This window comes from Saccopteryx leptura, chromosome 4 (assembly GCF_036850995.1).
Source record: "Saccopteryx leptura isolate mSacLep1 chromosome 4, mSacLep1_pri_phased_curated, whole genome shotgun sequence".
Lineage (NCBI taxonomy): Eukaryota > Metazoa > Chordata > Mammalia > Chiroptera > Emballonuridae > Saccopteryx > Saccopteryx leptura.
In genome coordinates, this window is record NC_089506.1 from 14232298 (window position 1) to 14520655 (window position 288358).

At 42.2% G+C, this 288358-nt stretch overlaps 4 protein-coding genes, 1 non-coding gene and 1 pseudogene across 8 annotated transcripts; 5 read left to right on the forward strand and 1 right to left on the reverse strand.

The window, feature by feature from the left end:
* Positions 1 to 28848: 28848 nt before the first annotated feature.
* TRNAS-GGA (transfer RNA serine (anticodon GGA)) lies at positions 28849 to 28924 on the forward strand. The gene has a single exon. It is a non-coding gene; the product is annotated as a tRNA-Ser (tRNA).
* A 51653-nt stretch (positions 28925 to 80577) lies between these two features.
* TLR3 (toll like receptor 3) lies at positions 80578 to 99071 on the forward strand. 2 transcript variants are annotated; one of them, XM_066380204.1, is made up of 6 exons: positions 80578 to 80611; positions 81380 to 81468; positions 90393 to 90845; positions 93487 to 93678; positions 96568 to 98420; positions 98653 to 99071. In XM_066380204.1, the coding sequence occupies exons 3-6, from the start codon at positions 90402 to 90404 to the stop codon at positions 98879 to 98881; spliced, it is 2718 nt and encodes a 905-aa protein (XP_066236301.1). In that variant the 5' UTR covers positions 80578 to 80611; positions 81380 to 81468; positions 90393 to 90401; the 3' UTR covers positions 98882 to 99071. The 2 variants fall into 2 exon arrangements, with proteins under 2 accessions (XP_066236301.1, XP_066236300.1); XM_066380203.1 differs by lacking the exon at positions 80578 to 80611 and adding an exon at positions 80873 to 80930 and having other exon boundaries at positions 80985 to 81468.
* An 11170-nt stretch (positions 99072 to 110241) lies between these two features.
* On the forward strand, positions 110242 to 165045 carry FAM149A (family with sequence similarity 149 member A). 3 transcript variants are annotated; one of them, XR_010751014.1, is made up of 15 exons: positions 110242 to 111010; positions 136544 to 136654; positions 136953 to 137091; positions 139901 to 140043; positions 142914 to 143039; positions 144248 to 144418; positions 145819 to 146009; positions 146831 to 146985; positions 150495 to 150598; positions 151006 to 151215; positions 155220 to 155340; positions 157278 to 157406; positions 158069 to 158147; positions 163096 to 163250; positions 163386 to 165045. XR_010751014.1 is itself a non-coding variant. In XM_066380205.1 (14 exons), exons 1-14 carry the CDS (start codon positions 110355 to 110357, stop codon positions 163167 to 163169), a joined length of 2409 nt encoding a protein of 802 aa, XP_066236302.1. In that variant the 5' UTR covers positions 110242 to 110354; the 3' UTR covers positions 163170 to 165045. The 3 variants fall into 3 exon arrangements, 2 of the variants coding, with proteins under 2 accessions (XP_066236302.1, XP_066236303.1); XM_066380205.1 differs by having other exon boundaries at positions 163096 to 165045; XM_066380206.1 differs by lacking the exon at positions 110242 to 111010 and adding an exon at positions 129310 to 129822 and having other exon boundaries at positions 163096 to 165045.
* An 8219-nt stretch (positions 165046 to 173264) lies between these two features.
* Positions 173265 to 200607, forward strand: CYP4V2 (cytochrome P450 family 4 subfamily V member 2). Its single transcript, XM_066380207.1, has 11 exons — positions 173265 to 174059; positions 181734 to 181846; positions 183286 to 183371; positions 184389 to 184579; positions 184964 to 185033; positions 186505 to 186631; positions 188545 to 188730; positions 192635 to 192737; positions 196941 to 197075; positions 197168 to 197347; positions 198586 to 200607. The coding sequence occupies exons 1-11, from the start codon at positions 173846 to 173848 to the stop codon at positions 198756 to 198758; spliced, it is 1578 nt and encodes a 525-aa protein (XP_066236304.1). The 5' UTR covers positions 173265 to 173845; the 3' UTR covers positions 198759 to 200607.
* Positions 195613 to 196787, reverse strand: LOC136403235 (protein SET-like; annotated as a pseudogene).
* Positions 200608 to 203549: 2942 nt separating the features above from the next.
* On the forward strand, positions 203550 to 235781 carry KLKB1 (kallikrein B1). Its single transcript, XM_066383527.1, has 15 exons — positions 203550 to 203637; positions 204230 to 204288; positions 208782 to 208944; positions 216608 to 216714; positions 219824 to 219983; positions 220415 to 220524; positions 224214 to 224373; positions 225720 to 225829; positions 225994 to 226156; positions 226257 to 226369; positions 226534 to 226702; positions 230207 to 230382; positions 231362 to 231457; positions 234718 to 234857; positions 235320 to 235781. The coding sequence occupies exons 2-15, from the start codon at positions 204231 to 204233 to the stop codon at positions 235509 to 235511; spliced, it is 1917 nt and encodes a 638-aa protein (XP_066239624.1). The 5' UTR covers positions 203550 to 203637; position 204230; the 3' UTR covers positions 235512 to 235781.
* The last annotated feature ends 52577 nt before the right edge of the window (positions 235782 to 288358 follow it).

A 288358-nucleotide genomic window follows, 5' to 3' on the forward strand; every position in this document is an offset into this window, starting at 1 on the left:
GTTTCTTAATTGGCTTTATATGAACCCAGATAATAGGATGATTCCTGACATTATGGACATATACTTCAGATTCTGCTATAGTGCAAAAAGAAAAAAAAAAAAGACTACTATTCTGAACTATCATTCAAAGAATGACTTAACTTCAGGATTCCACCTTCCTTATTAATCTTCCTCAAAAATTGTCATAGTCTCAGTATTTTCATTTAAGAAAAATGCAAACCATGTGTCATTTACATTGGATAAAAGCCATTCTAAGAGAAAATATTAGAAAATGCATTTACAATAGTGATAAGCACATCAGATTTTTATGCCAAATTGTTTTAAATATTAAAATAGCACAATCTAAAACTAAATAAATAAAGTAGCATAATCTTAGACTCATAGTTCTAAATCCCAGCTAGTCAGATGTTTAAATGTGCTTCATAGTTTCTACTAAAAAGGACTTTCTAAATTCACTTTTTTTGAAAGATCTTGAATGGCCCGATAAAAATCAGCATGCAAACCAATTCCCACCATCTCTGATGTGAGCTCCCATTCTGTGTGCCGGATGACCTAATGGAAGCCCGGGCCAGATCATTTTACTGTAGCACAAGGTGTCTCTGTCCCAGGATTTGTGTACCTGCATTAGTAGCAAGTCCAGTCATATATTACACAACTACTTGGGCTGTAACTGGAGACCGCTGATGGACAATAGTGCTGAAAGAAGGGTGCTTTTTCAGCCAGGGAACTTGTAACAGAGCCTGCTTCATCTAGCGTGCCACACAAAGTCCCCCATTCCGTCCGTCCTAAAAGTGCTCCCGTGATTGAGAGGGGAAAAGTAGAGCAGAATAGAGTGTGTATGTCTGAGAGAGTCTGGCCACTCAACATTCCAAATGCGATGTAATTTAAATCTTGAATGTTTTCTTTTTTTATTTTTAAAAACATTGGCAACGTGAAAGACGTTTACAGGCAAGTAGTGTTTCTATGAATTTTCAGTAGTTTCCGTCAAGAAGGTAAGATGTTTCAAAGACTCAATACATTCAGTCTTGGAATTGAGTGAAATTCATATCCTGAATCTAGATCAATTCAAAATTTTGAATTTTGAATCTTGATAAGAAGGAAAAGAGAAAAAGTGAGAGAAAAATGTTATTATTCTCTCTTTTACTAATGAGAAAATTGTAACAAAAGTCTCTTACACAAATTCACAGAATATGGTCGTCCTAAAGACAGGTCATCAAAATACCTTTTCAGTGATTCATTTGATGAGACTTCCTGATGGGAAGCTCTGGATATTAAATAGGAAAGAGAGCTGTGGGACTTGCCCCTTCGCCAGGGTCCCTCAGCCCACCAGAGTCAGAGGGCTTGGAGAAGAACACTGACCCCCTCTTCAGCAATGGTCAGCCTGACTACCCCTTTACCAAGGATGCAGAAGATGAAAGAGGGGGAAGAGCAGCCTAACCAAGTGACTCTTGGCTTCAGCAGTATTTCTGTGTTATCTGTGGCTTTCAGTTTTCCATGGTTCTCATTCTTATAGACGTTAGACAGGAACACTTTAATCTTTTGCTGGGCAGCTTTAATCTCTCTGCACTTAGCCATGTCTAAATTGGGGATAACACCAATACCAGGGGGATTAGCTGGGCATAGTTGTAGGTACTTGACAATCACTATAAGGTTATCTTTTCCTTTTTGTAAAATGTCGCTTCAAAAACTGAATCTCATCTCTGATGGAACTATTCAAATTAACTATACCTTAACAATGAGTTGTTTATGGAAGTGAAGAAGAGAAGCTCAAATGGTTTGGAATGGCGGCTTTGGAAATATATTTTATTAGAGGACTCCTTATTATCCTGGAAGAATATGTCTAACAACAGAGTTTGGAGAGAGAGGAATAGAAAAAAGAGAAATTGGGTAGATTTTAATTGCATAATAAGAAGAAGCGAGAATACCTACAAGAAAGCACAGGCTTATAAAGACCCATAGCTATCACAAAGCTACTGACATGAGCTCTTGTATCAGCCTGCCACCAAGCCGGCTGCTATTTTTAGCCAATTCTTTCATGCAGGATGTCTGGTTTGCAAATCCACTAGGATTTCTCAGGGACGCTTTGGGTCTTCTAGAAAAGTAGTCTTGCATTCCTCAACACTTCAAGTGTCAACATTCTTCAGAGCCTTCACTCCCAGAGACGAGTCAGACTGCCCACTAGTGGGTCTTACAGGAACATTGCTGACTGCCCAAAGCACTGGTCAACGTTGGGAAAGTAAGAGTTGTTCCTAGATGAAAAGCATTCGTCATCTGAAGAACAGATTCAGTTACCTAAATAGTTCTTTAATTAGTGAGCCTGTGGTTCAGTTACCAATTGCCACAGCCCTAATCAGGCACGTGGTGGCTACACATAGTGACGTTTGGGGGTGGAGGGGGTAATGTACTTAACTTTAAAGATCATGGTTAGCATTACTGTGTGGTTATTCTTCATCATAAAAATTTCCAAGATGTCAATTTAATTTTCTTTGGGCAGGTTGTCGATCACAGTGGTTTCCACCAATCTCTCTCTCTGCCCCATCCCCATCACAGCCCATTACATGAAATGATTTCTAGTTAGTGGCCGGAGGACCACACTGGGTGGAGCAGCCAGGGGTTTTGACCGCCTCTGCCTCTGAGTAAATCACTGAACGCCTCAGTTCCTAGTTCCTTCATCTAAGGTGACTTCTAACTCTGACATCTTGAATTCGTAGGAATGAGCCACAGAATTCAGTTACAGAAATCAATTGTGTTCTGGTGATTATCTCATTTTTCTGGAACCACATTTGTAATTAATGACAGCTATTGGCCCTCTTTTTCCTCCATAAAACATAGTTGTCATTTCGTCTCCATTTTTTTTTTCAGAGAATATTTTAATTTTAAATATTTTACAGATATTTTATTTATTTATTTATTTTTGTATTTTTCTGAAGTTGGAAACGGGGAGGCAGTCAGACAGACTCCTGCATATGCCCGACCGGGATCCACCCAGCATGCCCACCAGGGGGCGATGCTCTGCCCATCTGGGGCATCGCTCTGTTGCAACCAGAGTGATTCTAGCACCTGAGGCAGAGGCCACAGAGCCATCCTCAGCACCCGGACCAACTTTGCTCCAAAGGAGCCTTGGCTGCAGGAGGGGAAGAGAGAGACAGAGAAGAAGGAGAGGGGGAGGGGTGGAGAAGCAGATAGGCGCTTCTCCTGTGTGCCCTGGCCGGGAATCAAACCCAGGACTCCTGCACGCCAGGCCAATGCTCTACCACTGAGCCAACCGGCCAGGGCCTCATATTTTTTAACATGCAGTCATTGTAGTCCCCAGAATGTTTTATGGATTACAAAGCAATTTCACACAACTTTTCCTGTAAAAATTGACATCTTTCCATGAAATAGATATTATTATTCACATTTGTAGATCAGGAAAGGAAGATCTACAAAGTGTATTAACTTGCCTAAGGTTTCAAGCTAGCAACTTGAGGGAACTGGTACTTAAAATTCATATCATCTGTCTCCTAACTCAAAGAATTAGGACTTTGAGGTTCAATATAAACCCTGGTGAAGCTTTCCAACCAAGGACAAGGGGCCTTTGGGAGAGCTGTTTAATCGTTCTGAGCTTCAGTTTCCTTCTCTGTAAACCAGTAATGATAATGGCCAGCTCTCAGTGATGCTGTGGGGATGAAAGGAATAGCCTTTCGGTGGGGGTGCCTAACCCAGAGGCCAGCAGGTACCCGGTGGACCTGAGCAGGTTGAGTGTGTGCTCCTCTGTGTTCTTCCATCTTCTTCCTTGGCTGTCTGCTGGCCAACCCCGGAGCTACGTGGCTCACGTTAGAACAGCGTGCCCTGCAGCCTTTCCCGAGTGACTTACTCTCTTGGATCCGTCATGATACCCTTTTATATAAACCTCCTTATACAACCTTTATGAAACTCCGGCTGAGATCTGATCGGCAATGAATACTCATTTCCATGGTGATGATTACCCTGGAATGTAGGCTTGGCAACACACTACTGTACATTTATAAATAATAAAGGCACAAAAGGAGAGAAAGGATCTCCCCACCACCTTCTTCCTTAGATGTGATGTTAGGGTTCTGAAATTAGCTTCTAAATTTTTAAAAATTCTAAATTTTATTTTAGAATTTACTTTTCTAAATCTTTTTTTTTCTTCTTTTTTTTTTTTTTTCTGAAGCTGGAAACGGGGAGACAGTGAGACAGACTCCCGCATGCGCCCGACCGGGATCCACCCGGCACGCCCACCAGGGGGCGACGCTCTGCCCACCAGGGGGCGATGCTCTGCCCCTCCGGGGCGTCTTTCTGCCGTGACCAGAGCCACTCTAGCGCCTGGGGCAGAGGCCAAGGAGCCATCCCCAGCGCCCGGGCCATCTTTGCTCCAATGGAGCCTTGGCTGCGGGAGGTGAAGAGAGAGACAGAGAGGAAGGAGTGGGGGGTGGAGAAGCAAATGGGCGCCTCTCCTAGGTGCCCTGGCCGGGAATCAAACCCGGGTCCCCTGCTCGCCAGGCCGACGCTCTACCGCTGAGCCAACCGGCCAGGGCCACTTTTCTAAATCTTTAAAGCAGTTAATTGTCAGGATAAAAATTTCCAACAGCAGTTCAATCAAGGAATACCTATACATTTATTCATTCCTCTGTGGCGGGTCATACCCCACTAGAATGGAAGCAGCGTAACAATAGTACCCTGCTCTATGTTTGTTTCATCTCCGTATCCTAGAGAGAAGCTGGGAACCTCGTAGGTCTCAATAAATGTTTGTGAAATGTAGGAGTGAATGAAATGAATATGTGAATGGGCTGGACACTCTACGTATGCAACAATAACTCTACAGTGGTATACAAGATTCTCTTCTGACCTCATGAAACTTTAAATCTACATATTTCAGGAGACATGGCTCACAGAGAAGAGAGGAGCAAACGTCACCAAATTGAGTAGGTAGAGAAGGTATATGCCTTAGTTGTTCAAGGAAACAAGGTTCACTGTAGGGATGGAAAAGTCACTGGCTTCTGCCACAATTATCACTCTGACATGGCTCTTAAATAGACACCTATGCCCTGGCTGGATAGCTCAGTTGATTGAAACATTGTCCCAAAGTGCTGAGGTTGCCGGTTTGGTCCCCGGTCAGGGCACCTACAAGAATAGATGTTCCTGTCTTTCTTCTGCTCTCTCTCTTCCTCTCTCCAAAGTTACTAAAATAAATATTTTAAATAGACACATATGGAGACCCTGGCCAGTTAGCTCAGTGGTAGAGTGTCCACCCGGTGTGTGGAAGTCCCAGGTTCAATTCCTAGCCAGGGCACACAGGAGAAGCGTCTATCTGCTTCTCCACCCTTCCCCCTCTCCTTTCTCTCTATCTCTCTCTTCCCCTCCTTCAGCCAAGGCTCCATTGGAGCAAAGCTGGTCTGGGTGCTGAGGATGGCTCCATGACCTCCGCCTCAGGTGCTAGAATGGCTCTGATTGCAGTGGAGCAATGCCCCAGATGGGCAGAGCATCGCCCCCTGGTGGGCATGCCAGGTGGATCCCAGTCAGGCACATGCAGGAGTCTGTCTGCCTCCCCACTGCTTCTCACTTTGAAAAAATACAAAAAAAATAAAATAAAATATAAAAATAGACACATATGGCATTAAAATAATGACCATATTCGTGCTCAAATGATGCCCCCATTTAAGTTTATGTCAATGTTGAAAGAAACAAAAACAATAAGAGACTTTCCATGATATACAAATATACTTGTTTATATCCATGACAATCTCATCGTCTATTATTTGTTTAATTTTCTGGTGTACTGTCTGTGATTTTCTGAGGTCACTTTGGACTTTTTTCCAAAAGCAGCCATTGTTGTTTCTGAGAATAAACACATATTCTAATGTCACTGGTAAATAGGTACATGCATAATTGGGTTTGAGAGTGATAAACACATTATCTTGGACCTAAGCCCGGTTATAGCATAGGACATGGTGAGTGGTCAGAATTCAGATTAGTTCAGGAAAGGGATATACTAAAAAAATAGAACATTGTTCCTAATTTTAAATATAAAAATACTCAGTGGATATTTGGAAAACAGAATTATATTTTTAAATGCATAGTACCACTCAGAGATAACCATTAAATAAGCTTCTGCTTATATTTTTAAAGTTACACTCACATATTCAAAATTTGTATACAATACATATATTAATGTATGGTTGGGAAAATACATTTAAAAATATATCATGATGATTATAAAATGTCAACCATTTTTACCCACTCTGTCCCTGTCTCAGTGCCGACTGTGTCAGCCGCTGCTCTGGCCCGTGTCTGTTGGCGTGGGGCAGGTAGTGGGACCCAAAGCCCAAATGCTTCCATCTTCATAGTTACAATCTAATGAGCGAAGCAGATCTTACTCTGCGATAACAGTTTACTTACACAATGGACAAGCAACCTTGAGTCAGGATTCTGCAGACAGACTCCTGATTGCAGGGTCATGGAACAAACGAGAAAGAACAAATAGGGAAACTGATCAGTATCACAGAGCATGACATTTTTCTGATAAAGCAAAATTCAAGTGGAGAGGCCAAGGATAAGGAGGCAATTCCTTAACAGAAAGGAGGAGTGGCGACTGGAGGGAAGGGTGTTGGGCACAGGGAACAGCACATGCAAAGATCAGGAGGGAGGCCCCCCCCACCCAAGACTTCCTGGATGCAGAGAGTATGAGGGTGTGGAGGGGGGCTGAGAGCCGGGCGGGACTGCCTTACACAGGCCTGTGCCAGGTTTGGGGTTTTGTGTGAAGTGAATGAAGGACCTCTGGAGGCTCCTGGAGTGACCATGACAGGACTTACATTTTCTTATTTCTTTTTTCTTGAATTTATTCGGGTGACATTGGTTAATAAAATATAATATATACGTCTCAGGTGTACATCACCATGTGTACCCCCGTTGCCTCTTGTACCTCTCCCCACCCCCTTTCCCTCTGACTGTCACCATACTGCTGTCTGCGTCTATGAGCTCTCTCTCTCTTTCTCTTTCCCTGCTTACTTTCTTCACTCCTTCACTCAGCCCCACAACCCTCTGACTTACATTTTAAAACTTACTATCCTGGCTGCAGTGCCAAGAGGGTACTGGTAGGAAGTCAGGGTGTTTTGGACTAGGGTGGTGGCAGAGAGACAGAGGAGAGTGAATGAGTTCAAGATACGTCTTAGAGGCAGTGCTTGGTGCCTACCAGACTTACTACTGTACTAGGTGTGAGAGATGGAAAACTAAGGAAAGGAGACTTTATAGATGTTGATGGGAACAATACTGACTCCATCTTTGAAGCTCCTGCTTTTTTTGTTTTGTTTTTCTGTTCCAGTTTTCGTGCTGTTAACTCTTACTAACCTAACTAGGTTCAGGCAGCATACCAATGCTTTATAGTTAAAGATTGCCTGTGTTCTTTAAACTTACACAGGGTGGCCATAGAGATTCTTGTCAGTAATTGCTAGAACGGCATGAAACTGAGATATATATCGAACTAGATGCTAGCATCAACTCTAAGCAATCATCCATCACAAGACCACCGGGGTATGGTTTCTGGCATGTACTTCATTCTTTGTGCCTTGGTCTTGTCAACTATTAGTATCATAACTAAACTATAAAACATTTCCTGTAACAACTGTCTGGTCGGGGAGATTAGCTGCGCAGACTGTGGGGTTGTCTTCTGCTCTCACCCTACCCCTGTAAGTGACTTACCCCTTACAGTAAAGTCTGTTATATTCTATGGAGCTGCCTGTCTCATTTTCGGTCTCAAGACAACTTCTTGGTTTGGTGGTCACTGGACCTACCTTCACTCCGCCCACAGACAAAGAGTTATGAAGGACAATTCTCAGGCTTCTGGCATGATCATCTCAGTGGTAGTAGAAACATTATGCATTTGTAAATGATGGAAGGAAATTTGGTTTGAAAGAATTTAGTTTCAGGCGTGTTGTTTGAAATGTCCACACCACATTTTTTTTATAACCCCACAGAACTCTACTGTATGAGTTAAAATTTTAAAGCAAGTCTACTAGTTTGGGAATATAGTTTGTTTCGATTTTATACTAGTTTCATTTAAATTTTGCTCTGATGAACATCTTTATGGATTTATCTTTGCCAGTATCTCTGACTGTTTCCTTAGGACACATGCTAGGTTAAATGACACATTTAAAAGCTTTCTGATGTATATATTATTTATATTAAGATTTTTCTTTATTTCTAAGTGACTTTTACAGTCACTTTGAGTATATAATGGGTTGCCATTAGACATTCACTCATTGCCAAGCCTGACAGTAAGTCTATCAGTGAGTCTTAATCCTTAGCCAGCAGAGGAAATCTGGGATAACTAATCCTTAACTAGCAGAGGAAATCTGGGATAACTAATCCTTAACTAGCAGAGGAAATCTGGGATAGCTAATCCTTAACTAGCAGAGGAAATCTGGGATAACTAATCCTTAACTAGCAGAGGAAATCTGGGATAGCTCTCTGCAGGGCACCAAAGCAAGGAAAAGTCTAATAAAGCAGGTTAGGTTATATAATTTCTTACTTCTAATATCTTCCTATTAATTTAAGTATATATATATAGATATATATAAAATTTGGGGTTATTTGTTTAGTTTTCTTAACTTATTAAAAAAATTTCAGCACTCAGTTCTGACTAAAGGCTCCTAATTAAGTAATATATTAGTCAAAATTCCACTAGGTCTTAATTTAAAAACCACATATACTTAGTAGGAAATTAAAAGCCTAATTACACATACTGATTGAATAAAGTTAAGGTTATGTGTTATTTCTACCTTTGTTTTCCTTAGGTTGTTTTGATTCATTAAATAGGTAATCTTTTTTTCATTCCCCAAAAAAATGTCTTGATGGATTTTGAATCAGCTCTTTCTTCCAACACTATTATATTTAGTCTTGTACTCTCAATATGTAAAGCAGGGGTCCCCAAACTACGGCCCGCGGGCCACATGCGGCCCCCTGAGACCATTTATCCGGCCCCCGCCGCACTTTCGGAAGGGGCACCTCTTTCATTGGTGGTCAGTGAGAGGAGCATAGTTCCCATTGAAATACTGGTCAGTTTGTTGATTTAAATTTACTTGTTCTTTATTTTAAATGTTATATTTGTTCCCGTTTTGTTTTTTTACTTTAAAATAAGATACGTGCAGTGTGCATAGGGATTTGTTCATAGTTTTTTTTTATAGTCCGGCCCTCCAATGGTCTGAGGGACAGTGAACTGGCCCCCTGTGTAAAAAGTTTGAGGACCCCTGACGTAAAGGATGCATAATTCCTATGATTTTTTTAAATCATCAAATGACACTGAAGTCTGATCCATTTGACTTGATATGCTATCTTCTCAGTTTAATATAAGTTTTGTTTCTCTTCCCCTACTTTCTGAAAAATATTTGTATTTCTAGAACATTCTTTCTCATTTTTTCCTTTTATTTTATCAGAAAGGGTTGAACCCACAAATTATAGATAAGGATGCCCTTCTGAGCCATTTGCTGGGGGTAAAAAGAGCAAAGAAAAAAAATAAGCATCTCTTCCTTGTCTAATCCCACAAATAAATAGAACTACTATGCAGACAAGTCAGGAGCACTGTGGGAAAGCCAGGCAGATATGGTCCCAGAAGTATCATCATTTTCCCCAGTATCTATTGGAATCTATTTCAAAGAATATTCTTATTGACCTGAAATGCTGAGGTCGCCGGTTTGAATCTCTGAGCTTCCCTGGTCAAGGCACATACAGGAAGCAACTACTTGATGCTTCCTGCTTCTCCTTCCTTTTTCTCTCTCTCTTTCCCTCTCTCTCTCTTCTCTCTAAAAATTAATTTTAAAAAATGATTTTTTCTAACCATCTTCAGAGATCAGGCAGATGTCTTAAAAGTGTGACACGCTAGGAATTTGTAGGCAGTGGAGTGAAAGAGAGTGGCACCCCTCTGTACGGACATTCAAACTCTCTGTAAGAAAACACACACTGCTAACCAAAGGAAAAAGGGCTTTGGTTCAGGCCACTAGTCTGCAACTTCAGGGATATCATAATTATAGTGATTTTCTTTCAAACATAAACATTTGAATGAGCTCTTTTCCTGCCTATAAAAAGAAAGCAATCATGCTTAAAACAGTGGCTTCTAAACCTTAGTTTCCATAATCATCCTATGAGAAGCCTGTGGGTTCTCAGGCATCACCTGGCAAGATCTCTGAGTATGCAGCTCTGATGCGAAGGCTCCTGAGGCAGGTGGCCAGGCCGCCACCGGCGCTCCAGGGACCACTGTGGGGCCATCTGATCCACTTCATACCTGAAGGGTGAGACGAGTTCTGAGGGACCTCAAGCTCTCAATCTCACAGGCCATAGGAAGACTCCAACCTCTAAGTCCCTGTCGCTCCAGCTTCCAGAGTCTTTGAGGATTGAGTTTGAAGTAGTGTTCAATCAAATGCCTCACGTAGATGTTCTATCAAAGGTCAACTTTTTTAAAGATAGCAAAGAGAGTTTTAAATGCCCAACTTTTGACATGAGAGTGTCTGGAGTTTAAGTCTCACATTCTACCGTTTCAAGGAGAATGCACTTGGGTGGTTCCCTCTTGACCTCATTTTACTTTCTGTACATGGAGATCATAGGAGAACTGATCTCACGGATTGGTTGTAGGAGTAATGAGATAACGCATGTAAAGCACTTGAAACTATACCCCAGTGTAGTTGTTCTTGTCATTCTTTTTCTATAGGAATCAACACATTATACTGAAAATTTATGAAAGTGATAATTCTGCACTTGTTTCCTGGGGTGTTTTACATATTCACCCTCCCATTCCCCATACATAACAAAGTAACACTTAGTTGGAATTTTTATTATCTCATGTGAGTGGGGGAAAAGTGTATTTCTACTATAACACTACAATGTTGTTTTAAATCAGGAGATACCAAACCTCTTGAGTTTTCTCTGTTTCAAGAAAATATTGTTCTCTTACACTTTCAAATAACTCATGAAATATGACCTATTCTCTGAATTACTATCCATTTGTTTCCAAAACATGTGAAAAATCATAGTTTCTATATTCTTCTTCCTAGAAAATAAAGAGGCAGAATTCTGTGATGAAAAATGTAGCAATGATGTGTATAAGAAATTCTGTTAATTTCTACTTCTTCCTTTATTAATTAATGAATTCTTGTACTATATTTTTATAAAAGCCCAAATGCCAAATATATGTCTCTCTAAAACCTCAATGCAATAGTATGCCTGCTATATTAAAATGCAGTTTTATTAATAGTGAAGTAAGAGTCATACTGACTACGGTAAATAAAAAATAATGCAAACATTCACTTAAATTGATTAGACATTTACTTTTTGTGATGTGCTATAGTTACATATGCAAATCCTAAGCAAAATCAGAAAATCCTATGCACAATTGCATAAATTAAAACACATTAAAGAATGTATTAGTATGATGTTTTATTCTTATTTAAAACAGGGGAGGAACAAGAGGAAGGAGGAAGTGAAGAGGCAGCAGGAGGAAGTGGGAAAGGAGAGAGGACTCAATCTATCAACCAATGTTTGTTGGGCAACTACTATACACTCAACACTATTTCAGAAGCCAAGGAGAAAATTTTTGTCCTGGAAAAGCTTATAGTCTGATTATGATAAAAAATACTTATACAAAAAATAAAAATAAAGAAAAGGAGGAGAGAAGAAATTAAACAAGGATGTGTAAGTAAATGGTCTGGCCTCTAAGTTTACAGGCATTCAGAGTAAAGAAGTATTTATATAATTTTTATGTCAGCGTGCCTTGGTCAGTCTCTTATGGAGGAAACCTACTTTATATAGTAACAAGCAAGCAAACACCTAGTACCAGCTGCGGGATGGGGATCAGTCCCCAAGATCGCGAGGAAATGAGATTGCTTGGAAGCAGCTGAACAACTCTGCAAAGGGATGGAGAAGAAGGAAGTGCAAATAGGAGGGAAAAGGGATTGGTCCCCTCAGAACCTGGAGGAATTGTGTAGACAATGTTAGACAGTGTAGGAGAGGGTGCTGAGTCATCTTTTAATAATCCCCTGAGTTTTACAGTGTCAGCTGTCACTGCCTGCAGGTAGGAAGGGCTGTGATTCTGTGAACCTCTTCATTCTGGATGGCGAGGATGATGGTGTGTAGTTTGGTCCGCAACTACTGGGGCCATCAAAAAAAAAAAACTCCACATGTTAAGTACAAGATTGGCTAAAAATAGACCCATTAACTTCTACCAGATCAACACTGTTAAGGATCAAACCAACTGCATAGCCTTTCCTCTCTATCCCACGCCAAGTTTTCTTAGAAAACGTGAAGAAAACAAAGTCACGTGAAGGTAATGTCACTGCATCACAGGGCTGCCTTCACTGGCAGGTGTCTGAGAGCAGTGTCTGTCACAGTGCCCGGAGCAGATGGGCCACCCTGTGCTCAGTCCCCTGGGTCGGCCAGGATCCCTTTCTCTGAGTTATCTGACAGGAACACACCTTTCTCTAGCAGCTCATAAATTTTCTCTAGACTTCGGTCTCTGTTAGCAATGCAGATGCTTAAGGCTTGCTCGCAAGCTATCCTTCTATGATGCTCTCAGCTCTCTCTAATCAACACCTCGGCACTCATGGGAAAAGCAGGATTCTTCTTAAGACTTCTGCTTCAAAATGTTTCTCCTAAAAAAATGTTTTTCTGCCCTGGCCGGTTGGCTCAGCGGTAGAGCGTTGGCCTGGCGTGCGGGGGACCGGAGTTCGATTCCCGGCCAGGGCACATAGGAGAAGTGCCCATTTGCTTCTCCACTCCCCCCCTCCTTCCTCTCTGTCTCTCTCTTCCCCTCCCGCAGCCGAGGCTCCATTGGAGCAGGGATGGCCCGGGCGCTGAGGATGGCTCCTTGGCCTCTGCCTCAGGCGCTGGAGTGGCTCTGATCGCAACAGAGCAACGCCCCGGAGGGGCAGAGCATCGCCCCCTGGTGGGCAGAGCGTCGCCCCTGGTGGGTGTACCCGGTGGATCACGGTCGGGCGCATGCGGGAGTCTGTCTGACTGTCTCTCCCCGTTTCCAGCTTCAGAAAAATACAAAAAAAAAAAAAATGTTTTTCTCTCCCAATTAAGCATTTTTCTCATTACAAAATGGAGTGAACAAGTAGATCCCATGCACTCAATGCTGTGACGAATATTTTTAGCCACTCATAAAGACAGTCGATTAAACATCCCTGTGTTACTAACAGCGGTTTCATCAGGGAAGTTCTGAATCACCAGCACCATGAATAATATTTTCACATCTTAGGGAAAACACCGCCTGCCCAAGGATCTCATGCCTAATTTAAAGTTACAGTACTCCTACCGGGTGATTGCAGAATTATTATGAACTGTGGTGTTTAGCAGTAGCCATTAGAGAATTAGGACCCTGATTCAATAATCTCTATGGGTCTATTGGTCTCCTAGAACTGTTGTAACTAAGTATCACAAATTCTGTGGCTTAGCAACAGAAACTTATTATTTCACAGTTCTGGAAGCTAGAAGTCCAACATAAAGGTGTCGATGGGGTGAGCTGTGGTCAGTTCCTTCCGAGAGCTGTGGGAGTGTGGGTCCCATGTTCTTCTCTGGCTTTTAGTGGTTGCTGGTGAGCTTTGGCATGCCAAGGCTTGTGGGTCATTGTCTGATCTTTGCCTTCATCTTCATATGACATTCCACATGTATGTGCATCTGTGTCCAAACTTTCCCTTTGTGTAGGCACACCAGTCATAACGGGTTAGGTGCCCACCGTACCTCTAATATAACTTCATCCTAACTAATTTAGCCACCACCTATTTCCAAATAAGGTTACATTCTGAGGTACTAAGAGTTGAGACTCCAAACGATGAATTTTGGAAGACACAATTGAACTAACCACAGCGGTGTTGGAGTGAAAGTAGGCCACCTGAAATTAGAATCCTTGAAAAGAGTATAAGGCTTATGTATAGAAGTTGACCTCTGACTGTCTCTTAACTCTCTATCTAGCCTGCTATAATGCATGCTCTCCGGAGATTCTAGTTCTGTTCAAAATCAAAAGTGTCTATTCAAAGCATTTCTCCCCCACAGGAAAAAAATAAGCTTTAGAAGAGACACATTCTTAAATTTTTCCCGGTAGATTTCAGTCCTAGTAGGCTCTGTGTCTAGCTGTCAGTTTTGCTGATTTCTCTCTTAATCCTCATGTCTTTTCCCTCATGCTCTCATGGGGTAATACAGCAACTCAGAAATTGTCAGAGTGAGGATCTAGAGCACAGAAGGATTTTCCTTCCTGTATTTATCCCGTAAGTGGTTCTTAGTACCACTCCTGACGGTATGGCCTCTGCAGGCCCTTCAGTATAAATACAAGAACATGGCCACGATCCTTGCTGTCTGGGGCTGTGTTCCCGCGGTAAAGCTAAATGGAGATTCCCTTCTCGAACACGGGCGTCCAAATGTCATGATCCCCAGCGTGCATCCCTAGACTGCTCCAAGTGCAGGGCACTTGATCGTGACTCTTGCAGACAGTTTATTATAGAGTCAAGCAGCTTTTGCATAATTTGCATTTTAGATGGTTTGTAGCACCTTCTATGTACCAAATATGTTAAATATATACATTTTAATCTCAGATCAAATAGTTAGAGATAATAAAATGAACCAACAACCAAAGGTTGTCCTTGTTCTTTCTCCAATTCTTGAGGAAAGTACAAGGAAACACTGTTCATACTCACACACCAATGGGCAAAGTACCAGTCGCTCAATGAGCCATGTAACAAAAACCATGCCAAATAACTGAGAAGCTTTTTTCATCTTAAAGGCACAGGGGTTTAATCCAATGTATCTACTATTTCCACATGCCTCTGCCCCACCACGCAAGGGCTGAGTCCTACTGTCAATACAAAATTTCCCATGTATGATTTCATGTGCAAATGCCACTTGTCTGTAATGGGAAGTCAAAAGCGAGGGGAGACTAAGAGAGTAAGAGAGTCCGTGACTTTTATACCAGTTCGCTTTGTTCTCGTTGAAATGTAGAGACAGCAAAGAAACAGCAAACACATCAACAAAGCTCACTGTGTACCAGCACTGTCCCAAGTGCGTGACTGATAAGATATTTAGCGATGAGAACAAACACCACAAACAGAAAGGACAGCATTTGGACCACCGAGTAGCCGATGAGTTCCTGAGATATACTAACTTTAGCTAGGGTATCAATAGGGCTAATTATCACCAATGTGAAACTCTCTGGTTAAAAACGAGGGAAGCGGGCTGTTTTCGAGGTGAGTGTATAGGTGGGAAACAGGACTTACTCTCCATAGAGACATCAACAATCAAACCGAGGTATGATATGGGAGCATCGTGGGAGAACGTGGGTAAGGGACACAAGTTATCTCGGAAAATGAAGTGGGAGGGCAGCGCCCCGATTAGTGTTCAATGAGGGGGCATCCGCTGCTCGAACTGAGTCCCAGATTTAGATGCACCTGAAGAAGAAAACATGGAGCCCTCACAGGAAGCGTAGCAAGGAGCGTGGTTTCCTCCGGCGGTGGTTGGCCCAGGTTCACCCAGTGCCGCGTGTGCTGGGGGCTACTGAGAGTGGGCACGTTTCCGGGTGCCAGGACCGCATGACTTGATAGAGCATCAACGGAAAACGCTCTGATGTCGCTACTCAGTGTCAGAAAGCCACTAAGTCTGTGCCCAGCAGGTATGGCAACTCAGAAAGGGGAGGTTTAGGAGAAGCTGGTGATGGGCTTTCAGAGCAGGTGTGCTATATTCAGAAGTTAATTTGCAAGTAAACCTCCTCAAGTTTGACCTAAATTGTAAGCTTGAGTTTTCCAAGCGGACCCCTTCCACCGCTGGGAATCGTATGATAACCATGTAACCCGTATTTCTGTGGTAATCCTAATTGTGGATGTTCTGTCTCTTTGTCAGGTCCCACGTCCCCATTGGGGGGGCCAGGAAGTGTGGTTATCGCGGTTAGTAGAGATGCAGTGTACGGTGTATGCCCCCTGCTCTCCAGGTCTCAGGATGCCCATGGGCCTTTCTTTGCCCATCTCATTGCCCCCTCCCCTCTCGCTGCTAATGGCACAGCTCAGGGCTGGTCTTACTCTCGCTAAAGGTAGACATTCCTCAGGACTGTCTAATCAGAATGCTTAAAGAGAAAATTCAATTTCTTAGAGAGTGATAGGACTACATTCTAAAAGTTTCCACCATGATCACTTTAATTCTACATTTAATTGAAATTCCACTCTCGATTGTCTGTTTGAATGGGTAGCATTCTATTCTAGCAGGGCAGTTAATTGATTTTAATTATGATAGAGTTTACTGTCTGTGTGTTACTTTAATCCAATCTTAAGGAGAATTCACTAGTCTTATAGAAGTGTGAGGGTGTGTACTCTAAGAAAATTAGATGAAAGTGCTTCTTAATCCTTTGGGAAATGTGTCCCTGTCTGTGGTATCATTTTTGTAAAGTATATTGTTCTTTGCAATTTATTACCTGTGTAATCATGGTTGAGCTAACATCTCTCAACTTCTGTTGACTCAGTCATGTGGCAGGGTTGATACAGTTCTTTAACAGTGATATTGTAAAGGGTTAAGTGAAATGGCTATTTAACCATGGGTCCAAATTCAAACCTTTTGCTCTATAATGACACCATAATCCCTTAATATATCAACCCTTCTTAGTAATTATCTAACTGGCCCTTCTTAGTAATTATCTTCAGAGGTGGGGACCCTCATACCTCCTGAGCAAAAGAACAAGCATACTAAATCCTTTGTTAAAAAGAACCCCTAGTTAGGTCAGAGGAAAGAACATTTAATGAGCAACATTTTATAGCATAACTGAAAACTGATGATTTACCTCCCAAGTTTACCTTCCTGATTATTGCCCAACTTGAACAAATCTTTAGAATGTACACTTGATTTCATCTACAGATCCTCTTATACTATTATGTTTATTGTATTTTTACAAAAAAAGTGATTTTTCTTTGCCATTTTTACTATAGAGGATTCTTGCTTTTCTCATTCTTCATTCATTCATTCATTCATTTCACAAGCTTTTATTGAGAACTGGGCAAACATAAAGAAAACATGGTCCATACGCTAGAAATATGAATGAGGTGCTATATGGAACTACAGCGAGGTCACCTCCTCCACGCTGTGTCAGTGTGTGAGCAGTGGAAGGACCGAGCGTAGGATCAGTGTAAGATGTGACATACCCAGACAGAAGTGGGAGGGTAGGTAGGAGAGTGACAGCGATGAGGGGGTGGAGGACACGCTTCAGGTAGAAGCACAGGCTTGGGGTGGTGAAATAACAAGGTATGTTTGGCAACCTACAAGTCACTCAAAATGTGTGGGAGAGAGAGTGAGGTCTGCAGAGACAATAAGGAGAAAAGCTTGAGTGTTCAGAGCGGATCAAGAAAGACTGCAAGCCCCGAGGAAGCTGGACTTCATTCTGAGAACAAAGAGCTACCTCAAGAAGTTTAAGGAAGTTCCTAACAGGAGTAAATGTGAGTTTTAGAAAGAGGACACTGGTAGCCCTGGCTGGTTGGCTCCAAGGTAAGGCATTGGCTCGGTGTGTGGCTGTCCCAGGTTTGATTTCCGGTCACAGCACACAGAAGATGTGACCATCTGTTTCTCCATTCCTCCCTCCCTCTTCTCTCTCACTCTCTCTCTTCCCCTCCTGCAGCCATGACTCAATTGGTTCAAGCACATCGGCCCCAGGCACTGAGGATGGTTCCATGGAGCCTGTGCCTCAGGTGCTGAAAATAGCTCAGTTGAGAGCATGGCCCCAGATGGGCAGAGCATCTGGCAGGGTTTCCTGGGTGGATCGCAGTCAGGGTGCATGTGGGAGTCTGTTTCTCTGTCTCCCCTCCGCTCACTTGGGAAAGAAGAAAAAATTAAGAAAAGAAAGAAAGAAAGGAAGGAAGGAAGGAAGGAAGGAAGGAAGGAAGGAAGGAAGGAAGGAAGGAAGGAAGAAAGGAAGAAAGAAAGAAAGAAAGAAAGAAAGAAAGAAAGAAAGAAAGAAAGAAAGAAAGAGGGAGGGAGGGAGGGAGGAAAGGAGGGAGGAAGGAGAGAGAGAAGAAAGGAAGGAAGAAAGGAAGGAAGGAAGGAAGGAGAGAGAGAAATAAAGAAATGAAGGGAGGGAGGGAGAAAGGAAGAAAAAGAAAGAAAAAAGAAAGAAAGAAAGAAAGAAAGAAAGAAAGAAAGAAAGAAAGGAGGGAGGGAGGGAGGGAGGGAGGGAGGGAGGGAGGGAGGAAGGAAGGAAGGAAGGAAAAAAGGAGAGAGAGAAAAAAAGAAATGAAGGGAGGGAGGGAGGGAGGAAGAAAAAGAAAGAAGAAGGAAAGAAAGAAAGAAAGAAAGAAAGAAAGAAAGAAAGAAGGAAGGAAGGAAGGAAGGAAGGAAGGAAGGAAGGAAGGAAGGAAGGAAGGAAGGAAGGAAAGGGAGAGAGAGAGAGAGAAAGAAAAAGAAAGAAAGAAAGGAAGAAAGAAGGAATACTGGTGTTTATGCAGAGGCTGACGGCGATGAGCTGAGAGAACTGTTTCAAGATTGTTGCCGTAATCTGAACAAAAATAAATAAATGAATGAAGACCATGGATTAAAGGGGCAGTGGAGGGAGTGGAAGAAAAGAGGTGGCTAGAAAAGAACAGTAACCCCACCAATCTCTCCGGAAGTGCAGCTGTCAGAAAGAATCAGCAAACGCACGAGGCACGACACCTGTGACGAGAGTGAGAGACAGATATGAATTCCGGGAAAACCAATGTCTGACAATGATGGAGCAGGGTATGGTTCAAAATCATTCCTCCTGATAGACCGTGTTCTAACCAAGATGTCAGCAAAAGGAATGCGAACCAAAGGAAACAAAACAAAAAGCAAAACTCCACCTCTCCGCCCACCTAATTTTCTCCTCTTAATAATAGATTCATTCTTTTCAAGATACGTCAGTGGAGGAAATTCAACACTTAATGTGCATCTGAACCTAACTGCGTAAACAGGCCCAGTCTGCAGCGCACATCTTTAGAGTGGGAAATGCCAAATAAGATCATAAAAGCTTCCCCAAAATGCCAGTTAGCTTTTTATATATTTTGTCAAGCAGATAAAACATATTTAATTCGATTACATAAAATGCAAAATAAGACTTAGTGGATTGCTCTCTGACTTCAGAAATCATCCTTTATCACGGAGACAAAATCAGACAGAACTCCCAGGGGAAGTAACCCAACATATGGGTCCCGGAAGGACCTGGCCTGGTCGCGGCTCCAGTTTCTACCTCATCCTCAGAGAGTCACACACCCAGAGTAAGGCTGGGGTCAAAGGAGGAAGGAAGATTTTTGCCTCCAAAGCTCACGATCCCAGATCCCAGCCTTTATAGCTTTCCCCATTCAATTGTCTTGAATTCTCTCACTAGCCTCTCCCTACTGCCTCCCATGAGGGTGGTGAGTCTTCAGTGTGCACAGCCATGGGACTCCAGGGGATACCCTATACTTCAGCATGGAAGGGAAGACTTTGCCTTCTCTTGTGTCTCAGCTCCCCTTGCTTTCAATCTCTTGATTGTCATGTTTTTTCTTCCAAAGTAATTCCCTTCTTCTCCAGCTGAGCCATCTCCCTCAATTGACAGCAGGAGGCAGCACACAGTGTAGGAAGGATATGGACAACAGAGTTAAGCAAACTTGGGTTCAAATCCAAGCTTTCTAACTTCCAGCTCTAGAGTTTTAGACAAGTCTGGCTGTCTCTGTTGTCTCATCTATAGAATGGTGATTATAAAACCCTTTGTCTCTGGGGTTTTTAAAAGTACGTTTAAATCAGTCAATTCATGTAATGTGTTTAACACATGGCCTAGCTCCGAGGAAGTGCTAATTCGAATACGTTGTTAATAATTCCAAGAAGATTGCTTCTTTTTCTATTTAGACCTCTCTGGCTAGTTTCTTTGGAAATTGATACAGTCCTGGACCTTTTCTATAGGCGTGCTCTTAATCAGACTTCTCCTTTGTTCTTATTTTTAATGTTTCCTATCAGACCAATTGCAGTTACCTGAACCTCTCTGGTTTCCATCAGTCCATTCTGGTTTAAGTTTTGTGTGTGTGTGTGTGTGTGTGTGTGTCAGAGACAGAGAGAGACAGAGAGAGGGACAGATAGGGACAGACAGACAGGAAAGGAGAGAGATGAGAAGCATCAATTCTTCATTGCGGCACCTTAGTTGTTCATTGATTGCTTTCTCATATGTGCCTTGACCGGGGGGCTACAGCAGACCAAGTGACCCCTTGCTCAAGCCAGATGAGCCTGTACCCAAGCCAGTGACCTCAGGGTTTCGAGCCTGGGTTCTATGCACCTCACAGATAGTAAGAATCACCAAATATTAGCTATCTCGTTTAAGGTACAAATGCTCTATCCACTGCACCACCACCCGGTCAGGCTGGTTTAAAATTGTTTTTATTTATTTGTTCACATAGTATCTTCTCGAAAATTCCTGGGCATCATTACAATTTTCTCACTGAAATATTGGCTAAGACAGTTTTACATCCCCTAATACACATATGTCCTCTCTAGCTCCTTCTACCCATCCAACTTGCCATTCATTTATTCATTCATTCATTCATCTATTCATTCAAGCTGTGACAATTACTTTTTTGTAAAAATAGATCAAAGGGGATAGACAGACAATATATTATGATGAGTAGAATAATGAATTTCAGTATCAAATTAAATAAGTTGTATAAAATATTGACTTAAAAGAGCACCTCACAGATAGTAAGAATCACCAAATATTAGCTGTCTCGTTTAAGGTACAAAGAATATCACTGATAAGGAGCATGTCATCCTTGAGCTGTGTGTTCAGTGGTGAACAGATTGCTAGGGAATGGGGAGAGGGGGAAAGGCTGCATTTCGTGTCAAAGAAACAACAATGCATGTAAAGGCCAACATAGTGAATTGTGGACCGAAACAGTATACCGTGTTTGCAAGCTCCCAATAAAGGCTGGAGAAGTAGGCAGTGGATTGGTTGAGGCAGGGCAGCTGAGGTAGAAAAATCTCAGATAACAAGTCTCCTCTATGCTGGGCCAAGTATCCCATTTGGACTTGACTTTAGAACAGAAAGAATTTTTTCCAAATTATTAAATGTCTACAACAGGTAGCATCATGGATACTTGGCATTCGTTATTCTATTTAAATTTTAAGTGAAATACAAGGTAGATAAATATCAGTCTCACAGGTGTGGAAATCAAATGATCAACTACTGAAATGGCACAGTCAGAATTTGAGCTAGGTCCCCCTAATTGCAAAGTTCATATTCTATTACTCCACATTTTGGAAGGGATTGGACTTAGTGAGCATATTCAGAGCCTTAAGTGATACGGGACCATACTGGGAGTAAGAATTTAATTTTTAATACACATTTTGACTTGTTGAGAGTCTGTTTTTTTGCTATTAGTGTTTTTTTCCCCTCGAAGAACAGGCTGAGTGTGCATTAGAGAGACACTTCAGAACTTACACAGTGACCGGTACAACGGCGACTGACTGTTCTTATGGTGTTTCGTGAGGGAGCTCAAATGTCTGTGAACAAAATATGAATGGACTAGAGTTCCCACGGGGTCCAAAAGGAAGCTGAATGTTCCCCTAAGGAACATATAAATGTTTCTTTTTGTCTTCCCATAAGAAAAAGTCTAATGGAGGGGGTTTAAAGAAGGGAAGGAAAAATAGCTTCTTACACTGATTGATTCTCACATCGCAGGTCATCAACCCAGATGCTACCTCCATATGATCCCTTAGTGACATCATACTAAAACAATACAACTTTTTTTTTTTGTAGCGTCCCAGCAGAATAACCCCATTGTTTCCCCTGACCTGCCTGATTTTATAACACAATCCTGGTGGTTAATAAGCAAGCAGCTTCGCATCCCCACCTCGGGCATGGTCAGGAGAACACAGCTGGCTTCCTTCCCAGTCCATAACACAGATTTCGAAAAGTCGGAAGAAGGATCCACAGAACTGTGCGGGATGAAACAGGGCTGCTCGTGCAATGTCTGAAAAGTTGCGGTCTACGTTCTCTGGTGACTAGAATGGGGTTGATCACCCTGCTCATTCTAGAAGTCCTTCATCTGACCCAGAAACCTAGCTCACTGCCGGCAAGGGCTGCTGCGCTCTAGTCTCTGTCCTTTGTCCCTCTTAGCAGCCACCACACCTCCCAGGAGGCAGCAGACACTTCCGGCGTCCCTGGGCAGCCGCTCTCACCAGCGCTCCGTGATGTTGCATGCTCTGGGCTTGGCTCCTACATTAATGAGACGGACTCTTCATCAGTGTAGCCTTATCAGATTTGCTTGGGCATAAACATAGTCCCTGGTGCCAGCAGTACCACGAGGCTGCCAGGATATATTGACCTGGGGCCACTGAGAGATGTTGTATCTGTTTCCCTAATTCACAGATTTTATTGAGAAATCAAACGGAAGCCGTTAGTACGGGCACTCCATCCTTCACGTAGCTTAGGTGGCTTGGTAGTTCTATGTGCATACCTCGATGAGCTTCTTGGGAAACGGATTGTGTTAATCAGATGAAGAAATATTTATGTAATATTTTCTAGGTGGCAGGCCTTTCACTAGACAATGGTGAATTTGAATTCAGACTCTCTCCTTTTCCTGGAAGAACTCCAATCTGGCAAAAGAAACAAATACCTCCAGAACTCTAAGAGGTAGAATATGAAAAGTTTCATTAAAAGTAGGACGGACACATTACAATAGGTTTTCATGGTGTTTCTTCATCTATAGAGGTTTGCATTTTGTGGGTTTGAAGGTAGGATTGAAGACACTGCTCGGGGGGGTGCGGGTGACCCCTGAGGCATCAAGAGCCTCCCACTTCCCGCCCGGCCTGGGCAGTGCCCTAGTACTCGGTCTTCAAGCAGCATGCAGCCCCCTCTAAACCTGATCATTTCTACACAGACAGGAGCAGAGCAGCCAATGGGAGGGATCTCAAGTCTGACGATGTGGAAAGGGCGGTTGAGTTACTTTGACTGGAGAGAGTTTGGAGGACTACACACTTGTGAAGATAAGTCTTGCTGAGAGCCTTGGAGGACTACACACATGTGAAGATAAGTCTTGCTCAGAGCCTTGGAGGACTACACACATGTGAAGATAAGTCTTGCTGAGAGCCTGGATCCACGTTCTATGTTTGGATCTGAGTTGAGTGCGTGGACAGCCAGAGTTCGTTCTCAGCTGAGCCATCCTTCACCTTCTCTCCTGACGTGTACTCTGGCAAAAATTATTGTGCCATAAAAATAAATTTTGCGTCCCTGGCTGGTTGGCTCGGCGGTGGAGCGTCAGCCTGGCGTGCGGGGGACCCTGGTTCGATTCCCGGCCAGGGCACAGGGGAGAGGCACCCATCTGCTTCTCCACCCCTCCCCCTCTCCTTCCTCTCTGTCTCTCTCTTCCCCTCCCGCAGCGAGGCTCCATTGGAGCGGGGATGGCCCGGGCGCTGGGGATAGCTCCTTGGCCTCTGCCCCAGGCGCTGGAGTGGCTCTGGTTGCGGCAGAGCGACGCCCCGGAGGGGCGGAGCATCGCCCCCTGGTGGGCAGAACGTCGCCCCCTGTGGGCGTGCCGGGTGGATCCCGGTCGGGCGCATGCGGGAGTCTGTCTGGCTGTCTCTCCCCGTTTCCAGCTTCAGAGAGAAAATAAATAAATAAATAAATAAATAAATAAATAAATAAATTTTGCTTTGTTTCCTATATTTCATTTCCTTTCTCCCTGCTTAGTCCCCTTCAAACCAGTAAAAAACTTCTTCCTACAAAGAGCATGAAGTCACTATTTGCAGCCAATATCCTCATAGGTGACCAAGAAAAACAAAGTGTGCATATATCCTGCGTCTCCCCAAGACTGCTGCCTACCTAGTCTTTCCGCTTTATTTTAGACGCACCGCCTAATTTTATGTTTTTCACTAAGCAGGTCTCTCCGTAGGCATTTATTAAGTCATCTTGGTATGATGAGATATGTTTTCCAGTCCCTGGACTCTCCAATTAGTGTTTCCTCTCTCAATAGCATCCTTTTTGCCTGGACCTCCCCACCCTCCACTTTTTAGAAAAGTCTCTCTTCTACGCGGCATTCCCCTATCAGCATCTGCTCCCAGGTCTGGCCAGAAGACCAAGGAGTAATAATATCTTAAAGTAGTCTTGCCAAGGCTATTTGCATTTAAATAGGATTCAAAGCATTATTCTGAAGGCAATGCTCTCAAAAGGTAGAAGCTTAGACATTCTGAGGGAGATGGAGGAGAATGGAGGGGGTAGGACAGAGATAAACAAGGGCCTTTCTCCTGCGTCCTCTGTGGTCAACCCCCTCTCCTCAGTGGAAGGAGGAATCAAGTCTCCACCCAATCGGCCCTAACAAGGCCGCAATAGACTTTGATATCATAGCTTTTTAATTACACCCGTCTCGTATTTACGTGAACTACTTATAATTATGTGGACTTCTAGTTCTCACAAGCCAGTGGCGGGGGAGGGAGGGGGCTAATGTACCCAGATTACGCAGGAAGGAGGAGGTAGTGCTGGGATTGGAGCCAGGTTTGTCCGGGGCCACAGGCCAGCCCGAGTCCAGTTTTTACCCCTGTCCTGCCTCGAAGCAAAGTGCCCTTCCTCTTGCCTTGATTCATTCCCTGTAGCCCGTGTTCTGATGTTTTGAAAGGCTTTATTGACTCTAACCCTATTCTAAGATTGTGTTCCCACTGTCCCTTTTCTTCTTCCTTCAGTAGAAATAAGTTTTACATCATCTCAGGTGTCAGAATATGTCTTATAGCTCAAGTAGAAGATATTATCCTTCCATGTTTTCTTCTGTAAAATAGTACTAATTCCTATATTCCCAGGACCATTCATCAAAAGTGCTAATAAAATCCCAATGACCATTCAATTAATTAGTCCATTGTACCTTCCCCAAAGCAATGTCTTTTAAACATATAAATGAATAAGGTAAAAATGTTACATATATGAAAAACTATTCTTATTTTTATTTTGTAGTTGATTTTTAAAACCTTAAAATTCAGTATTTTAATGTTTAAAATACTTTATTATAATAAGTTATGTGTTACATATAACCAAGTAGTGAATTTTTAAGTTTAAATAGTGATTTTTTAATATTAGCTATACATATTAGTATTACTCGCATAAGTAATATTTTGTAAAGGAAACCATGTCCCTTATAAATATTTAGAGAAAATAAAATTCACAAAATGTAGCATAAACGCATAACTAATAATGTTACAGAAGCAAAGTGTATTTAGCTCCACAGACCATAAGTAATAAATAAATCAATAAAAACAACAATAAAAAAGTACCACTGGCCTGGCAATTGAGAAACTATAAGCAATGCCTTAATATGATACTTCCCCTCTTAAAAAAAATAGCTACACAAAATATCTGCATGACTTAGGAAAGCTCTCAGAGGTACAATATGAAAATGTTAGCTCTGACAGTTAGTAATAAAGACTGACATTTAAATAGGCCATGCTGTCGACAGAGATAACTGGAAAATGACACCAAACACTCCTTGTCTCCATCACTGCTCCCTCGGACAACAGTTTTTCTCAACTTCAGGCCACCACTGATACCCACTGAGGAGCGATTTCCAATGTCCCGTGGAAGATAATGAACAACTTACCAGGAAAACCTTTCCCTATGGCTAACAATGCCCTGTCTTAGACAGAAATTAACCCTTGCCTAATGTCCACAAGAATAATTGTGTCCCTCTAAATTCGTAATGCATGAAGGAAGTCCCTGTTTTATCCAATCCTTCTAACAGATAATCGATGAAGACGAGAGACAAAAGAAGCAACACACTCCAAAAATTAAATGCTCCACAAAGCCATCTCCTGCCTCACCTAATGCATTATGTTTCTCACGGGTCTTTTGTTACTCTCTAACATATTAAATTATCCTTCCAATTACCTTGGCAACTAAAACAAGAGTCCCTAATATGCTGATGACTTTGGGGCAATTATACCAGCTGTCAGTCGATGATAATCAAGGGATCTTAATGATTAAGCCCGATGAGAATATGAAAAAATGTGTTTGCTTTTTATAAAACTTGTGTCAAAAGCATACAGGAACCCTCATAGTGACAAAATTCTTTTACTACTTTAGATGAGCAATGTGGCCCCTTTTCTCTCTGAGGCTGGTAACAGATGAATAAATTGCAGCAACCTTCCAGATATGCACCCCTGACCTCACCCTCGCCCCCCCCTTCTTTCCCTGAGTCTTTTAAGCAATAAACATAGCAGAATGTGATGATTTTACAGCTGCCTTTTAATCCAGTTTACCTTCAGAACAATAGCAACAATAACAAAGAGCCTGTCCCAATAACGTGTCTGTGCACGATCAGCTTCAGCAATGTAAAGAGTCCCTTTATCCTGGTATTTCTGTCTCCCCCAGAGGTTAACCATCTTAAAAGGCTGGCATGTAGACTAAGCACAGGAACAAAGCATTACTAGAAAGCAGAGACCTTGCTCCAGCCTCCGCATCTCTGCTCTCCGTAATCCTTGAGAAATATATAGCAACTCAATGAAAAAGAACCGATACCTTGGAGTGAGAACATTCCAGCACAGGAATATCGCTGTCTTGCTGCCGGCTGCTGTGCAGAATGTGTGGCCTGGGCATGTATCCCTCTCTTCTTAGCTACGGGGGTCTGCTTGGTGGCCGTTGCCCACACAGGGAGCATTCACAACATGTATGTGGTTCTCGTCTGTAATGAGACTAAGCAGCTCAGCTTGGTGCTGCTTGCCTGGAGGCATCAGCTCTTTAGACCCTCGCCGTCTGATTGGCTGCCGCCTGGTCTCACTACACTCCTCTGCCTTAACCTTCCACAGCGTTCAATATATTTTCCCGAGGGAGGCAGTCAGGGAATTGCCTGTAAGGGAATTCATGGCAGGTTAAATTGAAGTGTTTTTTTTAAAATGCGGTGATGTGATTTTCTATGAATATGTCTAATGTTGCATTTTCCAAAGGTCTACATAATCTGCCCGGGAGAAACCTAATAAGGTGGATAAAATTTAACAATAGCAGTTTTATGTTTCCTTTCTGAAAATGCCATGAGTCTAATGTACTCATAACACAGTGGTCAGGTGGCTTCTCTGAATAAGCAACATTAAATCAAAACAGATGGGGGTGACAGAATATATTAAGAGAGTTATTAAAAATGCCAGGAGGCGCAGCTGAATAAGGCTACTGAAACCATTTCAAGAAAGTGTTCTAAATCTCTTACACAAAATGCTCTTACCCTATTTATGGTTGATTTTATATGGCTATCATAATGAAAACGTAAAGATCAATGGCAGAGACATGGTAAAGCTTTTGTTATCATCTCTAGAACAAAAGTAATAGGAAAAAGTAGCAAATATTTTATTCTGTGGAAGCAGGCAAAATAAGACTAAAAGACCACATAGCTTTATTGTCTTTATTCATATATTAGATTCAATTTTGTACTTGACTTTGGGCAAGGACTTAGTACAGAATATTAAAAAATAGCCATTGGCATATATTTTTTTTAATGGAGGCTTCAAATAAAAGATGGTGAATTGATTACCTACATTTCCCTCATAAAGCCTCACTACAATGACAAAGATTTTTATTTTAAAAACAATAAACTCACAAGGACAAAGAAATGGGAGAAATGACAACCAAATTTAGAAAACTCGAGAGCAGCGGATAGGTGGTAAGTGACCAAGGGAAGCTGAATTCTCAGCTAATGTTGGCAAAAGAAGTGACAAAATCACAACACGTTGGCCCAGATGAGCTCCGGACCTTTTCTGGAGAGACTGAGAGTCTCCCTGGACTGGCGTGGTGAAGAACAAAAGTACCAATATGGAAATGTAGGTGTTAATGAAAACTAGCTCTTCTTTCTCACACTCCACTCCTAGGAGACAGGTGTATATAGCAAGGTGTGTACTCTCCAGAAGTGACAGTTGAAAAGTGTTCTCCAGGGCTCTAACCATTCCAAAAGATAAGACTTACAGGCATAAATATCGGGTACCCTCTAAGAAATGGCCCAGCCAGGTTACCCAGCAGGGAAGGACACATGAATAAACTCTTCACTTGAGTTTTTAGTACCCCACTCTAACATGTGAGCAGATCAGACAAACACCTAATAGCAAAGCAGAGGCCACACAAACAAAAAAGAAACAGATCCAGAAGCAGACAGACAAATCAATATGGAAAAATGTAAATTGGAGGAAACAGTGGGAAAATAGTTTAAATACTGTGATTAATGCCCTTGTCGAAATAAGAGATGCACAGGCAGTTCTCACTTTGCATGGTTCCAGGGTGCATGGATATCAGTTACACAGTTTAGTTTCTAACGCCAGTCCCCAGGTAATAGAGTTCATATTTCAGTTACCACGGTACGCAAGCATACCCTCTCCATCGCCTTCGCCGTTATTGTGCTTCTCAGGGACCGCGTTTTCATCAACATCCAGGCAAGACCCGCAGTAATTTTTAGCAATAAAGTATTTTTTACGTAAAGTATGCAAATTATTTTAGACATCACGTTATTGCACACGTAATAGACTACAATAAAGTGTAAACATAACTTTTATAGGCACGGGGAAACCACAAAGTTCATGTGACTCACTTTCTTGAGATAGTTGCTTTATGGCCGTGTTCTGAAACCAAAGTCACAGTCTCTCCGAGGAATGCCTGTGTTAAATATGGGTAGTTAACATAGTGCACACGCTTTTCTGTTCGCTCTTCTGCCCATAGTCACTAAGCAATAATGGATGCACATCATGATCAGTGACCAATGCCATCACGTTCCTCAAATCCGTCCGTGGTTGGCTACTGAATGTCTGTAAGTTCATGCACAGACAGCAGTGTAGGTGTGTAGCCTTCTTGTTTCCTCATAAACTCTTGTGATGTTTTACAGAATAGTTCATGAAAAGGGGGAGCTGGCCCTGGCTGGTTGGCTCAGTGGTAGAGCGTCGGCCTGGAGTGCAGGAGTCCCGGGTTCGATTCCCGGCCAGGGCACACGGGAGAAGCACCCATCTGCTTCTCCACCCCTCCCCCTCTCCTTCCTCTCTGTCTCTCTCTTCCCCTCCCGCAGCTGAGGCTCCATTGGAGCAAAGTTGGCCCAGGCGCTGAGGATAGCTCCATGGCCTCTGCCTCGGGTGCTAGAATGGCCCTGGTTGCAACAGAGCAATGCCCCAGATGGGCAGGGCATCGCCTCCTGGTGGGCGTGCTGGGTGGATCCCGGTCGGGCACATGTGGGAGTCTGTCTGACTGCCTCCCCGTTTCCAACTTCAGAAAAATACAAAAAAAAGGGGGGGGGAGCTGGCCCATAAAGATAAAATGCAGCAATGAAGTAAAAAATGTAACAAAGTAAGAAAAATTTGGTATAATTAGAACTGGTAATAGCTCGCAGGATAGGAGAGAGACTACATGAACCACGATGTGAAAGTCCAATGAATAGAAAGAACAAGGCCGAGTGGCTTCAACACCTCTCAGTTTAAATTGCACTAGGAACAGAAAGCCACTTAGGGCTGGATTCAAGACTAATTAAAAAAATAAATTAGACTAACATTAAAGGTCAAGTGTTGATATTAGTTGCCTTATTGCGAGAAAACGGTGATTATAAGGAAGCAGAAGAAGAAACTTTCATTGCCAGTAAAAGCTGGTTTTATTGTTTCAAAAGTTGGCTGAATTGATTCATGTTCAGCTCCCATGTGAAGTCACTAGAGCAGAAAAGGACTCCACTGTGAAATTGGCATGTACCTTCTGATGACTGGCGAAGGCCAGAGGACGTTATAATTGGCTAATATATGTGGATGAAAGTGTGTGTGATGAGAAGGGTGAGGATGTCCAACAAGGAAGTGATACAGGCAAAAAGAATTCACATCAAAGGGCTCTCAGATATTTCATGATGTGAAATGCACAAAGGGTAAATGGTTAGAAGCTGATCCAAATTTAGAAAAGAGTATGGAAAAATGCTCATTGAGTATTCTATGGTATTGTGTGACACCATGAGAAGGTGGCAAGCATTATTTCCAGATAGAAAACATTTTAATTTTCAATGTTTTAATGCTTTAAATTACAGAGTACTAGGTAAAGACATTTTATTAATTTTTTATGTCCCTATACATTTAAAACTGATAACATGAATTTTTAATGTTTTGAAAAAAATTGTTACAATTTGCAGAACGATAGTTGTTTTCCATTGATCATTAAGATGGCCTTGCATGGTTTCTGCTTGGACGGCCATTTTTACAAACCTATAGAACCGTGCGGCGTGCAGACGGACTATATATTGTATCTAAGATATAAGAATAAGCAGCTATAAGCAAGAAATATGGGGAACAACAAAGCTCTTGGAAAACTCAGTGGAAGGATTGGAAGATAAAGTTGAAGAAATATTCTTGAAAGTTCAGTAAAAAGGCAAAAAAAACCCACCCAGAATTATGAGGGAAAAAAAAATATATAAGAAAGGTGACTGCCAGTTTCAATCCCCAAAACAGGGATACAGGAGACACTTTTGGTAATTAACCAATGGGATCAAGGCACTCCCCCCCCCCCCCCACTGTTGAAGTTGTTTTGTTCTTTTGAGCCTGTAGGGCTTTTGTCTGCTCACTTCAAAGCCATATTCAGCTGTAGCTCTCAGACACGACGCAAAGGGCTGGTGTCTGCTCTAGGAGAACTGAAATGCTTTGTTTCAGAATTGTCTTAACCGCGAAACCTACTCCTCTAGATTTACCACCTCGACCTACTTCATTCATTTATTTTCATGAAAATGGAGATTTCTGATGCCGATTCCCTGAAAGACATTCATTAGGCCAGTGCTCAGATACAAATAATTAATTATGCTGATAAATACCTCCATTCAAGTTGGCTCTTCTGGGCAATAAACAGAGGAAATTATTACTTACATCTCTAAATGTAATTCTGGGGAAACCAGAGACTTCTACTTTAAAATCTGTTTTAAAATGCCACTTTAAACCCTAGTAAAATTAACTCATCCTTAACCAAACTTCCTGTTGCCTTCATCTCCTTAAGACACATAGAAATCACAGCTACCTGCTCTCTGGACGTGGCCCCACCCACAGCAAAGGCAGATCGGGAAACACAGGGGGAAATTGAGCTGAATGCATATTGTTCAAAGCATCTTTTCTTCTGCCCTAGTTCTAGGATAAGAATGTAGAGAGAAGTTTAAAGGAAACAAAGTCAGGAACTGAGGGTCAGGAGAGAAATAAGGAAAATTCAGTGGTTTGTACATTCTAGAAGAAAGCTGGTAAAGACCAAAAGGCAACAAAACTCTTATTGAGGGTCAACACTTTCTTATTACCCACAAGAACCCCTGTGATGACTTTCTCCAGAGGGACTCCATGATTCAGTGATACTAAATATTAAGTGAGTTGCTTGTATCAGCTTTTGCTTTTAAAGTAAATATTGCAAATATATGGTGGTGGAAAAAGATTTGCTTTTCAGTGAGGGGCAATCACCAATTCAAATGCTGTAGAAAGGTTCACCTGGAACCTGAATACTTATTTTATATATATATATATATATTTTTTTTTTATTTTTCTGAACTGAGAAGCAAGGAGGCAGAGACAGACTCCCACCTGCACCCGACCGGGATCCACCCGGCATGCCCACCAGGGGCGATACTCTGCCCATCTGGGATGTTGTTCCATTGCAACTGGAGCCATTCTAGCACCTGAGGCAGAGGCCACAGAGCCATCCTCAGCGCCCAGGCCAACTTTGCTCCAATGGAGTCTCGGCTGCAGGAGGGGAAGAGAGAGACAGAGAGAAAGGAGAGGGAGTGGGGTGGAGAAGGAGATGGGTGCCTCTCCTGTGTGTACTGGCCAGGAATCGAACTCAGGACTTCCACATACCAGGCCGATGCTCTACAATTGAACCAACCAGCCAGGGCCCCTGTATACTCTTATTGATCAATGTCATCCCATTAAATTTAATTTCTAAATTAAAAAAATAAAGTAGATATTACATGTCCATTTTACAGATGAAGGAACTGAAGCCCAGAGAGGTTACGGAGCTTGTGCAAGGTTCCGTGGCAGGGCTGAAGCGCAGGCAGACACATCTGTCTGCGTACTGGCCCCTGCTGTCCTGCTCCGTCGTGCCCATGCCATTGCCAGTTGTTGGGATTGGGATGCTACCCTGAACGTCATCAGTAGAGCACAAACAAAAATAAGACTCCCAAACCCCTGTCCTTTCCAATACTCTCTTTTGCTTCTCACTATAGTTTGAGTTATTAGGAACCCTGGATATAACCCAAATCTACTTTATATTAACTATGTTATATTTCATAAGGCATCAGTTTCTTTATATTTGGATTATTGTGACAATTTAAAAATCTTGTGAAAGGTGGTACAATGCTCGCCACTCCTTAAATATCATTCAAATGTGAACCTGTTGTGAATTCCACATATTCTCTTGCTATTCAGAGTTTGATCCGTATTTTCCAAACATCACCCTGAAATGCATTATCTAACGCTTCCTTCAACGTCAGAATAGTTGGGGTCTATAAAATCAATTTCGCCCCATTCACTGTTTCCCAGAGTGAAAGGAGGCAGGTGGCAAAATCCTCCTGCTGTCACGGAGCCTCGGCTGCTGTAGCGGCACCTGCTGGACAGCGCGCACCGCCGGCTTCTGACCTTCTGGATCCCGCTCCACCCACCTTTCATGCTGCCTCCTGGGATTCACCCCATAAAACACCGGCATGTGAACTAGCTTTCCCAACTAAACAGCAGCACATCTCCGCACACTAGCTCCTCGCTCCCTCCCCAGCTGCTTCCCAGCGTTCTGTGTCCTAGAGTGATCCGCCTGCTTCGGGAGGAAGCACGTTAGAAACCTCTGGTTGGACCACCGCAGAGACTCAATTCATTCCTGAGGTCCCGGTTTCTGAACCGAGTTGTCATCCGTCCCCGTAGAAAGGCTGTCTGCTCTGTGAGTCACGTGTCCCTCGCCCTTTCTCTTGTGAGTGGGTTGTCTTCGCCATTTTTTCATTCCCGTTCCGTGTAGCCCAAGGCCCTGCCTTGAGATGCTGACCAAAGGCGGGCAACAGCTCAGGGGTGCTCACGGGGGTGATGAGAGTTCCTGGTGCGGTGGCTCTTCAAGTTGAAAACCAGCGTGGACAGGTCAGACCATAGACTTGCCACAGACGGAAGCTCTGGACACTTTTCCGGGAAGTAAGTCCTGAGGACATGGAGAACCAGGCTGGACACAAGGCGGCATCGAGTTTTAAAGAACACAGGAATCTGGAGGAGTGGTTTTCCCAGACTTCCTTATGACAATGAGAATTTCCATGAAGAGACATTTGGTTTTCTCAGTAGTTTATCGAGCATCATTCATCAGATACCCGTGATCCTACAAGGTAAAATAAGAATGGACATAAACCAATACCAGTTATAATAAGAGGTATATACTGTTCAGATTAGCAAGCTGCCTCCTTTGGCATTTGCTCCATAAAGAGATAAACATTCCATAGTAAGACTTTTTTTTTTTAATAAATAAATTTTTATTTAAATGGGGTGACATCAATAAATCAGGGTACATACATTCAAAGAGAACATTTCCAGGTTATCTTGTCATTTAGTTCTGTTGCATACCCATCACCCAAAGAGAGATTGTCCTCCGTCACCCTCTATCCAGTTTTCTTTGTACCCCTCCCCCTCCCCTCCTCCTTCCTTCCCTCCTCCCACCCCCCGTAACCACCACACTCCTGTCCATGTCTCTTAGTCTCATTCCTATGTCCCACCAATGTATGGAATCCTGCATTTCTTGTTTTTTTCTGATTCGCTTATTTCACTCCGCATACTGTTATCAAGATTCCACCATTCTGCTGTAAGTGATCCGATGTCATCGTTTCTTCTAGCTGACTAGTATACCATGGTGTATATGTGCCCCATCTTCTTTATCCAGCCTTCTATTTTTTTTTTTTTACAGTGATTAAAAGCCTTTAAGCAAACTCTTGGCCAACACAACAAGAATCCATAAAAGAGTAGTGTTCTTAACATGTTCACCAAGTCCAAGTTGGCCCTATCACCATGCCAAATCCCTGAAAAATGCAACCCAACCACAGTTCAGTCTGTTAGGAGCTGTCACAGGGAGGAGGAGTCCAGGAAAAGTCCACATAGCACTGGAATTGTTGTCACCATTCTATACTTTGCAGCTCATGTCCAAGTCCCAGTGACCGCTACTTCTAGCTGGTAATGATTCAGGTAGACTGGAGAAGCCATTTGCAGCATGCGTGGATATGGAGCTTCTGTTCTCCTCTGCCTGGAGAGGTGGGACCAGGTTGCTTTTCCCTGGAGCTCTGTGACTGTGGCATGGTAAAGAGAACCTTGGGATACACTAAGCTGGGTGGCAAAGGAGTAAGACTTCTTTAGGTAGCTGGGTGGGTTTACCAAGATGAACCAAAGAACAGTCCTTGCAAAGTATACCTTTCTTCAAAGTTACTCATCCCTATTTCTTTGCACTGTTTAATACATGGGAAGATATGAAACGACACATTCTTTCAAGTATTCATGCAGTCATGGATTCTTAGAGTCCTGACACACTGGCCTAAAATATTGCTTTACTAAAAATTCAATTGTAACTTGAAGTATATGGAAAATTCCCAGAACCTAAGCCTACAAATTTAAGTTGGCACTGGGCATACTGTGCTTTTTAAAATTTATATTAAAACTCCAGTAATCAAAATATTGGCAAAATAAATTTAACATCTAATAGGAAAGACAAAATAAACATGTCTGTTATGTTAAAAAAAAAAAAAAAAAAGCAAAACAAAACATAAAAACCCTTACATTCCTGAGAGATTTCAGTATGTTCGAAGATTAGTTACAAAATTAAGGATCTGTATAATAGGAAGAAGAACAGTGGTAGAGTCAGACAGACCTGGGTTCCACTTCCAGTCCCAGTGCTTGTATTCTGTGTAATTTTGTCGGCACTGGTGTAGACAGGAGACTTCCAGCTTGTTAAGAAGCCATGGAGACAGCAGGAAGTCTGAACAATAGTGTGACAGTGAGTCTAGCACGGGCTATGACACTTAGGCGCTCACTGCGCTCTGCTTTACCTGCCCGATGAAATGCGCTGATGAATAGCTGTAACTGATAAGGGCCAAGACTTAGGTGTGGTAACAAAGACATCCTCCAAAGCAGTGATATAAATGGTCTGTAAGTTTATATCTCCCTCATATAACCACCCTTAGGTGAACATTGCAGCCTGGCAAAGAACAAGGCTCCTTCCATCTTGTCTCAGGAACCCTCTTCCACGGGACCGAGCTGGGTCAGAGGCCCCGTGTGCACCAGCCGGGTGAAGGGACAGGGCAGGGGAGCCCAGGCTCAGTGTTCCGCATCCTGATTCCAAGTGGCAATGTCACCGCCACTCAGATTCCGTGGGTGGAATTTTATCACAAGGCCTGCACTAGCTGTAAAGGGGACTCAGAAATGTCATTTGTGGAGGGTCAGCCACAAGCCAAGGGGAGGCATAATTTTTAAGAAAAAATGTAAAACAAATTTTGATGTATAACTAGTCACATCCCCCTCAGACCCCTCTCAAACCACCAAAATATGTTCTCGTTCAGAAAACACATCCACCATCCCTAAGGGGACCCCTCAAAGTCCCTTCTATACCGTACCTCGCTGAAGGTCTAGGTTCTCTAGGCAGGGGATAGTCTTCGATCCGGTCCAGAGGTAGTTGCTTGTTGTCCAATGACCTGTAAGCTAAGAGTCCAGTTATCTGTGCCCCCTTTCCCTCCAGACCCCCATGCATGGTGGGTGGAAACAGTCTTCCTGCGACAAAGACTTCGGTTTAGAAAGGGAGGCACAAAATGCAAATTCAGTGACGGTCCTTGAGGAGGCGAATGGTGTAGGTCTCTGCCCTGCCAGTCCAGGGTGTCTTGGTCAATTCACCTGCCACACAGGTTCGGATCCTATGAGAGCAGTTCTCTGCCTCATTCTCTTTCTTGACTCCTGGCTGAGCCCTTTGAGAATGGTCTTCTTTGTTCACTGTTCCCAGCACTAACATCTGAAGTGGATATGGAGACGATACTTGTTTGGGGTTCACATAGTCACAGGCATTTGTGAGCCAGGTTTGTGATTTCAAAAATGTAGTGGGCTCTTCAGTAGTTTTATTTCTTCGGGTCAGTGCCAGTTGCGGATGGTCACCATCCACAAAACCCTTGTGTACATACTTCCCAGGCTAGTCTTGTTTCCTGGCTTCCAGATCCATTCCTCCTTCCTTCACTCGAAAGGCGTCTATCTTGAGAACATCTGAAACAGTGAGTTTATGTGTAAAGGTTAACACGCCTACTCTGATCTTTTTTTTATTGCTCTGGCTTAATGGTAAGTCTTTGAGAAAGTCCCTTAGAGACAGCAGTTATGACTCTACTGCTGTTTGAGGAATAGAAGCAGGAGGTATTTTCAACCCCATTTGTCCTATTTCATGCCAAGTCTTGCCTGTGTTTATTTTTTTCTTTTAATACCTTGCTAAATGCTGCGAGAACCCATACAAATATACATTCTGGTTCTGTGGCTACATGTTTGGTAAGTACATGTGGCCTGCCTTTCAAGTTATCACAAAGGAAAATTTGATCAAATATTTCACCAGAGTATAACAAGCATCTCTAGTCTTCTGACCTGATATATACATGCCTTAAACTCCCACCATATGACTGTTTATCACATGTATCCCTTGTGTTAATCACACAAGTTCAAGGTGCCAATTTCTATATCAGTTGCAGAGAAGCTAAACTTTTAATATAAAGAGTCAGCATGATACATTGAATTATAATTGGATTAGCATGTAATTTATTTATTTATTTTTATTTTTATTTTTTATTTTTATTTTTTGTATTTTTCTGAAGCTGGAAATGGGGAGAGACAGACTCCCGCATGTACCCGACTGGGATCCACCCGGCACGCCCACCAGGGGGCGACGCTCTGCCCCTCCGGGGCGTCGCTCTGTCGCGACCAGAACCACTCTATCGCCTGGGGCAGAGGCCAAGGAGCCATCCCCAGCGCCCGGGCCATCTTTGCTCCAATGGAGCCTTGCTGCGGGAGGGGAAGAGAGAGACAGAGAGGAAGGAGAGGGGGAGGGGTGGAAAAGCAGATGGGCGCTTCTCTGTGTGCCCTGGCCGGGAATCGAACCTGGGACTTCTGCACGCCAGGCCGATGCTCTACCACTGAGCCAACCGGCCAGGACCAGTATGTAATTTATTTTGATAGTGAAAGAGAATGCTATTTATATTTACATCAAGACAACAGGCATATGACAGGACTGTCCAAAGTCGACTGGGACTATGTTCACCCTATTTGAAGTTTAAATATTTAACGTGTGTTTGCCTTTCTTTTTTTTTTTTTTTTTATTTCTGAAGCTGGAAATGGGGAGAGACAGTCAGACAGACTCCCGCATGTGCCCGACCGGGATCCACCCGGCACGCCCACCAGGGGCAACGCTCTGCCCACCAGGGGGCGATGCTCTGGCCCTCCAGGGCGTCGCTTTGCTGCGACCAGAGCCATTCTAGCGCCTGGGGCAGAGGCCAAGGAGCCATCCCCAGTGCCCGGGCCATCTTTGCTCCAATGGAGCCTTGGCTGTGGGAGGGGAAGAGAGAGACAGAGAGGAAGGAGGGGGTGGGGGGTGGAGAAGCAGATGGGCGCTTCTCCTATGTGCCCTGGCCGGGAATCAAACCCGGGTCCCCTGCACGCCAGGCCGACGCTCTACCGCTGAGCCAACCGGCCAGGGCCATGTTTGCCTTTCTTAAGGCAGCACTGAGGTGAATGATCTGGGCTAGCAGTGTGGCTCCTCTCTGCGTGGAAGCCTGGTCTCCCCCATCTTCTTTGTCCTCCGTTCCATTTCTGTGTAGAATGCTTTCCTCACTAGTTCAGTGGCACCTCCCTGCTGTGGCTCCAGTGAAAGAGAGGACGTATGGAAGTGCGCTCACCCAATATTTTCAGGAAAAGCCCCGGAGTGGCAAGCATCGCTTCGTCCTTAGTGTATTGATGAGAACTTAGTCACATGGTTACACTTATGTGCCAGGGAGACTTGGATCCGTAGAGTCTGACCGAGCAGTTATGGGCCCAGCAACCGCTCCGGTGCTCTGGGAAGTGGGAGAGATGTTGATAGTTTCCAGCAGCCTCCACCAAAAGAGCAATCTTCCTTATTAAGAATTATTTCCTCCTTTTCAATTTAAGGTTAAAATTCCCAGTGTTCCTAGACTTTCATACAGTCTCTAAGATGGTATCTACCTGTGTTTATTAACTCTCGTCATTTACTGAACATCCTGGTTTGGAAGTATCTTGGGTCTGGAGCCTTAACCCAACTTATTATTGACATATATGGTTTTTTAGCATTATTTTTCATACTTGTTCTTAGTTTTGTAATATTTTGATAGTGTACTGTCTTTGATATAAATTAATCTCCTTTTTTCTGTAGAGGTTGACATTACTCTCCATATTGAATATTGAAATCATTATTACTACATTAGTAAGCAGTCCTTGGCTTTGCCTACAAGAAAAAATCATATTTTTCTTTATCGTTCCCTTTTCCCTAGTATTTTAAACATGTTTTCACATTTTCCCTTGTAGTGCATAAGAGTTGAGAGGAATAAGCATCCAGTATCCTTTGTTGTCTTTGATTGCTTTCAAGAAATTACTGAAACTTATCTAGCAACAAAAACCCTTAAAGAGTTTTAATTCCACTTTCTTGGGGACCATGACCACTTCTTTCTGTGGGGGACTTAAATCCCTCTGCACACCCAGTGGGGCTAATGGCCGATCTGATTCTTTTCTTCCTGGGAACGAGAGTTTGCCACCACTTTTCATTACTCACATAATTGACTTTGGGGTTTAGGGTTTTACTAATTGGAGCCCTGACAATCTCCTACTGTTTGAGAGACTTGTTTTGGCAAAACCACTGAGAGGCAGTTTTCACAGGATAGGATGACCTATGCTTGCACCACATTCCAGGGTGCTGAGTCCCAGCCCTTCGTACTTAATCCCCAACTTCCCTAACTTCCCTTCTGCTCTTAAGAATAAAAGAAGCCCCCACCCTGCCTCCTGCAGCCTTCACGTATGTGAGCAGAATAGTAAGAGCGAAGAAAAGACTCAAGTACCGCAAGATGCCTTTTTTCAAGTCATTTAGCTTCCCTGGGGCACATTACCCAGCCTCGAAGTCAATTAAATCTTCCAGCTCACCGCGTGGCATTCAGACTAGGTCACTGCAGTCACCTGAAAGAGCCACCGTACTCTGTAAAAGTTAGGAGTGTTAGGAGCAGAAAGCATCTATGAGAATCTGACTCACTGTCTTGCGAGGCGAGATGAAATCGCTTTGCATGAAAACTGCTGAAAGGTGAGAATGCCAATTTATTAATGTATTGTGCAAACACAAACTTATGAAATTACTAAGCGTGAAATGAACCATTAATAATGGAAGTGGAAAGGTTCATTTTATACACAGATTGTAGTTATGGTAAAGGTGACATCAGAGGGCACCCTTCTGATCCTACTGTCTTATTTCCGTGAAATAGTATCACAAGTATGATGGTGCTTTTATTTTCTTTTTTGATTTCCCGAATACAGTATATAAAAATAAGGCCTTTCATGGGAATTAAAATGAAAGAGTCTTTTCAGAGTTCCAAAAATATTACCCTAACTCTGCCAAGATTAAGATGGTCAAAGTTTCCATGAAAAGCATAATTTCATGGGAGTTATGCCTATTCAGATGTGTACCAAAAAATACCAAGTTTACTCCTTTTCGATATGCATATCAAGAAAAGGTTAATTTGGTTTATTATGCTATTCATCTTGCCAAGAGTGTTGTTACTTCAATTTTCATCACTAGAAGTTTGAATTTTTTTTAGTTTTATATTAAATATAATAATTTGTATTTTATAAGTTTTTATCACTTATACATTTATGTAGTACTTCCAGATGTCCGAGGTAAGCTGGACAGGTATAAGTATTAGTTCTTTTCCAGTTTTTAACAACAAAGAAAATAAAGCACAAAAAAAAAACTTCAGTGACTTAAGCAAAACCATAGAGCAAGTAAATGGTGAACTAAAATTCAGATCTCCAATTTCAAGCCCAGTTATTTTCTGGCTACTGGAAAACCTCTACAAAACACCACATTGGAGCGAAACTGAATAACTGGGAAACAAAGAATTGCATTGCACATTTTTGCAGTTAGAGACCTCCACTTTTTTCCAATGTTATGCCTTAATTTTCAGAACTTCCACTGGCCACTTCAAATGGTAAAGAAAACAAAGCTCTTGGAAAACAAGGTCAAATCTCGACGTGGAGTCTCTGGGTCTGCCCGGGAGAGCTTGAACAGGCAGAGAAGATGACTGGACCATTTACAGTGACTGTGCTGCCTTTGAGAGATAGCATCGTTGTAACCAATACCGCCGTCTCATTAGCGCAAATTCTAATCTGGCTTTGTGGGAGATTTTCCATTCAGTCCTTGGTTATTGTCCTTTGGTGGAGAGATCTGGCAGATGATAGTTGAGTGACCTCATTCTTCTGGGAGATGGGCTTCGGCCAGAAATGGAGTTCTGCAAAATGGAAATGGCTTGAAGGAAAAGGAAAACATGAACAGTGCACGGGGTCAGAGGTCGTAGAGTGCACAAGTAAAACATGATGATCTCAGGAGTGAATGTGGTATCTCCTTTCGGAATCAGCGAACAGGTGGTGGTTTCAGGTGGACTGGTTTAAAAAAGAATTTACCAAATATAGATGTGTTACAGTTGGTAAACCAAATTAACTCTAATAACAAACAAACGTTTCATAAAGTGGTCATTTAAGTGTGGCAAAACTATGCAAAATACATAAGATTTATATTCTATTTCGCTTAAATATTATGTGCCACAATATCCAATACTGCCTGTAGGTAAAATAAACTTCAAAAATGTCATCAGCAGCGGTAGAGCGTCGGCCTAGCGTGCGGAGGACCCAGGTTCGATTCCCGGCCAGGGCACACAGGAGAAGTGCCCATTTGCTTCTCCACCCCTCTGCCACGCTTTCCTCTCTGTCTCTCTCTTCCCCTCCCGCAGCCAAGGCTCCATTGGAGCAAAGATGGCCCGGGCGCTGGGGATGGCTCTGTGGCCTCTGCCTCAGGCGCTAGAGTGGCTCTGGTCGCAACATGGCGACGCCCAGGATGGGCAGAGCATCGCCCCCTGGTGGGCAGAGCGTCGCCCCTGGTGGGCGTGCCAGGTGGATCCCGGTCGGGTGCATGCGGGAGTCTGTCTGACTGTCTCTCCCTGTTTCCAGCTTCAGAAAAAAAAAAAAAAAAATGTCATCAGTATGTCACCCCATTAAATTTAATTTCTTTCTCCCCCCTCCCTTTTTTTTTCTTGCCACCGCTGGTCAGGCTATTCACATTTTTTTTTTAATTAATTTTAATGGGGTGACATTAATAAATCAGGGAACATAGGTTCAGAGAAAACATCTCCAGGTTATTTTGACATTTAGTTATGTTGCATACCCATCACCCAAAGTCAAATAAAAAGTGTCATCAATACATTGACTTAATTAAAAGTAGAATTAAATCATAACCTGGAATATAAATTGAGAATTACAATTTCTCAATCATAATAGAATTTACCCTGTGATGTCTCCTAAAGAATTAGATTAGAATTGTCAAATTTAAAGGGTCAATTTATTTGAATATTTCACTGCTGTTATAGACAGATATACCCAAACTCATAAAAAGATGTAACAAATGAGTGGAAAGCATTTACAGGTGTTCGGGAAAAGTAACCTATCTAAGCTAAGTGTATATCCAGTGATGTATGGCAGTCTACAGAAACAGTTTACTCCCTTCAAAGAACAACAAAAATGGTTCTCAGTGCTCGTCGGTATCACGTGGTGTGGCAGAAAGGACATAGGCTGGCAATCCAGGTGGATGGACCTCGGTTCATATTTTAGGCCTATAAGTTTCGTTTCTTTTCTTTTTTCTTTCTGAAGCTGAAAACGGGGAGAGACAGTCAGACAGACTCCCGCATGCGCCCCACCGGGATCCACCTGGCACGCCCACCAGGGGTGATGCTCTGCCCACCAGGGGGCGATGCTCTGCCCCTCCAGGGCGTCGCTCTGCCGCGACCAGAGCCACTCTAGCGCCTGGAGCAGAGGCCAAGGAGCCATCCCCAGCGCCCGGGCCATCTTTGCTCCAATGGAGCCTTGGCTGCGGGAGGGGAAGAGAGAGACAGAGAGGAAGGAGGGGGTGGCGGGTGGAGAAGCAAATGGGCGCTTCTCCTATGTGCCCTGGCCGGAAATCGAACCCGGGTCCCCCACTCGCCAGGCCGACGCTCTACCGCTGAGCCAACCTGCCAGGGCCGCCTATAAGTTTCTATATGTAAATTTCTTAGTTTTCGTGATCCTCAGTGTCCTCATCTGTGTGATGGGGTTGGTATAAAACAAGATCAGTACGTTTAGTAGTCTGTAGAACTGCGTTGTTCTCCACTCTTGGTGGAGTAAACTTTAGCATCTGATACCTGTTTTATTAGTAGAGTAAAACTTTCTAAGTCCTATGCCTTTCCTTAGTGACCTGCAATTTGAAAAATGTTATGGGATGTCAATTTGCAGTTTATTTGTCTGTCACTTCCTATCACATGTTCATGGATTGATTTATTTCAAATTTAGAAAAAAAATACTGTGCAGAAACATGTTTGCTGGTTCACCAAGTTTTCAATACTTTCACCTAGCTTTATTCCGTGTTCAGGCATATTTACTTCTCTGGTAAAGATGGAGGGGTGGAGTGAATGAACGCCATGTTACTGCTCAGGAAAGTGAGAATGGAACCGGGATTACGACTGATTTAAAGATTTTAGAAACTGCATTCTCTGAGCTGACGGCACAATTGCTTAGAGTCAGAAAAACAAGGATTCAGACAAACTGCTCACTTGTAGGCGCAAGATTTCATGCTCTGAATGTTGCCTCATTTATGGTTAACATTGGGGGACTGACCAGATTTCAGTCTCGATCACTCCCGTTCCATTGTATCAGAATAAACAAACTCCACAGAACCTTTAGGCCTGAATTACATCTAGCATAATTTTACAATCCAGTCAGGCACTGAAGACATGTTCTAATGTCCTATGTTCCTGTGACGGCCTGTGTTTAAAATTGATAGAGCTGTTTTATTTGCACTGATGTGAAAAGCTCTGGCCATTTCTCTACCACTTTTGTTCACGCCCATAAAAATCCTAAGTACATATTTCTTTCCTTTGTTCTGTAGGTCAGTTAATTCATTCATAGTTCCAAATAAATATTTTAATGTTTTAGTTTCATTATTTATACAGCCTTCTAATATGGACTTTGGCTTATGAAGTCTGCCTTTTGCATAACTGTAGAAAACAAAATAATACACAGCGATTTATGAGACATTTTGGGTTTCCTGTTAAGTGGACAGAAGCAAATAAGTATGATTAATTGTGGGTGAAGTGAGCCTCAATCCAATCACCATAAACAGAGTGTCTTCTCAATGATTAAAAAAAGATTCAAGTTGGCTTGAAAAGATCTATTGATTTTGTTGCACTCAGTCACCTGCCTTTTATAACAGTGTCCTGATTTTCTTTGGGCAAGCCATGATGATCCACTTGACACAATCCCCGTGATCTGGGGTTCCTGAGGCCCTCCCCAGGTTCCAGATGTGGGGGCTAATCCTGGTCTGGACCATTGGTATATCCCAAACCTCTGGCTACAGTGATTGCATTAGGATGGTCACATGCCCTAAGCTGTCGGAAGGGAGTTGACTGACCACAGGACTCTAACTGAGCTATTAGAGAAAAAGGAGCTATTTTCCTACAAGGTTACTGAGCCACTATAATGTAAGCCTGGAGTTGTGAGAGACATCTGGCCACCATGTTGATAGAAGCAGCTTTAGCATGAAGCCCACATCCTAAAAAGCAGAGCGGGGATGTGGAGATAAGCTCTTTGCAATTGTATTTCATGTTGGTTTGCCAAAAGTAATATCTATTCCTGGAATTTATAAATATGTAAGGCAACATTTTTCTTTTATGTTTGATTAGTTTGGGATAGCAATTTTTAATTGGATTTATGTCACTTGCAACCAGAATAATCTAGCTCATCTTTATGCTTTGCATTTCAGTTCCAGGAAACACCTGTGCTCCCCTGCATTTGATTAAGACCTTTGTTAGCAATCACGTGTCTTGCACTTCACTCTCTTAGCACTTTACAAAAGTTTGGACACTGGGCTTGACACCTTCTCTTCATTTCTTTCTAGTTGATTCTTTTTTTTCTTGCATCTTGGTTCTTTCCAATCTCTCTTTTAAACAGAAAATCACTGCTCATCTATTTATTTTTGAAATGGTAAAATGATGCCATAAAAAAGAGGCATAAGTATAAAAGTTAGAAATTTTGAACCATCATGATTGTAGACCCATTTTACCAAGGTAATAATGTAAGCATTGCGATCTCTTCAACTTCCCAGTCTATAAAATGGAGGGAGCCATATTGAGATTTCATGAATAATAACAAGTCTAACTGTCCATACTGAAAAATAAAGACAAGTGGTGGCTTTCATACCTCTTTTGTAAGTAAGCCCACAAACCACCTTGACTATTTACGTTCAAATAATTCCAGTACTTACCTATATATTTTCTTTACTATTTGCCATCCTTTCCCTTCCTCACCCCAGTAGAATGGAGTTCTGTCACATGTAAGGCATCTATGATGTACGAACCCATTTTCGGCCAACTCTTGCCCAGTGCTCACAAAGATGGCAGTTACTTTGGGAATGACATTCCCACTTACATCTCCAAGTAACAATAAGTAGGAATAAAAACTCTGAAGATGAGTCTGAAGATTTTCTTCCTTTTGTAAGAGCAACTTTAAAAGAAATATTTTCATTCTCCTATCAGAGACGCCCGTGATTCTGGGTTTCTGTGGGCGATCAAGAATGACAGTTGACATATTACTACATGCACTTTCATGTTTGTGACTATAGAAATTATCTGAGACTAAGATTTATCTTGGATGTTAGTGGTATAATCTATAACATTCACATATGTGGGGTGGGGTTTTTCTCACACTTAAAAAACACAAATCGAATGAATAAGTTAGACAAGTTCTCACTTAAAAATAATCTAATGAGAGTATAATCAAAGTGAATAGAGCCTGACCAGGTGGTGGCGCAGTGGATAGAGCATCGGACTGGGATGCCGAGGACTCAGGTTCGAGACCCCGAGGTCGCCAGCTTAAACGCGGGCTCATCTGGTTTGAGCAAAAGCTCACCAGCTTGGACCCAAGGTCGCTGGCTTGAGCAAGGGGTTACTTGGTCTGCTGAAGGCCCACAGTCAAGGCACATATGAGAAAGCAATCAATGAACAACTAAGGTGTCGCAATGTGCAACAAAAAACTAATGATGGATGCTTCTCATCTCTCCGTTCCTGTCTGTCTGTCCCTGTCTATCCCTCTCTCTGACTCTCTCTCTGTCTCCATAACAAAAAATAAATAAAAAATAGGTATGCATAATTTAAAAAAAAGTGAATAGAACAGACCAAGGAAATTTCTGGAAGAGAAGCCGATTTCATGAGTCACCCCACTGCATCTATTAGAATGGTAACTAGAGGCCATGAGGAGTCTACCTGGTCCTGACGTATCACATTAACAAGACCTTTCACTCATTCTCTTATGACGTCTACAGCACTATTCGTCATAATGGTCAAAGTCATACCATGGAATAAGAACTATCTTCAATTTGCTATACAATTTACTTGAGTATGTCATAAATAGCAACAAAATCTAATAATGTGAGGGTTTTATTTAAATTTTCAACTTCTTCATGTTAAGAAACTAGAAACAATCTTTAGTTGTTTGATTAAGCAATTAATCTCCATTCTGATGTGCTTAGGGTTCCTCGTGGTTTTCCCTTGCTCCAATTCTGATGGCCATCTCTCTGTCACAGGTTTTGTCCCGTATTGGTTTATAGCCGAACGTGTCCTTGTTGATGTCCTTTTCAGAAGATTCTTATTCTCTTCATTGGTAATACCTTGCACTTAATTTAAGTATCATGTTTGTCACCCCTGAAGAGGCTTGCTCTCCCTAACATTGCCTTCAGAATGCCTTCTGGCTGTTCATGGATTGACAGCGAATGAAATTTCTGTTTTCAAAGTCTCACAGCTCATTGTTCTCTGTGACCGCATGCTCCCGTTTTATTTTCCTGGCACCTTAAATAGCTCTCCAATAACTGGATTCAGTGAGAACCCACATCACAAGTTTTCCATCTGTGTTTTGTGTGTCGTGTTTCTTGGTCCTCTGACAGAACACTCTCTACTCTGTTTTCTTCTTTACATTCTTCTCAGTACCAACTACACTTAAACATATTCTCTGCTAAACGTGAAAAATAATATTTATACTCACAATCTTAAAAGCACGCCTCCCTAATCACCTAACCAAATATAATTAACCTAAGGCACTTCATTGGCAAGTGCAACATGTGGTACATACGTAGAGTTACATTAATGGATATCCAAACTTTTTCACATCCCTTTGCAGCCAGTAACTTGGGTTTGAGAGACAGCTCTAGAAAACGAGAGCTGTGAACCATCAGCGTGAGCTTTGTTAAGGGATAATTCCGTAAAAAGTTCAGTACAGCTTTGCTTTCCACTGCCAGCCCCAGGACTGACTACAGTTGGCGGTCAGGTGCCCTGAGTAATAGTTGGGGTCTGGGGTTCCAACTCTGGTCTTGGACTGACTGACCTGTGGCTTTCAGGAAGTGCCGAGCCTAGCCCCATGTCGCACGGTGCATACACGCCAGTGGTTCCAGTCTTCACTATGCATCACCGTCGTCTGCATAGTTAATGAACTACCGATGTCTGGGCCCCACCTCCTCATAGAATCCCCTTCTAGCAGTCATGAATGGGATTAGATGTCGTATAGACTAAAAGCTGATTTGATCAGCTTGTAAAAATCACTTCCTCTTCCCTATACAGGTTCTAGTCCTTCAAACCTGTCCTTCAGATTTCTTACACGTTCTCTGAGGAAACCGTGGAAAAGTAATAGCCTGTTAAACTCTGAGCCTCAGATCACTTAGTCCCATACTCTCATTCAGAGGCAAAACAGTAAAGACTAAAATACAGTGACTTAGTAAATGTCACCTTCAGCTGCACTAGGTCAAATGAGGACAAGAATATAGATCTTCCAGACAGAGCTATTGCTTTCATATCAGTGTATCTCACCACAGCTGCTCTCCAGGTTGATGTCAGTGAAACACTAGAATATTACCCAGATCAGTTAGTCATACTCTGCATAAGATGCTATGGAGGAAAGAAGTCTACTTAAAAATTATTTCTAACAAGGAAGTGGTTCAAATGGATTTTCTGGCAATCTTTTGTTAGGTAGAAAAGTCAATCTGAACGTTTGCTTCCACACTGTTCTCATTATTTGAAGTTTGATTCATCACAAGGCAACGGTTATTAACCGAGTACATCTGACTCATGGATGTTCCAGGTCTACAAACAGCTGGAAGAAGACTGTTTCTGATTGGTTCCGTGTTTCCCGCCACTCTCTCTGGCTCACCTCTGTCCCCCTTCCTCCTCCTTAGAGTCACCCTGGCTACCTAGCTACCTGGGACTCACAGGGTCACACAGCCACGCCAGCTCGGTCCAGGCCCCATCTCCTACCTCTCTGTCCTCTCGGCGAAGTCACACATATTTCTATTTCTGGTGACCGCTCTGTTAATTCCACATTAGAATGTGCTTTCTCATTCTAATGTGAGATTCATTCTACCGTGTGCCGAGCACTTCTTGACTCCGGGGCCACCGCAGTGAATCAAATAGACAGGTGTCCCTGCCCCGTGCACTCGCATCCCAGAGAGAAGACAGAAAAGTGTATTACTAGAAATATAAAAGATGATACACTGGATGTTGAGAAGTGATAAGAACCGTGACGATAAATAAAACAGAAGGATTATAGATAACTGCTTTGTGAGAAAAGAAATGTGATCACAGTACATGACTTATTTCTGCAACAAACCAAAGCTACAGAGCCGCGATAATAGAAACAGTGTTTATAGAATTGATGGGTAATAGATAACTATGGAGACGGTGGAGGGGAGGCTGCAAAGGCATTGGGTGGCGTTAGACCGCTGAGCTCATCTAGGAGCTCAGTCCTCTCTTCCGTAACAGTGAGCTACTAGATGCTACCTAAAAGTGGTTAATTAAAAAAAATAACAGCATAAACATATTACTTTCTGTTTGGAAATGTCACCTAAAAAGGTAAAAACTGATTGCCCTAGAGTGATGGGAGGTAAGCAGTAGCCTGGGGCCTATTGTTTCTGCACGATATGCCTTTAGGGCTATTATTTTTTTAAACTTTGTAAATCTATTGCTTTAATGATTTTTTTTGTTTGTTTGTTTGTTTTGTATTTTTCTGAAGCTGGAAACGGGGAGAGACAGTCAGACAGACTCCCGCATGCGCCCGACTGGGATCCACCCGGCACGCCCACCAGGGGCGATGCTCTGCCCACCAGGGGGCGATGCTCTGCCCCTCCAGGGCGTCGCTCTGCCGCGACCAGAGCCACTCCAGTGCCTGGGGCAGAGGCCAAGGAGCTATCCCCAGTGCCCAGGCCATCTTTGCTCCAATGGAGCCTTGGCTGCGGGAGGGGAAGAGAGAGACAGAGAGGAAAGGGGGGGTGGAGAAGCAAATGTGCACTTCTCCTATGTGCCCTGGCCGGGAATCAAACCCGGGTCCCCCGCACGCCAGGCTGACGCTCTACCGCTGAGCCAACCGGCCAGGGCTGCTTTAATGATTTTTAAAGGCAAATGTAAAAACTAAACAAACTGAAAATGGAGGACTTGATGAAATTGATTTACAACCTAGAGAGAGATGAAATATTGCATTGCTGAGTAGCAGAATCAGAATTAGATCTGAGCTGTATACATTTAGAGCCATGAACTTTGTTTTTGTTCTACCCACTCTTCTGTGTGGTTGAGTGGATAAAACGCAAAGCACCGTGGCACTTGTCCTACCACGGCAAATAATAAATGACAAATGTTGTTATTGTAATTCAATACCATACATTTAATTATTGTGTGATTTCAATCTTTCTGAATTTTTCTCATCTCTAAGTTAATGATAATACATAAAGAATTTCTGTGTATATTAGGGGCATTTTTTTTCTTTTCTTTTTTTCACAGGGACAGAGAGAGAGTCAGAGAGAGGGATAGATAGGGACAGACAGGAACGGAGAGAGATGAGAAGCATCAATCATCAGTTTTTCGTTGTGACACCTTAGTTGTTCATTGATTGCTTTCTCATATGTGCCTTGACCGTGGGTCTTCAGCAGACTAAGTAACCCCTTGCTCGAGCCAGCAACCTTGGGTCCAAGCTGGTGAGCTTTTTGCTCAAACCAGATGAGCCCGCGCTCAAGCTGGTGACCTCAGGGTCTCGAACCAGGGTCCTTCGCATCCCAGTCCGACACTCTACCCACTGTGCCACCGCCTGGTCAGGCAGGGGCATTTTTTAATGTATTAGAATATTCCACTATTCACCAAGTATGAGAACTTCAGAGAGGAAGTGGGATAAAGCCTTGTCTTGGCTTTAGTTCCCAAACCTGCCCTTCAGGTTCATTCAACCTCTCGTTCAGGCTGAGCTCTGGGAGGGGCAGGTGGGTGAGTGGAGAGGTGAGTGTGAGACCCTCCTGAGTCTGCGCCTTCGTTATCATCTATGGCTCCCCTCCTTCCCTCTTCTCTGAATTATAGAACCTCCATCCTTTTGAACCTGTTTTGTTGTTAATGTAGTAGCTGCTGGTTTAGATGCCAGGATCACAGCCATAGAAGCTTTTACAAGCCAAGAACTAACTTATTTTATTATCTATTGTTTTAAAATGTAAGTTTTCTAATTTAGATAGGTATGGGAGACCAACAGAAGCAGTCGCCATTGGAAGAGGGTTAAGTGCTCAGTTCCCGAGAAGAAGGGACGCACCACACGACGGAGGCCACACCAGGGCCAGAGGTCTAAAGGGGACAGGTGGGTAGGACCCTTCCTAGTGGTCTCCACGGGAAGAGGCAGGCCTAGGGTTGTCTAGTTTAAATAATTTCAACGAGCTCTGAGGAATAGGCACTATCCTAAACTGTCTATAATCTCTGGGAGAATTAGGGCAGGGGGATAGTGACCTGGAGTTTGAGAACCCAGTAGAGAAGGTGGTTGGGGGTGTGGGCTCTGGATTGATTGATTTGCTTTTAAAAGGTGAGACTTTGAAAGGTTGAGGGGGATGTCTTCAGTGTTGGCAAGGCTTCAGACGCAAAGCCTCAAAATACCCCAGACAAAAAAATGTACACACTTCCAGCTATAGGACGAATAAGTTCTGGGATCTAATGGAAAAAGAAAGAGGAAAAAAATAAGACATAGTTGCTACACCTACATTCTGTAGTGTCCAATGACATTTGGAGCAACGGAAAAATTGTTATCTAGTTTCCCAAATGAGAAGAAAAAAGAGAACTAATAGGAATAGTTAATATTGCAAATTAGTATCCCAGTAAACACCTTCCGTATTTTGTAACACAGTGCTTCGCTAATCACAGTCACAACATGTTATTGATGAATTTTTTGGTTGTTGCTGTTGTTACAGAGGTCCCCTTGGATGCTTCTCTCCTTCCATAAAATACCTTCAGTTTAGATGCTTGATGATACTGAAAGCATATTGCTTTGCAGATTGTTTTGAAATCCTGAACTGACCACCCTAGAAGCTTAGCTAGTTCCAGAGCCTTCCATGATCCCAATCCAAACTGTTCGTATCGAAGCCACCTCTTCCGATTTTGCTACCTGAGACAGTCACACTTCAACAATCGCTGGAGACTTGAACAACCGGCATTCTTCCTCTGTCCCCTGTGGCACCGTCCGTAAGAGGTCCTTAACATTTTCCTGAATTGATGAAAACATAGCTGTGTTAACACAAATAAACAATCATTTCTTAACCGCTCACTCTGGGAAAATGTTGTGTTACGTGATCTATTTATTACTTTGTTCCACACGTTTGCTGAGTGTTGCTGTATGCCAGATACGTTAGTAGGCATCAAGGCTGTGGTGGGGGGCAAAACAGACAAAGAGACCTTCCTGGAGCTTGTTTTCAATAGGAGGGTTGGCAGTAAACGAAGTAAAACCTCAGGGCACATCAGATGGTGATAAGTGCCATAGAGTGAAGTGAGGCAGAGAAGGGGAGAGGGGCCTATGATTTTAAGAAAGGCAATAAGAAAAGCTGTCCGTGTATGTGATAGTTTAGCAAAGATCAGAAGGACACGTTTGAGAGAGGCGTGGCAGGGACAGGAAACTGGAGTGAGCGAGCTGGAAGTACGAGAGGGCGTGGCTGGAACTCGGGAGCCTTGAAATGGAGAGTACGGAGAGAAGAGACAACAGCGAAAGGAGAAAAAGAAAAGAGAGAGAGAGAGAGAGAGAGAGCAATATGAGATCAAGTCCCTAACCTTGAGAGCTTCATGGTCTCATTCAGGAGATAAGGTTTATTCACACTAAATCATTAGAAGTAGGTGTTTGAAGATGGATTCTGTTGTGTGATTTACACAGCAAGTGAATTCTGTGTTAAAATACTAAATGAGATCTCTTGGCGTTTGCCAGAATGCCCATTACCCAGATGACAGGTTTAGTGACCCCTAAAATTAAGGCAAATCCCCACACTCATCACCGCTCTCACCAAACATGACCTCAGCGTCTGCTGTGTGCAATTTCCTCTGCTAAGTGCCAGGACCGGGCACGGCCACAGACGTGGGCTTCCTGCGGGAGGAAGGATGCTCTCTGTAATCTGCCCCTGTCTAGAGCAGCTCAGGATGGGGCCAGGGTGGGATTCAGCGGTGCCGGAGCTGGCCGCTAGGAGCAGGTTGCCCAAGGTTGGTCTGAGCAAGGTGTGTGGCTGAAAGAGCGTGTGGGAGGGGCCTTCACAGACACGTGGGTATAGGGATGAAGAGAATCCACCTTTGATTCGTTGGTGGGTCCCTTAACCAGGATCTGTGTGGAGAGAGGTTGTGAGAGAGGAACAACCCTGATTTATTGAAGACCCCCAAGGAAGGTCAGCAGCTCAGGCACTCTGAGACCCCTCGCTCTCAGCAGTTCACTTTCCTCAGCAGTAACATGAACAGAAGCTATATGAGGAGTCCTGCCTTTACGAGCAATTTGAGGGTAAGAGACGTGAGCAACAGCAGGTGTGCAAGGCACAGTAGGAGGGACCTGGGGGGACATGCCAAGAATTCCCAGGCTGGCTGATCAAAGCAGTGGACAGTGTAAGAAGGGGCTGCCTGTCTACGGCCATACCACCCTGAACGCGCCCGATCTCGTCTGATCTCGGAAGCTAAGCAGGGTCGGGCCTGGTTAGTACTTGGATGGGAGAAGGGGCTGCCTGGGGGGGGGGTGTCTGCAGGAAGAAGTTTGGACCGGCACCAGGGATCGGTGTTGTGTGGGATGTTGGAGGAAGTCACAGACTGGTTGCTTCATAGACACCAACGTCCCATGTAAATATATATTAGTACATAGCTCAGAGCTGTGCAAGTGATTTGTAATACATGTTTATTGAATTTTAAATGAGTTCTCAATCTAGTTTCTCTGGAAATTGACTTAAAACACAAGGGAGCAGAAAGAAGCTACCATATTCCCCATGTATAAGACGCACCTTTTTTCAAAAAAATTGGGGATCTAAAAACCAGATGCATCTTATACAGTGGTTGTGGAATTTCAAATGCCATAGATGGAACTGAGGACGAGGCAATATATGAAGACAGTGATCTGTCATCAGACACAGATGAGGACAAGCTAATGGATGGGAGTTTTGACGGTGATGAGGAGTTGTACAAATTTTATGATGAATAAAACTTGAGTTCAATAACTTTATGTAATACTTTTTTTTTTCAAATTTCGGGCCCCCAAATTAAGCTGTGTCTTATATGTGGGAGCATCTTCTACATAGGCAATACGATAAGTCCCGGAAAGATGCGGATATTCAGTACAGAGAAACTTCAGGAGGGAGAAACATGGAAACCCCAGAAGATGTTATCCATGAGAGAGGATGTGGCCACGTGGGCTTCGTCTTGGATCAGACACTCTGTGGATCAGTAGTTGTCATTTATCCTCTGTCAGCCATGTAAAGAGCACAAGTCCTATTGGCCGTGAAACCAGACAAAGTTAGAGGTCATGATCCTCCACAGTAAAAACTTGCAGGCTATTTTGATATCTGCCTGGAAACACTCAATTGTCATGCAATCACCAGAAATATCTTTCCACCTCCACTTACCCATGGAAACATTTTGAACATCAGTGAAAGTACATTGCACTTAAGGTTGTGCCATATATTTTTTTTATGTAATAGTTTTTAATTTTTATTCCTTAATTATAGTTGACACACAATATTATATTAGTTTCAAGTGTACAACATAGTGACTGGACATTTATATACCTTATGCAGTGATCACCTCGATAAGTCGAGTCACCATACATACTTATGACCATATTATATAGTAAATAGTTAATCGCAAGAGCAGAGAATTTTTTCTCTCTTCTTCCCTTGTCTTTTATGAATTTTCATACCTAATAGTATGATCAAAGCAATCCAGTCAGTGTTTTCCTTTCTCTAGGAATTGAATCATGCTGAAAAATCTATGAGCCAATGATAGCAATTCCTCATTGACGGCTTCATGCTGAAGAACAGACATCTAAGTTTTAGCAACTTAGTTGGAGTCCAAATGCAGAGCGGGGTTAATGAAAAGAGAGACTGTTTTCTTCCCTCCTCTAATCCGCCCACTACCCGGTACAGAGGCCAGTGGTCTGTTACTGCTTAGGGCTGGAAAGCATCTAGAACGGAAGCTTCAAAGCCATATCCCTGCCATTTACCACCTGGGTACGCCGCCCTAGGTGTGGGATAGGCTGGTGGCAGGGGTCCAACCTTTTTTCTTAGAACAGGTCCTAGGCGAGCTGTACAGTGCACAGCACTGCTCTCTAGTGGTCAGAAGTCAGAACTGGAAGTAAAGACACATTTTTACTTTGTCTTTTTCTCTCAGAGACTGTTTTGGGTTCCCAAACTACTGCTACCAAAGTGAAGGAAACAGTTGATAGGATTTTCTGGATAAAATCCAGGCTTGAATAATCCTGGTTTTGTCTGACTTGTCTGGGTAATGACAGCTGCTTGGGCTGATCCCGCTTTCAGGGCAGTGAATCATGTATCCATGCTATTCATAATTCAGCTTCTCTAATAGCAAATGCACGACGTTCCTACCACCACTAAATATGTATGTCATTTTTCATCAGTTACATGGGGAAATAATGTTCCCTTGACTACCATAGAGACTTAGAATGAAGACCAAGTAAAAGTCTATGGAAACAGTTTAAAAGCAAAATGCTGAACAAATGTTTTTATTGAGGAAATCCATAATCATGTCTCACTTAAAACACTTCATTAATTCAATCTCATGCTTTAAGGTTTTCACCTAGAAATACAACATTGTTATGAACATGTATACACAAACAAGTTATAAAAAATAATTTATATTCTATGCAATAGCCTCTCTTCTAGCCCTGCTGACGAAAGTCTCACCATGAAGGAAATGTTTTATTGGTGACTTTAAACTATGGGAGATATATGTTCTTCCCCTTCTGTGATTAACTCACAGGGATTTTCTTTAAGAACTGTGTGACCCACATTTCCAGAGCACCCACACAGCCTTCGTACAACTGTTTTAATCAGCCTGCTTGTGTTCAGTGTGGACTGAAATGGACAGTGGAGAAAGCCCTATGTCAGTGTGAAGTTTCCTACTAAGTAGAACTGATTTTTTTTAAATCACTTCCGGGCCACAAAAATGTAAGAAAGTGAATGATCATAAGTAACTGCTTGAATTGCTGAATTTTTCACTATATTGAGGTTAACAACTGGGTAATGATACTTGATTTAAGTTATATAATCTTCTCATAATTTTTTTTTCACCCTCATCAGAAAAATATTTTCAGTGAAATCACAGATTCAGAAACAAAACAAGAGGAAATATATTCTCATGTACTGTGCTGGGAGGTGGGACATGAAAGAATATTCCCAATAAGGTAGACAATTACTTCAAGTAATTTTTTTTGTGTGTGGGGGAGAGGTTTCTTTGATAATGATCCTCAAGATAATTAAGTTCATGCCTGGCAAATGCTGACAACTATTTAAACTTCATACTCATGTGAGAGTTCAAAATAACAATGAGAGTCAAAGTGTTGTAGAGACGATGAAGACTGGCTTAGCTGTTTGATTTGCATGTGGACTTAATTTTATAGTTCAGGGTTCAGCACACCCACCCCTGCACAGGTAGAGTTTTAACTCCAAGGAATGAAGACATCACTCACTGTGCCAGCACATACAGGGCCAAATTGTGCAATTTTCTACATCAACTTTTCATCCTCTTTGATTCCCTCTCTCCATCAACTTATTTCTTAGTCAGTAAAGCAAAAGGAAGCTTTTCCACTGTGGAAATATATTTCTCTATTTCTGATAATAATAAAGTTTGTGCCTTTACTCTCAATTCTTATGTACATTTCAAAAGCAACCTTTCAGAGTATACTATTATCAAGTCTAACATTGTGTGTGTGTGTGTGTATGTGTGACAGAGACAGAGAGAGGGACAGATAGGGACAGACAGACAGAAAGGGAGAGAGATGAGAAGCATCAGTTCTTCATTGCAGCACCTTAGTTGTTCATTGATTGCTTTCTCATATGTGCATTGACCAGCAGGTCGAGTGACCCCTTGCTCAAGCCAGTGACCTTGGGCACAAGCTGGTGAGCTGTGCTCAAACCAGATGAGCCTGCACTCAAGAAAATGTCCTCGGGGTTTTGAGTCCTCTGTGCCCCAGTCTGACACTCTATCCACTGCGCCACCACCTGGTCAGGCCAAGTTTAACATTTTATAGTAAATTCTGCAGCACATGGACTCATGTGCACGTCGGCTGTGCTTGTCCTGCTCCATACTGTTCTGTTTGTGAGGTGATGCCTGGCCTGCATGCTCTGTGTGGGGACAGTGCACATCCATGAGAGTCAAAGGCCAGTGGAGGCGGAACAATGGGCTGAGTCTGAGGACCTTCACGTAGACTCTGCCACAGCTGCCTACCAAGATCACAGGGGCCTGCTTCCTGTTTCTGTGCTCATTGATGTCATAAGCTTCTGCTCTTAGCTTTGTCCACAGACTTGTCACTGTGCTCACATGCCTGGGAGCTGACATCTATTCGGCCAGTACTCCAAGCCCAGCCTGCCACAGACTCAGCTTTAATATCAAGGACCAGATAATGACCTATGTCACACGCTCCTTCAGGCATCTGACTGTAGCAAGTCCCTGCTTGGCTTCACGCTCCCTGTCCTGGCACTGCCATCTCACCATCCTGGCTGGATGAATGGGCCCAAATAGGAGCCCTCTGACCACTGTGGAGCATCCCTCTCCTCAGACAACGGCTGACATTTACTCCCAGTGGTTCAAAAAAACTATTTCCCAATATCTACCTACTTGGGATGCAACAAACTAAAGGTTCATAAAAATATGAAGAAAGCAGGTGTGAAAGACAGCATCTTAGATATTGGTAGCAAACTACTTTTCTTTAGAAAAGAGAAAATACTGGTTGTAATCAAATCCAATCTACTCAAGTCCCTGATATTAGTCCCGTCGACCTGGAACCTATACTGACCTTGCAGGAAGGCTGAGTTCACCGTGGGGGACTGGGGGGTGAGGACGGGGGGGGGGGCCTCAGGCACAGTGCTGACCACAGCTGAGAACGGGAGGACCCACCCTCAGAAGGAGAATTCTGACCCTGACCAACCCCTCCAGGAAATGGACTGCCTATTAATAAATGAGGAATTGGAGGAACACTCTTCTGGGGGAGGTCTCCTCACCATTTCTGTCCAGAAAACTCTTACACAAATTCCAGAAATAATTTACATAGTGGAGCCTCCTTAGTGGCCCTGTGTTGGATTTCTCCAGGCTTGTGTTCCCACAGTGTTTAGTTCCACTCCTATTATGGTGTTCAGCACACTGTTTTGCAACCTTTGTTCATGTGGTTTCATTCCCTCTGGATTGTGAGCAACTGTAGGGCAAAGATTGGGCCTCAGTCATCTTTGAATCCTCAGTTTTCATTGACGTGCAAGCACAGACACTGAAGAGATGCTCAGTGAATCAACAAATGTTTCCCATCTTACGCTTTTCGCAGCATGGGTGCTTTGATCATTTGCCAGAGAGAAAACCAAACTCCAGACCCCCAGTACTCGGTTTTTAAACAGAGACAGAGGATTCTGCTTCCGGTTAAGATGTAGGTAGCTTCCTGTTAGGAGGTGGGTAGCTTCCGGTTAGGAGGTGGGTAGCTTCCGGATGGTGCCACTCCCACCTTTGCAATGAGAAAAGGCCAGGTAATCTACAAAATCATAACTGTTTTCGAGCACATCAGAAAGCAGAGGTTGTAAGGCAACTGAGTGAAACCCAGCTCTGCAGAGTGACGAGTCCGCGGAGAGGAAGCGGGTGACACGGGCTGTTTCACGTTTGGCAGAGCCTGAGAGAAAAACGGAGCTGCCATAAAGGCAGGCTGCAAGAAAACAGCTACCATGTTCTTAAAGGCCGAGGGCAGGCTGGGGAGGTCGCTGGCATGCCCGGGAGCCGGCGACACAGGAAACGGGGCAGTCCTCCACTCTTCTCCCCGCAGCTCCCCACTGTGTGCAGGGCGGGCAGTCCTCCACTCTTCTCCCCGCAGCTCCCCACTGTGTGCAGGGCGGGCGGTCCTCCACTCTTCTCCCCGCAGCTCCCCACTGTGTGCAGGGCGGGCAGTCCTCCACTCTTCTCCCCGCAGCTCCCCTCTGTGTGCAGGGCGGGCAGTCCTCCACTCTTCTCCCCGCAGCTCCCCACTGTGTGCAGGGCGGGCAGTCCTCCACTCTTCTCCCCGCAGCTCCCCACTGTGTGCAGGGCGGGCAGTCCTCCACTCTTCTCCCCGCAGCTCCCCACTGTGTGCAGGGCGGGCAGTCCTCCACTCTTCTCCCCGCAGCTCCCCTCTGTGTGCAGGGCGGGCAGTCCTCCACTCTTCTCCCCGCAGCTCCCCACTGTGTGCAGGGCGGGCAGTCCTCCACTCTTCTCCCCGCAGCTCCCCACTGTGTGCAGGGCGGGAGACCGTCCCTGGCTGAGGTGCATGGCTTCCAGCCAGTGGAAGCACACCTGTTGCCCTTGAAGAGGGGCAGGAAAAAGGCTCAGGTGCAGAATCGAGAACTGCGTACAAAACAAAGGAATGTAACCACAGGGGAGAAGGGGAGACAGCTCTAGTGCCCAAGGCTCTGGGGACCGTTGCGTCAGGAGCCGCGGGAGCCGCAGCTGGGTGAAATGCTAGGCCATCCATGTGTCTCTGTGGAAGTCGCCTCCACCTCCTGCCTCTCAGCACCTGCCGCTGTGGACTTCTGCCTGAGCCTGGACCCATCTAAGGCTTCTGCCACCAAACTAACCTGCCAAGAAACTCACCTCCTTAGAAGAGCCCACGGGCTTTGGCTGTTCATTACCTCACTGTATCTCCCATGGGGCCATAGTCAGACCCCAGCTGCAAGGGAATCTGAGAAGTATCGCTTTAAATTTTAATCTGGGGGTTAAAATGAACTTTTCCCTCCCTACAGTGCAAACACACACCTTAACCGTGATTCAGAAAGGAGTCCTGTAAATAAGTTGGAAAGGAGTTGAACAAGCCAGTCCCTAGTATCCACTGCACCTGCTGCTCAGCCGGACCCAGCGACGCCCCCTGGTGGAAAGGAGTTGAACAAGCCAGTCCCTAGCATCCACTGCACCTGCTGCTCAGCCGGACCCAGCGACGCCCCCTGGTGGAAAGGAGTTGAACAAGCCAGTCCCTAGTCTCCACTGCACCTGCTGCTCAGCTGACCCAGCGACATCCCCTGGTGGAAAGGAGTTGAACAAGCCAGTCCCTAGCATCCACTGCACCTGCTGCTCAGCCGGACCCAGCGACGTCCCCTGGTGGAAAGGAGTTGAATAAGCCAGTCCCTAGTATCCACTGCACCTGCTACTCAGCCGGACCCAGCGACATCCCCTGGTGGAAAGGAGTTGAATAAGCCAGTCCCTAGTATCCACTGCACCTGCTGCTCAGCTGACCCAGTGACGTCCCCTGGTGGGAAGGAGTTGTACAAGCCAGTCCCTAGTATCCACTGCACCTGCTGCTCAGCCGGACCCAGCGACATCCCCTGGTGGAAAGGAGTTGAACAAGCCAGTCCATAGCATCCACTGCACCTGCTGCTCAGCCGGACCCTGCAACGCCCCCTGGTGGAAAGGAGTTGAACAAGCCAGTCCCTAGCATCCACTGCACCTGATACTCAGCCGGACCCAGCGACATCCCCTGGTGGAAAGGAGCTGAACAAGCCAGTCCCTAGCATCCACTGCACCTGCTGCTCAGCCGGACCCAGCGACATCCCCTGGTGGAAAGGAGTTGAACAAGCCAGTCCCTAGCATCCACTGCACCTGATACTCAGCCGGACCCAGCGACATCCCCTGGTGGTTTCCTTTGTAGCGCTGAGAACGAGGGAGAGCACACATGGTCGTTTATTTATCTTTGTCTTCTTAATGTCTCCCTGCGCCTCATTCACTTGTAAGTCCACTCGTGCAGGGACCCTGTCCACCTTGCTCTCTGCTGCGTCCTCAGTATAAACTACAGTGTCTAGCATATGGGTGGCACTCAGTAAAGATTGTGGAATAAATCAGCCGACCCATTTGAGAACTGAATAAAAACAAAACCAAAAGTGGTGACCCTGTCCGGGTGACCCTCCACCTGCAGGTACAGGCGCAACATTTCCATTCGACATGCTGAGATTCCCCGGGAAGAAAGTGCAGTAAGGAGATAGATGATGTGTGTTCTCATGACCTTGCTTAAAATGCCCATGGAGTTATTAAAATATGCATGTCCACCCCACCACCGCCGCCATCACTAAAGCAGAGGGAAATATCTGAAATGTTTCGAGCCTTCCTGCAGGTAGGAAAGCAGGAGTCCCTGGCGGGTCACTGCCCTAAAAGAGCCGGCCATCAGCGAGCACCATGTTTGGAAGAGCCGGCCAGCCTACAGTGCACAATGCATCTCCATTAGGCATTCGCACGAATTCCTGGAACCTCTGCCAGCTGGCTTCTCAGACTGATTCACTGGCAACAGAAAAGGAAGGGGAAAAAAATCCAAGGTCTTAGGGTGCATTTTTTTCATTCTCCTTGTATAGCTCAGAGGAGGCTAAAAGCTTAAGGAGGGGTCCACAGGGGTTGAATAAGAGCCAGAAAGGGAGATTAGCAAGAAAGGAAGGTATGCGGGCCTGGGAGAGCTGGGGGGTCTTTCTTGGTGTTCCTGTGAGAAGAATTCAGTGCCCTGTTCATGCATCCCAATTCCTAGTTCTGTGGGTAGCACCGCCACTCAGCCTGTTGGCCTTCCCTTTCCCTCACTGGGAGGGGACAGAAAGCAAGGTCAGTCACAAGGACGCGTCTTCCTGCCCCATCCGGGAAGGGTTAGGGCAGGGGCTGTCCTCCAGGCAGGTACCGCAGGCTGCTGCGGAGAACAGAGGTGCTGTGTTCTCTCTTATCTGGCTACCCAGGGAAAACAGGAAATGTTTTGGTGCCATGGAGAAACCTTGGCATGGAAACATTCCCCTCTCAAGTGATTAATTTGCCCAACTTCCCTATTTCAAAGGCAAATAGCAATCAACAAGCTAACAAATGTGCAGCCAATTAATCAAATTGCACTAAACTTCTTTGTAACTATCAGCTTTCCGCATACGTTTTCTTTTTTCAGTGGGCGGTTTTTCCTTATGACCTTCTCTCCTAGAGCCGTACAATTTTGCTAACTTAACAACCCCAGACTCTCTTTTACTTTCCACAAGAATATGACAATATTCAAAGGGGAAGGATAGTGAAAGAAAGAAGAGTTTCTTCCCCTCAGCTCCCTTCCTATGAGTGATGGCATCTAATGAGCACAAGGTTTTTGAGACATACTTTCTGTCAATGTAAGAAAGGGCCAGACCTACAGAGAATTTTTGTAAGAGTTTATTTGAGCCAAAACAGACAACAATTGCTGGGAAGCAAGATCTCAGATGCTCTGTTACTGAGAGTAACAGTTTTGCAGCTTCTTTTATACATTTGCAATTAAGGGAGACCCGCAGAGAGGTGGGAGAGACAAGGTGGAGGGAATTACAGGGTAGTTAAAAAGATTATGGACTCTCTTGGGGGTGGTTACACTTAACAGGGATCTGAAAAGAGGCATTTCAAATGTGTGTTAACCGAACTGCACCAAAACAACGGACAGAGCTAGCTCAGAGCAAAGATCAACCTCTTATTTCACAAGTTACATGCCTGGGGCAGGACTACCTACCATGACCTGCCCGGCTAGGAATTTTTGGTCAGATCACCCTGTCAGGCTACTTTCTCAAAAAAAAAAAAACCCTTTTATTCCCTCCACAGATTTAAATGTTATTTGCTAGCTAAAGTGGAAAAAAAAAATCTGCTGTTTCTATTAACATCTCAATCTATTTCAGTGAGCAGAGATCTAATGCATGAAAGGCAGAGATAAAAGTGGAAACCACAATACAAAACACTTGCAATTAAAATGACACAGCAGGAAAGCAAGTGGAAAGCAACAGGAAAAAATTACATGAGTAAATTAACCTGAAAGGGAGGAATTCGAACAAGGGCCCTAAATTCAATTACTGGCGAAAGGCAATTAAGCAGTAAGGACAAATTAATAGAATGCAAGGTAGCAAGTGGGGTGGGGAACAGGAAAGGGGAAGGGAGCTTGGAAAGAGATGAATGAGGTCAAGGGAGCTGGTCTTTCATTCACTTAGTAATTCATTCACTGAGCCAACAAGTGCGTATGTAGAATAAACTTTGTGGAAGGTTGTGTGAAAGATGAAATGCAGGAAAGAGAAGGGAAGAAGCAGCATTAGGGGGTAAACTGGTCTTGACCAAGAATTACAAATTCCAGAGATTGAGAAGGGGGCTGTAATATGATATGATTAGACCCAATTAGCTGCATTATTTATAATAACCAAAACATGGAAGGAACCCAAGTGCCCATCAATAGATGATTGGATGAAGAAAAGGTGGTACAAATATATACAATGGAGTATTATGTGGCCATAAACATGAAATCTTACCATATGGGACAGCATGGGTGGACCTAAGGGTATTGTGCTCAGTGAAATAAATTGGATAGAAAAAGACAGATACCAAACAAAATAGAAACAGACTCACAGATACAGAGACTAAAATTGAGCATTGCCAGATGGGAGGGGGATTGGACGGCTGGATGGAAAAAAAAATGCAGGATTGAGAAGTACAAGCTGGTAGTTACAAAATAGTCATGGGGATGTAAAGTACAGCATAGGAAATATAGTCAATAATATTGTAATAACTAGGTATAGTGCCAGGTGGGTACTAGACTTACTGGAAGGGTGGTCACTTTGTAAATTATATAATTGTCTAACCACCGTGTTGTACACCTGAAACTAATATAAAATAATATTGAATGTCAATTATAATTGAAAAAAAAATTTTAATTGTCACCTAGTTCTAAAGTGGAATTTTGTTTTGCTGGTGTTTAGAATTTCAGGATGTCAATTTTCAAAAATAAAACATTTGATCTCTTTGCTCCATCTAGTGTTGTATCTTGGAATGACATGCACCTTAGTATCTCACAACCCGAGACTCTGCTGTGTTCAAGAAGTTGAGATCCATAAAACTATTACACAGGAAAATGCTAAAAGTTCTCACCTACCTCTTCCTGAGCATTATAGTTGATTTTTCTCATAAGTTAAGGTAACATTGTTGGTAACTTCAAATCAGCATGAAAGGGGAAAAAGGCTTATTTCTTTAAAACTGTAGGGTTCATGTGAGAGAGTTTCAGGGATCTGGTTGGATATATACATTTGCACAGCCAAAGCAGGAGGCTAAACAAGGGGTCTAATACAACGGCTTCTTCCTGGGAAGGTTCTCTTTTTTTCTTTTAATTGAGAAGGACAGATAGAGACAGACAAGCAGGAAGGGAGAGAGATGAGAAGCATCAATTCTATCCATTCTTTGTTGCAGCACCTTAGTTGTTCATTGATTGCTTTCTCATATATTCCTTGACCTGGGGGCTATAGCAGAGTGACTCTTAGCTCAAGCCAGGGATCTTGGGCTCAAGCCAGTGACTTCGGGCTTCAAGCCAGTGACTTTTGGGCTCAAGCCAGCGGCCATGGGGTCATGTCTATGATCCCACGCTCAAGCTAGCAACCCAACACTCAAGCTGATGACCCTGTGCTCAAGCCCAGTAAGCCCACGCTCAAGCCAAATGAGCCCATGCTCAAGCCTGCGACCTCAGAGTTTCAAACCAGGGTCCTCACCATCCCAGTCCAAAGCTCTATCCACTGTGCCACCACCTGGTCAGATCTGGGAAGATTCTTATTGGCACAGTCGTGCTTCATGATGCTAACATCAGGCCACCGGAAGTTAAGAAGGTGCTTTCTGAAAGGGCCTTGTTGGTCAAATAAGTTTTTAAATATGATATATGTTTGCTTGCTTATAGTTTGCATTGGGTGTAGGGAACAGGCTGTAAGCAGGCAGGGTGGTTATAGCCTAAGGCTTAGTTTTAAGACTAAGCTTTTCCCCACACCCTTGACTGATTGCATGATGTGGGGTGGTGCACTCTCCTGAGGAATCCCATTATGCCTCAGATAAGTGACTCTGTATCAGAGACTTCCTTGTTTGTATACTGGATTAAAAGTTTTGATTTATACACTATAAAATGGGGCAGACCGGGAGCTTGCTCTCTCTCGGTTCCTGAGATTAGCATTAGAGAGGAGAGCAGAGAAAGGCCACATGGAGGCAAGGAGAGGCAGCCAAGATGGCAGAGTGCTAAAGGAGAAGCCAGTTGTGCAGAGTTTGTGCAGAGAGAAGGAGATGGGAAACAGAGGTGAATAAGGCTGGTGAGGTAGATACCTTTGATTCTAGGAAACTCGGATAAGTCAGTAGCTTTATGAGCACTGAATGAGTGAATTTTGGAGCCCAGTGTGTGTGTTTACTTGCCCACCAGGTGCAAGCTAGGATTAAAGATGATGGCCCACTAGTTCTTGGCTCCATTGTTTCATTACCATCTGTCCGAAACTAATGCAAACCTTCACGGGCCAGGCGGCTGTGATGATGGCTGCCGCTACTGGCTTTACAGGCCTCTAAGGGAGGCCTGTGCAGGAGGCCAGAAGAGAAAGGTCTCTCTGTCCCTCAGAGCTCTATGGTGAGGGGTCACTAGGAGGATCAGCTGTGGACCCTGCATTAGCCAGACAATGAGAGACAAAAAAGAAGAGTAATCCCATTTTTTTAATGAGGAAAATAGTTGAATAGACATTTCACATGCAAAAAAAAAAACATAGTCATATGGAAAAGTCATCAGGGAAATGTATGTTAAAGCCACAATATTTATCCCTGACAGGTTACTTAGTTGGTTAGAACATGTTCATCCACATTCACCAAGGTTGCAGATTGGTCCCTGGTCAGGGCACATACAAGAATCAACCAGTGAATGCATAAATAAGTGGAACAACAAATTGATGTCTCTCTCTCTTGGCTTTATTCTCTAAAATAATTATTTTTAAAATTAAAATATATATTTTTTAAACCACAATGAGAGGCCATTGCACAATCAACCAGAGCAGCTAAAACTATACAGACAGACAATACAAGTCTGATCAAAGATGTAGAGCACTTGGAACTTGTAGATTTAGGGTGGGAGTGTAAATAGTTAGATTTCTTTAGCAAAAAACTTGGCATTTCCTTATAAAACTAAAGCTATTCCATTCCAATCTACTAGCCATTCCAATCCTAGGTTTTTACTTAAGAAAAATGAAAGCCTATGTAAGAAAAAGACATAACCCCAAGTCTGACCGAGCAGTGACACAGTGGGTAGAGCATCGGACTGGGACACAGAGGACCCAGGTTGGAAACCTCGAAGTCGCCACCTTGAGCATGGGCTCATCTGGTTTGAACAAAGCTCACCAGCTTGAACCCAAGGTCACTGGCTTGAGCAAGGGGTCACTTGCTCTGCTGTAGCCCCCCAGTCAAGGCACATATGAGAAAGCAATCAATGAACAACTAAGGATCTGCAACAAAGAATTTATGCTTCTCATCTGTCTCCCTTCCTATCTGTCTGTCCCTCTGTTCCTCTCTCTGTCTCTCTCTCTCTGTCACACAAACAAACAAATAACATTATGGAAAGAGAAGGAAACCACATATTGCATGATTCCACCTACTTGAAATTCTAGGAACAGGATAAAACTTCTCTATGGCAGAAAGAAATCAGAATCCTAGTTGCCTCTGGGAGGGGAAATGTAAGATAAAAACCAAATGGAAGTGAATAATAGGGAACTTCCTGGGCTCAAAGTAATAGTGCTCTACCTCTTGATAATGGTTTACATTTATTCACATTGCTGAGTGATAAACTTTCATTATATGTAAATATCTAAAACAGGGGTCCCCAAACTTTTTACACAGGGAGCCAGTTCACTGTCCCTCAGACCATTGGAGGGCCGGACTATAAAAAAAAAAACTATGAACAAATCCCTATGCACACTGCACATATCTTATTTTAAAGTAAAAAAAACAAAACGGGAACAAATAAAATATTTAAAATAAAGAACAAGTAAATTTAAATTAACAAACTGACCAGTATTTCAATGGGAACTAGGCTCCTCTCACTGACCACCAATGAAAGAGGTGCCCCTTCCGGAAGTACAGTGGGGGCCGGATAAATGGCCTCAGGGGGCCGCATGCGGCCCGCGGGCAGTAGTTTGAGGACCCCTGATCTAAAAGAAACTAAACAAATACTGTACTCTAGTGATACACCTTCTGAAAACTTTAGGTATGAAGGGTACCAAAGTCTGAAACATACTTTGAAATGCATGAAAATTAAAATGGATTAATAATAAATAGATAATTACGTGATTAAGTAAATACACAAAATATTGATTGTAGAAGCTAAGTAGTGGAGTTTTGAGGTGTTCACTGTTCAATGTTTTTAACATTCTGTAAGTGCAAAATGTTGGAAAATGGTCAATAGAGAGGATCTCAATGAAGATTCTGATGGAAAGCTGATCTGTTTGTAAACGGACGTGTAGTTTAGAATGTCACTGGTAACATTGGCAGGACTAAACTCAAGGCGAAAGGAGAGCTGGTATTCTTTTTAAGAATTGTGAAGTTGATTATTAAACTTATCCAAGGGCCAGTCTATTTTTTTCAAGGTTTCAACTAAAATCCTTTCTTTAATAAACACTCATAAATGTTTATTTCATATATGGCAAATACGACAGCTATATTGTCAGAGCAGTGCAAACTGTATTCTTACCCTTTCAACCCTCAGTTAGTATTATTTCTACAGGAACTATTTTAGTGGTCACACTAGGTCATGCGTTGATCATTATTTCCAGTCATATTAGTTGGCTGAAGCTCCTTCTTCAGCAGATTTTTTTAGGAAAGATTCACATAAAAAATATTCCCTAAGTTGTTACATGTGGATAATAATTTGTGCCTTTTATATTTGATAATTTTGACGCATAAATATGCTTTCACTCACATGTCTTTCCTTGTGTCCCAGTAGAGCCCAAGCTCTATGTCGATCAGGCATCCCTGATTCGACTTCCCCGTGCAGTGGGACACTCCTGCTTATCAGCAGGGCTGGCAGCCTCTTCGAGACTACTCTTGAGGCGGCTATGAGGATGCTACTGTTAAGTGCCACCGGAGGAAAAATGCGACTGACACATAAATTAGTTGCAATAATCGCACAGGCAATTTATTACTCACAAATCCTTTTGGCGTGCCTGGGTACAGCTTAAGGGGGCCCCGTTGGCATGCTCCTCCCAGCTCTCTTTGGTCAGAGCTACAAGAAATGTCTGAGATTTTACTGCCTACGTTTTCTTTTAGGTTTCTTATGGTTTCAAGTCTAATATTTAAGTCTTTAATCCACTTGGAGTTTATTCTTGTGTATGGTGTGGGAAAGTGGTCTCGTTTCATTTTTCTTGCATGTATCTGTCCAATTTTCCCAACACCATTTATTGAATAGACTGTCTCTACCCCATTGTATATTCTTGCCTCCTTTGTCAAATATTAATTGATCTACTTGATTTATCTTAATAATAAAAAACAGTAGCTGTAATTTGTTGAGTACTTTCTATGTGCCAAACATTTATTTTAATTGTCCCTAAACCTCACAGCAATTCTGTCATTTGGTTACATTGTTTTCAATTGACAGAGCAAGAAATTCATGCTTAGAAAGATTAAATAATTTGCCAAAGGTCATAAAGCTAGTAAGTGGCTGAGTGATAGTTTAAATTTAGGTTTGATTAGCTCCAAAGTTTGCACTATATCTAATACTATATCTGCCTTTCTCAATAGTTTAGGATCATATTTTAGAGTTTATATACAGTAAAATATCTTCTCTTATCATTGGAACACTGCAATATTATTGAAATAAATATTATTGAAGAAAGCAAAGTATGATATTCTTACAAAGTGAATTCTAGAGTGAGCAAACAATTTTCCAAGTTCATGTAAGTAACAAGGCTCAATAATATTCCATTGCATGATGTAGCACATTTTGTTTATCCATTCATTGATGGAAGGACACATTTATTGTTTCCATTTTTTGGTTATTGTCAGTAATGCTGCTAAGAACATTGTGTACAAGTATCTGTTCAAGTTTCTGATTTTAATTCTTTTTAATTCTTCTATATAACTAAAAGAGAAATTGTTGAATCCCATGATAATTCTAATGTTTAATATTTTTGAAGAACTACCATACTGTTCGAGAGCAGCTGCATTGGTTTATATTTCCATTAACAATCCAGGAGGATTCCAGTATCCCCACATCCTTACTGACATATGGTATTTTTTGTATTTTTAAAATAATTTCTTGATAATAATAACCATCCTAATGGGTGTGAAGTGTTATCTTATTGTGAGTTAGATTTAAATTTTCCTATTGATTAATAATATTAATTATCTATTTATGTGCTTATTGGCCATTTGTATAATTTTCTTTTTGGAAAAAATATCTATTCAAGTCCTTTGCCTATTTTTTAATTAGATTTTTGTTCTGTTTTGTTGTTGTTGAGTTGTAGTTCTTAATATATTTTGGATATTACTTCCTTGTCAGATATTTTGCCAATATTTTCTCCCATTTTGTGGGTTTTCTTTTATTCTCTTAATAGTATTTTTTGATACACAAATGTTTAATTTTGATAACTCCTGATTTATTAATTTATTTCTTAGTTTACTGTGTTTTGGTATCATTTGCAAGAAGGCATTGCCGAATCCAATATTAGGAAGCTTTCCCCCTATATTTTTTCCTAAGAGTATTATATTTTAGTTTTTATGTTTAAGTCTTTAATCCATTTTGGAGTTAATTTTTGTATATAATGTAAGATAAAGTTTTGATATAATTTCTTTGTGTTTATCTTACTTGCAACTTATTGAGCTTCTTGAATTAGTAGATTTATATATTTTATCAAATTTGGAAACATTTTGGCTATTATTCAATTCCCCCATGTACATGGCTATTTATGAATGTCTTAATATCCCAAAGAGTCTCATTCCAGCTTCTCCTTGGGGCCCAGATGTTCTACTGTACGTCCTTAGCTATCCTATCCTCTTGTCCCAGGTGTCTCTGTGAATGTTGTCTTCCTGGAGCTTTCACACGCAGTGGCGGCTGCTTTCCCCCTAACCAGAGCTACAAGTCTGATGAGACAGAGGCTGGTTTTTTAGGAAGCCCCCAAAGAGGTTAGAATGTGGCCACTAAGGTTTACTCTGCAATCCTCAGATCACGGAGACAACTAGGAGTAAGGCTCCTGTGTCTTCCACATGAAGATTGGGCTAAACTGAGGGGGAAGGGGCAGGGCAACAGGGAATACAAATGCCATGAAATTACCTATTTTTTTTTGAAAGGTAGATTTTCTTCCTTTGGCCTTCACTTGGTGACTGCAGATCTTTGGCTGGTTTCCAGAGCTCCTACACAGCCAGCTCAGCCCGGTTCTTACATTTTCATATTTCCATGGAAAATGCCTCTGCATTTTATAGTCCGCCATTTTGCTGCTATGCTTCCCTTGAGAAAATTTTGTGTATCGATAGCACTGGGGAACAAGATTTTTGTTGCATCCACACAAACACTTGTTCTTACCTAATTCGAGTGTGCTGATCTCAAATCTGACATTAGTTTTTCTCTGTAAACTACAGTTTTGTTTTTTTTTGCAATTCAAGATTTTAGGTTTTCATCTTATTGTAAAATTTTCAACATTTAATTTAACATAATGAAGTAGAATGTCTTCTTGGGCATCATCTTTGTGAAAATATAATAATTTATATAATGTAGCAAATACATTAAAAGATATGATTGCATCAGGATTTATCTACAATTTCAAAATAGAACATGTTAAAACACTTATTTTAATCATAAAATTTGCACAAAACTTATTTGAATTCTATTCAGGCAAAAATTTGCATTTGTAGCTCTTACATTTGTGTACTTGTTGAGGACAATCTCGTTTGATGCTCCAGTAGTCTGCCATCATATTTCTGTCCCATTGCCCCTGATAACGCTCTTCCATCATCTCCAGATCTTGATAAAAGCATTCTCCCTGCTCATCACTAACAGCTCCAAGGTTTCGGGAAGCTTATCAAGGTGACTGTTCAGGAAGTGAATCTTAACACATAATGAAGTAGAATGTCTTCTTGGGCATTGTCTTTGTGAAAATATAATAATTTGAGGTCTGTCAAATACACCTGCTTTTATCTTCTCAAAAGACAAGGCAGGAAAAGCAGAAATAATATGTTGAAAGCATTCACTTTCTCTATTCAAAGCCTTAACAAACTGCTTCATTAAGCCAAGTTTGATGTGAAGTGGGGGAAAAATGATCTTGTCTCGATTAACTACAGGTTCATTCACAATATTTTGCATCCGTACTTCCAGAGCTTCACGTTTTGGCCACTCCTTCTGTATCCAGTGTTTTTCCCAAGCTCAGCTGTCCCACAAACACAGAAAGCAAGGATACTTCACGAAACCTCTTTGTTGTCCTAGCAAAAAATTTACCATTTTAAGATCCACACAAATGATTCAGTTAGATCCACACAAATGATTCAGTTATGCTCCTCATACTTCAGAAAGTAGAGGACAATTTTTATGTCATTATAATCTTCTCACAGATGAGTTGAATAACCAATTGGAACCACTGCATAAACATTACCGTTGTGTAGGAGAACACATTTCAGACTCCATTTACAGCTGTCAAGAAATAGCCGTCATTCGATTGGACTGTAAGTGGTAACACCTAGCTGGCTGAGAAGACTATTGATATCATGACAGTAAACAACGTGTTTGTCTTTGGAAAAAAAGTACACAAAAATTTGTTCATGCTTCCTGAAATGGGATACTTTAGCTGACCAGTGAAATACATTCTTTTCTTGAAGCCTAATAACTCAGCTGCTTTCTTTGATAGGCCCAAATCTCTTACTAAGTCATTCAATTGGGGTTGGCTAAACTGCTGAGGGGTTAATGACTGCTTGGCATCAGAAGACCCTTCAGATTCTACAACCATTTCCTCATGCATTTTATCAAAATACACTTGATCACCATGTTCACTTTCTTCATCCTTAGAAGAAATAAAACCATTGAAAACTGGAATTGGGAGTGTCTCAGAGTGTGGGATAGGTCATATTGCTGAAGGAATGTTAGGATATGCGATCATATGCCTTTTTTTCTTGTCGATGCCCTTTGTATGGATCAGACAGAAATAATAGTCACTGCTGTGGTCCTTAGATTCATGCCAAACCATGGGAATACCAAAAGGCATTCCTTTGCATTTTCCTTTTGTCCAGTCATGAAACATTTCCTCACAATTATAACACACAATATGAGAAGCCCAATTCTTGTCTTGATCGCCAAGGGGAACTTGAAAATAGGCAAAATATGCACATGTCACAAATGATGAAATATTGCGCCTTTGACGTTGAGTGTGTAACAGCCACATATATAACAGAAGGTGTCAGGACTATTCTTACATTTACACCTACTCGAAGAAGCCATAATTCAATCTTAAAACAAAATAAGAGGGTGTTTTTATCAGATAATTTTTTTTACATTTAAAAACAACTACAATTATGTAAAAATGATGTTTGTAAAACATTAATTGTCTTGTGGTTATGTTCAATCCAAGAGTCCTTGCCCTTTAACTCTAATTTAAAAACCAATGCATGCCATTAACTGTAACAAAAAGAAATTAAAGTAGCATAAAAACTAGAGCATGCACTAAAAAAATGGATTTCAGATTTGGAATCAGCAATGCAGAAATATATAGAAACAGTTCTAATACCTCATGCAACAGAAAATGGGAAAAATATTGTTCCCCAGTGAAGCAATCACTTAAAAAGAAAATCAAATGCAGACAACATTTCAGGCATAAAAAAGAACTGCAATACATTTAGGTTGAAGCTAATTTCCATAATATTCTATAAAACTCTTACAAATCAATAATAAAAATGTAATGATCCAAGTAAAATTTGGACAAACAACAGAAACAGGTAATTTGAAGGAAAAGAAATGTCAGCATTTCTTTTGATTATGTTAAAGTGTGCGTTCAGCACTTATACAGGCCACAAAGGAAAGATCAAGTCTAGCATTTGATAGAGATTGCAAACTTTATACTGGAGCTTTCTGAATTGTGTCGGGTTTATGTATTTCATATCCCAAACATTTTCATAGTAAACCTTCCCCTTCTTTCCACTTTTACTTCTCATTTTTTTAAGGACTGGTTCTCCAATTTTTACTACAAATTTTACTACAAAGATAAAGTTTTTTCTTAGGTGATAGAAGATGTGGTCAGATTAATAATCCAACCCTTCCAACCTGGGCCTTCATTTTAATTTCTCCAGTTGATTCAAAATTTGCATTATATAAATATTATGCTAAGTGAAATAAGTAAATCAGAAAAAGTTCAGAACCATGTGATTTCACACATAGGTGGGTTATAAAAATGAAAGACATGGACACAGACTGAAGTGAGTGGTTACTACAGGTAGGGAGCTTGGGGGTGGGGGGAGTAAGGAGGGACAAATACGCAGTGACAGAAAATGATCTGACTTTGGGTGATGGGGATACAATGCAATCAACAGTTCAAATGCTCTAGAGATGCTTACCTGAAACCTACGTATTCTTACTGACCAATGTCACCCCATTCAATTTTATTTCTAAATAAATTTAAACAAAAGAATTTGCATTATAAAATGAAGATCAATCTTCATGAGCATGAGCATTAATTCTCACCAAGGACCTGTTCATTATGATTAGAGTAAGTTATTGCCGGCATGCCCTGCTTTTTGAAAGTAGTGGGGGAACTTAAGAGTTTGCATTTAGCTTTAGTAATAGTAGATTTTAGTTACAATCAAAAGGATTGATAATTATGTTACTAAAAGCTTTGCTCCCAGAGCTGGAAACAGGAATGGGACTCCGAGACTTCATGAGGCTGCAAGCCATCCACCTCTGTGCCCCAGGCCCAGGAGCTCCCCAAGCAAGATGGTATCTAAGCCCCCAAACTCCAAGAATGTAATTCCCATTGACAAGATGCAGATAAACAAGTACTGGTCAACAGATGAAAAAAACTCTAGAAAAATCTCTGGACTGCAGCTTCTATCTAATTAACTTTAGCCTAAATTCCAAACCCCTTACCACCTCCTTTGGTCCCTTTATAAAAACAGAGATGAGGTGTGAAGATGGGGTTTTGGGTGATATAAAACCCCCTTCTTCCCAGGTCACCAGCCATCCCAATAAAGCACCCATAAAGATTCAATCCTTGTCTCTACTCATTGTCTGAGTGGTGGCAGACAACAGGAACACTGATATTTCTGGTTTCAAAAGTTTGCATTACCCCACTTTGCTTTCACAAATGACCTATATTAGTAGTACCTGTTTCCCTTAAGTGCAAGAAACCTGAAGAAAATATTTGGCATTATGTAAAAAAAAAAGTGAAAAGCAAAAATAGTAGTCCCCTTTTGTTTTGCAGCAGTCATTACAGAGGGGGTGTTGGTCAAATAAGTTTGTAAATATATATGTTTGCTCGCTTATAGTTTGCATTGAGTGTGGGAGACAAGCTGTAAGCCAGGCACGGTCCTTATAGCCTAAGGCAGGGGTCCCCAAACTTTTTACACAGGGGGCCAGTTCACTGTCCCTCAGACCATTGGAGGGCCAGACTATAAAAAAAAAAAACTATGAACAAATCCCTATGCACACTGCACAGATATTATTTTAAAATTAAAAAAAAAAAACCAAAAAACCGGGAACAAATACAATATTTAAAATAAAGAACAAGTAAATTTAAATCAACCAACTGACCAGTATTTCAATGGGAACTATAGGCCTGCTTTTGGCTAATGAGATGGTCAATGTGCTCCTCTCACTGACCACCAATGAAAGAGGTGCCCCTTCCGGAAGTGCGACGGGGGCCAGATAAATGGCCTCAGGGGGCCGCATGTGGCCCGCGGGCCGTAGTTTGGGGACCCCTGGCCTAAGGCTTAGTTTTAAGACTAAACTTTTCCCCACGCCCTTGACTGTTGCATAATAGGGGGTGGTGCACTCCTATGAGAAATCCCATGTATGTCTCAAATAAGTGACTTTGTATCAGAGACTTCCTTGGTTGTATATTGGATTAAAGGCTTTGATTCCTACCCTATAAAATGGAGCAGAGGAGCCCATGCTGAAGGAGAGCAGAGAAAGGCCAGGTGGAGGAGAGGAGAAGCAGCCAAAATGGCTGAGTGCTGAAGGAGAAGCCAGTTTGTGCAGAGTTTGTGCAGAGAGAAGGAGATGGGGAACAGAGGTGAATAAGGCTGGTGAGGTAGAAACCTTTGATTCTCGGAAACTCAGATTAGTCAGTGGCTTTGGGAGCCCTGAATGGAAAGGGAAGTTGTTGGGCAGATAAAATGTATTATGCTCACTTTGTTAAAGAGGCCGTTGCCCAGGTGATATTAATGTGTGTTGGGGTGGGCTAAAGGCAGGCAGAATCCTTGTAGCCTGGGGCTTGGTTTTGGGATTAAGCCTTTCCTACCCTTTTTGGTGTAAGGTGGTACAATCCAATCATGCCTCAGAGAAGTGACTTTGTATTAGAGACTACCCTATTTTGTATATTGGATTAAAGGTTGTGAAGCTACACTATAAAATAGGGGTAGAACGGGAACTTGCCAGTTGGTTCCTGAGATTAGCAAGAGAGAGCAGAGGAGAGCAGCAGAAGGAGGCCACGTGGAATAGGCCAGGAGTACTGAGTGAGATGCCAGTCTGTGTAGAGTTTGTATCTGGGATAAGGAAGGAGATGGGGAACTGAGGAGAATAAGGTTGGTGAGCTAGAAACCTTTGATTCTAGGAAACTCGGATAAGTCAGTGGCTTTGTGAGCACTGAGTGTGACTGGGTTTTGGAGCCCAGTGTGTATTTTTACTTGCCCGCCGGGTGCAAGGTAGGATTAAAGGCTATGGCCCACCAGTTTTTGGCTCCATGGTTTCTTTACCGACTGTCCGAATCCAATGTGAACCTGCAAGGGCTGGGCTGCTGTGATAGTGGCCCTGGCCACGCCCGCTGGCTTTACAGAAGTGTTTTCCCACTGTGTGTATTTCTTGCCCACCGGGTACAAGCTAAGATTAAAGGTAATGGCCCACCAGTTTTTGGCTCCATTGTTTCATTACTGTCTGTCTGAATCAAATGCAAGCCTGTGGTAAGGTTCCAGAGAACTGTAAAACTTAGTATTGGCAGCACCATTTTAAAAGGAAAAGTCAGGCTTTCTGTCCTGTCCTTTCTTTGGAAAATGGAGGGAAAAGGATATAGAAATCTCCTCATTTATAAGGACGACTAGGGTCATTTGGTTTTAAGTTCTCTGAAAGGATTAAGGTTCTCTGAAGAACTCCCTTTCCCTATCAATAAGAGGCAAAATTTACATAACACCCTACACTGATTTTAGCTCTCCCTCCCTTCCTGGAATCCTGAGATTAGCGTGTACCTCTAGTCCCATGATGGCGAACCTTTTTATAAAAACTGCCCACTTCTGCAGTGCTGGTCAACCTGATCCCTCCCGCCCACTAGTTGGGTATTCCATGGTGGAGCTTGGGCTTTCATGGTGGATGGGTAGTGGAGCAACCAAACGGCGCCGTGATTGGCCCAACATGTTATTATCTTGTTAATGATTGTGTCATGCTGTCATGCCCCCCCAACTTGTATGTAGTCAAAGGGTATATAACCAACCTCTGAGAAGTATTTGGCACATAATTTGGGTCTGCAAATGCCCCGTGTCAGCCATATGTGGCCGGCATATTTAATAAATCTCCTCCTTTAATAAAACCTTTCAAAATTCATCTGGATTTGGTGTCTCTACGTAAACCTGCTTGTAGAGCCAGTAGCCAGGGCCAGGGCCACTATCACAGCAGCCTTCTGGCCCATGCAGGTTCGCATTGGATTCGGACAGTTGGTAAAGAAACCATGGAGCCAAAAACTGGTGGGCCATAGTCTTTAATCCTAGTTTGCACCCGGCGGGCAAGTAAAAATACACACTGGGCTCCAAAACCCAATCACATTCAGTGCTCACAAAGCTACTGATTTATCCGAGTTTCCTAGAATCAAAGGTTTCTAGCTCACCAGACTTATTCACCTCTGTTCCCCATCTCCTTCCTTCTCCAGCGTCAAACTGCACAAACTGGCATCTCACTCAGCACTCCGCCATCTTGGCTGCTTTTCCTGGCCTCCTCCACGTGGCCTCCTCCTGCTGCTGGCTCTACTCTCTCTGCTCTCTCATGCTAATCTCAGGAACCAAGTGTCAAGTCTCGTTCTGCCCCCATTTTATAGTGTAGCTTCACAACCTTTAATCCAATATACAAAATAGGGTAGTCTCTAATACAAAGTCACTTCTCTGAGGCATGATTGGATTGTACCGCCCTACAGCAAAAAGGGTGGGAAAGGCTTAATCCCAAAACCAAGCCCCAGGTTACAACGATCTCCAACATACATTAATATCACCTGGGCGATGGCCTCTTTAACAAATTGAGCATAATACATTTTATCTGCCCAACACTGCTGAAGTGAGGAACGGTACTTTGCAGAATCTGGGGTACAGTACTTTACAACAAACCTGCATGGGCCAGGCGCCTGTGATGGTGGCTGTGACTACTGGCTTTACAGGGGCATTCACCCCAAGCAACACATGTATCTCCCCCCCACCCCCACCCCAGCCTTCCCTGGGAACCACATTCAGTGTCTGAGCATTGAGTGGCCAGGTCTCTGAGCTGTGTCTGTGGGCATCTGTGCTTTATCTAAATGTATGCTGTGTATCGCCAGCAAGATGTGCCCGTAGGTATCAGAAAAGCCTAAAGGTGTTTGTAAGGGTCTCACCCGTAGTGTAAAACTGGATCTAATTAGATGATTTGATCATAGTGAACAAAATAAAGAGATTGTATGTGCATTGAACTTGCCTGTGTCCAGAGAGAAAAAAAATCTTGAAAGCTGCCAAAGTTACTGTTGGTTCTGCTAATAGCAAAGTGGTCTCTTTTGTTAGCATCCAATAATGGATAAAATTAAAAGTCTATTGATTTGTTGTAAAGTACTGTACCTTACTTATGTGGGTTTACATAGAGACAGCAAGTCCAAATGAATTTTTTTTTAATAAATAAATTTTTATTATAACGGGGTGACATCAATAAATCAGGGTACATATATTCAAAGAAAACATTTCCAGATTATCTTGTCATTTAGTCCTGTTGCATACCCATCACCCAAAGAGAGATCGTCCTTCGTCACCCTCTATCCAGTTTTTTTTACCCCTCCCCCTCCCCCTCCCCCTCTTCCTCCTTCCCTCCCCCCACCCCCCGTAACCACCCCACTCCTGTCCATGTCTCTTAGTCTCGTTTTTATGTCCCACCAATGTATGGAATCCTGCAGTTCTTGTTTGTTTTCTGATTCACTTATTTCACTCCGCATACTGTTATCAAGATTCCATCATTCTGCTGTAAGTGATCCGATGTCATCATTTCTTCTAGCTGAATAGTATACCATGGTGTATATGTGCCCCATCTTCTTTATCCAGTCTTCTATTTTTTTTTACAGTGATTAAAAGCCTTTAAGCAAACTCTTGGCCAATACAGCAAGAATCCATAAAAGAGTAGTGTCCTTAACATGTTCACCAAGTCCAAGTTGGCCCCATCACCATGCCAAATCCCTGAAAAATGCAACCCAACCCCAGTTCATTCTGTTAGGAGCTGTCACAGGGAGCAGGAGTCCAGAAAACTCCACATCCAGGAAAAGTCCTCACGGCACTGGAATTGTTGCCATCATTCTATATTTTGCAGCTCATGTCCAAGTCCCAATGACCACTGCTTCTAGCTGGTAATGATTCAGGTAGACTGGAAAAGCCATTTGCAGCATGCGTGGATATGGAGCTTCTGTTCTCCTCTGCCTGGAAAGATGAGACCAGGTTGCTCTTCCCTGGAGCTCTGCGACTGTGGCATGGTAAAGAGAACCTTGGGATTCACTAAGCTGGGTGGCAAAGGTAGATTCATAATAGAAGTTGGCAAAAGGGGGAAAGAGAGCTCTAAATTAGGAGTAGGTCCCAGCCTGAAATATGAGTGGGGCATTGAGGTAGGAGGGATAAAGGAAACACTATATATTAAGCAAAGCAGCAGAAAATAGGACTATCAACACCCACAACAGAGATCTTTGAGGGAAGAATAAAAAACCTGACTAATCAGGCAAAACATAGTTAAGTGGCCCTTGTGCAAATGAGATCAGTTTACCTGCTTCTTGGAAGAAATACCCTAGGCTCATCCACAGTGTCGTAGATGGGGCCGACGGCCCTGGGCACCTTCAGCCTTCAGTGGCAAGTCCCAGCTTTCTGGGCAAGGTTAGGTCATAGGTGGCTGGAGCAGGGCTGGAAGAGACTGAACCCTCCCTTAGAGAAGCGAGGGGGAAGCCTACCCTCCAGTGTCCCTGTTTCCTCACAGCAGAGGCATGTAAGCCTGGCAGGCTTTATTTAGCTCAATGACCTTCCTTTCCACTATTGAAGTAGGACCCAGATAGCATCCTATGAGACCCCTTTGGGGCGTTGGAGCCTTTAAGGGTGTATCCTAAAAGCTGGTAGTTCCCCTGATCTCTATTGGGCTTTTTCTGCCTCTAGGTATCTTAAAAGCCATGCTCAGAAGATCTTGCTGAGGGGTTTGAGGATCCCCATCCGCCTATATAAATCTTTTCCATATACCTGGAGCTATTTGGAAAAAGACAAAACAGTGTTATTAGCTGGATCTAATAAAGAAGGTAGTAGTTTGCAGGCAAAAAAGATTTGGTGTCTCCTGTTCATCAGCATTCAAAAGAAATGTAAATTTTTTTTTTTTTTTTAAGTAAAAAGCATGATATGGTAGACCCGTAGGAGTTCCAGGATATGACTACCCCCTTTTAAATTTTTTTATTTTATTTATTTATTTATTTATTTATTTTCTCTTTTTAGAAGCTGGAAACGGGGAGAGACAGTCAGACAGACTCCCGCATGCGCCCGACCGGGATCCACCCGGCACGCCCACCAGTGGCGATGCTCTGCCCACCAGGGGGCGATGCTCTGCCCCTCCGGGGCATCGCTCTGCAGCGACCAGAGCCACTTTAGCACCTGGGGCAGAGGCCAAGGAGCCATCCCCAGCGCCCGGGCCATCTTTGCTCCAATGGAGCCTTGGCTGCGGGAGGGGAAGAGAGAGACAGAGAGGAAGGAGGAGGTGGGGTGGAGAAGCAAATGGACGCTTCTCCTATGTGCCCTGGCCAGGAATTGAACCCGGGTCCCCCGCACGCCAGGCCGACACTCTACTGCTGAGCCAACTGGCCAGGGCCTTAAATTTTTTTTTTTTAAATTGACCTTAAAATGTTTGCTGAGAAGTCCAAATGAATTTTTGAGGAGTTTTATTGATTAAGCTGGCTTCATATGTCTAACACGGGGTATAGCTGACCCAAATCGTGCAGTGTTGAATATAACTCTGAGGCTGGTTATATACCCTTGACCACATACAGGTTGGAGGGACCATGACACAATCATTAACAAGCTTATAACATTTGTCTAGAGCAGGGGCAGTCAACCTTTTTATACCTACCGCCTACTTTTGTATCTGTTAGTAGTAAAATTTTCTAACTGCCCACTGGTTCCACAGTAATGGTGATTTATAAAGTAGGGAAGTAACTTTACTTTATAAAATTTATAAAGCAGAGAGAGTTACAGCAAGTTAAAGCATATAATAATAATTACTTACCAAGTACTTTATGTCGGATTTTCGCTAAGTTTGGCAGAAAAAATCTATATAAAACAACTTACTATAGTTAAATCTCTCTTTTTATTTATACTTTGGTTGCTCCACTACCGCCCACCATGAAAGCTGGAAAGCCCACTAGTGGGCAGTAGGGACCAGGTTGACTACCACTGCTCTAGAGGATCTATAAAAGACATTAAAACTTTCAAGGTAAAACAATAGTGATGTCGTTTTACATATCAAAGTGTAATTTTGATTCACAAATCACATTTTACATTCACAAATCTTTTAGTGTCTATCTCCCCTCCTTTGCTTAGAGGTATATATTACTCTCAGGATTCCAGGAAGGGAGGGAGAGTTAAAATCAGTGTAGGGCAGGCAAACATTGTCTCCTATTGAAAGAGAAAAGAAGTTCTTCAGATAACCTTGATTCTTTCAGAGAATTATAGTTAAACTAAACGACCCATTACCGTCTGTCAGAATCAAATGCCAACCTGCATGGGCCAGGCTGCTACTACATAGCTTTACACTTGTAAAATTACAAAGTAGAAAATAAAACTTTTTAAAAGTTCAGTTTAAACTAGAAACTCTGTGTGCTAAGTGTTGGTTTTTCTTTCAGAGGGCAGTTCAAGTTCCATCCAGCTCAGTAGACATCAGTGAGAGCAGTAGACAGGGCACACTTTTACTTCCTCTCTCATTAATGTCTTTGCTGAGTCTGTGGTTTAGTCGAGCTTACTTTAAAAGCCCTGTAGTTTAATGAGCAGAAATGGAAATGACACTGGTAAGAGGAACTGTACCTTTATTTTAGGGAAAGAAGTAAAAAAAAGAAATGCCACCTAGAATTTCAGTTCATACAGAGCCAGACAATGTCTTTTCTGAGTGGTAGCTGTGATGGGGGACCCGGGAGCACTGTTCAAAATGACTGTTGATCTGATGCTCTGAAGTAAATGTAACTATTTATCTGGGTCCAAAACATACTCAATATAGTGTAAACTCATAAGAAGTTCTAAAGATGAAAAGATAGAGTCTTTTTCTTTGGCTTTCTGTTAACATTGGGAAGATCAGTTGGTCTAATCTCTTTGTTCCTATTTTTATTTAAAAGATTCTTAAGAGTCACTCTAAATTAAACTTGTGCAAAATATTGACTCTTTTACTTACCCAGTAGCTAAGTCTGGGGCCCAGGGGTGGGCATTTTACACTCTGACACAAATTATTTCTTGCTTTTAATTTTGCAATCAAGTCAAGCCAGTGACATGTTTCAACTGTCCCAGGCTGCTTTGTTACTTGACGTGTTTGTATAACCCGTTAAGGCAATTTGCGCTGTCTCCTCAGGCAAATCTCTCCTTCACTAGGTTTCGTTTTCCTCATTTCCCAGAATGAGTTGGGTTACCAATCGCTTTAGTCCCTGTCCACTGTGGTATGTTACTATATATCGATGTTATATCAACAATAAAGAATGTGTTCATTTCTTGTCAAGCATATTCCTTTAACTAGTTGGAGTCAGTCAAATGAACAGACTGAACAGACTGAGCAGTGAATCTGGACTTTTTCTGGGCGCCTCTCTGTGTCTTAGGCAGGCTGGGGCCTCTGCCCACCCCCCTCCGCTCCTTGTCTGCTGTGAACTCCGTCTCTCTCTGATCAAAGGGTTAGCCTCTGCATTACTTCCTTACAGTGTTGCCCGGAAGACAACGTGAGGTCAGGGGAACGGGATCAATTACTTTTAATTAGGAACCAAGGTCTACGGCCATACCACCCTGAACGTGCCCGATCTCGTCTAATTAGGAACCGAGTTAGTATTATTATTACTTTTTGTCCCTCTGACCATATACCATTCAATTCCGACAGTTTTGCATCAGCCTTTGGTTAATATTTATAATAGAGGAATTCACTCTCAGTTCGATATTTATTAACTTCTGCATGCCAGGTCCTGCCCACTCCAAGTGGCGAAGTCCCAGTCTTTCAACTTCCTCCGTTGCTAAATCTGTGTGTGACCCTTTCAACGAATCCCAGGGGACTACCTGAAAAAGAAGAAGAAAAGACATATATAAAATAAGCAGCTATTTCAAAAGTGTCTTCCTAAAAAACAAGTGTCTTTCTGAGATTGTATTTTGTTTCCTTTGCCCTTCTTAAAATAAATACACCAGCTGTAAAAGGCTTTTTTTTTTCTTTCTTTTTTAAACTTTAGTTTCACTTTCGAGATTGCAGCAAACACTTTCCTGATGAACGCGGCTGCATTTGGGCTGATGGGAGAAGGAATGGTCAACTGTCATCAGAGTAAGTGAAGATCTATATATTTTAAATTCCTGTGGGGATAGGATCTCTGCTGTTGGGTGAAGCTAGAATGCATGTTGGTTTTAGCATTCTTGGGTCTTTCTCTGACCCGGTGCTTGAAATCTAGTCAGAATCATTCTGGAGCATGAAAGAAAAGGCAGGTGACGTAGCTTTGGGAAGAAGGAAACAACTCAGTACAAATTATAGCAACAATTTCTCATTAACATGATAAAACATTTTATGCAGTAATTTAAAAAATTTTTGTTTTCTTTGTAAAGTCCTGAACTTGGACAGACACATGACGGTAGCTACGGAAATCATTTTCCAACAGACTTTCTTAAAAAAAAAAAAAAAATCACACCTTTGTCTTAAAGATACAAAGCCCTGTGAGCTTTAAAGAGCTTATTGCCTTTTGCCACTTTTGTTGGCTTGAGAGGAGACAGAAGCTGGCATTTTATAATGATGGGTTTAAAAAGGAGGAACTTTTCAGCTGCTCCTAGGAATAAGAAAATGGCTTTCTTTGTCCTAAAGAAGGAAAAAGCCTTCAGGAGAGAAGTGGAAAGATCTTGCAATGGATAAGAGGATCAGAAATGAGCAGGGGCAAATGGGGATTAAGTCGGACGGAAACGGAGTCAGCCTTAGCTAGTGCTCGTTTCAGGAAGGTGCCTCCCAACGTTACAGAATGATTTTGTGTCGGCGTATGTTTGCATACAGTGTATCTGTAGCAATTTATGGGAAGAAAATGTAAAGTGTACCATCCAAACTGTCCAAGCCAAACTCTAACTGTTGGTAATGCTGAGAAGCCCGGCTCCAGACTCTGTGTCCTAGCCAGCGTGCCACGTTGGTGTTGGCTTGTACGAGGACAGTGGTCCTGGGCACCTGACAAGGCTTTCCAACCTTGCCAGCCCCACTGAGCCCAGCCCGTTTTCACGTCTCTTCAGCTTTCTGCTTTCTTTGTTTCTATTATGTCTCACTGAACAGCATCTTACTTTCACTCTCATTTCATCCTCTAACTGTATTTTTGTTTATTTGTTTGCATGTTTTTCCTAAGCACATTCTAGAATAACTTTTTCATATGGGTTACTCACTTACAAATTTACTTTGCATACTCAGAATACTTCCCCTTCTCATCTATAATTGCTCAGTTGGAAATGAAATTTTAGATTCAACATAATTTCTACTGCATGTTTTGAAAGCTTATCACTATTTGTTGGTCAAATAAGTTTGTAAATATGATACATATGTTTGCTCGCTTATAGTTTGCTTTGGGTGTGGGGGGACAGGCTGTAAGCAGGTAGGGTCGTTATAGCCTGAGACTTAGTTTTAAGACTAAGCTTTTCCCCACACCCTTGACTGTTGCATGAAAGGGGGGAAGAGTGATTACGTTCTAGGAGGAGCCCAGGCTGGAGGAAAGCAGAGAAAGGCTACGTGGAGGAGAGGAGAGGCAGCCAAACTGGTGGAGTGCTGAGGGAGAAGCCAGTTTGTGCAGAGTTAGTGCAGAGAGAAGGAGTTGGGAAACAGAGGTAAATAAGGCTGGTGAAGTAGAAACCTTTGATTCTAGGAAACTCGAATAAGTCAGTGGCTTTGGGAGCCCTGAATGGAAAGGGAAGTGTTTTCCCACTGTGTGTATTTCTTGCCCACTGGGTGCAAGCTAGGATTAAAGCTAATGGCCCACCAGTTCTTGTCTCCGTTGTTTCATTACCATCTGTTCGAATCACATGTGAACCTGCACGGGCCAGGCGGCTGTGATGGTGGCCGTGGCTACTGGCTTTACATTTGGCGTAGTCTGTGGCAGGATTCAATACAGATTGGTATGGAGACACCACCACCTTTGAGCGGTGGAGTAGAGGACTGGCTGCTGTTATGGTTCCCCATGGCTGTTCTTTTGGGGACCGTAGCCTGGCTGACTTTTACAGCCAGGCATGAGGAAACTGAGAGCTCTGTGGAATAGGCTGCCCGGGACCTGCAAACAGAGCAATGAAAGAAGCTGGAGCAAACGTGGGAGAAAGAGATGTCGACTTGAGCTGGAGCAAGCACTGGAGAAGGCTGACCAGGTTTGTGAGATTCGCTTGGAAACAGAGCAGCTGCTGGAGAAGGAATTACAGGTTCATGAGTTGCAGAATGCCCTGGACATAGTGGAGAGCCAGAAGCAGCGGGAGGCCGGGGCTGCAAGGTCCATGGAGCAGAAGGCAACAGTGGCCCCGGGGTTCAAGCCTGGCAGTGGGAGCTGGTGTTTTCGGTTCCTCTTTGGACGATGAGGAGTATCAGGCTGGAGTTGTAATCCGCAGTCTCCAGAGATGAGATCCCAGCAGCAAGGAGTACTTGCTATGTCCCTGGTAGGTCTGCAATTTTGGGACATAGGGGTGAATGCCATCATGCTCTCTGAAGCAGAGATGGAGATGCTAACTGCCATTGCCATGTGCTCCTCTTTGGGACAGTGTAAGACTTGCCAGGACGGCAGGGATAAGGGGGGGGGTGGCTGAGCCCCCATGTGCATGGCTGATTCCTGGACTATGACCAGAGTGGGCATTGGCTCCTATGTTGGATGGACTTACGAATTTTGGACAATGTGAAATACCCTGATGAGGGTGGGGGGCGGCTTTCCTGGAAGCACTCCCCTGCCCCGGGAAGCTTTTCCCATGGCTAGAAAGAAGGCTGAGGACATTTTGCACTTTTGGCAAAGTGCTCAGAGACTGATGAAGTGTATCTTTGTAATTGTTGAAATTGTATGATTTGTCACGTTGTTGTAATTTTTGTAATATGCCTAATTTCCTTGTGCAGGAAATCTAAACCTGTGGTTTAGATTTAAAGTGAGCAAAAGGGGTGAAATGTTGGTCAAATAAGTTTGTAAATATGATATATGTTTGCTTGCTTATAGTTTGCATTGGGTGTGGGGGACAGGCTGTAAGCAGGCAGGGTCATTATAGCCTGAGGCTTAGTTTTAAGACTAAGCTTTTCCCCACACCCTTGACTGTTGCATGAAAGGGGGGAAGAGTGATTACATTCTAGGAAGAGCCCATGCTGGAGGAGAGCAGAGAAAGGCCATGTGGAGGAGAGGAGAAGCAGCCAAGATGGTGGAGTGCTAAAAGAGAAGCCAGTTTGTGCAGAGAGAAGGAGATGGGGAACAGAGGTGAATAAGGCTGGTGAGGTAGAAACCTTTGATTCTAGGAAACTCAGATAAGTTAGTGGCCTTTGGAGTCCTGAATGGAAAGGGAAGTGTTTTCCCACTGTGTGTACTTCTTGCCCATCAGGTGCAAGCTAGGATTAAAGGTAATGGCCCACCAGTTCTTGGCTCCATTGTTTCATTACCGTCTCTTTGAATCAAATGCAAACCTGCATGGGCCAGGCGGCTGTGATGGTGGCCGCGGCTACTGGCTCTACACTACTGTTTTCTAGTGGGTGATGAAAAGTTTTGTATGAATTAGGGTCTTACCTTTGGAAGTTATTGGTCATATGTTTTTCTGAGATGGTTTTAGGTTGTGTGCCCGTGTGCCTGTGAATGGTTACAATTCTTAGGTTTCATAAGATACTCTGTGTATTTTCCCTTTTTCACTTATCTTACTGTGGGTCAAATAAGTTTGCAAATATGATGTATATGTTTGCTCACTTATAGTTTGCATTGGGTGTGCAGGACAGGCTGTAAGCAGGAAAAGTCTTTCCTTATAGCCTAAGGCTTAGTTTTAAGACTAAGCTTTTCCCACCCTTTTAATACTAAGATCTTTTTAAAACTAAGCTTTTCCTCACACCCTTGACTGTTGCATGATATGGGGTGGTGCACTCTTATGAGGAATCCCATTTATGCCTCAGATAAGTGACTTTGTATTAGAGACATCCTTATTTGTATATTGGATTAAAGTTTTTGATTTCTTCACTATAAAATGGGGCGGGGGGAGCTCGCACTCTCTTGGTTCCTGAAATTAGCATTGCAAGGAGAAACAGCCAAGATGGCAGAATACTGCCAGTTTGTGCAGAGAGGAGATGGGGAACAGAGATGAATAAGGCTGGTGAGGTAGGAACCTTTGATTCTAGGAAACTCAGATGAGTCAGTGGCTTTGGGGGTGCTAAGTGGAAAAGAAAGTGTTTTCCCACTGTGTGAATTTCTCGCCTACCGGGTGCAAGCTAGGATTAAAGGTAATGGCCCACCAGTTCTTGGCTCCATTGTTTCATTACCATCTGTCCAAATCGAATGCGAACCTGCATGGGCCAGGCGGCTATGATGGTGGCTGTGGCTACTGGCCATACACTTACCTAGCACTGGATGAATCTTTTCTATCTGATCGAAAAGATCTGATACCTTCAGATCTGGGAATGTTTTTCAGTCCTTCCAGGGTATACTTTGTAAATGGAATTGTTCCTCTCAGTACAGTTGGCCCTTAGTATCCATGCATTCTGCATCTGTGGATTCAACCAACCGCAGAACAAAAATTTCTATGCCTTGAGTTCCCCTATCAGTATATCAACTATTTACATAGTATTTACATACCTTTACGTGATTATCAGTCACCTCAGGATGATTTAAAGTATACAGGAAGCTGTGCATAGATTATATGCAAATACTACACCATTCTATATGAGGGACTTGAGCATCCCTGGATTTTGATATCACAAGGTCCTGGAACTAATCCCCTGTGGATACTGAGAGAATTCCAATCTCAGGTATTCACCCAAAAGAAATTGAATATACATGTTCATTAATGTTCATAATGATTTTATTTATAATAGTGAAAGATTTCACACACACATGTCTAAATAATATAAACATGAAAAATGTATGGTATATTCATAAAATGGAATACTACTCAGTTAAAAAAAAGAACTGAAACATGAAACAAGGATGAATATCAAAAATATTGTCTGGGTAAAAGAGGCCTTATGTAATAGCATGAGTATGATCCCGTTGAGATGAGGCTTTAAACCACACAAAACTAACCTCTAGTAAAAAATAACCAGAGCGGTGGTTGTCTCTGGGAGATGGGGACTGGAATTCCCCCGGAAAGGGACGGGAGCTCTTTAGGTCTTAGGTTACACAAGTGTATGCATGTGTTAGAACTCAGGGAATGTACGTTAAAATAGGTGAATTTTATCGTATGAAAATTTTACATCAAAAGAAAAATTCTACTTAGAAATATTGAACTGAAGGTAACTCTCCAGGGAAAGGTACCCATGTTGCAAGACATGTGGTAAACTTACGGCTAGAGCATGGATAGATGGGCAGACAGGTGGTCACACAAGGGTGGTCGTTCCAAAATTCTCTGAGTCATGCTGTTGTTTGGGATATTTCATTAGCAATGTTGGAAAGAATTAGCTGTGGTACTGCAGCCATTTTCTACACGAATGGATTATTCTAAGCAATGAAAATGCACAAATGTTGCTACAAATCAAGATGTAGAGGAATCTCACAAGCCTGATGTGGAATAAAACAAAGCATTAAAGGATACATAGGACATGATTTCATTGATATATACTGCTCACAAAAATTAGGGGATATTTTGCCTGACTGGGCGATGGTGTAGTGAATAGTGCATCGGACTGGGATGAGGAGGACCCAGGTTCGAGACCCCAAGGTCGCCAGCTTGAGTGAGGGCTCATCTGGCTTGAGCAAAAAGCTCACCAGCTTGGGGCCAAGGTCGCTGGCTCGAGCAGTTACTCCGTCTGCTGAAGGCCTACGGTTAAGGCACATATGAGAAAGCAATCAATGAACAACTAAGGTGTCTCAATGAAAAACTGATGATTGGTGCTTCTCATCTCTATCCGTTCCTCTCTGTCTGTCCCTATCTATCCCTCTCTCTGATGCTCTCTCTATTCCTATAAAAAAAAAATTAGGGGATATTTCAAAGTGAATATGGAGCTATAAAATATCCCTTAATTTTGTGAACAGTGTATATATAATACAAAAGCAGGTAAACGTCACCTTTTGTGTAGGAAAACAGGAAGATCTTGTCTTTGGGAAGGAGGGTGAAGGAGGAAGTGGAAACTGGGCTAGGGTGCTTGAGGGAGGGTTCTGGGGTGTTCAGAGTCCTCCCCCTTTCTTAATCTGCGCTGTGAGTACACTGACATGCTCCCTTTGTGATAATTCAGCCAGCTCACTGTGATAATTCAGTACATTCATGGTTTGTGTACTGTCTGTGCCTATTTAAAATATAATAACTCAAATTTTAAACAGTTATATCACTCTAAGTTCTGATGCAAAAGGCAAAGTTTTTATCTAAGAATGTAGAATAACGGGACAAAAAGGTGGAAATCTGGAAGGAAACTTTAAATATTTATATAAAGAAGATCACATAGGAAGACCAGTGCCTACCTAAAAGGGGTTCCAGAGGGGAGAACTCGGATGAAAGAGAAAATAAAGTGATCCCGGGAGTAACAGAAAAAATTACAAACGTTTAAGAAAGATAGGAACCTTCAGATTGATAAAGCCAAAGTGGGCATAGCTACATTTTAAAGGAAAGACTTAGAGTGACACATACTTGCAAAGTTTTATATTACCAAAGATGAAGAAAAGATACTAGACACTTTTGAAGAGAAAAAGTGAAGTAAAAATAAAAAAAAGACAGTCCTTTATATAAAAGAAAGAAAATCAGATGGGCATGATTTCTATTTAGCAGCAGTGGATACTAGAAGACAATGGAATAATGCCTTCATGATTTTGCCTAAAAAGTACTGTGAACCTCAAATAGTCGACACGTAAAAATCACATGACAAAAGAATAAAAGCATACATATAAGAAATTAGGATGAAAACCTCCTATAAACATTTTGGAAACCTATAAACTACTCGAGGAGATTCTCTAGTCAAAATAAAAATACTTCCAGAAAGAAGGTACTAAAATTCATAAAATAGTGGCATTAACCCAGCAGCACAGGGAGATGGATTCCATGACGATGGGCAAGTAGCAGGTGTTGGACGTGGCCATTCAAAGTGGCCATTTAACCAAGAGTAAGATCAAGATGCTGGATGATTTCAGTGTTAGGTAAATGAAGCCACATCTAGTTCTTCCTTTCTTTTCTTTTTTTTCTTTTTTTTAAATAAATGAGAGGCGAGGAAGCAGTGAGGCAGGGGGCAGAGTGACAGACTCCCGCAAAGGTCACCATCCTGGGAGCAAAGGGTTATACCTTCCCCCCTCAGCTCACTGCACTCAGCTGCACTCATGTTTTATTCATGTGCCATATTAATTCTCTGAAAACTGCATTTAACGCAAAGGTTTCATAAACTAAAATCCTTTCTTTTCTATGTGCAAAGCTGTGATTTTTACTGAAGACTCCTCAAGTCACCCATCTAAAATATCAGTCGTGTTTAATTAGTAAGAATTACAAACATTTTACATAAAAATCAAAGTAGTTTATACAATGTTTTCTAAGCTAATTTTTATACCATAGATAAAAGATTCTTATTAACACGTTTAAAGGCTTTGGATTTTGTGACTGGCATATTAGCAAGTGCTTACATTTATTACTTTCACTCCTTAGACCAAGCGTTAGGGTAAAACGACCCATGGATGCCTCATAAGACTTTCTTTTCATTCTCTAAAATCAAATTGAAAAGCAGAGTGCTTTTAAAAGAATCAGGCCTCCTTAAATAGATATTGTTTGTAGTTATTCCGGGAAGATGCTGGCTGCTTCCCCAGCCTGTGAGCACAGCCCAGAGTCTGAACCGAAGCTCTCCACCTGACCCAACGCAGAGTTAATAGGGAGCTTCTCAAATCTTTCTGACCACCCGTGAATTTCCTTGAATTTCAATGATTTCACATGCTTGGTTCCCTCCACCCTTTCCTTCTTGTTTAATGGTTAGCTGTGACTGTCGCAGGATACAATTCGTTTTGCAGAGATTTTTCTTTACAAAGTAAAAAAATTTACAAAATGGGAAATAGTTATAATTACTATATAAATCATGGATTATTATACTAATTAATAATCATAGTACTAACATTAAATATTGCTTGATTTCGGATACTGCCAGACTTATCGCTTTTAATCTTCATTAACAACTTATGGAGGGGCTCCTCTAATTATCTCTACTTCCAGGATGAGAGAACTAAGACCTGAGAAATGAACTGACTTGCTAGAGCCTACAGTGTAGAGGATCTGGGATCAGAACTCAGTGGGTGGAATTCCAGGGTTTGTTCCCTTTGATGACTACATTTCTCTAAGTCCTACTAGTTTTGCAGTGCGTGTTCATTTATATAATCATAACACCGTAAAGTTTACGGCGTAAATGATATTTACTGACCTTAGTGTTTGTGAATTGGTCTAGATGAAGTATGTCTGACTTGTCCTAGTTTTAGGATAAATGCTGACGTTTTACATCTTGACAATGCCACCTAATGTTGAAGCTGACAGTTTTAGAAAATGCAGGGGAGGAAGACGTGTATAGAACACATGGGCGTGTGCATTTCCTGTAGCACAAAGCGAGAAGTCAAGGCATTTTGTCTAAAGTTGGTTAATCAATAGAGTTTGAAGTATATAGTCTTTAAAATGATCATTGTAACAATAGATTAAATTAAAAATAAAGAAAAATTGTGAAGACGATGACAAAATAGTATAATTATGTTCCTTATCTTTATAGTGCAAAGAAAATACTTAAAGTCAATAAACAAAGAAATAGTTGCCCAAGCATATTATTTAGGTCTGTGAAGGTGACCATGAGAATTAAAAATAGAAATCATCAAGTGGTTGCCTTAGGTCATAGCCTCCCTGGTGGAGAGGAAGCATGAAGAAGGAGCTTGTCTGTTCCATTTTGTACATTCGGTGCTGCTGGAGTTATTTCCATCCGATGTACTACTTGTATAGTACATCATTGTATGTCATAAAAGCTACAGTGAAAAATACCATGCCTAGTTACATTTGGTTATATATTTTACAAGGAATATGCCAGTGCATCTGAAAACGTGTGTTATTGATGTTTATTGCTTTGTAACGTTTATGTCACAGGGAAAAATTATGAGCCGGAATCTGCTGTACCACATCTCCTGCTGTTTGGGACTGTTGCTTTTTTGGAGTGTGTGTCCATCTTCCACCAACCGATGTGCCGTTTGGCATGAAGTAGCCGACTGTAGTCATCTGAAGTTGACTGAAATACCTGATGACCTCCCGGCAAACATAACAGTATTGAATCTGACCCACAACCAACTCAGAAAACTACCGCCTGCTAATTTTACAAGATACAACCAACTTACTATCTTGGATGGAGGCTATAACAGCATCTCAAAACTGGAGCCAGGATTGTGCCAAACACTCCCTTTGTTGAACATTTTGAATCTTCAACACAATGAGCTGTCTCGACTTTCCGATGAAACCTTTATCTCCTGCCTGAATTTGGCTGAGCTCCACCTTCAGTCCAATTTAATCCAGAAGATTCAAAATAATCCCTTTAAAAGCCTCAAGGTAAGATGAAAATGTTCACTTCCATCTAGGAAATGAAAATTCTGTTATCTAATATTAAGTCTTCAAGTTATGTATCATCCTTAGACTTATGATCTAGCTATCCAGGTGAGGAATAAGAAATCTGATCTGCTCAAATTAGGGACCACACACAAATATTGCCATTATGACTGCCCATGTTTTCAAAAATGAAAATATTATCTTAAATCAGTTTCAATCTTAATTTTAAAGAACTCTGCCTCTCTCACTTCCTCCCATTAGAAAGAGAGCTTTATTCTTTTATTTACTTTTTATTTTTAAATTTTTAAATTCTACTAATTTTAGCAAGAGAGGAAGGAAAAGAGACAGGAACATTGACCTCTTCCTGTCTGTCCCTTGGCTGGGATCATGCCAGCAACCTCTGCGCCTCCAACCTCTGTGCTCTAACCAACCGAACAGTTGGGCCAGGGCTAGAAACAGAACTTTTTTTTTTTTTTTTTCTTTTGAAGCTGGAAACGGGGAGAGACAGTCAGACAGACTCCCGCATGCGCCCGACCGGGATCCACCCGGCACGCCCACCAGGGGCGACGCTCTGCCCACCAGGGGGCGATGCTCTGCCCCTCCGGGGGGTCACTCTGTTGCGACCAGAGCCATCCCCAGCGCCCGGGCTATCTTTTGCTCCAATGGAGCCTTGGTTGCGGGAGGGGAAGAGAGAGACAGAGAGGAAGCTGGGCCATCTTTTGCTCCAATGGAGCCTTGGTTGCGGGAGGGGAAGAGAGAGACAGAGAGGAAGGAGGGGGGTGCTGGAGAAGCAAATGGGCACTTCTCCTATGTGCCCTGGCTGGGAACCGAACCCGGGTCCCCCGCACGCCAGGCCAACGCTCTACCGCTGAGCCAACCGGCCAGGGCCAGAAACAGAACTTTTTTTAGCTACAAGAGTTAGAGATGAATCAGAACATCCCATGAGGAGCACAACAAAGAAACTCTCAGAGCTGCCGACTTGGTACCTGAAGTAATGAAAAAAATATCAAGTCCGAATTCTGACTTAAATAAGGTTAACACATTGATCAATGATAAGTTGTTCAACTAAAATTTACCTACCCTTGATTTTAGAAATCTCCTCACAATATTGCTTTTCCAGTGACGACTTACATTTGGCTTTTCAGTACTTTATTTGAATGTTAAGTCTGTGGAAAAGTGTATAGGGTGGGGCAAAAGTAGGTTTACAGTTGTTCATATGAAAGATACTATAATTAATAAATAATAATGCAAGAATGAACTGCATTGCCTGACTGGTGGAGGTGCAGTGGATAGAGCGTCGACCTAGGAAGCTTGAGGTCCCAGGTTTGAAACCCCAAGGTTGCTGGCTTAACAGCAGGGTCACTGGCTTGAACTCAGGATTGCTGGCTTGACCATGGGATCACAGATATGATTCAGGTCGATGGCTTGAGCCCAAAGGTCACTAGCTGAAGCCCAAAGCTGCTGGCTTGAGCAAGGGGTCACTGGCTTGGCTTGAATCCCCCATTCAAGGCATATATAGGAAGCAATCAATGAACAACTAAAAAGGGATACAACTAGGAATTGATACTTCTCATCTCTCTCCCTTCCTGCCTTTCTCTCTGTTGCTAAAAAAATAAAGAATAACCTAGGTTTAACTGGGTTTACACGCTCACAACTGTAGACCTAGTTTTGCCCCACTGTGTATTTATTATCTCTAAATTTGAAACAATTATTAAATGTTTTCTCTGAACCAAAGCCATTTTCAAAACTCTTTGTGATTTTTGTTTTATGAACTTAGACTGGCCATTTCTTGATGTCAGATACCAAGAATAACATACATATATATTTAAATATGCTTAGAAACTTTTATAAAATTATTTTCTTGGAAGCTATTTGAAATTCTTCCTTATGTCTTCTTAGATTCTATGTGGACAAATTATGTCTGAACACAAAGACCTCAAAATCTGTTTAGAGTAATCATTGGAAAAATGTTATTTTTATTTTTAAAACATAAATAAAAGTCATATTCTCAAGCTTTTGCCTTGGCATACATCAACTTTTCCCTGCCTTTTACTTGGGTTGGAAGCTTTTATATTCAAAAATAGCATAGGCTAGAAAACATCCCACAACACTGACAAAACAAACACACAAAGTTTAATATTCTCTACTAGCCATGATGCAAAGTTTACATTGCAATCAAGCTTTCTCAATATAAAAACCTTAAGCTTTCATAAGTGACAAAGTTTTACTTATACTTTTTAAAAAACATTTTTTTCCTGTTGCTTAGTTTCAAGGTTGATGCATGACACTATATGTTTGATAAGCCACGTGAATGTTCCTAACATCATAAATACATGTTTATTATAAATAAGTAAATGACACATATTATTACTACTCCTTATGTCATGAATAAGTAAGCTTAAGTTCTTTTATTTTGGTAAGAGAAATAAAGTGATTCTTGATGCAAATAACTAAATCCTTGCAACAATAATATTTTCAATCACAACAAAGATTTTTATTACTCCTATGGTCAGTTTTCTATAGAATAATTAAGCAGTGACATTTTGCTGTTGAGTTATTTCTAAGATTCACATATGTTTAGAAAAACTATTTTTGATGACAAGACTCTACTTTGTATACATATTGTGTTTTCTTTTTCTCTCAGAATTTAATCAAGTTAGATCTGTCTCATAATGGTTTATCATCTACTGAATTAGGAACTGAGATGCAACTGGAAAATCTCCAAGAGCTCCTATTGTCAAATAATAAAATTCATGTACTAAGACGTGAAGAACTTGATTTCCTTGGCAACTCTTCTTTAAAAATATTAGAGTTGTCATCAAATCCAATTAAAGAGGTAAGATGTGAGGTAAAATTATTTTGTGTTCTACCTTTAAGTGTGGGAAGTCCCTAATTGTGTGACATGGGTAGGAATCTGAAAATCCCTATAGAAAGAGGTGATAACTGCCAAGTCTTCCGAAATCTTTCCCACTGACTGCTTGGCCGTTGATGTCATCATCCTCACAAGAAAGGGAGTTTGGTAGCCATTAGGAGCTGGGGCTCTGCTGTCAAACAGGAGTGGGTTAAAATCCTCGTTCCATTACAGACCAGATCTATGTCCTTGGGGAACTTAACCTCTCTGGATCTTAGTTTCCTCACATGTAAAGTAGAAATAATACCATCTATCATACATAATCTCTGAAAGAACTAACACAGCATGAGGGTTAAGACCACAAGCTTTAGAGTTGAGGTTGGTGCCTCCCTGTCTGGGCTTTACTTGTTATTAATTGTGTAATCAGTTTGTATAATAATAAAACATTACTACCCTGACTGACTTTCTCTTTAGGGATCCATGATCTTCAATAAGTTAACTATTTCCATCTGCAGATATGTCTATATTTTATTCTTCATATGCTGAGAATAAGAATGTTGGAAAGCCTAAATGAAATCAGATTTTATAAGGCTCTATTAATTTTCAGACATAAAAGTGGATGGTGTCCAAAATTATCCTGAGATAATTATGAAATATTTTATATGAGCTACTCATGTTAATTATTAAACAGTATTTTTTTCTATTTAGAACTTTTATTGTAGAAATCTTAAGAAATATATAAATAATGAGGAGGAAAATAGAAGTCATCCAAAACCCATAATTCGGAGACAATCAATGTTGGTATTTGGGTTATGTTATACCCAGCTTTTTCAAAATAATAATAATAATAAACTCAGAAGCTTAAACTTATAGAATACTTAACTGTGTGTCAGGCATTCTGACAAGTTATTTATTTATATTTTTTATACAGTCCTGTAACCAATTTATTCCTATCATCATGTCACACAAGAGTAAACTGAGATAAAAAAAGATTAAGGAACTTGTTCAAAGTTCCACATGTGGCCAGCTGGTGACGGAGCTGTTTTCTGATAGTGTTAGATCAGAGACCATGCTCGTATTAGTTGTCTTATAACATGTCTTTGAGGATGACAGTGTACCCTGCTGTTTAAAAGTAGCATTATATCATGGGCATACTCCATGTCATTAAGAAGTATTCGAAGAATTTAATTTTGATTACTGCCAAATAACCCTACCATGTAAATGTATCATAATTAGTTTACTAATTTCCTGCTTTGCAGTTCAACTCACTTTACTTGCATAAAGCACTCTTTCTTCCACATTTCTGTCTTTTCTCCCATTAGCCCTAACATCCTACAGACGACACAGTAGAAAGAGAGCCTCTTGGCCAGGGGTCCCCAAACTTTTTACACAGGGGGCCAGTTCACTGTCCTTCAGACCATTGGAGGGCTGGACTATAAAAAAAAACTATGAACAAATGCCTATGCACACTGCACATATCTTATTTTAAAGTAAAAAAACAAAATGGGAACAAATACAATATTTAAAATAAAGAACAAGTAAATTTAAATCAACAAACTGACCAGTACTTCACTGGGAACTATGGGTCTGCTTTTGGCTAATGAGATGGTCAATGTCCGGGTTCATATTTGTCACTGCTAGCCCTAACAAGTGATATAATGCAGTTCTGGAGCCGTGACGCATGCGTGTGTCCCGCGTCACCCGAAATAGTACTGCATGTGAGTGACGACTCGCTTTGCGGCACCGCCACATACAGTACTCACATACAGTGAGAGGATGCATCCTGTCCACCTCTCACTGACCACCAATGAAAGAGGTGCCCCTTCGGAAGTGTGTCAGGGGCCGGATAAATTGCCTCAGGGGGCCGTATGTGGCCCGCGGGCCGTAGTTTGGGGACCCCTGCTCTTGGCTTTGTCGGTGTTTAACCCACAGGGCCTGGCTACGTCTTCCCTGCATGCCTCCTCTCCTGCCTTCTCTCTTGTTCCTCCGAGTCCAAGTGGCCAAGGCTTCTGGGGAGGGCATGGGGGCAGAGTGGGAGGAAGGAAGCTGGAAACCCTGTAATGAAATGAGTCAAGAGAAAACCGTGGTGCAAAGACAGAGGGCAAGTGGGCAATCCTATTTCAAAAAATGAAATGCAGCCATTCCTTCCACAATGTTCACCGAGAACAGCGGTCCCTAAGCCAGAAACAGGCTCTGCCCCAATGATGACTTTACCAATCATTTATTAGTTACAGCTGTCATCAGCGTGGTGAAGCGAAATATAGAGACATAACCTAGCCTGACCAGGCAGTGACAGCAGTGGTTAGAAGTCAGACTGGGACACAAGAACCCAGGTTTGAGACCCCGAGGTCACCAGCTTGAGTGTGGGCTCATCTGGTTTGAGCAAGGCTCACCAGCTTGAGCCTAAGGTCACTGGCTTGAGCAAGAGGTCACTTGTTCTGCTGTAGCCCCCCCCCCCCCAGTCAAGGCACATATGAGAAAGTAATCAATGAACAACTAAGGTGCCACAGCGAAGAATTGATGCTTCTCATCTCTCTCCTTTCCTGTTTGTCCCTATCTGTCCCTCTCTGTCTCTGTCACAAGAGAGAGACTAGACTGAGAAGTCAGGGGAGGTCCCCAAGTGGCACGGGAGCAGAGATGCGAGTGCTGAGCAGACACTACCAGCCCGGGGCCAGGGCAGATGAGGGGCTGGGGCAGGGCTGGGCCCTGCGGGCACAGGGAAAGGACCAGTGTACTAGGTGGGTGGAGAGGAAGCCCGGATGAGGGGGAAGAGAAGTGGGGTTGGGTAACGCATTGTGTTTAAGCTTTGCAAGGGTCCCACAAACTCTGTTGTGTTTTGGTTGTTAACCTCTTTTTTTCCCCCTCTACCTTTAGTTCTCTCCAGGGTGTTTTCACGTAATTGGAAAATTATTCGGTCTCTCTCTGAACAAAGTCCCGCTGGGCCCCGGTCTCACAGAGAAGCTTTCTCTGGAATTGTCCAACACTAGCCTTCAGAATCTCTCCCTGAGATACACTCAGCTGTCCCAAACAAGCAACGTGACTTTTGCTGGACTACAGCAGACAAATCTCACCATGCTCGATCTTTCCTACAACGGCCTAAAAGTGATTGGCAACGATTCCTTTGCTTGGCTTCCGCATCTAGAATATCTCCTCCTGGAGTACAATAACATAGAACATTTGTCTTCTCGCTCCTTTAATGGGCTTGCCAATGTGAGATACCTGAACTTGAGACGCTCTTTTACTAAACAAAGCAATTCCCTTGCTCTGCTTCCCAAGATTGATGATTTTTCCTTTCAGTGGCTCACACGTTTAGAGTCTCTTAATATGGACTATAACAACTTTCCAGGCATAAAGAGAAATACATTCACAGGGCTCCTAAAGCTGAAATATTTAAGTCTAGCCAACTCCTTCACAAGTTTGCAAACTTTAACAAATGAAACATTTGTATCACTTGCTCATTCTCCTTTACTTATGCTCAACCTAAGCAAAAATAAAATCTCAGAAATAGAGAGTGGTGCTTTTTCTTGGCTGGGTGACCTAAAGGTACTTGACCTCGGCGTTAATGAAATTGGGCAAGAGCTCACAGGCCAGGAATGGGGAGGTCTAGGAAATATTGTTGAAATCTACCTGTCGTACAACAAATACCTACAACTGACTAGCAACTCCTTTGCCTCAGTGCCAAGCCTTCGACAACTGATGCTCCGCAGGGTGGCCCTTAAAAACATGGATCTCTCCCCTTCACCTTTTCGCCCTCTGCGTAACTTGACCATTCTCGATCTAAGCAACAACAACATAGCCAATATAAATGATGAACTCTTGGAGGGTCTGGAGAAACTGGAAATTCTGGACTTGCAGCATAACAACTTAGCTCGGCTCTGGAAACATGCAAACCCTGGTGGTCCTGTTCAATTTCTAAAGGGTCTTTCTCACCTCCGCATCCTTAATTTAGAGTCTAATGGCTTTGACGAGATCCCAGTAGAGGTCTTCAAGGACTTATTTCAATTAAAGAGCATCAATTTAGGATTGAACAATTTAAACATACTTCCACCCTCTGTCTTTGATAATCAGGCATCTCTAAAGTCATTGAACCTTCAGAAGAATCTCATAACATCAGTTGAGAAGAATGTTTTTGGGCCAGCTTTCAAGAACCTGAGTAATTTGGACATGCGCTTTAATCCATTTGATTGTACGTGTGAAAGTATTGCCTGGTTTGTTAATTGGCTCAATGGCACCCATACCAACATCCCTGAGCTCTCCAGCCATTACCTCTGCAATACTCCACCTCAGTATCATGGTTTTCCAGTGATGCTTTTTGATATATCACCCTGCAAAGACAGTGCCCCCTTTGAACTCCTTTTCATGGTAAATACCAGTATCTTATTGACTTTTATCTTTCTTGTACTGTTCATCCATTTTGAAGGCTGGAGGATATCTTTTTACTGGAATGTTTTAGTGCATCGAGCTCTTGGTTTCAAAGAAATAGATGGGCGGCCCGAGCAGTTTGACTATGCAGCATATATAGTTCATGCCTATGAAGACAGGGACTGGGTCTGGGAACACTTCTCCCCAATGGAAGAAGAAGATCAAACTCTCAGGTTCTGTCTGGAAGAAAGGGACTTTCAGGCAGGTGTCCTGGAACTTGAAGCAATTGTTAATAGCATCAACAGAAGCAGAAAAACTATTTTTGTTATAACACAGCATCTATTAAAAGATCCATTATGCAAAAGGTAGGTGGATATTGCGATATTTCAAGTATACACGTGTTTTTAAATTGTTTTTAAATATTACCAGCATTATTACTCATCGCTCAAATAATTTTAAAAATAAAATTAAGAAAAATATAACCTGATTTTTAATGGACAGATAAGTAAATTCTAAGGGGAATTTTAGATTTTATAGCTTTTAGCTATTAAAAACTGTATATTGATAAATAAAAATTCAATTTTTTTTTAAACTTAGGTTCAAGGTACACCAAGCAGTTAAGAAAGCTATTGAGCAAAACCTGGACTCCATTATCTTGATCTTTCTTGAGGACATTCCAGATTACAAATTGAACCATGCACTCTGCTTGCGAAGAGGGATGTTTAAATCTCACTGCATCTTCCACTGGCCGGCTCAGAAAGAACGGATAAATGCCTTCCATCATAAATTGCAAGTAGCACTTGGATCCAAAAATTCAGTACCTTAAATTTATTTAAAGACTAAATTAACAAAGGAGAAACTTTGTTAAAAAGTTTTATGTTAAAGTTAGGTTTTACTGGGTGATAATGTAAATCTGTTTATTTATATTTTATAGGTGAATGTATTAGATCATATTATTTCTCTTATATGGAAATAATATCTTCTTATTTCATAGCCTTTATTACCAATTGACTTAATTTGACCCAAAAGAAACATATAAGAAGGAATATCCTCTACTAATGAATATACATAATTAGTTGCCAAGGCTAATGAAAACTTAGGAATTTAAGTTTTAAAATATTCTTCATTTAAGTAAAGTAAGAATTATTATATGAGGGTTTGTAATAGTTATATTTGTATTCTTTTGTATGCTTTCATAATAGAATAAAAATAATTGTTTAATGGGCACAATACTATTTCAATTGTAAAAGAGTAAAATATATACCCATATTTTTAAAAGTTTAATTATTTTTTTCTATTTGAAAAGCTTGTACTTTAGTGATGTCTATCTCAGTGTTGATTTTGTTTAACTTTAAAGACCATTTTAAATGGTATTTTCAAATGATGTTAGAAGGAACCTTGATTTGGGGTTTAGAATTGTGATTTAAATAGTTCAGTCTCCTCAGGGTTAACTCCACGTTGTCTGTTGCCTCCTAACAATGTGACAGTGTGGAGGACTTCTTTTCAGTTTCACATTACACAGGACACTTACACATCAGACCCTTGTTTTATAACTTTTTTTTTGCTAAGATTTCTTTTCTAACTGTGAACACAACATGCTGTACACATATGATGTGTTGTAGAATTGTGCACAAAAGATTTTTTAAAATACCATTTTAATATACAGACCCAAGGACAGAAAATGTTTGCAAATCATTTTGATTACTTAATAAGATAAATAATTTAATAAGTACTTATATTTTCCTAATATTTGGATTTCTGCTATCAGAGGTGTTATAAGAAACAATTCCCTTATTTAGAAGTATTGCCAAAAGGCTTGCTTTTTGAAGTTAGTTAGTTTATTGGCTTTGTGGAAACAAAGTATTATCCTCCCTTACTCATAGACTCAGGAGGGCCAAATCACTGGGTCCCACTGGGCTTCTTTGACTCATGATGTTGAAAATTATGATGATAAACAAAATCTTAAATATTCTTATGCATTTATTTTATTTTTTTTTTTTTTTTTTTCTTTTTCATTTTTCTGAAGCTGGAAACAGGGAGAGACAGTCAGACAGACTCCCGCATGCGCCCGACCGGGATCCACCCGGCACGCCCATCAGGGGCGACGCTCTGCCCACCAGGGGGCGATGCTCTGCCCATCCTGGGCGTCGCCATGTTGCGACCAGAGCCACTCTAGCGCCTGGGGCAGAGGCCAAGGAGCCATCCCCAGCGCCCGGGCCATCTTTGCTCCAATGGAGCCTTGGCTGCGGGAGGGGAAGAGAGAGACAGAGAGGAAGGTGCGGCGGAGGGGTGGAGAAGCAAATGGGCGCTTCTCCTGTGTGCCCTGGCCGGGAATCGAACCCGGGTCCTCCGCACGCTAGGCCGACGCTCTATTCTTATGCATTTAGTGAAGATGATCATGGTATAAAGCCTTCACATAGAATATATTATTGTACCACAAAATAATATGCTTTGTGTAAATTAATCCTTATAATTATTTTGTTTTAATTTTGTTTTACAGTAAAGAGTTTAATTATTAGAAATAGACATGAACAGCTTTTTAAAGCTTTCATAGTTTTGGTATTCAAATTAAAAGAAAGTTGAAATTATAATGCTGAGTTCATTTTTATACTTGTTAAATTTAGAGAGCATTTGAGATGTCACGTTTTAGAACTGTGATTTAAATAGTTCAGTCTGCTCAGGGTTAAGGCCACGTTGTCTGTTGCCTTCCAACAATGTGACGGTGTGGAGGACTTCTTTTCAGTTTCACATTACACAGGACACTTACACATCAGACCCTTGTTTCATAACTTTTTTTTTTGCGAAGATTTCTTTTCTAACTGTGAAATAATTCTGTTTTATTTTGGCATCATAAAATGAAAACCACAACTATTTTTCTTCATACACATTACAATGTATCAATGTTCTCAACTTCATTAAAATATTTCTAAGTAAATTATTACTATTAGTTAATCTGTATATCATCAATGTGTCAACAGCAGGGCAAGAACTGACTTTGCCTTTATTTGCTTATGTATTTGCTTACAAGACAGTCAAATGGCCAGAATTTAAATGAGTTCAAATGTAATCTTTTAAAAGTTTGATTAATATTTGGGAGGTCAGGATACACAAGGGATGACCTGTTGAACTGAGTATAAGTAAAACTACTCAAAGGTGTAAGCCAGGGGTCCCCAAACTATGGCCCGCGGGCTGCCTGCGGCCCCCTGAGGCCATTTATCCGGCCCCTGCCGCACTTCCGGAAGGGGCACCTCTTTCATTGGTGGTCAGTGAGAGGAGCATAGTTCCCATTGAAATACTGGTCAGTTTGTTGATTTAAATTTACTTGTTCTTTATTTTAAATATTGTATTTGTTCCCGTTTTGTTTTTTTACTTTAAAATAAGATATGTGCAGTGTGCATAGGGATTTGTTCATAGCTTTTTTTATAGTCCGGCCCTCCAACGGTCTGAGGGACAGTGAACTGGCCCCCTGTGTAAAAAGTTTGGGGACCCCTGGTGTAAGCCATGACTTGTGTTTGACCTATGCAGGAAGCAACATTCTGCAGGTTGTCCTTCCTAATTGTCCTCAGGAGAAGTCCTTGTCCCTTGGGCTCAAGACAGAAGGTGTGCTGAACAGGATGTCTGTCTGACCTATTTAATTTGCACCAGTGAATGGACTTCTTTGGAAGCCCTCAGGGTGCCATCCTCTCCTGTGTTCACTCCAACGTCTTTCTGTTTTTCACTTTCAAACCCAAACCCAGCGGAATCAACAACATTGAGTTTAAAATAAACCTAGGTATCTGGATTTTAACTGTAAATGACACCTTTGAGATTGTAATTAGTAGTAGATACAATCAATCTGTTAGTGAGAAGGGAGGATTGAATGCCATTTATTTGACAATGTCTAATTATTGAAATGTCTACTTTGGATTATTTGTAAAAGAAACTCAACAGTAACTGATGGTGACCATTAGAAAATGTAATGAAACTCCAAAGCAAGTGCTTAAAAAATGGTTGGGATTTTTGCTTTGTTTTGTTTTGTTTTGTTTTGTTTTGTTTTTATGGTCTCTGGAGACGTAAAGGAGGTTAGTGACTGTCTGGGCCTGGGGACAGGAATGGGGAGGAACTGCCTGTGGGCACAAGAGATCCTCGTGAGTGACGAAAATGTTCTAAACTGCACTGTGCTAATGACTGCACAACTATGTAAGTTTACTAACACTCCTTCAAACACATGCTTAACCCGGGTGGATTTTGTGGTATGTAAGTTATGTATTATTAAAGCTGTTGAATGCATAGTGAGGACAGAGCCCGGACCCTTGCCCATGGGTAGCTCTGCGTGCCCCGGGGGGCCTGCCTCAGCATGCTGTGCTGGAGGCCCACCGCGATGATGCGTGCTGCTGGTTCTTGGCTCTTCCCTGACTCTACCCGCCCTCCCGCGTGCCAGCTGATGGCCTGAGCAGCTCTGGAATGTCAAGAGTTCAGAACACAGAAGCCAGAAGGAAGGTAAGGACAGAGGAGGCTTTACTCACCTGGCACGGGCGCCGTCAGACTTCCGGGTCCTCAGCAACGTAATGCCACCTTGTCTGGGACAAACACTGGGTTGATGTTACATCGCAGGAGACAGGCCACAGCAAACCCAAAGTGAATTTTATAAGTTTTATTGCAAACCCGCGCAGGGACTGCAGGCAACCCACGTAAGGGAACACTGCAGCCCCGAGCTTCTAAAATGGCTCCTTTTTATAGGGTGGCTATCGAGGCTGAGCGAGCAAGCAACGTTTACAAGGGCGGGAGAGGTGCGATTAGCTGACCTTGTTCTCGGCTAAGTCTCTGGGGTAGGGGCTTCCTTGATCTGGGTACATAGAGTTCCGTGGAAAATATTGCTACATTTCTAACGGTTGTTTATCTTTTTTCCTCCAGCTATGTACTGGATGTACTCAGTTTTCATGGCTGGTGGCCTGCACCGCTTGTCCTAAGATGTCATAGTTGAGGGAGATAGCCCTTCCTCAGTGGTAAGAAACAAGAGGGCCACTCAAGATGCCCGTGGTGACAGACCAGCTTCCTGATCTGGCAGCTTAGTGACTCTGCAGGCTGTGCTGATGGCACTTGTCTCTGGGGCTCATCTGGCAATGCCTGGCCTTGCCCTGTGTGTGCTCACAATGCCAATCCTAGCCCAGAAGAGGAAGTCTGGCACACTCATAGTGGGCAGATGAGCAGACGCTAGGCTAACGGGGACCCAGGCATATCGAGGACTGGCAGACAAGCCTAAAATTTCAGCAAGCTGAACACTCAGCTGGGTAGCTTGTTAAAATGCCGGTCCCGGGCATCACCCTCAGGAGCTCTGAGTCATGGAGTTTGGCTCCGAGTTCTGCATTTTGACCATCATTCCAGATGACTACTAGCTGGGAATCTGTAGATGTCAATCTGAAAATCACTTAACTAGACTCATAGTCAGTTGACCGTAATCTCTTCACCAATGTGCTCTTTATTATTTTGACAAATCTGCTAATAAACTTTTAAAGCAACCATTTATTACCTACCATCCTCTGTGCATTATATCATTTAATATTCACAACAATTTTATGAAAAAAGGACATTACAGCTGGGAGAACTGAGGCCCACAGAAGCCAAGTGACTTATGTCAAGTCAAACAGCAAGAATGTGCAAAATTCAAGTCCTCGTTGGTTTGGCTGCAAAATCATCGATCTCTCTACTGTGACACAGTTTCTCTGACTGTGGAAAGACATGCCATTAGACAGATGCACACTTTCTAACTGAAGACTGAACAAGTAGAGAGAGGAGTGTTCAAGAACATTAGCCACATTTTTGGCTCATGGTTATTCTTCTTTTTCTTAACACCTAATAGAGCATTTACTATGTGTTAGGCAAATGATCAAGTCTTTTTCATGCATCAATTCTTTAAATTATCACAATCTCAAAGGGTACTATTATTATCTACATTTTGCAGATTAAGAAACAAAGAAACATCATTACTTAACTTACCCAATGTCATACCTCTGCCACTTATTGTAGTCATGATTTGGACCAATGTAGTTTGACTCCATAGTCTAAACTTTGAAACTACCAAAATACTATGGGATATGATATTGACATTGACTGTGATATGTCACTTGAGAATATGAAGAGGTTGAGTTTGAGAAGACCTAAACTACTTCAATGATAGCATTTAATAGTAAAGAAACAGTCAATGCATGAGTTATATTCATTGTGCACAATGTGAGCTATTTAATTGGTAGCTGCTCTTTTAATTTGATAATAGCAGATAGTCAAACTATTCATTGTAGCTACCTATTATACCCAACAAACACACCCATCTCCCCTTCCTTCTTGATTAATAGAGCCCTGATTTTGTTTAGGTGGCAACATGTTCAGGGAAAGTAGACCCTTTCTACAGCACTAGGAGATGCACTATAATTTATAAATATGATAACTCTTATTTCCCCTATGCTGATGATTAGCTTTACAGAAGGACTTTTAATCTAGTTCTGGCCAATGAGAACCTTCTGGAAAGTATTTTGTTCCTTGTTGAGGGAAAAGTGAGAGAGTGAGCTCTACCTTTTTCATGCCTTTAGTGTAGTTATTTGAGGGAAAGATGGTTAGTGTTCAGGGTGCCATCTTGGCACCACCAGGAAACAAGGCGTAATATCCTGACAGTGAGCGAAGAGAAAAGAGAGATCTTGAGTCTCTGTGATGACATTGATCATTTGCAGCACCAGTCCCAGAACCAGCTTCCTGTGGGCTTCCCGCTCTGAACTACTTGAGCATCTCAAATGCTGTTGTTAGAGCGAGCTTTCTCTGTCACCTGGGCTGGGAGCATCTGAAGAGCCTCGTGCGTCTGGTCCCTGTTTGTCCCACTCTGCTCTCTCTGCTACCACAACCAGTAGATTCGATCATGGGCTGTTAATAATTTATCAGTTTAAAATCCTTTTTTTTTTTCTTTTTTCTTTTTAGAAAGAGAGAGAGAAAGGAACAGACAGACAGGAAGGGAGAGAGATGAGAAGCACCAACTCGTAGTTGTGGCACCTTAGTTGTTCATTGATTGCTTTCTCATATGTGCCTTGACCAGGGGGCTCCAGCTGAGCCAGTGACTCCTTGCTCAAGCCAGCGACCTTGGGGTCATGTCTATGATCTTATGCTCAAGCCAGTGACCCCACACTTAAACTGGTGAGCCCACATTCAAGATGGTGATCTCGGGGTTTCAAACCTGGGTCCTCGGCGTTTCAGGCCGACACTCTATCCACTGTCCCACCACTTGGTGAGGCCAGTTTAAAATTCTTGGTTTTGTATTTTTTCCATGATGGAATCCACAGCCCTTAATCACATATCAAGAAAACTTACTTGAGGCTTTTGAGGTTTGGATCTGTTTTGTTTTCTTTTATTGTTTTTATTATTGAAAACAAATACGACACACTTACTGAAAACATTCAAATAGTACACAAATGAATAAACTTTAACGTAAGTGCAGTTATAATTTCCTTCTAGATCTTCTTTCGGTTGTTCAGTGTAATCTGGTTCCACATATAATAAAAACTAACATCTACTGAGAGCTTACCCTGTGGTAGGCTCTGTTCTCTCTGTTCCAGTTACCAAGAAGGTGTTAATGTGACTCTCACAAAGTTCCATTATGTGAGATAGAAACCGTTAAGGGACAGAGAGGGGCCTGAGTATGGGTCAGTGGCAGAGACAATAAAAACCTAGACAGTCCAGCTCCACAGCCTGCAAGACCGGACTGTCTCCATTGTGGTGCTTAGTAAATACTTGTTCAATCAACGTATTTCACTGTTCAGAAGTTTTAAAGTTTTATAATCAAACTTGACAGTATTTTTCTTTATAGGCTCTGGCCTTGGTGTCATGCTAAATGACGCTAAATTCATAAACAGATTAATTACTCAGGTTATTTATTTTAACTTCCACATTTACAAAACATACCATTTCTTTATAGCGAAGTGGTCATAACTTCCTGATACTTTCTCAGTGATGTGGACAGGTGTTATTGTACATATCAGAAAATCAACTCTTCAAATTGTTCATCGATATCAGCAGAAAAATTTCATCACACAAAACACTGCTTTGACATTTCTAGTAAAATCTATCTAAAATGGACACCGTCACAGTTAGAAACAATGGTTTACTGCATTTGCTTTTGTTTCCTTAGTCTGCCTGAGCCAGACCGCTGTGGCACATTACCTGGATCTCATGTTATGAGAATACCCTGATACTTGTAATTAACCCAGAAGGCTGGTTGCATCTAACCTCTCCCTGAAAGACTGCTGATAGATGAACAATGGGTACAAAAGACCTAGCATCTTGCTGAGAATTGCTTATCATGTTTGCAATTATAGGTCATTTTCAAAGGACCTTCAAACAAAAGGATCAGTCATTCACCAACTGTGCCTTCTTCATGGGGCTGGCTGGCGGAATGCTACATTCACTGCCTTAACCCACAGCGATTCTTCTTCCCTGCTTCTTTAGGATTCCTATCATTCTCCCCGTAGATTTGAAACAATTATGATTATCATTTTTCATAATGAGTGCACCCACTAAATATTTCATAAAGGTACCAGTAAGATACCATAATTATGAAGTACTCCAGCAATTAACGAATACCACACAGCTGTATTAGTTTTTTACAGCTGCCATAACAAAGTGCCACAAATTGGGTGGCTTAAAACAACAGAAATTTATTCTGCCACAGTTCTGGAAACTAGAAGTTCGACACCAGCTGGCAGTAGGACCCTGGCCTCTAAAACCTAGGAGAGAATCTTCTTTGCCTCCTCCTAGCTTCTGACTGCTGTCGTCAGTCCTCAATGTCCCTTGTCTTGAAGCTGCATCACTGCAGTCTCTGGCTCTATCATCACCTGGGGTTCTCCCTCTGTGTTTCTGTTCAAATTGCTCTCCTATTAAGAGTACAGTGGTCATGGCCCTGGCTGGTTGGCTCAGTGGTAGAGCATCGGCCTGGCGTGTAGAAGTCCCGGGCTCGATTCCCGGCCAGGGCACACAGGAGAAGCGCCCATTTGCTTCTCCACCCCTCTCCCTCTCCTTCCTTTCTGTCTCTCTCTTCCCCTCCCACAGCAAGGCTCCATTGGAGCAAAGATGGCCCGGGCGCTGGGGATGGCTCCTTGGCCTCTGCCCCAGGCGCTGGAGTGGCTCTGGTCGCAACAGAGCGACGCCCCGGAGGGGCAGAGCATCGCCCCCTGGTGGGCAGAGCATCAACCCCTGGTGGGCGTGCTGGGTGGATCCTGGTCGGGTGCATGCGGGAGTCTGTCTGACTGTCTCTCCCCGTTTCCAGCTTCAGAAAAATACAAAAAAAAAAAAAAAAAAAAAGAGAGAGTACAGTGGTCATATTGGACTAAGGTCCAATAGAATGACCTTGGCTTAATTTGATTAGGTCTACAAAAATCCTATTTCCAAATAAGGTCTCATTCCCAAGAACTGAGGGTTAGGGCTTCAACATATATCTTTAAGGGACACAATTCAATCCATAACAGACAGAAGATATACACACACACCTTAGAGATAGAAGGTTTTCAAGGCCAGGATCTGGAAGTGTTTGCAGATTTTCTGTTGCTTTATTAACAGTCTCCATGTAAAGAACAGCATGGGCACAGAAGAGAAGTGGTTAGTAACGGAAGCACAGAAACATCTAACACTGGAGAGCCAAAGACAGGGAGGTGAATGCCCCATGGGTCACGCAAGGTTGTCTTATTGTGAATGCCCCCTACATATGAACCATAATACACACTCCCCTTATTCGAGTTCATGCTCATCTAATGATCTTTCAACTAAATTTGCTCTTTACAGGAATTTCTCTCCTAGGGAAAGAGCAGAAGACACCTCTGCTGCTGTGTCATTATTAGTGAACACATTGGAGTTGGGGTTTATGCATCTTTATTGTATCAGTGACGATAGAGGGACTCCATCCTGAGAGGCTGGTCAGCTGTCATGGCCCAGGATCAATCAGATGCTTGGCAGTGTAAACACGGAAAGTGCGCATGCTAGAAAAGATTCTACTTGCGTTAAGAGTGACCCAACACATTGAGGATTTAGTTATTTGCGAATCAGAAGCAAGAGCCTTATGAAATAAACAAGCAATCTTTAGGACACAGCTTTGCAATCCTGAATGAGTACCGTATGGAAATAGTCCGATGTTCTGGCGGACCTCTAAGGCTACCCGAGGTTGCTATAAAGAAATGCTATGTTTTGTAAACTTGCTACGGAGGAGGAGCTGAGAATGTGAGAAATGTGGATGGTTCTGGCGTCCTCACATCATGACAAAGTGGGCACAGCTTCCCCTCTCCGGCCCTGAGACCTCCAGTTCCCACTGCTGCTCTCCGACGTCTGTTACCTACTTCCATTTCTCTCCTTTTGATTCTTCACTGACAACTGCATGCTCTTCCCTCTTCCAACATCAAAGGCTGTCTGGTCCCGCCCTTCCCGACCTTGGCTCTCATCTCTCCTAAGCACACAAGTGTTCTTCCCCCCAGGTTAATGTACTTGTTTCCTGGGGCACTCACCTGACACTTCCCACAGTACTTCAGGCGTGATAGGAAGCTGCTTCTTCCTTGCTGTGGGAGGAGAGCCCTTGGGGCTGTGTCCACAATAGATCCCCAGGCTCTTATCCTTAGTCTCCTCTCCTTATTCGTGCCTTAAAGGAACACTGTCCAATTTTGCCATCGCCCTTAGAACTTCCCCAAATTCGCCAAGCTCTGAGCTGAGGGCAAGGAGTTTGAACAGCCCTGGGGGTGATGAGCCTGCTTCTAAAATATCTGGAATTTAACTAATCTGGCAGGACCGAACGTGTTACGGTCTGGGAGACGGCCAGCTCTCGGACAGGAGGAGAGGTCGTCTTCCCCTCTTTCGGGGTCTTAGTGCTGCTGTGCAGTCTTGTAGTAGAAATAGTGCCCCACGCACATCTGTTTGTGATACTCAGATTCAGAAAAGAGATCCGGGCACAATATGGATACCATAAGTAGGACATCGATGAACCCTCTACGAGGAAACTCAAAACCTGTCATTAGCATTGGAAATTTATCGTGTTTCAGAATTCAGTTTGATAACTTGCCAAAAGCCTAATAAGACTCACAGATGTCAGTCAATTCACTCACTACCAGGCTTATTCATTGGCAGGACAGACCCTGCCAGTATCTTATTTTTGAATCTTGCTCAGAACTGACCCTACACTCCTGCGAATCATTACACACATACATTCTACTATTCATATAAAGGTCCTCGGGTCTAGCAAAATGGAAATTATTAGACTTGCTAAGAAACTCTGACCTTTCATACCTACCTTTGAGTTTATATTTAGTCAGTCTGACTATAGCTTGAGTTCTCAGACATGGTTATTAAATCTCCTGGTCTACTCTGACAGGTGTTTAAACCCGCACATTGCATGTGGATTTCACCAGTTTAGCTGTCAGGGCCCAGTCTTATTTCCAAGTTCTTGGGTGAGGCACCCGCTGCTGTTCCGCTATGTCACCGTTACTGACACATTTTGAGCACGGCCCTGAGTGGGGGCAGTGCACACTACTGCATCAAGTGCCCTCACCTGAAGACACTTTTTTTTTGTAACCAATCTTCCCTCCTGTCAGAGAGCTGGTGTGTCCCGGACCCTGGCGCGTTTGGTCTTGCCAGACTAGATAAATTCCAGAACTTCTGGAGGCAGTGTTATCTTTCCCAGGGCTGTTCAAATCCCTCGCTCTCAGCGCAGAGCTGGACGAATCTGGAGAAGCTTTAAGGGCGATGGGAAATTGGACAGTGTTCCTTTAAGGCACGAATAAGGAGGAGGCCAGGGCAGGTATTGTGGACACAGCCCCGAGCTGCCGTCTGGGGCCCAATTAGCAGAGAGCTAAGCAGGGTTTTTGTTTAGCTTAGCAACCGCCGGCGTCCCGGGGGCCCGTCGGGCTATCACGCGGGCGGGGGCCCGGTCCCAACCCTCGGCCCGCGGGGGCGCTGGCAGCTGCAGCACCGCACTCTGGGGTCTCACAGCACCGGGCAGAGGGGGCCCGCTCGGCCAGAGGGTGGTCGCCGCCCGCAGCCCCGGCGCTCTGCGGGCCACCTGGGCGTCGGGAAGGCGGGTGTCCAGCGCTGCGGGCTGAGCGCGCAGGGACGCCCCTCTGCGTGGGGCGCGCCCCAGGGGCCCCCGGAGTTCGGCGGCGCACGCGGTCCCCAGGAGCCCCGCCGCCACCCGGCGCAGCCTCCTCCGCATCCCTGCGAGCGACAGTGGATGGAGCCCCGAAGCCCGGCTCCTCGTGGCCCTGAGGTTCGAGCAGCGGCAGGGACAGCGATTCCCTGGCTGGGGCACGATGAAGCTCGCTGTCCTGGACCTTGGGTCTCTCTTGGCCAAAATCTTCAAGACCTCGACGGCGTCCCCGGCGGCCCCCTCGGACCACGCAGAGGGCGCTGCCTCCGCAAGGCCCGCGGGCACAGCGCTGGGCACGGCCCCCGCCCCGACCGTCCTGCCGGGCCTGGCGCCGGACTCCCCCTCCACCTCGCGGGGGGCGCCCGCCGCTCTCCACCCTCTGCCCACCGCCTCCCACCCCAGGGCCTCCGGCGCGAGCCGCGCGGCCGAAACAGTGGGGACCCCCTTCTCGCTGCCCAGTAGCCCGCGAGCCACCCAACTGCAGCCCCGGCCCCAGGCCCTCCCCCTGGCTCCTCCCGGCGGGGGCTGCAGCGCCGCGGGCTCCCCTGCCCACCCGGTGGCGGTGGCGCGGCCGCCCCCCGGCCCTGGTGGGGTCTGGGCCGCGCTGCCGTCGATCGGGGCCGCCCCGGGCAGCAGTGCAGCTTCGAGCCCACGGAACCCCCGCCAGCCTGGCCCCGGAGACCGAGAGCCTGGCCCCGGAGACCGAGAGCCCAGCGCCTGGGTGCCCCCCGGGCCAGGCCCCACGACCCTGTTCTTCACCCTGCCGGGTATCGGCGAGGAGTGGGCCTCGGACAGCGACTCGGAGGAGGGAGGAGACACGTGAGTAGCAGCGGGGACCAGGCGGCCTGTGCTTCCTGGGGACCCTCCCCCTCCGCCCGCAGCACCCAGCTGGCCAGCCGCCCTTGAGAAAGTTGCGCTGTTTGCAGGGACATCCACCAACTGCCCTGGGCACCCTCCTTGCCCGTCTCCTGGGTCCTAATTTGGTGCCTTTCTGTTGCTGTATTTTCAAACACGCTGTGACAGGCCTTTGCTCATCTTTCTCCGAGATAATCCTCTACTGTTCACCAGCGGAGCAGGAGTGAAGGTGAATGAAGCAAGCTTGAAGGGGAAGAGGGCAGAATTTATTTATTTATTTATTTATTTTTAGTTTTCTTCCTCCCCCTTCCATTGAATTTATTGGGGTGACACTAGTTAACAAAATTACACGGGTTTGCGGTGCACAATTCTACAACACAGCATCTGTGCACTGTGTTGTGTGGTCACCGTCCCAGGTCATCATGTCTGCGGGGCAGGATTTTGTTTCTCCTCCCACTGAGCGCTGACAGAGTGTTTGATAGTCTGGCTTTCTCCAGGACCTTGAAAGAGCCTTCAGGTCCCTTTCTCTGAAACTTAATAAGGCAGAAGTGTAGGGTAACTGAATACACACCTCGGCAGCTGCTATGTTAAGAAATGGTGCCTCCTTATTTTTCAAGGATCAGCCTCAATTCTTATTCCAGGTGGGATGGGTTTTCTTTGTGCCACGTCGGATTAATCTACATATGTGTAACATCATCTGACACCAATGACATTTGTAGTGCTCAGGACAAACCTGATGTACACCCTAAACCAGTGGTCCCCAACCTTTTTTGGGCCACGGACCGGTTTAATGTCAGAAAATATTTTCACAGACCGGCCTTTAGGGTGGGACGGATACATGTATCACATGACTGAGACAAGCGTCAAGAGTGAGTCTTAGACGGATGTAACAGAAGGAATTTGGTCATTTTTAAAAAACAAAACATCGTTCAGACTTAAATATAAATAAAACGGAAATAATGTAAGTTATTTATTCTTTCTCTGGGGACCGGTACCAAATGGCCCACTGGTCCGTGGCCCCGGGGGGTTGGGGACCACTGCCCTAGAGCTCCTGAGTTCTCGCAAATGCCCTGAGGTGCTCCGGAAACGTTGACAAGTTTTCACTGGGAACGGAGGACACTTCCCTAAACACACACACACCTCCTTTCACCGCCATGAACAGTAATGAAAACATCCTTCTTATAAAATATGTATTTTAGAATTAAGGTGAATTTCACTTCTTTAATGAGCAGTTAAATGGGTACAAAAATATTCAGCCTTCTGAATCCTACAAAAGAATAGCGAAATGGTTAAAGGCAGACCAGAAGGGTCCGTTCCTGAAAGGAGATTCCTGCCTTGTAATCTGGTGAAAGAGGGATAGTCAAGCCTGCTAATACAGAAGCCCCCCCAACCCCCCGCCAATTAAATTAACTGAGAACTTCTTCGTAAGACTGATTCTAACCCATTCACAATTTAAATAATGACATTTTTACAAAACTGCACATTTATCTCAGTGCTAAAGTCAGCAGTTAAATAAGTTGTTTATTTTAATTTAAAATATTGCAGTGTGAAAAACATGAATCAATTGATTTTTTTAAAAGTAAAATCAGCTGCATTTGGATAAGTGGTTAGAAGACATATGCATAAGGAATTAGACCAGGGGTCCCCAAACTTTTTACACAGGGGGCCAGTTCACTGTCCCTCAGACCGTTGGAGGGCCGGACTATAAAAAAAAACTATGAATAAATCCCTATGCACACTGCACATATCTTATTTTAAAGTAAAAAAACAAAAACAAAAACAAAACGGGAACAAATACAATATTTAAAATAAAGACCAAGTAAATTTAAATCAACAAACTGACCAGTATTTCAATAGGAACTAGGCTCCTCTCACTGACCACCAATGAAAGAAGCGCCCCTTCAGAAAGTGCGGCGGGGGCCAGATAGATGGCCTCAGGGGGCCGCATGTGGCCCGCTGGCCGGGCCTAGTTTGGGGACCCCTGAATTAGACCTTTGTTCTTAGCTACTGGTCCTTAACATTTATGCAATTAATGTTTTATGAGCAACCGGATCGACACACTGACCTTAAATTCTCTTCTTAGGGCTTTTTACGAACGGGCCCTGGATCACATCCATGGGGCCAGTGACAGACCTGGGGCTGCTGCCTGTTCTTGAGCATCTCAGTCCGTGTTTGTATGGTCTACACGTTTTTAATAGATGCTTTTAAAATAATACTATGTTTGACATTTCTGACAGAAGTGACTGTTTGCTATTTGCACTAGCAAATGTGTCAATTTTTACTAAAAGTGCAGGTTGAATTGTAGGTAATTGCCATGAGAAATAATATGCACAGATATGTACATTCAAGAATTTTTCTGGTAACGAATTTGTACTCTTTGTACAACATCAGCAAGCCCTCTGAGTACACCAGTTTATTTTTTTTTCTTTTTATTTATTTTGTTTATCTACATGCTAAAATAGCTTTATCCCCTTTCTTTCATACCTCATTCTTTTTTAATCATAAAGTGTACAAAGCGAAAAGGAAGAAAATATTAAGGTGATTTTTCTTTCAGTATTATAGACCTTTTGCACCTTGAAGTATATTTTTTCCCTCTTGGATTTCTAGGGTGGTTATTTATGACATTGAATAAACAAACATCATTCAACAATGGATTTAAATTACTGTATATAACCACCATCTCACCTGCCAATTTGCAGATAGCTGCTACTAATTATTAGTCTGCTTGATTAATATTAAAATGGTATATTTATTTTTTAAAGCCCAGAGACATGGAGAGGGGAGGCAGTTAAAGAAAGGGTTGGAGCAGGACACCTCCACCTTTGTTCTCCTGTTTCAAGGTTGCCGTGGTTATTTGTGGTCTTCTGTGGTTCTATACATTTTAGGGTAATGGGTGAACCTACAGGTATCATGCTGAGTGAAATAAGTCAGACAGAGGACGGCAAATACTGTATGCTTTTACTTTATGTGGCATCTAAAAAAGCAAAACAAATGAACAAACAAAACAAAACAAAGACAGACTCATAGAAACAGAACAAAGCAGCAGTTACCTGGGTGGAGGAGATGGGGGGGGGGGTGTGAAAAGGGAAGGAGAATAAAGTCAATATTATCATGATAAGTTTGCATGGTGACAGATGATTACCAGAATTAGGAGGTGATCACATTGTGTGGTGTAGAAATGTCAAATTACTATATTGTGCACCTGAAACAAATCTAACTGATATAATATTGTTAAAAGTATACCAACTATACTTAAATAAAATAAAATAGAGTAGGAAGAAGAAAAGATAGGTAGAGAGGATGTGGATGCATGTGAACAAATACTTGAGAAATAGTCATCTAATTTTAAGACTATCACGCTCAGTTACAAAGGAAAACTCTCATTCTCAGTTTATACATTTTTGAAGAAAGTGTATGCATTTTACATTTGACCCGGTTGTGATGTACTTGGCTTGTGTTAAAACTAAAAGCAGTGCAATTAATTTGGAATGGAAATAATACAAACTTTCAATTCAGAGTCTTTTTTTTTTTCTTTTTCAATAAGATGCTCCGTAGCAGCACGCGTTTTGACCTCTGACCCATGGGTGAGATAAAAGAGTGGCTCACGGGATTTCCCTTCCTTCCCGCAGGGCACACTGGCTGCTGCACCTGTAGCGGAGGGGAGGATATTGAGCTCCCTTCCCTTCCTTCTCTCCCTCTCCTGAGCCCCCAGGTACGATCTGTATCCAGCACATTCACCCTCACCTGCCTGTGCCTTTCCTTTGTACCTTGTACCTTGTTTTCACTGTTTGTCCGTCTTGTCCATCTCTCTTGGTTATCTGCGTTTGCACTTCCGGTTTGAACTACACAGTTATTATCTTGTAAAAGGTTTTATTTTCTGTTTTGGAAATAGAGAGGTGTTTTTGTTGTTGTTGTTGTTATTGGTAGATAGCAATTGCTATATAAAAATGTTGGTAGGTTGTAAACTTCGTGTGGCCAGGAAGTATTTATATCTATTTTAAGTTATTGCTGTTCGCATGTAATTATTGCTATTTTGAGTGAATGAGTTCAGTTGCTGAAGTCATGCGTTGGTGTGAAAATATCGCAGTAAAGGCCTGCAGGGTTGGTAACTTGGCCAGCAATAAAATGAATGCAAGCTCTTATCTCTCAGTTCATCAGTTGCTGGGGCAACCTAGAGCGGAAGGGCTGCCTCCACCCAAGAGTCAGAGGAGCTGGATTCTGATCTCCAACCATTTGCCTGCTTGTACTTCTGGGTAACTTATCAGTTTTCCAATCTGCAGATTTTCCACCATGATAAAATGGAGATGATGACTTTTCTCCCAGGGATGGTCTAAAACTTAATTGAAATAATATTTTAAGTGCCTAACACATGAAGAAATGCATCTAAAATGTTATCTATCGTTACTATCTGTTTCTTGGCACAGAAATAAAATTTGAGAGCATATTTTATTAAAGAATACATACATTGCAGGTGAACAAAAGAGTGGCAAAAATAGTGTATTTACATTTATCGTGTGACCGTAACACACGACATCTTTTAGTTCAAATATTTGGGAGAACAAATGATAATACACTATAATCTTTCAGCTTGCTCCCTGCACAACTTACAGTAGATAAAGGTTATTTTAATTAAGATTACCACCGATTGCTATATAATACATAGAAGAAATGTGTTTGCCACCCTGGGATCTGACCTTTAATTTTTAATTTTCAGAGATAATGCAGAATCATCAGTAGCATCACAAATCATACCTGACTCGCCCTTTGTGTAGCTTTTGCCCATTTCTACTTGATAATCCTGTGATTTATATCTTATCTGGTATTAATTGAGACTATAAATTCTTTGTCCTGTGACATTTTATACAACACATGCCAAGAAAGGGCATTTAATAAAATTTATTAAATGAATGAATGAAAATCTTTTCTTTCTCATGTAATCCAGTTTGATAGGTTTCTAATCTCATAAAAATCTAGAGGCAATTTAAATACCTTTCTTTAAGAATAATTGTTGTCTCGGGCATTTTGGTTTTGTCATCTTGGAGTTTTCTTGAAGTTATAATGCTTTCTGCTAGGACTTTATATATCCTCAAAGATGAATAGTGAGTTCAGTAGACAAGTGTCGTATGACTACTGCTTTCTCTTACAGTCATGTGACCATTGCTTTCACTGAAAACAGTAATAAACTTGTCTTGGTTGTCCATGTCAAACCCAGGAAAACAATTTTGTTCTTTCTGTCTTTTGCGATAGTTTGTGTGTGTGTGTGTGTGTGTGTGTGTGTGTGATAGAGACAGAGAGAGGGACAGACAAACAGGAAGGGAGAGAGATGAGAAGCATCAATTCTTCATTGCGGCACCTTAGTTGTTCATTGATTGCTTTCTCATATGTGCCTTGACTGGGGGGGGGGAGCTACAGCAGACCAAGTGACCCCTTGCTCAAACCAGCGACCTTGGGTTCAAGCTGGTGAGCCTTGCTCAAAGCAGATGAGCCCATGCTCAAGCTGGCGACCTCAAGGTATCGAACCTAAGTCCTCTGCGTCCCAGTCGGATGCTCTATATACTGTGCCACTGCCTTGTAGGGCTGCAATAGTTTTTTAAACTTTAAATTATCTTCTTTACTCTGGTATTGTATTTAAGATCGCAAAAACTACATTTGAGGTAATAGTTATATGTTTTGCTGTGTGTATTTAAAGAACATGTTTTGAATCTTCTCTAATTTATTACCTAACACGTATAATATTTGATATGTGCCAGTTTCATAGCTACAATCCTATGATATGAGATTTGAATGTTTTATAGCTCTAAAATTATAATAGCTAATTTAAATTGGAACCGTTTTTAGAACATAGGTTTGAAGTCAGATTGACTTTGATTCAAATCCCACTTTATAATCTTTCTGAGTATGTTAAGAACAAAATACCAATTAAGTATTCACTAAAAAACTTCTCTCTATAGTATCTGAGACATAAACTCTATAATAAATAGCTACTGTGGCTAGTTTGTAATTTTCATTATTTTAACTATATTTTAGTTTATCACTCTCAATCAGGATCTTTTGTACAGAGTATAGATTATTGCTAGAACCTACAGGAAAACTAAATACAATATTTTCCAAATATAGTTGTCAAATGTATTGGTAAAATACCTATTCCATCTAAAACCCAGAGGGAGCTGGACTTTCTGAGTAATCTAGAGAAAGAGCTGGAAATGGATCTGATCAACAAAGAATGGGGAAAACATGGTGGATGAGCCAGGGGCCCCGAGCACACAGTTGAGAGAAGAGTCCATAGATTAGGGAAAGAAAGAAGGGGGTCTGGATGAGTCCTAAAGAAGCTGTGAATGGGGGTAAATACGTAGTTGGAGTTTGGAGGACATTCCAGCAGACTGGAACTGTGAGCAAACACATGGAGGTATAACAGTACGGGTCATATGAGGAATTCAGTAAGTTAAGAGCACAGTGTTTGAAAGGGAAGTAGGAGAAAACTGGAGGGAGCCTTGGAGACCAGACTCTGTTTAGTAAACCCTGGAGAAGTCACTGAATGTTTTAAGGCAGCGAGGTGGCACGAACAGGGCTGAGCTCGGAGGATGACATTGATGCATAAGAGAGTGTAAACGCAGGTGCCATAGTCTCTAGAAAAGGCCTGCGTTGGCCAGACTTTTGTTTTACTTGCTAACAGAGTTAACACTGTTGTAATTGTGTTTCACGACTGACCTGAGCATTGCTCAAATATGTATGATTGTACAAATATGAGGTTTTTAGCATTTAAAATAAGAGCCGGTATTTCCCTGTCTCCTAGACACCTGCAAACTGTAGGGCTGCCTGCATCTCCAGACATTATCGTGAATCCCCGAACAAACTTACAGGGCAGGGGTGTTATTTTCATTCTGTGAAAACATTGACACTCAGAAAGAAAAGGAATTTGTTTAATTTCACATGACTAATATGTAAGAATCAAAGCCAGGCAGTCAGTGCATATCATCCATAATATGTGAAAGCAAGTGTTTGGTTTATTTTTTAACAGATTGTTTAATATGGTAATGAAAATTAAAATCTACCTTTGAGGTAGTAGGTAGTATTTTTTCCTGTAATAAATCTACTCTAAGATATTATACTCTTTTCAATTAAAATACATTTGAAAAATAAAAATCATGTTAATAAGTAACCTAAATGTAACTTCCTCAGAATAATATTTCTATTAATATTGATAAGACCAAAAGTTAAAGCCATTTAGCTTTGTCCATTTTAAAGTATAGATGACAACTGACCTTTGGCATAAAAAACATGGATTCTTATAATAAAGTATTAATTTTGCTAAGTCTAGTTTATTTTATATATATTTCATGTGTATTATAAATTATTTTGTGTGTATTTAATGTCAAGTCAAATATTTTATATATTCTAGTAAGGCAGTAATGAGTAAGTATGTCTTACTAGAAAAAACAATAGACCAGAAGGAATTAGATATGGCCCTTGCAAGGAGAAAGAATATACCAGCATATTAGTTTTTTCTTACTTAGATTTTTCACTTAAAGATGTTGTTAGAAGATGCCTTGTAATTAAATATTGACAACTGTAATCCTTGCCAGGCCTTTATATACAGTGGTACCTTGAGATACGAGGAGAACAACATACCATTTTTTTTTAAGATACGAGCTACGACTTGGTCTGTATTTTTGTTTGAGATCCGAGAGAAATTCCGAGATACGAGTCATGACTGGGGAAGCTGCTGCTAGTTGACACATTGGCGCTGGGTCCAGTATTGGCAGCACAACACCAGCATCTCATTCTTTCTCACATGTTACCTACAGAATCAATTCGAATCTCGTGTACTGTACTTGTTCTGGCATCATTTTTGCATTTTTTACTAACTTTTTTTGTGTGCTATCATGGGGCCAAAGAAAGTGAGTGTAAAGGACAGTGGTGAGAAGAAGAAGAGAATGATGTTGATAGAAGTAAAGCAAGAAGTAATAGAAAAACATGAGCGTGGTGTACGAGTGATTGAACTGGCAAGGCTGTATGACCGTAATATATCTACAATTTGTACCATCCTTAAACAAAAAGATGCCATCAAAAGTGCAAATCCAGTGAAAGGAACTACAGTTCTGTCCCAATTAAGGACAAATATCCATGAAGAAATGGAGAAGCTTCTGCTGGTGTGGGTGAGAGAGAAAGAGCTGGCAGGAGATACAAGTGACAGCAACTTGAAGAAGAAAGAACCATCAACCTCAAAAGAGGCAGCAGAAGATACATTTAAGGCAAGTCATGGCTTGTTTGAAAATTTCAAGAAGAGATCTGGCATCCACTCAATGGTGAGGCATGGTGAAGCTGCAAGCGCTGACGTTAAGGCAGCTGAGGAGTACATCGCAAGGTTTTGTTTTTTTTCTCTGAAGTTGGAAACGGGGAGGCAGTCAGACAGACTCCCACATGCGCCCAACCGGGATCCTCCCGGCATGCCCACCAGGGGGCAATGCTCTGCCCATCTGGGGCATTGCTCTGTTGCAACCAGAGCCATTCTAGTGCCTGAGGCAGAGGCCATAGAGCCATCCTCAGCATCCGGGCCAACTTTGCGCCAATGGAGCCTTGGCTGCGGGAGGGGAAGAGAGAGACAGAGAGGAAGGAGAGGGGGAGGGGTGAAGAAGCAGATGGGCTCTTCTCCTGTGTGCTCTGGCTGGGAATCCTGCACAACAGGCCGACACTCTCCCACTGAGCTAACCAGCCAGGGCCACATCGCAAGTTTTGCTACGCTTATCACAAAGGAAGGCTACATCAGCCAACAAGTGTTCAACTGTGATGAAACAGAATTGTTTTGGAAAAAAATGCCCTGGAGGACTTTCATCACCACAGAGGAGAAGAAGCTGCCTGGCCATAAACCCATGAAGATCGTCTGACTCCTGCATTGTGTGCAAATGCTAGCGGTGACTGTACAGTAAAGCCACTACTAGTGTATCATTCTGAAAATTCTCGAGCCTTTAAGACTCACAAGATTCTTTTTTTTTTTTTTTTTTAGATTTTTTTTTTTTTCTGAAGCTGGAAACGGGGAGAGACAGTCAGACAGACTCCCGCATGCGCCCGACTGGTATCCACCTGGCACGCCCACCAGGGGCGACACTCTGCCCACCAGGGGGCGACGCTCCACCCCTCCGGGGTGTCGCTCCGCCGTGACCAGAGCCACTCCTGCACCTGGGGCAGAGGCCAAGGAGCCATCCCCAGCGCCTGGGCCATCCCCGCTCCAATGGAACCCCGGCTGCGGGAGGGGAAGAGAGAGACAGAGAGGAAGGGGGGGATGGAGAAGCAAATGGGCGCCTCTCCCATGTGCCCCGGCCAGGAATCGAACCCAGATCCCCCGCACGCCAGGCCGATGCTCTACCGCTGAGCCAACTGGCCAGGGCCAACTCACAAGATTCTTAAAGAAAAACTGCAGGTTATGTGGTACGCCAATTCTAGGGCATGAGTTATGCGACAGTTTTTTATTGAATGGGTAAATCTTATCTTTGGTCCTGCAGTGAAGAAATAGCTTCAAGAAAATAAACTCCCAATGAAAGCATTACTTATTCTTGAAAATGCTCCAGCCCAACCACCTGGTCTTGAAGATGACATTCTCAATGGGTTCAAATTTGTGAAAGTCCTCTACCTCCCACCCAACACGACTTTAATCTTGCAACCTATGGATCAGCAGATCATGTCCAACTTTAAAAAGCTTTATACGAAGCACTTGTTCCACCGCTGCTTTGAGGTGACTGAGAATACAAATAAAACCCTTTGAGAGTTTTGGAAAGATCACTACAACATCGTGATATGTTTCCGCATTATTGACTTGGCATGGCAAGAGGTTACAAGAAGAACCTTGAACTCGGCATGGAAAAAGCTATGGCCTGATGTTGTTGCAGACAGGGACTTTGAAGGAGTCGAACCAGAGACTGAGACCGAGGTAGAAGCATTGGAGGAGATTGTGTCCCTCAGAAAGTTGATGGGTCTGGAGATGGATGAGGGTGACGTAAACGAGCTCGTTGAGGAACATGAGGAGGAACTCTCAACTGAGGAGTTGAAAGAGCTACAGATGATGCAATTTACAGAGCTTCTGCAAGAGATTAGTAGTGAGGAGGAGGTAGAGTCGGAGGAAGTGATTTCTACAAGTGAAATTAAAGACATGCTGGCAATGTGGGAGAAGCTTTCAAGTTTTATTGAAAAGAAACACCCAGAAAAAGTTTCAACTGGTATTGCTTCAGCACGTTTTAATGACACTTGTTTATCACATTTCCGTAACATTTTAAATGGCATGCAAAAGCAAACCTCTTTGAATAGATTTTTATTCAAAAGTCCTGCAAGTGAAACTGCTGAAAGTGAAGCCAAAAAGGCAGAAATAGGTGATAATTAAATGAAAAATACATAATGTTAAGCTTAGATTATGTTTAAAGTTAAGAAAGTGCATTTTTTTTACAATTAAGTTTTTGTGGTTTTATTTTAAATAAAGAAAGTGCAGTTTTAGTTTTGTTTAAAGAAAATGCAGTTTTAGTTTACATTTAGTGTTAAGAAAGTGCAGTTTTAGTTTACGTGTCTACAGTGCCTGCATCCCTTCCTCCCTCCCTCCTCCTCCACCATTCACCTCCATTAGCCGCACTCGTCTGTCTCCAAGGTAAGAATACAGTACTAAATAACACTTTTTCTTTTATTTCATATATTTTGTTATGCATTGGTAAAGTATACATGTGTGTTTCTTAATTAAAAACATGTCTTTTTTTATAATTTAGGATGGTTGGGGATGTTTCACAGGGCTGGAACAGATTAAATCTATTTCAGTTATTTTAAATGGGAGAAATTTGTTTGATATACAAGTTGTCTGAGCTCGGTTACAGAACGAATTAAACTCGTATCTCAAGGTACCACTGTATATGTTCATCCAATAAGTATGTTTCTTTCACATAATACTTTAATAAATCTCTCTTGCTTGTTGATTTCTAACATGAATGAGATGATTTTGATGATCAAAAAAAAATTTGAAATACTTGTTTTAAAGATTTATTAAAATGACAGTTTTAAAATTGATCACTAACTTCAGTTCCTTACTAGATTTCTAAGAATAATGTAATAGCAAACGTGTGACAATCACTTTTCTTTTGTTATGAAACCACCTTTTTATGCAATGCAGTGACAGTAGCTGGGTTTGCTCAACGTAAGTCCTACTTTTAAAACTTGTGGTCTGGACTAGTTAGCTAAAATGATAAAACACTTTGAGTTGAGTGTCTTGTGTGTATGCACACGCTGTTTCAAACACACTTCTAATCCATGTACTTGCCGCTGTTGGAAACTTCTGTTTTTGTCCTTTTAGGCTGACCATGAAGCAGGATACAACCAACTCTGTTTTCACCAGAGAGCATTAGTGAACCATTCCTGCATTACGAGCACTAGGAGAGGGAAAAGGCGTATTTTAGTAAAGCTTTCCTTGGGAGATGAATGGTGATTTTTACAACATTGTGCAATATTTCACTACAAAACTTTTCCTAGTTCTATTTCCAGCAATGCCAACCTAGACAGTTTTGAGACCAAGCACTACCTGAGTATAACTAGAAAAGCTAGACAGTAAACAGAAACCACACAGGAGTTAGGATGAATTGGAAATAGACCCGTCGAACACAGACTGAACCAGATAAAAATCTCCCTATTTCTTGATTGGATTAGGGTGATTTGGATGGCTGGAACCCTCAGCCCAGTCTGCTACAGAGGCAAATATAATCCCCTCAGAATGTAAGCTGTAAGCAACAGCTTTATATTGTTTATTAAAAACACACAGTTTAATGTGAGAATACAGAAATGTTGAATATAAATGTATGGATGTAGTGTTTGTACATGCAAATTCTAATGCAAAGAAAGCTGGTATAACTTTTATATCAGAGGTGGTAGACTTTAAGCCATAAAATGAAACTGAAACTTATAATAATGCTTGCTGCAAAACAGGATTTTGCACCTGCACTGATCTAAACAGGATTTTGCACCTGCACTGGAATGAATTTCCACTAAATCTTAAAATTTGCAAAAAACCATACTTTAAAATCCATCTAGCATGATTTTCAAAATGTCAAAAAAATGTGAAAGATTGACATCTAGTGGCTTTCTGGCAGTATTGCATAAAATATGTTAATCCAAAAAGAGGAACATAGTTGTATTTTGCTTTATATAGGCTGTTCTTTCTTTCTTTCTTTCTTTCTTTCTTTCTTTCTTTCTTTCTTTCTTTCTTTCTTTCTTTCTTTCTTTTTGCCTTTAAAAAAACCACTGTAATGTTTTCTCTTTATTTGGCTTCTGTTTGTAAATAATTGCCCCCCAAATTATCTTGCATGCATGAAATAATGCGCCGAGATGTTTAGAATTCATCGGGAGAAAGATGCTATATAAATCAAATCAGCCATTACTATCAGAGGCAACAGTGTTCATCCTCAGACTGGAGGCTGTTCCTTCTTGAGACATTGCCCTTCAACCACCCCAGGGGACCATACCCAGTCACTGTCACCGGGAGCGTAAAGCATAATCTCTGCTCTGAAGGACCTCGCTGTGGAGACAAGAAAACCTTTAATCATAAAATATAAAGCAAACAAGAATTCATGTATGGATGCCAAAAGTGTTCTGAGTTGGAATATGATATTCTGGAGACATGAGCAGACTGGGAAAAGCTTCAGGGAAGAAAAAGCAAAAGCTATGATGTAAAAACTGTTGGAGAGACCATCAATGTCCCCTTTATCAGCCAAGGTGCACGGTGGCAGGTGTCTCTGTCCACTATGAGCAGAAGTTTACTAGATTGATGTATAAATTGGGAAGGGTGGATATTGTTAATTTTTTTTTCTTAATTTTATTTTTTAATTACAGTTGACATGCAGTATTATTTTATATTAGTTTCAGCTGTATAGCATAGTGGTCAGACAATCATATAATTTACAAAATGATACCTTGATAATTCAAGTACCCAAGTGGCACCCTACATAATTATTATAGTATTACTGACTGTATTTCCTGAGCTGGACTTTACATCCCTGTAACTATTTTGTAATTACCAATTCCTACTTCTTAATCCTTTCACCTTTTTTGACCCCACCCTCAAAACCTTCTTTCTTCCTTCTGGTAACCATCAATTTGTTCTCTGTATTTGATACTTTCTATTTTGTTTGTTTGTTTATTTTGTTCTTCAGATTCCATACACCAGTGAAATCATGGTATTAGCTTTCCATGACTGAATTCTTTCACTTAGCATAATACCCTCTAAGTCCATCCGTGTTGTTGCAATGGTAAAATTTAATTCTATTTTTTTGTCTAAGTAGTATTCCATTGTATATATGTATCACTTTTTTTACCCAGTCATCTATTAATGGACACTTGAGTTGTTTCCATATCTTGGCTACCATAAATATGCTGCAGCGGACATATGAATGTTCTCAGAAAAAAATTCTCACAAAGGAAATTTACATCATTATTTATAAGCTATAACTACTAAAATTTTTTGTAATTATTTAAAACTAACATCCTTATATGTTTTGCCACTTAGGTAATATTTTTTTCATTTTCATGTTAAATCATATATTAACTATATTTTTTATAATTGTGTATAAGCTGTGAACTTCATAGTTTGCCTAGAACTTTCTAACATCATTATACTATTCAAATTCAAATAATAAAACATAATATTGTTTATTGGTCTTTTTGGAAAGTAGTTACTAATAAAATACATTTAAGTGTGTAGAGGAGTTTAACATATTTTTATAAGGACAGAGAGAGAGTCAGAGAGAGGGATAGACAGGGACAGACAGACAGGAACAGAGAGAGATGAGAAGCACTAATCATCAGTTTTTCACTGCGAGACCTTAGTTGTTCATTGATTGCTTTCTTATATGTGCCTCAGCAGACCGAGTAACCCTTGCTCGAGCCAGCGACCTTGGGTCCAAGCTGGTGAGCTTTTGCTCAAACCAGATAAGCCGCGCTCAAGCTGGTGACCTCGGGGTCTCGAACCTGGGTCCTCTGCATCCTAGTCTGATGCTCTATCCACTGTGCCACCGCCTGGTCTGAGGAGTTTAACATATTTTTAAATAAACTTTTGAACTTTAGGACAGTTTTAAATTTACCAAATAGCTGCTTCCTATTATCAACACCTCATATTATTATGGTACATTTGTCACAATTAATAAATTAATAAGAACAATGCATTGTTCTTAAACTCTATATTTCATCTTACTTTCACCATTGTATTACCCAGGGTTCTCATGAGAACCAGAATGGCTAGGATGCATTTACATCCATGTCTGCAGCAACATCTTTATACCTATTTATAGATTCATATAGAGAGAGATGTATTTATAGATACATATAGAGAGAGGTGGAGAGATAAAAAGATTTATTTTCAAGAATTAGCTCACATGATTATGGAGGCCTGGTAAGCCTAAGATTTGCAGTAATTTAAAATATTTCATACTCTTTTTATGCTGATTACATGTTGAAACAATAACATTTTAGATATATTGGATTAAATAAACTACATTTCTGTCCCAGAAAGAAAACTCAGTGTGGCTTATGACTAATGGAGTAAACTCCGATAAAATTCAAAGAGAAGCACAAACTGTATGTAGGAGAACTTTATGTTGGTGGAGTTGGCGGAGGCACGACCAGCTTGAACTAGTAGGACTCAGACTTTCGTTCCCTCCTGAACTTCTCAGGAAGGCAGCAGCTGAGAGCATCCTCAGTTGCGAACCTGGACCATTTCATATTCATGAGGATGACTCAGAGGGCAGGAGCAAAAGCCCAGTAGGCCGAGCTAAGATCTGGGAAGAAGCTGAAGAGCAGAAGTGGGTCCTAACCAAGCAACTTGAGCCTGCTTGGATTTCAAACAGCCGCAGACGGATGACGGCTGTATCCCCGAGTGTCTGTTGTGGTTACCCTGTCTCTGTGTCACCATTGATTTAGGCTTATGGGAGGCTGTTGGCTTGTCCATTTAGTTCACAGGCCTTCACGTCCTTGAGGAAGGGCCTCAAGGAGGAGCCTCTGCATTCTCACTTGAACACAATGGAGATGATGGACTTTTAGGTGGATTATGGCAGAGTGGAGATGTCTGCACATCCTTTGACAGTCTTCTTATTGAGAGCTGGGCTCTATCTTCCAACCCTTTGAATCTGTGACTGCTTGACAGTGAAGTGCATTGGAAGTGACCCTGCATCTTACAGCGCTGGCAGTGTCTGCTTTGGTTTGGAGGCCTGAGCTTCCATGTAGGAATTATGACTGCTCTGCAGCGGGGAGTCCTTGGGGAGGTCTCGAGACTACCTGGGAGAAGGGCTCACCTGTGTCCAGCCTTCCAGCCGTTCCCCCGCCCCAAAGTGCTAGATACCCAGCTTCCCCCATGTATAAGATGCACCCTTTTCCGAAAAAGTTGGGGTCTAAACACTGGGTGCGTCTTATACAGTGGTTGTAAATTTTTTTACTTGCATTTTCTGCCTTTTCTCACTCGTTGTCTTTGTGCTCATTGCTTCACACTTGTTACCGGTATATAATAGTGGGTTATGTTTTACCACGTTCTGCCCAGAAATGGCTCAGGAAAGATTTTTGTACAGTGCTGAATTCAAGTTAAAAGTGATCCACTGTGCAAAAGTGACTGGAAATTGTGCTGCTGAACATAAATTTAGTCCTCCTCCAACTGAGAAATCAATCCGAGACTGGCTACGGGAAGAAACCCTACTGAAAACTCCATGGCAGAAGAAGGCCATGAGAGGCAAGTCAGCAAAATGGCCTGATTTAGAGAGAGAATTGAAGATATGGATTGAAGAGCAAAGGGCAATTAGAATTCTTGTGTCCACAAAGATGGTTCAGCGTGAGGCAAGAAGAATTGCTGATGAAAACCACAAAGAAGATTGCTGCAGAGCAAAAAACAAAACTTGCCATCATACCTGGAGGCTTGACATCCCAGCTCCAATCACTTGATGTCAGTATTAACAAACCCTTCAAAGCTGCCATGAGAGATGAATGGAACCAATGGGTGAAGTCTTCTGAGGGCAATTTGACACCAGCAGGAAGAGTGAAGAAACCAACTATAGAAGTTTGTACCTGGGTGAAAATATCCTGGGATAATATCAAGATTTAGATAGTTGTCAAGTCATTTAAGAAGTGTGGCATTTCAAATGCCATAGATGGAACTGAGGATGAGGCAATATATGAAGATAGTGATTCATCATCAGACACAGAAGAGGACAAGCTAATGGATGGGAGTTATGACCGTGATGAGGAGTTGTATGAATTTTATAATGAATAAAACTTGAGTTCAATAACTTTATGTAATACATTTTTTTTTCAAATTTTGGGCCAATTTTTCAAATTGGATAATAATACCTGCCAGGTATGGGTGTTAAACAAAATTAAGGTGCATCTTATACATGGAGCATCTTATACATGGAGCATCTTATACATGGGGAAATATGATACATGATAGGTTAAGTCTTACTGGACTCTCCAGACCAGCCCAGTGGCCAGCTGAACACCACTGAGTAATCCCAGTCAATGCCACATGGAGCAGAAGAATCACCAGCCAAGTCTTAATGAAATTTGTGGATTGTGAGCATAACAAGATAAGTTGTTTTAACCTACTACATTTTAGGGTTGTTGGGTGGTTTGTTATGCAGTAATAGATACTGAGAGTGAAAGAGAGAGAGAGAGAGAGAGAGAGAGAGAGAGAGAGAAGAAGAAGAAGAAGAAGAAGAAGAAGAAGAAGAAGAAGAAGGGAGATGAGAAGCATCAACTCATAGTTGCTGCACCTTAATTGTTCATTGATTGCCTTCTCATAAGTGCCTTGATGGGCGGGAACAGAGGCATCTTCAGCAGAGCCAGTGACCCCTTGCTCAAGCCAGTGACCTTTGGCCTCAAGCCAGCAACTATGGGTCATGTCTATGATCCCATGCTCAATTAATTGACCACACTCTCAAGCTGGTGGACCTGTGCTCAAGCCAGATGAGCCCGCACTCAAACTGGCAACCTCGGGGTTTTGAACCTGGTCCTTAGGTACTCTATCTACTGTGTTACCGCCTGAGCAGGCTGTCTTCAGTATTTTTTATAAAAAAAATAGGATAATAATACCTGCCAGGTATGGGTGTTAAACAGTTGAACAAAATAAACAAAATAGCAGATGTATAAAGCAGCTACCGTACGCTTGGATCATAATGTTCTTTTCTTTCTTTGTGTCATATGTCCTTTTACTTACAAATGTGTTTACTTCATACACCACTCTTTTCCCTGATACATATGCACACACCTTGCATGTATACTCATATATACGTATCAGGCTTTAAAATCTCATTAATTTTAGAATTTAGAACCATTTGCTGATTATCTGTAAACACGGTGAAGCTCCTCGTGTCCTTACAGAAGTGGATGATGTGTTTTCGGTTGTGGTTTCTTCTCATTGTCACAGGGTTGACCCTTAAAAGATTGCAAATAAATAAGACTTTTCACTACGGAATGGAACAGGCAGGTTGGCCTCTAGGTTGTGGGGTACTGAGCAGGAGGACTCGGAGCGCCTCTTTGAAGCCGTTCAGACTTAGAAGGTCTCAGATCTCAAAGGGAGAGGGCCGTGCTGGGCAGGTGGAAAGTGCACCAGCCTTCACTTTATTGGCCATCATCATTACAGCTCTTTCCATGGGGGGGAAGTGTCCCCTCTTTTACACTGGGCTTTACGAGTGTTATCTTACCTCAGCTAACTCTCTACCTTTTCTTTTAGTTATGAAAATAGTGGCCTGGTAATTTTGCTGTTTCATAACTTAAGAGTCCAGTAACGCTGATCCTGGTATAATTGTATGACTCCAAGTTTGAAACTTATAATTAGACCAAAACACAGGTATGCTCTCTGTTTGGTGAACAAGTTGTTGGACTATATGAGAAAACGCATCTATTTGCAGATGGAGAGGCAAGATACGAAAGAAAACAAATCTTTGGTGCATAATTAGATCTAGAGTTCCTGGTAATCAGAATAGCATCTTGCGCGTACCAGAAATTCTGTTTAAAAGAACTAAGAACAGCAAACACCTTCGTGACAGACCCACTAACACAGCCCCCGGGGAAGGGGTGGGTAGGCCAGGCCTGTGCTCACCGGAGGCCGGGAGAGGGCGGTGGGGCCGGTGCCAAGAGGCTGAGTGGCCTTCTGCCAAACCCAGGTTACTGTATTATGGAATCCGGCCTCCGGCAGCGGGAAGGTGGAACCGCGTGCTTTTCCGGAGGTCAGGGTCCTGGGAAAGTGGGAGGTGGACCGCGGGCAGGAAGCCGGCGGATGGGGGCGGGGAGCGCGGCCAGGCTTTGCAAGAAGGGGCGCTGGGGACCTGCCGTCTGGCCCCGCTGGACCTCCGCGGAGCGCGCCTCCCGGGGAAGGAGGAGGAGGGCAGGGCGTGCGCGGAGGGGACGGAGGCGTCGCCCGGCCGCACAGGGATCTGGCCCTTGCGGGGCCGCAGGATCCGGAGGGGAAAGCAGCCGCGCGCGCCCAGTGAGCAGCCTCGCCCATCGGCCACGCAGAACCGGCCCAGAGCGCCCCTGGCCGCGCCGCTAGAGGCTCGCGGTGCCCGGACGCGACTCGGCGGCATGTGCGGGGTTAGCGGGGCCAGGGGCGCGGCGCTGGTCGGGCGGGGAGCCGAGGCCCCGGGGGCGCGGGGGCGCGCGGCCGCCTGGCGTCTGCAGGGGACCCGCGCCGGGTGTCAGCGCCCAGGGGCGCCCAGGCCTGGAGGCGCGGGGCCCGGCCTGGGGGACGCGAGCGCAGGCCTGGGGCTGATTGTGATTGGGTAAGTCCTGATCTGGGAAGGGAAGTGGGTGAACCCTCTGTCGTGTCATGTGTTTGTGCCATGTGCGTAATTTTTTTTTCCTGCCTGCAAAGCTGGAATCCATCTGGTCTGTTTCCTTGCATCCGTTCATGAAATCTCTCGTGCTGACATCATCCGGCCACCCAAGTGAGGTTGCTCACTGGTTCTGAGAAGCACTGGTGACATCTGAGATGACTTCTGGGTCAGTCCCCATGTTACTTCTAGGATGTTCTTGTGTTAAGTCAGGACAGCGTGAACATTTAGAAGAGGGGAGGCTTCGTGATGACCATTTTATGCTGAAAATCATCCTGCATTTCAGCTGATTCAGAATACAGTGTTCATGTCAGACAACCCTTTTCAGCAGAAATACAAAACTGAAATTTGCATTACTGTTGAAGACTTGAATTTCTACAGGCAGAGCTTTGTGGGCTATTAAGCAACAGCTTTTCAAAGTCAAGGTAGATGATGGAGTCACTTCTTTGACAATAGAATGTAAGGACTCCGGGAGATGGGACTCAGTCTCGACTTTGATGCACCAACAAATTCAGACAATATGGTTCAGTTGTTGCACTTCTGTCTCCAAATGAAGAGCCTTAAAGGCTCCCACTGAGCTGAATTTTCTGACCTCTAAAATATAGGGAACTGGTACATAATTGCTATGTCTACTTGTGTTATATATGTAATAAAAGCTTAACATTCCAGCATACTCAAGTTTGAAAATACTTAGTGTTGGCGGCAGCAAGAATGAAAGTGGCACCAGCTGTAATACAGGTGGGGTCGGACCAGACCCTGGTTCACCAGCCTCCTCCGGACTGGAGCTCTGGCTAGGAAAGAATTCAGTCAAGACTCAAATTATGAGAAAGGATTTTTTTTTTTTTTTAATTTTTAAAATTTATTTACTGGGGTTTTTTTGTTTGTTTTTGTTTTTGTTTTTGAGAGAAAGGAAGGGGGAGAGAGAGAGAGAAACATTGAATCCACGCATTGAATTCCACCTATCCACGCATTCATTGGTTGACTCTTGTATGTGCCCTGACTGGGGATCAAACCCACGGCCTTGGCGTATCTGTATGATGCTGCAACCAAGTCACAGAGGTGGAAGAAATGAGCTTTAGGAAACGTTACAGAGGCAACAGAAGGGCCCTGGGAGTTTAAGAGGAAAAGGGAGGTAAAGAAGAGGAGAGGGAGGGGCAAGATCAGGAGCAGGAGAGGCGCTGGGTCCTCCCTCCTCAGGGCCGGTAAGGGTGAGCGTGTGATGGGAGGTGCCAGTAAATATTGGAGGGTCTAATAAATACTCATCAGCTCTCCAGGTGCATCTTTGCAGGGGCATGCTCTTCACCGAGTGGTCAGAGCCAGAGGTTTATCAGTAATGCAGCTGGTTCTGAGGTCAGATTTGGCCTTGCTTGTGTGGTTTTGCTGCTTTTCTGGGCCTGGAGCTGAAATACAGTTGAGGCCTAGATATATTGGATGTAGGTCAGAACTTCAGTGTCCTAGGGGCTTCATGCTTAAGGGGCCTAACTTGCACGACCACTTATATGCTGGGGGGGAAAGATCACCTTGTAGGCGAGGTCCCTGTTTTCCCAGTTTTGCCTGTTGCTAGGCACCTGAGGCTCTGTCCTGGTGACCTCCTGTATCTGGCTGTACTGCTAGCAGCTGTGGCCCCATGCAGGTTCCCATTGAATTCAGACAGACGGTAAAGAAACAGGGGAGCCAAAAGATGGTGGGTTGTTCCTTTATTGAAGTCTTGTACTGGGCAACAAGCAAACACACAGGGAAAACACTTCCCTCTCACTCAGGGCTCCCAAAGCCCTGACTCATTCTCCGGTTCCACAACCAGGAGAATCTTCTCCGGTTCCTCCTGGAATCAAAGGTCCCCACCAGTCTCAGCTCAGCGGAGCTCCCAAAGCCCCTCAGCTCTGGTTCCCCATCCGCACCCCTTCTCCCTTCTCTGCCAACATGGCTTCTCCTTCAGCACTCTGCTTTCTCTCTGCTCTCACTCTGCAAACACAGCTTCCCTCTGCTTTTCCTTCTTCTCTCTCTCTTTCCCTGCCAACATGGCTTCTTTCTGCCTCTTCTCCTTCTTCTCTTCTTTTCAAAACTTTCTGGCTCAGAAACTTCTCCTCCAGCAAACATTAGCAAGACAATGGCCCTTCCCAAGCAAGAAGGTAATTTGCAATTTCACAGACCACAAATACCTGCCTGGTCCTGCCAGGTCTCCAATGCAAACTATAAGCCAGCAAACATAAAAATCATATTTTACAAACTTATTTGATCCACACTGGCCCATCACCCTTGCTCTGCTCATGTCTGTCTGACTGCCTACCACACTGGGGCACGTCTGTAAGTTGTTGACATTTTCTTAGAGTGTATGGAGTACACTCTAAGAGTGTAAGAGTTGATGGTTTACAGCAGCGGTACCCAAACCCCGGGCCGCGGCCCGGTACCGGTCCGTGGGCCATTTGGTACCGGTCCACAGAGAAAGAATAAATAACTTACATTATTTCCGTTTAATTTATATTTAAGTCTGAACGATGTTTTATTTAAAAAAAAAAAAAAAAATGACCGGATTCCCTCTGTTTCATCCGTCTAAGACTCACTCTTGATGCTTGTCTCTGTCACGTGATACATTTATCCGACCCACCCTCAAGGCCGGTTCGTGAAAATATTTTCTGACATTAAACTGGTCCATGGCCCAAAAAAGATTGGGGACCACTGGTTTACAGGGAATTAAATAGGTAGAAAAACCAAAGAATCAAAACAAGACATACAAAGAAAAAGAAAAGTAAACTTTTACAGTTCCTGTTTTTAGTTCATGATGTCAATGACTTGTGGTCCCTGGAAAGACATGCAGGTTAGATGGCTGGGTCCTGGGACCCCCTCCCTGCCTGTCAGCTCTGTGACCTTGGACAGTCATTGAGTGGATGAGCTCAAGTTCCTCTTCAGAATTCTTCTGAATTCTCTGGTAAGATGCATGTCATCACACTGAACTCTGAAGTACAAGAAGTTCCACAGAAGTTCAGGAACTTTGAAGAAGGAGGGAAGAGCAGAGGAGAAACGGTGTGGAAGCAAGATGTAGTTTCAAGGAACCCGTTTTACCGTCACCCCCACCCCCAGCCCACCCCAGCACCCCTGCATCTTGGGGACTGCCTGTCCTCACTACCTTTGAAGTGAGAAGGAGTGCTCCTTTTGGCAAGGGTGGTGTAATGTGAAGAGAGAAACCAGTTCTTCCATGTTGTAAATAATTTTCTTCTTAGTTTGAAACTCCTCCTACCGCCCACCTTCAGAAAAAGGGGGAATTTTGTGGAAGAAATTATTGTTGGAAACCAACCAACCAAACAGGTCTGCATTTTCCAGTTGCACAAATGACAAGGGGGTGCTAGAAGCAAGAGAATTGAAACAGACACAGCAGGGACTCCGTTCAGTGGTAATCTCCATTTTCAGAGATATCTGTGACTGTAAGAGCTGTGAATTTTCTTTTGTTACAAAGGACAAAAGATTCTCCAGAAGTGCCTTGAATTTGGAGAATATTTTCAGATCTGGTCACAGTGTAAAGTTTTGAATTGAGCATGAACAGTCAGAGTAATTATTGAGCAAAAACACGTTCTTTAGAATCACTCACTGACTTAATCTCTATTGATTCTTTCAACCAACAGAACGCCTCTGTGGGACAGGCATTGATTAGGTGCTATAGACAGAAAACTGAGAGAGTGTCAAGATCACCACAATAAAAAGCTAAGCATGAAAAGAGAGCTGTAAGCAACCCAAGTGGCCATCCCCCGACGAGTGGATAAAGAAGGGAATACTACTCGCCCCCAAACAGAGTGAAATCTTACATTTACAACAACATGGATGGCCCCACTGGGTATTGTGCCAAGTGAAATAAGTCAGACAGAGAAAGACAAATACCATATGATTTCACTTACATGTGAAATCTAAAGAGCAAAACAAACAAACAACAACAACAAAAAACCGGGCTCACAGATGCAGAGCACAAACCCAGGTTTGTTAGATGAGAGTTAGGTTTGGGGGCTGGGAGAAAAATGTGAAGGGACTAAGGAGTACAAATTCACGGATGTAAAGTACAGCATAGGAAGTAGAATCAATAGTACTGTAATAACTAGGTGTGGTGCTAGGGTGGGTCCGACTAGACTTAGCGGGGGGGGGGGGTCACTTTGGGATTGCTTCCTAAGGTATATAAATGTCTAACCACTGTGCTACACCTGAAACTAAGATAATATTTAATGTCAACTGTAATTGAAAAAATAAAAAGAACTTTTAAAGAAATAAAATGAAACAAAAAGAGAAATGTATAGCAAGAAATGCTACGAGAGGGGCCAGTTAACAAGAGCACAGTTTTCCGTAGGGTAGCATTTGCTAGCAATAAATGTGAGCGAGATCAACGTGATGTATCTAGCGCAGTGATTTTCAACCTTTTTCATCTGATGGCGCACATAAACTGATTACTAAAATTCTGCGGCACAGCAAAAAATACATTTTTGTAGATCTGACAAAGTAATAGGTATAATCTTGATTCATGTCCACCAACAGCTATTGTGGTGTTGGCTGTTACCACTTTTTTAATTTGGCAATCTAAGGAAAAAGAGGTCAGCGTACCTAACTAGTCAGGTATTTCGTGTTTAAAATTCTTGCAGATACTCTGGTTGGAAATCACTGATCTAGTACATCATGTCTAGCACTGATTGTGTAGACACTTCATACACTTTATCTACTTTCAGTCTCACCAAAATTGTACAAAACAGGGGGCGGTACAGTCACCGTTTTACAGAGGTGGGTACGGAGACCAGGAGAGGAGAAACCACTTGCTCCAAGGGCACAGCCCTGTCTGTGGCAGAGCAAGATTCCAGTCCATCCTTCTTATGGAGATATTATAAAGGAACAATATTTTATTTGATTCACTACCTTGAGATTTCAAATGGTTTTTTAATAATAGCCAAGTAACCATACATACCAGTATATATATTTTAATGTTCAAAGCAGATGTTTGATGTAATTTTTAGTTGAGTGCTTCCTTTATGTCTTAAGTATTTTTGTGTTTTTTGGAAGAGTTATTGAGTCATGTGTCAATGATAAATAATTGATAGTTTTAAAACAGCTAAACAGGGCTAAGGGTAAAACAGTTTATTAGCATGACCGCTTGCCTTATACATTTGTTCCTCTGGGACCCATTCTTTAACGCCTTTATCCTCAGAATTGCTTAGTGGTGCTTAAACGTACAAGCCAGAAGGAGAGGGAAAAGTCATATCATTGTATTCTGTCTTGTGCAAGACGTATTTGGAAGGTGCAGGATCTTGTTGACCTCTGTTTATAGTAATTAATTTGTTTTTAAAATTCACTTTGTTGAAGAGTACCTATGAGTACATAACTAAAGGCAGAATTTGTTCTTATATTAATATATTTTTTTGGTATTTTTTCAAAGTTAGAAGCAGGGAGGCAGTCAGACAGACTCCTGCATGCAACCAACTGGGATCCACCCAGAATGCCCACTAGGAGACGATGCCCTGCCCATCTGGGGCGCTGCTCTGTTGTGGCTGGAGTCATTCTAGTGCCTGAGGCAGAGGCCATGGAGCCATCCTCAGTGCCCGGGCCAACTTTGCTCCAATGGAGCCTTGGTTGCAGGAGGGAAAGAGAGAGACAGAGAGAAAGGAGAGGGGGAAGGGTGGAGAAGCAGATGGGCACTTCTCCTGTGTGTCCTGGCCAGGAATTGAACCTGGGACTTCCTCACGCTGGGCCGACGCTCTACCGCTGAGCCAACTGGCCAGGGCCATATTAGTATTTCTTAAAACTCCATTTACATTTAGAAATACAAATGTTGAATATTAGGTACCATTATAATTGAAAGCAAAAGCAAAGTTTTATTTTCATAAATGCTAGAGTGATCCCTGTTAGAAATAGTGAAAGTTTACTTTTTCTCCCAAATCACTATCTTAAATCAATATAAAATATAACATTTGTTTGAGAAGATATTTCTATAAAAAACAGGATTTGTTTCCTGTTAAACATTAGGAAGATATTTTGACTGGAGCACAATAAATGTTTGAAGAGGTTTGTCGAAAGGGTATTTTAATGATTAACACTCACTGTGGTACACAAGTGAGGTTAAATACCTTACTTAAAATGTAGAGATTCCTTCTGTTTAGTCTTCCAATTAAGTGTTTAGTGATCCAAGCGTATTTAATGTACTTCAGAATTATATGGAATTATTGATTTTTTTCCTAGAATTCTCATTGACTTTTGCAAGCACAAGGCCACCTGTTCCAGGGACAGGCAGAACCTGAACCCCAGCTTGTGACTTGCCAAGTCATGCCCTGGAGTCAGGTTTTGCCTGTCTAGAGTTCTGGGAAACTCTCACCCATCTGGCTAAGTCACGAAAAATTGTTGGTTTTCATCCACTTTAAATAAAGTTGCGTGTAGGTTAATGGCACCCTTTTGTTCTAGGAGACGAAAATGGCGAGATTCTGGGCCTCAGTTCTTGAGGATATGTGGTGTGTGTGTGTGTGTGTGTGTGTGTGTGTGCGTGCGTGTGTGTGTGTGTGTGCGCGCGCGCGCATGTGCACATGTGTGGGTCGAAGGGGACGTGGCAGAAGGGAAGGAGCAACTCTTTACAAAAGGAAATTTTAAAAGCCGTCGTGAATAAAATTATATGATTACGTTAGAGATCCTTTTAACAATTTATTTTGTTTTTCAGAAGAGGACTGTCAGAACGATCTGGAAAGCACAGCTTTGCTGGAAAAAGAAAAGATCCTTTACCTCCATATTTTACAAGAAATGTGCAGAAAGCCATCGATAAATATACCTGGTAAGAATTAACCTGTGCAATGCTCCCGATAGCAAATCTGAAACGTGCCCATAACGAATATGGGAAACAAAATTGGTGCTTGGCCATGAATTTCTAAAAGTAAAGGAGCAGTTTTATTTTCAGATAAAGGTAAGATTAGTGACATATTACATCATATAAATATTTTGAAATTCGGTGCGCTGTGACATTAACAAATATATCTAAGGAAAGAGTGGGTGTCTCCGAGATGTAAAGCCACTTTCCGGTCCGACCTCTTCCCAGGAAATGTTATGCGTGTTACCTCCGTTTGCTCCCACAGCGAATCGGTGTCCTCGTTCTCGTCTGGCGGGAGCCCCGCACCCGCAGAAGCCCCCAGCTCCTGGTCTGCGTCTGGGACGCGGAGCTCGACCACCGGCCTGTCTACGGGACGGAGCTCCGCTTACTCCTGGAGAGATGACGTAGGTCCCGGCACACTTTGGAAGATCCCATGATTACAGTGTGTAATGGAGATAAAGTAAAAATGATCTTTATCAATTGTAAGAGCATTACCTATTACACACCTGGGTAGCCGTACATGTAAAAGAATTTACATGTCACACGTCAAGACTTAAACAACACAGGAAATATGTCACTCCTCATCACTCAGAGCCTTAGCTGTTGATAGTTTTTTTCAGTGGTAGTCAACCTGGTCCCTACCGCCCACTAGTGGGCGTTCCAGCTTTCATGATGGGTGGTAGTGGAACAACCAAAGTATAATATATAAATAAAAAGAGAGATTTAACTATAGTAGGTTGTTTTTTGGGTTTTTTTGCATTTTTTCAAAGCTGGTAATGGGGAGGCAGTCAGACGGACTCTCGTATGCGCCCTACTGGGAGCCACCCGGCACGCCCACCAGGGGGCGATGCTCTGCCCATCTGGGCATTGCTCTGTTGCATCCAGAGCCAACCTAGCGCCAGAGGCGGAGCCTTGGCTGCGGGAGGGGAAGAGAGAGACAGAGAGGAAGGAGAGGGGGAGGGGTGGAGAAGCAGATGGACGCTTCTCCTGTGTGCCCTGGCTGGGAATCGAACCTGGGACTCCTGCACGCCAGGCTGACGCTCTACCACTGAGCCAACCGGCGCCAGGGCCTATAGTAGGTTGTTTTATAAAGACTTATTCTGCCAAAGTTAGTGAAAATCCGACATAAGGTACTTGGTAAGTAATTATTATTGTATGCTTTAACTTGCTGTAACTCTGCTTTATAAATTTTATAAAGTTACTTTCCTACTTTATAAATCACCATTACTGTGGAACCGGTGGGCAGTTAGAAAATGTTACTACTAACAGAGATACAAAAGTGAGCGGTAGGTGTAAAAAGGTTGACTATCCCTGGCTTTTGTTTCTTTCCTACCTCTTCCCCCTTGGCCTTGGTGTGTTACTATTTCTTGTTAGAACTCTGTGGCTGGAAATTCAGGAGAGATGCTGACAGTAAGGCTTTAAATAAGAGGAGCACTTGGGAGAAGAAAAACTAAAAAATAACCGTGACTAGAGAATTTCGAAGATGTTTTCCTTTCCCCTTCTAACTTGTGGAAACGATTAGCTCTTACCTGTTTCTGTCCTTTTCGGGAGTGGGATGCTTAGCTGGGCGAGTTTCCAGTGTATGCCTCAGGCTTCTGTCGGGCAGGCTGCAGACGGCGCGGTCTCCCGTCTGTTAAACCCCTGTAGTGCCCCTCAGAAGCCCGGACACGGCTTTCTGTGACGTCCTTGGCCGGGAGGAGCCGGCGCTATCGCACTGTGCATGTTCTACCTCCTGCGCTTTGCTCGTGTTCTGCTTTTCTTGGCTCTCTTTCAAAAGCAGTTCTGCATTCATCACTGCCCGTGTCTCCTCTACCTCCTGCGATCATAGCTGGGGGGGAGTCAGCTCTGAATCACTCAGGACTTCTTTCAATAAGATGTGACTCTCACTTCTGGTAAACAGCCTCCACCGCCCTCTCCCTCCCTGCCACCCCCACGCACATGCTGTTCACGAGTGTGTGCCGTGTGTGCCGGCGGGAAGTAGGCTGAGAGTCATTGCTTCCTGCTGGCCAAATCCTGGGATGCCGTTAGGACTTTTTCATGTCATTAGCCCGAGAGATTCCTAGGACTTTCATTTATAGAATTTACGTTACTCCAGAACCTGCAGTTGCTTTGGAACACTTTCATCTGTTTTTTTGATAAGTCATATTAGCAAAAGCAACCAAATGCAAGGGAGAGAATATTGGAAGTGAGCCCCGTCCTGGGGCCCAGCTACCCAGTGCAGTCCCCTTCTAAGAGGCAAATATTATTACTGATTTTCTCCTAATTTGCATTTTAAAAGTGATAATTCAACTCCCCCACAACCTGGAAAACTAGTTTATTATCAGCTGGAAGGTAGAAGTAACACAGAAAATATGAAATACCGTTTTGTGGCAATCATCCCGAATAGACCGTTTGGCTCAGTCATGTCAGACTGTATATGCCCTTGGTTGCTCTGAGCTGGGGATTGTGTTTCGGGTTCACACGTCCCTGGAGGCTGCCCGGTCCGTGTTGGCTCTGCCAGCTGTGACGTCTGTGTTCCCCTCCCCGGTTCTGAGGGCTATGGGACTGTCGCCTCCCAACCACCGGGGACGTGCGCACAGGCCGGAAGGTTCTCTCGCCCACTTTGCATGGCAGCCCAGGAACCTCTTTAGGTCAGGCAGAAAGGAATTAATACTCCAGCCTCATGCTAAGGACCACGCTTTGGGATTTTTTCCATTGGGTACAAGAATGTGAATGGCCATTTCTATAAAAGTAATTTGCCTTTTCAGTAGTATCATCAGAGGAAAAAAAAATAGTGTGTGTTTTTCAGATGTGCTTAGGCGCCTCACACCCGGCTATATGAGGGACATGTATCTGTGTGCATATGGATACATGTCTGTGTGTGCATAGATCTATAGGTGTGTGGAGGTCGGAATAGCTACGTCAAGGTCTGTGTCAATATGTATACCTAGACCTATAGCTACATATGTAAAATCTCCAATATGTCTCATAACTCATGTGGTAGAGATGATCTGTACTTCACAGTTAAAGACACTGGGGCTCAGAGTGGGATGAAATTTATCAGAAGAGTAAAGATTGCAGGCCTGGTGTGTCTGACCACAAAGACCGCTTTTTCCTGTCATGTCATACTCCCTCCTATGTAACGGGCGCTGTAAATATGTCAGCGGCTTTGACCGTGAAGCTGGTATTTCTACAACTGTTAGTCTTGTGACTAAATGTGCATTTCTATTTCAGGAGTTTGACAAAATCAGTGCACAGAAAGTACAGCAGTTATTCTGGGAGGTCGAGGAAATGTTATTTGAAGGGAAAGTGAGCCCTCAGACCCAGAACCTCATGGCTGAGTGCAGCGAGTGGGCGAGACGGTCCATCCACCTGAGGTAGGGAGGCTGCTCGCGGTCATTCCCCGGAGTGGGTTGGGGGACTGCGGTCATTCCCCGGAGTGGGTTGGGGGACTGCGGTCATTCCCCGGAGTGGGTTGGGGGACTGCGGTCATTCCCCGGAGTGGGTTGGGGGACTGCGGTCATTCCCCGGAGTGGGTTGAGGGACTGCCCATCCCGGCGTGTTTAACGTGATGAGTGCATTTTGACTGAAACACTGACATGGTCAGAATATCTGTGGAGAACACATGCCCTTTTCTGAGCAGTCGCCTCCTTTGAAATGGCATCTGAGGAAATATTTGAGACATCTGAATACTCAAGTGCATTTTAATGTGAGAAGCACATTTAACTGATCCTCAGAAAGGCACACCCTGCACGACAAATGCAAGAAGGATAAAAGCTGCCCTTTGCCTTCACAGTTACTAGTATGCGAACAACATACCTGTGCAGTGGTGGGATTCAGCTGGTTCTCACCCATGCGGCAGAACCGATACCCAGTTTTTTGTTGAGTTCGGCAAACCAGTTGTTAAAATGGCACTTGGAATCAGGGTTCTCTCTAAGGTGGGCACCTGGGCAGCCACCCAATGTGGAAATCACAAATTGACATTCCTTACTCTTTTTTAACGTTCATCTGCCCAACAGCTTATTCTAAGCGCCCGTAGTCATGTTCGTTCTGTCCATAGGTGAAAAAAAAATGTGAAGTGAAGACACCAATCACGAAGCAATAATACAACTATCTTAAATAACAGTTTTATTGTTTTCTGTCAGGTACTACTTAATATTTTTTATTAATATTTTAAAACTCTTTCTTATAATCTAGTTTTGTGTGCCTCTTTTATTATTCTTATTTAAGTATTAAATGCATGAAATAATAAACTACCTTTCAGCATATCATTTTTTTATACTTAACACAGTCAGTGGGGCAGAGAACCGGTTGTTGAATTATTTGAATCCCACCCCTGTGTGTGTGTCCTCGGTGCCCAGAGCAGAGCACGTGGAGGGGGAGGGGAGGGACAGTGATTATTTGAATCCCACCCCTGTGGGTGTGTCCTCGGTGCCCAGAGCAGAACACGTGGGGGGGGAGGGGAGGGACAGTGATTATTTGAATCCCACCCCTGTGTGTGTGTCCTCGGCGCCCAGAGCAGAGCACGTGGAGGGGGAGGGGAGGGACAGTGACTATTTGCTGAATCACTAGATGAATGAACCTTGCCATCGCACCAAGATTCCTTATGTAGGAAGGATCGTTTGTTGATGATTGTTTTCATATTAAAGATCAACAGTATAAATTGAATATAAAGGGAAGCTTTTCTTTCTTCAATTACTCAAACTACTTAGGGGGGAAATCCATATAAATTATTCAGAATTCCTGCCTGACCTGTGGTGGTGCAGTGGATAAAGCATTGACCTGGAACGCTGAGGTCCCCGGTTCAAAGCCCTGCACTTACCCTGTCAAGGCACGTATGGGAGTTGATGCTTCCTGCTCCTCCCCCTTCTCTCTCTCTCTCTCTCTCCCTCCCCCTGCCCTTCTCTAAAATGAATAAATAATATCTTTAAAAAAAAAATTATTCAGAATTCCTCTGTATTATCTCTGGGAACATGTAAGACTGCTCCTGCAGATCCCGGTGGGTCTTCTGGAGACCTCAACTAGGTACCTTTTTTTATTTTTTTTAATTTATTTATTCATTTTAGAGGAGAGAGAGAGAGAGAGAGAGAGAGAAGGGGGAGGAGCAGGAAGGTTCAACTCCCATATGTGCCTTGACCGGGCAAGCCCAGGGTTTTGAACCGGCAACCTCAGCATTCCAGGTTGACGCTTTATCCACTGCGCCACCACAGGTCAGGCTCAACTAGGTACCTTTAAAAAATCCTCCTGCCTTAAAGAATATAATATGTCCACTAGATATTAATTGTGTTAATTGTGAGTGCTTACTCTCCTAGGCCTTGTGTATCTACTGAAGTGTGAAGAGCTTATACCTATCTGCTCTTGTCACTGCTAACTCACATAGTTAAGAAAAAAATGAGGGAAGGGAAAAAGAAAAGATCATGAGAACATAAGCTAAGCCTACATATTTATATATTTTTATTCATTATCTAGATAGTAGTTAACATTTATAGAGAAATTCTTTTTTTTTTAATTTATTTTTCTGAAGCTGGAAACGGGGAGAGACAGTCGGACAGACTCCCGCATGCGCCCGACCGAGATCCACCCGGCACGCCCACCAGGGGGCGATGCTCTGCCCCTCCGGGTGGAGCTCTGTTACAACCAGAGCCACTCTAGCGCCTGGGGCAGAGGCCAAGGAGCCATCCCCAGCGTCCGGGTCATCTTTGCTCCAATAGAGCCTCGCTGCGGGAGGGGAAGAGAGAGACAGAGAGAAGGAGAGGGGGAGGGGTGGAGAAGCAGATGGGTGCTTCTCCTGTGTGCCCTGGCCGGGAATCGAACCTGGGACTTTTGCACGCCAGGCCGACGCTCTACCACTGAGCCAACCGGCCAGGGCCTTATAGAGAAATTCTGTGTACCCAGCATTACCCTAGATGTCAAGATCTGGTAGACACGATCTCTGAGCCCCTCATTGGTCCTACAAGGTTCCTGCTCCTGTTCTGTCTTGCATCCACAATCAAACAAATGAACTCAGCAGCTTAGAAAGCCTGAGAGCTTTGCCTCGGGTCCCTTCGTCAGTGGCCTCTCCCTGGAGGCCTGTGTTTTTTCTGTCACCACAATGCTTCTCATGTACAGTATGTACCTCATTGCTTCCTGCATGTCCTTTCAAAATAGTACCGTATATGACTTTCAAAATTGCAAAACTCTTTTTCCTTTTGCAATAAACAATATTAGTTGTTTTCTTTCTTTCTTTTTTTTTTTTTAAACCTTGCAGAGTATTAGGAAGACAGATCATTCTGCCAACTGATGAAGGGGTGTGCCACTTCCAGGGCAGTGAGCCTCGTGCTGTGGTCCATGGACCCTTTTCAGAGGCCCCTGAACACAACAGCAACACCACACAGTAAGTTCCTAGGAGCTGCTTTCCTTTTCTTTCCTTTTTTTTAAATTGAGAGCAGGGGAGACTGAGAGACAGACTCACAGAGTCCTGCGACCAGCAAGCCCCCTGTGGGGGATGCTCTGCCCATCTGGGACATTGCTCTGTTACTTGGCAACTGAGATATTTTTAGCACCTGAGGCAGAGGCCATGGAGCCATCTTTTGCACCTGAGGCCATTTGCTTAAATCAGTCGAGCTATGACTGCAGGAGGGAGAGAGATAGAAAGAGAGAGAGAAAGAGGGGGGGGGGGTGGAGAAGCAAATAGTAACTTCTCCTGTGTGCCCTGACCAGGAATCGAACCCAGAACTTCCACATGCCAGGCCACTGCTCTACCACTGAACCAACTGGCCAGGGCTGTGAGCTGCTTTCAAAAAGTGTTTTTAATTGCACGATAGTTATATTTTTTATGTCTATCTCAGTCGTGAGCCTTGGCTCCACAAGTTATATTTTTCATGTCTATCTCAGTCGAGAGCCTTGGCTCCACAAGTTCTATTTTTCATGTCTATCTCAGTCGAGAGCCTTGGCTCCACAAGTTCTATTTTTCATGTCTATCTCAGTCGAGAGCTTTGGCTCCATCACTTGGGAAGTTTAGATTTCAACGAAGGGCAGATACAGAGCATTCTTTTCACAAGACGCTTGTGATTCTAAACTCATGGTTGGTGATGATGATGACAACGACAACAAGTGAGTGTGTATGTGTGTGCAATACAGATAGATATCAAGGGAGTTAATTTTTCAACTTTTGTTTTGAAAAACCTCTGAAATGTGAGCTAGATGCAAGATCCAAACTGACAGACCCTAAGCCCCAAAGCAGCAGCAGCAGCAGAGGAAAGAAACTCCATTTCCTTTGGCTCACTAACAGACTTCAGTGAGTCCCTCTGTGCCAGACGCACATATCTGAGATGGTGCCATGACATCCTTTTATTATAGTGTAGTCAAGAGCAGACAGACTCATAAACTTATTTAAACTTTCAGGAAGCCCTTACAATGTCTAATGATGCCAGCATTGAAAATATTGCTTTCTAAGAATAAGGACTTGTTAAATGTAATATTTAGTGATTTTAAAATTTGGACTCTGTGCCTAATGGATAATTTAAAGACCTACCACGATCATGCAAACATTGTATTCTTGACATTCTACAAACTCTCATGGAGAATTCGCTTTTCCCGTAGGTTGTGCATCGCCGGCTCTCAGATATTCCCAGCAGCACTTGCAGCCCCGGCTCTGCTGGGTCCTGACTGCACAGAGATGGCCGGCCTAGCAGCATGTCCGTCACTGCAGGAAGAGGTCTATGACATGGATGGAAAGATTGAAGAGTATTTCGCTTTTGACAGAAAAGAAGAGTGAATAGAATTTTATTTGACGTTGACTTAATAGTTTAATAATATGAATTCATTTGGTATTTATTTTGATTATATGCTGATTTAGTGTTTTGTGTATATTTCACTTATCCAGAAAAAAATATCCTATCCATTCTTTTGTGCTTCAAAAGTTGTTAGGTTCCTAGGAGGAAATATATATGTTAGAGAAGCACTTCCCTTCCATTTTGATGATCTGACACAGAGAGACTTGCCTTTCGCGTGCTGTGAACATGGACAGGCTGCCGGCGGACTTGGTGTCTATACCTGGCTTCCGGGCAAAGGGGATGGCCCAGTCTCTGCACTAAATGCATATATGGTTCTTAAACAAAAGCTACAAATATTACGTACTAAAAGTTTGCCTTGTGATTGAAAATTGATACATTAAAACAGGGTCCCCAAACTATGGCCCGCGGGCCACATGTGGCCCCCTGAGGCCATTTATCCAGTCCTTGCCGCCTCTTTCCATTGGTGGTCCAGAAGGGGCACCTCTTTCATTGGTGGTCAGTGAGAGGAGCACATTGACCATCTCATTAGCCAAAAGCAGGCCCATAGTTCCCATCGAAATACTGGTCAGTTTGTTGATTTAAATTTACTTGTTCTTTATTTTAAATATTGTATTTGTTCCTATTTTGTTTGTTTTTTTTACTTTAAAATAAGATATGTGCAGTATGCATAGGGATTTGTTCATAGTTTTTTTATGGTCTGAGAGAAAGTGAACTGGCCCCCTATGTAAAAAGTTTGGGGACCCCTGCATTAAAACAACATAGCCTGACCAGGCGGTGGCGCAGTGGATAGAGCGTTGGACCGAGATGCTGAGGACCCAGGTTTGAGACCTCAAGGTCGCCAGCTTGTGCATGGGCTCATCTGGTTTGAGCAAAGCTCACCAGCTTGGACCCAAGGTCGCTGGCTCGAGCAAGGGGTTACTCGGTCTGCTGAAGGCCTGCAGTCAAGGCACAGATGAGAAAGCAATCAGTGAACAACTAAGCTGTCGCAATGCACAATGAAAAACTAATGATTGATGCTTCTCATCTCTCTGTTCCTGTCTGTCTGTCCCTGTCTATCCCTCTCTCTGACTCTCTCTCTGTCTCTGTAGAAAAAACAAAACAAAAAAACATAACCATGTGGTATTTAAAAAAATATTATGTTTATGTATAGAGGGTGGGGCAGAAGTAGGTTTACAGTTGCTGACACGGCAAATAATACAATAATGAATAAATACAAATACAAGAATAAACTTTGTGTTTTGTGTTCCCACAACTGTAACCCTCCTTCCCCATCCTGCATGTGGAGAACGTCCATCTGTGCATGCCTGTTAGATAGGTAGGCAGCATCACCTTGACTCCCTGATTCTTTTAGTAATTAGCATGGGTTTTGTTTCCTAGTGACGATGAGCGTCTTGAACCAAGATCAGCCCCCCACTGTAGGACACAGCGTAAACACGGGCTCCCGCCCGTGTCCCCTCATGACTGCATCACGGACGCCGTGGCTGCGGAAGTGTTCGATCACGTCTGGACAAACCTGGTAGAGACATTGGGAGTACTGATGAGAAAACAGTGGGAAATTGCACTCACAGGTACTTACTTGTAGAACTTGGAACAGTGAAAAGAAAAAGAGATCCCTGCTTCTCAGCGTGTGCTCCGCCCCACGCTTGGCAATATCGAGGACAGGACCGGGGTGAGAGGGAAGACGTGGGGGTTCTGCCTTTGTCCACAGGTGATCTTTAATCCCTTCGGCCAGGTCATTATTCTCTTTGAGTTGTAAAAATTATACGTACTCTGGAAAAAAAACCCACAGAAATACACAAGAAAGAAGCTAGAGGTCACATTTTTAAAAAATGTATTATGGTTAAAAAAAAACCCCAAAACTCACTTTACTAATCTCTAATAATGAGATTATTGGTTTTTCATTGTTTATAACATTATTTGTAAATATTTGTAAAGTGTAACCCAGGTAATTTAATAATTACTTCATTTAACTGTATAAAATCTTTTTTTAAACTATATAGTTGAGATTGAGCAGAAACAAATCGTAGAAATGTTAGTGGTGGATTGGTGTTACATAAACAATTTTTTATAGTAGTGTAATCATCATGCCAATTTAAATATTATTTCCAAACAAAGAGATATTATAAAATGCCAAGACTCTTTCTTGCTTCAGTATCTAATCTTTAATTTTCTACCTAATACTGCAATGCTGGACACATAATTATGTGCGTGTAGAAAAATGTCGAATCAGTCAGTTGCTCTGTGGGGTCTTTGCTCTTTGTAGGAAGGTTCAGTCACCATAGCAGATTCTTGGTAACTCAAGAACAAATATTTTCTTTGAACAGTGATTTTAAAGTACATATATTTGGTAACATGTTTCTTAATAATATTGTATTTTCTGTTGACAAAGGAAGAAAGAAACAGAAAGAAAAATCAAAAGTAGCTGAGACTAAATCTTCACACGTGCTTATTTCCCGTACCAACACTGACCTGCCGAGTGTCCCCTCCTCCAGAAGTTCTGACACTCGAAGCATCTCCCTGGCTTCCCACCTTAATCCACACCAGGTAATGCTTTCCACTGGTCTCCCTCTTTCCTTCAGTTTGTACATCTTTGGCTTCAGTTTGTCAAGACTGCCATTCTATTATCTATTAAATTTTATTTTCAAGATATTTGGGTCTGTTTGTTAATAAGACTAAGGTTTAAAAATAATTATTTCATAGAGTTTAATAGAATCACTATATTCTTTTTTTTGTGACAGATAAAAAGAGAGACAGAGAGAGGTGCAGATAGGGACAGACAGACAAGAAGGGAGAGAGATGAGAAGCATCAGTTCTTCGTTGTGGCACCTTAGGTGTTCATTGATTGCTCTCTCATATGTGCCTTGACTGGAGGGGGGGAGGCTACAGCAGACCAAGTGACCCCTTGCTCAAGCAAGTGACTTTGGGTTCAAGCTGGTGACCCCACGCTCAAACCAGATGAGCCCATGCTCAAGCTGGTGACCTTGGGGTTTTGAACCTGGGTCCTCTGTGTCCCAGGGTAACGCTCTATCCACTGCGCCACCGCCTGGTCAGGCAAATCACTATATTCTTTAATAGAATGCAAACTCTCAAGTTTGAAACTTTCTATCAGCTTGGAGCTATAGAACTGTGTCCATATTTCTAAAAAGAAAGAATATTTCCCTCAATATTTCTAGCCAATTTTCAGGTTACAGATGTTTTCCTCTCCTCCCATCAAAGTGATAAAAGAATTAGTCAACGAGTGTATATTGGGTTCATTCAACATTTATTGAGTTTGTATTAAGTGAACTGTACTAGGTGTTTTGAAGAGATATGTAGATAAAGAAAGCATAGTCTCTCACCTGGTAAAAGAAAAGATATAAAACAAGTCAGATGAGATACATTCTGTGAATGGTGTGCAACAAGTGTTCTAAGAAGATAATACTATGTTGTCCAAGGAATTGTGGTGAAGATAAAATCATGCAAATATATGAGAGCTATTAATGCGGAACCTGGCAACTAACTAACTCATTAAATTTTTCATGAATTATATTCTTACTCAAAGACCTAGTGACAGTGAAGCTTGCTCATGGGAGACCTTCAGTAGTGCTCAGGAATTGGGACTCTGCATGTTTCACACAGCCCATCTTGTGTAGGGGAGCAGAGGAGAGGGGTAGGAGAGGATTCCTGATCTCAGGGTGCACTTAGAAATTAGTTGGAGGGAGTCCAGGCATGCCAAACAGTTCTACACGCACACATGCACTCAACACAAGACAAGGCAATCTTGTAGATAGTGGAGTGGATGAGAGACTGAGCTTTGGGTATAGATGACAAGTTTGGAGCCTGACATCATGATATATTATTAGCTTTGTGGTCTTAAGTCAGTCTCTTTCTCTCCAAATCTCTGTTTCATTATCTGTGGGATCTATGAGGTTAGGAAGCTGTAAGAATGAAAGGAGACGAGACACTGTGTGGTATAGAGTAGGCACTCAATAAAAATGTTAGTTTTAGCACTGTAATTAGATGCTAATTATATATTATATTATATTATATTATATTATTATATTATAATAATTAGATGTCCTTTAGCTTATAAATGATGTAGGGTCAAAGGAAAAACAGTATACCCTTCACATAGTAGAGTAAGACCTTAATTGAATCTTAAACAGTAAGCAAGATTTGCTAAGCTGAAAAAGAAAAGGGAGGATATTCAAGGCAGGTGCAGAAATAGCACAGGAGCAAATCAACAGAACATCATTGTAAGACTGGAAGGACCAGGCCTGAACAGGACGTGCAGTTCAGGGAGCAGTGGTTTGAAACAGAAATTTCTAATAGGATTGCTTTATCTCCAGTGTGAAGCCTTTTACAATAAGTCTTCTTTGCTTTTGCTGCTCAAAAGAAGCTTTTGGAACTGCTGCTGGCTTGTTGTAATTTTGGTCTCTTAAAACCGCTCTAATGAGTTCAACATCATTTCCACTTTGCCTATTAAAATATTCAGTATGATTGCATAAAAACAAACAGTTTATAACAACATAGAAAAGACATTTAAATATCAGGCAAAATAAATAAACCTGAGAAATAGGGAAAATTTTAAATCTCAGCAGTTTTTTACAGATATTTTGTGGTTTTATAACTTTTTTTATGGTTTTAAAAAGTGTTTTCTGCATCAGTTTTGAGGTTTTCTTTTGGATAAATGCTAAAAGAAAATTAGTGGACAGCACAGTTAGAAGTAAAAATAAATACTAATAGAACCTATTTTGAAATAGTCAAAGCTCCTGGTGGTAAATTACAATAGGTCTTAATTTATTCTCTAATATTTCTTTTTATGTATGTTTAACATGAGGATGATGTGAGTGTGGTCACTATGTCTATTCTTTTTGTGTGTGTGTGTGACAGAGACGGACAGAATCAGAGAAAGAGACAGATAGGGACAGACAAACAGGAAGGGAGATGAGAAGCATCAATTCTTTGTTGCGGCACTTTAGTTGTTCATCGATTGCTTTCTCATATGTGCCTTGACCAGGGAGCTACAGCAGACCGAGTGATCCCTTGCCCGAGCCAGTGACCTTGGGCTCAAGATGGTGAGCCTTGCTCAAACCAGATGAGCCCATGCTCAAACCAGCGACATTGGGCTCAAGATGGTGAACCATGCTCAAACCAGATGAGCCTGTGCTCGAGCCAGTCACCTCGGGGTCTCTGCGTCCCAGTCCGATGCTCTATCCACTGCGCCACCGCTTGGTCAGGCCACTTACGTCTCTTCATAAACTACAATAGAATTCTAGTTTCAGCTATCCTTTTTGTCTGGATCTAAATATTACTTTGAATCTTAGTTGGACATACTCAGGGGTTAAATAAAGAATTGATTATTGAGCCCTTGCTTCATGCTTTCACCAGTGTTATGTAATTTAATTCCCATAATAATTCTATGAAGTACAAACTACTCTTCTCAATTTAAAGTTTAGGAAATTAAAACTTCCCAAGATCACCAGCCAAGAAGCAGTTAGAATTGGGATCCAAATTTAAGCCTTGGGGGTCTGGTGCTTGGATTTTCCCCAGGTTGTCATGCTGTTCCTGGAAGCTAAGGAGTCAAGCTGTGAAGGACAGGTTAGGAGCCAAGGGCCAAAGCAAGTGACCTGTTAGGAGGTGGCGCGCCTTTGCTTTGCTTCTCCAGACCTCTCTGCACCGTCTGCACCCTGTGTGCCCTGGAGGTGACATTATCTGGCTCCCTCTCCCGGTAGCTGCTGGACGGAGCTCAGAGAGGAGAGAAGAATGAGGCTGGGCTTGGCTTTTCTCCCCCTGCCAAGTCACAGTGTTTTGGTGGCATTTCTCCATGCAGCTACCCTTGTCATTCAGGGCCCGAGTGTGGGCGTGTGTCCCCACTGTAACAAGCCTCGGAGGTTAAGCTGTTCCTTGCTCATGTAGCTCCCCACATCTTTATAAAATCTGGCCCCTTTATTAAGTTTTCCTCCACTTAGCCAGTTTGAACGTGCCATTGTTTCCCGTGGGTTCCTGACAGGCACTTGTGATTGAAATGGCACTGGATGCTTTTTCATCTTTATTGTTTTTACTTTTCTCAGATTCATCGCTTCTCCAACAACTTTTATGGTGATTTGAACGGTGTGATGACAATTCAAGCAAAACCGCTGCAGCAGAGACCTACCTATTTTGCAGATAGGACACAGTACGTATAAGATACAATCCCCTCGCTTCCTCCTGGTGCTGGACACACTTGAGCACCCAGACAACAGAGGGCATGAGACAGTGAGTCACCCTCAGGGCAGGACACAGCCAGTGCGTCAGAATAAAAACACGCTGTTCTAGTATTTGTTTGGAGCAGCTGTAAATTCTTAATTTTATGGATTATACTGTTTGATCACAAACAAGAAGAAACTGTGTTTCCTGTCGATGATTCTTCACTGATATTGAAGCTGAATTGGAAATGATAGACTGTTTATTCTTTCAACAAATAGAGGAGTATCTTCCGAGAGTGAGGCACTCACTATCCTAGATGGTGTCTGGTAATGGGCAAATGTCCCCTGTTGTCACAGAGCTTGCATCTGAGTAATTAACTTGATTTCCCTCCCCCAGGAACGAGCACGAGGACAAGTCACTGGGGGAAGGGGTCAGTGCGCTTGCCTGGGCCCGCCACCGTCTGGGACGGGTCTCAGATGCTCGCAGACCACAGACTCCTGCCAAGAAAACACCGGCACATAGGAGGCTGCCTTCTCTTCCCTCAGACGCACAGAGATTGAAAACCCCCAGCGTGGACAGTGAAGAGGTGCTCAGGGGAACCAGACTGTAAGTCTTGTTTCTCTCCTGGTAAACCAAAGGTCACGGGGGACAGAGACAGAGACCCCTGTCGCTTAGGGCTCATGGATTACTCCAGACAGTGCATCCTCTATCACATGTATGTGGACACTTATTCTACGTAGTTCATGCATCTGAATGTTAACATGAATTGAATGTTTAATATGGATTTTGTTTCAGCCGTCTGCCTAGCTGCATATGTGACTTACCGGCTCCTCCACCGTGTGGTCTAGCTCCGGAGACACTGCCTGGCCCATCCTGACGCAGGCTTTCGGCAGCACCGGGGAGGGGGACTTATTAAAGGGCTCCCTGCCGGTCGGGAGGCAGCAGCAACTGCCAGGGCTTAACCAGTAATTGGACTCTTTCAAGATGAGTTACAGAACGCCACTTTCAGCTTTGTGATGGGCCAGTGTTTCTTTCACAGGCTGGGACTAAAATGTGCAGCTTTGTTTGGGTCGGCCCTGTTAATTCTTTCAGGATCCTCCTCCCTCCTCCGTTCTCCCGGTGGCTGCCTGGGACCCAGGCTTCGCCTGCCCGTGCCAGGGTTAGCAGCGTGTTGCCAGTTCTCTCCTCCTCCTCCCAGCCTCCCCCGCCCAGGATCCACTATCCAACCTTTTCTGTTTCCTGTTGAAATAGGGTCAGACGCCTCCGCCTGTACATTCCCTTGTTCTCCCGCTCCCTCCCTTTCTGTAGACGCCTGGTTTTCCTTCTTGTCCTGCTCAGGGGAACTTTCACACTCCCTTTCTTAACGCCTCCCCAGCCGTAGAATTTTAATATTACCCAAGTATAGACTTTATGTACTCTTTTTATATCTGTGATATATGCCATTAAAAGAGGAATTCTTTTTTTCTTTGTCCCACCAAGAATCAGGCCTGACCTGTGGTGGCGCAGTGGATAAAGCGTTGACCTGGAAATGCTGAGGTCACTGGTTTGAAACCCTGGGCTTGCCTGGTGAAGGCACATATGGGAGTTGATGCTTCCAGCTCCTCCCCCCTGTCTCTCTTTGTCTCTCTCTCTCCCTCTCTCTTTCCTCTCTAAAATGAATAAATAAATAAATAAAAAATTAAAAAAAAAAAGAATCAATCGCTGTTTGTGCCTTGGGGACAATGACATGGCCTTGGGTTAGGCGTACCTATTTCCCCTGGCCTCTCAGCTCCCACCTTGGTTCTGGGCAGACTCTTCTTTCTTTCTGCGGACACACCAGGGTGCATAGTCATACCTCCGTGATGTTGTGCATGCTCTGTCTTCTCCTTTTATTGGAAAAACATTTATTTTTCCTAATTATCTAAGCACTACAAGTTCACTGTGGAATATTTAGACGTGCCAAAAATCTGAGTAGAAATCAAAGATCACCTGTATGTTCAACATGAAGAAATATAAAAATGGCAACTGTTGGTAAATTTACGAACAATTTTGTCTATAACTATATTTTTTCTTTTCTTTTGTTTCCATTATCTTTTTCTAATATTAGCATTATCTTACTATTGTAGAAGGTAGCGCTTTTTATATTCTTTTATTTTAACATTCATATTTTCCATATTATTAGATATTTTTGAAAGCATGATTTTAAGGACTAAAATAGAATCATGTGGGTATGTGATTATTTTTTTTATTAGTGAGACGTTTCTTTTTTATTTTCATTATTATAATGTGAAATATACATAGACAGCATTTTATGTAAATTGTAATAAGGATGTCTTTAAATTGCTTCCTTGTGATTTATTTATTTATTTATTTATTTATTTTTGGTATTTTTCTGAAGCTGGAAACGGGGAGAGACAGTCAGACAGACTCCCGCATGCGCCCGACCGGGATCCACCCGGCACGCCCACCAGGGGCGATGCTCTGCCCACCAGGGGGCGATGCTCTGCCCCTCCAGGGGGTCGCTCTGTGGCGAGGGACCAGAGCCACTCTAGCGCCTGAGGCAGAGGCCAAGGAGCCATCCCCAGCGCCCAGGCCATCTTTGCTTCAATAGAGCCTTGGCTGCGGGAGGGGAAGAGAGAGACAGAGAGGAAGGAGAGGGGGAGGGGTGGAGAAGCAAATGGGCGGTTCTCCTATGTGCCCTGGCCGGAATCGAACCCGGGTCCCCCGCACGCCAGGCCGACGCTCTACCACTGAGCCAACCGGCCAGGGCATTCCTTGTGATTTAAATTGCAGTCCTAGAACTAATGCTACCAGATCAAAGGTTATGGATGTTTTTAAGGCTCTTAAATATTTTTTCAAAGTTATTTTCAGAATGATTCTCCCAATCTATCGTCCCACTGATGATACACAGAGCTGTGTATCTTTTCCCTTTAGCTAGAAACCAGGGTAGTAAGTGTATTTTAAAAATTGATAGGTCAAAAATGGTTTTATTTTAATTTTCATTTTATTATTATAAGTAAATGAATTAGAATATGTTTCTAGACTATGTATCTGTAGTTTTTTGCGTGAAACAGAAAATTTAATTTTTTCAAGATTAGCATATCATAAGGAAAGTCTCCTATTGTCATTACTATTTTTTTAATTTTTAATTAAAATTTACTCAGCCACCCTGACAAATAAACTATACAGTCTGTTTGTCAAATGTTTTATAAAAGCATCACATTGGACTTCACAACATTAAATTTATTGAAAACGTAGGAATAACTGACATTTTCAGGATATTTAGTTTTCCCATTAAAAAACACATTTTGCCCTTCCTTTTAATTACTCTACATGAAATTCTGTGGTGTTTCGAATCTAGGCCCTGTATGTTTTTGATTAATTTTATCCTCATCATTCAAATTTAGGGAATCGCTCTATTCCTTAAATTTCTACCATGCTTACATTCAGAACCATCTGCCATAACACCGTATGATCTAAACTACATTGCATTGTACTTTAACCTCTTTATGTGTTTTCAAAAACTTGTCAATCCCTTATAGCAGTGGTTCTCAAACTTTTTGAAGTTGGGGCACATTTAAGAATCCTACAAGTAATTATAGGCACACTATATACAAATTTCTGAGAAATATGTTATAATAATTAAGTCAAATATTAAAGAAAAAAATATGAAGTCCAAGCGTGCTTTTATGGTAATTAAATGAAATAAATACGACAAAATTAAATTTATTCTGACATTAAAAAACATTTTTATGTTACATTTTATGAGTTATGCTTTTTAGAATTCATAAAAAAGGGTTGTTAAAAAAATGACAAAAAAGTTATCTTTTTATATATATAGATACATTCTTAGTAAGATTTAGTAAATTTGGCAGGTCCTGGCACAAATGTGTTAAGTTTTTTCATTCCTATGTTTATGAGAAACATGAGCCTGATGTGTCCTAGAGATTTCTTCAATGTTTGGGCATATATTTAAAAGGCAAACTCTCATTTTTTCATCAATACATTGAAGAATTCCTCTCTTCTTACTCTTGTGTTGAGTGCAGAAAACCCCCACCATACATATCATCTTAACTTTACACCAAACAAAGGATAGAAGAAACTTGCCTCTGGTCTTTCCGGGGAACAGGGTGGGTAGTGTAAACAATCCAGCACCACAGCTTAACAGCCTTTTGCAACCTAATCAGGCAAGTGAGGTGAGGGGTTGGGCAAACTGCCAGCTTACAACCAATTCTCCAGACCTCTGTCCCCCAAAAATCTAAACTCCCAAAACCCTGTTGGTTTTTTGGTCCCCAACAGGCACATATTTCTCTGGAATACTATAGGGCACACCTGGAAATCTAGGGCACACCAGTGCGCACACTTTAAGAACCACTGCCTTAAGGGTTGGAACTAGATCTTTGATTACCCCTCTGTTCTTCACTCAGTACAAACAGGTTGATGGTCACTGCTGAGCAAGAAGAAGGTGACCGGAATGGTGGTCAGTCCCCTCTCCACATTTGTCTTCCTGAAACTCAGCTTATGTTTTTGGAAGGCAGGCTGTGATGAAGAGCTCAGGTTAGGAATTTGTGGTAAGGTCTATCTTTTGTCTTGGCACCTTGGTGCTCAGTTACCTGTTGTTGTGTTTACAGACAAACTGCCATCAACCACATGTCCTCCCAACCAGTCCAAACCTCACGGAGCAGGCTACCCCCAATAGGCGCTGAGGCTGTGGAACAGAATGTAGCATTTCCCGGATCTCGCCCTGTTTCTGTAAGACAGATTTCATTATATTTAAATGTACCATTTAGATAGTCTATTGGAAAATAAATAAACAAAATATAATCTTGATACTTTGGAGTGAAATCATTAACATAAAAATGTCTCCATAATGTGCTCTTAAAAGTAAATAGCTTCCTGACCAGGCGGTGGCGCAGTGGATAGAACGTCAGACTGGGATGCAGAGGACCCAGATTCGAGATCCCGAGATCGCCAGCTTGAGTGCGGGTTCATCTGGTTTGAGCAAAGCTCACCAGCTCGGACCCAAGGTCGCTGGCTTGAGTAGGGGGTCACTCGGTCTGCTGTAGCCCCCCCCCCCATCAAGGTACATATGAGAAAGCAATCGATGAACAACTAAAGTGCCACAACGAAAAGTCGATGCTTCTCATCTCTCTCCCTTCCTGTCTGTCTGTCTCTATTTCTCTGTCTCTGTAAAAAAAATAAAATAAATAAAGAAAAAAAGTAAGTAGCTTATGAGAATTTATAGGGATTGGGAGGGTTCATTCACTATTTGAGAAATAGAAACATGGTGTGAACTGAATCAGAAAGTTTGGGTGTCCAGGAAACATCTGATGGCCAGGGTGGTGTGGTGAAGAAAATAGCACAAAGGTGCGGTCAGGAGCCAGGTAGATCTGTGTTTGAGTCCTGCCTCACAGACTCTGAATGATTTGGTACAAATGCATCTTCTGGGCCTCAATTTTATCATCTATGAAAGGGCAACAATGATGTGTATCTCAAAGAGTTGTAAGGATTAAATGAATGTACAGATGGTAAGGGGTGACTGGTACATATTAAGGTTCCCCTGCCATTTTTACCAGCTCTCATTTTTATAGCCAACTTGACCATGCTTATTGCGATGTAGAGGCGGCATCTTCTTCACCGAGGGTCAACTCAACCATGCAGTTGCAAAAGGTCTGGGGAAGCTCTGCTGCCAGTAATATGCGTGACCAGATTTTGAAAGGACCGCACATTCTGCTCTGATATAAGAAGCTCGTGTTTACTTTACAAACACAGAAGGACCCCAGTTGTGAGAATACAGAGACTCAGAGAGAAAACAAGCGACTGAGGCAGTTTTCTCTTACATTCCCTCCTTGGGCACAGCAGTGGAACCCGTTCCCAGAAGGCCCAAGTGGCAAAGCTTTTTTTTGTTTGTTTTTTTCCAAAGTGAGAAGCACGGGTGGAGGGTGGGTTGGGGGGTGGAGGCAGACAGACTCCTGCATGTGCCCAACCAGGATCCACCTGGCATGCCCACTAGGGGGCAATGCTCTGCCCATCTGGGACATTGTTCCACTGCACTAGGAGCCATTCTAGCACTTGAGGTGGAGGCCGTGGAGCCATCCTCAGTAGTGGGGCCAACTTTGCTCCAATGGAGCCTTGGCTGCGGGAAGGGAAGAGAGAGACAGAGAGAAAGGAGAGGGAGAAGGGTGGAGAAGCAGATGGGCGGTTCTCCTGTGTGCCCTGGCTGGGAATCAAACCTGGGACTTCCATGCACTGGGCCGATGCTCTACCACTGAGCCAACCAGTCAGGGGTCCGAGTGGCAAAGCTTTAATGTTCAACTTTAGAATATAGATATTGAGGGTTAGTGTGAAATCATAAAAGAAGGCAAATATCACCTTTAAAAAAAGTCTGATGCTTCACAAGTGCAGAATTACATGTTTTCTTATAATTTAAAATTAAGAATTTGGTGTGGTTAAAGTTTTTAATCCATATTTACCGATTAGGACACTACCATTTTATCAGGCTAAATAATGCAATTACATAATTATAATGTTTACTATGTATGCTTAGTTGACCTTATACTTAGCGACATATAAATATGTCTTCAAATAAGCAAGTGAATGAATAAACAAGTGAACAAAGCATATATATAATTTCTTTTTTTTTAAAAGACTGATTTCACTTAAACAAGAACATATTATCTTTCATTTAGTACAGAGGAAGGCATGCGCAAAACCGTGTGTTAAGTGCAGTACCTGATAGTGTAGAGCGATCACCCCTTCGAGAAAGATCTCTGACCACGGAACAGTTTTCAAGGCCCAACACAACCCACACATTTCGGGTAAGTTCTCTGTTAACTATACTTCGGTTTTTAAAAATATTGAACCCACGTGCCCATCAGTAGACGAGTGGATAAAGAAGTTGTGGTACTATGTACAATGGAATATTACTCGGTCATAAGAAAGGATGAGATCTTACCATTTGCAACCACATAGATGTACCAAGAGAGTATTATGTTAAGTGAAGTAAGTGAAGAAAAAAAAAAAAAAAAGACATGTCAAAAAAAATCAAAACAAAACAAAAAAAGACAAAGCTCATAGAATTTCACGTGTATTTTGAGTCTAAAGAACATAGTAAACTAAACAGAAACAGATTCATAGATACAGAGAACAGCAGACTGGTGGTTGACAGTGGAGGGGGGCTGGGAGACTGGGTGGAAGAGGTGAAGGGACTGGGAAGTAGAGTGGTATTTGCAGAATAGTCCGGGGATGTCAAGTACAGCCCAGGGAACATTGTCAATACTCTTGTATATCTCTGCGTGGTGTCGGGTGGGCACTGGGCATATCAGGGGGCACGTGCTGTAAAGTAGGTGATTGTCTAACCACTATTCTCCTCACCTGAAACTAGTATAAAAATAATATTGAATGTAAAAATATATGTCATACAAGGAAAAAGTATCTGAAACAGTAAAACTCATCCTTCATTTTATTTTTCTTCTGACAGTCAGACCCGCCTCAGAAAGGTTCATTGACACTGATGGAGTTTGCTGGACACACCTGGACAGGTCAAGGTTTTCTGGCAGGTCAGTGTTCTCTGGGTATAAATAAAATGGCGTAATTTGGGAAGTTTCAAGTTTGGGAAAGAGAAATTGAAGATTGTCGACCTTGATAGGACTGTTTTTGGCCCTGTCAGAAGGAATACGAAGGGTTAGCGGTGTCTGGCCGGACCTCAGAACTCTCTGTAAAGACAAGCAAAGACAAGCTGTTGTTCGTTGTAAAGGGGAAAACGCCCCAGTGCCTTTAATTAACTTGGGGCCTCACCCTCATAGGCAAGGAAAATGCTGCCTTGTGAATCTTAGGAGAAACTAGTGTCTCTCTTTTGGCTGTCACCTTTGATGCTTTTCTTCTAAACCCTGTTCTTAAGAGTCTTTTTGAAGATCTAATTATAAAAATGCTTAATAAAATCACACATGTATTCTAATTATTTTAAACACAGAGTGTTACAGATAAGTATGCTCCTTGAAGAATCAAGTTTCCAGTCTAAATTCAATCCAATGATGTTTTAATTTTCAGACTGTGATCAACATTTTTGTTCAAGGAGGCAGCGTGGCACTGTCATGACGTGTGTCACTGTGGAGCCTGCCGCCTGCTCGCTGAGCAATCTTTGGGGTGCTTAAACCTCTCTGGGCCTCAGGTTCTTCTTTTATAACAGGCTGGGGGGATAAAACAATTATTGGAAAATGTGTGGAGAGGTCCTAGCTAGATGCCAGACAGACATTGTTTGGCCAAAATCATGAACCTATCTATTATAGATAATCTGAAATGTAAAGGATAATTTGCTGTTTTAAGGGAAACAATTCATATATTATAATTTCAAAATAAATTTAGCAGAATGTAAGCATGGGAACAATACAGATTCATCACTGTCTACACCAGCCCTTCTGTCGTTCTCTAGCAGAATGGTGTCAGAGATTCGTTAGCCTTTTGAGATTTTCTCCGATGTTTGAAAGCTCTCTGCTGCTGTGCCTTCCTGTTGCTTTTTTTTTTCCTTCTACATTCCCCCGCATTGCTAGCTGTCATGGTCAGTGACAACAGTTCTTTCTCCAAAAGGCAACCACGCTGTATTATCAGGTATTGCTGTCAACATTATCACAGATGGTCAAAGGGAAAGCAGACATCCAAGTTTGTTTATTAATAACTTACAATGTAACCAATGTCCCCCAATACATTTAATTTTTAAAAAATAATTAAGTCACAGTGTACTGAGTGCTCACTCTGTGCCAAGTTCTGTGCTCAATGAGACAGAGAGTCAAACACCAAGGATGTCCCGGTCTGGTGTGAGAGATGCCGAGGGAGGGGTGGGGAGCAGGGCCACCCAGCTGGGTATGCAGGTGGGCAAAGGGGCAGAGAGCCTGCCTGGAGGGGGCACGAGCCACCGAGTCAGGAGGAACATCCTGCGGGATGTGAGAGAGAAGGGAGTGAGGCTGACATCTGCGATTGATCGTGCGGATGGCGGGATGGCGTTGAAAGAGGGGCCTGGAGGGACTGTGAGGAATTCCGAGGGAGACGTGGACTGCGGGGCCTGGAGGGACTGTGAGGAATTCCACGGGAGACGTGGACTGCGGGGCCTGGAGGGACTGGGAGGAATTCCACGGGAGACGTGGACTGCGGGGCCTGGAGGGACTGGGAGGAATTCCACGGGAGACGTGGACTGCGGGACCTGGAGGGACTGGGAGGAATTCCACGGGAGACGTGGACTGCGGGGCCTGGAGGGACTGGGAGGAATTCCACGGGAGACGTGGACTGCGGGGCCTGGAGGGACTGGGAGGAATTCCACAGGAGACGTGGACTGCGGGGCCTGGAGGGACTGGGAGGAATTCCACAGGAGACGTGGACTGCGGGGCCTGGAGGGACTGGGAGGAATTCCACGGGAGACGTGGACTGCGGGGCCTGGAGGGACTGGGAGGAATTCCACGGGAGACGTGGACTGCGGGGCCTGGAAGGACTGTGACAAATTCCTCTGGGAGACGTGGACTGCGGGGCCTGGAGGGACTGAGAGGAATTCCACGGGAGACGTGGACTGCGGGGCCTGGAGGGACTGTGAGGAATTCCACGGGAGACGTGGACTGCGGGGCCTGGAGGGACTGGGAGGAATTCCACGGGAGACGTGGACTGCGGGGCCTGGAGGGACTGGGAGGAATTCCACGGGAGACGTGGACTGCGGGGCCTGGAGGGACTGGGAGGAATTCCACAGGAGACGTGGACTGCGGGGCCTGGAGGGACTGTGAGGAATTCCACGGGAGACGTGGACTGCAGGGCCTGGAGGGACTGGGAGGAATTCCACGGGAGACGTGGACTGCGGGGCCTGGAGGGACTGGGAGGAATTCCACGGGAGACGTGGACTGCAGGGCCTGGAGGGACTGGGAGGAATTCCACGGGAGACGTGGACTGCGGGGCCTGGAGGGACTGGGAGGAATTCCACGGGAGACGTGGACTGCGGGGCCTGGAGGGACTGGGAGGAATTCCACGGGAGACGTGGACTGCGGGGCCTGGAGGGACTGTGACGAATTCCACGGGAGACGTGGAGGGACTGGGAGGAATTCCACGGGAGACGTGGACTGCAGGGCCTGGAGGGACTGGGAGGAATTCCACGGGAGACGTGGACTGCGGGGCCTGGAGGGACTGTGACGAATTCCACGGGAGACGTGGAGGGACTGGGAGGAATTCCACGGGAGACGTGGACTGCAGGGCCTGGAGGGACTGGGAGGAATTCCACAGGAGACGTGGACTGCGGGGCCTGGAGGGACTGGGAGGAATTCCACGGGAGACGTGGACTGCGGGGCCTGGAGGGACTGGGAGGAATTCCACGGGAGACGTGGACTGCGGGGCCTGGAGGGACTGGGAGGAATTCCACGGGAGACGTGGACTGCGGGGCCTGGAGGGACTGTGAGGAATTCCACGGGAGACGTGGACTGCGGGGCCTGGAGGGACTGGGAGGAATTCCACGGGAGACGTGGACTGCGGGGCCTGGAGGGACTGTGACGAATTCCACGGGAGACGTGGAGGGACTGGGAGGAATTCCACGGGAGACGTGGACTGCGGGGCCTGGAGGGACTGTGAGGAATTCCACGGGAGACGTGGACTGCGGGGCCTGGAGGGACTGGGAGGAATTCCACGGGAGACGTGGACTGCGGGGCCTGGAGGGACTGTGACGAATTCCACGGGAGACGTGGAGGGACTGGGAGGAATTCCACGGGAGACGTGGACTGCGGGGCCTGGGGGGACTGGGAGGAATTCCACAGGAGACGTGGACTGCGGGGCCTGGAGGGACTGGGAGGAATTCCACGGGAGACGTGGACTGTGGGACTTGGAGGGACTGGGAGGAATTCCACGGGAGACATTGACTGCGGGGCCTGGAGGGACTGTGAGGAATTCCACGGGAGACGTGGACTGCGGGGCCTGGGGGGACTGGGAGGAATTCCACGGGAGACGTGGACTGCGGGGCCTGGGGGGACTGGGAGGAATTGCACGGGAGACGTGGACTGCGGGGCCTGGAGGGACTGGGAGGAATTCCACGGGAGACGTGGACTGCGGGGCCTGGAGGAACTGGGAGGAATTCCACGGGAGACGTGGACTGTGGGACTTGGAGGGACTGGGAGGAATTCCGTGGGAGACGTGGACTGCGGGGCCTGGAGGGACTGGGAGGAATTCCACGGGAGACGTGGACTGCGGGGCCTGGAGGGACTGGGAGGAATTCCACGGGAGACGTGGACTGCGGGGCCTGGAGGGACTGGGAGGAATTCCACGGGAGACGTGGACTGCGGGGCCTGGAGGGACTGGGAGGAATTCCACAGGAGACGTGGACTGCAGCGGGCAGGGGGGTGTCGGGCCTGGAGGGACTGGGAGGAATTCCACGGGAGACGTGGACTGCAGCGGGCAGGGGGGTGTCGGGCCTGGAGGGACTGGGAGGAATTCCACGGGAGACGTGGACTGCAGCGGGCAGGGGGGTGTCGGGCCTGGAGGGACTGGGAGGAATTCCACGGGAGACGTGGACTGCAGCGGGCAGGGGGGTGTCGGGCCTGGAGGGACTGGGAGGAATTCCACGGGAGACGTGGACTGCGGGGCCTGGAGGGACTGGGAGGAATTCCACGGGAGACGTGGACTGCGGGGCCTGGAGGGACTGGGAGGAATTCCTCGGGAGACGTGGACTGCAGCGGGCAGGGGGGTGTCGGGCCTGGAGGGACTGGGAGGAATTCCACGGGAGACGTGGACTGCAGCGGGGAGGGGGGTGTCGGGCCTGGAGGGACTGGGAGGAATTCCACGGGAGACGTGGACTGCGGGGCCTGGAGGGACTGGGAGGAATTCCACGGGAGACGTGGACTGCAGCGGGCAGGGGGGTGTCGCCTGGTTTGGTGGGCTCACCAGAGTGGAGATGAAGGGACAGAACGGGGCTCTGAATTTGATTCAACTCTGCACTCTTAATTGTTCACCAAACACTAAGTCTGTGTAATCTCTTCTCAAGAACTTGTGACAACTGTTACTGCTGACGGTCACTTCTATGGAAGTGACAGAGGGCACATTAAGAGAAGTTCCTCTATTTCAAAGGATTATTTCTTTATTTCTGACAAGTAAGCGTGTGGTCTCTTTCTTACCTTTGCTTCCACATCAAAAAGTATCTGGGGCTATGAACTTACCAACATATTGTTTTTGTGGCTGAAAAAAAGAGAGAAAAGGAGCTGACTTTGCTTTCGCCCCTGTGAAGCGGAAGGGAGAATGCTCCCAGAGCCTGCACGCCACCTCCTGGCCTCCTGGGGGGAGTATGGGGGCGGAGGAGCACCCTGCCTTCTTCTTGGGACCCCCAAACAGCACCTGACATGATTTAGCACATGACTGATTTGTGCAAAAATGACAGTAAAATAATTTTTTTTCTTTTTTAAAAAATATCATCTGCATTTAATATACAAAACAATCCTTTTGCGAGCTGGAATTTAGAACATTTTAATGAGAATTACTTCTTGGTTGGTGTTTCAGGTTCACAGCATCCACCTAAATCTTTTCAGAGGACAACGTTGACTTTAAGGAAGAGATTTCAAGTGGCGTCTTGAGGTCACTTCACCAGAACTGCAGCACTGTGCTGGAGCACACCGTTCATCACTTGGAAAATAGAAGAGCAAGTATTATATTAGGTATCTGTTTGACAGTCTGAGACACTAAATCATCTGAGAGAAATGCAGACAAATAAACAACTTAATTTTGAACATTTGGCATTGTAAACAGAATACAGGTAAAACTCACCGGTATTTTTTTGGATTTTTCTTAAGTGAGAAGCGGGAGGCAGAGAGACAGACTCCCGCATGCGCCCAACCAGGATCCACCTGGCATGTCCATTAGGGGACAATGCTCTGCCCATCTAGGGCATTGCTCTGTTGCAACTGGAGCCATTCTAGCCCCTGAGGCGGAGGCCATGGAGCCGTCCTCAGCCCCTGGGCCAACTTTGCTCCAATGGAATCTTGGCTGCGGGAGAGGAAGAGAGAGATAGAGAGGAAGGAGAGGGGGAAGGGTGGAGAAGCAGATGGGCGCTTCTCCTGTGTGCCCTGGCTGGGAATCGAACCCGGGACTTCCACAAGCCGAGCCGATGCTCTACTGCTGAAACAACTGGCCAGGGCCCTCACCAGTCTTTTTTATGGGAAGCATTTCAATATGGATTATTTAGGCTTTGTTCAGAAGAATCTAATATATGTTCATAAGCCATTGTTTTATCCATTCTACACAGACATACACATAGTGTATGTATTCACACACTACTTAATATACGAGAGTATATTTTCTGTTAAGATGCCATGTTGTAACATTGTGTTTTGACGTATTTTTTGAGTCTCATTCCATTATTCTATCAAAATCCTAGTCACCGATAGACATTATTTCCTTCTTTAGACAGTAACAGAGTCCCCTTTGGTGCAATCTGCCAGTGTGACGAGGATTCAGATTGTTCGAGTCATTGTGCTGCCTTTCCCACACCCTTTACAAGTGCCGTTTAGTTCTGAACCTCTTTGAGCAATGTCCATGGCTAAGTCTCCCAGGTCACTTTGTTTTGCTAGTTTTCATGTACAAATTCAGGCAGTCTGTTTAGGAATATCCCCAGTTTATTGATTTTTAAAATCGATTGATTTTAGTAATTACTATAAACATAAATAAAATATATTGCATATGGTTTCCTCTTGATCGTCTAACCTGAAGCATTCGTCCGTTGGAGAGAAGGCTTTGTAGCAGCATCTGCCTCATTTGTCAACAGCCTGATTGCTCCTCAGATGTCACCTCTGGACATAAAACCTCCCCGCTCCCTCTGCCTAAAGCAGCAGCTCCTCCCTCTCTCCATCCTCCTGCCCTGCTTTATTTTGCTTCAGAGCGAGCAGCCCTGTCTGATATTAACATGGAGAGTGGAATGGAGAATGCAAAGGAGAAGTGGCCAACTGAAGGCAAGGGTCCAGGGTCGCTTCTCTTTTCCTCCCCTCCCTCAGTGTTTTTCTTTGTGGTCATTTAAATTCTTGGACTCATTTTGATCTTCTCAGATCCCAACTTCCCATAATTTCTTCTTTTCTATCAGAAAATTATATTTTATCAACTTAATTTTTATTAAATCCAAAATGAAACTTTATAATATATATGTATCATATAAATATATACTAAATTATTTTCAAATATATTTCTGGTTGTAGGAAGAGAGGATCATTGCCCACTTACAGATGTCTGGAAATTAAGAAGTGGTTGGGACTGGAATTAGTGTTGTCCTGGATCACAGGGTGACAAAACCAAAATGACCCTAGAACCTTATCTCTCCTCCCCATTCTCTATTTCAGTTCCTATAGTAATGGCCTTGTTCAGGAGCAGTCATGAGGATGATCACTGTATCTCTGGCTCTTTTGGATGGCCACAGTTCCATGACTGTAGGTAATATTCCTAATGCCTAGTCACCTACACAAAGACTTTTCTAACCATCCCTAAATATTAGCTATAAAAGCTTTCAAGAGAAAATATCCATCTTAATTTTGCAGTTGTCAAACGTGAGGAATTTCTAGACCTGCAGGCATTCTGAAGCCCCTGTTCCTACGCATCTGGAGTTAAGTGCTCTCTGGTCTGTAGTAACCGTCAAAAGTGCCATGTCTACCCACCCAGCTTTCTCACAACCATTCCGGCTATTTTATGTAATTTCAAGTCTTTACCTAATCAGTCCTGACTTCTTAGTAAAGGATGGATATGCATCCTATACTAACATTAAAATGGAGTATCTAAAATGAATTATTATTTTTTTCATCAGAGAACTACTGAATAGATTTTTTTGGTAACTTTATTTTATTTGGCTTCAGAGTTTTACAACAACAAAACCTATTATTTATGTATATTGATAAAAATAGAACAAATGTAGTGATCTTGATTCATATCTTCTGAAGATTTTCAATTAGAAGACAAGGAGGATTTTAGACATAACAAAAAGACAGGGTTCCGCCCCTGGCTTCAAGAAGAACTTCTCATAGCATATATTTTTACACTTGCATTAAAGGTGGTATTTTATTTATATGTTAACTGAGATTTAACCATTAGTAAATAATCCTTATATCAAAGATGGTGCTTTTTGAACTGTGTAGGGAAACATTAGGGTAGTGTTTTCATAATCATCAATAATAAATGAGTCATCTTAAAATTCCTCTGTTAAAAATTGAAAAAAGGCAAACTAACTTATTCCTGGAATCAATTTTTAAATTAAGGTAGTGACTACATTAATAAAACGGCTGTTAATTTATCCATACCAAAGAAGGAATGAAGTTAAAAATAATATAAAACCATGTAAAATACCATATAAACTACTAGATTTTATAAAGTTAATGTAAGATGAAATATCCACATTGGTGTTGTTTTGCACTAGCATGTAATTACTATACCAATTAAGAGGTACATTTTTATATATTATAAATCATTTGGGTATTATATTTTTATTGTCATTGTTTTCCTATGACTACAGATCATTGTTCAGGATTTTTAATTCTTTATTTTTTAATAAAATATAAAGTGTTAAAAGAGTTTTAAAAAATGTATTGCTTTCATAAAAGCTTGTTTAGACTCCCAATTTTTGTATAATGTGTGCAAATATCTCTCTGCATTTTTTAATACACAAGTAATTCACTCATTTATTTCCACATAGCAGACTTTCCCCTGTGATTTCAAAATATATAATATATCCACCTAAGTTTGTGAGAGTTTTTACCTTTTTTTGAATACTCCAGTTTAATCTTTGTTTCAGAAAATTATATTCCTGTACGCTGATCATCATGGATTTATTATTTCATTGACTATTTGTCAAGAACCTTTTTGTGTGCTGAGATTCTGTTCTAAGGATTAGACTGAACAAGATAAAGTCTTTGCCTTAACAGAACTTAGATTCTCGGGGAGGAGACAATCAATTGCTTAATATCATAAATCATCTGGGTACTATATTTTTATTCTCAAAAGTTTTCAATAAACAAATCTATAAAAACATAAAATAAGGTCAGATAGCAGTAAGTGATTATGAAGAAACCTAAAACAGGTGTGCAACTTTAGATAGAACAGCCAGGAAAGGTTTTATTACAGACGTAACATTTGAGCCAAGATGAGAAGAAGATGAGATAAAAAGTCATGTAGATATGAAAAAGAGAATTCTAGACACAGGAAAGAACACACTGATTTAAAATAGCTGCACTCAGCAAAGAGGCCTTGGCGACATAGACTAGAATTGACAAGAGGGTAAATGACAGGAGGTGATCAACGAAATACTAGGAGCTGAGTGATCAAGAACCTTTTTTGGCCTTGGAAATTGAAAGTTATCTGGAACAGGAAGCAACCGAAAAGCTTTGAGGACAGAATGATGCAATCCGACACGAGATGAGGTGACCGGTGACAGTGATGCAACTGCTGAGAAGTCATAGGACTTTGGATATGTTTTAAAAGTCGAGTCAGCGGGATTTTGTTGTGGCGACTACATGTGAAGTGTAACTAAAGAATCAATATTGACTCCAAGACTTTGGCTCAACACTTGGAAAGATGGTGTGGCCATTTGGTGAAGTTAGGAAGAACTCAAGAGGAGCACGCTTAGACATGTGCTGGGACGTGTCATATTTGGGATACCTGTTGGATGCCTACGTGAAGACGCGGAGGTATCTGGGTATCTGAACCGGGGTTTAGAGAAGAGGTGTGGACCGGAAGTACGGACTTCCCAACAAAGAGATGGTGTTAAAGTACTTCATGGATGAGATAACCGAAGAGTGAGTGTGAAGACACAGGGAAAAAGAGTACCAAGCCCTGGGCCTTTTCACATCTAGAACTATGGGAGGTGGAAAGAGACCAGCAAAGCAAACTGAGAAAAATAACTGGTGAGGGAGAATAAAAGTCAAGAGAATGTGGAATCCTTGAAGTCAAATGGGGGGGGGGGCAGTTCTAGGAAAAAATTGGGCATATCACTACTGATCTTACAGATATTTAAACTGAACCAGTATACTATGACTAATTTGGTTTGAAAATTTAGATGAAATGTTTAAATTCCTTGAAAAACATTATCACCAAAGAAGAAATAGAAAATCAGGAAAGGATTTAAAATCGATTATAGACTTAAATCTATCATTAAAGTCCTCTCAGAGAGAACTCCAAGTCCTGAGGACTTCTATGGTTAATTCTTCCAAATATTTAAGGGGAAATAGTAGCATCAATAACAACAATATAAAAAATAACTCAAGGTAATAGAAAGTTTTGTAAGGCTAACATAACCTTGATACAAACCTTGATAAAGGTATTACAAAAAGGGGGAGGGGAATAGAATAATAGGCCAACCTCATCTCTCAACACAGACGATATGGACTCCTAAGCTAGACGGTAGCAAGTCAAGTCAGTTAGGAATAAAATGACTCATACATACCATCCAAATTAGATCTATGTCAGGAATGCAAGTTTGAGCTACCATGTGAAAAATAATTGGTGAACAAATAATGTCAAAGTAAACCAACCACATTGATTTTCTCAATAGGTGAAGAAAAAGTCTTTAAAAAATTCATTCATAATAAAATGTCCTAGTAATCTAGGAAGAGAAGGGAACAACTATCATTTGATTATGGGTATTTACAGAAAAAAGCAACCCTACAGCAAACTTAACACTTAAAGGTAAATATTTAACTCTACCCCCCAGAGATCAGAAGCAATACAAGAAGTTCCTGCTTGCAGTCAGCGTTACTCATCATTGGACAAGACGTCCTCACCAGCACAGTAGGGCAAGAGTAACATAGACAGTCTTAAGAATTGGAAAGAAAAAAAATCCTTCACAAAAAACATCATTGTGTAGGTAGAAAATTCAAAATAATCTACAGATATACTTGAAAATCAATACGTGATTTTAGCAAGCTCATTGAATACAAGATCAACATAAAATTCTTTTGCATTTCTAGATACTAACAATAATTAGATAATAAAATAATAAAAATTTATAATGGCCTCAAAAAATCAAGCGATAGGAATACATTTAATAAAATGGCTAATATTAGTCATAATTCTCATAGAAACAGAATCAATAGAGTATGTGTGTGTGTGTGTGTGTGTGTGTGTGTGTGTGTGTGTGTGTATGAAATAAAAAAATATATGTGAGATGTCTGAAACAACCATTGGTCATAAAATGAATAATAAGTTGTGATATAGTCAAACAGTGGAATAATACTTAGCTATGAAAAGGGATACCACTACATACAGCAATAAAGAGTCATCTCACAGGAATAAGTTGAGTTTAAGAAGACTTGCAAGAGTACAGACAATGTGATTTCATGCTCTGTTGTATGACCTGGAGGGAAGGTCCACAGACGTGATGATGCTTGTCCATAAAACTGTACTTTAAGTAATGTGCAGTTTATCTGATCTTGGTGATTCAACAATTCATGACAGTTTCCTTCCTGTTATACACATAATTTGCTATGTGTAATAATGTGAATAATAGTTTTATATTCAGCCAGAATTTAGTTTTGTAATCTAAGTTAAATATCTTTTTCCTACTGAGAGTCATTCCAAATGACAGAAAAGTTAAGGAAATCAAAGTGTTAATATTTACAACGTTTTCTGTAGTTTATAACATATTCTGACCCATGGCCGCAACTTTCAAAAGCATGTATTTCAAGCCGGGGAGAGTAGCAAAGGTTCCAAGTGGCAAGGGATTTATCCTTTCGTATACAAATATTGATCAACTTACGACCTATGCAACTTACGACCATTCGACTTTAGGATCACAATTGCTCCGCGTCTGGCAGCACAAGCGTTGCCCAGCTGGGTGTACGACAGTGCGGACCAGCTTCCGGCAGTACTGCCATCTCCGCGTGCACCATTTCAACTGTTATCCCAGACTCGGTACAGCAATTTGTGTTCTGTGTCTTGGATATTTTTCATCAAACCCCTCCCAAGATGTCTACCAAGAGGAAATTGTCTTTGCAAATATTAAACCAGTTGTACTGGTAATGCAGTGTTTTACTTAAACCTGACGAATGTAAAAATAAGAAACAAAATGGTGTAGAGATGATACAAATGGCATAAAATGAACAAATAAAATTATGATACATAACAATAATGAAAGAAAATTATGATAAAATATGATTTAAAGATTTTTATAACATCATTTCACAGTACTGTACATATAGCCTACTCAATTTATGACCAAATCATGTTACAACCGGTCTGTTGGAACCAATCGTGGTCGTAAGTCGAGCACTAGCTGTAGATCAAATCTGCAAGAGAGAAAGTTGGAGACATCTTCCTCCTCAGCTGGCTCAGTGCCAGGAAGCTGGCAGGGCGGTTACGGAACGTGGGTGGATTACCTTCACATTGGCAATGCCATGATGCCTACATAGAGCACCACTGTATTTCAGGGTGGACATTCCAGGGTGCAGAACTGTGAACTTTGTTGCCAAAAGGGAAGGGTGTCGCCATGGGTTTCTCTGAAGCCTGGCCATCTGACAGTCAGTCTGAAATTTTAGGGCACTGTGAGAAGTGTCCTATCTGGTGACAAATAGGATGGGAAGGATGACTGAGGAAACGAAGTGACAGGCTTTTGCATTATTGGCCCTTTCCAAAAAAATTCCTCAGTGCTCTCTCTCTCACACACACATTGCCTTCAATATAAAGATAAAATTTCTAAGCCTAGGAGTCAAGGTCTCCTTAAGTTGGCACCATGCTGCCTGGGAACATGATCTTGTTCTGGTCACTATGAGCCACCCTGTGCTCCAAGCAGGGGGCCCCCGGCACAGTCTCCTGAACCCATCACACCCTTCTCTGCCTCGGAGTGCTTCTTGCTCACCTTGGCTGCTGCTGGAAGCGCTCCCCCCTTCTCCCCAGCTAGAGAGCAGTGGTTGTACATTCCCTGTTTTGTCCACAGAGATTAGTCGAGTCGGATACAGACAAATCCCATAGTTTCATTGCTACAGTAGACTTTTAAAGAGATGAGATATACTTAAATATATTAAATAAATACATTTTTAAAAGTCTTTAACTAATTAAATAATATCAAGGTGAGTAAAATAAAGAATGTAAGTTCTTCTTTTCCATGGCCATCGGTTAGTCAAATAAGTTTGTAAGTATGATATATATGTTTGCTTGCTTATAGTTTGCATTGGGTGTGGGGGACAGGCTGTAAGCAGGCAGGGTCGTTATAGCCTAAGGCTTAGTTTTAAGACTAAGCTTTCCCCCACACCCTTGACTGTTGCATGATAGAGGATGGTGCACTCTCCTGAGGAATCCCATTATGCCTCAGATAAGTGACTTTGTATCAGAAACTTCCTTGTTTGTATATTGGATTACAGGTTTTGATTTCTACACTATAAAATGGGGCAGAGGAGCCCATGCTGGGGGAGAGCAGAGAAAGGCCACGTGGAGGAGAGGGGAAGCAACCAAGATGGCAGAGTGCTGAAGGAGATGGGGAACAGAGGTGAATAAGGCTGGTGAGGTAGAAACCTTTGATTCTAGGAAACTCGGATAAGTCAGTGTCTTTGGGAGTGTTTTCCCACTGTGTGTATTTCTTGCCCACCAGGTGCAAACTAGGATTAAAGCTAATGGCCCACCAGTTCTTGGCTCCATTGTTTCATTACCGTCTGTCCGAATCAAATGTGAACCTACACGGGCCAGGCAGCTGTGATGGTGGCCGTGGCTACTGGCTTTACAGCAGGCAAGGTCCTTATAGCCTAAGAATTAGTTTTAAGACTAAGCCTTTCCCACCCTTTTTTTTTTGTATTTTTCTGAAGCTGGAAACGGGGAGGCAGTCAGACAGACTCCCGCATGCGCCCGACCGGGATCCACCCGGCACGCCCACCAGGGGGCGCCCATCTGGGGCGTCGCTCTGTCGCAACCAGAGCCATTCTACCATTCTAGCGCCTGAGGCAGAGGCCACAGAGCCATCCCCAGTGCCGGGGCCAGCTTTGCTCCAATGGAGCCTCGGCTGCGGGAGGGGAAGAGAGAGACAGAGAGGAAGGAGAGGGGGGAGGGGCGGAGAAGCAGAGGGGCACCTCTCCTGTGTGCCCTGGCCGGGAATCGAACCCGGGACTCCAGCACACCAGGCCGACACTCTACCACTGAGCCAACCAGCCAGGGCTCCCACCCTTTTAATACTAAGATCTTTTCAACATTCTTCTAATACTAAGATCTTCTCAAAACTAAGCCTTTCCCCACACCCTTGACTGTTGCATGATGTGGGGTGGTGCACTCTTATGAGGAATCCCATTTATTCCTCAGATAATTGGCTTTGTATTAGAGACTTCTTTATTTGTATATTGGCTTAAAGGCTTTTTCTACACTCTAAAATGAAGCAGACTGGGGGCTCTGGCTCGCTCAGATTCTGCCGTCAGCATTGCAGAGGAGAGGCCAGTTTATGCAGAGTTTGTGCAGAGAGAAAGAGTTGGGGAATATAAGTGAATAAGGTTGGTGGGGCCTTTGATTTTAGAATCAATCAGTGGCTTTGGGAGCCCTGAATGTAAAGGGAAGTGTTTTCCCACTGTGTGTATTTTCTCGCCCTGCTGGGTGCGAGCTAGGATTAAAGCTAATGGCCCACCAGTTCCTGGCTCTGTTGTTCATACTGTCTGTCTGAATCAAATGCTAACCTGCACTGGCCAGGCAGCTGTAGTGGTGGCCATGGCTACTGGCCCTACACCATCACATAAAGTTGATCAGTGTTTTGCTTCCCAGACATTAGTGTGGCTGTAGCGAAAGGAACGTTTTTCCCCAAAGATGGCATTACATTATATTTTCTATCCTGCACCTTAAAAAAAATTTTTTTTCCAGTTATTTCGTGAATCTCTTTTCATGTCAGTACATATGGATCACTCAAAAAAAAAAAAAAAAAAAATCAGCTGGAGAAACGCCTCAAGCATATTTTTCTCTAAAGGAAAGAGGCCCTGCAAGTGGCAGGGGACAGATTACAAAAGCTGTTAGTACAACTAATCTAAGCAAAGAGAGGTTCTGGGCGCTTTTCAACAGCTCATCTTCCTCAGCACTTTCCCTACAGCAGAAGGACCCGCTCCTAGGAGACGCACACTCTTAGCCCAGCCCCTTCGTAAGGGGGATGTGTAGAAAAAGGAACCAGAGTCAGGACAGGTTCCTTCGCCTGAAGAAAAGAGAAATTGGTAGTCAGGGAACACAGCTCAGGGGCAGAACGGGGGCAGCCTTCTCGCCGACCCTCCCTTTCTCCTTCCGCAGGCTCCGTGATTTGTCTCCTTTGTCTTTTCAGAGCACTCCATAATTACTGTCTCTTTATCCAACCCTCCTTCCACCCGCCAGCATCTCTTTTCTGCACCGCTTCCAGAGACCTTGACATTCATCCTCTCCCACCCGTCCCAGTGTTCCTAACGTCCCGAGGCTTTCTTTGGTCCCGAGGATATTTTGGAAACTTTTTGAATCACAAGAGCATTATTCAGCTCTCCCGTGACCCGATGGCAAACTTTAACTAGCACCCTTAAGTTTGGTGTCCCTAGAGCAAAGTAGGACACTGTTCTGAATGACCCTGATGCGAAGCCAGGGTGCGACCCACCTCCCGCGGGCAGCCAGTCCCAGCAGAGTAGACGACGCTTTCGGTTGCGCAAGGAAGCATGAGGTTAGGTACCCAGCCAGGGGAAAAAAATAACTCCAAAGGCCGACTTTCAAAGCCGATGCCTCTTTATTTCAATTTTAAAACATACTGCTCACGCTAGCTGCAATTCTCCTGCGGCCCAGAGCGGGGTCCTGTAACCCGAAGATCAGCCCACCCTGGGCCAGCGCGCCTCTCCACCACCAAGTTGCCTTAGATTTCACCTCCACTCTCGTCCCCACTCCACTCAAGTGCCTTCCTTTACTTTCAGCACACTCTGTCTGCAGAAACTCTCTTCCGGGCTTTCGTTTTCTGCCTGAACCAAACACAGGCCCGTGCGCGTTACGTAAGCTTTTGTTCTGCACAACAACCACCCCGGCAGTGCTTTCCCCGGAGCCTGCGGGGCTCCAACCGAGTCCCGAGGGGCAGGCGGCCCCGCAGCGGGAAGTCCCAGCTCCCGGCAGCCCGGCCGGCGCCTCCCCGCCGCGGGAGGAGGAAGACGGGATCGGGCCGCGCCACCCCTGCCCACTTCGAGACGCGCCCGCCTCCCGGAGTTTCGGGACTCCTCCCAGGGCCGCAGCACTTGAACTGCAGGGGCCGGGCCACGCCCCGACCCCAAGACCCGGCTCCCATGTCCTCTGTCTCAGTCCCCGCGCGAAGCCGACAGCTGGCAAGATGATGGCGCTGTGGCTGGTGCACGTCGGCCAGAAGCTGCTGCTCTGGGGCGCGCTGAGCGCCGCGTCCCTGGCGGGCGCCAGCTTCATCCTGAACCTGCTGAGGATGGTGGCGAGCTACGCGCGCAAGTGGCTGCGCATGAGGTCGCTCCCCACCATCCCGGGCGCCTACCCCTTGGTGGGACACACGCTGATTCTGAAGCCCGATGCGAGAGGTAAGAGACCGCAGGCCCGAGCCAATCGCATCCTCACCCGAGGGCGGGTGGGCTCCCTGCCCGCGCGCCCCGCCTGCAGGGCGACCCACCCCGGAGCCGGAACCCCGGCCGCACCGCTCGCCCACTTCCCCTACCCCGCCCGCTCAGCAGCCTGGAACAGCGCGGCTTGAGGGGCGGGTTGCTGGGTGAGGGGCTGCTCTATCACCCCCTGGATGTCCCGTTTTCCCTGTGACACCTGAAGCAACCGCTAGTGCCCTTCGCTCCGTGTGAACTTGGTCTTGACATGTAGCGTAGAATGCAGTGTTTCTAAACTCCCGGCTTCTCCCTTTCCACCTCTCCTCTCCCAACTCCTGGCTGCTGCTGTCTCAAAACAGCGCCCATCTTTTCATCTGTGTTTACTGTTCAAGCCCTGAAGGCAGGCACACCTTAAGATTTAGTCAATCTCTCTCTCTCTCTTTCTCTCTCTCTCTCTCAAAAATAAAGGACTAGAAATTCACTTGAGAACATCCCTCCCACCGGAAATCACAAGACTTGATCACAACTTCCATTCCTCGCTGGCCTTCACATTCTAGCCCTTTCTTAGGAAGATACATAATGACACATTAGGATGGCAAGGCCTTCCCAGAAGTTCATACTGCAAACTTCAAATATCCTGTTTATTAAAGAGTGAATTTTTTTTTATTGAAATCATCTTTTGAAGAGAATAGCTTTATATTATGTTTGGCTAACAGGGAAAAAATCACTTTACGTTAGAAAGCTCACATTTGCAATCGCTCATGAGGGAGAGTGGGCTCCATCTCCGCTCTTCACCTGCATAGCTGTGGAGGTGGAGAGAGCAGGACTGAAAAGATTTGCCCCAGACAACACATTTTAAAACGAGCCCAGGACTCAGATGTTTTACAGAATGAACACTAACTCTCATCATACAAATCTCATCATATTGTATTGAAAAAATTTTTCTAAGAATTGAAATCTCTAGAGAATAAGGTCCATTTCAGAACAAAGTGTGAATTATTGGATTATTGAAAGTAATTCCCCTTATACTCACTTCCTGAGAGAAGAGAATAACAATACACTATCTTTACAAGGGAACTTTTTAATCCTTCAACAACTACTGGAGTTTGGCATGAGACAAACCTTTGCTCAGTTTCCAGCGTTACAACCAAGTTATTTGACTTTAAAACTGTCTAAGACAGAGTGTGTTATGCTTTGCTTATAAAACTATATTACAGTTATTTCAAGAATTAAATTGAATGCGTGCATTTTCTAGATTACGGTCTTCAACTTACTTAGACTAAGTTCTTTAATTGGCAGCCATGCTTTTATTTGAGGCCCTCTGCTGTGCCCAGCATTGAGCTAAGCAAAACTGGGAATATCAGAGTGTTTTAAAATATAGTCCCTGTCCTCAGTAACTTTTTATTTTGTGGCTGCAGTCCAAATTCTGACCTCAGGCATCTCACTTGGAGTATTGCAGTTGGCTTCCAACTAGACTCTTCAGCTCTGATCTCATGCTTTTCCAGGCTTGTTTTTTTTTTTTAAGTGAGAGACAGAGAGACAGACCCCTGCATGTGCCCCCACCAGGACCCTCCTGGCAAGCCTTCTACCAGGCAATGCTCTGCCCATCTGGGGCCGCTGCTCCATTGCTCAGCAACCAAGCTATTTTAGCTTCTAAAGTGAGGCCATGGAGCCATCCTCAGCACCAACTTGCTTGAACCATTCGAGCCATGACTGTGGGAGGAGAGAGGGAGAGAGAGAAGGGGGAAGGGTGGAGAAGCAGATGGGCGCTTCTGTGTGCCCCGACCAGAAATCAAACCCGAGACATCCATATACCAGGCCAACACTCTACCATTGAGCAAACTGGCCAGAGCCTTCCCGTTCTTTTTGTCAACACTTCTCTCTTGCTCAGCTGCTCTCTGCTACTGGACCAAGCTGATACTTTCAAACCACAGATTTTGATTTCCTTGTCTCCTCTGTCAGACACAACCAAGGCAGTCAGTGCATTGGAAGGAGGCATACATTTTTACACTGTTGATCTGACCTAGCTCTTTTTACAGCAGTTTAGCCAACTGTTTTGACTGGAAGACATTCTGAAGCACATTCTGGGTTTGGCTGCCATGGGGACAAAGCCAGTTCCAACACTGACTAGCGCTGTGACATTGTGCAAGTTACTTAACTGTGCAGTTTTCTCAGCTGTGGAGTGACTGTCATAATAGTGTTTCTCATCTGACTGTGGTGAGGCCTAAAAGACATAAGGCGTGTAAAACCCTTAGCGCTAGTTTAATATATATACTTACCTGCCACAGCTGATAAATATGACATAGAAGATGTCAACTATTTTAGGATAATCATTATTATCTCAAACATGCAAACGCTTCAAAGAGATGATTACTGTTTACTCGGTATCATGTGCACTGGCCACCTCGAGCCTTGACCCCTGTCACACTGCATGTTGAGTGGCTTGCCCTGAAGCCCAGGGATGGGTGAAGTTTCGGGATGGATACAGAGCAGCGATGAGCTGAGTATACAGACATTTATTGGCATTGAGAAAGAGCTGAAAAGCTTAATAGTTTGTTTTTTATGCTGTGTCAACTTGTCCGTGGTGCCCAAACCTCCATATTGAAACAGCCTCGTCACAATCTCATGTGCCCTGCTAGGAACCTCACAGTGCAGTTGGGATTGGTCCTGTTGCTGTCGACCAGGCAGTCTCTTTGTTCAGAAGCAGCCCCGGGTGATATGCTTCCCAGCTCCCATGCTTCCCCCATCCTTCCCTGTCTAGATTGCACTAGCAATCTAATGAGACTTCTGCCTCATTTCCTAATCTGTAGTCAATTCCCCAACCAGAACTCCAGCCCTTGCTTGACCTCATGTTGTTTGACTTGGGCTCTGTCTCACCGTTGCCAGGTCTGACTCTGAGGTCTGGACCTTGTTACCTGACCCCGGAGGTGGCACTCACCAGCAGGGTATTCCCTGCCTGAGGCTGTTGTCATTGTTGGGCCTCTCTGAGTGCAGATTGCCTTCCCCAGACTCAGGCCTCGGGGGATTTCAACCCAGAACGTGTTGACTCCCCAGTTTTCCTCAGTACCTCAATGTTGTGGGATTAGTGGTCACCATGTCCCCACACCCAACCCAGGGACCAGCTGTAAAGCAGGACCCGGGCCTCTAACCCTGGCTGCATCGACTCCCAGTCTTTTTTCCACCCCCAGAAGCTTCCTGTGGTGCCAGAATATCCATATTATTCACAGATCTCACAGACCTCAGTGATAGTGTCCTACAATACAACTCCAGCTTGCCAGCTCTCAGAAACTCGCAGTTACTTCCCAGAGCCTTCCAACATTCCAACCTCATCCACCAATGTCATCACCCCCCTCCCATGCTTTGGCGAACCCTCCCAGGAATTTTCCAGCCTCCAGGCCTCTGCGCTCTTTTTCCTGCTGCCTGGCTTACATTCTCTCCCTCACTCCCACTTCCCTTTTCTGCCTTTAAAGCCAACTCATTCCTGTATGCTCAAATGCCATCTCTTTCATGGGATTCCTCCAGTCCTTTCAGTGAAAGTCAGTAACTCCTCACTCAGATTTAAATGTCTACTTTATTTTATTTACTTATTTATTTTTTAGATGATTAAATTTAACAGGGTGACATTGGTCAACTAGAGTACATAGGTTTTGGGCAACCATCACCACATCATTTGGACAGTCAATTATGTTGTACACCCATCACCCTAAGTCAGATCATCCTCGCACCTTATATTTGTCCCTCTTTATGCCCCTCCTCCTCGTCTATTTTTAATATCCATTTTATTTTCTCTGATATTGTCATTAGTTACAGAAATGACGATCTCCTAGGAGTACTAATTTCTTGAGAGTAGGGACCTGGTCCTTTGGAGGTCCACATTCCTTGCCTATGGGATGCATGTGTGAGCCTATTGTATTTTCAAGGAGAAGTAAGGCACTTCCATCATATCCGTTCTCATTTCTGAACACGTTGTAGAAAACTGATTTGACTGACTACCAAGTTTCCCTATCTGATCCCTGCATTTTCCTCAATTCTGCTCAGTAACTCTTTTTAGCTTAATAATTCTTTCTTATATACACTGTCACATTTCTTCCATGTTCTTGTCGTGTTTCTAAACCAAATTCTACTTCTGGACTTTTAAGTTATAAGCTTTTTTTCTTATATCAAAAATATATATACAGCATCGACACAGTCAACACAGTATATTATTTATATATTTGTATGTATGTTTCTCCTCTACTAACAAAATATGCTTTTCTAATCTTCTCCAGCTTACTTTTTACTCTGAAGCCTTCTTTAGCCACTTTGTTTATTTAAAAAATAATAGAACTACAGAAAAGTTGTAAAAATAGTACAGAGTTCACATATGCCATCTACCCAGCCTCTTCTCTAATAGTGATATTTTACACAATTAATATAATTAACAAAACTACAAAACTGATATTTGTACAATGTTCTTGACAGAACTACAGCCCTTATTTGAATTTTGTGACATTTCCCAATAATATCCTTTTCCTGTTCCAGGACTCAACCCAAACACGTCATCTTGCATTTAGTAGTTGTGTTTCTTTGTGTTATGTTCTTCAACATTAGTCTTTTCTACTCTTTGAGCATTTGTCAATCTTTCCATATAGGTCAAGACCTTGACACTTTTGCTTAGTCAAGTATATTGTAGAATAATACTTAGTCTGGGTTTGTCTGTTGGTTTTCATAGTTGCGTTGAGGTTATTAATTTTTGGCAAGAATACCATAAATGTGATGCTGAAAGCTTTTCCTCTAAATCAGGAAGAGAAGGATGCCCGTTCTTGCCACTTTTATTCAACGTAGTATTAGAAGACCTAGCCAGAGCATTCAGGAGAGAAAAAGAAATAAAAGTCACTTAAATCAGAAAGGAAAATGTCACCATTTGAAGATAACATAATTGTTTATGTAGAAAACCCTAAACACTCCACAAACTGTTCAAATTAACAAACAAATTTAGTCAAGTTACAAGATGTAAAATTAATATACAAAAATCACTTGTATTTCTTCATGCTAATAATGAACTATCGGGAAGAAAAATTAAGAAAACAACCCCTCTTTTTCAGAAACAAATAAATGGAAAGCTATTCTGTGTCATGGGATAGGATGAATTAATAGTGTTAAAATGCCCATGCTACTCAAAGCAATATACACGATTCAAGGCAATCTCTATCAAAATTCCAGTGACATTTTTCAGAAAAAAATGAACCATCCTAAAATTTATACAGAACCACAATGAAATCTTGAATAGACAAGGCAATCTTGAGAAGGAAGAACAAAGCTGGACCAAACAGTGACAAAAACTGTAACTCGTAGATACAGAGAACAGATTGGTAGCTGGAGGCGGGGGGGGGGTGCAAAATGGGTGAAGGGTCAAAACGTTAAAACTTTCAGTTATAAAATACATATGTCCTGAGGATGTCATCTACAGCTTGGTGACCATTGTTAATAATACGGTATTGCGTATTTGAAAGCTACCAGGAAGAGTAGATCTTATAAGTTCTCATCACAGGAAAATGAGTTGGAACTATGTATGGTGATGGGTGTTAACTAGACTTATTATAATGCTCATTTCATAACATACAGTATAAAATCACTATATATGTACACCGGAAACTAATATGCTATAGGTCAGTCATATCACAATTAAAAATAAAGAATGCCATAGAAGTGATGTGTCCTTCATAACAAACACATTGTATCATGGAGTATGTGAGACAAAATGTTGTTATTGGTGTGGTTAGCCTAGATTGCTTGCTTATAGGGAGTCTGCCAGGTTATTTCATTCCAAAGTTACTATTTTTCCCTTTGTAATTTACAAATATTATTGATAAATATTAAAAATATAAATATTTAGAGATACCTTGAGGCTATGCCAATAGCTGTTTCTCCTCAAACTTTTAGCACTCACAAATTTTTGCCTCCTTTGGTGGATCTTGCCTACAACAGTATTACTGTGATGTTTGCCTGATGGTAATCATGGTCATTTCCTTCATTTTGTCTGCATTCATTATTTAGAATTTTCTGTAAAGAGGAGTTGTCCCTTAGCATTATGTACGTATGTATATTAGTATAAACATAGACGTATGTATTTTATTCTAAGTGGTACATTACAGTACTGTGATTATTTATTCTGTTGCTCAAATCGTTCCGGTTTTGGCTATTAGGAGCTCTTTCAAGGTGACTTCTTGATGTTTCAACATGACCCCAACGATTTTTTGAGCACCTCCTTATTTTCTGTCAATATAGTCCACCTTTCTGGTATTTTTTTCTGCCTCGGACCTGAAATCACTTACTTCTTCAAGGATAACTGGTTTATTTTACTGTAGGACAGGAGGTAGAAATACGGAGAATCTGGGTGCGCAACAAGGACAGGGAGCCAACCTTGGAAATCATCTTACCAGAAATCTCGTTTGGAATATCAGAGAAAGCTTCACAGCAAAATCACATTCACGATGACATTTAAAGAATAAGTAGGTGTTACAAGACAAAAAGCAGTAGTAATAAAAGTTTCCTACAAAGAGAAGAGGTTCTGTAAAGGCCCTGAGCCATCTGAGAAGTTGAAGGTTTAGTAAAACAAGTTTTTAAATTATTTTTTTTATTGAGATGATATCGGCTAATAACATTACATGATTGCAGGCGTACAACATTGTGATGAGTTACTGTGGACTGTGTTGTGTGCTCACCCCCAGGGGCCGAGTTGCCATCTATTGCTGCTTGTTTGGCCCTCTTTCCCCGTTCCGCCTTCTCCCTGCCTCCGCTCCCTCTGTAACCAGCTCTCGCTTGTCTGTACCTAGGAGTTTGCTTTGGTTTATGTTTGTTCCTTTGTTACACGTGTGTTTTATATTTCACATACGAGTGAAATCAGACTGTCATCAGACTGTTTTTGTCTTTTCCCGTCTGATTTATTTCATTTAGCGTAATACCCTAAGATCCATCCATGTTGTCACAAATGACAGTATTTTACCTTACTTTTTGGCTGAGTAGGATTTCTATACACACACATGCACACGCACGCACGCACGCACGCACACACACACACTACAGCTTCTTTATCCATTCATCCATTGATGGACACCTAAGGTTGCTTCCATAGCCTGGCTATTGTAAATAATGCTGCAAAGATCATGGGGGTGCAGATATCTTTTTGAATTAGTGTTTTCATGTTCTTCAGCTAAATACCCAGAAAAGGAATTGCTGGATAATGTGGTAGCTCTAGTCACAGTTTTTTTGCGGAACCATGATACTGTTTTAGAGAGAGTGGAAGGGAAGCATCTGTGTCCCAGGGCTGGAGAGGGACAGGTATTTCCTCCTATTACACGGGAGCCTGAAGCAAGGCCTAGAGAAGTTTACCAGCCTCAGCGTTTACGGGAAAGGCAGATGTATGATGAGACTCCGGGAGCATCCCCCAATGTTCAGCATTTCACCGTTAACCAGATTGCTGCTCATGTGTTATCTCGCTCATGATTAAATTGCCTTTGTCATTCATTTATTAAACCATTTACTAGGGACTGTGTGGTTTACTTTGAAAATGCAGAAGACCTCGGAGATACCGAGTTACCCAAAATAAAAAAGTAAAACACATAAAAAAAAACCCACACACATTAAGGAACTTATTTAAAATTAAGTATTTTCTTCTAGAATTTTTTAAGCAGCTAATCAGTTACAGCGAAAAACACCGACATCAGCCACTACTGAAACTCTGGCTTGGCCCCGTGCCAGTGATGGCCATGTATAACGCGGAAGTTGTGGAGGTGAGTTTGGAGTTTATGTGATCAATGTCGCACTGTATACTTGATGGTGTGAGAATCTCGTCAGAACAAATATAGTAACCGTGTCCTTATATTTAATTGAATTCAATACCTTGAGCATTCTGTTAAACATCTTAGGCTGCGCCTGTGCCATTTAATGTTCTCCAAAGGGAGTCTGAATTCTGGGGAGAGTGGCGGCCCCTGGATGTCTACACACATTTGTTATCAGGTTCCAATATATTTGTTCTCTTTCTTTGGAAAGTTTGCAGAAGGATATGGTGTTACAGAATCATAAATAGATTATTTTATAAGGGGAGCTCCTATTATCTACCAGGCACTGTTTTGAGATTCCAAACATATGAGACTAATAAAATATGAGTGTTTCACTCAAGAGGCTCAGAGTGTCATATTACAGCCATTATATTATTATTATTCCAAGTTAGTTTTCCTAAAAGAGAACACTGCTCTGATTGTGATAGAGCAGCTATTGTTTGTTAATCCACATTATTGAAATTACTCCTCAAAAAATTGTTTCCTTTTACTTTTTATTGTGACTTTGGGGAAATTATCTTGTGGTTTGATGACAGAAGACTTGGGTTAGGGAGTAAAAATGGGATAAACAGACCTTCCCTTCATGGAACAAAATTTAAAGCACAATTTCCAAGAGAATGGGGATGGAATTTATCTTTCTTAGTTATTGTGTTAAAACCGCTCAGGTTTCTCTGATACCACATTGCTGGTCCCAATCTACTGGTGCAGAGGAGACAGCGAGAGGGCCACAGATAGGATTTCAGCCACTGTGGACTTAATAAAAGTGGGCTTGCTGTAGGTGGGTCGAGATCTGTCCAGAGTAGGGAACTCGAGCAAGTAGCCTGGGAAGCATTTTGTGTTTAGTCCTATATGTCTGTCCCTTCTCCTTCACTTTGGTTCCAGGTGACCCAATTACACCCATGGCTTCCAGTGTTATTTATATCCTGGAGACGCTCAACTGTGTACTTCTATACAGCCTTCCTCCTGAGCTTAACATCTGCTTTCAGACTATGGCATTTCAGTGTCTCCTTCCAAGTCAAGTCAACATACCTGACAATGACATTGTGATTACCATCTCTGTGGATGTGGTCATCCTCAGATTCACCTGCCTCCTCTTCCCTCTCCTCCCCCACCCTCAACAAATGACTCCAACTGGTTCCTAGTTCATGGGTAGGAACCAGGGAATCATTTTGGACATTTTCCTTTCTCTCAACTCCATTAGTCTTCAGGATTGAATGACAGTTATGTGTGCAGAATTCTAGTTGAATTTCTTTGAGTCGCAAAAATGAAAATGAATCAGAGAAGTAATTGTTCTGAAATGTTTTAGAAAGTAGTTGAATCCTAGCCAGGTATTCTTATCATTGAAATTGTTTTTGATATCTAACTCTCAATTATTTTTCTTTCTTTCTAAGGCAATTTTAACTAGTTCGAGGCAAATTGACAAATCCTATATGTACAAGTTCCTAGAACCATGGCTTGGCTTAGGACTTCTTACAAGGTATGTCTGTAAATTTGTAAAGCTGTCTCATGCATCCCTTGTCATGTCAAACATCAACACAAGGTAGTTTTCTTATAGCAAGAACATGCTATCAGGCAGTAGGGAGAAGCTGGAAGAAAAGATTGAGTAAAAATGGGCCTTTGACAGACAGGAATCCGGGGTGCATAGTAATCTCCAGCCACAATATGTAATAATGATGATGACCAGTGTTCTTAGAAGAATTAGAAAGTCCTGATGTATAAATAGAGTAAAAGTACAGGGGAATTTTGAGCAGGGAAATCCCGAAAATTTAAGGAAAAAGGAAGTTATCCTTAGAGAAGTATATAGTGTACAGTGACTCAGTCCCACAGCTGCCATCCAGAAAGAGGACTCCATCGCCAAGAAAGAGAAAGCAGACCCTTGGGGGGACTTTGGGGAATTTGAAAGTGATAGAGCTCAAAGTGGACTCATGGAGCTCATGATCTTTGGAAGAATAAGGTTTGATAGAAGGGAAAACTCTAATTTTTAGAAACTCAGAATTTAGACATTTAGAAAAATTCTTTAATCTTTTAATTTTTATGAATGCTGTTTTAAATAGTAGTGATATAGGAAGGTATCTAAAATACACCCATTCCCGGCCTGACCTGTGGTGGCGCAGTGGATAAAGCATTGACCTGGAAATGTTGAGGTCGCTGGTTCGAAACCCTGGGCTTGCCTGGTCAAGGCACATATGGGAGTTGATGCTTCCAGCTCCTCCCTCCTTCTCTCTCTCTGTCTCTCTCTCCTCTCTCTCTCTCTTTCTCTCTGTCTCTCTCTCCTCTCTAAAAGTGAATAAATAAAAAAAAAAGAAAAATAAATAAATAAATAAAAGACACCCATTCCCTAACTATCCATGAATCTCCCCATGTTGTTCTGACCAAAACATTGGAGATTGGAGCCCCTGTAGGTTAAACTGTCTCAGAAGAGTGTTGTTGTCTTGACCGCACTGTCTTCGTTTTGGATGTTGCTTACATTTGTCGTTCTCCACTGTCTTTCTAGCACTGGAAACAAATGGCGCTCCAGGAGGAAAATGTTGACACCCACTTTCCACTTTACAATTCTGGAAGATTTCTTAGAAGTCATGAATGAACAGGCAAATATATTGGTTCATAAGCTTGAAAAACATGTTGATGGAGAAGCTTTTAACTGCTTTTTTTATGTCACTCTCTGTGCCTTAGATATAATCTGTGGTGAGTCCCACTGATTTGTTGGTAGAGCTATGGGTAAAGATAAAATGACCCAGTGGAAAGTAGCATCCCTCTGGGAAGGCAAAGGAAGGGATTGGAAGGGATGTTGACTTGTTGGCTTGTTCCGGGTGGTTCTCTATGAACCCCTGGAGAAGCAGCAGCCTCTACCAGGGCTTTGAGAAGAGTAGTCACGAAGCCATCATGCCACAAAGTCAAAGGGAAGAAAGAACAGGAAGAGGGAGGAGGAGAAACAGAAGCTACAGGAAGGGGAAAGGACAGTTCTAAAACATACAAGAATTGATGTCTTTTTTGAAATGTTTGCCACTGGAAAATAAAGACTAGGTATGTGCGTGAATTGCATGGTTGCTTCTCTCCCCTGTTTTACAGAAACGGCTATGGGCAAGAATATCGGTGCTCAGAGTAATGATGAGTCTGAGTACGTCCGTGCAGTTTACAGGTAAATGGAGTCTTTCTAGTTATTTTTAAAATTGTTGATTAAGGCTTTAATAATTATCTCTAATTATTGTTATTGTCTGTGTTGTATCTTTTTCATTGTTTCCAAAAGAAACATTATACTGATAACCAACCTTATCATTTAAGCATATATTTTAACAGCAAAGGAATGGTTATATGAATCATAGCACGCCCAGCTTATGTAGTAATTTTAAATGCTTATTTTATAATATATTGAGAAATTACATTATGATGTTTAGTGATAAAAGAAAGATGGAATCATTTTTTTTTTAGCATGATTACCATTAGGTATAAAAAATTATTCACAACCAGTTATTTGGGATTGTTTTCTGTTATATGCTTCTCTTTTTTTATTATTTTTATTTATTTATTTATTTTTTTGAGTGGGAGGAAGGGAAATAGCGAGACAGACTCCTACATGTGCCCCAACCAGAATCCACTGGGAAACCCCTTGTCTGTGGCTAATGCTCAAATTAACCAAGCTATTTTTAGCACCTGAGACTGATGCACTTGTACCAACCAAGCTATCCCAGCTCCCAAGGCCAATGCTCAAATCAGTCAAGCCACTGGCTGTGAAAAGGGAAGAGAGAGAAGGGAGAGAGAGAGGGGAAGAGAAGCAGATAGTCACTTCTCATGTGTGCCCTGACTAGGAATCGAACTCAGGATGTCTGCACACTGGGCCGACGCTCTATCCACTGAACCAACCAGCCAGGGCCCATTTCACTTTATTCTAACAAGTGTTTAGTTAGCAGATATAGTCTGCCATTCATTGCACACGGCACCGACTTGTTTTATAGTGGCCCACAAAACAGAATAATGGGAGACAAGCACCAAAACAAATAAATGATGATAATTGCTTAGAAAGAAAAATAAAAGTTGATATTCGAGAAGAAACAGTGATATGTCCCACAGATTGAGTGACCAGGAAAGGCTTCTTTGCAGAATTGGCCTTTTAGCTGGTCTTGAAGGAGGAGATCCTATCTAGGTCTCTCGGCTCTGTCACTGGAAATGTTGAGGGAGGGACTCGAGACAGTTACGTGACAGGTGGGTGTTTAATGCGCACTTTTCTGTAGAAGAGGACAGCCAGTTGTTTTGATCAAGCCAATGAGTGGACATTAAACAGGCAGATTTCATCCCATCCTGTGGTACAAGAGCTACGGGCAGCCTGGGGAGGTCCGGGACGCTTCCTGGAGAAACAGAAGCAAGCCATCTAGGAAGGATGTTTTGTAATGGATCCTTCATTTCTCTAGAGAACTCATTCAATTTTCAAGCTTCATTGGATGTGTTATTACCAATGTCCTCATTGTCGAGCCCTAAAATGTGGAGCTTTTGGGAGCCTCTAAGACAAATCATCAATGCCACCATTATTCGCATTGAGACCAGGCACCAAATAGGTGCTCAATGCGATGCACATTTTTGATGTACCAGCTGAGACATGTGTATCCTATTTACAGGATGAGTGACATGATACATCGAAGAATGAAGACACCCTGGCTCTGGTTAGACTTTTCATTCCTTATGTTTAAAGAAGGATGGGAACACAAAAAGAACCTACAGATCGTACATAATTTTACCAACAATGTAAGTCTTCGATTTTTCTTCATTGTGATAAACATGCATAATATAAAGTTTATCATTAGAGCCAATTTAAGTATACCATTCAGTGGCATTAAAAGTATTCAGTGTCATGTGACCATACCACTATCACTTTCTAGAACTTTTATCAGTCCATGATTTCTCTGTTTTTTAACATACCCAGTGTAGGACCATGGGGCTTTTGTCTCATAAAATAAAAATTGGATAATAATGGGAAAAACGTAGGTGGCATGATTACCTTTAAATTAGGTATTCACAAAATATTAATTAAGCACTTGCTAATGGTCAAATATTGTACCAAGTCTTAGAAATCAAATAATTAATGTCCCTACTGAGGAATAATTACAAAATGTGATATGAACTATGATCATTTATTAACAAAGAGAGTGCTACATTAAAAGAATAAAGACACAGCATCTGTATTATAAGAGTGTTCTGGAAAAATGTTTGGATTAGGTAGTGATTTTCAAAGGCAAAGGGAGTATCTTAACTTGGAAAAGACAAAAATTAACTAGATATCACTATTTAATTTTTAATGACAAGGAGACAGTAATATTCTGGGCATAAGATGTCAGACTTTGTGCTAAAAGTATGCTTATAAAAAGGCAAAATTTAATCGAAAACGTACATCAAATTAGAATTTAAATGCACCGAGTAAAGTGCCTAAGTAATTATATGTACTCATTGCTGTAAATTTTGGTTTAAAATATATTATAATTGCTTTCTTATAGTGAGGTACTGCCTACCACCAATAGAGCAAGTGGTTACTGAGTCAGTAGATGTTAGGTGAATGAGATGTTGGAGTCAGTTGTCCTCACTGGAGCATAACCTAATCGAGCTGGCAGTAGGTGAATAGTGAGGAGTTTGCATTTTGTGGGTGTAGTTACAGTTTTCTTCAAGTTTCATGCATTAATATCAGTATCAATAAGGAATGAATTCCAAATTGGATTGACAATATTATTCATTTAATTCTGTCAAAAATTACACACTAAGTAAGCACTAAAACACTAAGGGTTCCACCAAGAATGAAAGAAGACACATGACCTGCCCCTAGAGACGTTGGGATCTGCTCACGCAAACCACACAGTCACAGGTTTGGGCCATTCATCCTGAAAGGAGAAGGAAGTTGAAATGTTTAACCAAATCAGGTGTATGGGCTTTCCTTCTTTTACTCTTTCAACAAATATCTAATGAACATTCTTAAGATGCCAAGCAGTGTTCTAAAAGTTGGAAACATATCAATGAATAACGACAAATTTGCTGCTCCGTTGAAGTTGGAGTGGGGGAAGACACTAAAATAGCAAATACGTGCCAGGTGGTAAGTAAGGAAGTAGGCTTAGGAAGCTAGAGAGAGCTCGGGAGTAGGGTGGCCGAGATTGGGGAGCAGCAGAGCGCTGTGAAGAGGGAGAGAGGCAGCCATGTTGGTGTTCGAGGCAGAAGCATTCTAGGCAGAAGGAACCGTGAACGTGCAGGGTGACTCTTTTCTCCCAATACAAGAGCAGTTAGAGTGCTCTCCACTGAGTCTGTTACACAATGATTGCATTCTCCCCGCCACCCAGACTTTTTCTCCTTAGCTCACTCACTTCTCTAGCGCTCTATTTAGTAGACTGCTAGCTAGTCTGTTCCCAGCTTGGGAGAGCTGTGAAAAATAGCCCTTAGAAATTATGTATTTGTCTGACATTAAATTTGTTTTATATAAAGTCGTATTAAATAAGGCCCTAAAAATGTTAACAGAAAGCTTTACTATATTTTCACATAAGCTTCAGTTATTATTGCGTTAGAAGGAACAGGAAAGCGTTAGGGGAAAAAAGAATCAGGTAAAAAGCTGGTATATTTTCATAGGAAAATGTATGTTTAGGGCCATATCAAATTCCAAACAAAAACTTTAAATCATACAGGTCATCACTGAACGGGCCAATGAAATAAAGAGAGAGGAAGAACAGAAAAGTGCTGACAAGGGCAATACCCTCTCCAGAAGTAAACGCAGGGCTTTTCTCGACCTGCTTTTAAATTTGGCTGATGAAGAAGGGAGCAAGCTAAGCCAGGAAGATATTCGAGAAGAAGTGGACACTTTCATGTTTGAGGTATTTGCATTGTCCTGTTAGTTGCAGGTATCACGAAACAAATTACAGTTCCTGTTAACCTAGAAAAAAATGGGATGGTTCATGTTTTTTGTTTGTTTGTTTTTATTGTGTAAGTTTAAAATGCTAAGGACAAAGAAATAGCAAATGCTGATGCATACACATTTAAGTATTTAACAATGAAATTGGAAATCACATGGAATAAATAGCAAGAATTAGTTGTAGTAGTCCTCTAAAATATGTTGGGATTCTAGGTATAAGGGATTATCTGTTCTAGTTTCTTTCTTTCTTTAATTAAAAAATATAAGTAACTTACAGGAATTCTTAAAAGAAGTTTTTCTTAGCATTTTTTAAAAGTCTAATCATGCCCTGGCTGGTTTGCTCAGTGGTAGAGCGACGGCCCGGGATGTGGATGTCTTGGGTTCGATTCCTGGTCAGGGCACACAGGAGAAGTGACTATTTGCTTCTCCATTCCCCCCCTTCTCTCTCCTTCTCTCTGTCTCTCTCTTCCCCTCCCGCAGCCAAGGCTCCATTGGAGCAAAGTTGGCCTGGGCGGTGAGGATGGCTCCATGCCTCCACCTCAGGCACTCGAGTGGGTCAGGTTGCAACGGAGCAACGCCCCAGATGGGCAAAGCATCGCCCCCTAGTGGACATGCCGGGTGGATCCCGGTCAGGCACATGCGGGAATTTCTCTGCCTCCCCACTTCTCACTTCAGAAAAATACAAAAAAAGTAAATAAATAAAATAGTAAAAGTCTAATCACATTTGAAAGTAGCTTACTAAAACTGAGAAAGTAATTATAAATCCTAAGACCCTGATTAAGTCCCATATCACCCTTCTTCTCCAGGAGAAGGCTATGAGCCGTGGGTGCAGTGGCAGACACAGATCTTTCTGAAGGAAGCCTAAGGCTTGTCAGACTTTTCCAAGCAGGAGAGCAGCCAGACATCGCTCTCTGTCTCTATATTGCTTCCTGCTTCCTTTTCACCTCCGAAACCCACAAGTCTATTCCTTCACTCCTTTTTTTTTTTTCTTAATTTTTAAGTTACAGTTTACATTCAGTATTACTCTGTGTACAAATAATGGTTGGACAATCATGTACTTTACAGTGGTCCCCCAGATGTTTCAAGCCCCCACCTGACACCATACATAGTTAACAGGATGTCATTGGCTATATTCCCTAGGCTGTCATCTACAACCCTGTGACTATTTTGTGGCTGCCAATTTGTGCTTCTTAATCTCCTCACCTTTATCCTGTGCGGCAGATATTGGCTGTTATCCAGTGTTGAAGTGGACCCTGCACCCACACGTGCACACACACACTCACATGTGCACTACACATATGTGCACATACACACACCCATCTTCCAGCAGAACCCTTGCACTTTCATGAAACACTCAGACTAAGGACCTCTTTCTGCCAGCTCTCACATTATTTGAAAGAGACGGCATGGCACATGTAGCCACAGCCTTGTGACTGCCTCTGGAAGGTGAGTGCAGCCTGTGGCTGTCATGCCTACCACGCTCCAGTTCTGGCCGTTAGGTATTAAGATTCTTGCCCTGCGCCTGACCAGGCAGTGGATAGAGCGTCAGACTGGGATGCAGAAGGACCCAGGTTCGATACTCCAAGGTCGCCAGCTTGAGTGTGGGCTCATCTGGTTTGAGCAAAAGCTCACCAGCTTGGACCCAAGGTCGCTGGCTCGAGCAAGGGGTTACTCAGTCTGCTGAAGGCCCACAGTCAAGGCACATATGAGAAAGCAATCAGTGAACAACTAAGGTGTCGCAATGCGCAACGAAAAACTAATGATTAATGCTTCTCATCTCTTCGTTCCTGTCTGTCTGTCCCTGTCTATCCCTCTCTCTGACTCTCTCTCTGTCTCTGTAAAAAAAAAAGAAAAAGAAAAAAAAGATTCTTGCCCTGCTCGGTGCTGCTAGGGTGTTTCTGTCGGCTCTTTGCCCTGCCTGGTGCCGCCAGGGTGCTTCTGTCGGCTCTTTGCCCTGCCCGGTGCCACCGGGGTGCTTCTGTCGGCTCTTTGCCCTGCCCGGCGCCACCGGGGTGCTTCTATCGGCTCTTTGCCCTGCCCGGTGCCACCGGGGTGCTTCTGTCGGCTCTTTGCCCTGCCCGGCGCCACCGGGGTGCTTCTGTTGGCTCTTTGCCATGCCTGGTGCCACTGGGGTGCTTCTGTCGGCTCTTTGCCCTGCCCAGCGCCACCAGGGTGCTTCTGTCGGCTCTTTGCCCTGCCCGGTGCCGCCAGGGTGCTTCTGTCGGCTCTTTGCCCTGCCCAGCGCCACCAGGGTGCTTCTGTCGGCTCTTTGCCATGCCCGGTGCCGCCAAGGTGCTTCTGTCGGCTCTTTGCCATGCCTGGTGCCGCCAAGGTGCTTCTGTCGGCTCTTTGCCCTGCCCGGTGCCGCCAGGGTGCTTCTGTCGGCTCTTTGCCCTGCCCAGCGCCACCAGGGTGCTTCTGTCGGCTCTTTGCCATGCCCGGTGCCGCCAAGGTGCTTCTGTCGGCTCTTTGCCATGCCCAGCACCAAGGTGCTTCTGTCGGCTCCTTGTTTGTGCTTTGCTGTCCTTGGGTGGGAGACAGAATGAAACAGGAAGTTCACAGCTTCTCGTACACAGTTGGATCAGGCTTCCAGTCCGATGCAAGAAAAGTTATTGAAAATCATTCGGCAAGAGCACTTCCTTCTGTGACTTCAGTGAACAGCTGAGCGCAATGGGTCAGATTCTGTCTGGAGTTCAGAGTCATTTCTGTAAAGGAACTACAAGTGTGAGAAAATGCAATGACACCAGTATCAAAGGCTTACAAACGAAGTATATATTTTTAAAAACTGCAGAATAATTCTCAAGTGCTAAAACAAGTGCCTCAGAGATTCGTGCCCGGAGGATGACATACTGCAACGGTCACTTGTGTTGCATAGGGCAAATAAAAAAGAGGAAGATCTTCCACAGAGGAATAATTGGTTTGCTCTCTTTTTTTTTTTTCCCTAAAAATATTATTCATAGAGCTATAATATTGTTTTTGACTTCCCAAACACATTATTTTTCTGAAGAACTTACCATTTTTGCCTGTGGGTGTCCTGGTGAGATGAGGATAGGAACTAAGGGGCCAATACCTGGAACACTGAACGGTCAGAGCATGAAGTTGGGTGTTGTCATTAGTATTAGAGCTGGAGTCTCCTTACCACGGACGCTCCCCATTCCCAGGGCCGGAGAGTGTGGACTCGGCTTTCTCACCAGAAACCCCGAGGGTCCTATTCTTGTCCCCACCTTCTAGGAAGCTGTCCTGCCCTGGGAAAGTCATTTAGCTTCTTTTTGGGTCTCAGTTTGCCATCTCTAAAATGTGAATAGCGGTATCAGGTATTCCACGGAGTTTTTGTGAAAAATAGTTGAGTTCGTTTCTGCAAAGCGTTTAGTATTTCGCTGAACACTCAGCACGATGTAAATGAGGCTCTCGATCAACTTCCCAATGTGGAGACTATTACTGAGAACCACACACACCCTCCCTGGTGTCCAGCAACGACAGGCAAAGCCAACGTGCACACGGGGGAGAGTAGAGAAGTACAGGTCTGGCCGGGCGGCTCGGGCAAGACAGACTCGTATTACCTTAAGAGAGTCTAGTGCACGTGGGTCCTTGGGATGCCTCTTATTAGCCAGCCCAGCCGCTTCTCACCAAGAGTACGAGGCTGGGGCGCCGAAGTGTTCCTGTAAGCAGAGGCACCCACTGTGAAGGGATTGCTTCATTTGTTTGTTTCTCACCAAGATAAAATACTGTAGAAAATTAACTTGTTATGTTCTGGGGTCACATTACAGCTGTTAAATCCAGAGACCATTCAAAATTGAGTTAACATTCCTAATCTTCTCAATGGGACTCTGCTTTTTAAACTTTTTTTTTTTTTCTTATGTTTGTAGGGCCATGATACAACTGCAGCTGCAATAAACTGGGTTTTATATCTATTGGGCTGCAATCCAGAAGTCCAGAAAAAATTGGACAGTGAGCTGGATGAAGTGTTTGGTATGTCTGGCCCCTCCACTAGTTACCTTATAGGTCCCATGTCCGCTGAAGCAAATGGCATTGTTGCTCATTAAGAATGTGCAGAGGCCCTGGCCGGTTGGCTCAGTGGTAGAGCGTCGGCCCGGCGCGTGGATATTCCAGGTTTGATTCCCAGTCAGGGCACAAGGGAGAAGCACCCATCTGCTTCTCCACCCCCCCTTCACTTCTCTCTCTCTCTCTCTCTCTCTCTCTCTCCTCCTCCTCCTCCTCCCTTCCTGCAGCCATGGCTTATTTAGAGTAAGTTGGCCCCAGGTGCTGAGGATGGCTTTTTGGCCTCTGCCTCAGGTGCTAAAAAATGGCTGTTGTTGCAAGAGCAAGGGCCTTAGATGGGCAGAGCATCTCCCCCTAGTGGGCTTGCCAGGTGGATCCCAGTCGGGGCGCGTGTGGGAATCTGTCTCTGCCTCCATTCCTCTCACTAAAAAGAAGAAAAGAATGTGTGGAAGGACCTGTTCTAAAGACTAATAAGCAGGAAGGCCGCCATATGGGAGTCCTTTGAGGACCAGTCTCCTCTGCAAGACCTCATTCATTCATCTACAGGCATATGCTAATTGCCCGGCAAGTGAAGACACCAGGCTAGATGCTGGGACAATGCAGATAAATGTCACTGTCCTCAAGGATATCCCTGTTTCGTAGATGAATGAAGACATTGTATATAAAGCATCAAGTCATAATGGTGTGACTGAGTGCTAGGAAGAAGGTGCTACCTGAGAGCAGAGAGGAGCAGGTGATGGCAGTTAGAGGGGTCAAGGAAAGCTGTCTCATACAGGACAGCTTTGGGCCACAAATGAGAGAAAATGTGGGTTAAGCTGATAAGACATAAATTTCTATTGTTCAACCAGAGATCCGAGGTAAGGAGTCCTGGATTGATGACAGCAGGGATGTCATCGGTGTCCTGGACTTACTCTTTGTCTTTCTGTCATTTTTACCACCATGGCTTTTGATTTCTTGATTGTTGTTCTGGGTCTTTTGTTTACCTTTAAAGCAAGAAGGAAGGGGAGGAGGAGATGTAGGATATATTAGTCACCTTTGGCTACGTAACAAATTTCACAAGCTGAGTGGCGTATAAAAATAGAAATTGATTTTCTTACTGTTCGGGACGCCAGAGTGACAAATGAGTATGTCTGAGCCAAATCAACGTCTTGGCAGGGCTGCTCTCCTTTAGGGGAGAATCCATTCCTCTGGTGGCTGCCAGCGTTCCTTGGCTTATGGCCACATCACTTAAATCTCTGTCTCCATCTTCATATCACTTTTTCTTCTGTGGCTGTGTGTCACACCTCCTTCTGCTCTCTCATTTATGATGATATTCAGGGATCACCTGGTTAATCCATAATCATCTCTCCATTTTAAGATCTTTAACTTAATAAAATTTTCAAAAGCACCTTTTCCCAAATAAGGTAACAGTTATACAGGTTCCAGGGATTGGGACCTAATGTATGTAGAGGCCATGATTAGCCCACCACCAAAGGACTATGCATTGTGCCATCTACTTTATCCTTTGCATGTCACATGGCTTCCCATTGCGGGAAGGAGAAAGGTAAAGGTGGGAATGGCCAACCAATGAAGCAGTAGCTGGTGGATTTTCCTCAAGAAAAGAAGTGGGGAAGGAAAAAGAAAGGAAACAAGGAGAAGATGGAAGGCATTCTAGAAAGAGTGAAACCAGAGGAACAAGGCAGAGTGAGGAAGTTTGAAGATAATAGTAAATAATAAAGGATAGGTAGGATCAGAACACTTGTTAGACTATACTGAGAGATGAAGTTAGAAAAGTAATTTCACATTAAGATTGTGTGAGGACCAGATATTCACATCAAGAGGGAAGACTTGATTTTGTAGAATGGAGACCATCCAAGTTTCTTGGCTGTTTCTGTCATCCTTGTATTTTTTCCATATCAATTTGAATTTCTCTCAGCTAGCCTGTGGTGGGTAAACTTGGTGTGCTAAAAACCCACATGCTCTTTTGGAAGACGTTCACCCGTTTGTAGTCTCTACCATTTCTAGCGCATTGCAGGTCTCACAAATGACTTTGGGTTTCACATCATTAGTGACACCATTTTTACTAGAACTTTTCTTCTGCTGCTTCTCATGCTTTTTTTCTAATTGTGTCTCACTTTTTGTTCTACCTCAAATATCTAAAACTTTCTGAGAAACTTTTCTTTGAGTATTGAGATGTAATGTAAGTATTAATTAATTTTTTTTTTACTGAGGTAATTGTCACATTTATAGTTTACCATAAAAAGTTTACAAAGCAACTAGTACACTTTCATTGTTTAAAACTGAGCATTATCTTTTCATTCCAGTTAAACAAAAATAAAATTTAAAATAAACAGCAACAAAATGATAGTACAGAATGTCAATCCTGAATAAGAGCCTACAGGTTCGCTATTCTCCCATCAAGTATGGCAGGGCTCAAGTCACCATTAGGAAAGAATTTTTTTAAAATAGTGTCATCTTGAACTGCAAGGAGGTTCATTAAGCATCACAAACACATGCCAAAGGAGAAGCCATGTTGTCAAAAAACCCACTTAATCCACTGAAACATCTCAAACCCACTCTTTGCTGACCTTCCACACTCCCTTTTTATTAAGATAAAAAAAAGTTTTATACAAGAGAAAGTAGACAGATACATGCTAACTGTCCATATTGACAGAGATGCGGGGAAATCTGTGAGTTCAACAGACAGAGGAAGGAAGGAAAAAGCTAGAACCCTGTGCACAGCTACACAGGCTGAGCCTCCAGCCTCCAGCAGCGATAGAGGAACAGAAAGTTCTAAGGGGAACAGATTGCAAGAGCAGGGTGACTGAGCATAAGAGGGGGGGAAAATGACTGTAACTTGCTCCCAGAGACTGGAGAAAATTTTTAAAAAAGAAGGCTGGAATCCATCAGTGATCCTAAGTCATCATCTTCATCCTCATCAACTTCTTCATCAGTATCTTTCAGCCATCCTCTCCTCTTCCTTCCTCATCATCTTCTCTTTCTTCTCCTTCTCCTTCTTCATCATCCGCATCAGGAACCCAGTAGTAATGAATTGGATTTTTGCCAGATATCACCTTTGATGACACCCCCCCACACACACACACACACACTAGCAGCACCGGCCGTAGAATGCCCATGAACCAGGGACAGAAGCTGTCCTGTGTCTGGGCCGCTTCTTCCTGCTGGCTCTGTTCTGCACGGGACTTGAGCATCTCACCCAGTCTTCTCCAGATATCTCAGTGGACTCTGAAAGTGCATCAGCGCTCTCATTCAGATGAAATTCTTTGGTGAGAACTTTATTTTCGAAGGAAGTCTTTTCATCAGAGTGAAAATCAGTTCTATGACCTGATCCTGTCACTTCACTTGGGTCAAATGACACAGCGCCTTTGCCTCCATCTCCCCAAGCACAAGCAGTGCTTCGGGGTGACAGACAAATGTTGTTACTCGGAAATTTGGGATATGGGTGGTCAAGTCTAGCCCCTTCTGAAAAAAAAAAAAGTTGGCAGAGTTTGTTATATTCCTACCTTCAGAGCCTTCTCGCCGGCTTATTCCTTAAGTCAGTCTATTTCATTTCTGACTGTCTCAGTGTGTTCAGTTTCTTCCTGCTGTCCGTCCTTTCAACAAGTTCCTTCGACCAGTCCGGAGGGGTGGAGGTCCCCTCCAGCCTGGAGGCGGGGGCAGTTCTGGTTTCCTTTCTGAGTTGCGAACAGAGGAGTTCGGGGGCTGTGCTTTAGGGAAAGGCCGAGAATCTGACTCAGGAGAAGACGCGTTTCTGGAAGAAGCTCTGAGAACTCAACTGGAACCGCGTTGAAGTATATACAGTTTAGTGCATTCACAACACGGGGCAACCGTTTGTGACCGCTGTCTAATTCCAAAGCATTGCAGCGCCCCAGAGAGAAATCGGGTACCGTTTAGCAGCCGCTCCCCAATGTTTTCCTCACTTTCTGTTTCTGTGGATTTATCTACTCCGAGTGCTTCTTATAAACTGAATGGTACAGTAGGTGGCCTTTTGTGTCTGCCCCTCTTACTTAGCAGTATCATCTCGTTTTATTTTGATTCAGGAATTCTACTTTAGCTGTTGGTATTTAACATTCAGTGTATTGATTAATGCATCCTTTTTTCTGATGTCTCATCCCCTGAGCCCAAATAGTTCTTTCCCTTATTGTATTTATTTCATGTATTTACTTGGATCAGGGAAGTCGGATCGTCCTGCTACCATGGAAGACCTGAAGAAACTGAAATACCTGGAGTGTGTTATTAAGGAGACCCTTCGTATTTTTCCTTCTGTTCCCCTATTCGCCCGTGACCTTAATGAAGACTGTGAAGTTGGTAAGAGTTCTGTTTTGAAAGCAGCCGGGAGGGTGGGTTTTTCAATGCCTGCCTTGCTGTAGTCTCAGGGCGCATCGACTCTCTCCCAACAGCGGGGTACAGCCTCGCGAAAGGCTCCCAGGCGCTCATCATCCCCTACGCGCTGCACAGAGACCCGAGGTACTTCCCCGACCCTGAGGAGTTCAAGCCGGAGCGGTTCTTCCCCGAGAACTTGGTAGGACGCCACCCATACGCCTACGTGCCTTTCTCTGCTGGACCCAGGAACTGTATAGGTGTGTATCCATCAGAATGGGTTTGACCTTTCCCGCCCACAGGTTGGTGGGTTTTGCACAATCATTTTTTTGAGAAGTAGTGTCCCTACATATAAGTCCTTTAAAAAACTGGTTTTATATTTCTTTCTCTACTTTATGTCATTAATTTAAAAATATGACTGTCATAAAGTACAGGGTGGTGCAAAAGTGGGTTTACAGTTGTTCGTGTGGAAAAAAAAATGTAATAATTAATAAGTAATAATACAAGAAAAAACTTTCGCATACTCATAATCGTAAACCTAACTTTATCAACCCCTGTATATTAGTTTCCTATTGCTGCCATAACGGAGCACCAAGACTGGAGGACTTAAACAACAGGAATTTATTTTCTCACGGTTCCGGAGGTCCAAGATCAAGGTGTCAGCAGGGTTGGTTTCGTCTGAGGCCCCTCTCCTTGGCTTGTAGCTGGGTGTCTTCTCCCTCTATATCCACATAGTTACTCCTCTATGTGTGTCTGCAGCTTGATCTCTCCTTTTTATAAAGGCACCAGTCAGATTAGACTAGGGCCCACCCATATGACCTCAGTTTAACTTAATCACCTCTTTAAAGGCCCCATATCCAAATGCAGTCACATTTTGAGGTTACTGATGGTTAAGAATTCAGCATATGAATTTCAGGGAAACACAGTTCAGCCCATAACATAAATCATAATCAGTTTCATGGTAGAGTTTGAAAATGTTGTAGATTTTCAATTAAAGTGGAGCCTACTTTATGTGGTAGAAAGCTTATTTATAATGATTAGTACTATTTAACCTAATTTGTATATATTGCTTTTAAAGGATTGCTTTTTAAAAAACCAAAACAAAGAATGCTTACTATAGGAAGTATGTAAACAGAACGAATGTGCAGTACCATGCATTATAGACACTTTTGGTGTTTTATCATTCACGTAAACGCAGGCACTGGTACGATGACGCCTGGTAACTGTATAGTCAGTTACAGTAAAGGTTTTCTCGAGTAGTGCATTCATCTGGGGTGCTGCAGAAATACCAATTTCTGGCCCACTCAGCTCGTAGGAGGCACAGGCGGGGACGGGCCCTCATGAATCTTCCTTTATAGGAAGCATCCTGAGTAATCTTGCTTCTCCCAGGGCCTCCTGGGAAAATTGACCAATGCTCGCTGCCTCTACTAGAACATTTTCTTTCTCACATTTGAGATCCGTCTATAATTAAAGTGATGTTATTTACATTAATTTGAAGGTAAAAGGTTTGCCATAATGGAAGAGAAGGCTGTCCTTTCCTGCGTCCTGAGGCGTTTCTGGGTAGAATCCAACCAGAAGAGAGAGGAACTTGGTCTGGCAGGAGAGCTGATCCTTCGTCCGAGTAATGGCATCTGGATCAAGTTGAAGAGGAGAAACGCAGACAAATCCTAACACATCCGTTGAGCACTGCCCTTATCACGGATAAGGTCGTTCTTTAAGGGAAACTTTGCATTTACAATTCATAAATCATGAATGCCATACTCTTAATCCTTACACTTAATTTTTTTTGTCCCCACTTACCTTGGGGTCACATCTATCAAAGAGAGAGTTTTTATATGTTCATCGCCACCGTACATCTTATCCCTGAAGGAAATTGATCCCTGAAGGAAAGTTAGCTGATGTTCGTACTTAAACATATAAGTTTCACAGCATAGGAATTCATAACCTAATGACCCAAAGGATGTCATTTAGTTGAGGATCCAGAATTTTTAAAGATATTCTTATTGATCCAAGAGCACAAATATGCATACATACATATACATTTAATTTGAAAAGGGTGAGTAATTAAATACTTAGACTTAAGGACATTGCCTTTTAAAAATTATATCAGTGACACCAGTTGTGAGAATAATTAGTATTCTGATACTTTTCAGATTTTTATCAAGGAGAGCAAATCATTTATAAGTTGACTTATAGGTTCTGTTCCTATTTCCCTTTTAACTACATACTGATATTCTTCACTTCATTCTATATAACATCACACTTACCTTAGCATATTGTACAATATATTATCGGGAGAGGTTCTTTTCTAGCAACCTCTAATCCCTCAAAGTGCCTCATAAGGTTGATTAATGGCTTTTGGAGCTGAAAGCACCTTAGGTCTTAGCTAGTTATACTCCTTCTATTGGAAGTAAGGGAATTAGGTCAATGAGAAGTAAGTTTCTGTCCAAAGCCATGCCACTAATGAGTGACAAGACTGGAAACAGATAGAAGCCTATATTCTAAATCTCTCAACTCCAAGAATGATACACGTCGGCTAAAATACACTATGGCTTTATGAAATTTAGGGCTCTACCTGGGCGTGTCATTAGAACACAGATCTTCTGGAATTCTTCCATCATTAAAGAAATGAGAAACCACACATGTATACTTAGCAACCCAGTATTACCTCATTTAGTTTAGGGTTAAACTTCCAGGAAATTCAGTCTCCACAACATACCTGTCAACCTGGTAACTGACACACATTCCCTGGATTTTAATCCCGTCAACAATATCTCTGCTCCCTCACTCAGAGACTTGAAAAACCTTTTTTTTAATAAATAATTTCAATCTGATTGTTTCTTTAGTTTTCTTAAGGCAATAACAGAAGTAACAAATTAAGAGAATGGAATATATGTTCTTCAGTGGATATCCAAGGAAGACGTTATTAAACCAAAGCCATTTGGCAGCATCACAGGCTGGGATATTTGAGGCAAAGTCAGCTTGACTATTACAGAGATCCCCAGTGCAGACAAACTAGTCTCTATGTTGCTGAGAAAAAGCCAAGGAAGTATATGTTACAGTTGAAGATGATTCCCATAATGTGATAAACTTTGTAGATATATGTAGAAATCTGTTTCCAGGTGATTTTTGGATAACTGAAGTTTTATTCCTTGAAATTGACATTCTTTTTCAATTTTAAGCACTTACATTTAAACTGTGCCTTTAAAAAAAAATTTTAGTGACCTTACACTAGACATGAAATTATATTTAAAGTAAAACATTGCTTCATGGTTGCCCTTTGGCCTAATATCTTTATTTGGCCCCAGAATTATTTATTATTATATTTTAATTGGAAATTTACTTAAACTGTGTCAGAGGTGAAATGGAAAAAGCATGCCACTGTCTGTAGTATCAAAATGAAGATGTGGGGTTTTTTTTAAATAGGAGGATGATCAAATACCTACTTGTGTTTCTACTACCTGTCATGCTCTTGTTTGAAAGCGGTAACTACAGAAAAATAAAGTCTGTTTTAAATGTGCATGCTACATTTTATTCCAAGAACTGATGTCAGTTTAAAATATAGATAACTTTAAAAGATAAATTAGTGGGTGACTGATTCATAATTTACTTAAAGAAATAGCGCATTTGAGTTAATGTCATCAGGACATTCAGACTGCCTCACGAAATGATCCTTGTGTGTTTATCCTAGACTGATTTTGGGTTTCCCTGACTCTGAAAAATAAACTAGAAGAGAAAAAGAAGTATCAGAGCATTTGGCTCAGCTGATAGTGGAAAACTGAAATTTCTTAGGACTCTCTGGGAAACAGCATAACCCATAGCATCTGCTGAGCACCCAAGGGTTTATCATCTAAAAGCCTCTCCAGGTGATAAGCTATTAAATTAATGTTGTGATCGTTGTTACAGCCAACTGTGGAACGTCCAGTTTCTGGACCAAATACTGACCTGTCTCACAAATAAAGAGATTCTGGTCTCAAAAAGATCAATTTTTACCTCGGAATTTTTCTAGAAGATCAAAATGTATTTCTTTCCAATACCCAATGATATGCTAGTGTGTGTGTGAGTGTGAGTGTGTGTGTGTGTGTGTGTGTGTGTGTGTGTGTTCTGAACCACAGGTCTGCCCCCACTGCTGGTGACCCTATGAATGAGTGGTGTTCATATGTTCTCAACAGCCCTGCCGGGCTCCTGTAGACTCATGCCTGGGGCTTCCTTTGTGAAGTCAGTCCATCTCAGAGTTGGCCTTCCTCTGTTCCCGCTGCCTTCTATTTCCCCAGGATTACTGTCTGTTCCAGATAACGCTGCCTCCTCATGATGTGCCTGAAGTCGAACAGCTTCAGTTTTGTCTTCTTTTATCACCAGCGAAGTTTCAGGCTTACTTGCTCTAGGAACCCCTGGTTCACCTTTCTGGCGGGCCAAGGGGTGTAGAGCTCTCCAGCACCATATTTCAAATAAGACAGTCATGTCTAAATACTATGACAGTTTTTCGGCCCTGGCCGGTTGGCTCAGCGGTAGAGCGTCGGCCTAGCGTGCGGAGGACCCGGGTTCGATTCCTGGCCAGGGCACACAGGAGAAGCGCCCATTTGCTTCTCCACCCCTCCGCCACACTTTCCTCTCTGTCTCTCTCTTCCCCTCCCGCAGCCAAGGCTCCATTGGAGCAAAGATGGCCCGGGCGCTGGGGATGGCTCCTTGGCCTCTGCCTCAGGCGCTAGAGTGGCTCTGGTTGTGGCAGAGTGACACCCCAGAGAAGCAGAGCACACCCCTCTCCCCCCCCCCCCCCCCCCGTGGCCAGAGCGTCGCCCCTGGTGGGCGTGCCGGGTGGATCCCGGTCGGGCGCATGCGGGAATCTGTCTGACTGTCTCTCCCTGTTTCCAGCTTCAGAAAAATGAAAAAAAAAAAAAAAAAAGTAAATACTATGACAGTTTTTCTTTGGAAATAAACAGATTAGCGTAATATTTTGATGTAGAAATGTGATTTTTTTGTACAGCCTTTATTTTTTTTATTTTATTTTTTATTTTATTTTTTTATTTTTCTGAAGCTGGAAACGGGGAGGCAGTCAGACAGACTCCCGCATGCGCCCCACTGGGATCCACCCGGCACGCCCACCAGGGGGGATGCTCTGCCCCTCCGGGGCGTTGCTCTGTCGCGACCAGAGCCACTCTAGCGCCTGGGGCAGAGGCCAAGGAGCCATCCCCAGTGCCAGGGTCATCTTTTGCTCCAATGGAGCCTCGGCTGCGGGAGGGGAAGAGAGAGACAGAGAGGAAGGAGAGGGGGAGGAGTGGAGAAGCAGATGGGCGCCTCTCCTGTGTGCCCTGGCGGGGAATCGAACCTGGGAGTTCCGCACGCCAGGCCGATGCTCTACCACTGAGCCAACCGGCCAGGGCCACCTTTGTTCTTATGAAATCCATGTTGACTAGCTAGGAAAGATAAGGCTCAGTAAATGTAAAACCCCAACAAAAAGAAACTGCTGGTGTTTCAACTGATACCTACATATTTAATTTTCTAGACAAAACGATGCAATGCAATTTTGAAAAATAGTTAGAAAGCAAAGGAGATTTAAGTGGACAAGTGATGGTGGTTTTTAAATATTTGAAAAAGCACAAACAAGGAGAGTACACTATTTTGTGTGGATCTAGTAGGTAAATCTAGGACTGAAGGATAAACATTACAAGAAGGAGTATTTCAGTGGATAGGAAGACTTTTTCCCTAAGAATTAAAATAAGATACAACTTCTTGAGCAGAAACAGGCTCCTGGGAAAACCAGGCTGCTAATGTGCAGTCAGGGTTTCCTGACAGAGAAATCTCAACGCTCTGCCAGGGGCACTCGGCTGGGGTTTCAGCTCACCTTACCTGGAAGGGGCCAGATTACAGATATTCCCAGCTTCGTGGACCACACTGTCTCTGTCACACTACTTAACGCTAGTTGCAGGGTGAGAACAAGCACACGTAATAAGTGAATGAATGGGCGCGGCTGCGTGCCAATAAAACTTGATTTGCAAAAACCAGTGCTGGTCCAGATTTGGTCTGTGAATTGTACGTAGCTTGTTAACCCTGCAACATCTCATTTACGGAATTAGGCAGGAGCAGGATGTAAAACATCAATCCACTTCCTTCCATACCTAAATTCAGTGTTAATAGATTCTTTGCCCATGGTGCAGGAAGGCATAGGTACCATCTGCCGTAAGATCCTTCCGGTATCTGCAGAATTGTGCCTCTAAGCAATGATAAAGGAAGAAGTCCAGTTTGGTGAGGTTTAAGCTTCATGACCCCACAGAACAAGGAATGTTATGAACATGTTTAAAAACTGTGCACACAGTGCATGGCCCCGACGTGAAATAGTTAACATATTAAAGGGCCGAACACAGGAATGGCACGTTCATAGATTATGTTGACAAGACAGAAAGTTCAAACTGTTGGCAGAAAGCCACGGTCAATATCGAAGCCAAGCAAAGGCGGCCTGCAGCGCCCGCGGGCACACTCGGAGCGGGCGCATCGTCCACCTTTAAGTAGCGGGGCAGCCTGAGCGCAGAAGCACAAGTAGCTGTGCTTTCAGGTAGAGAATTTCTATTATCCTGCTTGCTTCCAAATAAAGTATTTTTTAAAATTATGTATAGTTTTTATGTTATGAAGAAGTTACTAGTTTGTTTTAATTTCCTGTATATTTAGAGAACATCAAAGGAACTGGTGTTCTTTTATGTGGAAATATTTAAATGCAAGACACTAAAATCAAACGAATATTGACTAATTTATAAGTTTAAAAAAAGGCTTGCGTATTCTGGGAGCTTTACTTAGGGAGTCTGGAATGATATTATTGCCTTTACTTACAATAATTTTCTTTATGCTCAAATCAAGAGAATTCCCAACCATTTAATTTCCGCCTACCAATTCCCTTTCCAGGATTACTAACCATATAGGTGGCAAATGAACAATAAACACAATCATTAGTCTAGAGGTTTCAATTTGCATCTTGTGCCAAGTCCCCGGGCACAAAATATATAGAAAACCTGGGTTCTCTAAAACAATAATTGTGTGCTTAGATTCCCAGTCAAGGCATTTAAAAGGAAGTCTGGGTCACTTTAACTTCAGATCATTACTGAATAGATCCACAACCAGCAGAGTCATGCATGTGTTGTTTTCTCTTTTAGGATGGTTGCGTTCAGGCAAGGAGCTTATTTCATTTGCTTGTTTGCTACAGTTTCCTGTGGTGAGTGGATTATCTGGAAGACGAAGTGTGGGGAGAGCAGTTTAGAAAGACACGGCTTTTCTCCTGGCGAAAGCTATCTAACACGGAGTTTGGGGAAGGAACCAGATTTTATCAGTCAGGACAGATACTTTTAATGCTCATGTTTGCCCTTGGGGAGAGAAGTCCAGGAGTGAGAATGTGTCTGGGAATGTGTTAGCAGAAACTTCTGTTTGGAAAGGACTTTCAACAAGACAGATCTTAAAACAATCAGTCAGCCCTTTATCAACAGTTTAAAAATCAGATTTTACTTGAATATTCAACAGTGCTAGGCAATTTAAAGTGCCTGGGTCCAATCCAAGTATCATAATAGGTACACAGTACATACTTTCACTCTTTTAGGTAACCAGGGAGCCATTTTCAAATTGAAAGTACCTGGCTTAAATGTAATTTAATAGACCGTCCATTTGAGTAGTTCTAGTTTCAACACCAGTGGTTTTGATCTTATTTCTCTCTCTATTCATTTTTTAAAAATTTTCAGAGACTTAAGATGATTCTGGACACTGTTTTACATGAATCACATAGAGTGGCGTTTTGTCTGTGCCACTGTTAGGGGTGGACTCGGAGTCGATGTTGATTTAGGATGACCACACCACAGTGTTGTTTACTTACCTCTCAAATGTATGACTAAGATAAGCAGCTCTGGGTAAGGGTTACATTTGTAAAGGGATAGAATTTCTTCAGGATGAAGCTTTTATTTTCTAAACCACAGCTCCCCTCTATCTGTCCCCTTAGTCTTCATTGTTCTTCTGAAACAAAGTCCCCTGCAATCCCCTGAATGCTGAGGACCAGAGACCAGGGATTCTGTGTACCATCACCGCTCCAATTTTATCTTTCTGGCAAAAATAAAATAAAATAGAATAAAATAAAATAAAATAAACACACACACACATACATAGACACACATATATGTGATCGTGCTAGGAAAATTAGTGGTGCAAGTAAGCAGAAAATGAGAAACTACATATTGTCTATAGTCCCATAATTCAGAAATGGCCATTTAAAAAAAGTCTTTTATTTAATCTTTCAGATGTTTTTCTACATAGCTACTTATACATTTACTAAACATGTTATTAATTATAGATATTTTACTATTTATTATTTAGGTTTTCCATTTATAGCTATCTTTTCATGTAAATAAATCTATGTCATGTTATTTGAAGCTTACTATTCTTCCCTATTCACGCTATTTTTGTACGCAGGCTTTTACCCACATATTCACTTATTTCAGTATGTATGTCCAGCAGTTGCCGCCGTCATGGCCATTCACATGCAGGTTCTCACTGGATTCGGGCAGACAATAAAGAAACAGTACAGCCAAAAAATGGTGGGCCATTCCCTTATTAAAGTCTCGCACTGGCCGATGAGAAACACACAGGGAAAACACTTCCCTTTCCATTCATTCACTCAGCGCTCACAAAGCTACTGACACATTCTCCGGTTCCACAACCAGGAGAATCTTCTCTGGTTCCTTCTAGAATCAAAGGCCCCACCAGTCCCAAAGCCCCTCTCCTCTGGTTCCCCATCAGCACGGCTTCTCCCTTCTCTGCTTTCTTGGCTTCTTTTCCACCCCTGCACTTATCAACAAGACAAGGGCCCTTCCCAAGCAGGAAGGTAATTTGTAATTTCACAGATCACATGCCTGGCGCTGCCCAGCGCTATTTTTTAACACTAACAGTAAGCAAACTCAAAAAATACAGATTTTACAAACTCATTAGTGCAACACAGGACAATAAACTATTGGAAATAAAAATACCAGATACAAAGGTGCGGACACTTCTGAAGGCTTTATGACATACATTATGAAGTCGTCTTCCTGAAAGGTTATTCCTAAGTTGACGTTTTCCACCAGCAGATGAGAATGACCATGGTCCCCACTCAGGCTGACTCAAATAGTCATCAGTTGTTTGTGTCCTTGCATGTTTTCACCTTTCTGGAAGCAGTATCCTAATTTATTTCCGGGAAACTGCTGCCTCCAAGTTTGGGTCCAAGTGACTGTAGCTGTGACCCAGACAGGCCTGTACCAGTAAGGGCGCATAGCCTGCTGGCTGCCCCAACCTGATTTCAGCCACAGCCTGGGCCAAGACTGGCACTTACACTTCTAGAAATAAGACTCTGATTTTTTCCCCCCCCAAACTGGACTTGAACCATGGGAGATACAGAGGCCTGAGCTCCTGGCACTGCCTTGCCCTGTGTGGAGCAAAGGAAACACTCTGGAACATAGCAATGCATGGAGACAAGTTGTGTCTTGATGCGATCAGCTGAGCACCACGCCCAGGTCTTCCTGAAGCCAAAGCCACCATGGACTCTTTGGTGTCTGAGACCATGCATTTCATTTGTACTCAAGTCACTTTGAAGTAGGTTTTAAAAAATATTCAATAATTTGTAGCCAAAAATCAGTACCTCAACACAGGGGACTCAAATAATTTAGAATGTTTGCTACTCTAGTGGATAAAATGGCATCCAGCTGTTTTAACTGGCCCATAGTTATGATTCTTGCAACTTCTCACATACTTACCAGTTGCTTGTTTTTCTTGTTCAAATTACTTTTTCATATCCTTCACCCAATTTTTTATAAATTAGAGTGCTTTTCATCCCCTTCCTAATTATGTAATTTTTTTAAAACAAGTTCTAATAACCTGCCCAAAGTCTATGGACACAGGGGCCAGTGTGATATTATACCATAATATTTTATGTCATCAGATAACTCATGTAACAGTGTTTTACATACACTCTAAAACACAATACCATCATCATGTCACCATCATCATGTCATCGATATCATCATATCATCATCGTTGTCCCCATCATCATTACCAATTTATGAGGACAAACAAGACCACTCATTAGAACTTCTCTTACTCCAAAGTAAGTGTATTTCTCGTTGTCCCTTTTCACCGGCTGAGTCACATGGCAGTTCACACAGGCTCCGTCCATGATGGGAGCTCCTAGACTAGCACCAGTCACTGTTTATACCCTTTTTGTGCGTTGGGATGAGGAAGATGGCAGCTTAATAATTATAACTCAGCCAAAACCACTAGTTGTCTAAAAAGCAGGCCAATTTGCAGCTAGCATTCTCACTGGACGAGCCTCTCCACGTTTCCTGTGTGTGTGAAACCTTGTCCTGCCCACTGGGCAATCTGCATTCCCAGCAGTTCTCCCCTGAGAGATCTCTGCTCTTTCTAAATATAAACCTTACCCAAGGGTAAGTCATCTTAGCCACACCTCTGAGAGGAAGAGAAGCCGTTTTGCTAGTTTGGATCATCATGATAGGGCTCAGGGCCAGAATTCCCAGAAGGGATGGATAGTGCGGAGAAAAATTTAAACACTAGTGTTGAATGAAACACATGTGTTTAAACTGCCCCTTCCCTGAAAGGCAATACAATAGATCTGACTAAAATGGAAGTGTGACTGCAGCTTTAAGAGATGGGCGGGGCTATCATGGGAACATCCTGTGGATAATGGACAGCTGACCAGCAGAGGGAAGGTGCTACCTGAACTGGAAAAGCTTAGTAAACAGACTTTGAAGTGGGACTCTCAAGGTATACCCAAACTCATATATTAAAGGCATCATCACTGTAGTCTATAAAAGTGTAGAATAGTAATGGTAACAATACTCTAATCGTATGTGGGATGAAGCATACCTTAAACTGTGAACAATACCAAATAGCAAATAGCTCAAAGTATATTTTCCATTTGGCACATATACGAATTTGTTTAAACTATCAAAGAACTGAGCTGGTAAAAATGAGGTAAATGCTGCCTTCCCTTAATCCTAAATACTGCACTTAATCCTAAAGTAATAAAAAAACCACAAACTGTTGACTTGCTTGAATTAGACTGAGATGAGGAACAACATTTAACATTGGGCAATAAAAGGGAGCAAGATCGGAAGTCAGAAGAGCCAGGCTTATGGCCTGGGACACTCATTAGCTCCGTGGGTCTCAGATAAGTCCATACTGCCCTGAGACTCGGGTACTTAACTGCTTTAAAAAGTGCATATAATAAATCCCGTCTCTAGCTTCCCTTACAGAGCTATTGTGAGAATCTTTGGGAGATGTTTGTTCGGAAGATGTTTTGAAAAAGAAACCGTACATTGTTATTTTTAAGGCGTGATACTTTCATAACATGTTAGGCAACAGGGAGAAGCCCAATTTAGGATTGCATTAACTTGGGAATAATTAATGTGCAAATTATTGTATGATGTAATAAAAAATCGGCCAAGTGTTTTTATACAGAAGAACCCATAAAATGACTTTAACATTCTACAATGTTTAAACAGTGCGCTTAATATGTTTTATTCTGCTTCTATAATTGAAGTCACATCCTAAGAATCTTTGGGTATTCCGTCAAAGAAGTAAGAAGTCTCAGAACACAGATACATTTCTATTAAAAGTATTATTTGCATTCGTTCCAAATTAATGGGGTTTTTTTCGCCCCCAACGATTGCATCACAGGATGCCTAACTCAACTCTACAAGAATGTCTTCTTCAGAGGTGGGGATGTGACTGCCATGTACACCCCGAGTGCCCAGCTCTGCCAGGTGATGTGCACATTTCATCCGAGGTGTTTGCTCTTCAGTTTTCTTCCTGCAAGTTCAACTAACGACAGAGACAAAAGGTAAAAGATGACATTTTGTTTTTGGGGAAGCCAGTAAATTTTCTTTTTTTTTTTTTTTCTTTTTCATTTTTCTGAAGCTGGAAACAGGGAGTGACAGTCAGACAGACTCCCGCATGCGCCCGACCGGGATCCACCCGGCACGCCCACCAGGGGCGGTGCTCTGCCCCCCAGGGGGCGATGCTCTGCCCATCCTGGGCGTCGCCATATTGCGACCAGAGCCACTCTAGCGCCTGAGGCAGAGGCCACAGAGCCATGCCCAGCGCCCGGGCCATCTTTGCTCCAATGGAGCCTTGGCTGCGGGAGGGGAAGAGAGAGACAGAGAGGAAAGCGCGGCGGAGGGGTGGAGAAGCAAATGGGCGCTTCTCCTATGTGCCCTGGCCGGGAATCGAACCCGGGTCCTCCGCACGCTAGGCCGACGCTCTACCGCTGAGCCAACCGGCCAGGGCGCCAGTAAATTTTCAAAATGGAATCAGTTGTGTGCAAAATGGTTTAGCTTATCACAGGCTTATTATGTTCCTCAAATGGGGTTCAAGGGATTACCTAGCATGAGTCTTACATAAGCAGTTTCTTAGGCTGAAGCCCAGACCTACCAAACCAAAGTCTCTTGGGCCTGGAAATCTGCATTTTCATACAATTGCTGCATTCATTTAAAGTAGTAGAAACTAGTCATTTTCTATTGAAGGCTCATAAGAAAAATTACTTGTGAATCATCAGGTTAAGCGATTATTTCAAGAATTTGATACAGGTGACTATTTCACCTGCACAGGGATCATGATCCCATTTGTGGATAGCACTGTCTTAAGAAAGTAGAACAGCCTGACCAGGTGGTGGTGCAGTGGATAGAGAGTCAGACTGGGATGTGGAAGGACCCAGGTTCGAGACCCCAAGGTCGCCAGCTTGAGCGCGGGCTCATCTGGTTTGAGGAAAAGTCCACCAGCTTGAACCCAAGGTCGCTGGCTCCAGCAAGGGGTTACTCGGTCTGCTGAAGGCCCCTGGTCAAGGCACATATGAGAAAGCAATCAATGAACAACAACTAAGGTGTCGCAATATGCAATGAAAAACTAATGAATGATGCTTCTCATCTCTCCGTTCCTGTCTGTCTGTCCCTGTCTATCCCTCTCTCTGACTCTCTCTCTGTCTCTGTAAAAAACAAAACAAAAACAAACAAACAAAAAAAAAACAAAAAAAGAAAGTAGAACAGACAGCAAGCATTTTGTTGAGAATGTAATTGAATAAGACCCAGAGCTTCTGACCTTGTGACAGAGCAGGCCTGAGTTGTCCTTATAGTGAGCCACTTTGGAAGCTACTAAAACTCCCCTAATTTTTATGAGCAGTATATATTATTAGCTGGTAATTTAGAAAAGTGAGAGCATTGAAAAAAAATTAGTAATTAAAATTTTTATTAGCCCATAAATTTGCCTAAATGTAAAGATTGTTTCATTATAATTTTCTTTACTTTTGATCAGTATCCAGAGTGAATGTTTCTTCATCATTCCCATTTCCAAATTTATAATTTTTTTATTGATTTTAATTTTTTGTGTTTATATAGATTCTAGTGTTGCCCCAAATGAATCTCCCCTCCCTCGTATTCCCCTCAACACCTCCCTTTCCCCCCTCCCCTTGCGCCCTCCCCCTTCCCTTCAGGTTTATCCCATCCTATCATCCCCTTGCCCTCTGTCCTCTTTTCCTCTGGTCCCTTTGATCCCTCCTCTGTCTCAATTCCGTTCCTCAGTTCATATTGTTCATTGGATTCCTCAAATGAGTGAGGTCATATATTTTTCTTTTTCTGCCTGACTTATTTCACTTAACATAATAGTTCCCAGGTCCATCCATGTTGTCACAAAAGGTAAGATTTCCTTCCTTAGCATGGCCCCATAGTATTCCATTGTGTATATGTACCACTGCTTCTTAATCCACTCGTCCACTGACGGGCCCTAGGGCTGTTTCCAGATCTCTGCTATTGTGAACAATGCTGCCATAAACATTGGGGTGCATTTCTTCTTTTGAAATAGTGCTATGGTGTTCTTGGGGTATATTCCTAAAAGTGGGATGGCTGGGTAAAAAGGCGTTCCATTTCTAATTTTTTGAGGAATCTCCATACTGTTTTCCACAGTGGCTGCACCAGTCTGCATTCCCACCAGCAGTGCAGGAGGGTTCCCTTTTCTCCATATCCTCGCCAACCCTTATTCTGTGTTGTTTTGTTGATCAGTGCCATTCTGACTGGTGTGAGGTGATATCTCATTGTGGTTTTAATTTGCATTTCTCTAATGATTAGTGATGTTGAGCATATTTTTATATGCCTATTGGCCATCTGTATGTCCTCTTTGGAGAATTGTCTATTTCTTTCACCCATTTCTGATTGGATTATTTGTCTTCCTGGTATTGAGTTTTACAAGTTCTTTATAAATTTTGGTTATTAACCCCTTATCAGACGTATTGTCGAATATGTTCTCCCATTGTGTAGTTTGTCTTTTTGTTCTGTTCTTATTGTACTTAGCTGTGCAAAAACTTTTTAGTTTGATATAGTCCCATTTGTTTATCCTGTCTTTTATTTCACTAGCCTGTGGAGATAAATCAGCAAATACATTGCTGCGAGAGATGTCAGAGAGCTTACTGCCTATGTTTTCTTCTAATATGCTTATAGTTTCACGGCTTACATTTAAGTCTTTTATCCATTTTGAGTTCATGTGAATGGTGTAAGTTGGTGGTCTAGTTTCATTTTTTTTCAGGTAGCTGTCCAATTTTCCCAACACCATTTGTTGAAGAGGCTGTCTTTACTCCATTGTACGCTCTTACCTCCTTTGTCAAATATCAGTTGTCCATAAAGGTGTGGGTTTATTTCTGGGTTCTCTGTTCTGTTCCATGGATTTATATGCCTGTACATATGCTAGTACCAAGCTGTTTTGAGTACAATGGCCTTGTAGTATAACTTGATATCAGGAAATGTAATACCTCCCACTTTATTTATCCTTTTTAAGATTGCTGAGGGTATTCATGTTCTTTTTTGGTTCCATATATATTTTTAGAAGATGTGTTCTATATCTTTGAAGCATGTCATTGGTATTTTAATTGGTATTGCATTGAATTTATAAATTGCTTTGGGTAATATAGACATTTTAATGATGTTTATTCTTCCTAACCATGAGCATGGTATATGCTTCCACTTGTTTGTATCTTTCTTGATTTCTTTTATCAATGTTTTATAATTTTCTGAGTACAAGGCTTTAATCTCCTTGGTTAAATTTACTCCTAGGTACTTTATTTTTTTGGTTGCAATAGTGAAGGGAATTTTTCCCTTAATTTCTCTTTCTGACAGTTTATTGTTGGTGTATAAAAATGCCTCTGATTTCTGAGAATTAGTTTTATATCTTGATACCTTGCTGAATTCATTTATCAGGTCCAGTAATTTTTTGACTGAGACTTTAGGGTTTTCTATATATAATATCATATCATCTGCAAATAAGGATAGTGTTACTTCTTCTTTACCAATTTGGATGCCTTTTATTTCTTCTTCTTGTCTGATTGCTATGACTAGGACTTCCAGGACTATGTTGAATAAGAATGGTGAAGGGGGCACCCCTACCTTGTTCCTGATCTTAAGGGAATTACATTTAATTTTTGTCCATTGAGTATGATGCTGGCTTTCGGTTTGTCATAGATGGCCTTTATTATGTTGAGGTATGTTCCCTGTATTCCTACTTGGCTGAGAGTTTTGATCATGAATGGATGCTGGATTTTATTAAGTGCTTTTTCTGCATCTATTGAAATTATCGTGTGGTTTTTCTCCTTTCTTTTGTTTATGTGATGAATCACATTGATTGATTTGCAAATATTGTACCAGCCTTGCCTCCCCAGAATAAATCCCACTTGATCATGGTGTATGATTTTTTTCATATATTGCTGGATCCAGTTTGCTAATATATTGTTGAGGATTTTAGCATCTAGATTCATCAGGGATATTGGCCTATATTTTTTTGTGTATGTGTGTGTGTGTGTGTGTTGTCTTTGCCTGGTTTTGGAATCAGAATTATGCTCACCTCATAAAAAGAGCTTGGAAGACTTCCTTCCTCTTAAATTTTTTGAAATAGCTTGAGAAGGATAGGAGTTAGTTCTTCTTTGAATATTTGGTAGAATTCACTTGTGAAGCCATTGGGCCCTGTGCTTTTGTTTGTTGGAAGTTTTTGATAACTGTTTCAATCTCATTTGTTATAATCAGTCTGTTTAGGTTTTCTGATTCTTCAGATTAATTTTAAAAATATATGTTTCAAGGAATTTGTCCATTTCATCTAGATTGTCTAATTTTTTGGCATACAGTTCTTCATAGTATTTTCTTACAATCCTTTGTATTTCTGTTGTGTCAGTTGTTATTTCTACACTCTCATTTCGAATTTTATTTATTTGAGTCCTCTCTCTTTTTTTCTTGGTGAGTCTAGTTAAAGGTTCATTGATGTTATTTACCTTTTCAAAGAACCAGCTCCTCGTTTCATTGATCCTCTGTATTGTTTCTTTATCATGTATGTCATTTATTTCCATTCTGATCTTTATTATTCCTTCCTTCTACTACCTCTGGGTTTTACTTGCTGTTCTTTTTCTAGTATTTTTAGATGCAGGGTTAAGTTGTTTATTTGAGCTTTTTCTAGCTTCTTAAGGTATGCCTGTAATGATATGAACTTCTCTCTCAGTACTGCTTTTGCTGTGTCCCATAAATTTTGAGTTGTTGTATGCTCATTATCATTCATTTCTAGGAATTTTTAAATTTCTTCTTTGATCTCATTGTTAACCCATTCATTATTTAATAATATGCTATTTAGTTTCCATGTATTTGAGTATTTTTTAGTTTTTCTGTTGTGGTTGATTTCTAGTTTCATGCCATTGTGATCATAGAAAATGCTTGATATGATTTCAATCTTCTTAAATTTGTTGAGACTGCTTTTGTGTCCTAACATGTGGTCTATCCTAGAGAATGTACCATGAGCACTTGAAAAGAACGTATATTCTGCTGCTTTAGAGCAAAAGGTTCTGAAGATATCTATTAAATCAAGTTGATCTAGTATGTCCTTTAAGTTTGTTGTTTCTTTGTTAATTTTCTTTCTTGGGGATCTATCTAGTGATGTTAGCAGGGTATTGAAATCCCCTACAATTATTGTATTGCTGCTGATCTCACTCTTTATATCCATCAAAGTCTGCTTTATATATTTAGGTATGTAGATATTTATTATGGTTATATCTTCCTGTTGGATTGCTATATTAGGTATGTAGATATTTATTATGGTTATATCTTTCTGTTGGATTTCTCCCTTTATCATTATGTAGTGTACTTCTTTATCTCTTATTATAGCCTGTTTTAAAGTTATTTTGTCTGATATAAGTATTGCTACCCCAGATTTTTTTTCATCTCCATTTGCATGAAATATTTTTTTTCATCCTTTTACCTTCAGTCTATGTGCATCTTTTGTTTTAAGGTGTTTCTCTTGTAGACAGCATATGTAAGGGTCCTGTTTTTTTATACATGCAGCTACCCTATGTCTTTTGATCGGATCATTTAATCCATTTACATTTAAGGTTATTATTGATATGTAGTTGTTTATTGCTATTTTATTCTTTAAAGCTGTATTCCTCTTTTGCTATATTCTTTTCCCCCTTTGATTTGTTTTCAACAGGCTTCTTAACATTTCTTGCAGCATTGATTTGGTTGTAATGAGTTTTTTGAGTTTTTTTTTTTTTTTTTTGTCTGAGAAGCTTTTTATTTCTCCTTCAATTTTAAACGATAGCCTTGCTGGATAAAGTAGTCTTGGTTGTAGGTTCTTGTTCTGTATTACTTTGAATATTTCTTCCATTCCCTTCTGGTCTCAAGTATTTCTGTTGAAAATTTCAGATGTCATCCTTATGGGGTCTCCTTTGTAGGTTATAGCCTTTTGTTCTCTAGCAGCTTTTAATATTTTCTTTTTATCACTTAGCTTTCGTATTTTAATTATGATGTGTCTTGGTGTAGATTTCTTTGGGTTTCTCTTTAATGGAATTCTCTGTGCTTCTTGAACTTGTATGACTTTTTCCTGCATCAATTTAGGGAAGTTTTCAGCTATGATTTGATTGCACAAAGTCTCTATCTCTTGTTCTTTCTTTTCTTCTTCAGGAATCCTTATGATTCGGATGGTATTTCTCTTCATGTTGTCACAGAACTCTCTTAGAGTTTTCTCAGACTTTTTGAGTCTCTTTTCCTTTTCTGTTTTGCTTCCATGCCTTCATTTATCTTGTCCTCTAACTCGCTGATTTGATCCTCAGCTTCATCCATCCTGCTTTTAATTCCTTCCATTGTGGTCTTCATTTCTGATATTCTATTTGTCATTTCTGACTGATTCTTTTTCGTTATTTCAATGTCCTTTTTTATACTTGCTGTCTCTTTATTTAGTTGTTCATTATGACCATCTGTTGTTGTTCTAAGATCTTTGAGTATCCTAACAATCATTATTTTAAACTCTGCATCCAGTACTTTGTTTATGTCTGACTTATTCGAGTTCTTTTCTGGGGATTTCTCTTGATTTAATTGGGCTGCATTTCTCTGCCTTCCCTTTTTGTCTGTGTATAAAAGGGTGTGGCCACTGGAGTCCAATGGGTGTGGTCTCTGTGTTCCCAAGGTGTGGTCTGTCTGCAGGCCTGCCACCCCCTCTGCCATTGCCTTGGGTGTTGCCAGCGCTGGCCTGGTGCAACAGTCACTGCGGTTTTCGCCTCTCCTCCACAGGAGGGTTTGTGATCACATGCCCGGGTCTACAAGGTAAACTCACTTCCTGCCATGCGAGTCTCTCAAACCTGCTGTTCACTCTGAGGAGCTGGGAAGCCCTCTTCATGTTTCTGCTTTTCCTACCAGTCTCAGTGTAGCTTCTTCAGAGTTCCTTGGTTAAAGAGTCCTCTTAGTGTAGTCCAAAGTTGGTTTTTCCAGATGATGCTTCTTAAAATTAAGTTGTAATGCACTTTGGTTCTGGGAGGTGGAAGTTGGTATGTCTGCCTACTCCATCGCCATCTTGCTGACCCTCAGAAGATGACATTTGATCTCTATAATTCTTTTTATTTTCACTCTAAATTTAAAAGCTAGGAATTGGGCAATCATCCCTTGATTCTATGTGTTAAACTTGTACAGAAAACCAAGATTGCATGTGAGAGGCATTAACTTTTTAAATAAAAAGTTGAGTTAGATTCTGGAATCCTTCTGAAGAATGAAATTACCATTAATGGTGACATTAATGACAGAAGCGTTCATCAGGTGTGGACTAGAAGGAGTTAATATGCAAGATGAACACCATATATAGATCCAACTCTCATGACTGATTTAATTTCTTAAGTAATTGAAAGTATGTATAAAAACAATTATCAGGAACATAATCCCCCAAAAGTTTGGGACCACAGGAAACATAATTAACATTTTAATATGATTGATTGACTTTCTCTACTTAAAAATGTAAATATAAAGGAAAGCAATGCTGATCTTGGTATCAGAAAGACCATTAGATGTTATAGCATTACCTAAAATGTTTTTTCCAGCAAGTGTCAGTGAAGCTGTTCTATTTACCTTATTCCTGGCTATATTTATTTTTGTACAAAAATGCTAGACATTTCCTCAATGTGTATTTATTCTTCTATTCCTAAGTGAAGCTACTTTTAAAAACAGGTTTGGCTGCTTCTTGAAAGACAGTGTTACTGGAACCCTGCCAAGAGTGCCATGGACAAGTGCAATTTCTGGACATTCCTTAAAGCAATGTGGTCACCGAATAAGTGGTAAGGGGTGGATTGCTCAGATAAATTTGAATGAATAATGAGAGTACCTTCAAACAGCTTCTGCTTACAGTCTGGATTCTTACAGACATCTGGAAAGGGGCACTCAGAGAGATGACAGAGAAGGCCAATACTCTGGACATATCTTCTAGTCTTTATTGGTCAACACATGCTTAGTGAGCCCCCAGTATTTATGAGGTTAGTACTACAGTGTAAGAGTTGCAGAAAGGGGCACACATCCAAACAGTGGTCTTCCCTTGATCCCAGAAGAGAATCTTAAAGAGGAAACATCAGTCGTTTCTCCCTGTTTTACATTGGTGGTTCCTCCTGATTCTCGACCAAGGATGCTTTCATCCTTTCTCTAGGGGGGAATTTGAAAATGTTTGGAGATGCTTCTAGTTGTTGCAACTTGGGAACAATGCTACTAGCATCCAGTGAATAGAGGCCAGAAATGCTGCTAAACATTCCACAAGGCACAAGGAAGACCCTACAAAAAAGATTCTCTACCCAATGTCAATAGTGTCTAGGTTAAGAAACCCTGTTAAATCCTTGCACTGAAGGACTGGATCATGTAAATCTTGCTAAAAATAACACTGCTTAGAAGAGCTGTGAGGACTAGGAGCCAGGAAGCTTTCATTCTGATGCTTATTGCTTCTGATGTCTTGGGAAACAATTTCCAACCCTACCCTAATAAATTTAAGACAAATGAACTGTAACTTGAACATGACTGATCTAAAAAGGAAAAGTACTGAAAAGATTATCTTAACTGATAGGTTGGCAGAACCTTAAAATAATCACATTGTGACTCTACACCACTGCTACTTTATGTTTTTATGTTTCCTATCTACAGTTAATCTTGTGGTTTAAATTTCAGATATTTACAAATTTTCCATTCTTCCCTCCCTCATTAGTACCACTCCCTCAACACACACACACACACACACATTTTGTGTCTGCAGTTGTTAAGTCCTTAGTTATTATAAACATGGTGGCCTGCCTTAGCCAGTATGTAGTGTCCTTGAAGAGAGACGTATTTTCTGTATTATAAGATCAAATTTACCTAATATAATTTAATATAAATTATCAAGTAAGTATTATTTTTGGTATCATAGTGACATTTAAAGAAAAAAATAATATTGTGCCCTTTTCATTTCTCTTTATTGTTTTTTATCTCAAAATTAGTCTACTCATAGAGCTTGATTTAATATTCACTTCTAACTCTCCCCAGATAAGTTAAAAAGAATTAAAGTGGAAAATGATCCCAGGGAAATAAAGTTTCTAAACTCAGGATCAGTGTTAGTTTAAAACATTTACAGGTAGGTTTGTAGCTTTCAACTACCCTGAAGAAAAGTTTTGGTTAAGTATCCCATCTCAACTGCTAGCCTATTTCTTTTTTTCATGTGCAGCAGATTTGGAAGGAGATTCCATTTCTATAACCTGCAAATTCCTGTGTGTGTAAAGGACCATGAATAATCGACTTACCTGCCCACCTCAATATATTGTTTTTCTAATACTTTGTGTATTTTCCATGATTCCCACCACTAAATTTATTTTTATAACTTCTTCAACCATACCTCTTAGGAGTGGAATTTTACATATGACAGATTGTGGTTTATGCTGGTATCCCTAACCAAGAGTCTTTTGTTTACATAAGAAATTTTAATTGGAAGGATCGTTTAGTGCAGTGGTTCTCAAACTTTTTGAAGTCGAGGTGCATTTAAAATCCTACAAATAATTGTAGGCGCACTATATACAAATTTCTGAGAAATATGTTATAATAATTAAATCAAATATTAAAGAAAAATATAAAGTCCAAGTGTGCTTTTATGTTAATTAAATGAAATAAATACAACAAAATTAAATTTATTCTGACATTAAAAAATATTTTTGTTACATTTTTTTGAGTTATGATTTTTAGAATTCATAATAAAGAAGGGTTAAAAAATTTAAAAATGACAAAAACATTATCTTTTTTTATATATAGATACATTCTTAGTAAGATTTCATAAATTCGGCAGGTCCTGGCATGAATGTGTTAAGTTTTTTCATTCTTGTGTTTATGAGAAACATAAGCCTGATGTGTCCTAGAGATTTCTTCAATGTTTGGGCATATATTTGAAAGGCAAACTTTCATTTCCTCATCAATACATTGAAGAATTCCTCTCTTTTTACTCTTAATTGTGTTGAGTGCAGAAAAGCCCCACCATACATATCATCTTAACTTTACACCAAACAAAAGATAGAAGAAACTTGCCTCCAGTCTTTCCGGGGAACATGGGGGGTAGTGTAAACAATCCAGCACCACAGTTTAACTGCCTTTTGCAACCTAATCAGGCAAGTGAGGTGGGGGGTTGGGCAGACTCTCAGCTTATAGCCAATTCCCCACACCTCTGTCCCCCAAAAATCTAAACTTCAAAAACCCTGTTGGTTTTTTGGTCTCCAACAGGCACATAGTTCTCTGGAATACCATAGGGCGCACCTGGAAATCTTCTAGGGCGCACCAGTGCGCCCTGGCACATACTTTGAGAACCACTGATTTAGTGGAATTTAAGAAAACTTTAAAGCAAGAACAGACAGGGTTTTATCATCCATATACATATCTCTCCACATTTTATGATAATGATGTGATACAGATCTTAATGACAGGACTTACAAACACAATTTGCAATCAGACAGGAGCAACTGAAAACCGAGAGATAAGCAAAGATAAGAAGCTTCTTCACTCAATACAAGCGGAAGTAGGCTGTCAGTGCATTTACTAAGACAAACCCTTAGCACACAGACACCAGGACCTTTACCATCACTGCTTGTTTATCTTCCACACTCACTAATAATTTCAGCATGAAGAATTCCCTAATATCGTTGCACACACTTTGCAGGTTTAGAAGCACAGTAATTCCTTTTCCATGGTAGTATGCTAAAACATATTGTAATGTGTTTATTTCCAGAAGAATTCAATAATTTCGTGATGTAATAAAAAAATTCTACATCCCCTGATTAATAGGGCAATTGCCCAAAACAGAGTATTATTCTTCAAAACGACACTACTCCAAACTGATGATCTCTTTCTAGAAGGAAAACTGAATTTGCTCCGTGCATTTTATTTGAACAGCTTGCCACAGAGACATTTATGAAGGAATTGATATGAGAGGAGCCAATATTAATGTATCTAAGGTTGAAAGTGTTGAAGAATGCCAAAAAAGATGCACCAATAACATTCACTGCAAATTTTTCACCTTTGCCACGCAAACGTTTCACAATGCAGAGTACCGGTGAGTAAAAGTCGTGGCGTTTGTTCTTTACCATAGTGATTTTGTAATTTAATTGCATTCTGTTTAACTGTTTTTTTTTTTATTTTCCAACTGAAAACTAAACAGGGATTTTAGACCTAAGCACTCTCTTTATTTACTTAATTCTGATCTCATTTTTCCTGAAGAGAGTCATTTCTGTTTGGTTCACAGATAGCTGTGCTGTGGAGTAAAATTGTGGTTTACAGAATAAGGTCTCCCCCACACACACACATCCCATCCTCACCTTAACCTTCCCTCTGCAGGGGAGGAAGATGTCTATTTCATTATAAATGCAACCACTCCTTATCAGAGTCATTGCTCAGATTGCATGATAAATCATTTCAGCACAAAATGGACGGCTGCACGCACCTTGCCACTTAGGAAGCAAAGTAACCTCCTTTCTTCACCTTCAGGAACAACTGCCTATTGAAACACAGTCCAACAGGAACGCCCACCAGTATCAAGGTGCTGGGAAACGTGGCATCTGGATTCTCCCTGAAGCCCTGTGCACTCTCAGAAATTGGTAATTCCATGGCTACTGTTTCACTATGTGATTGTAATAGTCAGAATAAAGCTCCTCAAGTATGTTCACATTCTAATCCCTGGGACCTGTGATTATGTCACCCGAGACAGCAAAAGGGGCTTTGTTGATGTGACTAAGGACTTTGACATTAAAGATCATTCTGGATTGTGTGGATGGGCCTAATAAAATGTCAAGGGTCCTTATAAGAGAAACAAGGAAGCAGAAAGATCAGTCAGAGAGAGAGAAAGATTTGAAAAGGTGGCAATGCAGGCTTTGAAGATAGAGGAAGGCTCCATGAGTCAAGGAATGCAGGTGGTCTCTAGAAGGAAAAGGAAATGAGTTCTTCTATGGAGATTCCCAAAGGGACAAATCCCTGACAGCATCCTGAGTTAGCTCAGTAAGACCCACTCAGACTTCCAATCTCCAGAACTGTGAGGTGATATTTGTGTTGTTCTAACACTATGGTCCTTTGTTACAGTAGCAGTGGGAAACAGGGGCAGCAACACTGTAGAGAGAACTACAGGGTCATTTCCGGTGGTGTCCGTTATCCAATGAAATGACTCTAGCATAATGAAGCGATGACACCTAGTAGTTTCAGGCATAGAAGCAAGTTCAGTTGAATTATCCAGAAAAATGCTATGACATTTTACCTTATTTTACACATCAGGGTGTTAAAAATAAGTTGTTATTGAAACCAAATACCTGATAGCCAATTCTACAAAATATCACGTGCCAACTCAGTGCCACACTGTGTAATGGGTGCCAGGCTAAGACCCCTTCGTGGAAGACTGGGAAGTCACTAGCAGTGCATCTCTTTTCTTATTTGTTTCTTCTCTTTCCCATCAAATCCCTGATGTGTACCAGATTTATTGGTTCAAATGGTACTTCATTGGTTCAAATGATTATTTAATTTTTAATATTCATATTTTTCTATTTCTACAAGTGTAATGTTTTAACATAGTATATATTTTTCCATAGTTTTTAGAATTTTATCTATAATTTACATAACATAAAATTAGCCCTTTTGAGATATACAATTCAGTAGTTTTCAGGGTATTCACAAAATTGTGCGACAGTGACCACTATGCAGTTCCAGACATTCTCATCATCCCAAAGGAAACACTGCATCTAATAGCAGTCATTTTCTATTCAGAACGTCACTAAGAAGTTGTATTCAGTTCTGTGATCCACCTTCTGTGTGGAGCCCTTCAAAAGAGGGTAACCAGGAATGTAGAATATCTAGAAGTAACGGAAAATAAAAAGTGGTTAAAGGGGTAAGCTAAAGATATTTAACCTGAAAAAGAGTTAGGATAACTGTCTTAATTTTTTGTTGTTATTGTTGTTGTTTTTTGAAGACCTGCCTTTGGGAAAGGGATTAGACTAATCTGTGTGGTTCCAGAAAATAGGATCTAAAACCTTGATCTTTGTCTTCATGAGAGAAAGAATTCAGTCAAGAGACAAAGTGCGGAAAGTAAAGCATGAATTCATTGGCTGTGCAGGAATACACTCAGAAGGGACCGAGCGGGCAACTCACTGAGAGACTGAGTGCCCTGATTAGCTACAGAGCTGGGGACAGTGGAACAAGCAAGGGCCTAGGATAGAAGAAGAACAGGAGAGAGCCCAGGCCGGCTGCTCTGGCTCACTGGAAGCTCAGAGGAAAGGTCGCCTGGGAGACAGGCTCAGGGGGTGAGCCGGGGAGGAGCTGCCGCTGCCCACTGCTTCCTTGGTTGCAAGTCTCCTGGGGCAGAGAGGCAAGGAAAACTCACCTGAGGGGATGAAAGGGGTTAGAGGAGGAAGTGGGGGGAGGAGGAGGAGGAATGCAGGGGCGTTGAGAGCAGCTGGGTCCTCTTTCCTAAGGGCTTGTTAGGGCGGAGATTTTAGGGGAGGTCATGGGGAAGATCTCAGTAGAATATTCATCAGCTCTCCAGGTGTGTCTGCTTGGGACCAGGGCAAGGGGCTATTTAATCAGTGCAGCTTGTTCTAAGGTCAGCTGTGACATCGCTTGTCTGGTTTTGCTGCTTTTCTGAGTCTGGAGCCAAAAGACACTGAGACCTAGATGTTATCCCCAGGGCTTACTGCTCAAGGGCTATTCTACACTCCCCGCCCCCCCACCTGCTTGTTTGTTTCTCCTCTGAGGAGGTCTAACCCATAACACTAGCAACCTGCTAGTGGAGGCAAGTTCACCCTAGGGGTGATGGCCTAGTTTTCCCAGGTTTTTTTTGTTTGTTTGTTTGTTTGTTTTTTGAAGTCTGGATTTCATATGTGTCAAGTGTGATTTTTTTTTTTTTTTTCATTTTTCCGAAGCTGGAAACGGGGAGGCAGTCAGACAGACTCCTGCATGCACCGGACTGGGATCCACCCAGCATGCCCACCAGGGGGCGATGTTCTGCCCCTCTGGGGTTTCGCTCTGTTGCATCCAGAGCCATTCTAGCGCCTGAGGCAGAGGCCACAGAGCCATCCCCAGCGCCCAGGCCATCTTTGCTCCAATGGAGCCTCCGCTGCAGGAGGGGAAGAGAGAGACAGAGAGGAAGGAGAGGGGGTGGGGTGGAGAAGCAGATGGGCGCTTCTCCTGTGTGCCCTGGCCGGGAATCGAACCAGGGACTCCTGCACGCCAGGCCGACGCTCTACTGCTGAGCCAACCGGCCAGGGCCTTGTTTTCCCAGTTTTGTCTGTTGCTAGGCACCTAGTGTTTTCCACCCTGGTGACCTTCTGTGCCTGGCCTGTGTTCTTGCTGTGCTCATGTCTGTCCAACTGCCTACCTCGGTGCTGCCATGAAGAAACTAAGAAAAGTTTCTAACATCAAGAGTGGTCCAGAAAGAAATGGACTTTGCCATTAGGTAGTGAACTCCTTATTAATGTAAATGGCTAAGTAAGACCTGAACAATTTGTCAGGGCTCTCCTTGAGAGGATATAACTATAGGTAAGTTCTCTTCCAGCTTCAAGAGTCCATTTCTTTTTAAAGAAATAAACAGTTGAGGTCTAATTTCCTAGCCTGCCCCTAGGAAGGTATTACGTTATGAGGGGTGCTCTCTCCTGCTCAAGCTATGTTCACTTAAATTAAGTGCTTTCCATCTTTCCCATAATAGCTATCATTATCATTTAAGCTTCTCTAATTTTAATAGAGTTGATGTGTTATCAAATTGAGTAAACTGAGTACAATAATGTAAACAGAAAAATGTAATTAATTCAATAAAATAAGAATAAAGAAAGTGGGTTTTCTTCTGTTCTAATTGCAGTGAGCACAGGACATTTTTGTTAGTGACCTAATGCTTTCTTAATCTCTTTCTATTAAAATATTTTTCATAATATTCAAGGAAATATAATACAAAGCCTCATGTTCATAAGGTTTGGAATTCAGGGTCAAGGTAATAAAAAGAAAATACAAACCCATGCTGAGTAACCTAAATATTTTGCCCTGGTTAGGATGGAGCTAGGAGCGTAGGTTCAGCTATTGTATTTTTCTGACATAGGAACTATGAGAATTAGAACAATTTTTCCCTCTTCCACATGGCAAAAAAGTGTGGGGCTATATTGACATTTTTTTTTTTTTTTTTACTTAGGCTGTTTAGTGCTGTGAATAGCCATAATTTCATTAGTGACAGTGACATCACATGTGTGAATTTAACTTTGTTAAATTTACTGAGGACGACTTCATTTACTGAGGACGAGTTCCCTCTGTGAGTTCACAGGTTGCCACATGAACATGTTTCAACAGCTGGCATTTTCGGACGTGGATGTCGCCAGAGTGCTCACCCCAGACGCGTTTGTGTGTCGAACCATCTGCACTTACCACCCCAACTGCCTCTTCTTCACCTTCCACACCAACGCCGCGACTTCCGGGTCACAGAGGTGAGCCGCCCTGGGTAGCGTGTGCCGCTGTCCTAGCAGCGCTTGCATTTTGTAATGTGATTTTTTTTAGAAGTCTTGCTCATTTCCCTCCAAATGCTTGATTACCCAGCATTTAAGTACTTGCCGCCAGGTGCAGATTAGTTCAGGGATTAGCAGATTTCTCTACCTACCTTCTCTTCCTTAAACAGACCATTGCGCCCAGGAAACAGCAGCCACAGAAAAAGGAGGATCAGATCTCTTTCTCACTGATCTTAATGTTTTATATCAGCTTGAAGTAAAAACCACTCACGTGAGAATGTCCTTTAAGCCCATTCATCCTCACTCCTCTGATTCAGAAGCCAGAGCCCTGTTTCTCCGGACCGGACCAAGGTCCTGATTTGACCTGTTTACCCGCAGATAACCCGCCCCTTTCTCTCCATCCAGCGCGGAGCTAAGAGGAGGGAGTCCAGTTCTATAACAGTGTCAGCAGCATGCCTCCCAGAATTTGTTCTTTGCTCTCTCCTTTTTTCAAGCAGAAGGTGGAACTTGACTGTTCTCCTCTTTTCATTCCCTGTGCTCACCAGTTTTCTTTAGAGGGAGGTGTGGCTTGATTTACATTTTTTTATTATAAATTTTAATTAATTTTAATGGGGTGACATCAATAAATCAGGGTACATATGTTCAAAGAGAACATCTCCAGGTTATCTTGTCATTCAATTCTGTTGCATACTCGTCACCCAAAGTCAGATTGTTCTCCGTCACCTTCTATCTGGTTTTCTTTGTGCCCCTCCCCCTCCCGCATTCCCTCTCCCTCCCTCTCCCCCCCACCCCAACCACCACACTCTTGTCCATGACTCTTAGTCTCGTTTTTATGTCCCACCTATGTATGGAATCATGTAATTCTTAGTTTTTTATGATTTACTTATTTCACTCCATATAATGTTATCAAGATCCATCCATTTTGTTGTAAATGATCCAATGTCATCATTTCTTATGGCTGAGTAGTATTCCATAGTGTATATGTGCCACATCTTCTTTATCCAGTTTTCTATTGAAGGGCTTTTTGGTTGTTTCCATGTCTTGGCCACTGTGAACAATGCTACAATGAACACGGGGCTACATGTGTCTTTACGTATCAATGTTTCTGAGTTTTGGGGGTATATACCCAGTAGAGGGATTGCTGGGTCATAAGGTAGTTCCATTTAATCTCTATGATTTCTTAAGAGTCCTGCAGTCTGAATTACTTTGAAGAGAATTTCTCAGAAGAATAAGATTTGCAGGAATGCACTTTATTTTTATATTAAACGCTTTTTCTTTGCCTTTAACGCAGTCTTCTTTTTTCTCTTGCTTTTTTTTTTTAAACATAGAAATGTTTGTTTACTTAAGACTTCCAAAAGTGGGACCCCGAGTTCCCCCACTCCGCAGGAAAACACTCTGTCTGGATACAGCCTTGTAACCTGCAAACGAACTTTGCCTGGTAATGTGATTCCATCATAATGTATAAAATGTGGCCAACCCTTATGATCATCTAACGAGTGATAGTGATGGAACAATCCTCAATGTACCAGAAACTCGTGTAAGTGTGGTTTGCTGCTGTTTTCATTTTATATCTTCTTATATTTATGTTTATAATTGCCGCAGAGCCCTGCCATTCAAAAATTTATGCAGGAGTTGATTTTGGAGGGGAAGAATTGAATGTGAGCTTTGTTAAAGGAGTCGGTGGTTGCCAAGAGACTTGTACGAAGATGATTCGCTGTCAGTTTTTTACGTATTCTTTACTCCCAGAAGACTGTTATGAAGACAAGTGAGTGAAAATTTATTTTTTCAAAGACAGTCAGCAGGATAATGTCAGGAAACTTCCTCATCTTTGAAGGCTCACTCTCTATACTGATCACTTTATCTAGGTGTAAGTGCTCCTTACGGTTGTCTCCGGATGGTTCCCCGACTGGAATCACACACGGGGTGCGAGCGAGCTCTGGTTATTCCTTGAGGTTGTGCAATCGTGGGGATGGCTCTGGTGAGTGAGCCTCTCTTGCCCACGGAACTGTAAACGGCTGACTGCCTTGCTTTCATAGCTTGCAAAATCTGATGTAGTGTAATCGTGTATGTTGTCTTTCTTGGCTGAGGAGGACTCTGATTCACCTCTAATTTCAGCTGTTAATTTCAACATTCTCCTTTTAGTCTGCACAACAAAAACAAATGCACGCATTGTCGGAGGAACTAATTCTTCCTGGGGAGAGTGGCCTTGGCAGGTCAGCCTTCAAGTGAAGTTGACAAACCAGAGCCATGTGTGTGGAGGGTCCATTGTTGGAGACCGGTGGGTCCTCACTGCTGCCCATTGCTTTGACGGGTAAGTTTTGGCTGCCTATCACCCCAGGGTCCTATTTTGCTTTTCTGTTTTGAAGAATCTATAATCAATATCTCAAGTCAGTTTCTTTCTTTCCTTTTTCCTTCCTTCCTTCCTTCCTTCCTTCCTTCCTTCCTTCCTTCCTTCCTTCCTTCCTTCCTTCCTTCCTAGCAGGAGAGAGAAAGAGAGAGATATAGGGACAGACAGGGATAGATAGACAGGAAGGGAGAGAGATGAGAAGCATCAACTCATAGTTCTGGCACCTAATGTGACTGCTTTTTTATACAGTGTGTCCGTAAAGTCATGGTGCACTTTTGACCGGTCACAGGAAAGTAACAAAAGACGATAGAAATGTGAAATCTGCACCAAATAAAAGGAAAACCCTCCCAGTTTCTGTAGGATGATGTGGCAGCATGTGTGCATGTGCAGGTGATGATGTAACACCGTGTATACAGCGGAGCAGCCCTCGGCCATGCCATTCGAGATGTGGACGGTACAGAGGAAAGTTCAGTGTGTTCTGTGGCTCGCTAAATTCAAATCCATGACCAAAGTGCAACGTGAATATCAGTGTGTTTATAACGAAGTGCCACCACATAGGAACAACATGACTCAGTGGGATAAGCAGTAGAAAACTGTCAGTTTGGTGGAGAAACCCTGTTTTGGTAGGCCATCAGTCAGTGACGAGTCTGTAGAGGCTATACGGGATAGCTACCTAAGGAGCCCTAAAAAATCTGTGCGTGAGCCCACATCAAACTGCACTGAATAGGTATGAAACTGGGAGAGTTTTCCTTTTATTTGGTGCAGATTTCACATTTCTATCGTCTTTTATTGCTTTCCTGTGACCAGTCAAAAGTGCACCATGACTTTATGGACACACTGTATGTGCCTTGATGGGGAGGCTCCAGCCAAGCCAGTGATTGCTTGCTCAAGCCAGCGACCATGGGATCATGTTTATGATGCCACGCTCAAGCTGATGACCCAGCGCTCAAGCAGGATGAGCCTGCACTCAAACCATGAGCTCAGGGTTTGAACCTTAGTCTTAGCATCCCAGGCCAACACTCTATCCACTGCACCACCACCTGGTCAGGCATCACATCAGTTTCTTAATGGAAAGTTATTCTTATTTAATAAAAAATATTTTAAAGCAGAAATTGTGTTCAAAATGTTGAACAGCAAGTAGCACCTGAGCACTGACCAACCTGACCCATCAGACCAAAGTGGAGAGTGTTTGCAGAAGTGTGCAGTAAAGAATAACTAAAAAATATCCCAGATGCTTCTTCGAAGATTGATTTTTCAGGCACATAGATTCACAAATGTACTAAATAATGTTAATAGAAAATAGAAAAACAAAAATGTAATAGTTTATTACCCTATATATTTCAAGGAATATAATTTGATATAATAGTTTCACTTTATCAGGCAAATAGTATACATAACAGGATTTTAATTTTTAAAAACACTTAGACTTTGTAGTTAGAACGAGGCTTGAGTCACAGCTCTGCCACTTGTTAGAGGTATGAGTGACCTTGTGCAATTTGTAACTCTCTCTTTTATTTTGTCTGTAAAATATGAATGACAATAGTATCTAATTCAAGAGATTAAGTTATGCATTTAACTTAATCTGGAAAGATTAAGTTCTGCACTTCAAATACTTAGTACTATACCTACAACATAAAGTTATTCAAAAAAATATAAACTATGATTAAATAAATCTAAGAATGAACAAAGTATGAATGAACAAAAGAGATACTAACAGCCCCAAATGAAGACACCTGATTGCTTTCAACAAGTACTTTTGTTTTCATGGAACTCCCCCACCCCCTGACTGAAAGTTACTGTGAGCCAGGATTCAGCACCCTGCTGCTGAAAGGTAGCAGCCGCTGGCAAAGTCGCACAGGACAGGGTTCCTTCATACTGGCCACATAGCGGCATGAGGCTCCCGGTAAGCCTCTGTTGCCCATGGTCCTGCTAAGGGGAAGGCTGTTGGCCTGGAAGGAATGACCCTGTGACCCTACGAAGGAAAAGAATTGTTCGTCCCCCTTTTTTTACTAAATAAATTCCAATTTGGGCCCAAGAATTTTCTCCCCCCCCCCCAGCTTTATTGAGATATAACTGACATAGAATACTGTGTAAATGTAAGGTACAAGATGATGATTTGATACATATCTATATTGCAAAGTGAGCACAATAAGGTTAGTTAACATATCCATCACCTCACATAGTCACAATCTGTGTGTGTGTGGTGAGAACTTTTAATATTTACTCTCCTAGCAACTTTCAAGTATATAATACGGCATTGTTAACCAATACGGTATATGCTGTACGCTATATCCCTAGAGTTTATTTATCCTATGACTGAAAGTTTGTACCCTTTGACTTACCTGCCCCCCACCTTCACCCCCCCAGGCAACCACCAATCTGCTCACTGTTTCTCCGAGTTCAGGTTTTTTAGATTTCACATGTAAGTGAGATCATATAGTAGTTGTTTTCTCATTCTGATTTATTTCACTTAGCGTGATGCCCTCAAATTTCATTCTTACTGTTGCAAATGGCAAGATAGTCTTCTTTTTATTTACAGCTGAATAATATTTCATTATATATCCCACATTTTCTTTATCTATTTATCTGTTGTTGGACACAGGTTATTTTCATATCTTGGCTATTGTAAATAATGCTGCAATGAACATGGGGGTGCAGATATGTCTTTAAGATGGTGATTTTTGTTTCCCTTGGATATATACCCAGAAGTTTAATTGCTGAATCATATGGTCTTATTTTTATTTTTTTGAGGAACCTCTATAGTGTTTTTCATAGTGGCTGCACCAGTTTACGTTAAAATTTTTCATTCTCGAAGGCTCAGTGTTGCTTGTAAGAGCTAGAGTTTTGTACATGACTTGCACCACTCATTTGATAATAGAAATTTCCATATCTTTACACAACTCAAGAATGCTTTAAGTAATAATTTTAGATATACTTTGTATATATTAATATGTAACGAGTTAATTTAAATTTTCACCATTCTCATACTATAGATAGAGAGGCTTTAAGTGGCACTGAAGTTCCTCCTTCTTGGTTCCCATAAGGTGCTTGTGTAAAGTCAGTCTGACTCCCTCACGGTTCTGAATTTCACGAGAGAGCTGTTTTCGGCGTTGGTGAACTGAGGGTGATAGATCCGTGTAAACGGCTAGAGTCTCTCCCCATCTTTCTCTCCCAGAATGGGGCAGCAACGTGTTTGTATTTCAGCGAACATGAAGTCGTTACATAGATGCATGTGTTCAATGTCATTAACTCAGTCTTCAGAGGTCCAGGGCTGCTGCTGTGGGTGGCGATGAGAGCCAGGCGGCGAGAGTAGGTAAGTAAAAATATATTCTGTGTGGTATTCTTTCCCCAGGTGTTCTTCTCTTTCTTTTCTTTTCTTTTTGTTAAAGGTAAAAGTGAAGGGAAAAAAGACCAATATCCAAGACCAGCCTTTCTGGTTTCAAATAGGTGTTTATTTCTCTCTTCTAGGCTCTTGTTTTCGGATGTTTGGCGGATTTATGGTGGCGTTTTAAATTTGTCAGAGATAACAAAAGAAACACCTTTCTCACAAATAAAAGAGATTATTATTCATCAAAAGTATAATATTTCAGAAAATACTCATGATATCGCCTTACTAAAGCTGGAGGCTCCTTTGAATTATACTGGTATGTAGCACAGGCGAGAAGCTGTCCAGGTGAAGGGCATTGGTTTAAGTGTTCGCATCAGTTTGAGTGAGAGGGCGGAGTCTGCAGAGCTTGCCTTCACGTTTCGGTTGGTGGGGCGGGGGAAAGGGGAGCACTGCCGGGGAGGACGAGCGCTGTGACCTGACATAAAACTCTCCTCTTCACGGGACAAGACAGGGTCATTAGTTCTTTCAGGTAGGGATCACAACTGCTTACACGTTATTGAAATAACAGGCATAAAATAAAAGTGTCTTTGCCATCTGGGAAGCATGGCTTCCTTTAGCAACTGGAGCAGAATTACCATTGCTTTGAGCTTAAGGATATTGAGACCATACACGGCCTAGTGGGATCAGATATTAATTTCCAGGTGTAATGTGAGCCAAGGACAGACTGATGTCGAAGGAAGGTCTGGGGAGACAGCAACATGGCGGCTGGAGGCTCTGCCTTGCGGACACCATGCCCCACAGTTGTTGACTGTCGCACACTGTGTCCATTAAGATTTTGTGACCTTGGGCAAGTTGCTTTTATTTCTTAGTGCCTCAAATTTCCTCATTTGTAAAATGACCGTGATAATCACCCCATTGGGTTGTTGTAATAATTAAAATCAGCTAATAAGTTAAGCACTTAAAATGGTGCCTAAAACAGTGTTAGACTCTCTTGGACCATTAAAAGTATCATATACAGAATAAGAGACAGAACTTCTAAGTGTTTGTGACTGTCAATCTGGGTCCTGAGTTTTTAAATTTAATCCAGAAAATTTAACACCAAAAATGTTATGTGAAAATGACTCTGATGGTGAGAAATTTTCTGGAATCATTGACCTTAGAAATTGAGCAGGAAGCAAAAGCATTATTCTTCTTAGTACTACGCTATAGTAAGAGAATAAGAAAAGGGAAGTGTGTGTTTTTAAAGTCAATATTTATAACTTGAACCAAACTCTAATTTAAACATTACCTTTCAGAATTCCAAAAACCAATATGCCTCCCTTCCAAAGATGATACAAATACAATTTATACTAACTGTTGGATAACTGGATGGGGCTTCACAAAGGAAAGAGGTACAGTATGACATTTTAAATGTTCCTAAAGCAAGTCTTGTATGTTAAAACCCTGGTGTGGATCAGTTCAATCGGCCTCTGTCTAAAATTATATCTAAACTCATGATCCTTCCAATTGATTGGTTCTCAAATATTTGCTCAGTGGCTCTTGAGAAGATGTATTTTTGCCTGGGCCTGGAAGAATTAATAAGGTAAACTTCTGAGTCCCTTACTCTATAATAAAGATCATTTGTTTGACTTCACATAAAGGATTGGTCCTACACAGGGATAACAAGCCCACTTAAGCCCATCCTGTTCTTAGTATTAATAATATTCTGCCTGACCTGTGGTGGTGCAGTGGATAGACATTGACCTGGAACACTGAGGTTGCTGAATCGAGGCCCTGGGCTTGCCTGGCCAAGGCACATGTGGGAGTTGATGCTTCCTGCTCCTCCTTCTCTCTATCTCTCTCTCCTCCTCTCTCCCCTCTCTAAAATGAATAAGTAAAATATTTTTAAAAATATGTTCCCCTCGATCTTGATAACATTATACGAAGTGAAATAAGTAAATCAGAAAAAAAACAGGAACTGCATTATTCCATACGTAGGTGGGACATAAAAGTGAGACTAAGAGACATTGATAAGAGTGTGGTGGTTACGGAGGGAGGGGGGAGAGGGAGAGGGAAAGGGGGAGGGGGAGGGGCACAAAGAAAACTAGATAGAAGGTGACAGAGGACAATCTGACTTTGGGTGATGGGTATGCAACATAATTGAACAACAAGATAACCTGGATATGTTATCTTTGAATATATGTATCCTGATTTATTGATGTCGCCCCATTAAAAAAATAAAATTATTAAAAAATAAATAAATAATATCGTTAAAAATATATAAAAAAAATATGCTCCCCTCTCCCAGTGACACTGTTTCCCCTTGATATTAATGACCCAGAATATAGTCAGGCACACCACCTCTCTTAATGGCGGGCTTTTTTTTTTTTTTTTTAAATTTTTTTTTAATTTTTTTCACAGAGACAGAGAGAGAGTCAGAGGGATAGACAGGGACAGACAGACAGGAATGGAGACAGATGAGAAGCATTAATCATTAGTTTTTCGTTGCGTGTTGTGACTTCTTAGTTGTTCATTGATTGCTTTCTCATATGTGCCTTGACTGCGGGCCTTCAGCAGACTGAGTAACCCCTTGCTGGAGCCAGCGACCCTGGATCCAAGCTGGTGAGCTTTTGCTCAAGCCAGATGAGCCCGTGCTCAAGCTGGCAACCTCGGGGTCTTGAACCTGGGTCCTTCCATAATGGCGGGCTTTTAATCTTTTTATTTAAAAAAAAAGAACATCTCTCCTGCAATCTGAGAAAGCCCATGGATCACTTCTTGAATGATATTTTCAAATGCTCAAAAAAAACAACAACACATAGAATTACAAAAGCAACCAATAAAATTACAAGACAGTTATGAAAATACTTTTAAAAGATGTGACATAGAGATACCTGTACTTCTTCATTAATAGAGCAAATAGCAAGTTGTTCTGATAACCAACTTATCTTTGAAATTGTGATGAGCACAAATGATAATTTCAGTTATCTGCCACAACTGTAATGTGAAAGGAACATACCTATAATTTATATTGATTGTAAAGTCGTTGGTATGGCTAATACTCCTGAAATTGTTGCCTACATTCATAATTGAAGAGAGTGTTAGACTTCAGTTGGAGGTTGGTAAAAAATAAGGAGGTATTTTTTTCCTGCCCAAGTTTATAGGCAGTGTGAATTCTTTCTATAGAACCTAGGTTAAGAACCCCTGCTTATGGATACTTGGAATATTTTAACTGCCCTTGAAAATTTCAGGAAATCAATTGTTCTTCCTTTCCAAAATTAGGTTCTTGATAGACACAATAAGGAATAATATTCACATCACTATTTTTTTAAATAAAAAAGGATAGCTTGCCAAGCTCTCTCCATCTCTTCTGGTTTAGTTCTTTATTCAACTAATTCAAATTTTTCAAATATTTGACTAGTTGAGACAGGAAGATTTAAGAACAACTTTAACTGGACACTGGTGGGAAATTATATGTAAATAAACAGTTCTTCATGGAAAATGTTCACTTGTATTTGCTTGAAGAACAAAATACTTCTCCACTGTGAGAGATTTGTTTTTTTTTTTCAAAATGCCATATATTTTTAAATCATTATTTTTAATATATAAAACAAAAACAAGAGGTAAGACCTTTGAGTCTTTTGACTCATAGGTAACAAGAGGGAATATCTGAGGAACTTCTGCTGAGATGAGAGAATGGCAGAGGCTATGGAAGCAAAGTCTCTGGTCAGACTAGTGTCCTAACACAGCATCAGAGACCAGTGCAAGGTGTAGCCCCGCCCCTCTCTCTCTCTCTCTGTGTAGACCAGTGCAAGGTGTAACCCCGCCCCTCTGTGTGTGTGTGTGTGTGTAGACCAGTGCAAGGTGTAGCCCCATCCCTTTCTCTCTCTCTCTCTCTCTCTCTCTGTGTGTGTGTAGACCAGTGCAAGGTGTAGCCCCGCCCCTCTCTCTCTCTCTCTCTGTGTAGACCAGTGCAAGGTGTAGCCCCGCCCCTTTCTCTCTCTCTCTCTCTCTGTGTAGACCAGTGCAAGATGTAGCCCCGCCCCTCTGTGTGTGTGTGTGTGTGTGTAGACCAGTGCAAGGTGTAGCCCCATTCCTTTCTCTCTCTCTCTCTCTCTCTCTGTGTGTGTAGACCAGTGCAAGGTGTAGCCCCACCCCTCTCTCTCTCTCTCTCTCTGTGTGTGTGTGTAGACCAGTGCAAGGTGTAGCCCCGCCCCTCTCTCTCTCTCTGTGTGTGTGTGTGTGTGTAGACCAGTGCAAGGTGTAGCCCTGCCCCTCTCCCTCTCTCTGTGTGTGTTTGTGTGTGTGTGACTCTTACTTCTCTCCTTTACCATTTATATCCTCAGGAATGCCCGTAATGCAAAGGTCATCTCTCTCTCTCTGTGTGTGTAGACCAGTGTAAGGTGTAGCCCCGCCCCTCTCTCTCTCTCTCTCTCTCTCTCTCTCTCTCTCTCTCTGTGTGTGTGTAGACCAGTGCAAGGTGTAGCCCTGCCCCTCTCCCTCTCTCTGTGTGTGTTTGTGTGTGTGTGACTCTTACTTCTCTCCTTTACCATTTATATCCTCAGGAATGCCCGTAATGCAAAGGTCATCATTCTGATTTGCTTTAAGACTTTGGTCTTCTTTTTATGTTTATTGTATTTCCTCCTTCTGAAGTTATGTATTGGTTACTTCTTAGGTGAAATCCAAAATATCCTACAAAAGGCAAATATTCCTTTGTTACCGCATGAAGAATGCCGGAGAAGATACAGAGATTATGAAATAACCGAACGGATGATCTGTGCTGGCTTAAAGGAAGGGGGAAGAGATGCTTGCAAGGTAACGCATTCAGCTATTAAAAAAAGTGAGAACATTCATTTCGAACTATATTTTCCAAAAGCATATTTTGTTATAGTTTTAAAAAATAATTTGAGCAAATAATTTGATTATTTTATATGTAAATTCTAAAACTATTGAAATTATATATGTGCGTCTTAAATAACATGTCACAATCTGTGCAGGAACATTCAGTATTTAAGGGAGGACAATGGTATATACAGTAATTGTACTAAAATATGAGAATACTAGACTTATTTTACAGTGAAATGATGTCAAGATTTCTTTGTTGGGCAATATGTTATTGAATTAAGTTATTTTCACCATATTCAACAGCTAATGAGGCATATGAGATACCTGAGGATTTATATAAGAAATTAGATGTGTGTGGTGTGACTACAAAATTTTAATGGCACACTCATCATAACCTTCCATCATTTTATTTTTCTACCCACCGTGACACAGGGAGATTCAGGTGGTCCTTTAGTTTGCAAACATAACGGAATGTGGCATTTGGTGGGCATCACCAGCTGGGGTGAAGGCTGTGGCCGCAGAGAACAACCAGGTGTCTACACCAAAGTTGCTGAGTACGTGGACTGGATTTTAGAAAAAACACGGGAAGGTGATGGACACTCCCCGAGGAAGTCGCCAGTGTGAGGAAGCCCTGCAGAGGTGGGGAAGAGTCCAGTGTGTAGCACCAGTCTGGCAATGTGGGTTCAATTCAAACACTGAGCCTCGGGGTTCTCGTGGGCAGACGCGTGGCATCTACCCTGCATCCTCATTGTGAGAATAAAGGGAGACAATGCACCCGAAGTTGGTAAGGGTGGGTGAGGTCTTACAGAGGCATGCCTTCAGCAGTTGGTAATAGCACTAATAATGGGAGCTAATAACCGAACATTGCCATGATTGTTTGTTGTAAAATAAAAATGGCAAAACAGCGTGTTAAAGAGTGATCTATTTTTTTTTATTGTGAAACAAAACAGAAGAAAAGCGACTCAAGAGTCTAGAACAGTGCCCGGGACTGTTCTCATCTCGCCGCTTCCTCCGGGACTCAGTACATCTCACAGAGAACGATTTCTTCTCTGCGCTTCACCCACGTGGTCATTGCCTTACCACTGCCCACCTTCCTGGGGGTGAAGAGACAGTCAGCGTGGGGGCTTTCTCGCCAGGTAGAAGGGAAGAAGCCTGTAACTTTCACGTCTCTAAGAAAGAGATGAGCTACCCGAACCTGGGAGACGGGTGGAGCACCTTCTCTCTGTCCTCCTACTTGGGTTAGGCTGGCCTGGCCTCCGGGCTCCAGGCTGGCTGTGCGGCCATGGCTGTGGGTTGCCCTGTCTGCTTGTAGCTCCGGCACCAGGCTCATTGCACAGCCTTTGGGAGGATCAAATCTGCTTTGCTGTGGGCTCAGTGGAGATTGGCACCTGTAACAGTAATTCACGGCACATTGTTAGGTATAAAAATTCTTGTAAAGCTCAGTCTTGTGACTTCATGGTAGTAGCAATAGCTCTGGAATGACATCGACCCTGATGGAGCACAAACTCCGCACTTGCCCGTCACAGCCACACTGATCTCGGGCACTTGGACTCCATGCCGTCAAACTGATGTTACATTCACACAGAAGGGACCATGACAAAATATTGTGTAAGTTAAGTAGAACAATAGAAAAGTTTCTAAAAGAGACTGGTGGTCAGAAGGGCTAAAGATGGAGGGGACTGGGGAAACCCACAAGGTCTGGGTTCTTCACAAACCATACAGTAGGGAATCGGAGAGTTCAATTTCCTGCGGGAGTAACATCTCCGGATTTCCTCGGCTCTGGCTGGATTCCGTGAAACGACTAGAAACAAACACAGCCTCCTCTTTTAATTTGGCATGCATTAAATATCGGTCTTCATTCTGTATTGGTGTTTTATGTTTAAGAAGAAAAAAAATAGTTTGCAATGACTTTTTTTACCTGCACTTTTCACGTTGATAAATCTGCAGGGTGTTTTAGCAGCGCATGCAGGGTAACCATTGGGCCTTTGTTGGTCAAGGCATGATGTTCTTTGGACAGAACTAGAGAGTTCTGAAATGTGGATCTCTCCTGGGGTAGGAATGATCGTTTTAAAGGTGCCGGTCGGAGCCAATGGTATTGGAGTGGTCTCTTTATTACTCACACCGCATTCGTGGGCAGTCAGAGCCTGTGGCACTGAGAAGTGGGTAAGAGGCTAAGAAAGTAAGACATTGGAATGACTTCCCTCTCATGAGGAAGCCTGAGAGTAGGAGGCACGGGTGTCGGGCAGTGCCATTCAGGGGCAGGTGGTGAACACCATGCCTGGCACAGCTCTCGGCCTGAAACAATAGCACACAAGGACCTCACATGAGCACATCTGACATGAGGCTAGCGCAGGGCTCTGCCTTCTGTCTCCTTTCTCACCGAGGTGTGGGAAACCTCTAATTTGAATTTACAGCTTTTATCTTAATTACTGTTTGTCTCTATCTGCCCCCCAAACTGGGAACTACTTCGTAGGAGGCCCTCTTTAGCGCTGCCTGTCAGTGAGCAGTGAGTAAATACCTAATGAATGAACACAGCTTTATTTCTAAAGATGAGGCAATAGAAGCTGGAAGACTCACTCAAGGTCATGGTGAGTCCAGAACCAGGACTTAGGATGACCTTCTCATCCCAGATGATGGCTCATGTCACATTGCCTCATACTATGAGAGGAATGAAAGATGGCAAGGGAACTTGTAACCACTGTTTGTTATTTTCCTCATCATCTAAGGCAATGGTTTTCAATCAGAGACAGTTTTGCCCCCCAACCCCACCCAGGTGACATTTGGCAAAGTCTAGAGCCATTTGGGGTTGGCATACCTGGGCGAGGGGGCACTGCCAACATCTAGTGGGTAAAGGCCAGGGTTGTTGCTAAACACCCTACAATGCACGGCCATTGCCTCACAGAGTTAGCTGGACAAATATCAGTAGTAATGTCATGATTAAGAAATCCTGCTCTAAGGTCAGGACTAAAACCTTACAATGAACAGGGGACATTGCAGGTACAGCAAGAAGGTTGTTGTAGGATGTGGGAGGCTGTGCCCTTTTTCAAAGCAGGTCTTGACGAGAGAGAAGGAGCTCCAAGACCACGCTGGCTGTGCTGGGACAGAGAGGGGTCTCTGCCGGCAGTACGCCGCTGTGCCGTTCCCTGTGCCAGGCAGACAATTCTCCATCACCAATGATCCTGACAGCTGACTTGCACTTGGGTCCCTGTAGGCTAAATTCTGGATTCTTTCTGTGACTTTGTCTAGTAATTCCCCATTTTTATTAGATTTCAAGAGCATTTTATTTCTCAGGTTGTGTGTGTGTGTGGGGGGGGGACTTTTACATTTAGCTAAAAGTAATCAACATCAGAATTCTAAACTGCAGTGGCATTAGTTGAAAGTTTTGAGAATACTTACTGTCAGTTTAAAGGAAGGTTACTTAATCTCAAAGCATTCCTATGCAGTAGAAACTCTTATGCCACTTTTACTTGAATAGAGAAAAGTATTTTTGGAATCCTTGTATTATGTGAAGGGTGTAGAGATTTCACTAACTAGCTAAACCTAATTTAGGGGAATACCATTGGTCTCCCAGTGAGGTATCCTCTAACTAGAGTCCTTTTGTGTCTCTCACAGGGTTGAAGAGTTATCATTATAGTCTTTTCATTGGGGCTTTTGGGCAGAGGTAAGGTTTCCTGGCTGACAATACAGGGATGTAAAGCCCTTATATAGTTTCACATAGCAGTTTTCCGTGAAAATATATAATTTCACATAGCAGTTCTCCGTGAAAGCCTGTCTTGGCATCGATTTGCCATTCCATGTTGGGCTTCGTACAAAGCAGAGCATCATAAACAAGGGCTTTTTGTGACACTGGAATGTGCTTAATTTTAAATTGGAAACTCTAGAAAGCAACCAAGGATTCTCTGTGCCCCGATGGGCCATAAAACCTTGACAACAGATCAAATAAATATATCTGAATAACTGCCTGCCAGAGAGAATGTCCCAATAAGTTTGTTGGCATTTTGCACGAAGACCTCTTCTAAATTCGAATTCCCATTTACTTTCTGCCCAGTGGAACAAAAGGCTGGCTTTTCTTCTCAGAATGTGTCAAGTGAGTTTATATGGGGCTGAGCTTCAAATTTACTTGATTAACTATTGTCTCACTGTCGCCTTCGGGAAGTTCTCCCCCCCCCCCCATACTTGCCTTGGTGTCAGCGTTTTGAAAGCTCTGTCCAGTGGTTCTAATCATGTGTCATCTTTCTACGTAAGCATTTGGCCACCAGGGACTGGGTATTGCACGCCTTCCGAAACCATTCTGATTATTTTGATTATTATGAACAAATAAAATGAGATTGCATCTCTCTGTTTCCAAATATTGAAATGCTCATAATAAACTGATGACCTTTTCAGAGGCTCACCCTCATATTTATGCCCGTTGTCCCTGAACAAAGGACACTGTTGCCTCTGCTACCTGTACCTTCGGCAAGATCTCGAACAGGAGCAAACTTGTCATTTCATTTCTCCCCAGCTTCTTCAGAATATTTTTTAAAATATATTTTTTTTCTATGGAAAATTAGAAGTCTTCTCTGAACAATAAAAATTTCTTTCTCAAAAATCTATTGATTTATTTATAATTAAATTTTATTGAGATAACACTGGTTAACATAATCATATAGGTTTCAGGTGCCCAATTCTACAATACATCTCTGTACTTAAACATATTTAAACATTTTAAAATTTTTATTTCTTTTAGCTTGCCAGGGACACGCAGGAATCCTTAGGGCTAGTGCATGAGTAATGTTAGAGAGGAGGTTTCTGAAGCCCAGACAGAGAACACAGCTTGGCCCAGGACCCAGAGATTCACACTGATGGAGGCCGGTTTCTGCTCGAGTCACATGACTAGTAAACCAATGAAGAGACCGGGGAGCAGAGAGCGTGCCTCAGCATGCTGTCCAAAGAGATTTCAGACCTTCTTCAAGGTCCTGGGAAGGCTCTTAATTAGGTGAAACCTAGACAAATATACTGGTCACAGAAATTAGGGAATATTTCAAAATGAATATGAAGCAATAAAATATCCTTAATTTTTTTTTTCTTTTTTACAGAGACAGAGAGAGTCAGAGAGAGGGATAGATAGGGACAGACAGACAGGAACAGAGAGAGATGAGAAGCATCAATCATTAGTTTTTTGTTGCGACACCTTAGTTGTTCATTGATTGCTTTCTCATATGTGCCTTGACCGTGGGGCTACAGCAAACCAAGAAACCCCTTGCTTGAGCCAGCGACCTTGGGTCCAAGCTGGTGGCCTTTTGCTCAAACCAGATGAGCCTGTGCTCAAGCTGGCGACCTCGGGGTCTCGAACCTGGGTCCTCTGCATCCCAGTCCAACACTCTATCCACTGCGCCACCGCCTGGTCAGGCATCACTTAATTTTTTTTAATTCTTTTTTAAAAAATTTTTATATATTCATTTTTAGAGAGAGAGGAGAGAGAGAGAGAAAGAGAGAGCAAAAGAGGGGGGAAGAGCAGGAAGCATCAACTCCCATATGTGTCTTGACCAGGCAAGCCCAGGGTTTTGAACCAGTGACCTCAGCATTAGAGGTCAATGCTTTATCCACTGTGCCACCACAGGTCAGACTTTTTTTAATTCTTAAGACTTTTTTTATTTATTCATTTTTAGAGAGAGAGAGAGAGAGAATGGAGGAGCAAGAAGCATCAACTCCCATATGTGCCTTGACCAGGCAAGCCCAGGGTTTTGAACTGGCACCCTCAGTGTTCCAGGTCGAAGCTTTATACACTGCACCACCACAGGTTAGGCTTCCCTTAATTTTTGTGAGCATAATTAGGGGATATTTCAAAATGAATATGAAGCAATAAAAATCCCCTAATTTTTGTGAGCAGTGTACATGGTTCACAAGTTATCCTCTCCATGAACTGCAACAAGTCGACCACTAGGAGTCGCTCTTCAAGACAAAAGGAATTGACCTGTTGACCTGTTGTTTTTCGGATTGCTTATCTTGCAACAGCTAGCTACGCCATTCCTTAGATCTCTATTTGTGTTTCAATGAGCCGAGATCTAAAGAGAGTTATGAAAACCCCATCTTTTTTTTTTTTTAATTTAATTTAGGCTTTTATTGTTTGCAAGTGGGGGGAAAAACGATAGAGCCTGGCTCCTCAGAGCTCGCCATACCTGCATAGAGACCTCTGAGGAGGTGACAGTCTATGCAGGAAAACTGAATCGGGAAGAGCAGGGCACCTTGCCTCAGCCCCCAACAGCTGAAGCTTCATCTGCAGACTTCCCTGTTTTCTCTTTAGACTGGGAGACTCGAGTTTGCCTTGAATTAATGATTCACAGTTGCTATTGGCTTGCAGGTATACTAAATATGAATTTGCCCAGCTGCTAAGGCACACAGGCAAATTCAAGTTCTGTAGCTGGCTCTGTGTGCCATTTGTTTGAATACATTGCTAAATAAGAAAAAAAAAGTAATGTATTGAAAAATCAAACAACTCTACCAAGGTACAGTTTTGATATGCATAGATTTTAAGGGCTTTCACGGACATGCTGTACATAACATTGGGAACCAATAAAAGTAAATGTTAAAGTTAAGTGAACGTTACCTGTACACATTCATTTAGAGGAGGACAAAGACCATTTAGGAGGAAGAAACACACCTTTATTAAGAATTTCATCAAAGTTTTTTAAGGTATGGCTTCAAAAAATGATTATTTATGATTTGTTTCAAGCAATTATTCCTTGAAGTGCCTTTTTCTGCCACAGGGGTTTAAAAAATTTTTGCAATAGAAGATGATTGATTTTTAAAATTTATCTAATTTAACATTTTAGAGGTTTTTAGTTAATATCTATAAGCAATTTGAGAGGAGATGCAAAATGAAAGAAAAGTAACAGTACTCAATAAAAAGTATTCTAGAAAAGTAAAAGATATTCAAGCACAATATTAAAAAATCAGAAGTCTTGATTTATCTCACTGATAGGTTCTCATAGTTCAGTGCTTCTTGGGGATAAGTTCATTTATCGGTGACCAGAAAACCTAGTAGTCTATCTGCAACAGAATTTTAAAGGTAGAAGACATAAGTAGAAGATCATCTACTTGGATAGCTATAGTGAGAGACTTCAAAGATGGAAAAGGAAATAAATTAGAAGACAAAAGTGGGAAGATTGGGGTGGGGAAAGGGCTCAGGTGACAACAGTGAGAAATTGCAGATGAATAGTGAGCTGGGGGAGAGGAAGGGGTGGGGAGAGGGGAGAGAACCCCGCCCTGGCAGGGCTGGGTCCTTCAGAACTGGGCAAGTGTTGAACACTGCTCCCAGCCCTGCTGAGGAACGTTCTAGGATCTAAGGAAGATAAAATTGACCGTTACGATAGGAACCCTGTGAACACTGCTGAACTAAGTACTCCTCTTCCTCTCTCTCTTATGTAAACCGGATGTCAGCAAACTAATGAGAAATTCACATTTTTATCTTCTAAAACCATGCACATTTTTCTTTTTGCAGGATGATGTCAGTATACTTAATGGTATATTTCATTTTATTTGCTTCGGTTTCTTGTGGTAAGTAGAGATTTACCTTAAGTATAGAATGGGAATAGCTTGTTTCCTGACTTGTAGATTAGAAAACAAGAGGGGATAAGCCCAGAGACAGAAATCACACCACAGCCTCTCCAGAGAATCTCACAGCATCTGCTCCAGAGAAGGAAGGAACTAAAATTGTTTTATTTATCTTCCTCTTCAGGCTCCAGGGGCTTTCAAAGAAGGAAGGACAGTGAGGTGAAAGAGCTCATAATAATAGGTATTTATCTCTATCTCTATATTTTTATCTAACCCAACAGTATGTTAAAAAAAAAAAAAGATTATATGGCCAAAAGTTGTGTTCATTCCAGGAATAAAACGTTAGTTTTCGTTCAGAAATCAATGGAGGCACCACTTCCGGGTATACACCCACGGAAGCAGAAGCAGGTTGTCAAATAGATGCGTTCTGTTCATAGCAGCATCTTTCATGATCGCCAAAAGGGGAAACAACCCAAGTGTCCATCAATGGATGAACGGATAAACAAAACGAGGACACACACAATGAAATATTATGTAGCCTTAGAGAAGAAGGAAATTCTGACTCATGCGACAACGTGAACAAACCTTAAAGGTATGCTAAGTAAAATCAGCTACTCGCAAAAGTACAAATATTGTATGATGCCACTTATATAAGATAGGAAGAGAAGTGTGTTCCGAGATGGAAGGTAGAAGGGTGGTTACCAGGGCTTCAGGGTAGAAGGGACCAGGAGTTGATGTTTCATGGCAGAGACTTTCAGCTGGGGAAGATGAAAAAGTACCTGTTACTTCAGTAAAAAATATACATTTTGAAAACTAATACTTGCAAAAAAGTTTTGATACAATTTCATTCATGGTAAAAACTCTTAGCAAACTGGACATGAAAAGAAACTTTCCTCATTTGCTAAAAAGTATCTTAAGACAAACAAAAATCCAAACCAAAAATGTTCAGTAAATCTAATACTTAATAGTGAAATATTGATAATTTCCTCTAGAAATTGATGCAAAAAATTGCACCAGGACTTCCATGAAGATTATCATGGAGATTCTAGTCAGGGAAGTAAGGAATGAGAAAGAAATAAAAGTAAAGAACTAGAAGAAAATAAATTCTCATTGTTTACAGATGATATGATTATGTACCTAGAAAAATCCAAAATAACCAAAACATAAATTATTTGAGCCCATGAATTAATTATATTAGCAAGAAGTCTGAAATACACACCAATATACAAAAAGAAGCCCCTGCTAATTCTTCAAAACACAGATTAATCGGTTTTTCTTGGCCCTAAAAAGCCGTATTTGGATTTTGAAACGCAATCTGCTTTGTAAAATTAAAATATCTAATTCGTAGGAGGTAAATTCTAAGAAATTCAGCATCTACATTAAACACATAAACTCTATTTAATTTTCCAAATAATTATTAAGCTTCTTTAAAAATAACGTTTTAATGTTACATGTTTGCTTTGCACCAAGAGCTGGGATTTCCACGGTCAACCAGAATATTTCAAGGTGCAAACAGAGTCCATTAATGGGAGGCTGCCACGCAAGGAAGGAACGCAGAGTTTGGGGATAGAAGGCAGGTTTCCCTGACCCTGGTCCATCTCGGGATAGCTGTCCATTTGGAGAAAATCCTGCTGTTTACAGCGGTTACAACTGGGTAATCTCGGGCGTATATATGGTGAATTCCTGAGGCAAGTCTGAGGCAGGAGTCCTTGACTTTCTTCTCAACTGATCCCTTTGTCAGTCTAGTGATTCTAGTGAATACTCTGGACTCCATTCTCAGAATACTGTTTAAAGGCAGAAAGAAAAATACATAGGACTACCAAGGAAATCAATCGTGCTAAAATATAGCTAGTTACAATGTAAGAAAGAAAGAAGTGGTAGAAAAATAGATGTGTTGCTTATGAACACATTAGGTAACAAGGTCGGTGGTAGGTCTAAAATTGCAGGGTGATAACTGCCCCCAAACTCGTCACGGGTAACAATGGTATTTGGAGATAGTTGCAAATCTAGTGTTTTTGTTGTAAATCTGTGATTTATGTTCTGACAAAGTCACAGTTCCTATGAACACTAAAGTGATTTGTCAGAGGCGGATTAAGGTTGGTTGAGGCCTGGGCACAGAAGGAAATATTGGGTCCCTTATATTTAAATAAAGTGTCAAGTTTGTGTTTTGTGGGGCCCTTCAGAAGTCAGGGCCCAGGGCGCGTGTCTGGTGCACCCGCCATTAAATCGCCTCTGTGGTTTGTTTCTTACATTAATAATGGAAGCATATGCCACACTTCAGTTAGAGGTTAGTGAAAGTCAAAGTAGAATTACCTCCCTCTCCCCAAAATGGAGTTTCCCCGAAGTCCATGGACTCTCTGAGTCCTATAAGCCTCTAGCGATAGTTTTGACTGCTGTGCACCTGCATACTTTTCCTCCTATTTATTGGTATATTGGCTGTTACTGCAATAATATTTGAGTTACATTTGATTCTTCCCAAACTATTTTTCATTTTTTATATATATTTGAATGTGTAATTTGCATGTGTTATATTTATATATTCTTATACATAACATATATTTGGTATTTTGAAGACCAAGGGCTATATCATAGTATTTCTCAATGAGAATTTACCAAGATTGATGAATATAGCCTTTAATTAGGTGACCAAATAATAATGAACCGAAAAGACATAATCCAGAATATTAGATATTTTTTTCTAAAAGCAGGAAAAAATTAATTTTATGCAACTTAGGTTTTATTTGTTTGTTTGTTTTTAACTTACCTGTGGTTTTTTTTTTGTTTTTTTTTTCATTTTTCTGAAGCTGGAAACAGGGAGAGACAGTCAGACAGACTCCCGCATGCACCCCACCGGGATCCACCCGGCACGCCCACCATGGGGCGACGCTCTGCCCACCAGGGGCGATGCTCTGCCCATCCTGGGCGTGGTCATGTTGCGACCAGAGCCACTCTAGCGCCTGGGGCAGAGGCCACAGAGCCATCCCCAGCGCCCGGGCCATCTTTGCTCCAATGGAGCCTTGGCTGCGGGAGGGGAAGAGAGAGACAGAGAGGAAAGTGCGGCGGAGGGGTGGAGAAGCAAATGGGCGCTTCTCCTGTGTGTCAAACCCGGGTCCTCCGCACGCTAGGCCGACACTCTACCGCTGAGCCAACCGGCCAGGGTTACCTGTGGTTTTAATGAAAGGGATTTGATTGTTTGGAGAGTGGAAGGATCCTGTTGCTAAACTGGCCTATTTTAAATAGCGAGGTGATGTAGTACAGTCTCAGATCCGGGCTGTCGAACGGTAATGGTCTCGCTGGAGCCTTTGTTTCACATAGACAAGGCATTGGGACAGAGAAACAGTGGACAGAGGGAAAAGCAGGAGGCCATTCTAGACTCGGATGGAATCCTAAAGGACTAGAAAGCTCTGAGAAGTGATTTCAGTAGTCACAAAACACCCATGTCTCTGAGACAGTCACTCATAAGCACAATTCCACTGATGCAAGTCTGCTATTTTGTGAGTTTCTTTTCTATCTGAAGCTGCTCATCCAACACACTAACATTAAAAGTGTGGATTGCTCTGATTTCCAAGTGCAGGCATGTTTCCTGTTAAGCAAATCCCCTTTGCTTGCCTTTGCAGGGTTGTTAGCTGATTAGATATGCGTCCACTAAAATCTCCAATAACACGTGTTATGCATTGCGTCACAGAACGTGTGACTAAACTGTTCAAAGACACGAGTTTTCAAGGAGGCGACGTCACTGCTGTGTTTACGCCAAGCGCCACCAGGTTGTCTGCACCCATCCCCCAAGGTGTTTGCTCTTCTCTTTTATGGCAGACTCCTCATCTGAAGTCCCACCAAATGGTGAGTGTTTGCATTGCTACGTAGAGAAAATAGATTTCACACCACGATTACCTACGAAGAAATTTCACCAGCCATTTTATGAAATTTAATAGTAAGCAAAAAATGATTTTCTTCAAGTGAAATATTAAATTTTACTTAAAAGAATACAGTATTCAAGCAGATCAGAGAAGAATAGAAATAACTCTGGGGGTAGATTTTCCAACCTCCCTTGTGGTCTTGATATTAATGGTACATTTTCTTAGTTTTCTTTACCTTTATACTTCTTGGTCGTTTTGCCCGTTGCTTTTCAATTGATTACTGACATTTGATATTATTTAAACTGAGACTTTTGCCTCAACAATTTCATTAGAAAAAATTCAATTTTATAAAGATAATGGAAGAATACAATGATCTACTGTCACTACCAAGACTTGTTGACAATTGCGTCTTACTTATCTATATTGTGTATATGTTTAATGATTTGAAATAATTTGAAAACATCATAAAACTTCACCCTTAAATATTTTAACGTACATTGTCCTACATGAAATACATACAAATTTTAAAAGAACCCTGTTATATCATCTGAATTGTCTCCCAAAGATAATTTATAGCTATTAACCAAAATCTTATCAATATTCCCAAATTGCATTTGGTGGTTTTGTCTCTATAGTCCTATTTTTAAAACAGTCCTATTTTTAGAACAGTCTATCCAACACTTTTGTTTCCATGTTGAACTTAAAAATTTAATAGTAAAGATTTACTGCCAAATTACTAATACTTTTGTGTATTATTGCTGCATTCATACATATTTACATAGCACCCTCAAGTTTTAAAATTTACTATTCTAGATTCTGCAACGGGAGTTGCCAATCTTTTTCTTTTCTTTTCTTTTTCTTTTTTTGATAAGGCAGAGAAGAAATATTTTAGGCTTTATGAGTTTAGACACAAAATCATAGATATTATATAAATACGTATATAGCCATTTAAAATGTAACTGTTAAAATATGAAAACCATTCTCAGCTCATAGGCTACACAAAAACAGGCCAACGACCTCATCTGACCTACAGGCTATAGTTTTCCCATGCCCATTTCCTGTTAGGAAGGTATATTATTATATGTGACCTTTTAAATGTGGGGATGTTGAACTGAAAACAGTCAAACTCACAGTCTTGCTAAGACAATATTTGTTTTGGCATAGGATAGAGTAGTTCACTTCCTTCTCTTTGACTTTCCATGTGCTGACTTTCCAAGAACAATTATTTAAAACAAATTTCCACCCAGGAATATATTTTTTTTGAAAAAACAGGGTTGTTTGCATCCTGAAAGACAGTGTTACCAAAACATTGCCAAGGGTAAATATGACAGGAGCAATTTCTGCCTATTCTTTCAAGTAATGCCCACACTAAATAAGTGGTAAGATGTGTCATTAGCATTAATATATACTAGTTATTGAGATGTATACATATAGTTACATCAGGTTGCTCTTATAGCTAAAAAGAAAACTCTGCTATCTGGAAATAAAGTATCCTAATGAAATTCTTTCTGTGTAGAGTAAAAATGAGCATACCTGTATATATGTCCCTTACTTTATCCTCATTAGAGGTTTTTTTAATTAATTTTTTATTTTAATTTTATTTTTTTGTATTTTTCTGGAGTGAGAGGCAGGGATGCAGACTGGGATCTGCCCAGCAAGCCCACTAGGGGGCAATGTTCTGCCCATCTGGGCTGTTGCCCTGTTGCCACTGAAGCCATTCTAGCTCCTGGGGCAGAGGCCATGGAGCCGTCCTTAGTACCGTGGCCAACTTTGCTCCAGTGGAGCCTTGGTTGTGGGAGGGGAAGAGAAAGACAGAGAGGAAGGAGAGGGAGAAGGGTGGAGAAGCAGGAGGGCACTTCTCCTGTGTGCCCTGGCTGACTTTTTGATCCTGAGACTTTTACATGCCAGGCCCACACTCTACTGCTGAGCCAACTGGCCAGGGCTCCCATTAGAGTTTACTAAAACTTATCTCGTAGGACATATTTTATTACATCAGTACTCATCATTCATTTTTACCTTTTCCACAGCTTAAAGTTGTATATGAAATATTTTATTAAACGTATTAATTTAAATCAAAGGAGGCAAGAGTTGAGATGACTGTTGTCTTAAGAGCGATGGAAGTACTTGCATACATTAATTAGTGAATCCATCAATCCGTGGAATTAAAAAGCCAGGAGCCCTGGCCAGTTGGCTCAGTGGTAGAGCGTCTGCCTGGTGTGTGGAAGTTGCCGGTTGGATTCCTAGCCAGGGCACACAGGAGAAGCTCCTGTCTACTTCTCCACCCTTCCCCCTATCCTTCCTCTCTTTCTCTTCCTCTCCCACAATCAAGGCTCCACTGGAGCAAAGTTGGCCCGGGTTCTGAGGACGGCTCTGTGGCCTCGCCTCAGGCACCAGAATGGCTCTGGCAGCAATGGAGCAACGCCCCAGATGGGCAGAACATCACCCCCTGGTGGGCATGTCGGGTGAATACTGGTCAAGCGCATGCGGGAGTCTGTCTGACTGCCTTTCTGCTTCTAGCTTCAAAAAAAATAAAATAAAAAGAAGCAAAGAGAGGCCAGGTCAGAAAATTGACACAAGAATTTATACATCTAACTTTGTGGCAATATAAGAAAGCCATGGCATTCTTTTAGTTTCCAGGCAAGAGTAGGGATTAAGTGAACTAACATAAAATCAAAGGACTTCTGGGGAAAGTGGGTGAGCAAGTTGAAAGAGTAAGTTAGGAGGAAGAGTTGCTAAAGGTAACACTCTCTGAGTGGCCCCTGGCATCTGGAAGACAACCATATTTTCCGCTTTTATTTTCAGCTTGCAATAAAAAGCTTAACGAGAACCTAAACATGCACGAACTACAACAGCGCTGTCACCAAGGATGCTCGGGACTGCCAGGAGAGATGCACAAATGACATGCATTGTCACTTTTTCACAGACGCGAGGGGGCGGCTTCCGGACCTAGCACAGCGGTGAGAGAGCCCACGGACACCAAGTGATCTGGACAAAGGCAAACTAGGGACTCAGTAAAATTTGTTTTATCAACTTGATGCCAAACTTTATTTTTAACCCCTAGGAAACATTTCTATAATAAGTATTTATAGTTTTCTTCATGAAAAGGGCTACATTTTTAAATTGGCAATTTTGAGATGTTAAAATTGGTCTGACTATTCCATTCCCAGCATAAAGGGTTCTACAGTCTGACCCTATGAAAAACAAAACTATTTATAGCTTTCCAAAAATCACTTTCTTACCTAAGACAAGAATAACTAAAGGCCATGTGAAGTGTTTTAACCTGCCCCATCCTGGATTTCAAAATATTCCAGAGGTAAGTCTAATGTATAAGAATATGAAATGATTTGATCTCTAATGATTCATCTGTTTTTTCTTTTTAAAACAGTTTAAGGAAAAAATATTATAACTTTCATATTTAAAAATAATTTGAGATGCTTTAGATTTGTATCATAAAGTACAGCTATCTGAAATCCAATAAAGACAGGGAAATACATTCAAATGACTAGTATTGGAATTTGAACATTCTAGGTGCTCCATTCACAGAAAGAAGACAAGTGGAAAGCAAATATAGGAAAAGATTTACCGTATTTTTCGCTCCATAAGACACACTTTTTCTCCCCCAAAAGTGGAGATGAAAATGCCCATGCATCTTATGGAGCAAAAAAATATGGTACTTTATTAAATATTTTAACACATCATTTGGTTCAGAATTTTTTTTTTTTCTTATTTTCCTCCTAATGATGTCAGGTGCGTCTTATGGAGCGAGAAATACAGTACTTCAAAAACAACAAAGCTAAAACAAAACAACCCCCCAAATTAGTCATGAATCTTTCATGATTAATTCTCAAGCTTTTTTGTCTTTAGCTCACCTCAAACTACATCTTTTTACGGATCTTACATCTAAGACCTAACACAGTGTGAGTAGGCCAGGAAACTGGGAGGTGCTAGGCATTGCAAAAATGTCAAAATGCTGAAACTGAGAAGGGCCTGAGAAGTCACTCATTCCTACACTCCTACTCTACGTCTCACCACTCTCTCAACCTGTCATTTCACTGATGACAAATAAAGTTGGCAAAATTTACAGAGCCACCAGGGCTTGGCAGAGTGGGGACCCCAGTCCAGCCACCAGCCCTCAGAGCAGTGCTTTTCAGAATAATTGCTTAGCTGTACTGCTCAGGCAGTCGCCAAACGGGAATTTCTGATCACCTGATGGTTTTTCTTACGAGCATAAAATATTTTTTCCATTTTTTTTTAAATTTAGTAACATCTGTCTATTGAACCCAATCGGGGACACCAACCAGAATAACAAAGCTCAGTGAAGTGGTGTCCGGATTTTCGCTGAAATCCTGTGCACTTTCCAATCAGGGTAAAGCATTCTTTTGTTAGTATGGTGACTTAGCCATTACGTCACAGCTGCTGCTGCCATGTCTGGTGGGCCTAGCTTAGGATGCCCATTCATGTTCACTGATGACATGGAGCCCAGGGCGTTGCGCTTTCTTCATGTGAAACTTTTATTATGTCCTATATAATTAGAGCTTATATTTGAATTTAAGTTTTTAATAATCACTTCAGTTTTCCTAATTAAAAAAATTTGAAAGATTTTGACATAAACTCTTTTAAAATTATTATTAAGATTTTTTTTTTTTTTTTTTTTTTTTTACAGAGACAGAGAGAGAGTCAGAGAGAGGGATAGATAAGGACAGACAGACAGGAATGGAAAGAGATGAGAAGCATCAATCATCAGTTTTTCCTTGTGGCACCTTAGTTGTTCATTGATTGCTTTCTCATATGTGCCTTGACCGTGGGCCTTCAGCAGACCAAGTAACCTCTTGCTCAAGCCAGCGACCTTGGGTCTAAGCTGGTGAGCTTTTGCTCAAACCAGATGAGCCCGTGCTCAAGCTGGTGACCTCGGGGTCTCAAACCTGGGTTCTCCGCATCCCAGTCCAACGCTCTATCCACTGCACCACCACCTGGTCAGGCTAAAATTATTATTAAGCTTTTGCTTCTTTAGGGTAATCCTAGGTTTACAGCAGTACTGAGAGGAAGGTGTGGCGATTTCCCCTATACTCTCCACACCCACACACCGACAGCCTCCCCAGGTCAACATCTCTCACTGGAGGAGTACATTTGTTACAGTTGATCAACCCACATTGACACATCATAACCACTCAAAGTCCATACTTTACATTACGATTCACTCTTGGGGTTGTACGTTCTGTGGGTTTGGACAAATGTATAAGAATGTTTATCTCTCATTATAGTATCAAATAAAGAATTTTACTGCCCTAAAACTCCTCTATGTTCTGCCTATTCATCTCTTCCTCACCACCAGCCCCCCCCCCCCAACAAGCTATTTTATATGGAATTTACAAATTCCATGATTGAGATTTTACAGATTCTGTTGGTGAGCTGATTTGCTAAACATAGTTTCTTCTGTCATGCAGCTTGTATTAGGGACATTTTCCCGGGCACAGTGTTTGCAGACTGTGATGTGGACAGCGCCATGGTTCCAGATGCCTCTGTCTGTCACAACATTTGTACTCACCGTCCCAATTGTTTGTTGTTTACCTTCTTTTCTCATGATTGGCCAAAGGAATCTGAAAGGTAAGGAATGAAGAGTAAGAATAAGAGTGTTACCTTTTAAAAACAGCTGATCAGAATCCACCCTGAAAAATTTTGAGCTACTGCAAATTTAATCGAAATGTCTGTCAAGGTCGAGAAAGGTCGCACAGAAGAATTCCTCACTCCTCTCCCTTTGTCTGCACTGTCTGCTGACCATAAATCCAGGGCTACCAAGGACTCTTGGTTTTCCTTAGCTTAGGGAGAGTTTCCTTTGGCAAAGGGAGAGGTCCCTGGCTTGAGGAAGAATAAAGGATGACCACCGAGCGACAACTTAGTCCAATACCCAGTTTAAGATAATTGACCTTATAACAGAGAGAGCTGGAAATATCAGGGAAATGTCAACTCCAAAGAGGAACACTGACAATAGAGCGAGCTCAAAACCTTGTGACAAAGGCAGGGGTTTCAGTTTAGAAAACTTGTCTCCAACCTATGGTTGCTGGGGTCGGACTCAGTGGTTTCTGAAGAGTACTTTCAAAATGGGAAATTTTTGTGGTTAAACACCAACATGAACTGACTTACATAAGTGCTGTAAAAACTGTTGTTTTCCTTTGAGATGTTTTATATGATATAGTTATATTTCCCTTTCATTTACTGTTAGAAATCTCTGTCTCCTTAAAACATCTAACAGCGGATTACCAAGTACACGCATTAAAAAGAACAAAGCTCTCTATGGCTTCAGCCTACAAGACTGCAGGCACAGCGTGTCAGGTAAACAATGACAGCGCTTTCTTCCAGTTGAGATCACGTTCTCCCGAGTAGATTGATGGGTGCTAAGGTTCTGTGTCTCCTATCTGACATGTGATTTGCTCGCCAGTGTTCTGCCATTCTTCATTTTACCCTGACACTGATTTCTTGGGAGAAGGACTGAGCGTTGTTGCTGTGAGCGGGCACCAACACCGCCCGCGGCCAATTTCTTACCTCCACCCCACCTCAAGATCCTCGCATCGGAGGGAAGTAAGACGCGAGAAGGGTTACACAGTTGCTCCTGTCCCACCTCTTGAAACAGAGGTGCATCGTGTTCACACCATTTTGTTTCCAACCTGCAGGGGTAAATGTTACTTAAAACTTTCTTCAAATAAACCTCCAACTAAAATACTTCATGGGAGAGGAGGCATCTCTGGATATACATTGAGGTTATGTAAGATGGATAACGGTGAGTCTAACATCTCTTGACAAGATGCATCTGAGGGAGCTATTCTATACTTAATCTGTCATGACTAAGACAGTCAATAATAGCCACAGAGGGATTAAAATTAGTAAAAAAAAAAAATACCCCCAAGTTTATAGTTTTTTTCTAATTTTCACTTTTATCACCCAGGTTGACCATATTTCAAAGGTAAATAATGGGCCTGAACTAAACTTTATTGCCTAGTATATTAATTGAATATGTGTTTTAATTTGACCCATTTATACAACTGCTCTTTTGTGATGACACTCAGGATCAGCTAACATGTTTATGTCTGATTTCTGTTATCAAGCTCAATTATGTTTTTTTATTATCCTTTATACTTGGAATATCCACCGGCATCTTGGTTAATCAAATCATTTCTTTTCTTTCCATTGGCTATTACTTGATCTTTTGTGTGTGTGCACGCTGTGACATTCGAATAAAAGCCATAAAATACATTAATGGGCTTTAGAAATAACTTCAAAGGAACTAGTCCAGTAAACAGATGAGCCCAGACTCCCAGGATGGCTAGGAGCTGAGGAGTCCTTGAGATAAGGAAGTCACAAGAACTCCTAAGACAGTAAATGTAACCACATCCTAGGGGATAGATAGGGATATTTCCATCTGGGGCTTTCAACTGTATGACTGGTTACTAAGGCACGTGACTAGAATTTAATTTGGGGGAGCCAATTGCTAAACGCCAAATTTGCTTCTGTATGAACTGCTTGCTTGCTATGCTATAAAAACCCCTAGACTGTAGGCGCTTGGTGTGGCTCTTGTGACTACCACTTGAGTTCACTCCTGCACAGGTTTGTTTTGTTTTGCTTTGTTTTCTTTTTCTCTTGGCCATAAAACTTTGTCTGAAACTCTCCAAATGTCTCCAGTGTTTGTTTTACCCGGCGAGTGCAACACACGCCTTTATTTTTCTCGCATGAAATAGTAAAGGATAAACTGATTTTCTTTTTCTATTTTTGCAACAAGAGAAATTTTACTGAATCTTTAATGGAAACATAAATAATCATCATATGTTTGAAAAATCATGAATCTATTTGAGAAATACTAGAATAGTTCCCTTCCCGGGGTCTTCCCCTTCTTTCAGGTTCTGAACACTTATGAATACAGTACTGGCAGAAATTACCATAAAAATTTACTAATTTGTAACAGTGAATGTGGTAAGGTGGAAATAAAAGAACTATCTAGATTAAACAACACCTATGGCACAAAAATTAGAATAAAAGCCAGGTCAGCTGTGTTTGCAGCCCAGTGGCCAATTCGGAGAATAGTAGCAGAGAACAGATGGTTTATAGGCAAACAGAACCATCTAAACCCACGACTTTGAACCATTTTCCTCTCATGACACACATAAACTCATTACTAAAATTCTGTGGCACACCAAAAATATATTTTTTGCTGATCTGAAAAAAAAATAGGTATAATTTTGATTCATTCATACAGATGGCTATTGTGTTGGCTGTTGTCACTTTTTTATTTGACAGTCTGAGGGAAAAGAGGTCAGCGCCCCAGATGAAATAATCAAGTATTGCACATTTAAAAAGTATGCGCAGCACACCAGTGTGTCCCTTGCGGTGTGCCGTTTGGAAATCACTGATTTAAGCGAGGGAATCCCCACCAGGAACAAACTATACCACACACACGCCTCCTTAAAATACCATCACGACCTGTTATACCCTTAGCATTTATTGATTTGCGCAAAGCCACACGTTTTTAGACTTCTATTACTTAATGTCCAGGGGCTTTGCTAGAAAGCTTTGATAGCACCAGCTTCTTTACAAAGCCAATCAAGTAAGTTACATGTCGTATATTCTCTGTTTTGTCACAAGAAGTTTACCTAAGACAAGAAGGAATATTTATAATAATTCTGTTGCCTTAGTTTTACCAAGCATTAAAAGGGACACAGCAAATTTTGTTGTTAGTGATGTCAACATAGTGTATAAAATAGGAACCAGCAGTTATGCCTTAAATCGCACAGTCCATTCTTCACCTTTCTTCCTTCATTATGTTCGTCTCTGTTGAATTTTTGGACTCTGCCCTCTAAAGGTTACAGAATGTGACAGGTGTAATTGATGGTTAATGCAGAAAATAAAAGATAAGGCAAAATAAAACCATATGTCTTTTTAATGCACCTTCTGAATGAAGTGAAGCTAGATAATTAGATTTTGTTGTACTCTATTAGATGAAATAGCACCCTAATTATAAAAGATCTAATTGAGATGTTTACTATGTCCTGTAGTGTCATTGGTCTATAACACAACTAAAAAACTTTCTGAAGATACAGAACAGTTGCCATCAAAAGAATTATTTCTTAACACAAAGTCTACTGCTAGGCACAGAATAAGAACCTGCATTTTAAAAGATAACCAGGCACCCCCTATGTACACTGCGGCCTAAGGGGCACTGCTGCAGAATAGTGGCTATGAGGACCTCACTCCCGTTCTATCTAGGTTATTGGGGCAGATTTGCCCAAGATTCCCACCGGGAGAATGAGTGGTGCTTGGCATCCCAGAGAGTAGAAATAGAATAGATTTTCCAGCTTGGGGAAGCCAAGACAGAAAGAAATACAAGGGGTAACTCTGAGTCAAAGTCCCTAAAATGTATCAAGGGTTGCGTCAGTGATCCCTAAACTGTCAACAAGACCAAAGAGCAGAAGCAGCTCCCAAACAGAGAAGCAGCCAAGGTTTCGGATGTGGGAGGAACTGACGGAGCAAAGGTCAGTCCAAGTGCAAGGAGACGGGGAGGAATTAGACACAGGCTCCGAATCGAATGGGAAGTGCTCAACTACTTTTTATAATGGTTCTTCAACTTGAGCAGCACTGGTTCAAACTCAGAAATTCCACCACCAGAATTTCTGATTCACTGGGTCTGAGTTGGGGCTCCAAGAATTTGTATTTCTAACAAATTTCCAGGTGATGTTGATCTGGGGACCACACTTGACAACCATTGATTTAAAAGAATAAGCAGGGATATCATTTGAGGAAAGATAAGATTGCCTCATAGTACCAGAGGACCCATTCTTTGGGGGCATGTGACTTATGCATTTTTTATGTGCATGTTTTTCTCTGCCAACTTGATTGTAATGTTTCTTCAATGCCATGGTTAATTATTGAATGGAGGGAAGGTTTCTTCCTTGTATGCCTAAAGGAACATAACTACTGATGGATGGTGAGTGGTCATGGGAGGTAACTTTGCAAGTCACTTCACCTGATCAGAGACACCTGTGTGGAGGCTCCATCATCAGAAACCAGTGGATATTAACAGCTGCTCATTGTTTCAATGAGTCAGTACTGTTACTGTTTTTACTTGTTCACCATGCTCACACATACATTAAATCTATCACTCGTATTTTAGCACATTTAAAAAAATGTAAATTATCCTATTTGCTAACTTTATTTTCTATCTTCAGTGAAAATAAAAATAGTGAAAAGGAAGAGCTACTCAGGGCTCTTCCAGCATCCGAATAGATGTAGAAACATCACTGTTTGACTGTATACTATTGCATTTTCCCATTGAAATGTACACACATGCCCAGGGAAGCTTTTGTTATTTCCTGTAAGAGCACACCATCTCCTATGCATTGTCCTGGACATTTTGTGCCTAGAACTAAAGTCAAAGATAATTTACTTCTTCTCTCTCTGGCTTTCTCTCTCTCTAAGTGTGTGTGTGTGTGTGTGTGTGTGTGTGTGTGTGTGTGTGTATGTATGTGTTTCCAGACACAAAAGAAAGAGTTTATCATGCATCCTCAAATTGGACTCAGGTCAATTTCAGTATTTACCAGATGCGAGAGCTCTGTGGTGAAAGGAGACATATCCCAGGGAATTTTACTTGGCCAAACTTCCTCTCTGCACTTCAGTATTTTATGACCTGTTTCCAGAAATGGCTTTGTACTTTGTTTGTTTTATTAGTATACACAGCACAGTCGCCCTACAACACAAATATACATTTGAGCCAATGGCCTCTTCACTTTTTACACAGGGGCACATGGGGAACTACAAAGTCCCAGTGAATGTCCCAGGGTCACAACCAGTCAGTGGCAGGATTGAGACTAAAACTCAGAGCTCTTTCTGGGGTTTGTGTGTGTGTGTGTGTTTATGTTGAAGGGTAGAAAGAGAAGTCAGTTTTGCATTTTTAATATAAAGTAAATGCTAGCCTAGAACCTTTTAGATAGGAGAAATATGTGACTGAAAAATCTTAGCATGAAATTACCTTTTTTCACCTAAAAGCTCATCACTTACAGAGAGAGAGAGAGAGAGAGAGAGAGAGAGTTAATAATAGCCAGTTAAATAGCAAAATATCTCAAATGTAAATGTTTGAGAGTTATTTGGTAAAGGATATTTTTCCTCTACTGTCTTCCCTTTAGGGTAGTGTTGTCTCAAATTTTGCGTGTCTATGGCAGCACTTTAAATCAATCAAAAATAAAAGAGGATACACCTTTCTTTGGAGTTCAAGAAATAATTCATGATCAGTATAAAATGGCAGAAAGTGGGTATGATATTGCCCTGTTGAAACTGCAAACAACAATAAATTACCGGGTATGTAGAATTTTAAATGGACGATCATCTACAATGATGACATAACTATCATGTTTAACACTACCAGGTGCATAGTCCGACCCTAACTATCTCGCCACGTGTTACTATCACGCAAGGGAGAGGGTCTGCAAAGCTAGTCTTTCAGTCTGCCACGACCGACACTTTTTCCTGATTGTTGAATCTTATTTGGGGGAATGGGTGAAATGATAAGTGTTCTCCATGCTTCTTCAGATGCACAGAATGGCATAATTTTAATACTATATTGGGATATTGAAGATGATTTCTAGCTTCCTTTTAGGGACAAAAGGATTGCAGGTCAGAACAATAAAACAACTTCTTCAGGGTTACTGACCTCGTTAGGGTGATGGATTGTGGGGAGACCAAGGCCCTGTCTCTCATTCCCTCATCCTGGCCCATGTGAGCAGGAGGGATGAGAGTGTATGACGATGAAGCAAAAATCAATAGAATAAATAGAATAAAGAGAGAACACACGAACTAATGAAAACAGAAGGAGAAGTCTTCTGGGAAAGAAGATATATTTTATGTCTGATAACTAAATTATGATTTTTTAAATTTAGACTTTCAACAACCCATTTGCCTACCTTCCAAAGGAGATAGGAATGTTACATATACTGATTGCTGGGTGATTAGATGGGGGTACCAAAAATTAAGAGGTAAAAAAAAAATGATGTTTTTCTATATGCTCCATTTTACAGATAAAGAACATAATTTAATCATAGCCTTTTCTGCTATATCAAGTCACATAGCTGAAACGTCAGTAAAATGATAACATTATTTATTACAGGAAGCATAGTGATAAGGATAGAAAGACAAACCCCCCAGCTGTTCGACTGGAAATTTAAAATACTACAATATTTTCAGAGACTCATTATTTTTAAAGACATTTAATCTGAAACCTGGCACTTTTCGGTAAATGTTCTAGCCTATTATCTAATTATTTTCTCTGGGAGGTAATTCCAGTTAGAATCTTAATTAATTTTTAACTTAATTAATGATAACTAAATGGTACAATAGTGAGAATAACACTTATTTACACTCTGTGATTACAAAAGGTCTATGAGGTAAACCCAGTATTTTTTTTAGAGTTTTACAAGGGTAAAATTTGGATTTTAAGTATTTTATATTTAAATATCTATGTGTAGTTATATAACACATATGCCTATTCCATTAACAAACAAAATTTTTTTTTTACAGACAAAATACAAACACTCTTCAGAAAGCCAAGATACCCTTGGTGACAAATGTGGAGTGCCAGGCACGATACAGAAGGCACAAAATAACCAACAAGCTGATCTGCGCCAGCTATAGAGACGGAAGGAAGGACGCTTGTAAGGTAACAAAGCATTCTCAGCCAGCTGAATAGATTCAAATTAGAACACTGCCCGCATTTTACCAACCAACCTCCTGCTAGTGAGCAGGGAACTCAATGTATTCTGTTGTACTTATACTGAAGTTTATTAAAGGGCCATGCCGGTACTGGAGGGGAAATCACTCTGAGCAAAATGTGTTTCAAATGAGAAATGTCTGAACTGATCTGTGTGCCCTTTCTTTTCTCCCTGTGTGATAGGGAGACTCAGGGGGCTCCCTGTCCTGTAAACACAATGAGGTTTGGCATTTAGTGGGCATCACGAGTTGGGGCAACAGCTGAGCTCAGAGGGGACGACCAGGTGTCTACACCAATGTGGTCGAGCATGTGGACTGGATTTTGGAGAAAACTCAAGCAGCGTGAAACAGTTCCCAGACGTCACTCGGTTCCCTGCAGGACAAACTAGAACATTCCCTGGAGGACGGTTTTCATCTCACTGAAGGACACTGTGCGCCATTTTCCTCTGCAGGTCACAACATTGAGACAGTAACAAGTTGCATGGGCTTGGTATTTGTGAGAATATACCTAAAGAGACAAATTGTTGTTTCCAAAATTTCTATTCCCTGACAATCACAGTTTGTTTTCAACATCCAGTCTCTTGCTTTTTGACCACTATTTTGCTGAGCCAAAGAAATAGCATGAGGTGATATTTTTGAAGATTAAAATATATCCAGAGAGACCAGGAAAGAATCGAGCAGAGGCACCAAAGAATGATGTAGCACAGCTAAGAGAAACTATTGTAAATAGATTTGTTCAACGGAGAAGGGAAACTGGAGAAACTGGGGACAAGGACAGTCACTCTAATTTGCTACACTCTATGCTCTGGTACATGAACATATCTCTTTGGAAAGGGAGAATTTGACTGAACTGAATGACAGGTTTTCAGAATAATCAAGACTTGTTATTTCATTTTTCAATATTTTAAAAATTCATTTGGGTAGATACCAGCTATGAGAGTCTGTGCCTGTGGACTCCAGAATTTCCATATGGGAAAAGATTAGAGGCAGCAAATCACCTGGAAATGATACCTTGCTTAGAAAACTATTTGGGCATAGATGGGATAATTATCCCAGAGGGGGGTCTGATAGGGGTGGGGAACAAGCTCCCTCCTTCTTCAGACAAGCTGCCACTGTGAATGCAGGTTTACAAATCTATGTTTATAAAAAAATTAATTTGATGGGCAAAGTGAATATAGAGTAGACACATACTACGGGGAAACAATTTGAGAACAAATATCTAGTTTTAGCAGAGTCTTCAGCATCTTCAAAGCAGCTCCTTGAATTTTAAGTAGTGGGGTCTTCCTGGTAGTGCAGACATTTACCCAGCTATTGTTCCCTATTTGCTGCAACACCCAGGAATTTGCACTGTCTCCGTCACAGATTTCACCCTGTGCCCACAGCTCCACAATCCAGCCAACAGTGATTGCGTCCATGGAGCTGTGGGGGTACGGTGGTGAGCAAATTATTATGTTTCTACTTTCATGAAGCTTCTAGTCTAGTTAGCACAAAAAACAAAAATAAAATCATCACACAAAGTATGTCATTTTAAAGTGAAGTGAGACCCTGGCTGCTCTGCTCGTGGTAGAAGATCGGCCAAGTATGAGGAAGTCCCAGGTTCGATTCCCTGACAGAGCATACAAGAGAAGCAACCATCTGCTTCTCCACTTCTCCTCCTCCCGCTTCCCTCTCTCTCTCTCTTTCTCTTTCTTTTCCCCTCCCACAGGCATGGCTCTATTGGTTCAAGCACATTGCCTGGGCACTGAGGATAGCTATATGGAGACTCTACCTCAGGCCCTACAAATAGCTCGGCTGCAAGAATGGGCCCAGATGGGCAGAGCATTGGCCCCAGATGGGGATTGCCAGGGTGGATCCTGGTCAGGGTGCATGCAGGAGTCTATCTCCCCCCTCTCTCCCTTGGAAAAAAAGGGGAAAAATAAATATAAAAATAAACAAATAAATAAATCCATAAATAAATGGAAGTGAGAAGGTGCACAGGTTTCTGTGAAAAGGGAGAGAAAGAGGAGTATGTAGGGCAAGTACAAAGATTGGGATAAAAGGAGTTAGTCTGGGCCTAACCTGTGGTGGCACAGTGGATAAAGCATTGATTTCGAATGCTGAGGTTATGGGTTTAAAACCCTGGGATTGCCTGATCAAGTCACATATGGGAGTTGAAGCTTCCTGCTCCACCCCTTTCTTTCTCTCTCTCTCTCTCTCTCTCACCCCCACCTCTCTAAAAATGAATAAATAAAAATTTTTAAAAAGGAGTTAGTCCCAAGGAACACAAAGTAAAAACAGTATCAAGAAAACAAACAAAAAATAAAATCTAAAATACAAAGAACTGGAATTGAAAATTGAAGTGCCATGAAGATTATACAACAACAATAACTTTTTTATCTTAATTTACCATTTACTTAGTTTAGTAGGCTTAGTTTGGAAAGGCAAGAGCCCGGGAACAGGCAGAGATCCGCTGCTGAGTAAGGGCCCACAGACGTGCAGCCTTGCCCGATCTGCGGAGCTGAGGCTTGAGGCCCTATGCACGAGCTGACACCACCAGTGAGGGCGGGGAAAAAGCCCAGGAACAGGTGGAGACCTGCAGCTGATCAAAGGTGCTCAGCCCTGTCCTTGGTGCAGAGGCTTGTGGCCTGTGTGCAGTGCACAACCCCAACTGTGGGGGTGGGGTGAAGGCCAAGACCGCTGAAGCTTGTAGAGCCGGGCATGTGAACAAAACCCCTCCTAGTGGAGGAGAGGCGGAAACCACAGCAACAGCCAGAGCAGGCTGGCACTGGCAATGTCCATACCCCAACGCACTAGGCAGCAGTGGCAGAGGGGGTGGCGGGCCTGCAGACAGATCACACGTAGAGAACACAGAGGCAACACCCATTGGACTCCAATGGCCAAACCCTTCTTATACATGGACAGAATGGGCAGGCAGAGAAATGCAACCCAATTGAATCAAGAGAAATCTCCAGAGAAGGACCTGAATGAGTCAGATATAACCAAATTACTGGATACAGAGTTTAAAATAATAATTGTTAAGATGTTCAAAGAGCTTAGAATAACAATAGATGGTCACTACGAACACCTAAATAAAAGGATAGTAAATATAAAAAAGAAAATTGAAATTATAAAAAAGAATCAGTCAGAAATGACAAATACAGTATCAGAATTGAAGACCACAATGGAAGGAATTAAAAGCAGGATGGATGAAGCTGAGGATTGAATCAGCGAGTTAGAGGACAAGATAAACAAAGCATGGGAGCAGAACAGTGAAAAGAAAAGAAACTCAAAAAGTCTGAGGAATCTCTAAGAGAGCTCTGTGACAACATGAAGAGAAACAACATCCAAATCATAGGGGTTCCTAAAGAAGAAGAGAAAGAACAAGGGATTGAAACATTGTTCAATCAAATCATAGCTGAAAAATTCCCTAAACTGAGGCAGGAAAGAGCCTCACAAGTTCAAGAAGCACAGAGAACTCCATTAAAGAGAAACCCAAAGAAATCTATACCAAGACACATCATAATTAAAATTCCAAAGTTAAATGATAAAGAGAAAATATTAAAAGCTGCTAGAGAAAAAAAGACTATCACTTACAAAGGAGCCCCCATAAGGATGACATCCGGCTTCTCAACAGAAACACTTGAGGCCAGAAGGGAATGGCAAGAAATAAAGTAATGCAGAACAAGAACCTACAACCAAGACTACTTTATCCAGCAAGGCTATGGTTTAAAATTGAAGGAGAAATAAAAAGCTTCTCAGACAAAAAAAAAGGCTCAAGGAATTCACTACAACCAAATCAATGCTGCAAAATATGCTAAGGGGCCTGTTGTAAACAGATCAAAGGGGAAAAGAATATAGCAAAAGAGGAATACAGCTTTAAAGAATAAAATGGCAATAATAACTACATATCAATAATAAACTTAAATGTAAATGATTAAATGATCCAATCAAAAGACATAGGGTAGCTGCATGGATAAGAACACAGGACCCTTATATATGCTGTCTACAAGAGACACACCTTAAAACAAAAGGTGCACACAGACTGAAGGTAAAAGGATGGAAAAAAAATATTTCACGCAAATGGAAATGAAAAAAAATCTGGGGTAGCAATACTTATATCAGACAAAATGAACTTTAAAACAAAGGCTATAGTAAGAGATAAAGAAGGTCATTACATAATGATAAAGGGAGCAATACAACAGGAAGATATAACCATTATAAATATCTACGCACCTAATATAGTGGCACCTAAATATATAAAGCAGACTTTGATGGATTTCAAGGGTGAGATCAACAGCAATACTATAATAGTAGGGGATTTCAATACCCCACTAACATCACTAGATAGATCCTCAAGAAAGAAAATTAACAAAAAAACAGCAGACTTAAAGGACACACTAGATCAACTTGATTTAATAGATATCTTCAGAACCTTTCACCCTAAAGCAGCAGAATATATATTCTTTTCAAGTGCTCATGGTACATTGTCTAGGATAGATCACATGTTAGAGCACAAAAGCAGTCTCAACAAATTTAAGAAGATTGAAATCATATCAAGCATTTTCTCTGATCACAGTGACATAAAACTAGAAATCAACCATAACAGAAAAACTGAAAAATACTCAAACACTTGGAAACTAAATAGCATGTTATTAAATAATGAATGGGTTAACAATGAGATCAAAGAAGAAATAAAAAAAAATTCCTAAGCCCTGGCTGGTTGGCTCAGTGGTAGAGCGTCAGCCTAGTGTGCGGAGGACCCAGGGGTTCGATTCCTGGCCAGGGCACACAGGAGAAGCGCCCATTTGCTTCTCCACCCCTCCGCCGCACTTTCCTCTCTGTCTCTCTCTTCCCCTCCCGCAGCCAAGGCTCCATTGGAGCAAAGATGGCCCGGGCGCTGGGGATGGCTCTGTGGCCTCTGCCTCAGGCGCTCGAGTGGCTCTGGTTGCAACATGGCGATGCCCAGGATGGGCAGAGTATCGCCCCCTGGTGGGCAGAGCGTCGCCCCATGGTGGGCGTGCCAGGTGGATCCCGGTGGGGCGCATGCGGGAGTCTGTCTGACTGTCTCTCCCTGTTTCCAGCTTCAGAAAAATGAAAAAAAAAATTCCTAGAAATGAATGATAATGAGCATACACAACTCAAAATTTATGGGACACAGCAAAAGCAGTACTGAGAGGGAAGTTCAGAGCATTACAGGCATACCTTAAGAGGCTAGAAAAAGCTCAAATAAACAACTTAACCCTGCATCTAAAAGAACTAGAAAAAGAACAGCAAGTAAAGCCCAAAGGTAGTAGGGGGAAGAAAATAAGAAAAATCAGAGAGAAAATAAATGACATAGAGGCTAAAGAAACAATGCAGAGAATCATTGAAACCAGGAGCTGGTTCTTTGAAAAAGTAAACAAGATCGATGAACCTTTAACTGGACTCACCAAGAAAAAAAGAGAGAGGACTCAAATAAATAAAATTAGAAATGAGAGTGGAAAAATAGCAACTGACACAACAGAAATACAAACTATTTTAAGAAAATACTATGAAGAACTATATACCAAAAACTAGACAACCTAGGTAAATGTACAAATTCCTTGAAACATACAATCTTCCAAAAATCAATCTGGAAGAATCAGAAAACCTAAACAGACCAATTACAACAAATGAGATCAAAACAGTTATCAAAAAAGTCCCAAGAAAGAAAAGTCCTGGGCCTGATGGCTTCACAAGTGAATTCTACCAAATATTCAAAGAAGAACTAACTCCTATCCTTCTCAAGCTATTTCAAAAAATTCAAGAGGAAGTAAGACTTCCAAGCTCTTTTTATGAGGTGAGTATAATTCTGATTCCAAAACCAGGCAAAGACAACACAAAGAAAGAAAATTATAAGCCAATATCCCTGATGAATATAGATGTTAAAATCTTCAACAAAATATTAGCAAACCGGATCCAGCAATATATGAAAAAAATCATACACCATGATCAAGTGGGATTTATTCTGGGGAGGCAAGGTTGGTACAATATTCACAAATCAATCAATGTGATTCATCACATAAACAAAAGGAAGGAGAAAAACCACATGATAATTTTAATAGATACAGAGAAAGCTTTTGAAAAAATCTAGCTCCCATTCATGATCAAAACTCTCAGCAAAGTGGGAATACAGGGAACATAACTCAACATGATCAAGGCCATCTATGAGAAACCCACAGCCAACATCATACTCAATGGGCAAAAATTAAAAACAATCCCCTTAAGATCAGGAACAAGGCATGGGTGCTCCCTTTCACCACTCTTATTCAACATAGTTCTGGAAGTCCTAGCCATAGCAATCAGACAAGAAGAAGAAATAAAAGGCATCCAAATTGGAAAAGAAGAAGTAAAACTATCATTTGCAGATGATATGATATTGTATATAGAAAACCCTAAAGTCTCAATCCAAAAACTACTGGACCTGATAAATGAATTCAGCAACGTTGCAGGATATAAAATTAATAGAAATCAAAGATATTTTTATACACCAACAATGAACTGTCAGAAAGAGAAATTAAGGGAACTATTTCATTCACTATTGCAACCAAAAAAATAAAGTACCACAGAGTAAATTTAACCAAGGAGATTAAAGGCTTTTACTCAGAAAATTATAAAACATTGATAAAAGAAATTAAGGAAGATACAAACAAATGGAAGCATAAGCTGTGCTCATGGTTAGGAGAATAAACATCATTAAAATGTCTATATTACCCAAAGCAATTTATAAATCTAATGCAATAAATTAAAATACCAATGACATACTTCAAAGATATACAGTGTGTTCGTAAAGCCATGGTGCACTTTTGACCAGTCACAGGAAAGCAACAAAAGAAGATAGAAATGTGAAATCTGCACCCAATAAAAGGAAAACCCTCCCAGTTTCTGTAGGATGATGTGGCAGCATGTGTGCATGCACAGATGATGATGTAACACCGTGTATACAGCAAAGCAGCCCACAGCCATGCCAGTCCAGATGTGAGCAGTACAGAGGAAATTTCAGTGTGTTCTGTGGCTCACTAAATTCGAATCCGTGACCAAAGTGCAATGTGAATATCGGCACGTTTATAATGAAGTGGTACCACATAGGAATAACATTACTCGGTGGGATAAGCTGTTGAAGGAAACTGGCAGTTTGGTGGAGAAACCCCATTCTGGTAGGCCATCAGTCAGTGATGAGTCTGTAGAGGCTATATGGGATAGCTACCTAAGGAGCCCTAAAAAATCTGTGCGTGAGCCCACATCGAACTGCACTGAATAGGTATGAAACTGGGAGAGATTTCCTTTTATTTGGTGCAGATTTCACATTTCTATCATCTTTTGTTGCTTTCCTGTGACCAGTCAAAAGTGCACCATGACTTTACAGACACACTGTAGAACACATATTCCAAAAACTTATATGGAACCAACAAAGAACACGAATAGCCTCAGCAATCTTGAAAAGGAAGAATAAAGCGGGAGGTATCACACTTCCTGATATCAAGTTATAATACAAGGCCATTGTACTCAAAACAGCCTGGTACTGGCATAAGAACAGGCATATAGATCAACGGAACAGAACAGAGAACCCAGAAATAAACCCACACCTTTATGGACAACTAATATTTTACAAAGGAGGTAAGAGCATACATTGGAGTAAAGACAGCCTCTTCAACAAATGGTGTTGGGAAAATTGGACAGCTACCTGCAAAAAAATGAAACTAGACCACCAACTTACACCATTCACAAAAATAAGCTCAAAATGAATAAAAGACTTAAATGTAAGCCATAAAACCATAAGCATCTTAGAAGAAAAGATAGGCAGTAAGCACTCCGACATCTCTCGCACCAATATATTTGCCAATATATCTCCATGGGCAAGTGAAATAAAAGGCAGGATAAACAAATGGGACTATATCAAACTAAAAAGCTTTTGCACAGCTAAATACAATAAGAACGGAATAAAAAGACAAACTACACAATGGGAGAACATATTCAACAATATGTCTGATAAGGGGTTAATAAGCAAAATTTATAAAGAATTTGTAAAACTCAACACCAGGAAGACAAACAATCCAATCAAAAATGGGCAAAAGAAATGAATAGACACTTCTCCAAAGAGGACATACAGATGGCCAACAGGCATATGAAAAAATGCTCAACATCACTAATTATTAGAGAAATGCAAATTAAAGCCACAATGAGATATCACCTCACACCAGTCAGAATGGCGCTCATCAACAAAACAACACAGAATAAGTGCTGGCAAGGATGTGGAGAAAAGGGAACCCTCCTGCACTGCTGGTGGGAATGCATACTGGTGCAGCCTCTGAGAAAACAGTATGGAGATTCCTCAAAAAACTGAAAATCGAACTGCCTTTTGACCCACCTATCCCACTTTTAGGAATATACCCCAAGGACACCGTAGAACGGCTCGAAAAGGAGAAATGCATCCCCATGTTTGTGGCAGCATTGTTCACAATAGCGAAGATCTGGAAACAACCCAAGTGTCCGTCAGAGGACGAGTGGATTAAAAAGCTTTGGTACATATATACTATGGAGTACTACTCAGCCATAAGAAATGATGACATCGGATCATTTACAATAACATGGATGGACCTTGATAACATTATACCGAGTGAAATAAGGAAATCAGAAAAAAAACTAAGAACTACATGAATCCATACATAGAAGGGACATAAAAATGAGACTCAGAGAGATGGACAAGACTGTGGTGGTTACCAGGGGAAGGGAGGTGGGAGGAAGGAGAAGGAGGGGTGGGGGAGGGGAAGGGCACATAAAAAACCAGATAGAAGGTGAGGGAAGATAATTTGACTTTGGGTGATGGGTATGCAACATAATCAAATGTCAAAATAACCTGGAGATGTTTTCTCTGAACATATGTACCCTAATTTATCAATGTCACCCCATTAAAATTAATAATAAAAATAAGTTTAAATTAAAAATAAATAAACAAACAAACAATAAATAAATGGAAGTGAGAGGATGCACAGGATTCTGTGAAAAGGGAGAGGAAGAGGAATATGTAGTGCAAGTATAAAGATTGAGATAAAAAGGAGGCAGTCTGGGCCTGACCTGTGGTGGCACAGTGGATAAAAGCATTGATCTGGAATGCTGAGGTCATGGGTTCAAAACCCTGGGCTTGCCTGATCAAAGCACATATGGGAGTTGAAGCTTCCTGCTCCACACCCTTCTCTCTCTCTCTCTCTCTCTCTCTCTCTCAACTCCACCTCTCTAAAAATGAATAAATAAAAATTTTTATAAAGGAGTTAGTCCCAAGGAAGACAAAATAAAAACAGTAGCAAGAAAACAACAAAAAAGAAATCCAAAATACAAAGAACTGGAATTGAAAATTGAAGTGCCATGAAGATTATCCAATAACAATAACTTTTTTCATCTTAATTTACCATTCACTTAGTTTAGTAGGCTTCATGCAACAGTTCACATTGTAACAAAGTTTGGATATAACTTCTGATGAGAGGAGATCTTTCTCCTACATTTCCCATCTGCATCTCTTTTGCTCACAAGTGTAGCAAAAGTGTAGAGAGAAGCATAGAAGAAACAATATGTGACTAATCAATTTCAAAAAAAAAATGTGTGTTATTTCTTAAAGAATGAGGTGGAGGAGGAAAGGGAGGAGGAGGAAAAGGGGGACAGTAGGAGGAAGATGGGGAGCTCTTTCTGGAAAGTCTTTCTTAGGAGATGATTCAGAAAAACACATACTTTAGATTTTTAATATGTACTTAATATTGTGCAATGCCTTAATTTTTGAATAGCTAATGTGTGCCCATGGTTAATTAATATTACTGTAAAAAGATACAAAGTATCCAATGATAAGATCTCCTTCACACCGAAAGATTGCACACTGCACACACCGTCAGCACTTCTCTCTATGCTAGCGCTAGCATTCTGTCTTGTAGCGACTTCTGATTGGTAAGCAGGGGTCTCCCTCAATCTGCAGAACAATGGTATTACATCGCAGGAAGCCCGTGTTTTATTTAACCCGTCCCTGCTGATGGACACTTGTCAGGTTTTTTTATTTTTATTTTTTTTATTTGTATTTTCTGAAGTTGGAAACGGGGAGGCAGTCAGACAGACTCCCGCAGGCGCCCGACCGGGATCCACCCGGCACGCCCACCAGGGGGCGATGATCTGCCCATCTGGGGCGTTGCTCTGTAGCAACCAGAGCCATTCTAGCGCCTGAGGCAGAGGCCATGGAGCCATCCTCAGTGCCCAGGCCAACCTTGCTCCAATGGAGCCTTGGCTGCGGGAGGGGAAGAGAGAGAGAGAGGAAGGAGAGGGGGAGGGGTGGAGAAGCAGATGGGCGCTTCTCCTGTGTGCCCTGGCCGGGAATTGAACCCAGGACTTCTGCATGCCAGGCCGATGCTCCACCACTGAGCCAACCAGCCAGGGCCATTTTTTTATTCTTTCATATATGTGCAGGGACATTGTAGATGATATTCCAGAAGTAGAATTGCTGGTGGGGGAAAGAGGAGTAAATGCATTTGAAATTTTGGTAAATATGCCAAATTTCTCTTCAAAACTTTGTAGCAATTTTCTCTTCCATCAGCAATGTAAGGGAAGGCCACACTGGCTAACATTGAGACATTGAACTTGGGAATTTCGGACAGCCTAATAGATGGAAAAGGTATCCCAATATTGTTTGATTTTTTAATTCTCAGTATAAATGATGTTAAGCATCACATATATGTGATCAGCAAATAACTGCTTCTCTAGGAAAGACTTTACAGATGATACAGTTTATATTCTATATGATCGGCTCACAGCCTTAGCCATCGTCCTTCCTCATTAAGGATCAGAGGAACTGGTGCATTTTGACGAGAGACACGTCCCCACTTGGTCCTGCCCGACCCACTTCTATTTCACCCTCTGGCTTCTACGCTGTCTTCTAATACGGCTTTGTTCCACCCGGTCGGGGTGAAATGGGCCTTCCCCCATCCTCGTGGGAGAGAATTTTCACCGTTCTGGTGAGCAGTGTCCCCAAGTTCACGTAGAGAACTGACCGACTGGACTGATGCTCCAGCAGCAGTTAATGATGGTTGCACATTGTCACAGTGGTTTTCTCGTTCAGCATGCCTTTCCACAGGCTGTCCCTGAGGCCAGCTGTTACCCTCGGAGGCCCAGTGCTGGGAAGGGCGGTGGCTGCAAGGCCTGCATTCCGCGTGGTCCGTGGCTGCCCCCGCCCGCTTCCCCGAGGGGCACGGTGCGCCCCTGCATGGCGCCGCCAGCTTCTCTCTCCCTCCCGGTCGGGAGAACATCCTGCTGCCCAGGGCTGTGCCACAAACCAAAAGTAAACTCCTCACAGCAACTCCTCAGTTAGAAAGGAACGTGCCTCGCTGTGCGTGCGTGCGGCGCGTGTGTGGGTGTGTGCAAGAGAGTGGGAGAGAGCGACAGTAAGACGAGTATGTCTCCTAACTGCAGCACGTCATTCGTGGGGGTCTCTGTGGTTCCTGACCTTCCGGTACAGATTTCGTTTCCCAGAGTTTCCATAATGAATTCCCAGAACCTGAGTGGTCCCTCTCCCAGTTCTGAAGGCTGGAAGGCCCCTCTGAGGCCTCCAGGGGAGGACCGTGCCTGCCTTTCCCAGCTTCAGGTCACCCCCAGTGTTCCTCACCTTTGACAGTGCCATTCCGATCTTTGCCTCCGCCTTGGTCTTCTCTCCTGTGTCTCTTTTTCTTTTTATAAGGACACCGGTCATACCGGATTAAGAGCCCATCCCACTGTACAGAATAAATCATTTGGTCATTATCCACTTAATCCAAATTTTAGGGGAAGAGGCCACATTCAAAATGCCTCGCGCAGTAACTGGCACGAAGCAGATATTGAATAAGTGAGTTCCCTCCCTTTTGCTCCGGGCTATCAGGAAGTGTTATCACAAGTGCAGTTGCGTAGGCTGGGATTCCCAGGTGGAGATTAAAACCGTGCGTGCAGGTGTTTGTTTTACCTGCTCTGTCTAAGAGGTGTCAACATTTATCTTCCATCTCCTGACACCTGACACTCCCAGAGGGAACGTGTGAACACTTCCTAACCACAAGAACCTTCCAAAGGACGCTGTCCTGGACAGAGGCAGGAATTTCCACAGCCTGTGCGGTAGGAAATATCAGTGTTCAGATGTTGTCAAAAGCACATTCCAGGTGGGTACTCATGACTTTGGTCAGGAAGGTACCTTAACAAAGGAGTCAGAAGGCAAAACCTTTGTTATTATCCAGTAAACAGTACCAACCAAAAAGTATGAGGTTTTTCTAAGTCTGTGTTGCCATCATTTAAAATAATTATTACCTTTATTATAAGAATGGTAATGCAAGAAAGAGAAATCAAGACAAGAATTTCCTTTCTCCGGAATACCACTATAAATGGAAGAAATGGATATTCGGCTTGCGGATCTGCATGTATTCCTCAGATCTCTACTTCACTCGTTTGGGGGCAGGATCCACAAAGATGTTTCAACACGGTGTTTACTCATATATATATTTCAACGTGTTTGCAAAGCGGCAGTAATCGAGAGAGGACTAGTTTTCAGACTGGGGAGTTCATTTTTCTTTACTGAGATTCTACTCGGTAAGTGGGAAATGAAGGAGCGTCTGAGACGTGATGGGCAGCATTTCGCAATCCGAGGATCAGTGTGCGTCCCGCGGCGTACTGACGTACTGACGTACTGACGTACTGACGTCAGCGCCGCGGTTTGCGAAGACAGAGCGCGGTCCCATTACCAGAGCGCGGTCCCATTACCAGAGCGCGGTTCCATTACCAGCGTGCGCGGGCTCCCTTTGCTCGCTCTCCTAATTGAGCTGAATTCCAAACAGCATGCATTCATGTCTGCGGTTTCAGTCTTATAGTAAAAGACTGGAGGATTGGAATATCAAGTTCAAGTTACTCTAGCATCTAATCAACCTACTCTTTTTGATTGATTGATTGATTGATTGATTTTTGCCTTGACCCTGTGGCCATCACACTTGAATGAGACAATGGAAGGGGTATTTGGCGCACGGATTATTGGAGACCCAGGAACTGTCACAAGGGAAAGTGGCTTCAGTGGTCATACAGAAATAAAGCCCGGGCTGGGAGGGGACCTCTCCCAGCTCACCCGGGGAGTTAGGGCAGGAGCTGAGCCTAGAAAACCCGGGTGGTCTGACCACAGACCCCAGTTCTCTAGGTGCCGATGTAAATGTGAGGGGAAGTTGTACAACATAGTTAGACGGGAAGGCAGCCCCTTTGTCGGGGCCTGTGTTTCTCCTGCTGCTACATACGTATTGGAAAGAAACAAGATTCTGAGACGCTGCACGTAGGACGTAAAGGCCTTTTGCGTTCAGTTGCTATTCAGGCTGCACACATAGCATTGGCATCGGCATGGAAGGTAGGCTCAGCTCTCATTCAGGATCCGTGTGTTCCTCGCGCTTTCCTCCACCGCCGCAGCTTCTCATACAGTGTCTGGGAACCGTGCATGGTGGAGTCAATGAGGAGATTCCTGAGCAGCCTCTGGAATAGTCCCACGGAGGGCATGACCATAAGGATATCGTTTACATCATTATCATTTCACTCTATCCAGAAAGTTAACGTGGACATTCCAGAGTTAAGGGAACAACATGTGAAAAGGATATCGTAGACCTGAAATTCAGGTGGGCCCAACCATCAGTGATTAATATCTGTCAGCCTAGAGTAGTATCATTAGTATATCTTAGTGTACAGTAATACCATTTTGATGAACAAGAATGAGAAAAAGAATACCAATAAGAGAATGACACCGTCTACTTTGGCACCCCTGCATGCTGTGCTCACGTCCCTGCTCCCGTGATAGCATAATATGGTATTGTATTTACAGCAGAGAAAAGAAAGAAAGAAAAATCAGTTTGTAAATATCTTCAACTTAATTTTCCATTTTCCCACTAGATGGCATTCTTAACCTTTTTTTGCTACATTTTAAACCACTGCATCTGGACAGAATGCACATAATTTATAATGTGTTTAAACCAATTCTGAGTGTCTATAATATCTGGAAACATGAAATCAACTTAACTGCTTCAAATCAAACTTGCTTGACTTTTCAAATTTAATTGCTGTAAATTTCTAGTCCCTGGATAATAGCTTCTCCTGGCAACCGCAGCTCCAGGGTCCTCCGGCTTTGGGACTTCACTTTCCTTTCGTAACTGACTATTGAGAGCCTCCACCAGCGGGCGCACAGCGTGTCCCAAGGTGCCCTCCGCGCACCCCAGCAGGACTGCCCAGGAGTGCCTACTTGTGTGCTGCTAATCCCTTCCCGTGGTCACTTGCTGACTACTTCTTGCCATGTTGTTGTGGTTTCCTCTGACTTGTTGCAGCTCCTCCCACCTGTTTACCGCCCCCACCCTGCCCTCTGGTCACTCCCCACCCCCACACCTGCCCAACTGGACAGGTGAACAGCAGCTTCTCTCTTGATTACTCAAAATACTGTTAAGATCATGGTGCAATGTTTAGAATAAACAGATAAGCAAGAGCCTTTGAATACTGAAGGCTTGTGATAACAGGAAAAGAAAAACACACACCCTCTATACACGTAGACACACATCCACATACGGATATGGGTCCAATCAGTCCAAGACTCCAGGGTCAGGTTCTCCCGTAGAGGTTTTCCTGTCTGATTCGCTTTCGATGTCTCCAGCGTGCAGGGACCCGCTTAATCGCTGTCCAACCACAGGGCCCACAGGGGTAAAACCAGGTTTGGTAGGGCTGAACTTTGTCCTATGTTGTGACTGTGACGTAGAACCTTTAATGATAAAGGTTCTTGGGGAAGAACTTTTATAAGTAGTTGGTTTGTCTCTTCGTGTGGACAGAGAAAAGGCCTGTGGTACAAATTCACCCTGGCTCATTGACAGTGTCCAATAAGCTGGCCAGCGGGCGAGGGACTTGGGAAAATGAAATAAAACTGGTGGAAAGAAAAGTCTGGGGAAGAGGCACGTGTAGGCGCAAGTCTTCAAAGGGCGATGTAAAATAGTCCGAGCTTCCAGCATGCCCACCAGAGGGCGCAGCTATTCTGTGAACTGAAGACCATCTCTAGACTCCAGTTCAGAAAAATTACTCGAAGCCTTCAAGTGTCATTCCGCTCCCAATCCTTACGCTTTTTTCAATTTTTAGTCTTCAGGTTTTTAAAATTTACTTCAGTCCAGTCTCAGTTTGATCATCCTATAATAAAATTACATTTCAACCCTGCTAAGCAGACCTGATTTATCAAGAGTTTCTTTTAAACTTACCCCAAGTCATGGTTGCAGAGAAGTCAAGATGCAAATTATCAAAAATATTGAAAATTCTTCGAGACAAACTAATAAAATTAACTGTCTCACCCATTATCCAGTTGATCCCAGAATAATTATTGCCATTGATTTTGAGGTCTATAATGGCTGTGTTTTATTACTGAAGGTAGGAAATAAGAAAGTTTTAAAATATAATTGGTAAATATAATATATACATGAGAGTTGCTACATAGAGGAGAACTTATTGAAAATGTTGTGTTTCAAATATATTTTAAAAAAACAATAGGTAAATCTAAATATAACTGACTTATAAATTTTAAAATGAATGTTAAATTTTTTAAAGATTTTTTTTTTTTGGTTGATGTTGTAGGGCTAAAAATTTAATCTTTCTGTCGATGAATCGGGTCATATAAAATTTCTGTTTAATATTTTATTATGTGCTAAGATGCTGAAAAGCTTTCTCTTTGAAACTAACGGAAGTTTTTGGCTTAGTTCACATTCAAATTACCAAAAGTAAGTTTGACAGCCTTTTAAATGTTTAAGAATTTATAATGGTATTTTATGAATACAAATACAAGATATGTGTTTTGAAGAAAATTTGTAATATACATAAAAATACAGAGATTGGAATAAAAATCTAATGCACTGCTCATAGCCTAAGTTCGTTCTTTGCAATCATTTCCATATTTCTAGAACCTAACAATGATAGCTTAAAATAGAAACTTCAGAGCAGTGTCATTGAATATAGACAGAAAAAGTTAACATGGAATACAAGTACATGGACTCTAAAAATTTGACTTAAAAATGAGATACATTGTATTAACAAATGTGAGTGGGTTTGAGCCAATTTGACCTTTCAGTAAACATCAGTTATTTGGATAAATAGTCTCTCATGGTTAGAAGAAGGTTGGCCACTATACATCCCTGTGCCCACTAGCTGCCTATACCTGTGATGGCGAACCTTTTTATAAAAACTGCCCACTTAGCCCTGGCCGGTTGGCTCAGTGGTAGAGCGTCGGCCTGGCGTGCAGAAGTCCTGGGTTCGATTCCCAGCCAGGGCACACAGGAGAAGCGCTCATCTGCTTCTCCACCCCTCCCCTTCTTCTTCCTCCCTGTCCCTCTCTTCCCCTCCCGCAGCCGAGGCTCCATTGGAGCAAAGATGGCCCGGGCGCTGGGGATTGCTCTTTGGCCTCTGCCCCAGGCGCTAGAATGGCTCTGGTCGCAACAGAGCGACGCCCCCTGGTGGGCGAGCCGGGTGGATCCTGGTCAGGCGCATGCGGGAGTCTGTCAGACTGTCTCTCCCCGTTTCTAGCTTCAGAAAAATACAAAAAAAAACAAACAAAAAACAAAAAAAACCTTCCCACTTTTGTAGTGCTGGTTAACTTAGCCCCTCCCTCCCACTAGTGGGCGTTCCAGCTTTCATGGTGGGCCAATTGCGGCACCGTTTGGTTGCTCCACTACCGACACTAGTGGGCGGGAGCGACCAGGTTGACCAGCGCTGCAAAAGTGGGCGGTTTTTATAAAAAGTTTCACCATCACGGGCCTATATGATGGTATGTGACAGAGAAAGCAAGTGTTTCACCTAATTCTGCCAAATATACCAATATTGATTAGGAAGCATGGACACAAAGTCATACAACCTATTCTCGTAGCGTTTGGGTGTCTTGTCCTCAGTCCTCAGGCATCAGGCATCCTGTCTTATACCTGGCGAAGGTTTACCGAAAGAGAGACATAGAATTCTGACAGATGGACCAGTCAACCCTGGGATGGGGTTCAGTAGACAAATTCAGGATCAATGAGGTTCTAGCTCTAGACCTTAAACTCAGCACGAGAGACACAGGTTAGGATGTACTGACTCTTTATACCTTTTCCATGCAAAGGCAGTGAGGCCTGTGCAAATATTTCTAACAGCCCTCCAAAACAAAACATCACTGTGGGTTTTGACAGCATCCTTCCGTACACTGAGCAACAACGACTTCTGGATGCTGATTCTGGAATAAGGTACATCAAATGCTAACTAACCACTCTTTGGTTACTGTTTAGTGTAACCTGTCACACACATACATGACACTGTTCATACTAGTGTCCTGGCTTTCATCCTTCCTTCCCCTCATCTAGAAATAACAAATTCTTGTATTTCCAATGAGGTTTTTAAATACCCTCACTTTAACACGCTTAATTCTCCAGCTATTATATACTTGCTGAATGAAAAGGTACTCTACCCCCCTGAAGTACCTTCCAAATTAATTTAAAGATAACCTAAATACCAGAAAAACCTTGTTTATTGTGAATTTTACTGTTAGTACCAACATACATCATGGTGAAACTTCAAAGTATCATGCTGTCAAAGAGATGACTATTTTCATTAGCATTCCCATGTAATACTCTATTTATTATAACATCACAGATCATAGTTGACTGTTACTTTCTCAATCTTTCTTTTTTTGCCCCCCTGAGTTTTAAAGTAATATTGCTCCACAGGTATTTTTTAAGAAGTTAAAAGACCACACTAAAATTTATAGCACTCATGGCTGTCAAAATTAAGTTGATGTCAGGAATGAGATTTTACTATTTTGATAGAATTTAAATTTTTTATTTATTTATTATTTTTTTAACTAGTATTGATGTGTTATTTTCTAAGTCTGAAGCTGCCAGGAGTACTCTGCTGCCCTCCAGGAGTTCTGGCTCATGGCAGAGATTTTAGGATGTGAAATGTGATCCCAGAGTGTATGGTAAGCTAATCACTGATTCCTCATGTCCCCTCCCAAGATGTCCCTGTCCAAACCTAGAACCTGGGAACATGTTACCTCACATTGCTGGATGACTAAGCTAAGCATCTTGTGATGGGGAGATTATCCTGCTTTACCCCAGGGGGCCTAATATAGTCACTAGGGTCCTTAGAAGAGGGAGAGGAGGGGCAGATGCGACCACGGAAGCAGGAAGAGACTAGCGCGATGCAAGGAAGGACCCCAGCCGAGGAGGGCGCGTGGCCTCAGGAAGCCGAGCATGGCGAGGAAAGAGTCTTTCCGTCAGAGCCCCCACAAGGGCCACAGCCCTGCCAACAGCCTGGCTTCAGTCTGCTGAGACGGGATTTAGACTTCCCAACTCCAAAACTGCAAGATGACAGACAAATCCATGCTGTTTTAAGCCACTAAATTTGTGCTAATTTATTAGAACAGCACTATGAAATGAATCCAAATGGCTTTAAGAACTCCCCTCTGGGTGGAGATCGCAGCTTTACCATGCAGGATTAAAAGTACACGTGCATGTATTAAAACTGTTATTTTGTGTGTGTGTGTGTGGGGGGGGATGGTTGGGTTGGGTGGGGAGGGCAATGATCTGAATTTGCTAAAAGTCTGTCCTAAACGCAAACTTGGATTATTCAAGATGACCCCTTGCATTAATTAGTAAACTTTCCCTTAAGTGTCCCAAGACTAATGATCTCATCGTAACAGTTTGAAACACTGCTCTGTGCAGGATTAGGGGAGACAGTGCAGAAGCTGAACCCTGAGAAGCTGCCTTTAGGACAGAGCCAAGGTTAACCGTGCCATCGGTCCACTGCTCTGCGCATGCTCACTTATTCCCACTGTGAACGCGCCGGGGGGAGTGTGGAGCTGACCTTGTTTGACCCGGGAAGAACAGGGCCAGGAACACGCGGCCGGGCCGGACAGATTGGGCTTTGATTTCTCCCAATTTACCATATTCATAAATGTACAGCTTCCGGGGAAAGTTAATCTCTTTCAAATAAACCATCTTCCTTCTTTTCATGTAAGAAAAACATGGCGGACATTTAGAAAAACAGAACTTAACTGCAGGTTTACCTGCTAGGGACCTTGGAAATCTGGGCTATGTGGTCTTACATCACATAAGAGTCTGAGTGGCCACCTCCCTTCTGATCTGTTCTGTACTTTTAGCTAAATAAACTGTAATCTGACAAGGTGCCTAAAATCAGGAACTCTGAGATCTTTTCACATCCAGTCAATTAACAAGGTCTCGGCTTCCAACTACAATACACTACCTGTCATTCTCCTCTCTGCAGTCGGCCAGTGCCAAGCCTGGACTCTCCTCGCAGGTCTCTTTGCCTTCTCTGTTTGCTTTTTTCTTTTCAATATTTTTAATTTTTTTAAGTGAGCAAAAATTTTCAATATAGAAAGCAGATTGAGGCTTCTAGATTTAACCCTTTAGGTCTTTGATTTTTATAAAATATCAGACTCCTTACCCTAGGATTCTCGCTGCCCTGCCTGGTTCCTGCATGTCTCTCCAGCCTCATCACTAATTACTCTCCTCTCTTATCTGCATTCTCCACCAACGTGCTTTTCTTAGGTACTTGGTACTTTTTCTCTGCCTGGAAGGTGGTGCCACTCTCAGCCCTTCAGCTGAGTGGCTCGTTCTAATTTTATTTTATTTTTGTCTCAGGTCAAATGCCACACCTGTGGGCACCTATAGAAAGGGCTTGCTCATCCACTCTGAGGTACACCTTGTCATTAGCTTTCACTAGCACATTATCCTTTCTATGACCTCATCACAATAAACTATATCTTATATGCTTTTGTCTGTGTTCCATCAGCCTATCAGAATAGAAATTCTTCTTGCTTCTAAAATACAGTTGATGTCCAATAACCATTTCTTGATTGAATGAATGCATGGATGAGTAAATGGATCATCAGAAAGTCCACTGCTCCTTGCTGGTTAATCATAAGCATCTATTTACAAAACCAGAGCAATGTAACATTTTAATTCTTGGTGTGTTTTTTTGCTTTCCCATGCTTATTACTGGAAATTTCTGTTTCTGTGCAATTTTCCCCAATACAAGATAATGCTTTTGAAAGTTCTGTCCCCGGAAACAGACATCTGTCACAAATAAAAGCACTACTGTTTATGTGGCAAACAAACAGCCCAATGCATCCTTCAGTTCTCCAAAAGGGACTCTATTAAAGGTCAATGAAATGTTGAGATTTACTTAGCCCTTTAGAAAGCGTGAGGTGGGTCTGGGAAGGGCTTTGGAACAAAGCAGAATGGAACGGCGTCCGCGCTGCTGTCCAGACAGGGCTCATCGCCTGGGACGATCTGTGTAGCTCTATAAGGAGGCTGGACTCGAACTGGAAGTCTCATTAGATTTTCTAGATTGTTTTATTGCCCGGCCATCTAAAGAGTGGAGCCAAAAAGAAAAATGGAAGGTCTGAGAGGATAAGGTTCTTCACCTGGGAAATACCTAATTACTTTGAAAACATTCGACAATTGTATTTGGCTGCGTTGGTACTTTTCATATGCACGGTAGACTTAGTTTTATGAGTTAACGTTTGAACTGAAGCTCCTCCCTGCCTTTCAGAATCACTGTCAGCGCTCCTCACATCCACTGTGAAGTGGCCAGGCTGGTCCCACCGCCCACAAAATGTACTTCGCTTCAAGGCTGCTGTCTGAGCCCACATCACGTTTTGTCTCCTTCAGTTGAATGAAAGCATTTGAAATCAGCTGTTTGTTTCCACATCCAAATCAGTGTTATTTGTTACTTACAATTACATAAGCCTCAATGTGACCAAAGCTGGAGCAATTCAAGTAACACAATGAATAATGGAGCAGTTCAAGTAAAAAAAATATGAATATCCGTGAGTTCAAATTGATGGAAACATTATTGAATGAATACAAAAATGAGAGAGAAGAAAGAAATCTCCCACACAGAAAAATTCCAAATAACACAGGGAGATACTGCTCCTCTCACAGAGGTGGAGCGAACTCCCCACCTCTTGCTTCCAAAGGGTACGGCATGGAGAGAGCTGTGGAGGTCATCCTACCCTGGTCACACCAGCTAGGTGATCAAAGTTAGTATTATCAGTGATGACTCATTTGGATAAGTCACCAGTGGTAATATGCACTCTTAAAAAAAGCACATTTATTGAGATGTAGTTTACATGTCGTGGGCACACCCATTCAAAGCTTACAGTTCAGTGGTTTCGTAGTGTGCTCAGAGACACTCAATGTTCAATTTCATTTTAGAAGTTTTCCATCACTTCCCGAAAGGAAGTTCATATTAACCTCTGCTCCTCCCCCCACCATCTATCCCAGCCCCAGACAGTCATGACAAATTTGCCTAAAATGTTAATGGGGTACAGGTGACATTTTGTTAGGTTTCCCTGTTAATGGGCCTTTTGATAATTCGTCACCAGTTCCAGTGGTGAATGGAGGAGGCTCCTACCATGTTGTGTTTTAAAAAGTTGTTTACTTTTCTTCTCAATATAATTGAATACCTTTTATTTTTTAAATTAATTTTAATTGGGTGACATTGATAAATCAGGGTACATATGTTCAGAGAAAACATCTCTAGGTTATTTTGACATTTGATTATGTTGCATTCCCATCACTCAAAGTCAAATTGTCTTCCGTCACCTTCTAACTGGTTTTCTTTGTGCCCCTCTTCTCCTCCAACCCCCTTCCTCTCCTCCCCCCCGCTCCGTAACCACCACACTCTTGTCCATGTCTCTGAGTCTCATTTTTATGTCCCACCTATGTATGAAATCATATAGTTCTTAGTTTTTTCTGATTTACTTATTTCGCTCAGTATAATGTTATCAAGGTCCATCCATGTTGTTGTAAATGATCCAATGTCATCATTTCTTATGGCTGAGTAGTATTCCATAGTATATAGGTACCAAAGCTTTTTAATCCACTCGTCCTCTGACGGACATTTGAGTTGTTTCCAGATCTTCACTATTATGAACAATCCTGGCATAAACATGGGGGTGCATTTCTTCTTTTGAAACAGTGCTATGGTGTTCTTGGGATATATTCCTAAAAGTGGGATAGCTTGGTCAAAAGGCAGTTCAATTTTTAATTTTTTGAGGAATCTTCATACTGTTTTCCACAGTGGCTGCAGCAGTCTGCATTCCCACCAGCAGTGCAGGAGGGTTCCCTTTTCTCCACATCCTCGCCAGCACTTATTCTGTGTTGTTTTGTTGATGAGCGCCATTCTGACTGGTGTGAGGTGATATCTCATTGTGGTTTTAATTTGCATTTCTTTAATGATTAGTGATGTTGAGCATTTTTTCATATGCCTATTGGCCATCTATATGTCCTCTTTGAAGAAGTGTCTATTCATTTCTTTTGCCCATTTTTTTTTTTTTTGTATTTTTCTGAAGCCGAAAACGGGGAGAGACAGTCAGACAGACTCCCGCATGCGCCCGACCGGGATCCACCCGGCACGCCCACCAGGGGCGATGCTCTGCCCACCAGGGGGCGATGCTCTGCCCCTCCGGGGCATCGCTCTACCGCGACCAGAGCCACTCCAGCGCCTGGGGCAGAGGCCAAGGAGCCATCCCCAGCGCCCAGGCCATCCCTGCTCCAATGGAGCCTCGGCTGCGGGAGGGGAAGAGAGAGACAGAGAGGAAGGAGGGGGGAGGGGTGGAGAAGCAAACGGGCGCCTCTCCTACGTGCCCTGGCTGGGAATCGAACCCGGGTCCCCCGCATGCCAGGCCGATGCACTACCGCTGAGCCAACCGGCCAGGGCCCCATTTTTTGATTGGATTGTTTGTCTTCCTGGTATTGAATTTTACAAGTTCTTAATAAATTTTGGTTATTAACCCCTTATCAGACCTATTGTGAAATATGTTCTCCCATTGTATAGTTTGTCTTTTTATTCTGTTCTTATTGTCTTTAGCTGTGAAAAAGCTTTTTAGTTTGATATAGTCCCATTTGTTTATCCTGTCTTTTATTTCACTTGCCCGTAGAGATAAATCAGCATATATATTGCTGCGAGAGATGTCAGAGAGCTTACTGCCTATGTTTTCTTCTAAGATGCTTATGGTTTCACAGCTTACATTTAAGTCTTTTATCCATTTTGAGTTTATTTTTGTGAATGGTGTAAGTTGGTGGTCTAGTTTTATTTTTTTGCAGGTAGCTGTCCAATTTTCCCAACACCATTTGTTGAAGAGGCTGTCTTTACTCCATTGTATGCTCTTACCTCCTTTGTCAAATATCAATTGCCCATAAAGGTGTGGGTTTATTTCTGGGTTCTCTGTTCTGTTCCATTGATCTATATGCCTATTCTTATGCCAGTACCAGGCTGATTTGAGTACAGTGGTCTTGAAGTATAACTTGATATCCGGAAGTGTAATATCTCCCACTTTATTTTTCCTTTTCAAAATTGCTGAGGCTATTCGTGTTCTCTTTTGGTTCCATATAAATTTTTAGAATATGTGTTCTATATTTTTGAAGTAAGTCATTGGTATTTTAATCAGTATTGCATTAAAATTATAAATTGCTTTGGGTAATATAGACATTTTAATGATGTTTATTCTTTCTAACCATGAGCACTGTATATGCTTCTACTTGTTTGTACCTTCCCTGATTTCTTTTATCAATGTTTTATCATTTTCTGAGTACAAGTCTTTAATCTCCCTGGTTAAATTTATTCCTAGGTACTTTAATTTTTTGGTTGCAATGGTGAAGGGGATTGCTTCCTTAATTTCTCTTTCTGACAGTTCATTGTTGGTGTATAAAAATGCCTCTAATTTCTGAGAATTAATTTTATATCCTCCACCTTGCTGAATTCATTTACAGGTCCAGAATTTTTTTGACTGAGACTTTAGGGTTTTCTATATACAATATCATATCATCTGCAAATAATGATAGTTTTACTTCTTCTTTTCCAATTTGGATGTCTTTTATTTCTTCTTCTTATCTGATTGCTGTGGCTAGGACTTCCAGAACTATGTTGAATAAGAGTGGTGAAAGGGGGCACCCCTGCCTTGTTCCTGATCTTAAGGGAATTGCTTTTCATTTTTGCCCATTGAGTATGATGTTGGCTGTGGGTTTCTCATAGATGGCCTTTATCATGTTGAGGTATGTTCCCTGTATTCCCACTTTGCTGAGAGTTTTGATCATGAATGGGTGCTGAATTTTATCAAATGCTTTTCTGCATCTATTGAAATTATCATGTGGTTTTTCTCCTTCCTTCTGTTTATGTGATGAATCACATAGATTGATTTATGAATATTATACCAGCCTTGCCTCCCCAGAATAAATCCCACTTGATCATGGTGTATGATTTTTTTCATACATTGCTGGATCTGGTTGGCTAATATTTTGTTGAGGATTTTAGCATCTAAATTTATCAGGGATATTGGCCTATAATTTTTTTCTTTGTGTTGTCTTTACCTGCTTTTGGAATCAGAATTATGCACACCTCATAAAAAGAGCTTGAAAGTTTTCCTTCCTCTTGAATTTTTTGAAATAGCTTGAGAAGGATAGGAGTTAGTTCTTCTTTGAATATTTGGTAGAATTCACTTGTGAAGCTATCAGGCCCAGGACTTTTCTTTCTTGGGACTTTTTTGATAACTGTTTTGATCTCATTTGTTGTAATTGGTCTGTTTAGGTTTTCTAATTCTTCCAGATAAATTTTTGTAAGATTATATGTTTCAAGGAATTTGTCCATTTTATCTAGGTTGTCTAGTTTTTTGGCATACAGTTCTTCATAGTATTTTCTTACAATATTTTGTATTTCTGTTGTATCAGTTGTTATTTCTCCATTCTCATTTCTAATTTTATTTATTTGAGTCCTCTCTCTTTTTTTCTTGGTGAGTCTAGTTAAAGGTTCATCAATCTTGTTTACCTTTTCAAAGAACCAGCTGCTGGTTTCATTGATCATCTGTATTGTTTATTTAGCCTCTATGTCATTTATTTCCACTCTGATCTTTATTATTTCCTTCCTTCTACTACCTCTGGGCTTTACTTGCTGTTCTTTTTCTAGTTCTTTTAGATGCAGGGTCAAGTTGTTTATTTTAGCTTTTTCTAGCTTCTTAAGGTATGCTTGTAATGCTATGAACTTCCCTTTGAGGACTGCTTTTGTTGGGTCCCTAAATTTTGAGTTGATGTATGCTCATTATCGTTCGTTTCTAGGAATTTTTTTATTTTTTCTCTGATCTCATTGTTAACCCATTCATTATTTAATAACTTGCTATTTAGTTTCCAAGTATTTGAGTATATTTCAGTTTTTTTGTTATGGTTGATTTTTAGTTTCATGCCATTGTGATCAGAGAAAGTGCTCAATATGATTTCAATCTTCTTAAATTTGTTGAGACTGCTTTTGTGTCCTAATATGTGGTCTATCCTAGAGAATGTACCATGAGCACTTGAAAAGAATGTATATTCTTCTGCTTTAGGGTGAAAGGTTCTGAAGATATCTATTAAATCAAGTTGATCTAGTGTGTCCTTTAAGTCTGCTGTTTCTTTGTTAATTTTCTTTCTTTAGGATCTGTCCAGTAAGTTAGTGGGGTATTGAAATCCCCTACTATTATAGTATTGCTGTTGATCTCGCCCTTTAAATCCATCAAGTCTGTTTTATATATTTAGGTGCCACTATATTAGGTGCGTAGATATTTATAATGGTTATTTCTTTCTGTTGGATTGCTCCCTTTATCGTTATGTAGTGACCTTCTTTATCCTTACCATAGCCTTAGTTTTAAAGTCCATTTTGTCTGATATAAGTATTGCTACCCCATTTTTTTTTTCATTTCCATTTGCGTGAAGTATTTTTTTCCATCCTTTTATCTTCAGTCTGTGTGCATCTTTTGTTTTAAGGTGTGTCTCTTGTAGACAGCATATGTATGGGTCCTGTTTTCTTAGTCATGCAGCTACCCTATGTCTTTTGATTGGATCATTTAATCCATTTATATTTAAGGTTAATATTGATATGTCATTGTTTATTGCCATTTTATTCTTTAAAACTGTATTCTTCTTTTGCTATATTCTTTTTCTCCTTTGATCTGTTTACAACAGGCCTCTTAGCATTTCTTGCAGCATTGGTTTGGTTGTAGTGAATTCCTTGAGTTTCTTTTTTGTCTGGAAAGCTTTTTATTTCTCCTTATATTTTAAACAATAGCCTTGCTGGATAAAGTAGTGTTGGTTGTAGGCTCTTGTTCTGCATTACTTTTAATATTTCTTGCCATTCCCTTTTGGTCTCAAGTGTTTCTGTTGAGAAGTTAGAAGTCATCCTTATGGGGGCTCCTTTGTAGGTGATAGTCTTTTTTTCTCTAGCAGCTTTTAATATTTTCTCTTTATCACTTAGCTTTGGTATTTTTTTTTGGCACATATTTATATATATATTTTTATTCATTTTTTTAGAGAGGAGAGGGAGAGACAGAGAGAGAAAGAGGAGAGACAGAGAGAGAGAAGAGGGGGAGGAGCTGGAAGCATCAACTCCCATATGTGCCTTGACCAGGCAAGCCCAGGGTTTCGAACCAGCGACCTCAGCATTTCCAGGTCGACGCTTTATCCACTGCAACACCACAGGTCAGGCCTAGCTTTGGTATTTTAATCATGATGTGTCTTGGTGTAGATTTCTTTGGGTTTCTCTTTCATGGAGTTCTTTGTGCTTCTTGAACTTGTGAGATGTTTTCCTGCCTTAATTGAGGGAAGTTTTCAGCTGTGATATGTTTGAACAAAGTCTGTATCCCTTGTTCTTTCTCTTCTTTTTCAGAAACCCCTATGATGCGGATGTTATTTCTCTTCATGTTGTCACAGAGCTCTCTTAGAGTTTCCTCAGACTTTTGAGTCTCTTTTCTTTTTTCTGCTCTGCTTCTGTGCCTTTATTTATCTTGTCTTCTAACTCGATGATTTGATTCTCAGCTTCGTCCATCCTGCTTTTAATTCCTTCCATTGTGTTCTTGATTTCTGATATTGTATTTGTCATTTCTGACTGATTCTTTTTTATTATTTCAATGTCCTTTTTAATATTTGCTATCTCTTTATTTAGGTGTTCATAATGACCATCTATTGTTGTCCTAAGATCTTTGAGCATCCTAACAATCATTATTTTAAACTCTTCATCTGGTAATTTGGTTATATCTGACTCATTCAGTCCTTTTCTGGTGATTTCTCTTGATTCGTTTGTATTGCATTTCGCTGCCTGCTCATTTTGTTTGTGTAAAAGAAGGTTTTGGCCACTGGAGTCCACTGGGTATGGCCTCTGTGTTCCTCGCATGGTCTGTCTGCAGGACCGCCACCCCCTCTGCTGTTGCTACCTAGGGCATTTAGGTATAGGTGTGGCTGGTGCCTGCCCACTGGGGCTATTGCTGTGGTTTCCGCCTCTCCTTCACATACTTGAATATTTTTATGGGAGATTCTCTTCATGCTGCTAATTGAAATTCTGGAGGGGCATTGTAAAGGGATTCCACTATATTTGAATCAACCTCTCTGAATCCCAGTGTGCCTGTTTTTAATTGAAAATAGAATATCAAGAACTCGCATGGAACCAACAATGTACTAGATACTTACTGCAGGAGGTAAGTGCTATTCTTATTCTAATTTTATTAGAATACAACCAAAACCACTCATTTCTATATTGTCTATGGCTGCTTTACACTACGACATCAGAGTTGAGGATGGGCAGACCTCATTTGACCATTTTACTTCATGTGTTTCACAGATGTTGCAATTTTTACCAATTGAAAACAAGACTCTCCACCAGCAGAAAGACTATGACTTGCTTTGTTGCAGTGGTCTTGACCCAAACCTGAGTTGCAATGGAGGCCCTCTGGCTCACAAAGCCTAAAATATTTCTTATCTGACCCTTTACAGGCAAAGTTTGTCTATCCCTTCACTATATATATAGTACATAGGCTCTCATTACAATAATACTTACTGTGTGGGCACTATCAGAAGTCAGTAACACTGATTAAAGGTACCTAGAAAAGTGTCTAACACAGACACAGACACTCAATAAACAGTTACAGTTATTATTATTATTAAGGTTACATTGTAAACTAAAAATAAGTTCTTTTTATTAGCAGGCTGCCTGTCAGTAATTAGTTATATCTTAAATTATTTCATTGTTTTGATCTTAGAGATGGGGTTACACCCATCAGTTTGCTTTCCTTTCCCATTTGGGGCCTCATTTGAGTCCAATTTTGCTCTTTTCATCACTCTAACACACAGGAGCATCTGTGGAAACAGTGGGTGCTTATCATGGAAGAGAAGCTGTAGTCCTTGGGTCATGTCCTAGTCCACCTCATGAGGAGAAAGGAGAGGCAGGTTTTCAGAGCGAGACTCTGGTTTGTGGCAGTCCCAGCCGGTGACCTGAGCCGAACTAGATTACACAGTGAATTCCTGTCCCAACAAAGGAGAGAAAAAACATCAAATTTTAAAGTAGCTTTCATTAGATTTTGCTGCAAAATAGATAATATTATCAAAAACAGAACATTGGAGAAAATTCTCAATACTGTTCATGATGGACTAAAACCAGTTTCTTTTTTATTGGAAAAAGAGGTCTGTCTCTGGAGTCCAGGGAGAACTTTTTCTGCAGGACTTATACCTCTTAATTTTTTACCTTCATGCAGTTGTCTCTGGGCACTCCCATTTGGCCAGCCGGGCCCTGCCTGTCCTGCCCTCTTTTGCCCTGTAGGAGGCAGTGTCGTGCCTGCACCATTGTTCTGGTAGGCCTCACAGGGGCCTCAGTCACACAGGTCTCTTCCAAGATGGCCTGGAGTTCTGCTGGGCTGTCAGCCACATCCTCCTCCCAATAACTGGTCTAATACAGAAGTAGAAATGAAGTATATCAATGTGTACTGTACTTTGCTAACCAGCTCTTTTGTTTTCAATGTATTTTCACTTGCACTGGATACATATTATGTGCTTAATACAGAGCTACGTTCTGAAAGGAGATCAGTAATGAAGGAACGCACAACTCCTGCTTCAGGGAAGAAGTGGCTGAGATAACGGGAAGAAAGTCACAAATAATATATAAAAATTATAATACACAGGAGAACCGCATTGCTCCCAACGCCATTCACTAACCTCGTTTTCCAGGGGTATAACCTTGTTTGGAGAATGATATTAGAATGCAGGTGCTCCATTCATTTATTCATTACTCATTCAACAGTATTTATTGATCTTTTCAATGCAGCTTCTCTGGGTACCAGGTCCACAACAGCGAACATTTTGTACTAACTAATGTAAACATTATTGTATTTTTCAATACATCCTTGCTTCCTCTATTTTTTCTTTTTCTTTTGTATTGAGATATAACTGAAATAACACTTTGTCAATTGAAGGTGTGCAGTATATTGCTTTTAGAGATTTATATATTGTAATATGATTACCACTA

Coding starts and splice junctions, on each gene's coding strand:
- FAM149A (XM_066380205.1), top strand. CDS start 110,355: ATGAAGCTCGCTGTCCTGGACCTTGGGTCTCTCTTGGCCAAAATCTTC. Junction 111,011..136,543: donor TCGGAGGAGGGAGGAGACAC/GTGAGTAGCAGC, acceptor TTTGTTTTTCAG/AAGAGGACTGTCAGAACGAT. Junction 150,599..151,005: donor TATTTTGCAGATAGGACACA/GTACGTATAAGA, acceptor TCCCTCCCCCAG/GAACGAGCACGAGGACAAGT.
- CYP4V2 (XM_066380207.1), top strand. CDS start 173,846: ATGATGGCGCTGTGGCTGGTGCACGTCGGCCAGAAGCTGCTGCTCTGG. Junction 185,034..186,504: donor TACGTCCGTGCAGTTTACAG/GTAAATGGAGTC, acceptor TCCTATTTACAG/GATGAGTGACATGATACATC. Junction 197,076..197,167: donor TAATGAAGACTGTGAAGTTG/GTAAGAGTTCTG, acceptor CTCTCCCAACAG/CGGGGTACAGCCTCGCGAAA.
- KLKB1 (XM_066383527.1), top strand. CDS start 204,231: ATGGTTGCGTTCAGGCAAGGAGCTTATTTCATTTGCTTGTTTGCTACA. Junction 226,157..226,256: donor GAAGACTGTTATGAAGACAA/GTGAGTGAAAAT, acceptor CACTTTATCTAG/GTGTAAGTGCTCCTTACGGT. Junction 231,458..234,717: donor GGGCTTCACAAAGGAAAGAG/GTACAGTATGAC, acceptor GTTACTTCTTAG/GTGAAATCCAAAATATCCTA.
- TLR3 (XM_066380204.1), top strand. CDS start 90,402: ATGAGCCGGAATCTGCTGTACCACATCTCCTGCTGTTTGGGACTGTTG. Junction 90,846..93,486: donor ATCCCTTTAAAAGCCTCAAG/GTAAGATGAAAA, acceptor TTTTTCTCTCAG/AATTTAATCAAGTTAGATCT. Junction 93,679..96,567: donor CATCAAATCCAATTAAAGAG/GTAAGATGTGAG, acceptor CTCTACCTTTAG/TTCTCTCCAGGGTGTTTTCA.